This window comes from Ochotona princeps, chromosome X (assembly GCF_030435755.1).
Source record: "Ochotona princeps isolate mOchPri1 chromosome X, mOchPri1.hap1, whole genome shotgun sequence".
Classification (NCBI taxonomy): domain Eukaryota; kingdom Metazoa; phylum Chordata; class Mammalia; order Lagomorpha; family Ochotonidae; genus Ochotona; species Ochotona princeps.
This window is the reverse complement of record NC_080865.1, coordinates 27,211,777-27,500,134: the sequence shown is the minus strand read 5'-3', so window position 1 is coordinate 27,500,134 and position 288,358 is coordinate 27,211,777. Positions and strand designations below refer to the sequence as shown.

Below are 288,358 nucleotides of genomic sequence, written 5' to 3'. Positions count from 1 at the left end.
CGCAAGCTAAGACGCAGCCAATGTAACAACTACAGACCTAGGCAGTCCTATGGCAAGGGGAACAGCTACACCTCTCCATAAGGGAGATGCACCCAGGGAAGGAGATAAGGGATGGCATTTGGGTCGCATGCATGGTTTGCACAGCGTATAGCATGGATCTCAATAGGAGGGGTGATTCCCTTCCAGGAACTATTTGGCAATATCTCCAGACACTTGTGGTTGTCAAACAGGGGAGGAGTGTGACCAGCATCTAGGGCTAAGGCCCACATGGCTTTTCCCATTCAGCTTCTACACAGTTGCTATGCCTGTACCTTGGTTCTCCAGTTCTGAGCCATGGTGCCTCTCAGGGCCCAGCAGACAACAGAGCTGACTTCTCTCAGAGGAGCACGAAGGATGTCCCTCAGTGCTGCTGTGATATGAAGACCAGTCTCTGGGAAAAATCATTCTGCGCCTGGCAGCGGGTAGAGGCAATGTATACCATACCTAACCCTCAAAGAGATTTGAAAGATAGTCCAGCAATGCGCTTGGTGCAGTGGCTCAGTTGGTTAAAACCTTTCCTCAGAAACTAAGATACCATATGGATGCTGGTTCATGTCCCAGCTGCTCCACTTCCCATCCAGCTCCCTGCTTGTGTCCTAGGAAAACAGTAGAACATGCCCCAAAGCTTTGGGACCCTGAATCCATGTGGGAGACCTGGAAGAAGCTCCTAGTTCTTGGCTTGGGATCACCTTTAGTAAAACCATTGCAGCCACTTGGGGGAGTGAACCAGCAGATGCAAGATTTTTCCCTTTGTCTCTCCTTCTCTCTATAAATGTGATTTGCCTTTCTAATAAAAAAATGAATGATTCTTAAAAAGTAAAAGTATTTCAGGGCCTGGTGCAATGGCTCATTGGCTAAATTTTCAACTTGCATATGCCAGGATCCCATGTGGTTACCGGTTTGTGTCCCAGCTGTTCCACTTCCCATCCAGCTCCCTGCTTGTGGCCTGGGAAAGCAGCTGAGGACGGCCCAAAGCCTTGGGACCCTGCACCTGCATGGGAGACCTGGAAGAAGCTCCTGGCTCCCAGGTTTTGGATCAGCTCAGCATTGGCTGTTTCGGTACATTGGGGAGTGAACCAGCAGATGGAAGATCTATTTCTCTGTATGTCCTTCTCTCTTTAAATCTGCTGTTCCAATATTTTTTTAAAAATCTATATAAAAAGATATTCCAGAAATATGTTTATGGTCCAAAACAAGTGGTATACTGATATTAAAACCATTCTTACCTGTGTCTAAATTAGGGTCTGCTTTGAGAAACAATAAAACAAAGATTTCTGAATCCAACCCAGTACTGTGCTATCTATCCCAGTCTGTGATATTAATAATTCCTACTGGGACGGTGATTGTAATAGCACTCCAGAACGCAGCCATGGCACTGTTGTCTGGGATTCTTCTCCTTACTGATCATGGCTATAACCATGGTCTGATCAGAGTGAGCAGAAAAAAAAAATTTTGAAACACCTGTCCTAAAAGGCTGGCACCGGTCACAGGAGCAGTTCCGGGAAAAAGATACCCTATCCGTCATCGCTCAGTCCCTTAAAGTTAACCGCCATCACTGCGGGCCTGGTTCTGATGCTGGCCAACAGCAAATCATGATTGCAAAAGCCATTTCAGGTCTCACCGTGCTGAGCTACAACCCACAGCCAGCGCAACAGCACAGCACATAGCGCTGCGAACCTGAATATGGCAGCCATCTCCTGGACAGGGAGACAGGGAGGGTTATTTACCTGTGAGAGCTCCCGTGCCGGGTCCGACTCTGAGAAGCCATGGAAAGCAGGCAAGGGAGGACCCCAGGAAAAAATTTTTTTAAGACTTATTCATTTTTTCTCAATGTCCCCCTTTACCTCAGATACGTGATGGAAACAATATGGACATAATAGCATTGCCCACTTTCCTATCCCCCTAAACCTTTTTTTTCCTTCTTTTTCCTTTAACTGTAATAAACTATGTAAAGATTGTCAACAACAATACAATAAAAAATTTAAAAAAAAATAAAAATAAAAAAAAAAAAAAAAAATATAAAAAAAAAGACTTATTCATTTTTTATGACACCCATCGGTTCATGTGGAAGACAGGGCTGGAAACAGAACTGACCCATCAACTGAAACGACCAGCATGTGCATAAGCTGATTGGGGCGACGGACTGTGCCGGACCCTGTACTGGCGAGCACACACGGGATTCAGGTCTGGGATCACCTCAGACGAACTTTCTTTGGAAATCCCTCTAACTGAACTGCTAATCTCAGAACCCCAACCATGAAGGGACTTTGTCCAGTAGATTCTGAATAGATTTCATCACGATTGGAATGACTAGATTGGTAGCAATTCAGAACTGTTGAACCATCAAAACTGCTTAAGCAGGACCCTCGGAGCGTGCCTCACATTGGGGACCTGGGATGGGAGGGAGGCTGGGTTGGGCTTTTCCTTTTAAATCTCCCCAGACCCCAGATACGGGGGGAAAATGATGATATTAGTGTAAAAACAGTGGTATTACCCACTTCCCTGTAAAAAAAAAAAAAGATTTATTCATTTTTATCGGAAAGGCAGATTTACAGAGAGAAGGAGAGACAGAAAGAAGATCTTCCATCCTCTGGTTAACTCCCCAAGTGCTTGCAGCAGTCAGAGCTGAGCTGATCCAAACTAAGTCAGGAGCGAGGAACATCCTCTGGGTCTCCCACAGGGGTGCAGGGACCTCAGGCTTTGGCCCATGCTCAACTACTTTCCCAGGCTACAAGCAGAGAGCTAGATGGGAAATAAAACACCTAGGACATGAACGGGTGCCCACATGGGATTCTGGCATGTCTGAGTGGAGGACTGAACCACTAGGCTATCGCACCAAACCCACCCCCACAATGTAAATGCCAATACCAGGGCCATGCTGACCAGGATGCGAATGTTGCCACCTGATGGCAGCGCCAATCCAATTCTGGTGAGAGGTGTGGAAAAGAAATAGAAACTGAAAGAGGCCCAAGAGTAACAGTGCCAACTCTCACGGTGTATTCAGTAACAATAATCACGTGCAAAGGGTGTACACAGCAAAACTGTGTTCTAACCATAGTCACCGATATATTCAGAGACTTTGTGTGCTTTGTCATGCAAGGTTTTTTTTTTAACACATATTTTTATTTGAAGGTCAGATTTACAGAGCGTAGAGAAAGATTTTCTGTTTGCTGTTTGACTCCCCAAGTAGCCGCAGCGGCTGCTATGGCTAGAGCTAAGCCGATCCAAGCCAGGAGTCCAGAGCCTCCTCCAGGTCTCCCATGCAGGTGCAGGGTCCCAAGGCTTTGGTCCATCCTCAACTGCGTTCCCAAGCCACAAGCAGGGAGCTGGATGGGAAGTGGAACAGCTAGGATATGAAGCAGCGTCCATATGGTATCATAATGCTTGCAGTTGGTGGGTTAGCCAATAGAGCCATTATGCCATCATGGGCCGTTCATCATGTCAGTTTTCAAGAATATATGTAAAGTAAAGCTACTGCCACCCCACCTCACTGCCCAGTCTTGTACCCTAGGGGAAGTGCAGCAACGTGAGCCGAAGTTTGTCAGGGGAGCCTGGTGCCCCCAAGGCCGAAGGCCGGAAGCCAGGGCAAGATTTGAACAAAGTACGAATGCACATTCAAACATCTTTGTGTTCCTGCCACGATTGACTCGAGATTCAGGTAGTGGTCCCTGTAGGAATGAGTTTCCGAAACTTGAGAATTTCAATCAGTGCTTCTTCCACGCTTGCTTCCCAGGGAAGGGTGGTGGGGTTGGGTTGAATTAAGGCTCCTGGGCGCCTAGCCATGCGCCCGCCCGCCCTCTTGCCCGCTGGCGTTGCCATGTTACCTGAAAGACCGCCAGTACTCGCGTGGTGTCGCCCGACTCAGCAACGTGTGTGGCTTTTCTTCTCTTGCAGGCTGCCGGTTGCTCTCCACCATGCAGCAGTCTCTAGAGGAAGCTCCGGAGTGGGCCGAGGCCATGATGGAATCGGACCAGCACAGTGCCCCCAGAAGGCCCGCCTCGCCCAGCACGCCACGCTCGCTGTGTCAGAAGCTGTACGACCTCTATGTGGAGGAGTGCGCTCAGCAGCCCGAGCTGCCCGGGGTCCTTCCTGGCGACCACCTGTTGGAGAAGCTGGTCAAGAAGGAGGCGCTGGCGCACTTGGTGGTCAACCTGCACCACGGTGACGGGGGCTACTCGCTGGTGCTCAACGACCTGCAGACGCCACTGGTCCAGACGGTGCAGGTGCCCTACGAGCAGGCGGAGCTGCTGCACTACCTGGAGGCTGAGGAGCTGCCTCCCGCCTTGATGCACGTGCTGGAAGGCGCACACATGGACATTTTCCACGATGACTGCGTCATCACTGAGATCCGCGACTACAGGGAGAGCTGCGAAACTCCCCCCACATACCAGAGCAGGCACATCCTCTTGCAGCCTACTACGCAGACCCTAGCCCAGAGGTACGCTATGCCGGCTGTAAATGAGCTGCAGGAGCTGGCTGCCAGGCCCCCTGCTCACCCTCCTTCCCCCACCGACCAGGGGACGCTGCCTGGGGACTCAGCAGTGACAGGCAGTGGCAGTGGCAGTGGCGGTGGAGAGGCAGCTCCCAACCCCAGCCCACAGAGCTTGGGAGTAGCCAGTGGTGTAGACACCTACCAAGAGAGCGCCCCTGGCGAGCTGGCTGGCCCTGGCCTGGCGGACCTGCCAGAGCTGGCTCCTGGGCAAGACCAACTCAGCATGGAGGACCTAGACCTCAGCATGTGGCCTGCTCTGGAGGAGGGAATTGACGGTGTGCTGGCAGCTGTTGCTGATGGGTCCTGGGACATCATGCAGCTGCTGAACAATCCCATTCTAGCTGACATCATCCCCCAGTGCGAGATACTCCTAAGCGGCAATGAGGTGTGGCCCCCTCCCCTGCCTGTAGACCTCGAAGACCCTGATATCCACATGATCCTGGAGGAATTTGAGGTGGATGCCAGCGAAGCGTGTCGTCGGCAGCAGGGCCCGGGCCCTGAGAGAGAGGCCCATGCGGCAAGAGAGCCCCTCAGCGTCAGTGGTTCTGCGCCTCACTCCCCATGCTCTTCAAGGGAGACACTAGAACATGATGTGGCCGGCCAGGCTCAGCCTGCAACGTCGGGGCAGGCAGTGAAGCGCAAGGGTGGCCAGGTCAGTCCGGCCCATGGCCCCAGAAAGCGGCCCTTCCGTGTCATTCGTCCTCCCCGCTGGGTGGACAGCTTTGTGCTGCTGGAGCCTCCTGCCTGCCACCTACCTGTGGCCCCCGTGGCGCCCCCTGACTCTCAGGCTAGTCCCATGCTGGATCCTTCCGTGGGTCAGGAGCTGGCTCCTGCTGCTCCAGCTGCCACTTGTGCTCCAGCATCAGCTGGCTGTCTTCCTGCTCCTACTCATGCCCGAGCTCCTGCTTGTGGCCAAGGCAAAGGTTGTGACCGTGAGTCTACCCGTGGCCGTACCTCTACCCGTCACCGTGCCTCTACCCATGGCCGTGCCCCTAGCCGCAGCCGCAGCCGCAGCCGCAGCCATAGCCGTGGTGTTCCTGGCTTTATCCATATTCCTGGCCCTGCACCTTCACGTCCTCCTGGCCCTTTACCTCCCCGTGCACGAATCTCTGTGCAGGTCCAGACATCTGACTGTGTGCCTATGCTTACACCTGGCCCTGTACGTAGAAGGGCCCCTGCACCTGACCCCATACCTGGAAGGGCCCCTGCGCCTGACCCCGTGACTGAAAGGGCCCCTGCACCTGACCCTGTTCCTGCAAGGGCCCCTGCACCTGATCCCGTGTCTCGAAAGGCCCCTGTGCCTGACCCCGTGCCTTCAAGGGCCCCTGCATCTGACCCCGTGCCTCGAATGGCCCCTGTGCCTGGCCCCGTGCCTCAAAGGGCCCCTGTGCCTGGCCCCGTGCCTGCAAGGGCCTCTGTGCCTGGTCCCGTGCTTGCAAGGGCCCCTGCGCCTGGCTCCATGCCTGGAAGAGCCGCTGTGCCTGGTCCCGTGCTTGCAAGGGCCCCTGCGCCTAGCTCCATGCCTGGAAGAGCCGCTGTGCCTGGTCCCGTGCCTGCAAGGGCCCCTGTGCCTGGCCCCGTGCCTGCAAGGGCCCCTGTGCCTGGCCCCATGCCTGCAAGGGCCCCTGTGCCTGGCCCCATGCCTGGAAGAGCCCCTGCACCTGGCTTCATCCCTGCAAGGATCCCTGCACCTGACCCTGTGCCTGGCTCCGTGCCTTCAAGGATCCCTGCGACTGTTCCTGTGCCTTCAAGGATATCTGTGACTGACCCCAAGCCTGCAAGGGCCCCTGCGCCTGGCCCTGTGCCTCGAAGGGTCCCTGCGTCTGGTCCCATGCCTCGAAGGGCCCCTGTGCCTGGCCCTGTGCCTGCAAGGGCCCCTGTGCCTGGCCCTGTGCCTGGCCCTGTGCCTGGCCCTGTGCCTGGAAGGGCCCTTGTGCCTGGCCCCGTGCCTGCAAGGGCCTCTGCGACTAGCCCCGTGCCTCCAAGGGCCCCTGTGCCTGGCCCCGTACCTGAAAGGGCCCCTGCACCTGACCCCGTGCCTCGAAGGGCCCCTGTGCCTGACCCCGTACCTGCAAGGGCCCCTGCACCTGACCCTGTGCCTCGACGGGCCCCTGTGCCTGACCCCATGCTTGGAAAGGCCCCTGCGCCTGACCCCGTGCCTTCAAGGGCCCCTGCACCTGGCCCCATGCCTTCAAGGATCCCTGCGACTGACCCCGTGCCTGCAAAGGCCCCTGCGTCCGGCCCCATGCCTCGAAGTGCCCCTGTGCCTGACCCCGTGCTTGGAAAGGTCCCTGCGCCTGACCCCGTGCCTTCAAGGGCCCCTGCAACTGACCCCTTGCCTAGAAGGGCCCTTGCACCTGGGCCTGTTCCTGTCCGTGCCTCTGACATTGTGCCTGTCTGTATTTTTGACCATTTGCCTCTCCGGGCCACTTCACCTGTCAATGTAATTGCCTGCACTACTGGCCACATGCCTGCCTGTGCACCTGGCCATGTGCCTGTTCGTGCTCCTGGCACTGTACCTGTCCATACTGTTGGCCATGTGGCTATACAGGACCCTGCACCTGTCCTTGTGCCTGCCCATGCACCTGGTCCTGTGCCTGATTGTACTCTTGGCCCTGTAACTGCCCATGCTCCTGGGCCTGTGCATGTCATTACTCCTGGCTCTGTGGTTGTACAGGCCCCTAAACGTGGACCTGTTCCTGCCTCTTTACCTGGCCCTGTGCCTGCCTGTGTACATGGCACTGTGCCTGTGCGTCTACCTGGCACTGTGCCTGTCATTACTCCTGACCCTGTGGCTGTCCGGGCCCTTGTACATGGCCCTGTGCCTGCCCGTGTACCTGGCTCTGTGCCTATTCTGGCCTCTGAAATTGTGCCTATCTGTCACCCAGGCACTATGCCTGTTCCTATTCGGGCCTCTGAAATTGTGCCTATCTGTACCCCGGGCACTGTGCCTATCCGGGCCTCTGAAATTGTGCCTATCTGTATTCCTGGCCATGTACCTGTCCGGGCCTCTGAAATACTGCCTGTCTGTACTCCAGGCACTGTGCCTGTCCGGGCACCTGCATCTGGCCCTGTGCATTCCAGTGCACCTGGCCTCATGCCTGCCCTTGCGCCTGGCCCCATGCCTGCCCGCATGCCTGGCCCAGTGCTTGTTCGTGCTTCTGACATTGTGCCAGTCTGTATTCCAGGCACTGTGCCTGTCCAGGCCCATGGTTCTCTGCCTGCCCAGACCTCTGAACATGGCCAAGTGGCTCATCGGACCTCTGAACCTGTCCAGGTGCCTGTCTGTGCTCCTGGCCCTGTTCCTGCCCATGCCCCTGTTCCTACCTCTGCCCCTAGCCCTGCCTGTGCCCTGGACCCGGTGCCCAGCCATGCCCCAGCTCCTGCCCAAGCCCCCACACCCATCACTGTGACTGCCCCTACCCCTGTCCTTCCTGCTCCCGTTTCTGCTTCTGCTCCCATGGTTTTGGGGCACAAAGTACACAGGAAGCCTGCGGGTCGCCTGTCATCGGCCAGAGTTCGTCCAGCTGCTCCTAGCACAGCCAGCTCTACCCAGAGAACTGTGGCCTCCCAGGTCTTGGTCTCCTCCACCGACGCCAGCAACTCCGTGAGCCTGCTGAGCCTGGGCCCAGGGATGCAGGTAGTAGTGAGGGACTCACTCCCCAAAGACTTGTCTGGGGCAGACATCCAGGGCAGTGACCATCTGCCCCCTGCAGGGCAGCTGCCCAGGGCACAGTCTGAGGTGCAGGAGTCACCTCCGCAGGCCGAGGCAAGCATCCAGTTGGTCTTAAACAATCCCGGCACTGTCCTGCAGCTGCAGTGTGGCTCAGTCTTTGTCAATTTTCAGCAGCTGCAGCAGCAGCTGCAGCCCCAGGTCTATAAGCTGATTTACCGGCCAGCTCAGCAACCCTCGAGCTCTCAGGCCCCAGGGGCCATGCCGCAGGGCTCAGCCCTGGGTGCAGGCCAGCAGGAATGGATCTTAGAGTCCCAGCATCCGCTGCTCATCAGCATTGAAGACGCCACAAATCATCCGCTCCCGCAAACAACCGAGGACTATCAGCCTGACTCTGCCCAAGAGACCCCTGAGCACAGCCCTCTCCAGCAGCAGTGCCAGCACCCATTGGCCTTGGCACAGTCCTGGTGCATGACAAGGCGGCAGCGCTTGTCATTGGCTGCCACTGCAGCTGAGGCTACTGCTGCAGCTCCGCCCACTGAGGCTCTGCCAGCTGCGGCTCCACCCACTGAGGCTCAGCCAGCTCGGGCTCAGCCTACTGAGACTCTGCCAGCTGCGGCTCCGCCCACTGAAGCACTACCAGCGGTGGCTCCGCCCACTGAGGCTCTACCAGCTGCTGCTCCGCCCACTGAGACTCTGCCAGCTGCGGCTCCACCCTCTGAGGCTCTACCAGTGGTGGCTCCACCCACTGAGGCTCTGCCAGCTGTGGCTCCGCCCACTGAGGCTCTACCAGCTGTGGTTCAGCCCACTGAGACTCTGCCAGATGTGGCTCCACCCACTGAGGCTCAGCCAGCTCTGGCTCAGCCCACTGAGACTCTGCCAGCTGCGGCTCTGCCCACTGAAACTCTGCCAGCTGCGGCTCTGCCCACTGAGGCTCTACCAGCTGCTGCTCCGCCCACTGAGACTCTGCCAGCTGCGGCTCCACCCGCTGAGGCTCTACCAGTGGTGGCTCCACCCACTGAGGCTCTGCCAGCTGTGGCTCCGCCCACTGAAGCTCTACCAGCTGTGGTTCAGCCCACTGAGACTCTGCCAGCTGCGGCTCTGCCCACTGAGACTCTGCCAGCTGCGGCTCCGCCCTCTGAGGCTCTACCAGCTGCTGCTCCGCCCACTGAGACTCTGCCAGCTGCTGCTCCACCCACTGAGACTCTACCAGCGGTGCCTCCGCCCACTGAGGCTCTACCAGCTGCGGCTCCGCCCACTGAGGCTCTACCAGCTGCGGCTCCGCCCACTGAGGCTCTGCCAGCTGAGGCTCCGCCCACTGAGGCTCTGCCAGCTGCGACTCCGCCCACTGAGACTCTACCAGCTGCTGCTCTGCCCTCTCCACAGAAGCAGCCCACAGACCAGTCCACAGGGAATGCCCAGGAGGGTGCCACAGCCACCCTGAAGCCCTGAGACTCTTGGAAGCACTCAGCAGCATTGCCTCAAACTAGTCCTGAGACTTCTCTGCCTTTCCTACCTGTGCTGTTAATGTGCCAGTAGTGGACATTTTGAGGTTCACCCCTGGTATAAACACAAGCTCAGGCCCTGACTTCTGTGTAGAACCAGGGAAGTGCTTTAGGAAACTAAGACTATTTGCCCTAAGTTGTTCTGTTGTGCTCATGTACTGACTGCTCTTATGAGTTTGTGTCTAAGCAACCCGAAGCGTCTAGTAACCTTTGAGGCGAAAATTGCAGTACCGAGATATAAGTGTGTGTGTCAAGCAGATGAGCTCTTTTATGAGATTTGTCACAGCACTCAGAAACATGAAATTGATCCTGCTAGCACTGTGAAGTCTGTGGTTCCCTGCTGTTAAGGCCAATCCCATGGTTGTGTGACAGGGACCAAGGTCTCTGCTTCTTGGAAATGGAACCTCTGGCCCCATTGAACACCAACTGCCCAGTCCATGTGCTGGCTGCAGGCCACTGCCTGTGTGCTTCCTGCTGCTCAGGTGCTGCGAACTGGAGTGCCTGGAAGGTGGCTGGTCCCTGTTTCAGCACCAAGTGACTGCACTTAGCCTAGTGTGCCCAGGCTGCCTGCCTTGCTGGCCCAGGTTGCAGAAGGACCCACTTGCCATGGATGTGCATGATGCCCACGGAAGGGAGCTGTGAACTGCGAGAAGCATCGTGCAGAGGGAGGCAGCTGGGGTTTAGTTTAGAAGGGTTGTATACAATGTGTGAAGTGTAATGTGTAAATAAAGTGAAAAGACTCCAAGAACTGAGGCTTGTGACTGCCACAGAGCCCACCAGGCCACTCCTGGCCCCCACCATGGAGCAGGTTGCTGTGGGAGCTTTCCTCACACTCAGCAGCCCGCAGAGCCAGCCCTGCTCTGCAAAGCCACAGAACCAGGAAAGTGAGTGAGACCATTTCTCAAAATTTTGTTTTTCTTCTTTTATTTGGGGAAATAAGGGGGAGAAGGGGAAAAGCCTCATCCAGCCTCCCATGGGGATGAGGAAGGCCATGCAATGTCATCCCAGGGTCCCCGATGTGGAGTATGCTCCAGGAATTCTGCTCAACTGGTTTCAGTAGTTCTGACATGGAATCGAAATTGCTGATCCAATGATGAGGAAATCTTTTCCAGGTCCAGTGGCTAACATAGTCCACATTCGTCTCCACTCGCCCAGATATGTGCTGCCAACACTGGGCTTGTGTAGTTGTCCAATTTGTTCTGCTCTCCTTTCTCTTCTCTAGTACCAGCAGGCTCCAGTAGTCTGCCATATCCTCTTTGTGCATCTGGGCATGCCATTTACTGCCTTGTCTGGGTCACTGAGAAGGCCCAGTTCTGACACATGCACTGTACAGTCAGACCACAAATCCTGCAATTCTCCCCATGGTTGGGGTTCTGAGTCCATTAGTTCAGTTGGAAGGATCCCCAAAGAAACCTTGTCTGAAGTGATCCCAGCCCTGATTCTTGTGTGTGCTTACCCAGTTTGGGGTCTGGTTCAGTCTGTCACTCATATCTGCCTGTGTACACACTGATAATTGCAATTGGTGGGTCAGTTGTATCTCCAATCTCGTCTAATCTATAAAGCAGTGGTGTTGCAGGCCAACCCAACCCTGCCCACTATACACGTGGCACTCATGCGCACCAGCAGGAGCTGCAGCCTAGTCAGAGTGACCCCCAATAGCCCCTACTAGGCCCACCCCTAGCCCTAGTTCTTGTGCTTGGTAGCATGTGTAGCAGACTGGTCCAGTCTGTCCCACATCCCATTCAGCTCTCGTACATGTTAGTGTGCATTTAAGGAGAGCTCAACCCAACTGACCCCCCATTCAGGCCGTACTCAGACCAATGGGTGCCCCTGCCTGTCTAACCAGGCCTGCCCCAAGCCCTTGCTCTCATGCTCACCAGTGGGTATTGCAACCCATCAGAGAGGTGCCCACAGTTTCCCTATGAGCCCACTCCCAGTCCCGGATCTAGCATTTTCCAGGTGATTCTGCCATCTAGTTTGACAGGATTTACCTCAGTCCTGGCACTTAGCAGATGCTGTGGCAAAGCCCAACCAGCCTGCACTTAGTCTGGCTCATGCATGCACCAGTGGGCACAGTAAATTAGCCCAGCTTAATTCTCCTCCTAACCCAGTTCACATGCAGGCCAACATGTGTTGTAGCTCTGCCCAGCCTAGTCTGCTCCCTTCCCAGTTCTTACGCTTGCCAGTGGGAGCAGTGGCCCAGCAGGAGAGCCCCCCCTGCAGCCCCCTACCTGGCTCCCTCCTCCAGATCTCACATGAGCTAATGGGTGCTGTAGCCAAGTCTGGCACGGTCTACCTTACCTTGGCATTTGCCAACGGGTACTGTAGCCTTGTCTGACCTGGCCTGCCCCTGGTTCCAGCTCAGGCTGTTGAGTGATGCAGCCTAGTGCAGCCCAGCCAGCCCCCAGTCCCAGCCCTAATGTGGACTTGCTGGTGTTGTGGCCTGACCCGGCCTGACCTGCACCCCATCCTGGTTCTCATATCTGCCAGTGGGTGCCAGGCACTGGCCCAGGGTGGCCTGCCCTCAGACCTGATCCACATATATGCCAGTGGGTACCGTAACCTGGCTTGGTCTGGGCTGCTCGAAGCCTTGGTTCTTGTATTCACTTGCAGGGACTGCATCCTGGCAGAGGAGTTCCTCAAGCTCCTCTATCAGGTCTCCTCCCAGTGGTAGATTTCGTGTACACTGGTGGGTCCTTGGCCCAGGCTGACTCGGTCTTGCTCCTGTCTTAGAAGGAATAGTGGTCTTGCCCAACCAGCCCACCCCCATCTAGTTCTTACTGTTGGGTGCTACAGCCTAGCCATACCTGGTCCATGCCCAGACCCAGCTTTCATATTCAGCGGGTACTGAGACCTAGCCAAGCCTGTCCTATACCCTCCCCGGCTCTTGTGAGCACCAGCAAGTGCTGGAGTCTGGCCCAGTCTGGCATACCCAAGACCTAGTCCACACCCATGCCAAGGGACACTGCAATCACATCCAGCCGGATGGCTGCCCCCATTTCAGCTCTTGTACTCACTAGTGGGAACCACAACCCAGCTGGGAATCCCCTTAGCTTCCCAACAGGTCTGTTCCCAGCCACAGATCTTGCATGTGTTAGTGGTTGCTCTGACCCAGCTTGGCATAACCCATCCCTCATCTTGGCCTTTGCTATGGGATGCTGCAGCCACTGGCCTGTCCTGGTCCACCCCTAGTCCCAACTCTCACTGGCAGGTGCTACAGCCTAGCCCTGCCCAGTCTGCTCCTATCCCTTGCTCATGCAAACAAGTAGGTGTGATAGCTTAGCTTGCAAGACCCACACTGCAGCCTGGCTCCTGCATATGCCAGTGAGCTAAGATTGGCCTGGCCCTGCCTGGTCTACCCCCCTCCAGAACCAATCCACACACTTGTCAGTTGGTAGAGTTATCTTGCAGGGCCTGACCACTCCCAAGCCTGAATTGCATGCTCACCAGCAGGAGCTATGACCCACTGGAAAAGTCTCCCATGTTTCCTCACAAGGCCCACTTCCAGACCCAAATCTCACATGTGCCATGAGGTGTTAGGCCCTCACCTGGCATGGTCTACCCCCTTCATCCCAGCCCTTGTATGAGCTGGTGAATGTTGCAGTCTGGCCTGCCCCACCCCCTATTCTTGGGTACGTCTGAGGGTGCTGTAGCCTGGACCAATCTGTCCTGTTCCCAACCCCAGTACTCATCAGTGTCAGTTCCATTGTCATGCCTAGCTCAGCCTGTCACCTCACCCGGCTCTTAACCATACTAGTGGAAATTGCAGTTCCACAGGATTAGACCCCACATAATCCCCACAGAATCTGCCCCCAGATCTGATTCTCTTGTGTGCTGGCTAGTGTCATGGCCAAGCCTAATGTGACCTGTCCCGTATTGTGACACTCACTCACTGGCAGGTACTGTGATCTAGTCCTACCAGGCAGACCCACAGCCATAGCTTTTGCATGTATGACTGATGGTGGTTGGCTATGGTTAATACTAACTAGCCCAACTCAGGTCTGCCACTTGGGTGGGTATGTCAGTATGACCCAGAAATTCCAGTTGCTCCCCACAAACTGCTCAGTCTTAGCCCCCTTGTTTACCTGCAACTACAGTGGCCTTGTCGGTGGAAATCCTCCAGAAGTCATTCCTCATCTGCAACATACTCCCTTTGCGATCCTCTCTCCCTCACATCACCAAACCACCTTCCCTGAGAAATCCATAGTCCCTGTTCCTAGGAGCACATGGGTTCCTCAGCCTGGTCATTCCAAGCCCAGTCTTCTGGTGGGGTGGCGTGCTGGCCTGGAGCTCTGCCTGCCCAACAGAGACCCAAGATAATAGACAGGTTCCCAGATTCGGTCCTCTGGCACACGTGCACGTCTGGGACCTTACCTCTCTGATCACCTGAGTCACAAGTACCCAAATGAGACCCCAGGTAGGGCCCACAGATACACCACACTAGTCTGGGGCCTTCCTTCCTCCCTCCCCACCTGCCCTTGGGACAGAAACACATGCATGATCTTAGGTCTGCTCTGACAACCCCAGCGCAAGTTTCCAGACCCCAGAGCTCATGGGGAGGATGAAGCCAATGGTGGCTCTGGCTCTGCCACGGTGAAAGGATCCCAGCAAGTTCTAATAGTTGGTAGAGAAAGGTAGTCCTGCCATTGAGCACCCAAGAAATTCCAGGTTGTCCTGGTATGGCAGAACCTGTTTGGTAGAATGGGGCCTTGGTCACAGGAAGGAAGCAGGGAACAGGATTGTATTCCTTGAGGGGCTTTCTAGGTGACTGGGAGAGCCTAGCTGCAGGAGTAAAATATGAGCTCCCATATGGAATTGTAATTTTTCTAACAGTTATATTTTGGAAAGAAAAGAGAAGGGCTTGGCACAATGGTTCAGTGGCTAATCCTCCTCTTGCAAGTGCTGGGATCCCATATGAGTGTCAGCTTGTGTCCTGGCTGCTCCACTTTCCATCTGACTCCCTGTGTGTGGCCTGGGATAGTAGTAGAGGATGGCCCAAGTCCTTGGGACACTGTACTTGCATGGGAGATGTTCAGCTCTGGCTGCTGGAGCCACTTGGGGAGTAAACCAGCAACCTAAAGATCTTTCTCCCTGTTTCTTTTCTCTGTAAAATCTGCCTTTCCAATAAGAATAAATAAATCTTTAAAAAAAAGAAAAGGAAAAAGAAAAAGGAAAGCAGGGAGGGAAACGGGAGGATGAGGGAAGAATGCCCATATACTCACAACTGTGTCGTGGTAAATAACAACACTTGAACAATAAAGAAGTAATAGAAGAAGAAATCAGTTTTAGTAAAAAAAAAATTTATTTTAAGTACTCATCCAAAACATTTCTAAGTTAGCATTATTTTAAAATGAGATGCTTTATACCTTGTTCTTCTGTTTTCCAACTCCACACTCTATATGTAGATGCTAAGTTTTAACGAGAAATACTGTTTTATTTATGTAAAATGTACAGAGCCCTACCCTCTCTTTTACTCCCTCCTTTCAGGTTCTCCGGTCCATCTTCTGGCTTTCTAATTCCACAGGCACAGAGGACATAAGAGCTGCCCTGAGCTGGACATTGCAGCAGCGGGACCATGGTACCTGAAGGCTCATTACTGTACTCTGTACTCTGACCGCTTGGGTATGTAATTGAAGGAGGCACACACATCGCATGCTTTGAACAGCCAAGTGTTTGATGTTCCTAAATCCTCATTAACATGCTTCCCTCACCCCCTTCACCTTGTACCTTATGTCCATCCAGGCTTCAGCCTTCCGCTTGCCCTGCTTCTTTCCTGTTTCACCACCAGAGCCCATAGCCACAGGCAGCAAAGGGTGTATGAGTTAATTGTTAAATTCAGTTCAACAAGTTCCTCATTAGGGACAAATTACCTGAGTTTGAAATCTGCTAATTTTCCAATCAGAGTGAGTGTTTGCACTTGTGATTTGGAAATAATTACCATATGGTAAAAGCAAAACCTATGTTGGGATTAAAGTAAAGGCGAGGGAGGACAGGAGCTTGTTTTGGCATCATCCCTGGAAACCCAGGTTAGCATATGCAGATTAGCTGAGGTGCTTCTCTGTAGGGGTGGAAAGCTCACCTGTGGCCGTTTTTGCCACAGGATGTTCGCTTCACCTGCTAATGCCTCTGAAACATGACCAGGGTCTTTAGCCTTCCCTAGCTAAAACTAGATTGGGTTAAGAGAAGGGCCTTTTGAATAGCTGTTTCATTTAAAATATGTCTCTACTTTTATTGAAATCTGAAGCTTCTGGATGCTTTACAAATAAAAATATTTGGGGGTGGAAGTGATGGGAGTAGATGTTATTTGGCCTTTCTCACAGTGCATATAGAGGGAAAGCCCCTCTGAAAGACTGGTTTGTTTTATTTTTTTTTTGGTGGTGTGGGGGGAGGGATTCTTCAGTAACCTTTGAAAGAATTTTAAGAATTATAGGACTAATTGGTGCAGATTGCTATTGGGATCTCAAGTGTCGAAATTTGGGTCATTCCCTTTGCTGTGCTGTCCCGGTCACAGGCACAGCACTAAGTGCAAAGCTACGGAGAGAACCATGGTTAAGAAGAATCAAGGATTCAGGGAATTTACAAGTATTACAGAAAAACTCCTGAGACACTGCTTTTGAAATCTGGAGCATGGAAAAAGCTTTGTTCTCCTTCCCCCAAGAAGGCCATACCCTTCCCTCTTTTCTGATAACTTGAGTTGTATTTCTCTTTGCACCTAAGCTGCTAGGAAACTCAAAACCAAATTGGAAACTCAAATTATCAAGTTCACATTTATAGTAGGAACTTCAGCATTGCTTTTTAATTTTTATTTCTCTAGGTTTTGATTTTTTTAATTTAGTGAGCTATTTTTCATCTTATTTGAAAAAAAAAGACATTTTCTATCTGCAAACACATACCATACCAGAGCTGGACCAGCCTGCAACCAGGAATCTCAGACTCCATCCTGGTCCCTCTGTGGGTGGAAGGGAGCCAAGTACTTGAGCCATCACTGGCCCTCTAGCCATGTGCACTGGCAGGAAGCTGCATCAGAAGCAAAGCATCTGGGTCCAGGCACCCCAATATGGGGTGCTGTCTGCTTAACCATTGTACCAAATGCCCCCGAATCATTTGTTGTTTGTCATAGGCTGTGTCAGATCTTTCATTAAGGAAAGCTAAGCAACAGTCTGTGACATGGATGAACACACATATAAATAGCAGCTTCCATTCCTTTATAGGCATTGCCTCCACTCTGCAATGACCCCACTATAATGCCCTTACTTGCAAATGAAGACAAGCAGGCCCACAAGGCAAATGTGGCTACTTGGCACACTTACTATTTGAGCTCTTTCTGTCTGCTTCTGAAGTCCAGGCCTTCACACACACACCTGCTGGGTTGGTGTCAGTTCAGCAGTGGTGTACTATCTGGGGGAAAACAGTTCGTTCTTTCCAATCCCTGCTTCCCAACTATGTGGCATGGAGTCCCTCTGGCCACCCTTTAATGACCCCTTGGGCATGTCTCAGAGCTTCTGAAGCTCTCTTGCTTGGTAAAAGTGAATGTCTCAATTATAATTTCAGTAAAATCACCTCTGGTTCAGAGAGAGCAGAAGAGAGAGATGTTGCTGTGGAAAGGGTCCTTTTCCAGGTTTGAGGCTGTGATTTGAGTAGGGGTCTCTCACAAGGGACTGTTGTTCTGTTTTCCTGACAGGATTCACTCCTGGACAGGGTTTCTTTCCCGGCGCCTCCTGGAGAGAGTGGCACGCTCAATTGCCTGCTGAGTCTGGTCTTGAACCCTGGGAGTTGCTGAGGCCTCTTCAGGTGTTCTGCGGGCTGTGGCAACGAGCAATCTGGGTGTTCTTTGCAGGGAAACCGCCTCTGGGTACCTTTGGAGCCTTGTACGTTTCCAGATCTCCACCACATGGGGGCACCAGACTCCAGGTTCACATGCAACTGTAAGGGAGTACTCAAATTTGGGCTAGGAATCTCCCCCTGCCCCCGAGAATTCCAAAGGCTGGGGTACCCTGCAAACTCGTGCGCACCTCAGCAAACATGCAACCGATTTCTTCCTGGGGCGGTGGTGGGAGGAGAAAGGGGCCCAGCATGATGGTCAGTTGGCTAATCCTCCACCTTCAAGCATCCCATATGGGCACTGGCTCACGTTGGGGCTGTTCCACTTCCCACTCAGCTTCCTGCTTGTGGTCTGGGACAGCAGTAGAGGATGGTCCGAAGCCCCAGAACCCTGCACCCACATGGGAGACCCGGAAGAAGCTACTGGCTTCGGGTCAGCTCAGCTCTGGCCTGTGGCAGTCACTTGGGGAGTGAACCAGTGGACAGAAGATTTTTGTCTATCTCCTGCTCTCTCTAAATTTGTCTTTGCAATTAAAAAAAAAACGAACAAACACCTTATTGGGATTGGCACTGTGGCTCAACAGCCTAATTCTCTGCTCTGCTTCCCTACAGAAGACTTTCGTGGGTGCAAATCAGCCTACCCAATGAAAATAAATACTTCAGTAAACTAAAAGTAAAAATTCATGAGAACTAAATGTTTGGATATACCAACCACAACCTACTGGCTTCATGATTTCACTGGCCTGTACGCTTCTCTCACCAACGGCAAAACAAACCTACTCAGGTGTTCTCACTCTGCCAGAAAATGAACTGTTGGGTAAGGGAGCAGTAGCTATAGTGAAGGTCATAGAACAGTTAGGGTCATTGCTGCACTTTGTACTTCCAGAGAAGCCATGGTCGGTGGATGCTTGCAGCCTTTCTTCCGGTGTGATGGCCAGCACCACCTATGGGGCTCTGTGCCACCGTTAGCAGCCCTCGACAGAGAAAATGTCCTAGCTCATACACTCCCATAAGCACCCAAGCCTGCGCATGCGTCATTTTTGCCGGTTGTCTATGGAACTTTCTATTCGGGATCTCTAGCTTTGCCCTTGACTTCTCTTAGAGGAGAGAAGGGAAAGAGATGAGGCTCCGGGCTGGTGGCTCCGAATTTTCAAGGAACACTTTAGGTGAGTTGATGAATTCTAGATAATGCGTTGGGAGAGTGGGCTGCGGTGGCATGGCACGGAGCAGGGTGCGGGAGGCCTCGCTGTCACTCGGCACCTCTGGGAAGTGACATTGTCTCACCGGAGTCTGTACTGTGACACAACAGAGCAGAAATCCCCAATGTGCTGCCCGTTCCCAGTCGGCAGTCCCCTGAAGTATCAGAGACCCCTGTACACATAGGTTTTGCTGCCTCTGAAAGAGAGGCCACACAGTGGTCCTGGGGAGACCAGTTATTATGAAATGAGTCTTTGTGGTGCTTGGAGATGGTACTCCTTAACGTGGAGCTTGGGGGTCACTGTTTTACATTCACTGGCCATAAGGGCTCATGTTAGGTGTCACACGGTGTTGTTGGAGATAAGGCCGAGGGGTCGAGGACCCAGCTACTTAGAAAGGTCTATGAGACTGCTGAGGTCATAACCGCGTCCTGTTGGAGAACGTGGCCATGAGTCAGGCCCTGGGAGCAGCAAGACATGGCGGTAAGGTGGCTTTTCCTAAGACTAGAACAGAGGGTTGGTGGTGGAGGTCAGGGAGATGAACATGACCCTGAAACTGGCTGTTGGGAAAGCCTTCAGGATATACAAGCGTGCAAAACTCGCTTACACTCAGTGCCTTCCGCCAGGGACTTGTGGGCTAGACTTGCTAGGTACCTTGTCCTGCCTTAGTGCGATGGCCGACTCCGGGACAGCACAGAATAGGCAAGTGTCAGGGGACTACGGCCGACGCTGTTATAGTGAAGCCCGAGTGGGGGAGACACATCAAGGCCTCACCGAGGACACCGTTGCCTTGGATTTCAGTCACCGGGGCATGGCATGGGAGCAGGGCCTTCCAGGTCCTGGAACTGTGTTAGCTCAGCACATGTGGAGGGGACAAGTGCAGAGGGCAAGCTGTGCAAAGCATGCTGTACACACAGAGGCGAGGAGAAGGTGGGCTCCACCATGCGGGTGGACCTGGTAGTTGCAGGGAAACAGACTGTTCAATGGGCTCCGGGAAGATCATTTATTTGGGAGAGTGAGCAAACACACTTTGCTGGTGTACTGTCCACAATGACTGGCACTGGGCCAGGCATAGGATCCTGCAGTTCCAGGATCTTCCTCAGCAGGAAACTATAAACTCTACTCTTTGAATAAGGAATAAAGAATCACGGGGGTGGGGGGGCGGGGAAGCTGACATGGCAGTATGCAATATTAAGCCATATGGGCACCAGTTCAAGTCCAGGCTGCTCTACTTCCGATTCAACTATCTGTTTATGGACAGGGAAAGCAGTGGAAGAGGCCCCAAAGCCTTGGAACCCTGCTGCACCCTCATGGGAGACCTGGAAAAAACTCCTGGCTTTGAATCAGCTCAGTTGTTGCGGTCATTTGAAGAGTGAACCAGTAGATGGATGGAAGATCTGTGTGTGTGTGTGTGTGTGTGTAACTTTCAAGCAAAAAATAATAAAATCTTCAGAAAAAAAGTCATAGGCTTATAGCATCTTCATAATTTGACAATTGAGGTATTATTATAAGAGCAACACGTTATTAAACATGGCCCAGACCTGTAGGTCTCTGTTTTGCATTCCATCTTACAAGACAGCATGACCAGCTCCGATATCCAGGTGTTTTCAGAGATGCAGTGCTTTTTCTAAATCACACTGCCAAGGACATTTTCCCACAAGGACCACGGCCTTTCATGCAACCTCTACCCCCCACTGGCCAGGAGAGTGAGAGTAGATGATGGATTGAATGTTCCCAAGTGTCGTGTTGTGATGCAAAAATTATTCTGCCACCTAAGTGTTTGCTGTCCCTGCATATTCAGAGGAACTTTTTTTTTTAAAAAAAATTATTTATTTTTGTTGGAAAGGCAGATATACAGAGAGGAGAAGAGACAGAGAGAAGATTTTCTGTCTGATGATTCACTCCCCAAGTGGGCACAACGGCCGGAGCTGAGCCAATCCGAAGCCAGGAGCCTATTCCAGGGCTCCCACATGGGCGCAGGGTCCCAAGGCCTTGGACCTTCCTTGACTGCTTTCCCAGGCCACAAGCAGAGAGCTGGATGGAAAGTGGGGCATCCAGGATTAGAACTGGTGCCCATATGGAATCTCGGTGCGTTCAAGGCAAGGACTTTAGCCGTTACACTATTGCACCGGGCCCCAGAGGAATGTTTTTATGTACAAATATATTTTTATTTGAAAGGTAGAGTTACATAGCGAAGGAGAGACAGAGATATCTTTCATTTGCTGGTTCACTCCCCCAAACGGCCAAAATGGCCAGAACTGAGCCAATCTGAAGCCAGGAGCTAGGAGCTTCTTCCGGATCTCCCACATGGGCACATGGCAGGATCCCAAGCCTTGAGCCATCCTCTACTGCTTTCCAATGCCACAAGCAGGGAGCAGAATGAGAAGTGGAGCCACCAGGACTTGAACCGGTGTCTATATGGGATGCTGGTGCCACAAGCAGAGGATTAGCCTGCATATCATAGTGAGCAGGCCCCAGGGAATGTCTATTTATTTATTAAAGATTTATTTTTTTAGTTTTTATTGGAAAGGCAGATCTACAGAGAGAAGGAGAGGTAGAGAGAAAGATCTTCCATCCACTGGTTCACTTCCAAACAGCTGGAGCTGAGCTGATCCGAAGCCAGGAGCCAGGAGCTTCTTCTGGGTCTCCCATGCAGGTACAAGATTCCAAGGCTTTGGGCAATCCTCTACTGCTTTCCCGAGCTGCTAGCAGGGATCTGGATGGGAAGTGGAGCAGCCAGGACAGGAACCGGGCCCATATGGGATCCCAGTGCATGCAAGGTGCGGATTTAGCCACTAGGCTATCACACTGGACCCCAGGTCATGTTTTTATTCTGTTTTGTTGAAGTTGAGTGTTGCAGTTTCAAGGTTAATCCCTAAATTCCAAGAAGTTTAGATCTTACTATAGAAGATAGGAAAAAGCTATGAAAACTCAAATATTAAATATGAGGTAGATAATATTAGGGTAAACCATATAAAATTTTTCATATTTGATTATTTTTTGCTCCCATTAAAATGACAAATACATTTGGTTGACTTTGAGATCTGCAGTTTTAGTCTCAAGTGTCAGTGGAGGAACTTGAAGTTAATTTGGTAAATTTGGGGGCTGCTTCTGTGTGGGGATGCTATGATTGGAGCTTTGTTTAGCAAGGCTTATCTGGGAGGTATGTAAAGGAGGTATTGGATGGATAAACCCTGAGAATAAAACCATACTTTTACTAAGCTCATAAATACTTAAAATAGCACCGTAGATTGATCCATAATATAAATCCATTAAGAAGGTAAACTTAGGGGCTGTTGTGATAGCTCAACTGGCTAATCCTCCTCCTGCAAGTAACAGCATCCCGTGTGGGAGCTGATCCATGTCCCGACGGCTCCACTCCTATCTAGCTCCCTGCTTGTGGCCTGGGAAGCAATTGAGGAGGCCCAAAGCCTTGGGACCTTGTACCTGCATGGGAGACCTGGAGGAAGTTCCTGGCTCCTGGCTTCAGCTCAGCTCAGCTCAGCTCTGGTCATTGCCACCACTTGGGGAGTGAGCCACCAGATGGAGGATCTTTCTCCTTCTCTCTGTAAGTCTGCTTTTCCAATAAAAATAAATATTCAAAACAAAAGATAAGTTAGTGTTAGCCATTTAAGTTGAAAATTATTAGGAGTTTAAATATTTCCTTAATGATAAGTGGCTGTTATTAGACTCTGAAAATAGACTTTAATGCCCTAGATGGTCTAAATATTTTTCTAAAAAGATTTATTTATTTTTATTGGAAAGGCAACTTTGTAGAGAGAAGCAGAGACAGAAAAATCTTCCAACCGTGTGTTCACTTCCCAAATGGCTGCAATAGCTAGAGCTGAGATGATATAAAACCAGGAGCCAGGAGTTTCTTTCAGGTCTCCCATGTGGGTGCAGGATCCCAAGGCTTTGGGCCATCCTTCACTGCCTTCCCAGGCCACAGGCAGAGAGCTGGATGGGAAGTGGAGCTGCTGGGACTTGAATTGACATCCATATGGGATGCCAGCACTGCACACAGAGGCTTAGTCCACCACACCATAGCACCAATCCAGGTCTAAATCTTGTAAGGTGTTCTACCAACTTGATTTTACAACACACTGAAACACCTACACAAATGAGGAAAGGATGTGGTTTCTAGTATGCTCTTTCCTGCGCTTGCCATCCCATGCCTGCACCCCTTCTGCAAACGAGTCCTCTTGAGAAGCACAGATTTGTGACCAGAGTGACACTGTGAGTAATCTTACTGTTCTTAGGACTTTTCCAGGGAAGGTAAAGTGAGCAGGCCCAAAATCCCATGGGTTTGTGAACTGCGCACATGGCTGGTTTAGTAGGGCTGTGGTCACCATCTAGCATCTCGGAACAAACTGAGGTCCCAGTACAGGCTAAAGGGCAAGAGTGTTCTTATCTCCCATTGGTTCCCAAGCTTGAACATGGACTAGAATCACTGTGGGGGTTGGGAGTGTTTTTAAAAACCAGACAGACGGCTGAGCCCGCACTATGCGTTGCTGGCACTGCCTGGCTAGGTCTGAGGCTTGGGAATTCCTCTCTAACAGTCCCAGCTGCTGCTTCTGTGGTTGCTGGATTAGGGACCACCCACTGCAGTGTGAGTGTCAGTCACATGCCTGGCCTCCAGGGGAGTGCTACATTTCCAAATTGAAACCTGGGCTGTTCTTAAAGAAGCCTGTTCAAATGTTAGGATTGTCTGGGCAGAATGGCCGTTGTCTGTCAGATTGAACATCTGATCTTAGTGAAATGGGTAGAAAGAGAAGGAGTCTATGGGAGGATGGAAGAGAGGAGAGGAATGTGGAGAGGAGAGAGGGTGACGGGAGGCAGAGGCAGGGAGAAGAGAGTGCAGACCTTGCACCAAATCATGATGCTTTGCTGGAGAGCCAGTGCTGCCTAAGCTGCTGGCTCAGCCAAGAGAACCGGGGGCACACCTCCATGTGAGTGTGAACACAATGGCAAATGGGGAGCCATCAAAGGTCATAGTCTGGCCACAGTGTTATTTTGGGGAGTTTATAAACCTGTGGTCTCATTTCTTATAGGAAAACCTTCTATGAAAGTGAAGCAAACCCAAGTATTACTCTGAGCTCCACACCCTTGGGAACAGGACTTGGGGTTTTATACCATCAGCTTGCTTCCTAGAAAATAATTTACTTCGTAAAAATACTGTGTTTTCATTTCTTTGCTTTTCCTGGGGAAGGAGTTCCAATTCCCCTTTTCAAATTAAAGCTCATGTGAGTACATGCCTGCCAGATAGTAATCTGAAGCAATAGAAAGTAATGGAAAGATACATTTCTTTTTCTAAACATTTAGTTATTTGAAAGGGAGAGAGTGAACATGAGAGAGGGAGTGAGACAGTGTGCAAGTAAGCGAATCTTTCATCCACTGGTTCACTCCCCAGATAGCCTCAGCAGTCTGGACTGGGTCTGGCTGAAGCCAGGAGCCTGGAACTCCATACTGGTGTCCCACATGGATGACAAGGCTCCAAATGCTTGGGGCATCTTCTGCCTTCCTAGGTGTATTAACAGGAAGCTGGATCTGAAGTGGCAGGGCCAGAAGTCAGAACTGGCACTCCTATATGGAATGCTACTGTAGCAAGCAGTGGCTTAACCAATTATGCCACAGTGCCAGCCCCTAACACCTTCTTACCAAGAATGAGCTTGCAGGTCTCAACTACTGGTTACTTTTCTATACCAAAGGAAGGGATATGAGGACGCGTCAAGAAGTTCGAGGAGGGCCCGGCGGCGTGGCCTAGCGGCTAAAGTCCTCACCCTGAAAGCCCCGGGATCCCATATGGGCGCCGGTTCTAATCCCGGAAGCTCCACTTCCCATCCAGCTCCCTGCTTGTGGCCTGGGAAAGCAGTTGAGGACGGCCCAATGCATTGGGACACTGCACCTGCGTAGAAGAGGTTCCAGGTTCCCGGCTTCGGATCGGCGCATCGGCCCGTTGCGGCTCACTTGGGGAGTGAATCATTGGATGGAAGATCTTCCTCTCTGTCTCTCCTCCTCTGTGTATATCTGGCTGTAATAAAATGAATAAATCTTAAAAAAAAAAAGAAGTTCGAAGAAAGGGCAGATTATTGTGTAATGCCATTTTCCCACTGATATTCTGGAGTACCTTTTTAGTCACTGCAGAGAGGAGGGCTAGAATGAATGTCTGGGTATAGGGACCTCCATCTGATCACATACTGAAGTCATAGGGCTGTTGGGAAATATTCTGGAGAACTAGCAAAATGCTACTTGTCTGTTTTTGTTTGTTTCTGAAGCATGCAAAAGCGTAAGTCACAGGAAAAAAAATCTGGGTCTCATTGGTAAAAATTCCCTTGATGAGTATAATGTGGCAATTAGCCATTGAGGTTACTAATGGATTAAGCAATTAAGCAGGGAAAATGTAGTTCACAACCAGTAGCCTGGTCTGCGGCTTGCCGTCCTCCCTGTAGCCCCCTCGTCCGAGACACATGCTCGAAGCCCATTGACTCAGCTCTTTTCGCCTGCCAGCGTCAGTGGAGGATGGAGTCAGATGCATAAGTATCTGTATCTATAACAAAGATGTTTCCATGTTAAATTTGAAGTTTAGGTAAACAGTGAATAATTTTTCACTAAAATTGCAACTCACATATGTATATTTCAAATTGGAACTAGTTAATAAAAATTAACCTATAGCTCGTTAGTTACAGTAGTCAGTGGTGAGTGGTTTGGGTGGCTCATGGCCACCGTAGTGGGTGGTGTGCATTTGTGCTGAGTGCAGCAGTGAAGATGTCTGAGTCCCATGCCTGAGTTCCTGGGTTTAAGGATAGGCTCTTCTCCGCCACCAGCTTCCTGCTACTGCACACACTGGACCCTGGAAGGCAGCAGTGATGCCCCCAGAGGTTGGGTCTCTGTCACCCGCACAGGAGACACGGGTCAAGTTCCTGGATTTCTGCTTTGGTCTGGCCTTGTCCCAGACAAATTTGAAGACATTTGGAGTGGGGACCAGTGGAAGGAGCTCACTCTCTCTCTGTCTCCCTGACTTTCAAAAACCATAAAGAACATTCCCAGCATCACAGAAGGTTCTGGTGTGCTGCCGGGTCTCCCACACAGGGCCTAAGCCAGCAGGCTCTGAATGTGCCAGCTCTTCATCCTTCATTCACGTTTCCTGATGCAGGTGAGCACCAGTAGCCAGGGAAAGGACCCCCTGAGCTGCTGCATCAGAGACAGTGCAATGCTGTGACACACCTGGCTTCTCAGTGCTGTGCGCATCAGTCGCTGAGTTTTGCTGACCAGCACTCCTCCGGAGGAAGACAGATGCTTCAAGTGTTTTTTAGGACTTTGCAGATAATGGAGCATTTCCAAGTCCACACAAGGACTCTTCATGGTAAGCAGGCCCATGAGAAAAGTGAGAATGAGAACATGAAACCAGTTCCCAACAATTGCCTCATCTGTAGTGTAGGTTCTCACACTTGAGCCTCCTGCAGAATCCCCCAGAGAGCTCATTAAAACAGGAATGTCTGGGCCCGCTTCAGAGTGATTCCAGAGCTGGGCTCAAGAATCCGAATTTCTCACGCATAAGCAGGTCAGAGGTGCTGCTCCGGGGACCATATTTTTAAAATAATTGCAATTGTGACATGGCCCCGTCCCAACTTGGTTGTATAATGAGTTTGGGCTTTTTGTTTTTCTTTTTGTTTTAATGGATTTGTCCTCATTCTGTTAGGGCTGCTTGGAGGAACTACATCTGTTTACTCACTTGGATCAGTATGTGTGTTTGCACCTGCACGTGTTTGTGTGTCTGTATGTGTGCGTGTGTAGCTTTTATCCATTTGCTTATGTGACAGTAAATTGAAGTGAAAATAACTTAAGTTCAAGTTAATATTCTGGATGTGTCCACACTGCAGACTGATCATGCTCACTGAATACTTAGTTAATTTATTTATTTATGTATTTATCTATTTATTTATTCATCTAACTGAGAGAGAAAGAGAGAGAGAATATGAATCTTCCATCTGGTGCTTTGTTCCCCAGTGCCTACAATATTCCCCTGGGACAGGTAGAAGCCAGGAACCTGGAGCTCAATCTGGGTTCCCCATGGAGGTGGCAGGGACCCAAGTGTTTGAACCATTAAATGCTTCTTCCCAGGGTATGCGTTTGTAGGAAATAGAACCAAGACTTGCCTCTAGTCACTTCAGTGTAGGCTATGTATGTCTTAGATGGCGACTTACCTGCTGTATCATGTGTCTGCCCCTGGGAACATATTTTAAGTTTTCATTTGTATATATAAAAACTGAGATCACAAAAAGAAAAAGAAAATAACTTGCTCAAGGTCACAGAGCTAACGAGAGGTTGGAATAGTATATGAATCCAAGCTTTCTATCTAAGATTTTGATGCTAAAATTAACCAAAGTTTTGTGAAAGTGTTTAGAGGTCCATAATTTTTCTGTTTTTGTTAAATGCACAGAGAGATCTTTCTATTTTTCCTTCAAAAAAGAATATTTATTTTTATCAGAAAGTCAGATTTTCAGAGAGAAGGAGAGACAGAAAGATCTTCAGTCTGCTGGTTCACTCCCCAAATGTGAATGACAATGGCCAGAGCTGAGCTGATCTGAAGCCAGGAGCCAGGAGGCAGGATCCTCTTCCAGGTCTTCCACGTGGGTGCAGGGACCCAAGGTCTTGGGCCATTCTCTGCTGCCTTCTCAGATCACAAGCAGGGAGCTGGATGGAAAGTGGAGCAGCCGGGACACAAAGCAGCACCATATGGGATGCCAGCACTTGAAGGTGGAGTAATAACCAATTGAGCCATTGAGCTGACCCCAATAAATTTTGTTTTTAAAAAGTGGTTTTTGTTTTAAATTGATTTGCATCTATTTGAAAGGCACAGCAACACAGAGCTATCTCTCTTTTACTCATCCATTTCCTAAATGCTTATAACAGTTGGAACCCCATCCAGGTCTCCCACATGTGTCCCAGGGGACCAAACACTGTGGCCATCTTCTGCTTCTTTCCCAGGAACATTCACAGGGAGCTGGATTAGAAGCAGAGTAGCCTGTGTTCAATTCCAGATACTTGGACATGGGATGTGGATGTCCCAAATAGTGGCTTAACTTGCTGCATCACAAACCCTTTCTAATGCATAATTTTTTAAAATACAATAATGGAATTTGAAACATTTCAACTGGCAGATCCCAATGGACTAAGTGCCTGGGCAAGTTCAGGGTCAGCCAGGCCTGTGTGGTGTGGGCCACTTCCCACTTGCAGTGATTTTTTTATCCAGCTGATATCCTCCTGGTAGACCTTTGAGTGTGCGGAAGAGGGCCAAAGACTGTTGTTCACAGCCTTTGCCTACTGGAAGAACAGTTGTTGTTTTTTTTTCCCCTGCTTGCTATTTGTTGAATTTTTCTTTAACTAATAGAGTGTTAAACCTGTGATTGTGAAGTGAACTGAAAGCATGTCATTATTTAAAAAAAGAAGAAGAAGAAGAAAGAAAGAAAATAAATCAGGGAGGAGGAGGGTGGTGAGGAACGCTGGCAGGAGCGTAGGAAGGTGGAAGTGTCATCATGCTGCTGTATCTGTATTGTGAGTACATGAAATTTGTTTATGCTATACAAATAAAGTGATTTAAAAATAAAAATAAAATAATCTTGAGCTACTAAATTATATACTTAAACATTTTTTTGAAAGATTCATTTATTGTTATTGGAAAGGCAGATTTACAGAGAAAGAAGGAAAGACAGAGAGCAACATCTTCCTTCTGCTGGTTCACTCCCCGAGTATCCGCAAGGGCTGCAGCTGAGCCAATCCAAAGCCAGGAGCCAGGAGCCAGGAGCCTCTTCTGGGTCTCCCACGTGGGTACAGGGTCCCAAGGCTTTGGGCCGTCCTTGACTGCTTTCCCAGGCCACAAGCAGGGAGCTGGATGGAAGTGGAGCAGCTGGGAAATGAATAGGCACCCATATCGAATGCTGGTAGTTTAAGGTGAAGGATTAGCCAATTGAGCCATTGTCCCAACCCCTCAACATGATTAAGATGTTAAAATTAAAAAGCAGAGTGAGTTGATGAGGACATATAAATGAAAATCTTGATTTTTGACCTCAGACCTGTATGGTACATCTCTGTAATCATTTCCTAGGACATCAAAATATCTCTGATTTTAAAAAAAATAGAAAGAAAACTTTTTATGCAGTTGGCTTATCTTTTATCGCATATAAAATTATCCAACTGCACAGTGTATTATTTCTGGAGAAGTGCTTACAGATAGTAGCCAGAAAGTGCTATGTCTTCTGTTTTACAAACAAAATATGAAAATTATGATGAAGTCATTGATTTTTTTAAGTGCAAAATTCAAGAATTACAAATCTCAGATCATAGAAATACTTTGATGGCTTTCAACACAGTTAAACTTCAATATACATGTTAATGCACAGTTGGTTCCCAAATACAAGATTAATGTCACTTTGAGTTTATGGCTAAGGCATACTCTTTCTTGTATAGTTAATTGAAATAAATCAAGCAGCATAAATAACTTATTGAGACAAGTCTGTCCTTATATATTATATATTATTAGACAATATATTTAAGATGATGAGGTTTAATAGTATACTTATATAAATTTATTAAACTGTATTAGTTTTCACCTACTTGAAAGGTAGAATGACAGAGAAAGCAAGATTTCTTCCATCTGCTGGTTTGCTTCCCAAATGGCTTCAATAGCCAGGACGAGCCAGGCCACAGTCAGGAGCCAGGAACTCTATGCAGCTGTGCCACATGTGTGATAGGGGACAAACACTGGAGCCATCTTGGACTGATTTTCCAGGTACATTAGGGAGGAAGGAGCCAGATTAGAAGAAGAACTAGAACAAGCATTCAGACTGGGGGTGTGTGCTACCCATCTGTGCCCCAACACCTGCTCCTAACTTCATTTTTTAAAAGCTTAGGGTTGCTTGCTTTCTTATTTCATGCTAACATAACGCAATGGCATAGTGAGTCTGTGGGGTTGATGAAGTCAGATTTTTATAAATGCTGTTTGTAAGGATGGATAGTGATAGTGAGAGTGACGGAGTGGAGATGGTATAGTATATAGGTCAGTTGGCATTTTTTGTTAGGGTTTTTGGTGTTACACAGTTTGTAATGTAAGTAGTAGTGATAGAAATAGAAGTAAAGCCAGTTTGAGCAAAATGGGAGATTTTCTGGTATATTCAGAGAGAGCACTGTGTGTCAGAATCTCTAAGACACTGAAGGACATGTTAAGGACTGGCTGCCACTCCTCTCACCTCTCAGCTCAGAGTCTCTGTGTCTCCTAGATATTTTTCCATATAGTGGAGGGAGAGGTGGCAGTTCATGTCATTACAGCTTCGTTGGTCCCTGAGAAAAGGCAACTTCTCTCTTCTAATATCTGTAGATTGATGCATGAATAGATGAGATGAAGGAAGCTGGCAGGGACAGCAAAAGGAGATACAGTTCCAGGGGAGATGCCATTTCATTCTATCTGGGTCGTGCTTCTACCTCCAGGGTCTGGGGATATGGGGGTTCACAATTGGCCTTGATGTCATCAGGGGGATGGACAAGCACCTGCAGTGAGGGAAAGGCATTTTCACATGATGTTTTGTTAGCATATTAAGGCAGACAGAGATAAACCGCCAACTGTTGCTCTGGTTAGTATATGAGGCCTCTTCAAATCTTTATCAAAAATCTGTCTTTTGGGCCCAGCGTGGTAGCCTAGCAGCTAAAATCCTCACTTTGCACATGTCGGGATCCCATATGGACACCAGTTCGAATCCCGGCAGCCCTGCTTTCCATCTAGCTTTCCACCTGCCTGTGGCCTGGGAAAGCAGTCAAGGGAAGCCCAAAGCCTTGGGACCCTGCAGCCGTGTAGGAGACCTGGAAGAAGCTCCTGGCTCCTGGCTCTGGATCGACTGTGGATTGGCTCAGCTCCGGCCATTGCGGCCACTTGGTGGAGTGAATCAGCGGATGGAAAATCTTCCTCCCTGTCCTCCTCTTTGTATATCTGACTTTGCAATATAAATGAATAAATATTTTTAAAAGTGTGTTTTGAGAAAACTATGCATGGATTTTAAAGCTTTTGTACCAGGCCTGGCGGCGTGGCCTAGTGACTGAAGTCCTCGCCTTGAACGTGCCCAGATCCCATATGGGCGCCAGTTCTAATCCCGGCAGCTCCACTTCCCATCCAACTACCTGCCTGTGGCCTGGGATGCAGTCAAGAATGGCCCAAAGCCTTGGGACCCTGCACCCACATGCAAGACCTGGAGGAAGTTCTGGCTCCTGGCTTTGGATCGGCTCAGTTCTGGCCGTGTGGCCACTTGGGGAGTGAGTCATTGGATGGAAGATCTTGCTGTCTGTCGCTCCTTCTCTCTGTATATCTGACTTTGCAATAAAAATAAGTAAATCTTTTTTAGAAAAAGCTTTTGTACCAAAGACTTATCTTTTAACTGATTTTTTTTCCCCTGAGCTTTTTGAAGTACCCTTGTGCATGTAGCTCAGATGTCTTCAAGGTCCCCAGTTGTTTTTACTGCCTGATGGAGAGATAGCTTGCATTCCGGAGACGAATACTTTTCGCTGTTCCTGCAGATCCAGTCTTGCAAAACAGCTGCTTTCAGCAGGACCTGCCCTGAAGATCTGAGATAGGAGCAGGGAGAGCTGGAGTGTTCCTTCCTTCACCTGAGCCCTGCCAGACTCACTGGGACAGCGATGTTTTCCTCTAGTGTAGGCTCCAGCTCCCAGTGGGCAGCTTTTGTCCAGAGCTGTAGCTCCTGCCAGTTTCAGAAACTGCTCTCCACCCGCCACAACCCTTCCCCACATCTGTTCAGGCCTAGGTGTGAGGTTGGCTTCCCCTGTTATTACCCAGGGCTGTTCGACTATTTCTTGTCCTTTTCCTTTAAGCTTGCAGTCATTTGCATATACTGTATTTAACTCTCCTCAATTCTACTACTGAGAATTATCTATTTATTTAATTTGGGAAGAAAGAGAGCGCACAGTAGGAAGGAAAGTGAGAGTGAGGCAGCTCGCCCATTCACAAGTTCATTCCTCAATTGCCTGCAAGAGCCAAGACTGGACCAGGCAAAGTCAGGATCCCAGAATTTAATTTTAGTTTTTGACAGGGTGACAGGGATCTAATACCTGAGCCATCACATGCTGCCTAAATGTGTCTGCATTAGTAGGAATTTATTTTATTTTTGATGTTTACATCAAAAAAGAAGGATGCATGCCTGTTTGTACCACAGGGTGAGGAGGGTCGAGGGGGGCCATGGGTGAGACAGTTGCCTCTGATCTCCTCTTTTCCTGTGGTATATGGAGGAGTGGAGGGAGAGGGAAAAGGGCTACTCCCAGCAACCCAACTGCATCAGTACGCAGGAATGGAGGAATGCCACCCACTGTCATTCCAGGGTCCCCAATGTGGAGCATTGACCCACGTGCCAGTGTCAGCTCCCCACATATTTTTTTAAAAGGGAGAATAGGCAACTGCTGGCACACTGGTATGGTTAACACAGATTTGGCATTAACCAGGCCCAGAACGCCCGCCAGCTACTGGCTGCTTTCCTCCTAGAAGTGTAACACTTTCCTAGGTACAAGACAACCTAGGCAGTTGCTTACAGCAGGGGGAGCTGGGATTTGAACCCAGGCACCTTGATATGGGATGTGGGTGTCTCAAATGGCATCCTAGCCATGGCACCAAATGCCGCCCTGCATCCTGCTTTGCAGTGTGTCATGTATGTCCCGCAAGGACCTGTCTGACACAGTGCCCTGTTCTCACCACTGCCCTTCTGCTCTCCTGGTGTTCTCCCTTTGATGTATTTCTCCCATTTTAACCATTTTCAAGTGTGCCATTCAGTAGTTTTAAGGTTATTCACACAATTGTGAGAGAGATCTCTAGAATTTTTTCTATCTTGCACATCTAAAGTTTTGTACTCATAAAGCAGCAACCCCACATTTCTCCATCTCCCCAAACCTTGGCAGCCACCACACTGCTTTATATGTCCCACTCTCATCACGTTAGATGACCCAGGTGAGCGGAACCATAGAATCTGTTTTTTTTTTTAAAGATTTTATTATCATTGGAAAGCTGGATATACAGAGAGGAGAGACAGGAAGATCTTCCATTCGATGATTCACTCCCCAAGTGAGCCGCAACGGGCCGGTGCGCGCCGATCCGAAACTGGGAACCAGGAACCTCTTCCAGGTCTCCCACACGGGTGCAGGGTCCCAAAGCTTTGGGCCATCCTCGACTGCTTTCCCAGGCCACAAGCAGGGAGCTGGATGGGAAGTGGAGCTGCCGGGATTAGAACCGGCGCCCATATGGGATCCTGGGGCGTTCAAGGCGAGGACTTTAACCGCTAGGCTACGCCGCCGGGCCCGGGACCATAGAATCTTTATGTGCCTGACTCATTTCACTTCAGCACAGTGTCCTAAACTTTCATCCTTATTGTAGCATGGGGCAGGATTTCCTTCCCTTTGAAGGCTGAATAATAGTCTGTTATACGAATCATGTCATTTATTCATCGATCTATTGATGGAGTTGGAGATTTTCCACTTTGTGGCGAATATGACTCAACATGCATGTGCAAACGTATCTTAGAGACTCCGTTTCAATTTTTGGGTTGTGTTCTCAGAAGTGAGGGTGCTAGGACATATGGTGATCCTGTCTAAATTTTGAGGAATCTTCACACCGTTTCTGTAACAGTTGTATAGTGTTTCGATCCCACCAATATTGTACAAAGGTTCTGGGTGTTTTTTTAAATAGCCTAGTGATTTTAATTTGTGTTTTTCATATTGTGGTTTTGATTTGCATTTTTTCTTTATTTTATTCTTATTTTCCGTTGTACAGTATAGAGCTTCCCCGCTTTCCTCTCTCCTGATTCACATGTTTCTAATCATTCATGATGTTGAGCATCTTCTCATCGGCTTGTTGGCAACTGTATGTCATCTTTGGAGAAATTTCTATGTAGGTCTTTGGCTCAGTTTTTAGGGTGAAATATTTGATTTTCTGTTCTTGAGTTTTTCATTTTTTAAAAGATTTCTAAGTCTTCGACTGCTTTTCCAGGCTACAAGCAGGGAGTTGGATGGGAAACAGGGCCGCCAGGATACGAACCGGCATCCATGTGGGATCCCGACGTTTGCAAGGCAAGGACTTCAGCCACTAGGCTAACATGCCAGGCCCTATTTTTATTTTTTTCATTGGAAAAGCAGATATACAGAGAGGAGGAGAGATAGAGAGGAAGATCTTCTGTCTGATGATTTACTCTCCAAGTGACCGCAACAGCTGATCAATCCGAAGCCAGGAGCCAGGAGTTCTTTTGGGTCTCCCACGTGGGTGCAGGGTTCCAATGTTTTGGGCTGTTCTTGATTTCTTTCCCAGGCCACAAGCAGGGATGGGAAGGGAAGTGGAGCAGCCAAGACACAAACTGGCGCCCATATGGGATCATGGAAGGTGCAAGGCAAGGATTTAACCACTAGGCTATCATACCAGGTCCAAGATTTATTTATTTTCATTGGAAAGGCAGATCAGATTTATGGAGGAAAGGAGAGACAAACAGAAAGATCTTTCATCTTCTGGCTTACCCCCCAAATAGTCACAACGGCCAGAGCTGAGCCAATCCGAACCCAGGAGCCAGAAACTTCTTCTGGATCTCCCATATGGGTGCAGGGTTCCAAGGCTTTGGGACCTGCTTTCTCTACTACTTTCCCAGGCCACAAGCAGGGAGCAGGATAGGAAGTGGAACAGCCAGGACACGAACTGATGCCCATATGGGATCCTGGCATTTTGCAAGGTAAGGATTTAGCCATTGAGCCATCACTCAAGGCCCATGGCTGCTCCTTTTTCACTCGAACTCCCTGCTGGTAACCTGGAAAGCCAGTGGAGTAGGGCTCAAGCCCTTGGATCTTTGCACCAATGTGGGGGACTCAGAAGAAGTTTCTGGCTCCTGGATTAGGAATGTTCCGGGTCTGGCCATGGAGGCCGTTTGGGGAGTGAGCCAGCAGATGGAAGATCTCTCTTTTTCTCTCCTTCTTTCTATAACTCTGCCTTTCAAATAAAAGTAAAATGAAACTTTAAAACAAAACAAAACAAAAAAACTTGGGACGCACACGCAGCCTCATTTTGGAGAGGCTGGGTTTGGGTCTGGGCTCTACTTGCTGTTCCAGCTTCGTTGCTATACACTCCTTGGGAGGCAGCAAGTGATGGTTCAAGTACTTGGGTTCCTGGCACCAGTTCGGAAACCTGGTTTGTGATTTTGGCTCCTGGCCCAATACTATATATATATAAGCTATGCATACACAGGCCTATCATTGTCATAGCAGTAAAATGTAAGCCTCTATAAATCCCCTCGTTTTCTGCCAAAACATTTTCAAGTCCAACTGCACTGCACGTAATTGGCTATGTTACCCAAAGTCATACCTACTATCCAGATGTGGCTATTTCAGTTTAAATTAAATTAAATGTTCAAGTCCTCATTCCCATTAGCCACATGTCAAGTGCCACACATGACTAGTGGCTAGCAAAGCGGACGGCTCAGATCCAGAACAGCTTCCTTCATTGCAAAAAGTTCTATTACTGCTACTTAAGAGGCAACAAGAATTTATTTTTCTCTGAAAGGTGAAAGAAAAATTGTCAGCATCTACAAACTTGTGCACACTGCTACTAACGTCAACGTTCATTGTGGCCTTAATTTATATAGTATGGTGCCCAGGCGATGGGCAGGACAACGAGAGGGAAGGGACTTTCCTCCCCAGCCCACTGGGTCCCAGAGAATGCTGGCCACATCTGCAGGCTGCAGTTACAGTTCATTACTTTAAGAAAACTTTCTTAAACATTTAGAACATTTGAGCACACCCTCTCTTGTTTGCTAGCAGCCCCCTTCCCCAAGTTCCCAGTTCTCAAAGCACACAGACATGTAGAGATTATAACACAAAACTACAAAGCATGCTTTACACTCATAATGTTGAAATCTCTGGTTAAAAAGAAAAGGAAAGGAGCATGGTGCAGTAGCCTAGTGGCTAAAGTCCTCACCTTGCACACACGCAGATCCCATATGGGTGTCGGTTTGTTTCCTGGTGGCCCCGCTTCCCATCCGGCTCCCTGCTTGTGGCCTGGGAAAGCAGTCGAGGACGGCCCAAAGCCTTGGGACCCTGTACCCGCATGGGAGACCCAGGAGAAACTCCTGGCTCCTGGCTTCGGATTGACCAGCTGTTGCGGTCATGTGGGGAGTGAATCACTGGACAGAAGATCTTCCTCTCTGTCTCTCCTCCTCTCTGTAAATCTGACTTCCCAATAAAAATAAATAGATCTTCTTTAATAAGAAGAAAATAAATAAATCTTGAAAAGAAAATGAAACAACAGAACTCAAACCAGTACCTATATAGATACCAGTGCTGCAAGTTAGGGCTTAATTTTCTGTACCAGGGCGCTGGTCCCCAAGTGGTATTTTAACCTCTGTGCTAAATGCTTAGCTATTGTGTAAGATGTAAATAGCCTACTGGTCATTGCATGTGATCATGATGGAGGAGCAGGACTAGGAGGAAGTCTGAGCCTGTGGCCAGAGGAGACGGTTGAAGAAAGAAGATGGAGGATAAGAAGGAGGAAATTGGCGCAGAATCTGATTGCTCCGTATGCATGCATCCAAAGGGCGCGCTGTGTCCTAGGGGAAGCTGCAACCAGTATGAGGCGTTGCATCCACCCTCAAGTGCCTTCCTGTCTTTGCAGTGAGGTAATACCATATAGCTACCATAAATTGCACGGTGAGAAAGGCAGCTGTAACATCAGAGTTAGGCCAAGCAAATAAACACAGGTGCCACCAAGAAGGGAGCAATCCTTGTGAGCCATGGCATGGAAGCAAGTTGGCCTAGAGAGAATACTGGCTCTGCTTTTGCTTGCTTGGGTCACTGTGACCCAGGGACTCCATTTCCTCAATGAAAAATGAAAGTATGCAAACTTCAGTGTCATAGGGTTGAGGTGAAGATTAAATAACATGGTGGGAGTGCTTAGACCACCGCCAGGAATATAGTCCGTGCTAGTTAAATATTAGCTGTCCTTGCAGGGGAGGAGGGGAGGGGGTACTGATTGTTTTGACCTACTGCAGGCACCCGGCCACCTTCTTTCAATGTGATTTAAACCCCTTGGACAGCTTGATACTGAGCAAAATTGTTTGCAGCTTATTAGCTATTTTCTTTTTTTAAAAAAGATTTTTTTTTTTTTACTGGAAAGGCAGATACACAGAGAGGAGGAGAAACAGAGAGAAAGATCATCTGTCCACTGGTCCACTCCCCAAGAGGCAGGGGCCTCCTCCAGGTCTCCCCTGTGGGTGCAGGGTCCCAAGGCTTTGGGCCATCTGCTGCTTTCCCAGGCCGGAAGCAGGACTGATGGGATTAGAACTGGTGTCCGTATGGGATCCCAGCATGTGCAAAGTGAGAATCCCAGCCACTAGACTACCGTGCCAGGCCCTTATTAACTACATTCAAGTTCACCCCCATAACAAAAGTTAGGAAAGAAGATAAGTTCCTAGGCAGCTGTCTGTGGAAGTAGACTCTGAGAGGAGGATTCATGTGCTGGGGACTTGCTAAGGACATGACTGCAGGGCAGTTGGGCAGGGGAATGGAGGAACAAGACAGAGCTGGGGAGGAAGCTGGGCAAGGCAGTGGTCTTCTGCAGAGGCTCCACCCAGGCTCAGTGTCAAAGGGGGGCACAGGAGGGCAACTTACAGCCTTAGAGAGTGTGTGAAATGCGGGTGGGGCAGTATGGATGCCCATGCCCATCCACTGGTGGCAGCCAAATTCCACCTTTGGCAGCCTCAACTCCTGGGCACATCTGCACATTGAGCCAAGCAGTGTCATGAGCCTGGTGGAGACAAGGGGACAGGCAGGGAAAGGGGACAGAAAGAGATGCCATGCAGAAACAGGAAAGGGCTGGAGCCATCTGCATGGAGCACTGAGTCCTGTGGGTTTTCTGGAACAAGTGGCTGACTGCGCTCGCTTCTGAGTAGCCACTCTCCAAGTTCAGGTGGCCTTAAGAGCTCCTGGAGAGCTGGAAATTCTGACTTAGTTGTTAGGATTCAGGAAACTGCAGCATGTGACCGCTCGGGAACAGAGGTGGAACAGTGTGGCAGCTGCTTTCAGACTGCCCACGGCGGGCAGCACGACGTGAGTGGGCTGTTCCAGGGCAGGGACAGTTTCTGCACAGTGGCCGTGAGCCCCGAGGGAGGAGGGCGCAAGAATGTAGTTTAGAGAGCTGCCATCTCCACAGGAGGCCCGAGAGTGTTGGGTGCAAGTGCCTGCCTGGTGGTGTGGTTCCAAGAGGGATGTGGGAAATTCAAGGCAGCCTGTGACACTGCATGTTCCTGGTGTCCAAGGGTGGCTTCCCACTGTGGGCAGCCGGACTGTGAGCCTCCTGGGATATGGTGTGGCACCTGACTTCCACTTGTGCCACTGCGTGGTGAGAAGCTAAGCTGGGTTGCTATGCAGACTGTTTCATCAGGGGCCGAGGGCTGCTTGCTGAAACCTCGGGCCTACCCTCCAGCAGCTGACAAGAGCCCAGGAAAAGTTACAGCCACTGCCCAGGCGCAGTAAGCTGTCAGCACAGGCGGGGCTGGAAAGGGCTTAGCGGAGAGGGGCTGTCTGCCCAGCGTCTGCTGGGTAGGTGGGAATTGTTCAGTGTAGAAACAAAGACAGTGTCTTCTACTGAATTGCCTGTTGCCTGTGGCACGGGTGTTCTGTGTGCAGTTGTCATCAGGCAGGGCCCTCCGTGCCCTAGCCGTGGGCTCGGGTGCCTGCAGCCTGTGTCCTGTTGGCCAGGTTTCTGGAACAGTCTTGGGCAGGGGTTTGTAACAGGTTCTGATCTTTGGGTTCGTGAGGTTGCTGCAGGTTTGTGTGGTGGTCCTGAGGTGAGAAGCACACCTAAGGTAAGGAGGCAAGTGCTTCCACCCACCTGGGTCTTGTACATTTCCTGTTCATTCCATTACTGGCTTTTAAAGCCACACTCAAATCTCTAAATCCACCTGTCACCAGGGCACCAAATTGAAGCCATGAAGAAAACTGTAAAGCAAGCAGCATGCATAGGGCTGCCTCCTTTTAAAAAATATTTGTTTTAATTTTATTGCATTACGGCATCTTTTATCCACCTGGTTCACTCCTCTTATGAACCCAACAGCCAGGGCTGGGCCAAGATGAAGCGGGAGACTGGAACTCGGTCCTGGGCTTCTCCAGGGGTGGCAGGGACCCAAGTTCTTGAGCCACAGTCTGCTGCAGCTCGAAGGGTGCGCAGCAGCAGAAAGCTGGAATTAGCGGCATAGGAGCTGGGGCTCAGAGAAGGCGCTCTGTCAGGGGCTGTGGGCCTTCTGACAGGGATGCTTGTATTTCCGCTCGGTTTCTTTTTTAAAAAGATTTCTTATTTTTTAATTAGAAAGGCAGATATGCCGAGAGAAGGAGAGACAGAAAAAATCTTCTATCCACTGGTTCACTCCCCAACTGACCGCAAAGCCAGAGATGAGCCAATCTGAAGCCAGGAGCCAGGAGCCTCTTCTGGGTCTCCCATGTGGGTGCAGGGTCCCAAGGTTTTGGGCCGTCTTCCACTGCTTTTCCAGGCCACAGGGAAGGGAAGTGAGGCCCTGGGAATACAAACCAGTTACCCACATGGGATCCCGGCGGATGCAAGGTGAGGATTTAGCCATTTGGCTAGGGTACCAGGCCCTTCTGCCCAGTTTCATGTGATACTTTTTTCTTAGTCATTGTGTCTTTTGCATACCAGACATGGACTTATAGTGCTGCTAAAGCCCCAAGGATACCTAGGCTACCAATGCTAATTGTCTTCAATAAAGTGGCAATGAGTGACAGCGAAGCAGGAGGAAATGTTAAGGGGACTTTGAGGTAGCCAAGGAAAATATCCCTAGGCATGTCAGTTTAGGAAAGATTTCAAAAATTTACAAAGAAAATGGGTATGGGCTGATGGCCAGAGCTGCTTCCCGGGGAAGCTGGAGAAGAGAGCTGCCTGGTAGCTTTGATTTTGAAGGACTGGGTACAAGAAGTTGCTTGGCATTATTGAAGAAGAAAGATAAAGTGTGCCCTAAATGTATGAGGATAGAAATCAAAGGGGTTGAATAAAGTCACAGAGGAGAAGAAAAATAGATGTTTGCAGCGAATAAGCTTTTCAGCTGCATTTGAAGTAGAAGGAAAATGCAGAGGCGATCGGCTTGCTGGAGTGAGCGTGGTGGCGTGCGCCCTCTGGCTCACTGCTTACGAAGGCCAGTGCTCCTTCAACAAAGGTCAAAAGACAGCTAAAGCACAGAGGGAACTAGAAGAGAGTCTAGATGTTTTGAGCAAATTCAATTCCGGCAATCTGTAGTTGCAAGGGGGTGGTCACTGCAGGTAGTGTGTTTAATTGTGGATGTCAAGTTTTGAAAGAAGCATGATCTCTAAAAGGGGGAGAGGTTCCCTGGAAAATGAAGGTTCTGAAAGAAATTGTGGCAGATGAAAACTGAAGATGCTAAGTAGGTATGGACTGGCCGTGGGGAGGCACGGAGGAGGGACATGGAGCTAGCGTGGAAGATGTGAAGGGATGCTACTGCAAATGGGCTGAATGATGCTGTGGCATGGTAGGCAGTACAATCCCACCCAGTGGCTTACCAGTCCAGGGAAGCACAGTTCAAATCATTAGTAAATTTGTGAATTCTTAGGAGCAATCAGTCTTGAACTTGCCTCAAAGCCATGGTCTCTCTAGCACAGTCAAGTTCACACGGAGAGGAACTGATGTTGTGGGAACTGCTTCCGACAGAATTGTCTTAAAGGAAATGAGGTTGGACTAGGACCTCAGGCATTTGTTCTTTATTATGCCTTGGACGCCTTTGAGAATGTGATCAAAGCCCTACATTGTCTGGGAATTGAAATGCTCATGCGTGCTACCACTCTTCATGTACACTGTCACATACATTTTGCTCTCAAGCAGAACCATGGTCCCCGTTTAAGCCACTTCTAAAGGGATTTTTTTCTATTTTCTAAAATGAAATGTAATGATTCTACGTCTTTTCCACTAAAAACTGTATTTTCATAATTCTATTCTCAATGACTGTACAAATTTTCATGGCTTAATTTGTTTTTAAAGGGCTGTATCACATGTGGCTGAATATTCAGGCTGATTGGATGCAGTTTCTGAACTTCTGATGTCTATGTTGATGTTGTGGCAGCTCTGTAGCAATTTTAGCCACATCTCAACCAACACCTGTGTGCTGGACACTTGCCTTGTGTGGTCTCTCCAATGCCAAGTGCTGAGAGTTCAACCTTGTAAACTATGAAAGGACTCCATTCCAGGTTGTCTTGTTTCCAGCCCTATTTGAGACCAGAGCAATGCTGTAATGCACAGAAGTACCACAAGATGTCGTCATTGGGAAACTCTTGCTTTGTCAGTTTCCCAGCTGTGACGTCTATTCTAAACATAGCCTTGTAAAATGCTTGTGAAAGAAGGAAGAGAATCTATTACTGGGGAGGAAAAACACCAGTGATGACACAGCCCTAGCACCTTCCTGGGGGTTGGTATGCAGAGTTAAGCTTTGATTACTTTCTTCTACTTCTGAATTATGAGCTTTGGGGGCAGATGTGCCCATGTATATAAGACGTAAGCATATCTTAGACACACACACTTTCAGCCTCTGCTGAGGCACCATGTGACTTAGAAGTTTCTCACAGCTTCCTTATGCTTTTCTACTGCTTCTGTCTTCTGCTTTATTTCTGTTACTTCATTTTTGTAAGAATCTCGGGTCTGCATGGAAAGCTCACTCACAAAACATTTTGGAAAGGGAAATCTCGGTTAGGTGAGCTTGCCATGCTGTTACCCTGAGGCCAACTGGAAATAAGATCAAGGGGAAGGTGAGGGCAGAAATGGGTTCTGCTGGAAAGGAGGATTAGCTGCTGAAATTGACCTCTCTGTTCCATCTTCTCTCCTTCCCCTGCCCAATTGTTCTTACACACACACACACACACACACACACACACCCCAGTTTTAACTCCCCTCCCACCCTCAAGGTTCAAGCTCCATTAAACCTTGTGTTTCCATTTTCCTGCCTGGGAGGCGCTTGCTGTCACTTGGGAAGCTTGCTCAAGTGAGGGAGCTGTGTCTTTCGAGTGCAGTTACCTGGGCGAAGGCAGGGTCTCCTGCTCTGTGGCCTTGGCAAGCAGCTGGCAAAAATTAATATGTTGGGAACAGATGCCGTGTTTCTCATTTCTGGCCAGTTCTCTTCATTTTTGTACCTGCAAGTGGAAAATCACTGCTTTAATGAGCCATGTGCCCCTGTCATAAAATGAAATTTCTCAACAGAAGAAGACAGGTTTTTTTTTTTTTTTTTTTTTTTTTTTTAAGATTTATGGGAAGGGGTAAGGCAGAACTCCACCAAATTCCACTGGGGAATTTGTTTTTCCTCTTTCTAGTTTATTTAATGCTAGAAGACTGCATTTTTGTGTGAGGGGCCATCAGGCAGAATTCACTCGTTCCAACTGCCAGAAAGAAGGCGCAGTCATTTAGAGATCATCTCTCCTGGCCTGGCTCGCGGCTGCGCGTTCCTGGCAATGCAGAGGTTAAAGCGACACTGTTCCCTGCGAGCTTCCAGTGTAGTGACAAAGACAAACATGTAGAGACCCCATGTTATGCCTGGAATTATAGTTGAGCGCCAAGAGCAAAATAAAATCAAAGTACAGCTCTGCCTGGCTAGGCATGGCTGTAGCAATTCCAAATCTACTAAAATGTAGACTCTTAGCAAAGACAAATTATCTTTTGTCCTTGAAATGTAAGTAACTGGCTGGGTATAGGTTATTTTTTTCCCTCCTTTTTTAAATACTTTTCTGTTCTTTGTCAAATTTCTAAAATAAGCATGTTTCATTTTTTTTGCCCTTATTATCCAAAGCAAGTGGGAGTCTGAAGAGGAAAATGTATGCTCTTTTGGGGGTAATAGTTATAATAATGTTAACAAAAGCAAACACTTCCTCAGTGGTTACTATGGTGCCAGGTAGTATTCTGAGAGCTTTTGTGTATTAACTCATTTAATCCTCACAACCACCCTATGAGAGAAGTACTATTATTAAATCCATTTGGTAGAAGAAATCAAGGCACAGAGAACGTATAACACGTTCAGAGTTACACAGGAGTTCAAGTACCAGAGCAGGCTGGCTCCAGTGTTCCAGCCGCCTCATTTGGTGCATGTTGGGAAGGAAGAGTTGTGCTCCTAATTTAATCGCCCAGGTCATTGAAGCTTGCCCATTCAGTCTCAGGCCTGGGCTGGAGAGTAAATCAATCTTGGAAGTTGACCAAGATGCTAAGACTGGAAAGGCGGATCCTGCTCCGGCTCACTCACTATGTGGAAGTTTGCAAGGGCAGACACAAGAGTTTAGCCTCAAGACTTTGGGGAAATGTCCAGTCCTTTCTATGCCAGTCTCTAGAAAAGCAGCTGACCCTGGGAGGGAGCCTAGGGAAGGAGTTACAGCGGGGCAGTGTATGGGGGGGAGGAAGGGCAGGCAGAATGTTCTGGAGGAGAGGCTCAGGATTCGGATTGGAGTTAAGAGTATAGGACTAGAGGTTAAGGCTGGGCATATGTTAATGTTGCATTCGGGGTTAAAATTAAGGAGCAGAGATTAGAATGACAATTTACAGTTAAAAGGTTGAAGTTGGAGTTGTGGCTGGACTTCAGTGTTTGGAATAGGGTTGAAGTTTGGATAACCATTAGCTTTCAGATTTAAAGCTATTGATCATTGGAGGTTTAGATTAAGGTCAGCAGTTAGAATTAAAGTTTGTTTGTAGGGTTAGAGGTTAGGGTTTGAGTTAGGAGCATAAAGGTCAGGGTAGGCAGTCCACACGTAGCTCCTCGGAGTCTCTAAAAGCTCTGGTCACTTCTCTCCAGAGAATGTTGGGGAGTGATTTTCAACAGCCAAGTAAGAACTCAGACCCTATAGGAGTGCAGGGCCAAAGCTACAACAGGTCTCTCCAACGGAGACAGAAGAGCACCCCAGGAGGTTCCTCCAGAGGAGCTGGGCTGAGAGCCCGAGCAGGCGTGACCTGGCCCTGGGGAAGAAATTGTGGACTGCTAACTGCCACGAGCCACACTCAGGTGACCTGGCCGCGTGGGCCCCGGGAATCCGGGGCAGAGTTGAGCGACTAGTTGAGCTCTAGTGTAGACTGATATAATTAAATTTTTACATAATGCCTGTGATTATCAACTGGCTTGCAACATTCCCCAACAGTTTCTCTTATCAGTTCTTGCAAGCTGGTGCAGGTCTGCCAGAACGTACTGCTGATCTGATTCTATACCCGGCCCTTTCTGTGCCCTCCACAGCCTACTGTGTCACTTCTCATTGGCTCTGGGCAGCTGGAGAAAATGGAGTTGTCAGATGTCACCCACTGAGAGGGGATCCTTTAGAAGTATCTCGGTCACAAAATTCCAATTACAAGCATTGTAGGAAAGCTATAGTAATGTTTAATTAATTAAATAAAACAAACAGAAGAGATGCCCTTCGTATTGATATTCACATAGAGGCATTATCATTTTGCCTATGCATTCTGGCTGTGAGGGTGATGCTGTGGAAGGAGTGTCACGTGTCGTGGAGGGGAAGGATGCAATGCCCTCTGGAGTACACACACAGAGCTAGACACTTATTTCCAGTGCCATTTCTGCCTATATGTTGTCATATTTTAATTAGCTATTGCCACACTTAGGGTGTATAATAAATTGGCCAAACCAATTTGGGTTTTTTGTTTGTTTTGTTTTTAAAGATTTATTTATTTTTATTGGAAAGGCAGATATACAGAGAGGAGGAGAGACAGAGGAAGATCTTCTGTACGATAATTCACTCGCCAAGTGACCACAACGGCCGCAGCTGTGCAGACCCAGAGCCAGGTCTCCCACGTGGGTGCAGGGTCCCAAGGCTATAGGCCGTCCTCGACTGCTTCCCAGGCCACAAGCAGGGACCTGGATGGGAAGTGGAGCTGCCAGGATTAGAACCGACGCCCATATGGGATCGGGCACGTTCAAAGTGAGGACCCCAGCCGCTAAGCCACCACGCTGGGGCGGGGAGTGGGGGCAAACCCGTTTGTTATGTTAAACCAGCAGTCTTTGTTTTTTCCCATGCGTGGATTAGTGGCCTGCTTTGTCCATATTTGTCTCACAACAGGGTGGCAGAAACATATGAGAACAAGCCCAGCACTTCACTGTTTTGCTTGTGTCACATCTGCCAAAAGAGATATCCCCTTGGCCTAAGCGTGTCCTAAGGGCAAGCTGGTGATGTGGGAAACTGCATTCTGCTTCTAGAGCACTTGCAGAGCACAAGACTAAAGGCAGGATGTGAGCAAGAGGGGTGGATGCATGACAGCATGCACTCTCCCAAACGCGGCGTATTTGCCGCTTTAGACCCTGAACCCACTGTCCAGATGTGTCACACTGGCAAGTTCTGTTCTATATATATAGGCCGAGAAGGGAGATAATTGCTGTTGGAGCAAAATCATAGGACACAGGTTCCTCAGAGTTAGTATCTTAGGGCAAATGTCTCCCGGCATGTGAAGGCTGAGCTATCACTGGGAACGTGTGAGAGTTCTTTTCCATCACACTGCTCCACTAGTCATGTCCCTGGCCATTTTTCTTTGTACTTAAACACATCCCTGTCATTCATCTTTATTTTGTTTTAAAACATTTATTTTATTTTTATTAGAAAGTCAGATATATAGAGAAGAGAGACAGGAAAATGTTCTGTCTGTTCATTCACTCCCCAAGCAGTCACAACGGCTGGAGCTGAGCCAATCCGAAACCAGGAGCCAGGAACCAGGAGCCTCTTCCAGGTCTCCCATGTGGGTGCAGGGTCCCAAGGCTTTGGGCCGTCCTCGACTGCTTTCCCAGGCCAGAAGCAGGGAGCTGATGGGAAGTGGGGCCTCTGGGACATAAACTGCCACCCATATGGGATCCTGGCGTGTTCAAGGTGAGGACTTTAACTGCTAGGCTACCATGCTTGGCTCCCTTTCATCATTTTTCTGCATCCAGCATGGCTGCCACTACTGAATGTGTGCAGGAAGAAAGCAGGAAGTCCTGGACAGCCATTGTCTCGAGACAGTATGTGCACACAGGCCCGGCAGGTAGCTGCGTCTGCGTTCGAAATCCTTCCCTTTTACTGACCTTTTATGTGAATTTGGCAAAGCACCCCTTCTTGGTCATTTCAGGTGGGGATGAACAATGCTGACAGCTCAGGTGTTCCTCTGGCCTGCGGGTCGATGGCCCCTGGGTGTCCGGAGTGTTCTCCGCTGCTGCTGAGGCACTGTCAGTTGTTCTCATGAAGACAGGCAGGAATTTTGCGACTGGCCCACTAAAGATTTCCGCGGGATCCTTATCAGGCAAGGGTGTGTAAGAAGAGCCAGAAAAACGAGGGAAATCCTGTCACGTGCTACATGATGAATGAAGCCTGAGGACACCATGCTAAGTAAAACAAGCCAGTTATAAGAAGGAAAATACTACATTATTTCACTTTTCTGGACTATTTAAAGACTTAAAAGTTATACAGATAGCAAAACGGTGACTGCAAGGAATCAGGAAGAGGGAAAACGGGGAATTTTCTGTTTGTGTGGAGTTTCAGCTTTGCAAGACAAAAATGTTATGAAGAACTGCTTCACAGTAATGAAAATTTATTTAACACTACTGAGTGGTATGCTTATAAATGCTAAGATGCAGGCTTGATGTGATGGCTCAGTGGCTAATTCCTCTCCTAGCAAGTGCTGAGATCCCATATGGGTGCCAGTTTGTGTCCTGCCTGCTCCATTTCCCATCCAGCTCCCTGCTTGTGGCCTGGGGAAGCAGTTGAGGACAGCCCAAAGCCTTGGAACCCTGCACCCACGTGGGAGACCTGGAAGAAGCTCCTGGCTCCTGGCTTCGGATTGCTCAGCTCAGGTCATTGTGGCCACTTGGGAAGTGAGCCAGTGGATAGAAGATCTCCCTCTTTGTCTCTCCTTCTCTCTGTGAATATACTTTTCCAATAAAAATAAATAATTCTTTGAAAAAAAAAAGGATAAAGGGCCTGGAACAATTTCCCAGGGGTTGAATCCTTTCCTTGCAACCACCAGGATCCCATATGGGTGCCATTTTGTGTCCCAGATGCTCCATTTCCCATCCAGCTCCCTACTGTGGCCTAGAAAAGCAGTGGAGGATGGCCCAGAGCCTTGGGACCCTGCAGCCACATGGGAGACCCAGAAGAAGCTCCTGGCTCCTGACTTCAGATTGGCTCAGCTCCGGCTGTTGCAGCCATTTGAGGAGTGAACCAGCAGTTAGAAGATCTTTCTCTCTGTTTCTTCTCTCTTTAAATCTGATCTGCCCTCATTTTTAAGGCTGAATGTGTTTATTTTATGGCTGTATGGGTATATTTTATGTTATTTATCCATTCACCCGTTGGTGGAACTTTGGGTTGCCTCCATCTCCTGGAGTTGGAAGAGCACTGTTATTGATATGAGTGTGTCAACGCCTCATGAAGACCCAGCTTTTGATATGTTACCATTTTATTCTGTCATTTTCTGGCGTGTGGAAGTCTTAAAGTTTGATGTGGTCTCGCTGATCTGTTTTCCTTTCATTGCTTGTACTTTTGGTGTCATATTCAAAAAAAATCATTGCTAAATTCAATGTTATGAAGGTTTTTCTGTTTTCTTCTTTGAGTTTTATAGCTTTAGATGTAATATTTAATTATGTGATCCACTGAGAGTTGGTTCTTGTATGATAAATAATAATGATTCAACTTCATGTTTTTGCAAGAGGCTATCCAGTTTTTTTTAAAAGATGTATTTTAGAAAGGAGAATAAGAGAGAGAAAGAGAGAGAGAGAGAGAGAGAAAGAGAGAGAGAGAGAGAGAGAGAGTTCATCTGTTGGTTCACTCCCCAAATGACCACAGTAGTTAGGACTGACCTAGGTGGAAGCCTGGGGCCCCACATAGGTATCCCCCATGGGTACAGGGGCCCAGATGCTTGGATCATATTCTACTCCTTTCTCAAGCACATTAGCAGAGGGCTGGATTGGAAATAGAGCACCTGGGACTTGAACCATGTTCATATGAGCTGCTGGTGTTTCAAGCAGCAGTGACTTAAAAAGTACCATAGTGCTGGTCCTGGCTAAGCAGTTTTCTCAACACTATTTGTTGAATGACAGATTATTGTTTCCTGATTGAGTGGTTTAGGCATTCTGTCAAAGATCATTTTACTCTGTATACGTATGAGCTTATTTCTTAGCTCTCTGTTCTATTGAGCTAAATGTTTGTATTTTGGGGCATGATGCTGTAGCCTAATGGCTAAAGTCCTTGCCTTGCACGGGCTGAGATCCCATATGGGCACCGGTTTATGTCCCAGCAGCCCCACTTCCCATCCAGCTTCCTGCTTGTGGCCTGGGAAAGCAGTCAAGGACAGCCTATAGCCTTGGGACCCTGCATCTGTTTGGGAGACCTGGAGGAGGCTCGGGCCCCTGGCTTTAAGTTGGCACAGCTGTGGCCGTTGCGGTCACTTGGGGAGTGAATCATCAGATGGAAGAACTTCCTCTCTGTCTCTCCTCCTCTCTGTAAATCTGCCTTTCCAATAAAAATAAATTTTTTAAAAAGTCTGTATTTTGCTAGTATTACACTGTTCTGACTACTGTTGCTTTGTGATATATTTTGAAATCAGGAGGTGTAAATGATCTGAATACATTCTTCTACTGATTGTTTTGGCTATTTGGGGACTTGGAACTTACACATGTATTTTGCAATGCTTTTCTCTGTTTTTTCAAAAAATGGTGTTTGTACTTTTATATTGATTTCACTAAATATGAATATTACTTTAGGTAGTACAGATATCTTAAAAGTATTAAGTCTTCCAAGCTATGAATATGTAATATCTTTCAATTTGTTTTCTTTAATTTCTTTGAATAATATTTTGTGGTCTCTATAAGCCTTTCATCTCTTTGATTAGGTTTATTCCTTAGTGTTTCATTCTTTTTGATGTTACTGTAAATGGAATTGCTTTTGTAATTCTTATTTTCAAATCATTGCTAGAATATACGTATGAGTCAATTTTATGTGTTGATTTTATATCCTGAAAATTTGTTGAATTCACTCATTAGGTCTAATAGATGTATGTGGTTGTGTGGTTGTGTGTGTGTGTGTATGTGAAATCTTCGGACACTTGGGGTTCAGATATTTTTAAAGGGAACCTCAGTGTAAGAAAAAATATTGAAATATGCCCAAAATTTTGAGAGTCCAAACAATTTTTGTGAAAGCAAATGGAAATTTTATTAGAGGGGAAATTTGTACAACTTTCAATGACTCCAAAATTCATGGCGTCATCTATTTTATCATTTGGGATTAAATAAAAAGAGCAGCAATTGGTATAATGGCTGTTATTGTCCATTATGTAATGGAAGAAAGTGGGCAGACTTGGTCAGTTAAGTCTGTTACAATATTCTTGCATGGGACATCTTTGTTTTCAATGCCACTTCTATTCCCTTATCTTTTCGAGATTTCTGATAAGCATAAATAGTGTTTACCATGGCAGTGCTGGACATGGAATACTGCAGTAGAACTCCTGGTTATTTCTGCTTTCTGTGAGTAGCCAGTGCATGATATTGCATTCTCACAATGCGAAGTTCACAGTAAGTACTGGTGGTCTGGTGAAGGAAGGCCTGCTCTGAGGTTCCTTTTAGAGATCAGTGCCAAGCCATCTTTTAATGATGCTCTTAATACACGTCATGGAAGAGACAGCTGGAAGTGTATGGGCAAATGATCATTTCATAGTAGCAGTCTAGTTCAGTCTCTATGACTGTGCTTCGTCTTAGAGGCTGAGGACATTCTTTGAGCTAAATGCACGTGTGGAAGGACCCAAAACATTCTTATTTTGCTACAGTTTGAACGAATTATTTTTATCTTGAAATAATACCCTGCGCTATTACTTCCCAAAGTATGGAGAATTGTGACAACATTATTGGGTTGGTTTTAAACATACTCTTCTGATTGCTTTAGAATTCTTAGTTGCCAATCTCAAAAAATCTACCTAATTGAAGGTGTTTTTCCACAGATAGCTTTCAAGATCTCTAGAATGACCAGAAAGCCCATCTAGAAGGCACAGTGTAACCAAAAAAAGCAGGCACAGCTTTTGACATGTGACAATTCCCAAGGAACTTCCTGGCTCAGTATTCATAGGCCTAGCTTTGCTGTTCAGCTCTAAATCCCTGGTAGGCAGCTTCAGTTATCATCATTTCAAAGTCAACAGACAAATTTGGAGTAGAGAGCTGTATAATAATCTTTGATCTTTGATGAGCTGGGAAATTTCCTTAGTCAATTTGAATCTGAGCTTTCTACTGCTCTCCTCGTAGGCAGGCATCCGAGTTGCTTGCTGTCTCACTGGCAGGAGGACCCACAGTTGACTCACACACCACAGACTCACTCATGGAATTTCTGTAGGCAGAGATGGGTGATAAGGAGCCCTGCTTTCCTCACAAGGGGACTGTGACTGAAGGTTCGTGACATGAACATGAGCTCATTTCTATGTGTTAGTGCCCGGCAGTCTTAACTGTCTTGAGTTTGGGGTTGCTTTTGGCTCCCTGCAGAGGCTGCCCTGACATGCTGCTCTCTGAGAGAGATAAAGGTCAAGATTGGAACCCAAGGTGCCCAAAGAAAAGACAAAGGATTGAAAATCACTTTGAAGCTGATACAAACCAGTGGCAGCCCTTCTAAACAAATGGCTCTGTACTTTCTCTGTTTCTTTGTGTAGTCCCAGAAGTGATCCTTATGTAATTTAAAGTACAAGTACCACATTCCTCTGTTAATCTGTGGAAGCATGAAATCTAACACACCACCTTTGACAGAGAAATTTGATTGGGCTCGAAGTTTCAGATCTCCAAGTCTGAAGCCTGTGGTGTGTCTGTGGATATCAAGGTTGGGTGAGAAGTTTAGTTATCTACCTGTGATGTTTGTAGAGGTCTCACAGATGGATTTGTCTCCCTGATCAAAGATTTGCTGACCAGGCAAATAATAGACCTTTGGTGGCAAGCACCTGATCTAGTAACATTACGGTGAACGATGAAATCTTCTGGCATTTGACCAAAAACCTACTTGTTACCACTGGAATTAGAGACGGCTGCTCTTCATTTGCTTCCCCAAAGAGCAGAAAATGAGTGACTATTGGAATGTGCAGCTCACTTGTAAGTTACCCATGAACCATCTCAGTGTGGCATGGCGAGAGGACTGGGACCTGGACATCTTTGCGCACCTTGGGACTTCTTTCCTGGACAGTCCTTGCTCGACTTCTCCTCGTAGGGTTGGCTGAGACTTCCCCAGAGCAACATCGTGCTCTGAAGCTCTCCCTGCCCAGTTCTATTTCCCACGCTCCGTGCCTGCCTGGCCTTGTATGAGTGTCAGAGCTGCTTTGTGGTCTGAACATTTTCATGCCTTGCCTGGTTGCCTTCTCTTCTTTTTCACAGGTATTACTCTCATTTTCCTTCTAAAAGACATTTCTTGCACTCCTGTATCTATTAGCTTTCCAGCACTTCAATTACCTGAGTCTCATCCTGGTCTCAGCTGCCCTAACTAAAGCAAGTGGCTGTGACCACAGAGAGGACAAAGCTATCAAAAAAACAGCTGTAGCCCAAGGGGAGACGCAGGTGCAGGAACTTCAGGAGGCTGCTGGGTTGAAAAGAGCCAAAGCCTGTGGGGGGAGAGTGTGTGTCCATTTGAGCAGAAGACTCCATGTTCAAGACAAGTTTGTGACACGTGGGAGCATCTTCCTGTAAACGAAGGATGATACTCAGCAGGAGGCTGTGGGAAATAACAGCAGCTAAACAGGCTTGTCCACAGTAAACAGTAGGAACATTTGAATGATTTTCCTCCATATGTTTACTTAAAAATTGTCTTTTTCATTATTGATGTTTGTGACATTTAGTTTTAGATGAGTAAAAGGATGAATCATTTTACAATGATTAATGTTGTCATTCAAATGCGAGAAAAGAAGATAGCAAAAGTGCAAGCTCTGTAATTAACCATGGCTTTCCAAATTAATGTCCTGTTTGGGGAGGAAAAAATAGCAAGCAGTTTCAATGAATAGAGGATGGCATTCTACTCCTAAGAAAAGGAGCCCACACGATTTGAAACATAATGACTATAAGAAGTGTGGGAAAGAACATCAGAGCTTGGGAAATGAAATCCAAGGCTACTTTGTCAAGGTTTCCTTTTAAATTTGCTTATCTGAGTTCATGTGAAGCTCAAAACATGATTTATAACCTTCCATAGAAATCATTTAAAATGCTTGAATAATCAGATATTCAATAGTCAGCTTCTCATAGTTTATATCTAATTTTGATTGCTGGGTTGGGATATTGTGCAATTAAATTAGGCAAATATTATTTTTAAATTAGGTGATTATTGCCTTTAAACACAATAAACTATTTTGCTTTACATGTAGGAGCGCTAGTGAGAAACTAATTTTTCAACCCCTGGATTTTTCTGGATAATAGGAGGATTTCTGGTATGGAGGCAAGAGTTTAAATGATTCACTGATAGAATTCGTGTTTTGACTACCCGACAAATTATTTTGCCTATATTAAAACGTTTGTTTTGCTATTTGTATTAGTTCTTCTCACATTTTAATGAAACACTAGAATCCTGTTAAAATGCAAATTGTGACTTACTAGATCTGGATTGATGGCCTGAAATTCCACATGTCTAACAAGCATCCATATGATACTATGGTTGTTTGTCGGTGGACCGCATTTTGGAAGCTAAACTATAGATGACCTTCAAAATGTAAGGTGTTGTTTATCCTCTAGTTGATAATGGGTCATTCATTAGCTTTTATGAACTTCAGTTTTATTTATTATTCTTTCCAAACTTTGAAGGTTAGCACATATAAGATCTTTCTTTTGTTCTTTGAATCTGTCTTTCCAATAAAAAATAAATTAAAAAATTATTTATTTTCACTTCAAAGGCAGATTTTTTAATATATCAAGGAGAGACAGAGAGAGGAGTGAACCAGTGGGTGGAAGACTTTCTTGGGAGGATTTCCTCACCCTTGGATCAGTGAGACTTGAGCAGAATCCTTGGCGCATATTCCACATCAGGGACCTGGGATATCATCGGGTAGCCATTTCCCAGCCCCCCCCGCCCCCCCCCCCCGGTAATGAGGCAGTTGGGAGACTGGGTGCAGCTTCTCCCTTCCTCTCTCCCATTCTCCCAATACAAGAAGAAGAAAAAGAAAACTTGGAAACAATAGTCTAACCCACTTTCCACTAACCCTTGATCCTTCCCACCCTGATCAACCATGTAATATCATTTTAAAAAATTATAAAAAAAAGTCCAAGATAAAGTGAAAAATTTGGAGATTATTTTTGTGTCACATTAGTGTTGTCATTGTGTATACCAGGTTCTTACTTTCAATGATCCTCCAAACATTTGACAAAGATACTGATCGTTAACTCCCAAGTGAGAACAAAAAAAGACACAGTTGTCCCCAAATTTTGAGTCTCAAGTTCATTAAAGATTAAATAAATATTGGATCAAAAAAAGTTTAGCTTACTGTGTTACTGTCTGGCCCCACAATTTCCTTTTTTAATTCTGGACTATACAGTATCTCGTTAATAGAATAGTAGACATGATAGAAATATATGAAAATTCTAGATACTTCGAAGCACTTGGTGCTTGTTAAATCATTGAGTTCTTGGACAGTAAACATTCACTATTAATTATAAAAGAAAATGCCCAAAATGGGCTCAGCTCAATGGCCTAGTGGCTAAATCCTCACCTTGCAACCAGTGGGATCCCATTTGGGCCCTGGTCCGTGTCCTTGCTTCTCCACTTCCCATCCAGCTCCCTGCTTTGGCTTGGGAGTCCTTGGACTCCTGCCCAAAAGTCTTGGGACCCCGCACCCATGTGGGAGACCCAGAAGAAGCTCCTGGTTCCTGGCTTTGGATCAGCTCATCTCTGGCCATTGCAGTCAGTTGGGGAGTGAACCAATGGATGGGAAATCTTTCTCTCTGTCTCTTAATCTCTCTTAAAATCTGCCTTTCCAATGAAAATAAATTTAAAACTCTAAAAAAAAAAAAAAACATGAAAACAGGAAATGCCCAAGAGAAGCTGCTTAGGGGGAAAGATGGATTTTTTAAGGGTATTTATTTGTTTATTTGAAAGACAGAATGACAGAGAGAGATGTCCCATCTGCTGGTTCATTTTGCAAATGGCTGAAACGTCCAGGGATGGGCCAAGCTGAAGGCAAGTCAGGAATTCCATCTGGAACTTCTACATGATGACATGGGGCCGAGTACTATTCATATTTGTTTTTACATCATCTCATATCATGCTACAAAAGTGAATCTTTGTCAGAACTTCACTATCCCTTTCTCCCTGCATTTCATGGGGCATGGTGTACGCATTCATCTCTCTGCATGTCAAGTCTTTAATGCAGAGGCCAAAGGCTGACCTTGGATTTTGGCGTGAAACAGTTGCATGATCCTGCATTGCCGAAGTATAGCACTGAACAATGGTTGCGGCTCAGGAAGCAGGTGTGTTCAGTCAGCGGCCACAGCCCAGCTATGACATGATCCATGCCCACAGTTCCCACATTTCACAAGCTGAGAGCCCTGAGCCTTGTTTTAGCAGCTTTACTTCCTTTGGCTCTCAGAAGGCATCATGAAAGCTATGGTCCATTTTCAGTCGAGTTTCAGTTTGATTGCATTCAGAGCACCATCTATGCATCCCGGATCAGACACTGCGTTATAGTCAAGCCAGGTTCTCATTGTCAAGAGGAAGGAAAGGAGATGAGAGGACTTGTTCAGGATCCCCCTGATTCCCAGCCCAGTTGGGAGGAGTGCAGTCAGGGTGGGAATGATCCACCCCGGCTGTCAAGCAGAGCTGAAGTGCAAATATGTCAATAGGCACCGATATCCTCCCTGGACTCTGCCAATTTGTCATTGGAGTGACAAGGTTTATATTCTCTCCCTAACCTTAACCTGACCCTAACTGATTCTGGATCCTTGAACAAATCACCAAGCCTCTCTGGCTGTAGCAGTCGTACTTCTAAAATCCCTGGGGAATTGAGCTCCAACCTAACAATTAACTGTCATTTACATTTGGCCCTTCATACCTGTGGGCTCTGAAATCCATAGATTCAACTAACCTCAGATGGACACTGTTCAGAAAAAAAGAATTACGGTGACTGGCGCAATAGCTCACTGGCTAATCCTCCACCTCTAAGAGTCAGGATCCCATATGGGTACTGGTTCTAATCCCGGCTGCTCCACTTCCCATCCAGCTCCCTGCTTGGGGCCTGGGAAAGCAGTCGAGGACGGCCCAAAGTCCTGGGACTCTGTACCCGCGTGGGAGACCCGGAAGAAGCTCCTGGCTCCTGGCCTCGGGTTGGCTCAGCTCCGGCTGTTGCGGCCACTTGGGGGGTGAACCAGCAAATGGAAGATCTTTCTGTCTCTCCTTCTCTCTTTAAATCTTCTCTCTCTCTCTCTCTCTCTCTCTCTCTCTCTCTCTCTCTTTCTATATATATATATATATATATATATATATATATATTTCATATTTGTATGAAAAATAAATTGTAGAGCTGATGCTGTGACATATTAAGTTAAGCTTTCACCTGCAGCACTGGCATCTCATACTGGCACCTGTTCAAGTCCTGGCTACACCATTTCTGATCCAGCTCTCTGCTTATGACCTGTGAAGCTAGTAGAAGATAATTCAAGTCCTTGGGCTCCTGCATCCATGTGGGAAACCTAGAAGAAGCACCTGGTTCTTGGTTTCAGACTAGCCCAGCTCTGGCCAATGCAGCCATTTGGGGAGTGAGCTATCAGATGGAAGATAACTGCTTGCTTTTCCTTACTCTTCTTCTTCTCTGTAACTCTGCATTTCAAATAAAAAAATATATTTTTAAAGCATAACACTGATATTGTATTAGGTATTGCAAGTGATCTGGAAATGATTTGTGGGAGGATGTGCATAAGTTATATGCAAGTACTGTGCCATTTTAGATAAGGAACTGGCGTGTCCATGGGATTTGGTGTCCATGGAGAAAGGGTTTATTGCACAACCAATCTCCTGAGAATAGTGAGGATTCTGTTAGGAACTTCTGACCCTGTCTCACAGTCACACAGTGAAACAGATGTTTTCATTAGGTCCATTTAATAGATGACGAATCCAGGCTTAGAGGAAACTGGCTCAGAGCCTTGTCCAACGGGGTAGAAGCAGGGTTTCCATTTGAGCAGAGAACTGGCTAACTCCAGGACACTTGCTCTTAAACCCTGCCTATCCATCTCTACAGGAAAACCTGGCTTTAGTGCTCTATTATTCTGTGATTCAACCTTGCTACTTCAGAATGAATTGAGTGCCCTGTGTGTTCCTGGAAGACCTGTAATTGCCCACTGAACTGTGCTCCTTCTGGACTTGGCCCAGTGTGATGTAATGGCACTTGTCCCTGTTTAACAGGGAAGAGTGTGAGGATTAAGAAGGTGGTGATCAGTGAGTGTTTTGAGTCTGTTTAATAAAAGCTTGGCTTTGTGAGCCCTCTTAGGGAAAAGAATGATTTTTAATAGGAGTGAGAAACTGACGAGCACTCAGTAGCCAGAAGCATTTTGTTTTTAGACGCCAGTCTCTTAAACCAAGAGCTATCATTTTATTTAATGATTTCCAACCTGAATACTCAGTATAACAAGTGAGACTCAAAATCAGTCAACCAAAAGGCAAACATTTTTGTAACCAGGAGATAGGAGAGTTTTACAGCCTTTAAACAATATAATCTGAGAATACCCCCTGCCATCTTACCAACTGGCAGCATAAAATACGTGGGTTTTAATCATTATACTGCAATCGCTGGAACGGTCAGCTGATAGAACACTTAAATCTAGTTGACTCCTGTGGTGGGTGGGTGGGGGAGAGGTGGAGAATAAGTTTAGAATTGTGTGGCATGTGTACTGCAAGGCTTTAAGAACTCAAAGACTATAAACATCACAGTGAAGTGACACCGTATCCTGAAAGTGATGTGCTAGGGGCTGGTGTTGTGTATTGGGTTAAGCTACTGACTGAAATGCCAGCATCCCATATGGATGCTAGCTCATGTCCCATCTGCTCCACTTCCCAAACGGCTCCCTGCAAATGTACCTGGGAAAGCAGTGGAAGATGGCCCAAGTGCATGGGCCCTGCCACCTAAAAAGGAGACCTGGACAAAGTTGTTGGCTTCTCACTTTGGACTGGCTCCTACAACCATTTGGGGACTGAGCCAGTGGATAGAAGATTTTCTCTTTCTCTCTCTGTCCACCCCCCTCTCTCTTTCTGCCTCTCTCTCTGTATAGTGCATAACTACTTTTCAAATAAATTAATAGTTTAAAACATTAATAAAAATGATGTGCTGGGTCACTGGAAGATGCAAACAAGGCCTGTATACGAGAAGCCAAGAGCAGGGGTCTAGCTCTCAGCAGTTCTCATGCTGTAAGGAGTCCATACGTGGTTAGGCTAGACCCCTGGGCTACTAAGACCAATTCCATTTCTCCCTGGGGCATTCATTGCATTAGATATTTAAACACTCTGCTTACCACTGTGTCCATTAGGTCTGTCCTGTTTTTATCTCTCAAGGCACCTTCAGTGTTGCTTTATATGCTTATCCATACCTGTACATGATCATGTGTAGACATCTGCCTCTGTCACCATACTGTCAATTCCAGGTGCAGACTCAGTGAAGAAGGAGGTTAGAAAAGTCTTGGACCAAATGCTAGGCCCACTGTGTGTTTGCTGATCTTGTGCTTATGGGCCCAACTCCTGCTCCTGCATTTGCACCCAGGCCATACTTTGCTGCCCAAGGAAGGTGCGTAGTTAGGGCTTTGGTGCTAGCATGAGTTATTCCTAGGAGATGTAAAATTCTTCCAACTGATGAACTGCTATGTTTGGTTGAGTCCAGGCTGAGACTCGCTAAGAGCTGGGCCATAGCCCCGGATGAACGCTAACGTCCCTCTTTCCTCCTCGGGTCAGACTGGTACCTGACTTCAGAGGGAATTTGAGGCAAAGCTTGCACTTCCCTGCTCCCTCCCTTTGAACTTTGCGCGGGCATTCCCCACCCCCATCTCCCGTGCAGCTAATCCCTTGTAGGCCTCTGCTTTTCAGGCCCTGACAAATTCACACAGCTAGTCACCTAACCTCTCTGAGTCTCCTCTCCTGTTAAATGGAGCGAATTTAAGCTACCCAATAGGGCTGCTGTGAAGATCAATGTAAATAGCTTGAGAGAGGAATCTGGCACCCTGGCACACAAAAGATAGCATTTCCCAGCGTTTGGCCTCCACATTACCCGCTCCGAGCCCTTTCCACTGACCTCTGTCAGCAGCATGTGAAACTTAAATCCTCCACAGAGTAGTCCACAGCCGTTCTGTCGATGAGAGTGACTTTAGCAGCCTGGGAAAGGGTGGTATCTCTTGAGCACTTTTCTGAGTACTTTCTGCCATTCCTTCTATTCCTATGCCCTTCGTGACAGGAGGGATCCCCCCAGCTCTCTATTCCCTGTTCACACTCAAAAGCCAGTGCCAAAGATCACGTGCCCATTGGGGCTCCCCATGCTGGACCCTGTGTCTGGCTGTCTGGCCTTCAGGCCTATATGGCAAGCCTGGCTGAGCAGCCAGTGGCTGGAGCACTGAGGTGCTCAGCTCGCCAGCTCTGTCTGGCTCCTCACCTTGCTCTGGAGCTTCCTCTTGAAGTGCTGTAGTCCCAAATGGCAGTTTTCACTCATAGTCTAAGCCTACAGCACAACTTCCTGTAGCGTGGCTCACCAAGAAGAATGGTGATTGCGTGTCCCTTCATGCACACCTGCTTTAGGCACAGTCCGTAGAAGACCCGTTCAGTACGTGGATGGCCTTAAGATAGGCAAGTTATGGGCAGGATTGGCTCTCCCCTTTGGTGTTGGGGTCCCTCAAAGTGTGTCCTTTGCTGCCCACAGTGAATTACCGATGGCTGGTCTTCTGGGGGCAGATATAGTCTTAGTTTTTTTTTTTTAATTTTATTATTATTATTGGAAAGCCGGATATACAGAGAGGAGGAGAGACAGAGAGGAAGATCTTCCATCCGATGTTTCACTCCCCAAGTGAGCTGCAACGGGCCGGTACCAGGAACCTCTTCCGATGCCAGGACCAGGAACCTCTTCCGATGCCGGGACCAGGAACCTCTTCTGGGTCTCCCACGCGGGTGCAGGGTCCCAAAGCTTTGGGCCGTCCTCAACTGCTTTCCCAGGCCACAAGCAGGGAGCTGGATGGGAAGTGGAGCTTCTGGGATTAGAACCGGCGCCCATATGGGATCCTGGGGCTTTCAAGGCGAGGACTTTAGCCGCTAGGCCACGCCGCCGGGCCCTATAGTCTTAGTTTATCTTGACTTCTGAACCAGTGCTAATCTGAGTCTCTTGAATTCATTCCTAACTGAATTGACCCCCTTCCTGTGCACACAGTCTAATAATCCTGGAACTCGTGTACAGTGCACTGGGAGTCCATGGGACAGATTTGGGCCATAATCCCCCAAATTCACCCTCTTGTTTTGGTCTGCCCTGAGTCACTGTCCATTTGGAAGGTGCCAGCCCACACTGAGGGTGAATGTTTCTGGCATTGCCCACTCAGACTCCCACAGCAACCTCTTCTGGAAACCCCCTTACAGACACACCTCAAACAATCCTGTGCCACGTGTCCAGGTATTTGTTCTAATATAATACAATCCTGCAGAGATTCCAAACACATCAACCACTTTCTCTCTTCTAATGGGAATTGCCGTTTGGAGGATTTCAGCTCTTGGGACTTTACCATCCAATATTTTAGTGTTTTAGAATTGTGATTTTCAGAGTTTTAGGCTTCAGAGATTTTGCTGTTTGGGATTTCAACACTTGGATTGTGCAGTTTGGGTCTTGATTTTGAGGATCAGTATCAGCACCACGGGGTGGCCCTGAAGAGTGCATAGAGAATACTGGGGCTGTTTGGCTCTTCTTTCCTCGTTGGTATTGTTTTCAAGTTGGGATTCCTTTGTGGGATTCTTGATAAGCTCTGATTCTTTTTGGTTTCATTTTAACTGGATACCAGAACCTGTGAATGTGCTTCAAACAGGCGAAGGGAAAAAGCCAATTGCTCAGATGAGGAATTACCAGTCTTTCTTTAAAGGAAGTTGAGGGGACCATGCTTGACCTAGCAGCAGATGTTGATTGACTTGCCCATGCTCCCTATTGGCATGTCTGGGTTAGAGTCACAGCCCTAGCTCCTGACTCCAGGTCCATGCTCCACATTCACTTCTGGGAAGCAGCCGGAGTGAACTAGTGGGTGAGTGTGCTCTCTTCCTCTCTGCCTTCACTCAGATAATAATAACAATTAAAGAAATCATACATGAATGTTGTTCTTGTGACTGTTCTATGGATGGGGAGGGTAGTAGCATCAGCCTGGATAGTTGAGATGATTTTCTCAGTCTTTGGATCAGAAGTACAGTACGAGTTCTCTTTTGGCTGCCTGCTTCAGAGGATCATCTTGCGCACCCCCATGAGGTGTGCGCTCTCTACTCTGAAGGCTGCTGACTGGTTGGGATCCAGTCACCACTGCTCCACTGTCCTTGAAAAATCACGCCTGCCTTCCTACGCCTGCCCGACTTCTACAGGTCTCTGCAGCCCAGCCTCTTGCCTTTTTTTTTTTTGAAGATCTGTTTTGTTTTTATCGCAAAGGCAGATTTATATAGAGAAAGACAGTGAGAAGAATCTCCCATCTGCTGTTTCACCCCTCAAATGGCCTCAATAGCAGGAACTGGGCCTGTCCAAAGCCAGGAGCCTGGATAGTCTGAGGTCTTCTACCATTTTCCCACATGCATCAGCAGGGACCTGGGTTGCAAGTGGAGCAGCCAGGACTTGAACTGGTACCTATTTGGTATTCTGGCACTGCAGGCAGAAGCTTAACCTCATCTGCCATGGTGCTGGCCTGGCCTCTTGCCTCTTTAAGCTTTTGCCTTTGGTACCTGGTCCTGATATGTGCCTTCCTGCCCCATTTGCATGGGTTTTGTTCATCCTTCCTTTCTCCAGGGCCTCTGCCATGCTCTGCCATTCCAGAATAATGCCACTGTGTTCTTGGTTCCTGGAACACACCTAGCCCTTATCACACACATTTTAAAAAAACTCACCATTCATTACTCAGTTATCTCTGTAGGCCAATGCTCTTGACAGTTGCCCACAGGGTAGAACTGCTTGAATAGAGAGCAGACCAAGAAGTATTGCAGGAATAAATGGCTTTGGCTAAGTGACACCCAGTCCTGTAACCCCTAACCGGCCCATGGGTCAGGTAGTGGGGGAGCTTCTGTGCTCCTAGCACAGAAGATGATCTTGGCCTCCCCTGCTCAGGTCTGCTTGGGACATGGGCTGCAAAGTGTGGGCATGAGTTGCTCTGTGGCACAGAGGCAGTAAGGAGGCTGGAGAGAAATGATTCCAACTTCCAGCTGAGGGTGCTGCCCAGTGCCAGGCCCAGCACCAGCAGTTGCTGTTCTGACTTCCTAGGTTGGTTCAATACATACCTAACAGAACTGTCAAGATTAATCCAACAGACAACAAAATGATGCTAAATGGAGAAATGATTTTATTAATCTACACTGTGACCATCATCCACACTTTCAGGAAGATGCACTTTAAGAATACAAAGCCTTTTATAACTCAACCCGATTGTCATACAAAGCTTTCATTAATCCTTATCTTATGTGAAGCTATGTAAAACTAAAGAGCCTTGATATTCTTTTATCCATTATTTACAACTCAAGGAAAGCAGGAAGAAAAGATAGTATTGAGGCCAGGGATGCTCTCTTCTGTTATTCGTAACCAGAGGGAAGCACAATGGAGAGATAGCACCCAGGGAGTCAGTCAGCCCAGTGGTGTTTCAAGGTTAGTCACAAACCCAGATGCTCCTGGCTGGTGAATAGCTCCCTTGTCTACCGATGCACTCAGCTCCTTCCTCAGAGCCCAGTTTTTGAAGAGCTCACATTGCTTTGCTTTTAATTATGTGTCTTCTAATATGGGATCAACTCACTTTTTAATAAAAAGGTTTATTTTTATTTGAAAGGCAGAGTTACAGAGAGAGAGAGTGAGAGAGAAAGAGGTTTTCAGTTGACTAGTTCACTCCCCAAATATCTGTTAGGGCTGCTGCAGGGCTGATCTGAAGCCAGGATCCTGGAGTTTTTCCTGAGTCTCCCACGTGAGTGAAGGGGCCTAAGTACTCGTGCCATTCTCTGTTGTTTTAATAGGCTCTTAATAGAGAGCTACATTGGAAGTGGAACAGCTGGAATTCCAACTGGCACCCATATGAACTGCCGGTACTGCAGGCTGAGGTTTAATATGCAACAGCATGGTACTGGCCCTAACTCACTTCTAAAAATAACTTCATTAAGATATGTTTCATATGCCATATAATTCACTCATTTAAAATGTACACGGGCCAGCACTGTGGCAAAGCCAATTAAGCCACTGCCTTCAAGTCCAGTGTCACATATTGGAACTCCGTTTTTAGTCCTGTTGTTCCACTTTCAATCCAGCTCCCTTCCTGGGAAAGCAGCTGAAGATGGCCCATGTACTTGGGCCTTTGCCACGCACTTGGGACACGTGGAAGAAATTCAGGGCTCCTGACTTTAGCCCAGACCAGCTCCAGCTATTAAACTGCTAGATGGAAGATTCTCTGTCTCCCTCTCTCCCTCCTTCTCTCCCTCCCTCCATCTCTTTGGGTGTGGATGTATGTCTCTTGTCTCTGTAACTATGCGTTTCAGATAAGCATACAATGGTTTCAAGTACACAATGGTTTTTAGTATATTCATAGAGTTGTCAGGCTAACCCTGTGATTATTAATTGTATGTGCCAATGTGGTTAGCTGAAGTCCCCATTTATTCAGTTAAACACTAATAAAGGTGTTGTGAAGGTCTTGTGTAGACATGCTTCAAGTCCGTAGGTAGAGGACTTGAAGGAGTGGAGACCCTGGATAGTCGGGGTGGCCTGATTCCATCAGGGGAGAGACTCAAGAGTAGAACTGAGGTATATTGGAGAGAAAGAGAGATTTTCTCTGTGAAGACTTAGCTCATGTCTAAGAGTGCCAGCCTGCCATGCTAGCCTGTTGCATGTATTTCAGACTTGCCTCACCAGCCTCCACAATCGCATTAGACAATTTCTTGCAACTAATCTCGTTATATCTTTTCCTGGTTATATTTCTCCGGTTGGTAGCTGACTGATACTAACCCACTTTCAAAATACTGCAAATTTCCATTTTCCGTAAGAGCCTGGTTTGCTTTATTGGGATCTTTTGCAGTCTGTTTTGTTGCTGTATGTTCTTGGGGCTATGCCTATTTTTCTCCTTCTCCTAGGGCCTGAACTCTGGATTTGATCTTTATTGTAGATTGGTACAATCCAAGACATGTTGATGATGGACAGAGCCATCATTTAGGAATCAGTTTGCAAGCTATATTGTAATTTCTGCTGGAATGTGAATTCCACAAGGATTAAGATCTTATTCTGGTTTGGTTCCTGAGATAGCTCAAAAACCTACAACTGCCCTGACATGCAACAGGTGTTTGCTTTGGTTTCAATGTTCTTTCTCAAATTCATGCTGAAATATCTAATTGCCTCTGTGACACTGTTAAGAGGTGGGACCTCCGGTGGGTGTTGTGGCACAGCTGGTCACCAGCTGCTGGTGAGCCTGTGGCATCCTGAGTGCCAGCTGAAGTCCCTTCTGCTCTGCTTGCCATTCATCTTCCTGCTAATACACCTGGGAAGGCAGAGAGGATGGCTTAATTGCTTGGGTCCCTGTGACTCACGTGAGAGAATTAGGTGGAGCTCCTGGCTCCTGGTTTCAGCATGATCCAGCCCTGGGTGTTGTGACCAATTGGGAAGTGAACCAGCCCTAGCCATTGTAACCGTTTGGGGAGTGAACCAGTAGCTGGAAGATATCTCTCTCCCTCTCTCTCCCCCTCTCCTCTTCTCTCTCTCTCTCCCCCTTCATCTCTCACTGTCTTTCAAATAAATAAATTGTACAAAAGGAGGTGAATAGGCCACAAGGGCTGTTCCTGCAGGAATGGATTGAAGCCATGATCTTGGCAGTAGGCTCGTTGCTGAGGGAGAGTTTCTTACTCTCTCTTCCTCCCTCCTCACCTTCTGCTATGGGATGGCACAGCAAGAAGGTCCTTGAACCTCTCAGCCTCACAACTGTGAGAAACAAATTGTTATTCATTATTAAACACCCCATCTGTGGTGGTGGTACAGCAGCACGTAGGGGCAAAGAAAATATTCAGTAAATGTTTGTTGAATGAATGAATGAATGAATGCTTGCACTGATGTTGAAAACTGAAAGTAGAGAAGGTCTTTTAACAGTCCAAGGAGTACAGAAGATACTTTTGGTGGATTGCAAAAATGGCCACAAATTCTTCCATTCGCCAGAGCAGGTGCCTATTTCTGTTGCCTTAAGTATGGGTTTGGGGGTGAACCTTTGGCCTAAGGATTATAATGCTGTGTATGATGACTTTAAACCATATCAGAGTGCCTGGGGTTGCATTCTTGCTCTGCTCCTCATCCTCCTTCCTGCTAACGTGCACCCTGGGGGGCAGTGGTGATGGGTCAGGTAAGTATTTGAGTCCTTGGCACCAATGCGCAAGACCTGATGGAGTTCTCAGCTCCAGCTTCAGAACCTGGTCCAGCCCTAGTTTGTGTGGGTGTTTATTTGGTGAACCAGTGAATAAGGACTGTCTGTGTCTCTGACTCTAAAATAAATAACATAAATATTAAAAAGTATGGGCTTGCCTATGCCAGATTGCTTTGATCAGTAGGACATAAGTAAAGGTAATAAATGCAGAAATTGAAAATCACTTGAGTACTGGAACTTGGAATTTTGAACTCAAGGACTACCATGTGAATTGTCTACCACGTTATTTTAGGGTGAAAGGTTACTTTGAAGAGAATCAAGGCATGCAATCTGCCAGTCTACCAACTGCCAGATAAATGAGTGAGGCCATTCTAGATCATCTGATTACCTGCCAACGTACATGGTGATCAGACACATGAGCCAGCCCAGAGAAGGAACAGTACTATCTACCTACCGCACCATTAGCAAAACATGGTGTTTTTAAAAAAACCTTCCATTTCTCCTTCTCTCTGTAAATCTACATTTCCAATAAAAATAAACAAAATCTTTTAAAAATAAAGTTTTATCAGCTTAAACCCACTAAATTGAGAGTGATAGACAATTGATACAGTATTCACTACATTCCCAATATCAGATAAATATGCCACCTTAGTTCTCAGTTATTGTGTGTCTTCTATATGCCAGACTCTCTGCTTAGAACCAAGAATATGAAGAGTTAAAGATGTTATTTGGTAAACCTCCAAGGACATGACACTTAAAAAGCATTAACAACAAAGCAAACAATAATTTGGATTTTGTTTAAAAAAAAAATGGTGCTTCAAGAGACATCGTCAAGAAAGTAAAAGCCGACCTATGGAAATGGGAGAAAATACCTACACATCATACAAGGGACTTGTTTTCAGAAGAGAAAAAGAAGCATTACAATGTAATATTAAAAATATAATTAGCCCAGTCTAAGAATGGATACGGCAGGCATTTAGCCTGGTGATTGGATTGCCTGAGTTCAGTTCCCATATCCTGATCCTGATTTTGGCTTTCTATCAGTGCAGATCCTGGGGGGAAGTAGTGATTGGGTCCCTGCCCCCTTTGATTGAGTTACTGGCCCTTTTAGACATTTGAGTATATGTGCTGCCGAAGCGAGCATGCTTTTAGACATTTGAGGAGTGAACTACTAGATGGAAGGACTCTCTTTTTCTCTCCCTTCCTTTCAAATAATTGCATAAGTTAGTTGGAGAAATGATCTGAATTCACATTTATTCAAAGAAGATACACAAATGTCCAATAGACACATGACAGTATGTGCACCATCACTATTCAGAACAGGCATGCATATAGAGACAAGTAGTGGACTAATGGCCACCAGAGCCTTGGAAGGGCTGGGGGCTGGGGAGGACAGCTAGTGGACATGGGGCTTCTCTTTGGAGTGTTGAAAAATGTTCTGAAGTTGGTTTGTGGTGATAGAAGCACAACTCTGAATATAATTTAGAAAAAACATTGAATTGTGCATTTTATGTGGGTGAATTATGGTATGTGAATCATATTTCAATAAAACTGTTCTTACAAAGTTCAGCAAATTGGCAATGGCAAACTATTATTGGTGAATAGCTGAGTTGAAAGCTCAATAAGGTACCATCTGCCTACTCACTTTCTGTCTTTCTGACTTCTTATCTCAAATATGCCTAGTATTTTTTTCATTCCCAGAAACTGTACATAGGAAAATACATTCATGTAGATGAGATATAACAATGCTTTATAATTTACTTACACAGATTGTGAGCAGCAATTTTCCATGTCATGACATAGTCTTCTGCAAAAAAAAAAAAATAATAATAATAGCTGTATAGTATTCCATTGTATGGTTAAGCCTTAATTTATTTAACCAGTTCTTTCATTTGGATTGTTTTCAACATAGGGCTATTGTCAAATTCAGTGCCATAAAAGGCCAATGGAATTTTAAGTTTTCCTATAATCAACACAGAGTTCCTCTTTTCAAAACTTGTGATTAAGGGAGCTAGAGTTGTGACACAGTGGGTGAAGCCACTGCTTGCAATTATGATATCCCGTAAGAAGTGCCAATTGGAATCCCAGCTGCACCACTTTCAATCCAGTTACCTGATAACGCATATGGGAAACCAGCAGAGGATGAGCCAAGCACTTGACTCCTGCTACCCATGTGGGAGACCTTGATGGAACTCCCACTTCCTGGCTACACCCTGGCCCAACTCTGGCCGTTGTGTCAATTTGAGGAATAAATCGGCTGATGGAAAATCTTTCTTTCTGTGTCTCTCTTTACCCCCTCACCCCGCTGCCTCTGCTGTGATTCTACCTTTAAATAAATAAATTTCTGAAAAGGTTTACTTATTTTACTTGGAAGAATTAGAGAGAGATGGAGACAGAGAGAGTGAAAGAGACAGATCTTCCATCCACTATGGCCAGAGGTAGGTTGGTCCAAAGTTGGGAGCCAGGAGCTTCTTGTGGGTCTTCCAGTGGATGAAGGAGCCCAAGGCTTTGGTCCATCCTCAGCCACTTTCCCAGGCTACAAGCAGGGAACAGCCAAGACATGAAATGGTGCCCATTTGGATGCTGGCACTGCAGGTGGAGGATTAGTTGGCTAGGCCACTATGCCATTGCCAAATAAAACAAGCCTTTAAAAAAAAAAAAAAAAAAACAAATACCTGTTACAAAAGCATAAAAGTGCACGTATCCCAAGTGGACTGGAATGTTTTCAGAGTGAGCACATCTGTGTCCCCAGCAAGCAGCTCAAGAACCAGCCTGGCCGGCACTTCAGGAACTTTCCTCCAGGCCCCCTCCTGCCAGCTCATTGTGCAGTTTCCATTGCCTCTCAGCTGACAACATGTTGAATTGGCAAGCCCGACTTAAGCCCTTGGAGTGAGATGAGTAAAGATATCACGGATTGCTTAGGTGTCTCTGCCCTCCCTGCCTTGTGTTTCCTGCGTTTAGTGCTCAGTATCTGCTGAAGCACTGCCACTAAGTCACCCTGTGGGCAGCGCGGCGGGGTGGGGGGAGCTCAGCCTAGCCGAGTGACCTGAGCAGCTTGGTTGTGCCCCCTCTAACCAGATATGAACAAGGTGAGATGCTCTAAACTAGTAGGCCTAACCCATGGCTGCTTATTGGAATCCTTGGGGCCTTAAAAATGCTTTGAAGGCTGGGACGCACCCAAGAGGTTCTGATGTAATTGGCCTGGAATATGGATTGGCCATGGAGACTTTAAGAAAAATATTCTGAGCCTGGCGCGGTGGCCTAACGGCTGGAGTCCGCACCTTGAACACACTGGGATCCCATATGGGTGCTGGTTCTAATCCCGGTGGCCCCACTTCCCACCCAGCTTCCCACCCAGCTCCCCTGCTTGTGGCCTGGGAAGGCAATTGAGGATGACCCAAAGCCTTGGGAACCTGCTCTTGCGTGGGAGACCTGGAAGAACTCCTGGCTTCTGACTTCAGATTAGCGCAGCACCGGCTGCTGAGGTCATCTGGGGTATGAATCATCGGACAGAAGATCTTCCTGTCTGTTTCTCCTCTCTGTATATCTGACTTTGCAATAAAAAATAAATTTTTTTTAAAAAAAAAGAAAAAAATATTCCCATGATTGTCCTGTGCAGCCAAGGCTGCGATTGGCTGCTCTATCCTTGGCTTCTCCTGGCTTCTGCATATGCTGCTCAGTGTCAACATGAGCTAATGGCTAATTTTCATATCTCACTGACTCTGGAATGTTTTTGCAACTCACACCAACTTTTCTTTTCCTTTTTTTGGCTTTCTTTAGAGGGCTTGTGCAACACTCTTTTGACGACATCTCTTTCCATAGGTTGAATTAACAACCATTTAGGACCTGAATGGGAGTTAAGATTTTTTAAAAGAATTATTTATTTTCATTTGAAAGGCAAATTTACAGGGAGAAGGGGGGACAGACAGATCTTCCATCCACCGGTTCACTACCCAAGTGGTCCCAATAGCTGGGAGCTGAGCCGATCTGAGCCAAGAGCCAGGAACCTCTTCTGGGTCTCCCACGTGGGTGCAGGATCCCAAGGCTTTGGGTTGTCCTTGACTGCTTTCCCAGGCCACATGCAGGGAGCTGGATGGGAAGTGGAGCAGCCAATACACAAACCGGAACCCATATGGGATCCCAGCAGTTGCAAGGTGAGGATTTAGCCACTGAGCCATAGTGTCGGGAGGTAGGATTTTTAAACAATAGTAAATTACAGAGTTAAGTCATTCCTTAAACATATTTGATGTGCTTTCCTGCCTCTAGCACTGATGATGCGCCTGGGCAAAATGGTGTGTTTACTAGAAGGAGTGATGGTCTCAGATGTGGAGATTATGGGAGAGACTTGTAAGGCTGCCATGCCTGGCCCATGTGATTGCTTCCTGGCTGTTTCCCCTAGCCCTGACCTTAGGTCAAAGGTTCACCCCCAAGCCCATACTTAAGGCAATAGAAATAGGCACCTGCTCTGGAGAATGGAAGAATTTGTGGCCATTTTTTGCAATCCAGCAAAAGTATCTTCTATACTCCTTGGACTGTTGTGGAAAGAGGATTCAAGGAGATATTCTTTATAAATTGCTTTCAAGAGGGAAAGCATGTAACTGATGTATGAGCTTCAGCAGCTGGGATGACCGGAACTCAGATGCTTGATGTTGAAAGTGGAGCAAAGGAAGAAGGGAGATGAGTCTAGGATAAGTTGGCACTTCAAGGGAGTCCAAGGTGTATGATGACACCTGGTAGGGTGAATGAACAGCTAACTTACTTGGTTAGCTGTTGGCAGGTACATGTTAGTGTATCCCAGGCACGAAGGAACTAAAAGGGAAACAATGAAGGGAAAGGTGCAAACATACAAACAACTCATGATTCCCAGAGAAATGTCAAGCCGTCCCTGCTAGCACTCCCCTCGGTGTGGGCTGGAGCTCCCAGGAATCCCATCATTTTTCAGGCGGTGCTCAGCGGCTCCTGGCTAGAAGCTCCACTCCACCACAGCTTAGAAAGGATGATACACTTTCCCATGTGATTTCCAGGCAGTAGTGGGTTCTGTCTTATATTTATACAACCAACAGAAAGAAGCTATTTTAGAGCAAACAGGCAAAGAAGGGAATTGAAGGTAGCAATTTTGTAGCCTGCTCTGTAATTTAGTCTGGTACTCTCTGTTGACAGAGAAAATAGTCCCTGTGTTAACAGTCGGTGGAGGAAGAGGGAAGGAACGATCAAGTAATTTGGGCGCTGGTCCTAGAATTTTCAGTGTGCTCAGAAGAGAAGAAAAACTGTACTAATTTCCTCCATTTTCCTGTCATAGAAAGACACTGGTTACTCGTGGAGGAGACAGATGCCCAGATTAAGATAAACATGGATGAATGATAGGTAGGTAGGTCGGTATATAGGGACATGAAGTCAGGGTAAGCAGTGCAATGGCAGATAGGATGAAAGGAACAATATTGATCAAGACCATAGGCTTGATTGAGTTGGAGCTGCCACTGACTAGCAAGTGACCTTGAGCAGGTCATGCGACCTCTATGTTACAATGTACTCACCTATGAAATGGGTTAATAAGAGTGCATATCTTGTGACTCTGGCACAAAGGAAGCCACTAGAAGTTGGCTTTTGTTTTTATTGTGTTATCATTAGTATAACTTCCCAGGATATTATGAGAGAACAGATCGGAATTCCCTATCGCAGCCTAAGGACATGAGCGAGAATCCTCTTCCCTGCCCCAGTTGCTCTTCCAGGCTCAGGGGAGTGGTGGTCTGGGACGAGTCCTAACTGATGATGAAGATTTGGCATGAAATAAGAGAGGTGATGTTTACTTCTATGCAGACGAGAGGGCCTGTGGGTGAGAAGCAAGGTGTGGCTATGCAGAGTTTCTAAGTGATCTGTACTTTTTGAACCATAGTTGCTTCCATGTTTGAGAAATAGACAAATATTTATGTGATAGTCACTGTTTTTTTTTTTTTCAGTCTACAGAATATGACAAGAGGGCGAGGAATTTCAAGAACATATTGTGACACCTCCTAGTCTCTCCAGGGGGTCTGGAGTTGGGCACTGAAATCATTGCTGCGTCCTGGCCCCCAACCTGACTGCCCTTCAGCAGTGCTGTCCACATGCCAGAGTCACTGACGCTTTCCACCGGGTGTCCGTCGGGGAAGCCATGGCTCAGCATCTGCTTCAGTCTCCTTTCAGTGTGCCCTTTCTGAGAAGCTGTGTTCAGAAATGGAAGAACTACATTTCCCAGACTCCCTTGCAGCTGAGTGATTTAAGTTCCACCATTTAAGTTCCTCATGGTCACGTGAGACAAATTCAGGACCTGCTTAAGTGGGGCAAAAGGCACGGTAAGAAGCTTCTGTTTTGCAGGTGCAGGTTGCAACAGGTCTTGTGATTGGTGACACTGAAGCCAATGGCTCCAGCAGAGCCTTCCTGATCTCCAGATTACATCTGAGGGCGTTGATCTTGCGGCTAGCTGTGCAGAAAGGCCAGGCACCTTTCTGCTTTGCTCACCTAGCTGCTCCCTGAGGGTAACTGAATTAGCACCTGTCTGCTCTATCTTCCACCCATTTCCTGCTTGCTTTCCTTCAGCAATGCTGTCCTGTGCTGGAGCCAACCTCCCTCTCCCTGCCACCTGTCCAGCTGCCTGCGGCCCTTCTGTAGAGTCACTGAAGTGACCATGAACCGGGATTTTCGTTAGCCTCCTTTGAAAAGGCACTTGGGCCCCTTAGGCAACATTTCCCACTCCTTTCCCACTTGGGCAAATCTAAGCATTCCCCTGCCTGTGTACTTCCATGTTTTCTTGCTGAACTTTTCAAAAGAAAAGAAAGATTTGCTTCCTCTAGAACCTTACCACGAAGTGATGCCAATTTACAGGGAAGGGGTTATAGTCCTGGGGTGGGGAGATGCAGACGCAGTGGGCCAGTGACAGAGGCAGGATTTGGGGGTAACTCACAAAGGAAGTAGGCTGAGGCAGGTGTTAGGAATGTTCCACCTAAGTAGAAAGCATTATTTTCCAGGGTGCTGTGTGAGATGCTTGCAGAGCAGTTAGATTAATTGAAAACTGGGAATACTGACCTGGGCTGGGCTGACCTAGAGCAATCTTGAGGCTGGGATGTGGGGGTCCGCTTCTGCAGTGCGTGTGGCTGTGTCCTGCACAGAAATACTTGGCAGAAAAAGGAGCTCAGTGGGAACTTAAATACTACCCATGCCTTACCTGCGAAGCTGTGGGCTGTGGATGGAGCCTCATGCCCCTGGGGAAGGGACACCTTTAAGATCTACACTGAGGAGTCATGAGGCAGCCGATATTTCCATGGATGGGACAGAGAGGCCCCAGAGCCACCGTGTCAAAGCCGGCTGACACACGGAAAGGTGTGCCCAGACGTGTGCAGAGCCACGGGCCGCAGCCCTCTCCCAGCTCTGCCTGAGACAGCATCTTGACCTTTTATGACAAAACCACACAGAGTGCGCAAGGTGGCGTTGGCTTTGTGATTGTCTCCTCCGCCAAGTGTTTTCATGCTATAAACTGCACGTTATGAACTTGGCAGTCATTCTTTATACTTTATACAAGAGAGGATGTGGGGAAAGGAGGGGAGGAGGCAAAGAGAAGGAGACAAAGTCCTCTTGGAACGCATGCCACCTGCTTGCCTTGCAGAGTGACTCACTGCATCGGCTCTTTGTTCCTTCCTCAGGGAATATGCTTAACAAATATACAAGTGGATGAGGTCGTTTGCAGAGAGCTTGGAAGGGCTCAGGCAGTCCAAGCCGTGCTCTCTGCTGTCCGGAACCACATCCACCAAGAACAGATAACAAGTCTGTTCAGGAGAGGTCACTGGGAGCCCTGAGACCTTCACCCCTCCGTGAACCTGGCACAAACTCCAGGAAGGGAGGGAACACAGAGGAGCCTGTGTTGGCAGCGGCATGGGTACACCAACTGTGTGTTGGGGGGCAAGAAAAACAGACTTTCTATTTACCACAGAAATGTGGTAAGTAGAAAATCAGTGGTAAATGTAAAGCACCAAAACCACTTGAAGAGAAGCACGCAAGTTGACTAAAACACCATACCCAAGCCTGCTTGCTTCCTCTGTAGCTGTTGCCATGGTCCTCACTTACAGCCCTGAGCGCTGATCATTTCTGCACACTCCAGCCCACCTTCCAATGATCAGCAACTGCCACTCTGCCCTGACTGCGGACTCAGAGCAGCCTGGCTTCTCAGGCAGAGGCCCTACTTGGGACCCAGAGTTCTCCAGCCCTGCCAGCTTGCTTGACAACACACCCGGAAGTGGCTCCTTTCCTTCCTTTGTTTCGCTTTGCCACTGCCTTAGAAGTGGTTCCTGCAATTCCCCTGATAGACCTCTCTGCACTGCAAACCTTACAGCACACTTCAGGGGGGATCCAAATCAGACATTCTTCAATCTTTGCCCATTTTTTATGAAAATTTTCTCTCGTCTCTTGTTTAACTTTCCTCGAAACTGTTCATTCTAAGAGTCAGCACAAAGTTGTGGTGGCTTCGCTGTCTCAAAAAGGCAAGACATCTGCAAGTTTTAAAAATCCGTTTTGGGAACTGAGAGGATCATGTAAACTCTTTAACTTAAGTTAGGGATCTTTGAACTTTGAGACATTTCCATTGTCTTTGTCCTGGTCAGGTGATATCTCTAGAGGGCTTAGAAGACTCTGGAAAAGGGACTTATTGTGATCCACTTCGGACACAAGGAAGAACATAGCCAAAAGATTCAGGCAAATAAAAGTGCACTTGGAGATATTGAAATAAGCCTGGTATTACTGGAGTCCACAAAGCGAAAGCTGGACTTGTGCAAGAGGGGCTGAGGGGCACGCAGGGCCACTGAGGGAGAGTGGCAGTAGATTCAAAAATGAGATGGAGGATAGGAGATGATATGTGGAGACCAGTTATGAGGACATTTCAAAAAGCAGATGACGCTAAGCCCTGGCCAGGATGGTGGCAATTGGGATGGAGAGAAGCAGAGGATGCAAGCGGTACAGAGGATGCAGAATAAAACAACTTGCTGATTGGTGGGATGCAAGAAGTGATAGTGAGGGAGGTGCTGAGGGTGACACCCAGGTTCCTATTTTAAGCAACCTAGCCAGCAGAGCCTCCATTTTCTCAGCAAATATTTTTGTTCGTTTCCTGTTGCTGTAACAAAATACCTGAGACTGCGTAATTTATTGATAATGAAAGCTTATCTGGCTGACAGTCCTGGAGGCTGGGAAGACCAAGAGCATGGTGCCAGCCTTTACTTGGCGTCTGGCAAGGACTTAGCTGCTACATCGTAGCATGGGGGAGGATATCTTGTGACCAGGTGGAGCAAGCATGCCATCTGCATGACTTCATCTACTCCTCTGACTGCTTCCCAAAGGCCCTGCCTCCAAATATCATTAACATCTCTGTGTGGGGATTAAGTTATCAACACAAGGCTTTTGGGGACACATCAGAACCTTAGCAGGGAGGCAAACACATTGACTGAGAAGGAGTTGGACATGAACAGCTTGAGGGGATCATTGAGACACACAAGTGGAAATGGCCAGTAGGTGCTCAGCTCTGTAGGAGCAGCTTTAAATTTGGAGGTCAGAATTGAAATGGTTAAGTGAGGCTGTGGGGTAGTGAAGGTAGCCTAGAAGAGAGAGAAGCATGGTGGAAGGGATTTGTTAGCTCTCTGAGGCTCCTTTTATAAGGATGCTGATCTTATTGTCAAGTGCTCCACCCAAAGGCCTCACTCACTTCTTAATAGCACTACACTGGGGTTAGTCTTTCACTATATTGATTTGGGGGAAACACAAACATTTCGATCCCAGAACCATATGCATGTGGCCACAATCACGCCAACTCTTGCTCTTGGTTCTCTGGTCATTGCTTGCTGCCTATCTCCATTTCAGGTCTGGCTTGTTCTGTGATGTGAGCCATTGACTCATCTCTTTTGCTGTGTTCCTTTGTGTCACCTAGTTTAGTTGGAGAGATTTTGTGCCTTCAGGGAGTCTGAGTGAAACAAAATTTCATTGTGACTGCTGCTTATCCAGTGGGTATGCAGTGAGTTTGCCCTGGGAACACAGCCCTGCCTGTGAGCAAACAAAGAACAATAGAAGATTAGTTAGCAGGTGACTGACAGAAGTACAAGAGGAGATTACAAGAAAGTCTTCTACCCCTGAGAAGCCAGGGTGGGTATTGAAAAATCAAGAGTTGTCTGAATTGAGGGTTTAAATAAGGGAAAGACAAAATCTTCCTTTAAATTTTTTTAATTGACTAGTGAACTTCACACTATGCCTAATTCACATGGAATTTCTTGACTATCCCATTAAGGTGTATATATGACAGCCCAGCCTTCTCTACTCTATAAGGTAAGAAACCATAAACATGGGAACAGGTACTTCTTGGGTTATGCTGCCAAATAAAACTTACCCAAGACCAAAGTGGCTTTTTCATCAAAATCAGAGACAACAGGAATTCTGAGAGGGGGAAAAAAAGCAGTGGAAGAATGAAACTTTTTGAGGGGAAGGATAAAAGAAGAAAAAGGTTATACCAGGAGCTAGTTACACCAGGAGAAACAGAAGACAACTCTGTCTCAAGCAATAATCTTGCTTTGTAAGGTGGTCAAAAAACAATTGGAGAGTAATATCAGAGTTCTGAACTTGGTTCGAACACAAACATCTTTTATTTGTGAATTTGCAGTTAGTTATTTTCCTCTTCCTCCTTTTCATTGCCTTGTGTTCACTGGTTCTCTTCCCTCAGGATCTATTTAAGAAGTTAGTGCTTGAGGAACAATAGCTATGGGTGACTACATTGGCACTGATTAATAATTTAGTATACTAGTCTGAGTTCTTCTCAGAAGCTCATGACTTCTTCTTTGGATACCAGCTGAAGACCAACCTTCTCATGTTACAGATGAGGAGTAAGGTGTGCAAAGATGAAGCAGTTTTCCCAAGAGCTGGTTTGTAGCAAACCCAGGCATGGAACTTCACGGTCAGCTGTCTGCACACACTAGGTTATCATGCTTAAATGTATTGAAATAGCAGGCATGGCTTATGTCATGGAGAGCTGACCAAGCCAAAAGGGTACTGTCCAGTCTCCAGTCCTCACAAAAAACCTGTGAAGGAGGCTTCACAACCACGATACCCCATTGTTCATCAAAGCCCAAAGAGGTTAGATAACTCCCCTAACACCACAATCAGTAAATAACAGAGCCACTTAATCTTGTGGGATTACCACGTGAGGACTAAAGTGTCTCTGGCTGGTCTTATATTCTCAGTGGGGAAAGGTAAGGACCTCCCTGATGGTACAAGGAAGGTCCAAAAGCCCACCCAATCAAAATGACACACATCTTCTTTGCTGTGGTGGCTAAACAGTGCATTTCAAATCATTGTTAGAAAAGAATGGTCTTGGGGCCAGTGTTGTGGTTTAGTGAGTTGAACTGCTGTTAATAATATGAGCATCACATAACTGACTGGAGAAGTGGGAGAAGTTGGTTTAATGAGTTTGTATTACTTTGTAAGAGTTAAACAACCTTATACCTTTTGGCCCAACCATTCCATTTCTAGATGTTTTTAACCTGTCCAAAAAGAATGTTACTATCCATAGTGTTTATTGTTTGTATTAGCAAGAATGGGGTAAATAGATAGGTGATACTGGAATAAAGGAAAGAAGGAAAAGAAAGAGAAAGAAAAACTGGAACCAACCTAGATGCTCCCATGGCTGCACACATATGAATCTTTATAACGTAGTGCAGAGTACAAAAGCCAGTTCCAAAAATCTTCCTGTAAACAAACATTCCTTTTATGACATCCCAAACAACTGAAATGAAGTTATGTAACTCTAAATACATATGTGATGATATAATTTTTTTTCCATAAAGAAAGGGGCAAGATGGTGGGTCTGAGATGCTAAGGCGTTGTCTGTTTCCCAGGTGCCCTGCCCCCACTCAGCCTCCTGCCCGTGGGAGTTGGTGTACAAACACCCCAGCTGCCTTGCCTCTCTGAAAGATGACTCCAAGATGGGTCTGTGCTGTCTCTACCAGTGTTGACTTACAAAATTGCAAGCCCTCAGTTGGCTGGCCTCCCTGCTCCTCTGTAGGCATTTTCTGGCTTCATCTCTCAAATAAGCAAATTACACTTGGCCTACTTTGGGAAAAACAAAACAGCCTGATCTCATCTCTAAGATCCTAATGGTGACATTTACAGCTTGATGCTGGCACTCTACACATGTTGACGTAAAAGCCAGTGTAAAGCAGGAGTTCCCCTAGGTGTTTTCACCAATAATTCAGTGTTCTATATCAACAAGATGTTTGCTCTGAATAGGCAGTCCCTGGGGGACTGAGTGAAAGTGTCCTACCTGTGCTTCATCACTCCTGTGCCCGGCCCCAGCCTCTCTTGGCAGAGCGCAGCTCTGTGTTTAGGTTCTTCTGCTGCCTTGCTGTTTGCTTCAGAGAGCTGCCGTGGAAGCCTTCGTAAAGCCCTCTTCTTCTGGTTTCCCTCCACTTTGCATATTTCTCCCTTCTCCTTCTTAGAATTGCTCTTGAAGTACTCAAGATCCTTCTCCCAATAGCTCCAATCCTAATCTTGTATAGCTAAACCTGTCGAGAAACGTCATGAAGATACTCTTTGAGAAAAAGGAAATCATAGCAGAATTTTCTAGACCTGAGCCTATGGAACTGTATCACAGAGTAATAAAAAAGAAAAGAAAAAATGTTATACACACACACACAGATGCAGGAATCTTTCTTGAATGCTGAAAGTTTAGATCTTCAGCCACACCCACTTAGTAATGATCCAGTGTAGAATTCACTGGATCTACCGTGTTTCACTGGCTGACCTGGAGCAGCCTACTTCACTTTGTCAAGCTCCTGTTTGCTCATCTATAAATGAATGTACTCACATGTGCCCTGCAGAGTTTACATGAGGATTGAGAGGTAAATATACTTAATACACCCTGGCACACAGAAGCCCAGCAGCAAATTCTCCTTCAGAAAAAGAAGTATAAGGGACACTGCAGTGTATTTAACACAGTACACTGTCTGACAGAAATGTAGCAAGAGACCCAAATGTGAGCTGCAAATGTGGTTTTATATTTTCTAGAAGCCACACTTTAAAATGAGTAAAAAGCAACACATGAAATCAATTTTAATAATGTATCTTATTTAACCAAAACATGCAAAAGTTACCACTTCACCATGTAATCAGTATAAAAATGTTAATGAGATAGTTTATGTTCTCTCTCTCTCTTTTTTTTTAAAAGATTTTATTATTGGAAAGCCGGATATACAGAGAGGAGGAGAGACAGAGAGGAAGATCTTCCATCCGATGATTCACTCCCCAAGTGAGCCGCAACGGGCCGGTGCTGCGCCCATCCGATGCCAGGAACCAGGAACCTCTTCCAGGTCTCCCACGCGGGTGCAGGGTCCCAAAGCTTTGGGCCGTCCTCGACTGCTTTCCCAGGCCACAAGCAGGGAGCTGGATGGGAAGTGGAGCTGCCTGGACTAGAACCGGCACCCATATGGGATCCCGGGGCTTTCAAGGTGAGGACTTTAGCCGCTAGGCCACGCCGCCGGGCCCATATGTTCTCTTTCATGTGGAAACTCTGAAATCTAGTGGAAAATTGGGATAATACATCTCAGTTTTCAGCAGCCAAACTTCAAGGGCTCAACAGCCCCAGGTGGCTGACACTGTCCTGGCAGAGACATAATTGCATTGCTTAGGAGGGTTAATCTCTTTGAATTTTGAAATATGGCCTTTGCTATCCTACCCTGTGGCATCTTTTGAATGGTGGAAGGCACAAGGCCCCAATTGTGTTCCTTTCACATCACAAATTTATAGCTGTTTCAGGTGACATAAGGGACAGTTTGCAGGAATAATTCCTAGATTCCTTCTGAGGAATGACTTCTTTTCCTCAAGACTTTCACGCCTCCAGAAAATTAGGTGAGTTGTGGACAGCCAGCTGGGATGAGGGAGGTGAAAAGAGTTAGGGTTGCTGATAAGGCTCCAGTGGCCTATGGAAGAGGGCCTCCTGGTAGCCACACCTACCCTGATGGTAATCGTGTCAACTTCGAAACTGGCTTGTAATGAGTTCGCTGTTGGTGGCCATGATAGTTGAGGGAGGGGGCGGTTAAAAGTGGGGGCTGTACCTTGGCCAACACTTTGGATTGGATAAAGGCTTTTCAAAACTTGCTGAGGTAAGAAATGTCAGGTGTCTAGATAAAAGGTGGCCATTTGGATGTCAGAGTCCACTACAGTGGTATGTGTTCAGTTAATTATGAGCACTAAGCAAATATTAATAGAAACGGATAAGATCAAGTTTGGGGTAAAAGCAGAAGAGCAGTGTCTGATGAGCCTTCCTCTTCTGGGCTGAAGGAGAACTGACAGGCCATTCAGGTTGCCTGGCCTGGGTTTGTAATTTCTCGCTGGGGAACTCTATGGTTTCCTCTAACGGTAACATTACTCTCAGCATCCTTTGTAGCAATTTGCTCTTTCCTTCCATTACTTTTTCTATGAAAAATTTTATGTGCTCTCTTCTTAACTGAGCTCAGGTTTAAAGTATAATTTGGTGTATGTGTTTTTCTTTAACAATTCCATTTTCCATGTTCTCATGTAGATTCCATATAACAAATTTTAAATGATTGTATAGCGGTCCCGTTTGTATGTACCGTGAGCTGTTCAATTGTTTTTCATTATTGTTTTCCTGGTTGTGGCTATTATAGGTTAAATGAAATTCAATGTGAATTTGAATGTCCATGTCAAGGGCTGGTAAGACACCCAACAACACCATTACTGGAGGATTGGCCCTGTGTGTAGGTACAGGATAGCTTGAGAATATTTGGTGGGGAAATTGAGACACTGTTGACTTGAAGTAACATATATCCCCTTATGCTGCCCCCCAAGCCACAAAGGATATCTGCTGGCTGGTATGACTACAAGTTCAGATAAGGTTTCAAGGTTTGGCCTAGCCTGGCCATATCATTGGGGGCTGTTTCGTCACCTTTCTTCTCTGCTTTCTGCCAAAGTCTGGTTTCCCCTCATGACAAGATGATTGCTGACAGCACTCATACATGGGGGAGGAAGTAGAAAGAGGGAAGGAAATGAGAGTTTGAGTTGCTTCCAGAAGCTTCCTTCTTCAAAAGAAACAAAAGGACTCAAATAAAAAGACTTCAAGAGGGGTTGGACCATCCGAACTAGTCTGTCAAAAGTATGTAGAATGCAGACACTTCTAAGAAAAGAACTACTGCTTTAAATCATACGCAGATTTGAGTAAAGCTGTAAATTTAGTAAAATCTTGTTAAGTAACATTTGCTCATGTTCATGATGTCACTTCTCTCAAAATCAAAAGGCAGGCTATGAATTTTGGAAGTAACTAAGACATCCTTCAGTAGGTGAGAGGAAAAAATGAACTGTGTCTCATCCACATAATGGGACATTATTCAGGCCTAGAAAGACCTGAGCTCTCAAGTCATGAAAACATATGGAGGATCATTAAATATGTAATTTTGTGCTAAATGAAAGAAGACGGTCTGACAAACTGTACACTGGATTGCTCTAACATATGATGACCTGGAAAAGGCAAAACGATAGACATAGTGACAAGATCAGTGGTGCCGGGGCTGAGGGCGAGGGAGGGATGGATAGTTTGAGCACAAAGGATTTTTACAGCCATGGAACTTATGATTCTACACTGGTAGATGCATATCATTATTCATTTATCAATACACATACACTGTACCACACCAAGAGTGAGCCCTAATGTAAACTATGAACTTTGAATGATAATGATGTGCCAATACATCCCCATTGATCTACAGCAAATGTAACACTCTTACATGGAATGTTGCTAGAGGAGGTTGTGTAGTTGTATATGGGAATTCCCTGTACTTTCTACTAAAAATTCCTTAAAAATAAAATCTATTTTTATAAAAAGAAATACCATTGAATTGAGAGTCAGGAGACTTGGATTTAAACCCAGATTTATTTATTAGCTAAAATTATTTTGCTCCTTCCATGTCTTAGTTCACTGTATTAATCTGTTTTATGTTGCTACGACAAAATGCCTGAAGCTGATTGCTTTATAAAGAAATAAGGTTTATTTAGGTCACAGAGTTGGAGGCAGAAAGACCAAGAATATGCAGCCCCATCTGTTTGGGCCCTGGTGAGAGCCCTTTCGCTGCGTCACCTTATGATGAGGAAGCCAGGCTGTGCCCAGGGCAGATTGCTGGGTGAGATGGGAAGACAAATACTGGGAAAGAGACACCTGATCTTTTATAACAATCCATTCTTTTGGAAACTAACCATGGTTCCTTGACAACTGCACAAATCCCTTGCAAGTGTGGTTGATGCCCTCCAGAGACCTGAGCACCTTCCACTAAGCCTCATGTCCGAAAGGCTCTGCTTCTTCCCAGCACTGCCACGTTGGAGGCCTCACCTCGCCTACTAATCTTTGGGGAAATAAGCCACATGAAAACTATAGCATTCACTGAGCTACAAGAAGAGACAATATGCTTCCATCATATTTAGTATGAAGGTAGTGGTACATCCCAGCCAATTCATGATAGAACCTTTGATTTGACGCTTTGGATTGTTGGAGCCATGGGCCAGTACAATTTCCATTACACTGGGTGCTTTCATGTTGCTCCCCACTTCTAGAACTTTGATATCTTTTGGAGAGACTTTTTATAAAATAAGAAAGTGCAAATAGTTAAATCAAATCAACAGCATAATTAGATATAAAGCAGTACTTTGTGTAGTGAAAAGGAGTGAAAAACCTGATTTGCAAATCTAACAGGTTGAGCAGCAGCATTCTGGCAGACGACTTTGCCCATGCCACTGATTACTCATGCCACCAATCCTGTTCCATTGCCAGCACCTGAGAGGGTCATTGGGGGAACCACAGGTCACCATGCATACCAACTTAGTTCTCTTGGGAAAGCTCCTGGTTAAAGAGATGGTTATCAAGGCCTTGTTAGGCTTTAATTTGAATGGAAAACATGTAGTGTCTACATACCATCACTAAGACCACCAATACATAGTTGAAGATTCAGAAGTATAAGAAGTCTATTGGATGTCTTAGTCTGTATGTGTTACTTTCTTTAAATTTGGAGAGTAGAGGCTGGTGTTGTGGTGCAGTGGGTTAAGCTGCTGCCTGTGATGCTGTCATGCCATTTGGGTGCTGGTTTGAGTCCTGGCTGCTCCTTGATCATGTGCCTGAGAAGTCAGTGGGAAGAGATCCATGTCCTTGGGCCCTGGTACTTATGTGGGAGAACTGGATGAAGTTCCAGATTCCTGGTTTTGGCATGGCCTAGCTCTGGCCATTGTGCCCATTTAGGGAGTGGACCAGCTGATTGAAGATCTGTCTCTATCTCTCCCTCTCTCTCTCTCTGTAACCATGCCTGTCAAAATAAATAAAATCTGAAAAAAAAATTCAGAGAGTAGAGATGCAACTATTAAAGAATTGGGAACATAAATACTTTATAAAAACATTCAAACAAAATATCTATACACCAATAATCTCACTCAGTGAGAAAACCAGTCTAGGAAGCACAAAGCTTTATTTTTCCTTAAAGGCCATTCTATCTTTCTTTTTACTTGTTTACACCTTAGCAAAATGAAGCCAAGGCTTGGTGGAAGCTGTTAAAGCAAGTAGTACTTGAGATATTCACACTAGTAAATAATGATTTCCTATGCTGAGTCCAGAGTTCCAATTTACTGCTGCGTGAGCAAGGCCCATTCAGCATAGTGTGAGTGTAGAGGGCTGGCCCACAGAGGTGGTGATGGTGCCGAAGCCGGAGACCGAGTCAGGACTGGCGGTGCTGCTGCTGGTGAGGAGCAGGAAAGGGAGCACTGGTGATCTCCCATTCGATCCTTTGCAATGGGAGCGCTGGGAGAAGGGCAGGAATCAGAGGTTTGAGCCGCTAGCATCAGTCCTGGCCCGCAGTGTTGGTGGAAGGCAGCAAGGGAACTAACTGGTCTTTGATTTTGCCTAGTGGTGGTGGGAGGGTATGAAAAATAATCAGTGCCATAATTGCTTTTTAAAGACATTTTTATTTTTTATTGGAAAGTCAACTTTGCAGAGAGGAGAGACAGACACAGAGAGAAAGATCTTCTGCCTGCTGGTTCACTCCCTAATTGTTGCAATGGCCAGAAGTGAGCCAATCCAAAGCCAGGAGCCAGGAGCTTCTTCTGGGTCTCCCGTATGAGTGCAGGATCCCTAGGCTTTGGGCCATGCTCTGTTGCTTTGCCAGGCCACAAGCAGGGTGCTGGATGGGAAGTGGAGCAGGTGGGACAAGAACTGGCGTCCATATGGGATGCCGGGGCTTGTAGGTGGAGGGTTAGCTTACTACAAACTTGGCCGACCCCCCACCTAACAATTTTGTCCAAAAGTGGTTGCTTTAGTGGGAGCTAAGGGGTGGAGGATTGCGAACAAGCCAGTATCTTAACAATCCTGACCAAAGTTGTTCTCTGGGGTGGAGGTGGGAGGGCGGCGCATTAGGGTCAAGAAACAGGTAGTGACATTACAGTTAGTATGTCAAATAGTGGCAGACAGGCATCAAACAATTTAATTACATTTAATTGTGTCCAAAGCCTGTGGTAGTAGTGGAGGGCATAAGTGATCAAACCAACGATAAAGTAAAAATGTCAAGATACAAGCACACATCCTGAAGTGCAAGAATCAGCAGATACCAGGAAGGCCTCCCGGAGGCGGTGACTGGTTGAGAAGGGTCCTGAGTGCAGTGCACAACTGGATTCCTGGCGTGGGCTCCCGGCCTCCCACCAGAGCCGTGGCACCTCTGCTATCCCTGGGCGGCCGAGTAGCTCCGCGGGGGCGGGACTAGGAATGGCCACTCTGGCGGGGCGCGAACTGAATCCCAGCACCAGTGGAGAAACAACTGAGCGGCGACGCGCCCCGATCCGCCCCGGCAAAAACCAGCCGGGACGGCGGCGGCGACCAATGAGCGGCGAGCGAGTGCGGCGGCCCTCCCCTCGTGCGCCCCGCCTCTCCCTCGTGCGCCGCGTACGTGCAGCAGCCGGTCACGCCTCGTGGGCGGGGCCTGGGGAAGTCGCGGGCGACCGGCTGTGGTGAGGAGCTGAGGCGCTCGCACCGGCGGAGCTGAGGCGTCTACGGCGGCCCGGGGCGCGTCGGGTGGACGTGCAGGATCCGCGCGGCTCGCCGCGCCGGCCCTTGCGGACGCCAGGGCATCTTTTCGGGGCAGTGCCCTGCGCCGGCAAGAATGCGGCTGTTCCACCGGCTGCTCAAGCAGCCCGTTCCCAAGCAGATCGAGCGCTACTCGCGCTTCTCGCCGTCACCTCTCTCCATCAAACAGTTCCTGGACTTCGGTAAGTGCGGGGCCACTGGCCGTCAGGCTGCCCTCGGCGCCCACCGCCCCGCTTCCGCAGCCTCTGGGTGCAGCGGGTGGGAAGCGCGGGCGCGGCTCGGGAATGCCCTGGGGCTCTCCGCAGGGCTCCGGCTCCGGGGCGGAGAGGGGGCAGGGCCTGGCCCTCTCGCGGCGGCCGACCCCGGAGCTTAGGCGGACACGCAGAGAGCGTCCCCCGGTCGCTCGATCGCTACGACTCCCCAACGCTGCAGTCGGGAGCTTCCTATCAGCCTGACGCCAACCTCAGCGCCCTGGAAACTTTAGATTCCACTGTGGGTGGCTTTTTAATGTTTTTATTTTTAGAGCTTTACAGGGGTTGGTTAAGCGCTGTTTAGAAACACCTTGAGATCGAGAAGATTATGCAATGCTGTTTTGTCCCCTTTCTGCTCCGAGGCGTTGCTGTGCAGTTTCAGTGGTAAGATTCGAACTGTCGTCTCTCGCTTGTTAGGTTAGAGCAGTTACAGCGCTGCACTGCAGCCACCTTCCATGTTAGCCGCATGCAGACTGTGGGCTCCCCGCCGCGACACAGGGTGTCAGGCCTCGGTGCCCCCACCTTTCCTTGCTGTCCCACCTGCTTTGTCCTGTGGCCTGGTGCGCAGGGCCAGGGCAGCTTGCACAGGTTGGGGAGGGAGCGCCTAAGGCCCAGGCCCTCTGCCTGCTAGAGGCCCACGGTACAAAGGGAGTCTCCCTTCTGTTGACTGGATGGCCTTTCCTCAATGTGGGGGACTGCTTGGGAAACACCTGAAAGCCTTAACAAAGTGTGAATGCAGCTGCCAGAGGGGAGCTCAGTAACCCCCAAGGGAAATCAAACCAGGGAGCAAAGGTATTCTAAGTTCTCAAGGGGAGATAGAAGGTTGTCTCTGCCTTCTTTGAGTTTCATCTGAATGTCAGAGATGGTTGTCATCTGTGAAAGAAACAACTCAAAAAACGAACCAACCAAACAAAATCCAAAGTGCAGGCTAGCTAGAACATGCCAGAAGACCTGCAGTAGAAAAACTGATGTCCAGACTTAAACAAGTAGTCGTGATCAGAATAAATTTGAGAACAAGTGAAAAGGAAACCAGTTTGCAGGAGAATGATGACGCAGGCCAAGTTCCATCATGCTTGAGTTTTGTATCTTAAACTTCATGAGCAAAAGCTTTTGAGTAATTCTACTCTCCCTTCTTTGGCCTCTTGTAGAATTTTTGAGCCTCGGGAAGTTCCTGATTTCCAAGTCTAGAACGCACAAGGTTGCCTTTTCTCCCAGCAGCCGTCCCACCTACTTTCTGGTTGGAAGCAGGCTCTTGAAGCTCTCCATCTTACACTAGAGTAAACTGAGACCATGAAAGGAGGAAGAGGAATCCACAACTCTGTAGTCTCCAGCCCTCAGCATTTCAGTGATGACTCTGTAGCAGGGCTGGAATGGTACCACATTTAGTTCTCTAGCAGCTAGCTCTTCCCCATGCTAATAGAGGTCTTGATAAGGATGTTATTTGAGTAGGAAAATCACAGTACGGGAATAATGTTAGCATGGAAAATCTATGGAGCCGCTATCTGCAAGAGAATGTTCTCATTCTGCTTCTGCCTCGAGGCCCTTGGCTAAGGGACCCATCCTCATGGGGGTCAGTTTCCTTGTTAACAAAATGTGTACATTATACTAGGTAATTTCTAAAGCACAGCCCCAAACCATATGATTGCAATTTCAGAGGAAAGGGAGAAGCCCTTAGTTTGAAAAGGACCGAATCTTTTGAGAGGTATTCCCCATGCAGGTCTTCTGACCTATTTTGGGACAGGTAGAATTACTCATTAATATCAGACCATGGGAGAAGCATAATAATTTGTCCTGTCTGTTAAGGAAGCACACAGAAGAGCTGTAATTGTAGTGGAATGTCCTGGAAACTGCAAGTGTGGTTTTGAATGCCCAGAGATGAATCAGATGTTAATGAGCCGATCCTTAAAAATATGACGACTTAAAGAAGGGAATTATACAAAAGCCATTTCTACTGTTTCTCCAGGTTCTCTTTTTTTCAGAAGTTTTTTTCAAAGATTTATTTTACTTTTATTGGAAAGTCAGATAGAGAGGAGGAAAGACAGAGAGGAAGATCTTCTGTTCATTGATTTACTCCCCAAGTGGCCACAGTGGCTGGAACTGAGCCAATCTGAAGCCAGGAGTCTAGAGCCTCTTCCAGGTCTCCCATGCACCGGGTGCAGGGTCCCCAGGCTTTGGGCTTGTTCTCGACTGCTTTCCCAGGCCACAAGCAGGGAGCTGGATGGGAAGCGGGGCAGCCAGGACTAGAACCTGCACCCATATGGGATCCCAGTGCATGCAAGATGAGGACTTTAGCTACTAGGCTACCACACCGGGCCCAGGTTCTATCTCTTGATAGCGATTCTATTTTGGCAAGTGGTGAGGAAGTTAGGGATTTTAGAATGAGTGGAGGGATATTTGACAGATGAGGAGGGGAAGCAGCAATGTTTTATGCCCACATGGGATGAAGAAAGCTCCTGGGGAAGGAGGTGGCTCAAAGGTATAGAGGATTCAATGGGGGACAGCAGCTGGCAAAGGGTGCCAGCCTGATGGGACTGTGGCTGACTCTTGATGTATAACTGGTTCTGGAGGGAGTGCTGGATGGCTACCAATTCACTCTATATTTAGTATCCAGTTTCTGTAGCCAATGAAATAACTTTATTGTGCATGCATTAGTGAGTGATTATTTCCTTTGTTAGGAGTAAAAGCTGGGGCAGGTGTTTGGCCTAGCAGTTAAAATGCTGGTCAAGATACCTGTATAGGAGAGTTTGATTCCCAACTCAGGCTTCCAGTTCCAGTTCCAGATCCACTCTGGGAGGCAGCAGGTGATGGCTCACTCAGTAGTTAGGTCCCCAAGGGGCAGCCTGCATTGAGTTCCTGGCTCCAGGCCTCCATCCAGCCCTGGTGGTTTCGGACGTTTGGGGGATGAATGGGGGATGGAAGCTCCATGTCTCTCTGCCTCATGAATGAATAAATAATCACCATGGCTTAAAAAAGAATGAAGAGGGCCCTGCATGGTGGCCTAGTGGCTAAAGTCCCCGCCTTGCACGTACTGGGATCCTATATGGGCACCTGTTCTAATCCCAGCGGCCCCGCTTCCCACCCAGCTCCCTGCTTGTGGCCTGGAAAAGCAGTCGAGGATGGCCCAAAGTCTTAGGACCCTGCACTTGCATGGGAGACCTGGAAGAAGCTCCTGGCTCCTGGCTCCTGGCTTTGGATCGACTCAGTTCCAGCCGTTGCAGTCACTTGGGGAGTGAATCAACAGATGGAAGGTCTTCCTCTCTTTTTCTCCTCTCTGTATATCTGACTTCACAATAAAAATAAATATTTAAAAAAAATGAGGAGGGTCTAAGTTTGTAGCCTAGTGACTAAGGTCCCTGCCTTGCATGCACCAGGATTCCATATTGGTGCCAGTTCATATCCCAGCTGCCCCATTTGCCTTCCAGCTCCCTGCTTGTGGTCTGGGAAAACAGTGGAGGGAGGCCCACAGCCTTGGGACCCTGCACCCATGTGGAAGGCCTGGAAGAAACTCCTGGCTGCTGGCTTCAGATTGGCTCAGTTCCAGCCATGTGGTCACTTGGGGAGTGAGCCTGTGGGTGGAAGATCTTCCTGTCTCTTCTTTCAATAAATCTGACTTTCCAATAAAAATAAATAAATCTTAAAAAAAAGAATGGAGACCAAAATTGATTGCTATTTTAGAATAGGGCTTTATTGTCACTGTATTCTTGAAGTTTTAGGCCCAGTTGTTGTGGTGGGACACTCTCCAGTGTATTGTGAGAGATTTAGCAACATCCTTGTCCTCTGCCCTCTAGATGTCAGTTAACAGTCCCCATCCAAGTTGGGACACGCAGATGTATCTTCAGCATTGCCAAGTGTCCCTTGACATACTCATTGTTTTAAAGCGTTCAAATCAGGGATTTTCTGGCTGAAGGCACATACTGCATGTTCCTGATGTCAGTAGTTTGGGAATGGGACTCAGGGCACTGGTACTTTTAGAATAATCCAGGTCTGTGTAATGCCACCAACATGGAGCAGACACTTGGCACAGTGGCTAAGATGCTTCTTCAGCACTGATACGTGATGTTGGAGTACCTGGATTTGAGTTCTGGCTCAGCTTCTGATCCAGCTTCCTGCTAATGCACACCCAGGAGGCAACAGATGATGGCTCAGGTAGGTGGGTCCCTGCCACCCACTTGGACACTTGTACTGAGTTCTTGGCTTTGGCTTGTGCCCTGACTGTTAAAGGTGATTGGGAGTGAACCAGTGAAAATGAGAAAATGCTCTCTGTCTCTCTGCCTTTCAAATAAAGTGAAAATAAATACAACGTTCTTACAAACCCAAAGCATCACCAAGATTAAAGCCCATTAAGTTGATCATGTTTAATCTGTAGGCCCACTTCCATTAGCATGCAGTGTTTCTGTGTGTCCTTTAAAACAGTAAAACTTCCTTGAACTCCATCTTTTCTTGAAATATGACCTCCCATTCATATAACAAGGGTCACAACTGTCCTAAATGGATTACTAGTTTATTATGGCACTTGAGCATTCCAAAGGGTGGCATTTTTTTTGAAATGAGGTTTTCTTTTTGGCCTTGAGATGACAGCCACATGGTTCTAAACTGAGTGTTATGCAGAAGGGCCTGCTTCCTGCTTCTGTCTACTTGGCTTTCCCCCCAGCCCTTTTTTTCTGCATAATGAGCAACTTATGTCTTTGTATTTTGTTGTTAAGCACAATGCCTTAGAGAGTGTTCCATATCTCTTTCTGCACAGATTTTCCTTTTTATGGCTTTAGAGAACTTGGTTATATGGTTACAGTGTAATTAGCAAGCTCCCTTTTAGTGGGTTATAGATTCTTTTCAATATTTGCTATGACAGCCAGTACTACAGGGAATTACTGTGTACATTGTAATTTCATGCATGTCTGAGTGCATACATAGGACACATTTCTAAACAAGAGATTACTGCTTCAGTGGGTATGTGTGTTGGTAATTTTGATAAACAGTGTCAAATTGCTTTCTGTAGAGGTTGCCTGCTCACACTGTTGACACTGTCACTAGAAGCTTCCGAGAGTGCCTGCTTCCCTACACTTTCAACACACCGTTGTCAAACTTTTGATAGGTAAAACAAATACTAGCTAGGTAGAATCTTTCCCCTGGAGAAAACATTTCTTTGTTTTTAGCTTTTTATTATAGAAAATTCCAAATGTGTATAGAAAGAGGACACACTAGTCTGATGAATTCTTGGGTTCATTTTATTGATACCCATAATACCTACTTGCCTATAGGTATCATGTGCGTGTGCAGTGTGTTAAGATTTGGTAGAAGCCGTTTAAATGTGTTGCGGAAATGCTGCTCTTTGACAGCCTTCTGTGTCCTGTGGTATTGATCTGTAATAGGTGTTTGATTTCTTCTGACGGTGTGTTTTATTATATTTTTCTAGAAAATTATCATAGTCATTTGGGATTTTAGTAGGTCAATTTGAATAGCTGAGATGGTAATCTATGTCCAGTGTTATTTTTTTCTGTAATGGTTTCCTTTGACTTTTGTGGTTATGTAGCTGATTTTTTCGCAGTTGGATTTATTTGCTTTATCACTTTTGTTTTCTGGTTCATTGATGTTTATTCCGAGTTTATTAATTTCATCTGATCTTCTCAGGTTTATTCTTTTAAAACCCTTGGGTCTTGTTTTCTTTTCTGTGTGGTTCTTTGTGTCCATATTGTAGGCAGGGGTTGGGCTTCCGAGCACTGCTTTCCCACCTCATGCCTTTTATCTTTTCTCCTCCTCCAGCTCTTCTGAATCCTCAGATTTTTGTTCTTCTACCATTTAAGAATAGTCTGAGAGAGCTTGACAATCTCCAGTGTTTGTGCAGTCTGTATTTTAATTTTATTTTCATTTAGTTTTGCTACATGTTAATCAGAGAGTGTTCCCTGAGTTACTCTGCTTTACTGATGTTTACATTGAAGTCCAGTATGTGGACATTTTCTGTGAATGTTCCTTGGGCAGCAAAAAGAAGGTGTCTGTGGCTGTTGGTGTGATGTGGGACGCTTAGTGACTGCCTAGTCCGTGTTGTGACACGTACCCTTTAGCATGGGGCAGTGCTGCCCTTTTCCTTGTTGGATGCTTTATGGCCTGGATTCAACCCTGTTTGAAATGAAATCTAGTTCCCTATTTTCTTGTTTACCTTTCCTAGGACAGCATTGCTATCCTTTTATTCTAAACTGTTTTGACTTACTTGTTTCGAATATGTCTCTCAATGTAGTACAGAGTTCAGTTGCTTTGTGACGTTGCTTTTTGTGAATTGTTTATACTTATTGATATGACACATCTGCCGTCTATAATAAAAAGCATCTTTAGATTTCTTTTGCTTTCTGTTTTTAATCCTTTTTTTAAACCATGTTGTATGTTTTCTTTGTTTTTTGAGAGCCATACTTGTTTTAATAAAAATTTCAGTTTGAATTTTTGGTTCTAATGATTATAATTATCATTTTATTTCTTTTGAACATCTTTGTGCTGTATGATTACCATCTCTCAGCTACAGGAACCTCTTTTTAAGGATTTATTTATATATTTGAAAGACAGAGTTAGAGAAAGAGAGAAGGAGATTGTTGATCTGCTGGTTCACTTCCCAGATGGCTATAATAGCTGAGGCTAGGCCAGGCTGAAAGCAGGAGCTGGGAACTTCTTTCCAGTCTCCTACCTGGGTACAGGAGCCCAAGCTCTTGGGCTATCCTCTGATGCTTTCTCAGGCATATTAGCAGGGATCTGATGGGCTGCTGGCATTGTAGCAGGTGGCTTTACCTGCTGTGTCACAACGTCAGTCTTGAGCGGTTAGACCATGGCTGGGGTGGGTATTTGGCCTAGTGGTTACGATGCTGGCTCAGAGTCCTGCGGTCCATGTCTGAGTTCCTGGGGCAGAGTCCCGGTTCTGGCACCTGACTGCAGCTCCTTCTAATGTAGGCCGGAGAGGTGCTGGTGGCAACACCAGGGATGGCAGCCTGTGTGGTACGGTTGGCATTTGGGGAGTGTACCGATGGCTTTCTCCTTCTCTCTTTTTTTAAAGTACATTAGGAAAAGGGAGAAAAGTGTGTTTACTTTGTACCTCTGCATGTCTGTCATAGATTTTGTCTGTAAGCTGAAATGTTTTTCTATTGGGCAGCATTCCCAGGAACTGGACCAGCCTTTGGGAGACAGAAACCAGCAGCTATTCAGAGTCAAAGAGGAGGAGACCAGTTTTACTTTAGGGTAAAAATATCACAGGTGATTTATCACGTCTTGCTTGTTTACATTTAAAGAAAAAATTGGGCTCTGGGGTGTTTAAGATCTGATAGGGCAGGTTTTCTGGGGCTGTAGGATGCCTTTTTTGTAATTTCGTTTTTTTTTTTTTTTAAAGATTTATTTATTTTATTACAAAGTCAGATATACAGAGAGGAGAGACAGAGAGGAAGATCTTCCATCCAATGATTCACTCCCCAAGTGAGCCGCAACGGACCGGTGCGCGCCCATCCAAAGCCGGGAACCAGAAACCTCTTCCGGGTCTCCCACACGGATGCGGTGTCCCAATGCATTGGGCCGTCCTCAACTGCTTTCCCAGGCCACAAGCAGGGAGCTGGATGGGAAGTGGAGCTGCTGGGATTAGAACCGGCACCCATATGGGATCCCGGGGCGTTCAAGGAGAGGACTTTAGCTGCTAGGCCACGCCGCCGGGCCCTGTAATTTCATTTTATGTCACAGTTTCATAGGCTCTGGGATTCCCCCAACCCCTCCCGCCATGTGTAGGACTCCTTTAAGGCATGCCAACTTAGTTGCCTTTAGAGCCACTTGAAAGGCCACACTTACCACTTACTGATGGCTGCATGGGTTCTTCCCAAGATGCTTTTGGAAGCTGAGCAGGCTGTTGGCGAGATTTGGGAAACTTCAGGCATGTTACTGGATATGATCAGAAAGTATCTCTCCTGTCCCTTGTTCATTGTGGCATGTGGATATTCAGTTATTTTGTTTCTGTGATAAGATAGGCAAATTCTTTTTAGTTTTGGAATATCCTTACTATGGTCTTAGACAGCCAGTTCAGCGTCACGAACTTGGAAGCTACACTTCTCCTGCCTGTGTAATACTTTTCGACCCCTATGCTTCAAAGAATGCATACCCATTATTATCTGGAACCTGAGGGTGGGGCAGTGTAGCATTGTTGCATAACCACTCTGCCTTGCAAGCCCCCATAAAAGCGCATGATGGGGAGGGGCTCTCTCTCTGAGTCACTCTTGCATGGTGATCCTGACTTGCTCTCTGCCTTCTTGCGGACAGACTTCGAGGACAGAGGTAGCCCCTGAACATGGCCCATGTATGTCTGTATTGCTCACCCTGTGTTCATTGCTTGGGCAGAGAAGCCAGGAAAAGGTGAATGCTTGCAGCTTGGTAAGTATGTCTGGGTTGTTCACTGAGGATCTCTTAGGATAACATGCTGCTGGGGAAGCCTGAACATAGGTGTGCAGTTTAAGGGATGAATTTCACAGTAACGACTATTTCTTCCTCTCAGGCTTTTGCTTCAGACTGGATTGCCACTGTGACTACATTTGCTACTTTCTGTTATTAGATGAATGGTTGCCTAGAACCTGCAGCTAGTAATTAGGGAGGTGGGACTCCGAATATGCTGGTGGTTCCTGTTACCAGAAAAGCCCAGTGGGTTCTTCCCTCAGCTTAGTATAGAAATAAAAAGCTGGGATCTGTTGCAAACAGAAAAGTTTATTTGCGAAGGGACCAGGTGAGCAGGGAAGGGAGGGAAGGGGAGGCACCTCCGGAGAGAAAGCCCGGAGGTGGGGTGCCTCTGAGGGAGAGAGAAACACCGAAGGTTTGAGGAAGGGTCTGGGGATTTTAAGCATTCCTTGACTCCTCCTTGTTGGGCAGGGAACCTACAGGTAAGATGTTCCCCATTGGTGGTCTTTTAAATCAGTTAGGAAATGGGTGGGCAGTGCTGGTGCCACCCAACTGAACGTGTGGCCAAGACCTCAGCAGGCCTAGATGGTCACAGTTCCTAGAGCAGTGGGTACTGCCATCGCAAAGCTTGGCTGATAAAGACTCCTTGGTACGTCCTACATCTGCCCGGCATGATCTCCCTTGCACTCTACAACGCCCTGGTCTAAGATGGAATTTCAAACTGTAGTCTCACCACCTGGCTTAAAAAAAAATAACAGATTTTATTATTTCTTTTAAGGATTTGTTTATTTGGAAGGCAGAGTTAGAGAGAGATTCCATCCTCTTGTCCACTTACCAAATGGCCTCAGTGGCTGGGGCTACGCTAGGCCAAAGCTAGGAGCCAGGGACTTCTTTTCCATATCCTCCATGGGTGCAGAAGCCCAAGGACTTGGACCTTTGACTGCTGCTTTCTCAGCTGTGTCAACAGGGAGCTGGATTAGAAGTGGAGCAGCTGGTACTCAAACCATATGGGATGGTGGTGTAATTTGCTGTGCCACAATACTGGCTCCAGTAGGCTTTAATAATTTTAAATTCACAGCAAAATTGAGTAGAAGGTACAATAAGTTCCTACATCTTACTCCCTCAATATGGCCTCTGATACTATCCATATTGTGTGATAATCTGGGACATTTGTTATCATTGACGAATCAGTGGTAAATATATCATTGACGAATCAGTGGTCAATAAAGTTGTAAGTAAAGTTGTACCGGAACACGGCTGTGCCAACTGATATGTGTTTTCCGTGTCTTCTGTCCCGCCACTGCAGTGTTGGCTAAGTGCCTGAGACAGTAGGGCCTAGGAAGCTAAAACTGTTTCCTATCAGGGTCTTTTCACAAAGTTTGTAAATTGCTGCTCTAACAATTCAGTTCACTGCTTAAAGAACTGAGCAGCCATTGCTCTTAATTTGCATTTGCATAGTATAGCTCCTTTTCTTCCGTGTGCTGGGAACACTAAAACTGGAGTGTAACTTACGTGGTAATTAAGACTTCCAGGTAGTCAGTGGTTTACCTGCATGGTATCTATCTTATATGAAATTAGCATGTGAAAGGGCTTCAGGGTTAGGAGGGGATGTAGCTTTATCTTAAAGGCTGTGCTGTCAGTTTCTTCACAGCTGCACCGAAAGAGGCCTTGTGATTTTAATTGTGGAACAGGTAGCATGGGAACTGAAGTTTTTTTCCCTGCGAGTCTGCATTTTGTTGTGGGGAAAATATCCTTGTGACTTGAGTTACTGGAATCTCACTTTTCATCATTTTCATGAATTGTTTGTGTATGCTGATGCATTAGTCAGTGTTCGCATTGCTAAGTACATGATTGGAAATGTGCCAAGGGACTGTGGGTGGATTATGTGGCATTCTTAGGTTTTCTATGTAGAAAGCCGTGTCACTTAAACTGGCTTTGAAACTAATGTTGAGGTGTCTCCAGTTAGTCCATTTTTCTTTATAGCAGGGGAACCAGTTTACCTCGTTAGTTTCCTTTGTGGCAGAGCTGAGCTTGATCGTGACCTGCAATAGGTGTCCTTCATATCCCTCAAGGAGAACCTTCTCCTGCTCATTGTCTCATTTGAACTCTGAGATTATACTCAGCTCTAATGAATGGCACAAAGATTATGGTAAATTATTGTGTTTGCACAGGTCAGCATTTATAGTTTCTCTAATTGAATGCTTTGCATTCTAACGCAGTGGTGTTTTGTTCCCTTAAGGGTCACCTAAAGAGTTAGGATTTTGTTTTCATTCTTAGCCTTGATCTGTGGTTTTGCTCAAGTGTTGTACCAGTTGCTAATTTCTTAGTGGGGCATGGGGTCAGTATAGAATAGTCTCACTGTTGGGAATTAATTATCATGTCTCTTAACATTTTCCCATACTATAAAGTTAAATATTTTCCCATGTGCTGTTGGTCAGAAAACAATATAAGGCCTTTTGAAATTTGTGACATACCTCCTTTTCTTTCTTTAAAAAGATTTATATCTTTTACTTGAAAGAGAGGGAAACACAGAGAGCTCCCATTCCCTGGTTCACTCCCAGAAATGGCTGGGATTTGCTGAAGCTGGGCCAGTCCGAAACCAGGAGTCAGGAGCTTCTTTTGCATCTCTTGCTTGAGTGCAGGTTCCCAAAGCCTTGGGCTGTCCTCTGCTGCCTTCCCAGGCCATCAGCAAGGAGCTGGATCGAAAATTGAGCAGGAGGGACTCAAACTGGTGCCCACATGGGATGCTGGCACTGTAGGTAGAGGGTTAGCACACTACACCACGCATGTTTTTTTCTGACAGTTACATTTTCATAAATGAAACCATACTCAGTCTTCCCTCTGAACCTTATCCTCGATCACCTCTAAGAGAATACAGTGCTTTCGTAATCTTAGTAGTACATTTTCCTTAGTACCTGGATGTGGGCTTTGTGTGAGTTGGGTTCGTTTGTCCTTATGATTCTGTGGCTAAAAAGGGAAGTGGTGTTTGCTGCATTGCTGCTCCCTACTCATTGCATTGTGCTGAAGTCGGCACGCGAGCTATACTAAACCCTTCAGGCAGGGTGCTGTGCGCCTCACACCAGGTCTCCTGTGCTCTACACGCTGTCTTTGTGGCCAGGGTACAGCTTCCCCAGAAGTGTATCTTGTGTGTTGTGTGCTTGGTGACGGTCAGCTTGGGCACATGTAGTCTTTTTTGTGCTTCTTTGACCTAAGCTTAGCTTGTGTGAGCTGTTTCAGCAGGAAACAAAAATGGACTCTGTATGCACCTGGCCAGGCAGCCATAGGCTGAGCTAGCACTCAGCGAGTACTTACCAACAGATGGCTGTGACATGCAGTTTGCTTCAGTTCGCTAAGCATCTGCGGCAGCTTAACAAGTTAGGAAGCCCAAGCTTCAAGTAGGTAGGTAACTACACAAACAGTGGGTGGTAAAACCTGGAGTCTTCTCACCTACACGTTTGGCCGCCCCGTGCTAGCTGGGAAAGGAGGCTGAGTACAGTGCCTGAACAGACCTGCAGAAGGCAGGACCCAGCAAGTGCAGCGTTGCTGCTGGCCTAGCATCCCCAAATCCTTAAGCACAGCTGCTGCCTTAAGGAATTTGTTTGTTGATTCTCTTTCTCATTTAGGATCATCTCAAAGAGAAAGAAAAAAAAAGAGTTGATGATACTGAGATGTCTCCTAAAGATTACGTTTATGGTCAGATCTCTAAGAAGCAGAAACGGAAACAAAAGTCAGACATTGAAAAAAATAACTAAAAATATTTGTGTAAACAAAACCATCTTGGCCCTAGTGTAATCGCAGACTTCGTGGGTGGTTTTCTCTCATCGAGTTGTCAGAGGCCTGTGCAGTTCCTGGGTACCAGTTCAGGCCGTCTCAGGCCTAGGGTCTGCACACTGGCACTGTTGAGATGCCCATGCCATTATACCTGCTCCCAGAGTTAAGGACTGCCGCATTGCATTATCTGGAAAGTTTTCCCAAGGCTAAGAGCTAGGAACCATTTTAGGAGATAGTCTGTGAGATACCAAAGGTTGGCACTCACATATTTTGAAGTGTGTCAGCATTAGTTGAACATTCTAGATTTAGAATGAAATGCAAACAGAGAAGTGTTGGGACGTTGGAAAGGCCATAGCCACTACCCTGAGGAGCCTGGGACAAATATGAGGATACTTCACTAGGTTTGTGGAAAATGTAATTAAAAGATATTTACTTTTTTAAAAGATTTTTTTTTCCTTGAAACACGGACTTCGTGGACAGAGAAGAACAAACAGAGAAAATCTTCCATCTGCTGCTTCACTCCCTAAATGGCTGCAGTGGCTGCTGTTGAGTCGATTTGAAGTTGGAGCCAGGAGCTTCTTCTGGCTGTCTAATGTGGGTGTAGGGGTTCAAGGACTGGAGCCACCCTCCACTACTTTCCAAGTTCATAAGCTGGGAGCTGGATCAGAAGTGGAAGAGTCAGGACACAATTAGTACCAATTGGGATGCTGATACTGCAGGCAGAGGATTATTGTGCTGTACCACTGTATTGGCCTCTAAAAGATTTATTTTGCTGCAAAAGATTTTGAAATGCATGCATATGGGAGGTCTTTTAAAAAGTTTGTGAAAATCAGTATTACAGAAAAACTGCACACATTTCATGGTGTTTTTTTTTTGCCCTAAAATAAACCCATATTTTAATACCAGTTTCCATGAACTTTCCAAGCACCCTCATACGTATCTGTTAGCACAAATCTCTGAATCCCATGACTCTGTGGTATCTCTTCTGTCCATACCTTTCTCTGAAGCATTTGTCAAAAGGACTGCTCTCTGGGAACGTGTGCAGAGTTAGGCCATTTGTCCTTTATACAGGGTCTCCTCGGGCATTCTGCTTGGAGAACACAGGGACCAACACCAGTTGACATGCATCCTTTTTTCTTGATTTGCACCTGCTTCCCTCGGCTGTTTGGTCTTAGCATCTGCTCTTCAGAGCGCACTCAGGATTTGTAGTGCAGGACAGGGCTGGTGGAGGACGAATAACTTTAGAGACAAAAAGTACGTTTTTATTGATTCGGTGGGGCTTGAGCAGAGTGTTTCTGACTGCCTTAAGTTTATGCATAAGGAAGTAGAAGCCCCGGTAATAAAGGGACTGTCCCAAACATTGGCTGGCTGTTGATACAACATCTCAGCCACCTCTTCCAAAGGGAACCAGAGATTATTCTTTCCAGGAGGCCAGGGAAACTTCCTTTTGTATACCACTCTCTGCCAGATGCACTGGTTGATGGAGACAGTTGGAATTCTCACACAGTTCAATGAAGTGGAGATTTTCATCGCTCAGATGATGAAGCGAAAGCTTAGATGGTTTAAGTTTCTTACCTAGCAGAGGCATACAGGTAGATTGACCTTGTAAACTTATGTTCTTTGCCAGTTCAAAATAACATATCAGTGCCCTCAATGCAATTCCTTATAGCAAAAGCAGTTTCTATTTTATGGTGCTGAAGGTTTGCCTACATTTGCTGTGTTACACATCAAGAAATGGCATAATCTAATACTCATCTAGGTTTATTGTTTTACAGCTGTCAGTCTGATACTCTGCTTGTATTGAAAACAGTTCGGAGGGGCCCGGCGGCGTGGCCTAGCGGCTAAAGTCCTCGCCTTGAACGCCCTGGGATCTCATATGGGCGCCGGTTCTAATCCCGGCAGCTCCACTTCCCATCCAGCTCCCTGCTTGTGGCCTGGGAAAGCAGTTGAGGACGGCCCAATGCATTGGGACCCTCCACCCGCGTGGGAGACCCGGAAGAGGTTCCAGGTTCCCGGCTTCAGATCGGCGCGCACCGGCCCGTTGCGGCTCACTTGGGGAGTGAATCATCGGATGGAAGATCTTCCTCTCTGTCTCTCCTCCTCTCTGTATATCCGGCTTTCCAATAATAATAAAAAAATCTTTAAAAAAAGAAAAAAGAAAACAGTTCGGAGTTGGAAGGGCTCAGCCAAATCGCCGGCCTTGTGTCGAGAAATGGCAGCGCGATGTACGCTGACCCATACTCAGCTCCTCATTTCTGCTGCCTCCCGGTAGTGTGAGCTCGAGCAGGTCCCTAAGCCCACTGCACTTCAGTGTCTTTCTCTACAAGACAGAAATTATAGCATTGAACCGTGGGATTGTGTATTGAGGAGATTGAGATTGTATGACATGGTACATGGCAAATAGCGGGACCTCAGTAGATGTTGGTTGTGAATTAATTATTAGAAGCAGAGTGACACAGCACTTCCTGTATGAAATCGGATTCCTGATAAGAATAAAAGCTATTAACCTTGAATTTTAGTTATTTTCAAGTTTGTTGGCTGAAGGTCTCAGCTACAGAAGCTGATCAATGTTGAAGAAACATAGCACTCACTTCCAATTCACTTGTACTATGAGTGTGGCTGACTTTGGGCTCGCTTAATTCAGTGTGATGACTAACTGAACTTTTTGCTTTAGTTAACCTCTCATATGGTTTGGTGTGACCTTTAGCAAACTATTCCGCCTCCCATGACAATAAGGCATCTTATGATTCACCAGTGTACCCTTACGACTGGATCCTACCTCCGCTTCTGGAGTTCGGGTGGCAGGGAAGTGTGGTGGCCTTGGCTACCTAGCAGTTGTTACTCCTGCCCTACCGCGTCAGAGCTCTGTGATTTCAATTCTATGCATGTTCGTGCTGCTGCTTTCTACTTTCCAGTCTGACTTGTAATATTGACTGTTACTGCCACTGTAGGATCACCATTTTACTTCCCATTTAGTTCTTCCTGACTTTAAGGATTTAAGTCTCCTTAATCAAATATGTAGAATGAAGCTGATCTGTAAGAGGAATTTACTCTTATGTAGTGAGAATCCTTCATCTTCAAATCCAAAAGGCAAATCTTTTTGAGTGCTGACGTGCTGCTACAAGTGGAAAATTCCACACCTGACTTGGTGTGATGGGTCACAATCAAAATGCAGGTGCACTAGAAATATGACATAAAATTGCCTTGAGGATGCATGTATAAAGTATATATGAAGCAGAAATGCATTTCATTTTTAGACGTGGGTCCTATCTCTAAGAACTCATTATGTAAATGTAAATATTAACAAACCTGAAAAAATATTAACTAATCCAAGGTACTTCTGGTCCCAACTCTTTCGAGTATAGGATATTCAACTTGTACTAACAAATGCTACCTTGAATCCTTGAATTTTATTTGCAATAATAGGTTTATACCTAACCTTAGTAAATTTAAAAATTTATTTATTTTTATTTAAAAGGAACAGTTACAGAGAGAGTAGAGACAGACACACAGAAAGAAAGATCTTTTGTATGCTGGTTCACCCCTCAAGTGGCCATTAATGGCTGGATCTGGCTGGTTCACAGCCAGGACCCGAAGCTTCTTCCAAGTCTCCCACAGGGATACAAGGGCCCAAGGACCTGGGCTGTCTTCCACTGTTTTGCCAGGCACATTAACAGGGAGTATGATCAGAAGTGGAGCAGCTGGGACTCAAACCAGTGCCCCTGTGGGATGCCAGCAGCACAGGCAAAGGCTTAATGTGCTATGCCACAACTGTGGCCCCAGCTTAGTAAATGTTTTAATTTTTAGTTGCAATCAGAAACTATTTACTGAATCCATACAATGTGCCAGGTAGTATGCTAAGGGATTTTTCAGCTTTCTGAGAAATCTTGGGGCCCAGAAGACTTATAACTCAGCCATTAGGACAGTGGTATGTATGGTAGAGGGGTTGCCCAAACCTATGGCACAACTTCTGGACCTGGGGTGAAATGCATTAGCAATTTGCTTTGCTTTTTTTATCTGGCATACAGAGTGCATGGGCTTCTCACTAGCTCTGTTTCAGCAGATATATGCTTCACAAGATTGGCCAAGCCAGACTCCTAGAGAGAGGACGAAGGGCCTGCGAGCATTAGCTGTCTCTTCTCAGCGTAGGCTCAGTCATTTTTCCAAGAAGGGGTCTGTAACCTCTGCCTGTCAGTCGAGGAGCTGTCCCAGTCACTCCACACCTGCCTGTTCATTCACTTCCAACCCCATTAAGAATGTCTGCGTGTATCAGCATGTTTTAGGTGAGATTTTTGTATGTAGTATAGAATGGAAAGGCTCTAGCAGCAGGAAGACATTTTTAGAAGTCTTTTTTCCTTCAAGAGCATTTCTTGTAATTCCATGTAAATATGTAATACTGTAATATATTTTGTTTTTTTTCCTAGATTGCTGTATGTTTATGAGGTTGCTATGTCCTCCATTTCTCAAATCCTTATTTAGAAAAATTTAGATATGTACTAAGCACAAAAGTCTTCTCCTAATGACCATGATACAGCTGTCACCTTTGGGGAATTCGTCACTGATAGAGTAACAATAAAAGCAGATATCCACGTTTCTCCTGGTGGCACTTGGCTCCTGTGTCATCCAGCTCCTGCCTGGACCCTATAGCTGAGGGTACTCCTGAGCAAGGGGCACCTGCGTGGCTGGGGACAAGCAGGAGAATGAACTGCAAGTCTGTCCACCAATCGCCAGGCCTGTGCCATGGACTGAGAACTCACTCAGCGTGGCATGCATCCAGCCACCTGAGTCAGCACTTGCTGCTTTCCAGGTGCACATTATCAGGGAGCTGATGTTGGGAACAGAGGCAGGACTTGAACTCAGGCCTTCTGATCTGGTCCGTTAGAGTCTCTAGTGCTATCGTAGCCCTGTACTGGACACCCATTCCAGCAGTGGCTCTTTCCCCCCCCCTCAATTTTTTTTTAAAGATTAATTAATTTTTATCGGGATGGCAGATTTACAGAGAGAAGGAGAGACAGAGAGAAAGATCTTCCATCCGCTGAATCATTCCCCAAGTGACCACAATGTCTGGAGCTATGCTAATCTGAAGCCAGGAGCCAGGAGCTTCTTCTGGGTCTCTCAAGCAGTTGCAGGGTCCCAAGACTTCAGGCCATTTTCTGTTGCTTTCCCAGGCCACAAGCAGGGAGCTAGATGGGAAGTGGAGCAGCTGGGATACAAGCTGGCGCCGTATGGGATCCTGGAGAATGCAAGGCGAGGACTTTAGCCACTGGGCTATTGTGCTGGGCCCTTCCCTGAAGTTTCAATGAGATTTAAATCTTTTGAGAACATTGAATTTCACATAAAAGTAATTAGTTGTAGGCTTTACCAGAATAAAAAAAAAGTTATCCAAAAGGAACAGTCTGAAATTTGAATGACAGTTGGACGGTGAGCTGGTGGATGTGATATCTCTCTGTCTCAAATGGAAACATTAAAAACTTAAAATGAGGCAGAATTATATGTATGCATCTGTTATGATATTTCTCTTATTTTTAAGAGCTGCTTCTAAATAATTTTTAAAATAATGCTATTTTTAAAAGTTAGTTGTTTTTATTGGAAAGGCAGATTTACAGAGAGAAGGAGAGGCATAGAGAAAGATCTTTGATCTGCTGGTTCACTCCACAGGTGACTACAATGGCTGCAGCTGTGCTGATCGAAGCTAGGATTCAGGAGCTATGTCTCCCATGTTGGTGCAGTGCCCCATGGCTTTGGGTTGTCCTTGACTGCTTTGTCAGCCTGTAAGCAGGGAGCCAGATTGAAAGTGGAGCAGCCAGAACATGAGCCAGTGCCCATATGGGATGCTCACACTTGAAGACAGAAGATTAACCTGTTAAGCCACAGCACTGCTGCTCATTCTAATACATTTTAAAAGAAACAAGTACTTGGGTTCTTGCTATGCAAGTGGGAGACCTAGATGAAGTTCCTGGTTCGTGGGTTTGGCAACAATTACCAGCCCTGGTCGTTGTTGGCCTTTGGGGAGTGGACTAGTAGATAGAAAATCTCTGTCTTTCTCTGGTTTTTTTTTTCTGCCTTTCACACAAAATGAAAATAAGTAAATTTTAAAAGTTAAATTTCTCAATTGTATTTTACCCATGATAACATGATTGATGGGAAAAATATATTGCAAACTTATGTAGTTGACAATATTAACAGGAAGCAGTATTATCAGAATGAGGTGGTTGCTGCTGCTTCTGTGTTTTGCTGGTAATTTCCGTTAAACTGCTCTCTTTTTGTACTCTTTGATCCTGGTACTGCTTCTGCCATGGTGGGGGGAGAATGTGAAGCTGAAAGACATGCACAAAGGGTAACCTTCAAGTTTGGCATAGGAGATGCCACGCTTTAGGTGGTATTGTCTCTTTTTGATGGAAGAGACCACAAAATCCAAAGAGACTTCTATAGTTTAAAGATTTATTCATTTTCAGGATCCTATAGGAGCTCTAGTTCTTATCCAGGCTGCTCCACTTCTCACCCAGCTCCCTGCTTGTGGCCTGGGAAATCAGAGGATGATGGCTGAAGTGCTTGGGCCATCATGGGAGACCCAGAGAAGCTCCTGGCACTTGACTTCAGATCGGCTCCAGTCCCACTGTTGCAGCCATTTAGGGAGTGGGCCAGTGGGTGGGAGAGCTTTCCCTCTTTCTTTATTTCTATAAATCTACCTTTCCAATAAAAATAAATCTTAATAAAAACTTGATTTAAGGCAAAAAAGATTTATTAATTTTTATTTGAAGGTCAGATTTAAAGAGAGAGAGAGAGTTCTTCCATCCGCTGATTCACTTCCTAATGGCCATAACTGCTGAACTGAACTTTCCAAAGCCAGGAACCAGGAGTCTCCTCCAGGTGTCCCGCGTGGCTGAGGAGGCCCAAGGACTTGGGCTATTTCCCATGCTTTCCTAGGCCCCAGGCAGGGAGGTCGATCAGAAGTGGGGCATCTGGAACTCAAATCAGAGTCCACATTATGAGACACTGGCGCAACAGGCAAAGGATTAGTATGCTAAGCCAATTGTATTAAAATTATTATTATTGAAAAATCAGATATACAGAGAGGAGGAGAGAGAGAGAGAGAAAGATCTTCCATCCGATGATTCGTTTCCCAAGTGATTGCAACGGCCAGAGATTAGCCAATTTGAAGCCAGGAGCCTGGAGTCTCTTCCAGTTCTTCCATGTGGGTGCGGAGACCCAAGACTTTTGGCTGTCCTTGACTGCTTTTCCAGGCCTCAAGCAGGGAGTGGATGGGAAGTGAAACAGTTGGACCTCTATCCGGTGCTTGTATGGGATGCCAGCACTGTTGGTGGAGGATTAGGATGCTGAGCCACGGTGCAGGAGCCTATTGGCTTTTTTTTTTTTTTTTAAAGATTTTATTATTATTGGAAAGCTGCATATACAGAGAGGAGGAGAGACAGAGAGGAAGATCTTCCATCCGATGATTCACTCCCCAAGTGAACCGCAACAGCTGGTGCTGCGCTGATCCGAAGCTGGGAACCAGGAACCTCTTCTGGGTCTCCCACGTGGGTGCAGGGTCCCAAAGCTTTGAGCCGTCCTCGACTGCTTTCCCATGCCACAAGCAGGGAGCTGGATGGGAAGTAGAGCTGCCAGGATTAGAACCGGCGCCCATATGAGATCCCAGGGCGTTCAAGGCGAGGACTTTAGCCCCTAGGCCATGCCGCCGGGCCCATATTGACTTATTTTGATGCATAAAATTTTTGAAATCTCTTTTTTTATTTGCATTTTTTCACCAAGTGTCTTCAGCCCTGTTTTAGTTATAAGTACTTATTGTCAGGTGGCTTCCTTAACTGAATAACTTTGTGTAAATTGATCAAAAAAAGTATTAAGCCTTTGCCAGGAATTCCAGTCACAATGGAAATCAGGCTGCCTGGCCCAAAGCCCCTGGCCATGTCCTGTGCCACCACAACTTGCTCCAGTCCACAGTCACGGGTACTGTCTCTTCATTCGGTTCTTGGCAAATGAAAAGCTCTGTGTAGCCTTTCTCGACTTTGCCACTCATGCCTTTTGTACATACAGTAATTGTCTCCAATTTCCCAATAAAAGAGTATAAAAGCCAAATGGAAAGAGAAAAAAATTAAAGTGTTTTCAAGTGAGGAAGAGAAACCAAAGACATATGTGATTATATTTAAAGCTGGTGACTTATGTTCCCTGAGTTGGAGTTTCCCAAAGCCTCTGTCATCTTCTGGACGGATAGGAGGGAAATGTAAGTAGAAAATTAGAATAATATGAAGTCTGTGGAAAATTGCAGAATAAAAATAGAAATAGAATAAAAATAGAAATTAAGGAAAGTAGAAAAGCCAAGTAAGTTAGGAAAATGCAGGCAAATAACTGGAAAGAATAACTGGGAAATTCTCAGTATACTGGAAGACAGTATACAGACAGTATTTATTTTAAAGATTTATTTATTTTTATTAGAAAGGTAGATTTACAGAGTCAGGAGAGACAGGAAGATCTTCCATTTGCTGGTTCACTCCCCAAATGGCCACAATGGCCAGAGCTGAGCTGCAATGAAAGCCAGGAGCCGGGAGCTTCTTCCAGGTCTCCCACGTGGGTGCAGGGTCCCAAAGCTTTGGGCCATCCTCCACTGCTTTCCCAGGCCACAGGCAGGGAGCTGGCTGGGAAGTGGAGCAGCAAGGATATGAATGGTGCCTGTGTGGGATGTCAGCATTGCGAGTGGGGGATTAGCCAGTTGAGCCCTTGCACTAGCCCCAAAATAGTCTTTATTTAAAACCATATGCTTTGGAGTAAGCTTATTATTAAAGAGATGATTAGAATCTTTTGTTCTTAACTGAATACCCAGCATTAATATCTGGAATAAAACACTTTCAGTATATCTGAGGAAAGCCACAGGGAGGTTACAAAAATCATACATTTCATATTTTTAGTTCACTAACTATAAAAGACTTGTCCTCCTGTTTAAGTTGATATATAATTAAAGCATCTAAGTATAAAGAATTTGTCCCAAGACCTAAATTAAAATGTAGGAGGCAAATGATAAAAAAAACCCCTACGAATTTCTGGAAGCATTGTCTATTCTTCTAATAAATCACACACACGCTCACACACAAGCATATGTGGCACTGAAATAGATGCCTTCGAAGGTTGTAGAGACAGATTTCTTTCCAGAAGTTATGTACAAGAGTTTGACCAAGGTAAGGAGAATGGCTGAAATGCTTCCTGAATTGTGGTTCTCTTTGATTTTGTATGCTTCATCCTTCCTTTAGTTAGGCAGGCTAATCACATGAGCCCAAGAGGTCACAGGTGACCCTAGGCCACATCTGCAGCAACTAACCACGGATCTTCTCATTTGGCATCCCATGATTTCGGGTTGTTCTGCCAGATCATCCCTAGAATCATTAGTGATTGCTGTCTAATTGGGCCCCCTCTAAACTTTCAGAATGTGTTAATGCTCAAGGTTAAGTACATTTGAAACCTCATCAAGGCATTGCAGAGTCGATGCTATTCTTTCTTTTATAGGTGGTTACACTGAGGTTGAGCATGTGGAAAGACTCTCACAGTCCTGAAGCTGTGAGTGCTCCAGGTCTAATTCCAGCACCTGCTTTTGTTGTTATCCTACAGGACCACAGTTCCTTACCTGAATTCTGAACTCTAAAAAGCTCTATACATTTAATTTCCTTGTATGTTTGGTGTCAAAACACATCCAATGCAAAACCTAGTTCAAACTGACTTGGGAAGATAGTATTTATCCTGCTTCGTGTGTTAGTCATGTGTTTGACTGCAGCTAGGTTGACTCTAATATTCTGTTGTGTCGTGAAGAAATGTGGACCTGCCCACCAACTCTGGCTACTCACAGTCTTTGTTCTCTATCCTCTACTGAGCATTTGTTTTGCTGTTATTGCCTGTGGACTTGGCAGTTTAAGCATGTCAGCTTTCACTGCATCAAAAATAAATCAGTTAATTTTTTTAAATCATAAGCTTCTGTTTATAGTGTTAGGTCCCATTCAACTCCTTAGGTTCTTTGCACTTCTTCACTGTAGGAAAAACCATTTATCTGTGGCTCTTGTTAAAAGTCATAAGGAAGTCTGTATTAAAGGAGGGGAGTTTTGCAGTAGGGCAGAGAGATGGAATTTGACCTTGAATGCAACAAGTTTGAGTAGGGGTTAATAGCCAAGGAGTGGGGCTCATTAATGGGTAAAAAAAATTGGCAAAAGGAAAGATCAAGGCTAGGGGACTTCTTCCTGGGCCAACTCAGCCAGATTCTTGCTAAAGGCAGGACAGCGTGGTAAAATAGCAATGGCTTGGGAAGTTTCTTTTATTTAACTTTTAACATGATGGAAAGAATACAACAATTATATTTGCTGCAGAATATTTTGCTGCCTTCATCACGTTTGGAAGAATAAGCAGAGCTTGGAGAAAATTGATGAGCTCTGCTTCCCTCTCCTGGCCCTGGCCCAGGGAGTGTCAAGCTTCAGGGAGGCCGGACCAGTGCCAGGGAGGTGGGATGGCTACATCATGGAGCCATGCGAGCGCAGGGCTGGTGTCTACAGAACCCTCGCTCCATAGCCGACTCTGTGCAGCGACTACCCTTAGTCTTTACAGAAGCTAGAGTTCATCCCCATTGTACAGATAAAGGCAGCTGAGGTTCAGGGACCTATAGAAACTTTCCAAATGTTTACTGTCATAAAATGAAAGAGCTAGGCAGGAGAGTAGCTTTCTCCCACAGCTCATGTCCTTCCTACCAAACCCTTTGTCATCAACTGGACAGCCAGGCTGGCTGTTGCAGGCAAGACTTTTGTCAGAATTGCCGGGGCCCTATGGCAGCCGCAGCAGGAGAAAGGGTGTAGGTTTCCCCATTGTGAGTGGTTGGGTACCTTTTTCTTCATTGTGTCCTCTGTTGGTAATTTTTGTGTATGGTCAGCTCAGAACAATCCCCAAAGCACTTCCTGGCTGCCCTCCTTCTAGTCACCACTAGGCCTTCCCCTCTGTGCCAGGTTGTGGTGGATTAGCTCTCTTTACTGCATTGGGGGCTGGCTCTACTGGCACAGACGATGGTCCTGGGTCCGTGTCAGAGCCCCTTCTGGGAACTCCAGTGCTCCCAGAATCCTTTGACTACTTCCCAGAGTGGCTGAGCTAGGGTCACTGGAGAAACACATCGGAAAAAGCTTATGAAACAGTTGACATATAGTAGGTAAATATTTGGGAAATGAATGAATCTGTAACCTGCAAGCCCCTATGGACAGGAGGAGTTATATGTGTTGCACTATTTTTAATTTGGTAGTTTTCCCATAGTGTTTATCTGAACACAAATTCACATTATAGCCCAGATCCCTTTTCTATTACCTCCGGTAACACTGGAAACATTTGTGTTAAAAACAAAACGAAAACAAAAAAAGTTGTGTTCCAAAAACAAAAATATTCTTTTTCTGTTGTACTTAAGTTATTAAAACTTGAAATTTCAAAGGGAAAAAAAATTAACTGGTGATTCCTGGATTACTGGATTTCTTTTCCTGATCAGTAATGACTGTTCTGGCACGAGAGCACTTGATTTCTGCATCCGTTGAACTGTGAAGTCATGAAACATTTCTTGTCTCTTAATAGGGAGAGATAATGCATGCGAGAAAACTTCCTATATGTTTCTACGGAAGGAGCTTCCTGTGCGGCTGGCTAACACCATGAGAGAAGTTAATCTTCTGCCGGATAACTTGCTGAACCGTCCTTCGGTGGGCCTCGTTCAGAGTTGGTAAGTCAATAATGTGGCTTCCCACAGCACTGGGAACGTTTGGCATGGAACCATTCTACGTCAAAGTGCACACAATGCCCATCTGAGAATGAGTCATTCAGCATTGCTGGGCTTTCCATGCAGTTAATAGTGGAGTTTTAAAAAATTGTTTCATTTAAAATTGTTTTAATGAAAATGCTGCCAAATTGTACTATGCACTTTCTTGACTTCTCAGATCCTATTTTTCCAGTTATCTGTGTGTTTGTTCGTTGAAAGAAAATTTGAAAGTAGAAAACAGTGCCAAGGAATAGCCCGTGTAAGTGGGCCTGTGGTGCTTCAGATAGGAGATGTCTGCCACTTTGGTCATCTCAGGCTTGCTTCTTTAAGTTTTCAAAAAGTTCCTTGAAAACAGTACTTCTCCTGGAACCAGTGAACTCTTTTAAAGAGGAACCTTAAATTGGAAAAATGTCAGCTTCCTGCTGGGTTTCACCCACCCTGTGAAAAGCATGAAGAAAATCCTAACAGAATATAACTTAAATCATTCACAACTCTGATGCTGAAAGAAGTTATTTAATTGAGGAAGTTGAATTCATGCGGCCCCTTCCTAGTAGGAGGTAACAGGAGGTGGTCTGTTTTTCGAAAGAGATTTGCATATATTTGAGACACATGTGCAGATGTAGGAGTCGCTGCCCAGAGGTCTGGAGGCGTGTGGGAGGCCAGAGACCTTGTACTCTGTCAGGCCAACGCAGCGCTGAGGGAGCACGGGGTGTGCTGGGGAACAGCTGCCCGTGCTTTTGCTCTGCCCCTTGATGGCTGAGTGCAACTGACAGGTGCAGGTCAAGGGAGAATGCTTTAGAAGAAGGGAACAATATGGACAAATGAAAGGAGAATGCAACTATTAATTAGTTTGCATTTAGAGGGTTTCTGGAGGCCAGGCAACTGAAAGAGAAATGGACATTCTACAGTCATTTCTCAATCATATTAATGATAATAAGTGCTTAGGTCTAAAAACGAACCAAGTGAGAAGCACCATATTGGGTCGTGGGAGAGGTCCATTGTCCAGTCCCTTTCCCAGACAAGCAGCGCTTCCTCACTGGCTGCTGATCGCAAGTCCTGTGAATGGGCTTTCTATGAGCTGCTTCTGTGAGGTACACAGGAGAGGTGAGGGAGACCCTGACCGTGGCTTTGATTCCGCAGTCAGTTGTATTCTGCTGTGGATTCATACCTTGTTTAGGAGCAGCAGCAAGTATGTTTGCACAAGATTTTGTTATTCCAAGGTCAAATCAGCAGTTTTCTAGCAGCAAGTGTGAAGGCACCTATAGGGAAACGCTGATGGTGATTCTAGGCAGGCCAGATCAGATGCCCTGATCCTAGTGTTGGTGACAGCTCTTTAGGTGTTTTCAAAGTGAATTGCTGGCACTCTGTTTTTTTCTGACACTAACAGTCTAGTCGCCAATTCTTTAGACACTGGTGGTATTCACCTTTTCCATTCAGTCCTGACAATGAGTTAGAGTAGACCCTACAGCCTAATGGCTCAGTCCCTGGAGAATGCTTCCACTTCAAGTAGCTATCATGAGTCTTGGGTCACATGTGCTTTGAATGAATCGGCTATAAGTTGAAGTTCCTTGACCTTTCATGTATTTGATCATATGCTAGAATGGCTCACGCGACGTCTGGAAAAGAATTGGTTCGTGTTATAGATTTATTATGAATGATACAACTCAGGAACATTAAGTGGAGGCAATGCATAGGGCTAAGTTTGCAGGGCAGTGTGTGAGTCTTACCAGTACTCATCCATCCCGAGTTTCTCCTTGTCCAGGAGTGTTTACAGTACTCACCTCCACGCCCTTTCCCGGAGAATAGGAGCCGTGCTAGAAGCATCACCCCGTACTGGTCTTTGAGATGCATGGTCCCATGCTGAGGCTCCTGGGTGCTTCTGCTTAAGTCATGTCATTCTGATAAGCTCAGTTGTGGCAGAGGGGTGCCTTGGGCATGACCAAGGCAGCAGGGACCCCTCAGGAGATGCACAGAGTTTTAGAAGCTCTGTGCTAGGCAGCAGGGACAGACACCAGGTGTGTTCTGTGTTACACACACAGGCAAGGAGGTGTAGCCTCTCACCGCTCAGACGCCAAGCCTTTGTATCTCCTCACTGTTCTTCTTCCATAGCCATTGAAACGAGCATGCCATATTTTCCTTTATGTTTCTTAAGCATTCTATGTTGAAATAATTTCCTACTTAACAGAAGGATTACAAGACTAGAAGAAAGAATTCCCGTGGCCCTTCACCCAGGTTTCATTAACATTGGGCCACATTTTATTCTATCTTTGTCATTCATATTGATTCTCTCCCTCTCTCCCTCTCTCCCTCCTTCCCTCTTTCCCTCTCCTGCTGTCCTTCTCCCTCTCTTCTTTTGTTCTTCCTCTCTTATGTATGTCACTCTATGGGGCACATACATATCTAAAGTATATACATGCGTACACACACATACACTCATGCATGATATTGTTTTCCTGAATCATTTGAGTTAAGGTAAATGTTCCCATTTTTCCCTAAGTAGCTTAGCATGTATCACTTTGAAACAACTGTTAGAAAACTAGTGAACATTATATTCAGGGGCTTGACATTACTACAGTAGTATTTCTTATTATGTGGCATTTGTTATTATTTCACTAATTGTCCTATTAGTAATCTCCCTTTCATAAAAATGAGCTTTCCCTGCTGATTTAGGAATCCCGTTGAGCATCATACATTCTGTTTCGCTGTCATTTCCTTTAAGAAACGACTCCTGTGAGTGACGGGCTGTGAACCCCACCCCTCAGTCACAAAGTGTGCTTTTTATTCCCCTGACTTCCAGGCTGGGCACTTAGCCTTATCTTTGACCCATATTCATTCTTGACTGCTCTGAACATGATAGTTTTAAACGAGCAGGTTTGCCTAGGTTTGCTTACATGTGCTAGGGCAGGGAACATCACCGGGACTGACTGACCACTCAGGATATTTTTTTTTAAAGTTTTATTTATTTTATTACAAAGTCGGATATACAGAGAGGAGAAGAGACAGAGAGGAAGATCTTCCGTCCGATGATTCACTCCCCAAGTGAGTCGCAACAGCCGGTGCTGCGTCGATCTGAAGCCGGGAACCAGGAACCTCTTCTAGGTCTCCCACGTGGGTGCAGGGTCCCAAAGCCTTGGGCCGTCCTCGACTGCTTTCCCAGGCCACAAGCAGGGAGCTGGCTGGGAAGTGGAGCTGCCGGGATTAGAACCGGCGCCCATATGGGATCCCAGGGCGTTCAAGGCGAGGACTTTAGCCGCTAGGCCACGCCGCCGGGCCCAACTCAGAATATTTTAAATTGATGATTTTAATGAGATCTGGCCCATCACTTTATGTACCCCTAGATGAACGTGCTTTAGCGTCAGATGCATTGTCTCAAAGTTCATGTGAGGTCTGTTAAGCAAATGTCATTCCAGTCTGTGTATGTGAAATCCTCACTTGAGTTAGCAGAGTATCTGCATCCTCTATCCAAAGATAGAAAATAGGATTAATGATAACTGAATGTTAAAAGGAATAACTAGTTAAAAGGATAACTCTTTCAGGACATGTGACATGCCAGTGAGAGGTCCCATGCATGTGACTGGAACTCGTGCATCCCCAGCAGAGGCAGACAGGCCGGGCTTGGAGCTAGCTGCTCCTCTCAGGCGCCTCACTGAATCCCGTTGCTCTCTGTTCCCTGGATCTTCCTGTTGGACACAGTATTTGCTACTCTGGTGCTGCCCAAGAAACCTAACTGTTCCCAAGGGCCCAAGAGACACTCCTCCTCCATTATGTGCCAGTGATGTTCATTTATTGTGAGAAGGAAGCCTCTGGACTGTTGGTTTCTGAGTTTGTACTTCTTACCCAGATGGTGCGCTTGTGGTATCATTTTGTTTGTGGGTTGCACATAACATGGCTGGACATTGGCTCATGGAACTAGAAGGTCCAGTCTTAGCATGCTACATTGATTCAGATTGATGAGACAGTCCAGGTCCTGCTTTTGATGGTGTCAGCTTTGTTTTCAGGCTGGTTTCCCTCATGGTGGCAAAATGCCAGTAGTAGTTTTAAACTTCACCTTCACCCAGCATACTCCAAAAAGAGCAAACTGGACCCGGTAAAGTAGCCTAGCAGCTAAAGTCCTCGCCTTGAACATGCTGAGATCCTGTATGTGTGCCAGTTCTAATTCAGGCAGCCCCACTTCCCATCCAGCTCCCTGCTTGTGGCTTGGGAAAGTAGTCAAGGACGGCCCAAAGCCTTGCGAACCTGTACCTGTGTGGGAGACCTGGAAGAAGCTTTGGTCTTGTGGCTTCAGATCAGCTAAGCTCTGGCCGTTGTGGCCGCTTGGGGAGTAAATCAGTGGAAGGAAGATCTTCCTCTCTGTCTCTCCTCCTTTCTGTATATCTGCCTTTCCAATAAAAATAGAAAAATCTTAAAAAAAAAAAAAGGCAGAGCAAACTGACTTCTCTCCCCAAGACCCCCAGCAAGTCTGCTCTTATTTTCCTGATCTGAATTGAGGCAGGGTCCTGTGTTCAGGGGAATGCCCTCCTCCCTCTCATAGGCTGGGACCTGGACTATTGGTTTAATTAATACTTGCTATTAGAAGAAATGGGGTAATGTGGAGAAAAATGGCCCCACCCATGGGTTTTGGAGATGTCAGCTTCCCATGAAGCCCTTGAGCTCTTTGTGGCAATGGATGAAGACCCAAGGGAAAATGGGGAGTGCTGTCAGGAAGAAGAAAAGAAGAATGGATGCTGGCCAGGCAACTGACATAGTAACTCTTCTTTTGTAGGTACATGCAGAGTTTTCTTGAACTTTTGGAGTATGAAAATAAGAGCCCTGAGGATCCTCAGGTCTTGGATAAGTAAGTATGGTACCGATTCCCTGAAAGTAAAAGGACTGGGTAAAAAATGTTTTGGTAGATGGGAACTCATATCATTAAGACCCAAGAAGTGTAATTCTGATGAAAGCATTCATTTCCTAGTGGGTAATAACATAAAATTGCATCTTCAGAAGTTTGAGTTAAGAATTTAACATAGAGCAAAAGGAGTAATGGCACTTCAAATTATACTTCAGGGCCTAATTTTTAATACATTTAGTCCAGGTGATCTGGGCACTCACTATAAATCTTGAAGGAAATGTTCCATCTAGTGGTAGCTTTAAGAATGCAATGTCCTTTGTAGATACCTGAATTATTTACCCGATTCTTCACAGTATTCAAACAAAAATTTCAATGGGATTTTTATTTGAGCTTAGAAATATTGTAATGGTTTTATTTTGGAGAAGCATAAAAGAGTGTGCTTTTTATATAACACTCTGAATTCTATTGCTGCTATTATGCACATAGACTGCTAAATTCTCATGCTGATGGCAAATGTTTGGTTTTCACTTTTGTTTAGCCAAGAAGCACTAACCCTAGCTGTGAGTGCATTTTTTTTTCCACAAGGGAAATTATGTACAAATCCAAAATGCCTGGGACCTGAAGTGTTTCAGAGTTTGGATTTTTTGGATTTCAGAATAATTGCAGATAATTCTGTATCATGGGGCCTGCCCATTATCATTTACATGCCATATACACCTTATATACACAGCCCGAAGGTCATGTTATAGAATATTTTTAGTAATTTTGTGTAGATCTCATGGTGTGAAAGCTTTCCACTGTGGTATTATGTTTCGAATTTTGGATTAGGGATTATTTGCACTTTAATTTCCTCCTGTTTCAATATATGCATACATGAATGGAAGCATGCGGCAGGTTTGTTGTGCTGAAGAATTTGTTTTTATATATAAACCTAGTCCATATAAACCTAGTTCACAAACTCCTGACATAGATTTCCTTAAAAGGTACTGGAGAGGAGCAACATGCTCAGCCAGCACCTGGGCCGCCCAGATGCTGTACCAGAGTGCCTGGGATGGAGGCCCATCTCGGCTTGCACGTGGGAAGCGGTGACTGATGGCCCAGCCGGGAGACCCCATAGAGTTCCTGGCTTCTGGCCGTTGTGCTCACTGGCAGATGGAAGATCAGTCTCTCTCTCACCCTACCATTCAAATAAATAAATAAATGAATTAAACAAAAAAGAACTAGGAAAATAACATGTTATACTGTGAAGGAGCTGAGTGCATCGGCAGACAAGGGAGCTATTCACCAGCCAGGAGCATCTGGGTTTGTGACTAACCTTGAAACACCACGGGGCTGACTGACTCCCTGGGTGCTATCTCTCCATTGTGCTTCCCTCTGGTTACGAATAACAGAAGAGAGCATCCCTGGCCTCAATACTATCTTTTCTTCCTGCTTTCCTTGAGTTGTAAATAATGGATCAAAGAATATCAAGGCTCTTTAGTTTTACTAGCACAAGACGAACAATTTAAAAACTGCTAGCTTCGCATAAGATAAGGATTAATGATAGCTTTGTATGACACCTGGGTTCTTTCAGGTTATAAAAGGTTGCGTATTCTTAGACAAAGTGCATCATCCTGAAAGTGTGGATGATGGTCACAGTGTAGATTAATAAAATCATTTCTCCGTTAAGCATCATCTTGTTGTCTGTTTGGTTAATACTGATATACAGGCAACATTAGGAATTATTTAACCCAGCCCTTTGAATTCAGATAAGTAAACACGTCAGAGATATATGAAGTGATTTCCCCAGATTGTGACAGTTCATGGTACAGCTGAACTTACAAGATCTCCTTTTCACTAATTAGTGCACAAGTTTTTTCCATGATACTGCTCCAGAGGCACAGGGATTCTCCTCTCTATCCTCACTTCCCCTCCCCCAGTTTTCCCCCATATTATTACAATAGCATAGTCCTTCAGCAACAGTCACAAGCCCACCATTCTGCTATTTACTGTACCGGGACACTGTAGGTATGGACAATAGTAGAGAGTCTAGTATCCTGTTGTTAAGGTATATTTAACAGTTTCGCTGGGAGTCCTTTTATTTGGGAGTAGAGATGCATACTGGAAGATATTTTTACTTCTGGGTATGCTACTCTCCACTCCATTATACAGTTCATCTATGAGAACATACACACATGTTTACCTATGCATCTGTTTATCTTGTATAAGGCATAGAGGTTGCCTTGTATCACAGAGAAGATACAGTATTTGTCCATTCTCTTATAATATCCCATACTATCAAAACTGTTAGTTTGAGGCATGAGTAACTACTTGAATAACTAGCCCAAGTTCAATTGTAAATTAAAATATAAAAGGAAAGAAAGCCCGGAGTTGTATTCTGCATTGTTGAGTGTTATGTCTCCTGGGTCTGTGAAATGTAGAAAGGACAGCAGTTGGTTTAGAGCCCCTGACACAGTGTTTTTGTTGATACAAGGCACCACTGTCATTGAAGGTGTTAATGTTAAAGCAGTTGAATCCAGGAACTTTTTTTTGTGAAAGTCATTATTTGATGACATTTAGTTGCCATCTGAAAAATAAGGACTGACTTCTTTAACTCTGGATTTTAAGACACGAACTTTGCTCCAGAGTCTGATGTCCATCTCCAGAGCTAGTTATCAGTCAGATACCAGTTATGGACCTGAAGTTGCCAACTGCCAACACTGGATCGTGTGCTCTGTTAGAGTGCTATTTGCCCGTACTCAGTTTCAGGAACATGCTTAGGTCATGCAGCTAGTTAGAAGAGTTGGGCTTTGAGAAGGCTGGTGCTCTCGGTGAAGGGAGGAATGAAAGGGGAAGCAGCAGTGCAGTGGCAGCCTTTTCCGTGCAGTGAGAGGGTCTGTGGGGTCACCGGCGTGGGAGCTGATTTAGGAGAAGTGAAAAGAGCTTAATGGACAAGCATGGTGATCGTAATGATAGAGTTTAGTAGAGTCTGAAGACTGGGGAATGTTTTGAGAATTGAACTTTTGTGGTTAAGTCTCCTTTCAGACAAAACCAAAGACCTCTCAATTGTAATGAAATATTTTACGATAATATTTAATTTATAAGAAAGAATTTTACATAAAGGACAAAATACTCATTATAAAATTTCTTGTGAATAGTGCTGACCTAATGTCATAGTTGACTTGCTTATCTTTACTATCTTAGGTATTTATTATAGTGAGAGAAGTGAGACTGTGTGGAACAGTTATGAGACAGTCATTCCAACTTGGCACTGCCTGGAGGCCACTACTGTCAACAGGCCTCCTGTCCCTGCTTGTTCCCTAGGCATGCATTGTTCAGATGTGTTTTTTTTTCTTTTTTTTACAAAATACCAATGTCTATATTATCAGTCTGTATCATTATTAATAATTTAACAATATCCTTATTAATAGTCCATCTGTGGATAGATCATACAGTTTAAGCTCCTGTCACCAAGTTTTAGGCTGGTTTGTAGTTTTCTTTTCTTTTCTTTTCTTTTTTTTTTTTTTTTTTGGAGTTTTCTTTTTAATGCCAAGTACCATCACTGTGATTCCTGTTTGTAAAAAAAAAAAAGAAAAAGATTTTCTTTGTTTCTTTGTTTATTTGAAAGCCAGAGAGAGAGAGAGAGAGAAAGAGACATCTTCCATTTACTGGTTCAGTCCCCAAATGGCTGTGATGGTTGGGGCTGAGCCAGGCTGAAGCCAGGAACCAGAAATTCCTTCCAGTCATGCATGTTTTAGTCAGGGGTGCAAGTGCTTGGGTTAGTCCAGTTTCACTCGCAGGAACCACTAGCAGGGAGCTGGATGAGAACTCAAGCAGCCGGGACTCGAATCACTGCACTGGCCCCTGTAGTTTTCTTTCTGTTAAAAACAGTGCTCCAAAAATACTTTTAAATATAAATATTCATCCTGTCCAGTTGTTTTCCTAGGCTCAATTCCTGCAAGTGTGGTTACTTTCTTCATGCCGTTAGTGTTGCTGAATTGCTTCTAGAAATACACCAGTTAAACTCCTATCTGCTGGCTGACACTGATCATTCTGTGCCAGTCCAATAAACAGGGAATAAAGGCATATTGTTTAAATTTCTTTTATATTGATGAGAGCGAGTCTGTTGGCATTATGTTTCCTCTATGGTAAATTTTCCACTGATTGCAGATCCTTTGCCTAGTTTTCTTTTAGGGTGCTTTTCATTTGTTAAGAATTGTTAACTCTTAGGGCTGGTGCTGTGGCTTAGTATCCTAATCCTCCACCTGTGGTGCTGGCATCACTTACGGGTTCATGTCCCAGTTGCTCCACTTCCCGTCCAACTCCCTGCTTGTGGCCTGGGAAAGCAGTCGAGAATGGCCCAAAGCCTTGGGACTCTGCACCTACGTGGGAGACCTAGAAGAAGCTCTTGGCTCCTGGATCCTGGCTTCTGGCTCCTGGATTTGGATCATCTCAACTCCAGCTGTTGTAATCATTTGAGGAATGAAACCAGCAGATGAAGTTCGTTCTATCTATCTGTCTGTCTGTCTATCTATCTATCTATCTCTCCTTTCTCTTTCTCTTTATAACACTTTCAAGTCAAAACAGATCTTTAAAAAAAGTCATTAACTTTTGCTAATGTATTTTTCCCAATTTTACCTTTTTTTAAAAAAAAAATTATGTCTGTCCCTATAGAATTGCTGAAATTCTGCATACTCTTTTTACTTCTTTAAATCATTTGTTTCTGACTTTGGCCTGAAGTTATATAATTTTTCAGCTGATTTCCTTTTACCTCTTCTATGATTTCATCCTTTTACATTTTTAATCTATTTTTTGGCTTAAGGCCTAAAATTGGGATCTAAATTGTTGGCCTTCTGTCTCTATTAATTTGGTTGTTTCTGTACTGACTTGCAATGTTACTTTGTCAGTATGCTAAATTTTTATACACACATAGTCACCTTTGGGCCTGGTTCCACACATTTTATTTGATGTTATTGACTAAGTCAGATGTCTTTGTTCTTAGTCACCATTCTTAGTATGTTTTTCCACGTGTATCTTTTATTAAAAAGATTTATTTGAAAGATAAAATGACAGAGTGGAGTGGAGACAAGACAGAGAAAAAGAAAGAGACAGAGGGAGGGAAGGAGAGAGAGAGAAAGAGAGAGAGATCGAGATTGAGATCTTCCATGTGCTGGTTCACTCCACAAATGCCCGTGACAGCCAGGGTTGGGCTAGGCCAAAACCAGGAGCTGGGAACTCCAGCTAGGTCTCTAATGTGGGTGACAGGGACTCAAGCACTTGAGCCTTCCCAGGCACGTTAGTAGGAAGCTGTGTATCCATATGGAAGACCCAGAAGAGGCTTCTGGCTCCTGGCTTCAGTCAGCTCAGCTTCAGCCATTGTGGCAAGCTGGGGAGTGAACCTGTGGGTGGAAGGTCAGTCTTTCTACATCTCCTCTCTCTATTTAAAAAATCTTAAAAAACAAACAAACAACAACAACAAAAAAACACTGCTGGTGGACAACTGGTCTGGATACAGAGCTGGTAAATCTGCATCTTGACGTTGGCATACAGACTGACCATCCTTTGTTTCCCTTCCTGCCAGCTTTCTGCAAGTTTTGATTAAAGTCAGAAACAGACACAATGACGTGGTTCCTACAATGGCTCAAGGAGTGATTGAATACAAGGAGAAGTTTGGCTTTGATCCCTTCATTAGCAGTAACATCCAGTATTTTTTGGATCGCTTTTATACCAATCGCATCTCTTTCCGCATGCTTATTAACCAGCACAGTAAGTAGGTTTTTGTTCATCCAGTTTTGAAAAGGTAACCAGAGCGATTTCTCCTACTATCAGTGTACTCACCTGCTGTTTCACTTCTAGTTCAGTTTTTCTTAGGTGAATGCTGTCTATTACAAGGGTTTCTTTAGTATTGTTGGGTAAAAGGGATCCTCAAAAGCCTTGTGTGGTGCTTGTGTTAAAGATAGGGCTGCTGCTTTTAAACCCCTGCTGCCTGATTGCTGGAGGCAACAAGGGCCGAGCTTTGAAGGCAGCCAGCCACTGGTCTCCAAATGCTTTCATGTGACCCCCAAACAGTGTTTTGTTCTTATCAAGAATGTTTTGTGTTTTCATTTCTAAAATTAAAAACCTTGGTGCTGGGATTATTGGGTGAGCATGAGGGCAAGATGAGCTGTGGCTCCTTAATGTCACCACCATCGGTGCGTTCAGAGTAAGCACCACTGCCCATCTCCAGTCCTGTGGTGAGAGTTTGAGTCTGCTTTCTAAAGCACTGAGCAGATAGGAACAGAACACCCATGCATGCACACACGCAGAAAATTACCTCTGCACAGTGCACAAACACACACACACAGAATTACCTCCACACAGACAACTTGTTGGCTCATTTTTAGTCTTGCATCCTTGGGAGATTTCATAATTCTTAAGAAAAAGCATCCACATGTCTAAAGCCTAGTTCATCAATTTGCTGAATCTGAAAATGAACAAAGCATATTTTTTTTACTAATCAGATTTATTTAGATATGTGAATGATACATAACTATTAAATATGGGGTGATTTTAAATCTATACCTTTTAGAAACAAATGTGTGACAGTTTATAGGAAATTTATAAGGAAAAAATATGATTTTTTCAACTATACTGCTTTCATGACTATTATTTCTTTCTGATCTAAATATGTATGTATATTTATGGATGTATATTTTTAGACTGCTAAGCCTATACACCTCTATTTTTCTTCAATTTAATTAATATAACTTTATTGACTTAATGCCCATATATATAATTTTTCATTACTTAAAATCTCATGTATTTTATTTAAGTACTCTGCTTTTGTGGAGTCTGCATTATTCTCAATCTCGGCTTTAATTAATAATAAGAACATCCATAACTGTTTTGATTCTCTTTCTTTCCCCCTATGTGGCTTCTTTTGGCTTTTATTCAGAAGCAAAAATTTTCAGGTTTGATTGAATTGTGAGATTACCTGAATGCATTTTACAATACACTTGACCGAGCACTGTTTGTGTATTTGACATTGAAAAACAGTCTCCATGATGGAGGCATTTGAAGTGCTGCTAGTGAAGATGCTTTGCAGGCTCTTCCAAATGGTGTGGACTGCTTTCCAAAGTCTAGGTTAAAGTAACTGTCTGGAGTAGTGCTGAGAAGGTAGTTAAACTTGGCTAAGGATGAAAGTTAAGTTTCTTCATCCACGACCCATTGGATGTAAGAGAATGGGTTGACACCTGGCACTTTTCACTGCTGTAAAACTGCTGACTGACAGATCTTTAAAAAAAAAAAAAATCCCTGCCCCTCCATTGGTTGACAAGTTGCTCACCCATTACTCATTGTATTGCTCTGAAGTTGCTTTGGATGCTAAACTGATTCTTAAAAATAAGAGATCTTTTGAAACTGATAAAACCCTGTATTTCCGTGCTGGACCATCGCAGCCTGCTGATTTGATCCCGTGCCTGCCTTTTTGTGTTCATTTAGCACTTCTGTTTGGTGGTGACATTAATCCTGCTCATCCTAAACACATCGGAAGTATTGATCCCACCTGTAATGTGGCTGATGTGGTAAAAGGTAAGGAGACCAATGTGGATTATCCATTGTACTTGTAGTTCACATAAGATTGGGCTTATTTGAGGCAATTTGGCTCTGGGTTATATGCTGGGCTGTGGGCTGAGTCATCAGGCCACTGATGTCATCTGGCCCCAAGCCGAGAAGGAAACATTCTTTCTGGGTGGCTCACGAAAAGATGCATAATTCATAGTATTCGTAATGTGACTGTCTACTTCATTGATTAAGATTTTACTTGCAGTTCTGTCTCAAATGATAAATATTAATATAAGGTTCCAAGTTCTCGTTGCTGCCATTATCTGAACATTTCAGAGAATGCAAATCTTTGTTATAAAACAAGGCTGAGTTTAGATGTTTGTAAAATGTGAACAGCTTTCTGTTGTGCACCTCTGGCTTTAGAATCTGTGCAGCATGTGGGCTTCACGGGTTCCTGGAACTCTGAGCCCAACTCTGTGCCTGGAGCCTCAGGGTAGACCCGGGCCCTGCTGGCCTGAGCCCTGGCTAACCTGGTACCTTGAATCTGAAGAGCAGTTTCCTCTGCATCCATGAAGACAAGCTGTGTCCCCAGAAAGCCTGCCTGGCTGAGGGTGCTCCTTTAGGTCCCTGCACCTCTTGGTTGTCTTCTTTCAGCATTATGGTACCATGGGCAGCCTCAGCTCTTCCGTTTGGGCCGCCCATGACCTGGGTCTCCTAGCAGGCATGTCACGTTCCTCTCAGTACTCCCTGACCCCCCTGACCTCCCCAGTCTTTATTGAGGGCGGTTGTTGCTCATCAGGGGCCATAGCTAAGGAAAATCTGGGCAGTTGGTTTATCGCGAGCATCCCTGAACCCAGGGAGTATGTGGATCTTAGTTCAGCCTGTGATTGCTGAGCTGCCTCAGCCACTGTGCTGTTTAAAGGTACTCACAGGTTTTCAGTTGTGCAGTGACTGGGCCCAGCCTTGGCCCCTAAACATCCTGTAGTTGCTCTCTGCTGTGATGGCTCTATGCTTAACCCTGACCTCTGCACATCTGCACAGGACGAGGGAGAGAGCTTCCTTGTTATGAGAGCTTAGGCCTTAGCTCAGGGCCTATGATGCATCAGAAGATAGCATTCTTACAGTTGAGTACTCCTTCAAGAAAAAGACACAAATTCAGAAGGCAAATGTGTGTTGCAAAATATAGTGCATGTGCCTTTTCAACTGTCATTAGTTTGTGGTCAGGATGTGTGTCTTAAATTTATTTTCCAACTCACATAAAATGTAGTGCCCATGGGAATGATCAGTAAATATTCCTTCGTTTAAAAGTATTTTTTTCACTTTTTAAAAAAATTTATTCATTAATTACATTGTGTTATGTGACACAGTTTCATAGGTACTGGAATTCTCCCCATCCCTCCCCAAACCCTCCCCCCATGGTGGATTCCTCCACCTTGTTGCATTACCACAGTTCAAGTTCAGTTGAGATTCCCTCATTGCAAGCATATACCAAACATAGAGTCCAGCATTTTATTGTCCAGTCAAGTTCAATGGCTTCTTAGGAAGACCCTCTCTGGTTTGAAGGCAGAGCCTCTTGATAATTTACTTTTTAAAAAACAACTTTTTGAGATATAATTCTTATATCGTAAAGCTCACTCACGTAACGTAATTGGTGACTTTTGCTATGTTCACAGTTGTACAACTATCACTATAATCCAATTTTGAAATATTTTTTGACATTCCAAATAAAACCTTGAACTCTGGTAGTCACTCCCTGTGTCTTCTTCCCTGCTCTAGGTAGCCCCTAATCTACTTTCTGTCCATATAGATTCTCCTGCTCCGAATCTTTCATATAAACAAAATCGTGTAATATGTGGTTCTTGGTGACTGCTTTCACTTAACGTAACATTTTCAAGAGTCATTCATATTGAAACATCCATCATACTTAACATTTTATGACTCACAAATGCCAGTGGTATTGATGTATCACATTCATTGCTTCATTAGCTGATGGGAAGTTAACTGGGTTAACTGGGTGACCTCAGACATACTCTGTGACCTGTTTGAGTCCAAATTTCTTCACCTGTGAATTGGTACTGTTGGTAACTCACCTGTGTCGCAGGGCTATATGAGTTCTATTCACTGAGCAAGTGGCACAGTGCTAGCACGACATGGTTAAGGCTGTACAGAGGTTTACTAGCAGTGGTCCTTGGGTGTTGGACAAGTCATTTGGCTTCCTCACTAATGCCTGGTTTTTGTAGCCCGCGAGAACATTGGTTCTTACATTGGAACTTGTTGGCCATTTCGAGGTTGGTGTGCAGTTGTGAACGCTGGCAGTAATCTTGTCTCTAGGCTATGCCTGGTACTGGTTGCCTCCATCTCCAGCACTGATGGCCATTGTGGGCACCCTTGCTGGGTAAACCCAGCACTAGTAGCCTCTGCCCTGCTGGCTGTGTCACAATCATTGGATTCCTTTTGATGTTTGATCTGTGAGACTCAGGATTTGTATATCCAAATGGCTTTTCCAGCCACATGCATATAATCTTTCCTCTTCAATGAGGGGTTGACCTTAAATTAGAATGATCTCTTTTTTCTCCTTGAAGATTAAAGTAAATTTTGACAGTCAGATTTCTATTTCATCTCCTATGAACACTACTTTTAATTTTGTATGTATCAGAATACCTAAGGAGTAAGTCTAACTCAAGACAGCAAATAATGCAGAAAGGACCAAAGATTAAATAGCCTGGTCATTCTCCCAGATCCTCTGGCTGGAAAGCAATGGCATTTCCATCCCCAGACACCCCAGGAGCAGTGATCAGCAAGTCTCAAAAGGCCCGGTCCTTGCCAGCTCTTCTCCCGTGTTCCCAAGAGAGGAACAGCCTGGTGCCGCTGCCTGCATACTCTTAGTTTGTAAAGTAACTGGCGTTTTTGCCCTAAGTTTTTATCTTTTTTTATTACTATCTGAGGTTTCTCAAAGTCAGTGTTTTTTAAGATTTGTTTTTATTTGAAAGACAGATTTTACGGGGGGAGGGGCTTCCATTCAGTGGTTCACTCCCTAAATGGCTGCAGTGGCTAGAGTCTTGCTGATCTGAAGCCAGGAGCTAGGAGCTTCTTCCTCATCTCCCACATGGGTGCCAAGGCTTTGGGCCATCCTCTAACTGCTTTCCCAGGCCACAAGCAGAGTTAGATGGGAAGTGGAGCAGCCGGGACCTGAAGCAGCACGCATATGGGATGCCAGTGCTTCAGGCAGAGGCTTAATGTACTGTGCCAAGGCAACAGCACCTCAAAGTTAGTCTTTTCACTCAGCGTTTCTCTGTCTGATATTTCCCCTTGCTTTTATTTGAAAGAGATTGATGTAGAGATAAGGGTTCCAGATTAATTCCCGCCTACTGGGATGATCCTGCACGGTTGCATGGAATAAGCTCAGTCAGGTGGGCAGCCCAAATGAGCTTGTGCGTGTTTCACAGCCTTTCCAAAACTTTGAGAGCCAGCCCTAATCCCATGTTTAGATCCCTGTGGCTGGCCACTTGTGTGTAGAAGGGTAGGGACAATATTTTTCTTTCTGGCTAGACAGTTGCGTAAACGTGTGGAAGTTGGGGTGTCTCCTGCACAGCACTGATTGAGTGTGCGGAACTTTTAAACTCGCCTCCTTGCTGCTTGTTTAGCACATTAATGTCTACCTTCGCACATCTGCAAATTACAGCCTGCAGGGAGCGAATGCTAGAATTAGTGCTCTAAAGCAGCTCCTGTTATCCTGTGGGCGGTGCCTTGCGTTACGACCCCTCTCCCTCCTCTCTTTGTAAGAAACTGGAAAGTAAAATGGAGAATCCTGTGGTAAGATCATTTTGAAGGCACAGACTTAAAGGCTTGGCACAGAAGTTGACTCTCACAGTGATGCGAACTCGCCTGTGTTATTCCTCCATGCTTTTATTGCTTAGCATGGCAGCATACAAATGGTATCCTGAATGTATGGGCATTATTCTGGTTCAGAAGTAATATTTTGTGTTCTTACTTTTGGCTTATCAGGTTGCAAGGAATAGACATCCACTCAGGTTAGCTCAGGAAACAGATTTTTAAAAAAAAATTTTTTTTCTTTTAAGAGAGATACAAGATCTTCCATCTGCTGGTTTACTTCCCAAAATAGCTGCAGTGGCCAAAGCTGAGCTGATCCAAAACTGGGAGCCAGGAGCTTCTTTCAGGTCTTCCACGTGGGTGCAAGGTCCCAAAGTTTTGGGACATCCTCTGTTGCTTTCCAAGGCTGCAAACAGCTGGATGGGAAGTGCAGTAGCTAGGACACAAGCTGGCACCAGTTGGGTTGCCAGCCCCGTGGCGGAAGATTGGTGTGCTGTGCCACCACATTGGCCCCCTAGAAGCAGATTTACTAAAAGAACCCAATAAATCCCCTGGTAGTCCAAGGACAAGAAGCACTTTGCAGGGGAGCTGTAGAAACTGGAATTGGGATGATGCTGGAGTTGCGAAGTCATGGCCCACCTTTCTCGGGACTTACCCTGTTTATCCCCTTTTGTCTACAGCGGCTGAGTGTGATGGCTCGTTGAGGGCAGTGTCAGAGCATGCTGACTCTCCATGTGCTCTTTTGGCTCCTGCCTTGCTTGATGATTCAGTGTCTTCACCCTAAATTTCCCAGTATGAATTTAATTGGCTTAATTCATTTTGATTTTTTTTTTTTTACCCAAGGCCCATGGCTTGTAGGATTCTACTCAGCCTTGAAAGATGGGCTTCCCTTACCTGAAATGGTCAGCTCTGACTCCCCCAATCTGCTGTAGTTTGGAGGGTGCTAGAAGAGCTATTGCTTCAAAATCACCCTGTTGCATCTGGCTTGGAGTGGGTTTTGGGTGGGAGGGAGGTGACAGACATGCCATGTTAGACTTGCTTCATTATTTTCAAGAGCTTTTGCAAAGCAGCTTCCTTGCTCCAGAAGCTACTTTATAAGGTAGTGTGAGGGCCTATTGTAGTGCTTGTGAACTTCCACCATGGCAGCCAAAGAGCAGAAGGTGATGGTGCAGCTCAGCAGCCCCATCCTCAGAGCCTCAGAGATGAGTGCAGTCCAGTATGGACTTTTGGGGAAAGTGCTGTATCTTTGATCCGCATGAACATCTGAACCTCCTATATCAGGTGGTGCAGAAGTCACTCTTCTGAAACAAAGTCAAGAAAACGACTGAGTGAGGTCATGCTAACAGGAGATAATGTTCCTTGGCCCCAAAGTGCCTCCAACTAGAAGTGATCAGTGAAGGGAGGTGTTAAGAAGCAGTAGTTTGCTTGGGAGTGTCATTCTAACGCATTCATTCATATTATTCAGGTTGCTCATATGCTGTTACCAGATGACTAGAATTACTCTGGAATTGTTTTTATTAAAAGGTTAAAGCATGACTTTAGTGATGATTTCATGGTACTCACATTGTACTGTATTTTGGCAATGGCTTCTTCTATTTGAGCTCTGATGTTTTTCTGTATTCTGGGGGAATGTTGGACATTTCTAGGCAACTTCATTTGAACTGTTTGAGCACTCATTCAGGATTTCTCCTAGTTCAGTCTCTTGTGAGACAGTTGTAAACTAAACAAGTGGCTGGCTGTTTCTGGGCTAGAGGGGAATATTTGATAGCACACGTCTGTGTGTTATTTGGATGAGAAAAGTCTTCCAGTAGAAAATAACTTCAATTACATGTTAAGTTTTCCTGTGTGCTGTTCACTAAAAATGATTCATGACTGGGTTGTACCTGTTGCACAAGTTTTTGGAAGCATAGCCCTACTCTTTATGGCTTTGCTTGTTTTTGGTTTTCCATCTGTTTGTTAGCCACTTGGATATTCTAGCCAGGGAAACTAGGCCTGTGCCACATCCAGAATCTCATTAATTACTTTATAATAACACATTGTCACCTTTGAAAACAGATTCCTAAAACAATGGATATCATCTGGGTTCAGTGGCAATAATAATTTCCTAATATTGTCTTTTAAAGATTAAGGATAAACACCATTTGAATTTTAAAGTATAAAAGTTCTAATAGAAAGATTTTTGTAAGTAGAACTTGCACTTTGTTCTGGAGGTAAAAACTTTTATGAGCCAGTAGCTGAATTTTGGTTGTAATGATACTGATTTTTGTGAGCTTTATCCTTTTTAAAGAATTTGCTTATTTAGAGGCAGGGCAACAAAGAAGAATGGATGGGGAGAGAGGAATCTTCCCTCTGATGCTTTACTCCCCATTAGCGGGAGCTGCTCCAGGCTGAAGCCAGGAGCTTGGAACTCCAACCAGGTCTTTCACATGGGTGGCTGGTGCCAAAGCAGGTGGGTCATCTGCTGCTTTCCCAGGCACATTAGCAGGAAGCTCGATTGGAAGCTGGTCACCTGGGCTCTCAAGCCTGCCTTCATATGGTGTAGCAGCATCACAAGTGTCAATATAATGTGCTGTGCTACAACACCAGTACCAAGCATTTCATTTTATGGCTCCTGGTTTCAGATTGGTTCAGCTTCTGCCGTTACGGCCACTTGGGGAGTAAACTAGCAAACAGAAGATTTTTCTTCTCTCTGTAAATTTGCCTTTCTGATAAAAGTAAAATAAATCTTTAAAAAACAAAACAAAAACAAGAATAAAAACCTTAGTTATGAATCCTACACACATCCAGATTTGGGAGCCATTCTATGCCTCTAGTTTCCAATCTAACCCATAAGAACACTACTGTAATTTACTGCATGTTGAGAACTTTATCTGGGCCAGAGGCTTGCCTCATTCAACAAATTACTACTCATGTCCAAAGTATACTTTAATCTGCAGTGGAAATTTATAAAGATGCATATCAGAATACATCTTATCACAAGTGTTTCCACCATGTTTTTGGCTGACTGGTACATTGTGATGTCCTGAGTTTTTCAAGGATCATCATGAAATTCTTCATTATAGCTCTGATAAACAGTAATTTGTTGTGATGCTTAAAAAATTCATATTCACTCATGAATATGAATTTAGGAGCCATCCACATTTTTGAACTCATTGACTCTTACTTTCTGGTCACCACTGTTGTCTTCACTTGCGTTGCATTTGTCCTCAACAGTGCCATTGTAGTCATGCTGCTGCTAAGTGGGCTAGTACCTGGAATTAGTACATTAAGTGGCTTTAGGATTTGTTACGTGAATGGGAGACAAGTGCTTCAAAATCTTTATGATCTGCCTGCAGGAAATGTTTTGTGGCCATGTAGTGACTCCGTATGTAGGTAATATAGCATTGTTTATAGTGTTCAGTATTTGGAACTGTGCAAGTCCATGGCTGGCTTTGTGCTTTTGCGTCACTAGGTGGAGATGTAGCATTGTTTGGTGGCGTAGCCAAGTAAAAGGAATGCATCTTTTCCCAAAGGGACTTCCCAAATATTTGATGATATTTAGTATACCCAAGAAAAATTGTAAGCTAAGTGTAATCTTAACTTTTAACTTCCCCTTTTCAGGGTTGAAATTCAGTCTTGCTTTAATGTTTATTTTCGCAGTGAGGAACACTTAACATCTTTTTCTTCTCTTACTGCTGCTTCCTCTTTGTTATTCTTCATTGTTTCATTTCACCAGAGTTATCTTAATGTTCCCGTGTTTAGTTCTTTTTAGTATTTTAATTTAAAAAATATAACAAAATAATCAGAATTCCTACTGTGAGGAAATAATATGTAAAATTTTAATCTGGTAAGAGTATGACATAAATAAGCCAAAACTCATAGTCTAAACAATACCCTAATCCTGTCTTTGTATTACTTTAGTTTAATAATGTCAAATTGTAACACATTAAACTCTAGAACTCTTATTTCCCTTCCCTTCCTTTTTGTCCTGCTTTCTCTCACATGTTCAATCTTAACAAGTATCTGTTCTATGTGCAGTATTGCTATGGAGAATATAAAGAAAATTTTAATCTGTCTCCAAAGAGCTGATAGCTAATTTGCAGATGTGTCCACGAGTTGTTTTAATGTGATCTGAGTCTTCATTCTTTAGAAAGTATAAAGGCTATAATATCTTACACTGTTGAAAACATTATATTAGCTGAATGAAACTACCCATAGGAGACATATTGTATGATTCCATTTACATGAAATGTGCCGAATAGCACACGTGTAGAAGCCAGGTGGATCTGTGGTTGCTGAGGCAGAGCAGAGGGGGATTGACTGCTAGGGGATTTGAGCTTCTTTTCGAAATGATGGAAATGTAAACTTGAGGGTTGTGGTGGATGCACAACTTGGCAAATATACTGAAAACACTGAATTGCGTATACGCTCTAAGTGGATGTATTGTATGGTATGAGAGTTACATCTTAATAAAGTTTTTAAAGAAAAATAATCAAAAAGCTTAAAATCTGTCAAGCCAAGTACTGTTTATGGGCCATCACCTACACAGAGTTCTCTGCAAGTTACCATGCAAGTGGAAAGTGCAAATCCTGAACCTAGGATCTATCTTAATGTATTCTGCTTTGGGACTTTGTTGCTCTTCCTTGGAACCTCCTGAATTCCCTCCTCTAGCTCTTTTGGTAATGTACCTTGGAATCGCCAGATTTTCTAAAAAAAAAAAATGAAATGAAATGAGTTCTACTCCATGTTATCTTTTTCCTTTCAAAAGATGATTATTACTCCTCCATTGTTGATAAGTATCTGCCCTGATCTGTTACCTTCGACTAACATAAAGGACATTTTAAACAAATAGTGGGATTACTAATAACTAAAGTTGCCTGACTCACAGAAACCACTCATTCAGTAAGTCCTTTATAAATGACACTGTCAAGCCATAAGAGTACTAGCATTGTTTTAAAACTTAGAACAAGCACTCCTTTGCTGCGTGTTTATCAGGTTGCATGGCATTCGGAAGCATAGTCTTGAACTCATAGACTTCCATGCAAAATAGCTTGTAGAAATATTTAAAGGTGGCATAGGGCTAGCTATATTTTTGTCATTAGTCTAATATTTTGTCATGTTTGTGAACATTAAAACTTTAAGAAAATAGAAATTTTGCTTTAGTCATAATGGTGCTATTAAAGCCAGAAGGCTGATTTTTGAAAGTTCTTAGTTTGTTAATTCTGAATCTAACAATTTACAGTTTAATACATTTCTGTGTGTATGTGTATGTGTGTATACATACATATGCACTTGTGCCGAGGTTGTTAGTGCAGCAGCTTAACCTTCTCCTTTCTTTGCAGATGCATATGAGACAGCCAAGATGCTGTGTGAACAGTATTACCTGGTAGCTCCAGAACTGGAAGTTGAAGAATTCAATGGTAAAAGAAAATATTTTAACTTTAAACAAAGAAGCTAACAAAATCCCTAATTATACCTGAGCTTCATTTTAGTGTTATTCTAGATCTGTGCTGTCTATTCATTTTTTTAAAAAATTTATTTTTATTACAAAGTCAGATATACACAGAAGAGGAGAGACAGAGAGGAAGATCTTCCATCCGATGATTCACTCCCCAAGTGACCGCAATGGCTGGTGCTGCGCCGATCTGAAACCGGGAACCAGGAACCTCTTCCAGGTCTCCCACACGGGTGCAGGGTCCCAAAGCTTTGGGCCATCCTCGACTGCTTTCCCAGGCCACAAGCAGGGAGCTGGATGGAAAGTGGAGTTGCTGGGATTAGAACCAGTGTCCATATGGGATCCCGGGGTGTTCAAGGCGAGGACTTTAGCTGCTAGGCCACGCCACCGGGCCCTCTATTCATTTTTATATGTTGAGAAAATTTGTCTACACCTTATATTGTTGTTAGATTTTATATGGAAGCATCAATGTATTGGACGTCACTGTTCTCAGAACAGAAGTAATCAAGGTCGAAAATACACAGAGGAGGTTGGGTGTTGAGGTACAGGGGCGTTGACTTCTGCTTAGGATGTATGCATCCATATTAGAGTACCAGCATGAGTCTTAGCAACTGTAGTTCTGATCTCGTTCTTTGTTAATGTGCTTGGGAAGGAAGCAGATACCAGCCCAAGTACTTGTGCCCCTGTTGCCCACAAGTGAGACCTGGGTGGAGTTCTTGGCTCCTGGCTGCAGCCTGCCCAGCTGTGGCTATTGTGGGCATTTGGTGAATGAATCAATGGATGCCAGATCACCCAGTCTGTTTCTCTCTCCCTCCCTCGACCAACTCCCCATTACTCTACTTTTAAAATAAATAAATAAATGCTTAAAATTTAAGATAATACATAAAGATATAAATAGGAAGTTCTCAAAATAATAAATGCAAGCAGTCAATAAATAAATAGAAAAGTATTTTAAGTTTACTAATGAAAAGAATACAAACAAAACCAAGGAGACATGCCATTATTGTTATTCAAAATAGCAGTGATTCAAACATTTTAATACTTGTTCTTAGAAAAATACTCTCACCAACACATACATTTCTTTTGTATGTTTAAATTGATAATAGCCTTTCTCTACTTGATCCTAGCCAAAAGGCCGAGAAGTGGTGATAGAGCCTTTTTCAGAAATGCTAACAATGTTCCTTCTCTTTGGCCTAATAAATTAAGTTAATCACAGTCATACTCTGCTTCCATGACTCAGACTTTAGAAAATGTATTATAAGGAAATTGACAGGTGCACAGATTTATATACAGGACAGATATCAATCAATTTTCTTTCAGAGGAAATTTAGTTAAAAAAACAAAGTTTTTCACAATAGAGGACTTTTAAAATGGATTGTGGTATACCCATAAGATAGAATACTATCCAGGGCCTGGCGGCGTGGCCTAGCGGCTAAAGTCCTCGCCTTGAACGCCCCGGGATCCCATATGGGCGCCGATTCTAATCCCGGCAGCTCCACTTCCCAGCCAGCTCCCTGCTTGTGGCCTGGGAAAGCAGTCGAGGACGGCCCAATGCATTGGAATCCTGCACCCGTGTGGGAGACCCGGAAGAGGTTCCTGGTTCCCGGCTTTGGATCAACGCGCACCGGCCCGTTGCGGCTCACTTGGGGAGTGAATCATCGGATGGAAGATCTTCCTCTCTGTCTCTCCTCCTCTCTGTATATCTGACTTTGTAATAAAATAAATAAATCTTTAAAAAAAAAAAGATAGAATACTATCCAGCCATTCAGAATAATGTTTTAAAAGAATCGTGTATGAAAAACATTGAATTTTTGAGGTTTAATTGGCAAGGAACAGACAAAAAAACGACACCTTTCATCTGCTAGTTCACTCTTTAAATGGATCTGCTAGTTCACTCTTTAAATGGCCACAGTGATCGGGACTGCGCCAGGTCAAAGCTGAGAGCCTGCAACTCTGTCCAGGTCTCCCATGTCTGTGCAAAGTCCGAGCACTTGGGCCACTTCTGCTGCTTGCCCAGCAGCATCATCAGGGAACTGGATTGAAAGCTTAGCAGTGAGAACTTGAACCAACACCCCAATGAATGTTTTTAAAGCACAAATTATGAAATTTGTAATGATACAGATATATTGGAAAAATTATAGTTGATGTTTACATTTATTTACCTATTTTTTTCTTTCATTGAATTATTATTATTATTATTTTATGATACAGTTCCATAGGCTTACCTTTTACTTTTATCTTTTGTTTGTAAAATATAAAGGAAATATGCAGGTTGTAAAAACATAGAGAAATGTGAGTAATAAGTGAAAGCCCCTGCTATGCCCAGTCCCATACAGAGCTTTAGTTTGTTTTGCTTTGTTTTGTTTCTTGTAAATGGGATTAAAACCATTTATATTTTGCAATTTGGGTTTTTTACTGCACCCTGAAGATCTTTACGTGTAAGCAACATTGATAATGTTGCTGAGGGGTTATCCATAGTGTGAGTAATCATAATTTACCCATTTCCCTATGGGATTGCAGATAAGGTTTCTGATTTTCCCATGTTCCTTATGATGTATGTGTATGTGTGTGTGTGTGTGTGTGTGTGTGTGTGTACGTGTACGGGGCAGAGAAGTGTGAATGTGTGGAAATATTTCTGTAGGTTACATTTCTAAATGTGAAATGATTGAGTCTTTACTTTTTGGTTGGAAAGTGGGGAGTAGTTTTTTGAAAGAGACAGAGGTGCAGACCCAGAGAAATCTTCCATAGGCTGGTTCACTTTCCATGTGCCTGCGACAGCTGGCACTAGACAACGCTGAAGGCAGGAGCATGAACTCAATCTGGTTTCCCACATATGTGCCAGGGATTCAGCTGGTTGGGCTGCCATTGTTGCTTGCCAGGGTGCGCGTTAGCAAGAAGCTAGATCATAAATGCAGATAGTATTCTAAAGCAGACACTATATGCAGGCATCCCAAACTTTGTCTTAACTGTTGTGCCAAATGGCCACCCCCACGACTAAGTCTTAAGTTGTGGGCATTTTATATATTCAAGATAAAACCCAAATTTCCTCGTAAAAATTACCAAAAATGTGTTCCTCTTGCAATGAAATGGAAATGTGAAAAGACTAAATGTTGCTGTTGAAGGACAATTACCCACACATTCTATTAGCACGTGTGGGCTCCAAGTTCTTTTCAAAGTTTCATTGCTTCTCTGAGAAGAGTCGGTCTTCCATTTTGTATAAATATACAACCAGAACCCAGTGGACTTGGTTTGAGTATTCCTCTGTAGAATCATCTTAATCTTGTGATTTGTTCTACTAGTTACACAGGGCCTGACCTAATCTTCCAGATGTATATTTGCCCAACAAACCTGTTCTTGCTGTCCCAGGACTGGCTGTGTCAGCACATTGTTTTTCAGTGAGGCAGTCAGGCTAAACAGCTCGTCCACCATGACAGAAGTTTTGCAGCTGTTTTTGGAACTGTCTCAGTGCTACAAGCTCCTTTTATATCACATTAAAGAAACCCAGTGATTGATTTATTTGAAAGGCAAAGCTAAACAGAGATAGGAAGACAGAGAAGGAGAGATCTTATATGTGCTGCTTCACTCCCCAAATGGCTGCAGTAGCCAGGGCTGGACCTGGCTGAAGCCAGGAACTTCCTCTGGGTCTCCCATGTGAGTGGGTAGAGCCTGAATACTTGGACCATCTTCTACTGCTTTCCCCAGACCAGTAGCAGAAAGCTGGATCGAAGGGAAGCAACTGGGGCTTGAATGAGTGCCCATGTGGGATGCTGGCATTGCAGGTACTTCCTTAACCAACCCATGATGCCAGCCCTTATGTCATATTTTTAAAACGTTTTAAAAAGATTTATTTTTATCAGAAAGCAGATTTCCAGAGAGAAGGAGACAAAGAACTTCTGTGTGCTGGTTAACTCCCCCAAGTGGCCGCATTGGCCAGAGCTGAGTCGATCTGAAGCTAGGAGCCAGGAGCTTCTTCTGGGTCTCCCACACGGGTGCAGAATCCCAAGGCTTTGGGCTGTCCTTGACTGCTTTCTCAGGCTACAAGCAGGGAGTTGATGGGAAGTGGACCAGCTGGCACATGAACTGGCACCCATGCGTGCTGGGCACCTTATGTCTTATGTTGAAGTGGTCTTTTCCATCGGCAGGATAAGTTTGCTGAAGGTTATAGGTAGCCACTGGATTTCTATTGCTTTGGGTAATGTATTGATGAGTTCTGTTTGTGATTCCTTGAACATCAAAACCCTTTGTTACCATGATGCATGGAGTGCTTTTGTTCTTACTAATTTCTTGTCAGAACTGGAAGCTGATTTTGAACACTTAGGGTTTTTTTGTTTTGTTTTGTTTTTACTGTAGCCTGAGATAGAGTGCAAGCGTTTCACACTGACAGTTTGCTCCAGGTTAATGTAGGGAACAGTCAGATCCAGATACACGTGGATTCAGAGCTCAGCTGATGGAGGCTGGAAGCCCCTGGCGTATTGTTTGCTGCTCTGCCTGAGCGAGCCCACTGTTAAACCCCCAAAAGCAATTTGTGGCTACCTAGAGACCTGAAGGTTCTGTTCCTTCCACATATTATTTTGTTTTTGAATTCTGGAATTCTTTTTTTCCTTTCCTTTGCCCTTGAGAGAATAGTGACTGAGATTGTCTGGAAAGTAAAGCAGGAATGCCATCAGGATTGTCCACCGTTACTAGAATTCTGACTGTAGGGGGCAGGCTGGCTTAAATTTCCTGCATTGTCCTAGCCTTAGCATGTTTGACCATGACTAGTCAGGTGCATTTGACAAGCCATGTGTTGCAACCTGTGGTCAGTTTCTTCAAAGGCAGCAACAATCCCTGGCTGTTTCTATTCAGTTGTCAAAATAGTAAGTGAGTAAACATTTTCCTTATGCTTTTTGTTTGTGTGGTAGGCTCAGGGTTTGACAGGAAATGTGAGCTTTGTAACTCACCAGGTAGTGGAAATCCGATTCTGACACTTCTGTGGCGTAGGCTTTGACAGGATCACGTTGCTTCTGCAACACCCAGCTTTCCTCACCTGTAAGCTCACCTTGCTGGGCTGTGGAAGGAGAATGTTCCCAGTGCCTCAAATATGCATGAGACACATACTGAATATTTAGGAAACTGTGGCTGCTGGAAGTCAATGTTGTCACTTGCATTTTTTTCACCATTTCTGCATCAGTTTTTCCTTTCAAGAAGTCAGCTCACAGCTTTGGTGGGAAACAAAAATTTCTGTTTGTGCAGTGTTTATTTTGTTATTAAGGGATTCATAGGAAAAGTTTGTCTAACCTGGGAATCTGAACTACTGGTTTCCCCATATTTGAAACTTTCTTTTTTTTTTTTTTTTTTTTTTTTTTTTTTTAATTATTTATTATTTAACTTCAGTAATTACATTGTATTATGTGACACAGTTACATAGATACTTGGGTTCTCCCCACCCCTCCCCAAACCCTCCCACCATGGTGGATTCCTCCACCTTATTGCATAACCACAGCTCAAGTTCAGTTGAGATTTCCCCATTGCAAGCGTATACCAAACATAGAGTCCAGCATCTTATTGTCCCGTCAAGTTCAACGGTTTCTTAGGTATACCCTCTCTGGTCTGATGACAGAGCCAGCAGAGTATCATCCCAGTCAATTGAAAGCTCCAACATACCATCAGCAAAACTTTCATGCATGCTTTGTCCAGTTTTCTATATAGTAGAATAGCTATTACTGGTAGCTCTGTTAACACTACGGAAGTGAATGTTTAGTAATGCTAGTAACTAAAACTTACTGAATACTTACTTTGTGGAAGGCTCTGTGTGTCCCAGTTCATCACCGTTATTTCACTTAATAGTTGTGTTCAAGCAGTGAGCTACGTAGTGTATCCATTGCAGAAATGGGCACTGAGACCCAGCCCTTATTAAAGTAGCTATTTAATGTGAGGATTTGAGCCCAGGGTGGTTTTGAACCATGCCAGCTGTCTCTCATAACCTTCCCCATTGACTTTTGGGACAAAAGATCCACCTTAGACTGCACTGCTGAGTTTTCTTTTAAACATATTTTTTCTCCTTAGCCTTTGGGGTGGGTTTTTTTTCATTCTTACAAAAGAATTATCTGAGAGTAAAATTCCTTAAGTCTGTCTACAGTACTATTGATATTTATGTTGTTTCAACTCATGATAGTTGGTACAATGACTGTGTAAAACATTTTTATTTTTTGAATCTTGAACACGAAAAAACCTGGGTCATTTTTTCTGTTGACTTTTAAAAATGCACCCTCGGGTGGAAAATTCGTATTTCATTTGTGTCTTATTTTAAAAAGTCAAAAGACATCTATTAAGCATCCACTACTTTCCAAGTGTGATTCCCAGGAGTGGGGAAGAGGGAAGTGTCACGGGCAAAAACATTTGACAGGATTTAAAGGGAAGGAAAGAAATCTAAACCGTAAATGTTTTTAAAGAAAAGTGCAAGTAATTGAACGAGCCCTTAGAAGGCTCCTAGGGACTGTTGTTTGAACAAAAACCAAACAACAATATCACCACTGTAAAAGGCATTTTCATTTTCTTAAGATTTAGAGTGAAAAGGTTGAATTCAGAAGACTAAGCAACACAGCTTGGTCCTCAGGGCCCATTTAAATGGCAGTAAAGGAATCCAAAGGAAACAATCAAGGAAGTCAGGGCCACTCCTCAGCGGTCTAACATCTTAGTTCATTCAGGCTGCCATGACAAAAATACCAGAGTGTGAATGGCTTCAATGACAAACACATGCTGCGTCTACTTCTGGACGCTGAGGAATCAAGATCATGAAGCATGCAGATTAGGTGTCAGGTGAGAACCTGCTTTAATGCTGCAGAGCTTCTCCTCAGCATCCTCACAGGGTACCTTTTGGGTCTCCTTGTTCCACTCTTATGACCCGGTCACCTCACAAAAGCCCTACCCTCTAGTAACCCTAGTAACCGCAACTTTGGTGTTTGTTTCTAGTGCATAAATTTGGGAGACGAGACATGGTCTACAGGCCACAACAGCCACTGATCCAAGACCCTAAAAGACAGTAACTGGGTTGAAGTGTGCTGAATAATGAAACAAAGCAAGGGGAGTGGGGTGGGGAGGGTAGCTAGTTGGCTGAAATTGTCCTGTAGCTTCCTAGGAACAGAGTTGAGTCCTGCAATGAAAGGGGAGTGGGAGCTGATGGGGAGGTTGGGACTGAAAACCAGCTACCCTGTGTGAAGAATTTTACAAGCAAGGTATGTATCTCACTTTGGTCAAAAACTTGGCAGCATAAATAGAACCAAACTGCATTAAACTTACTAGCTATGTTGTTACTGCCAGAAGACCCTTTCTAAGTTCTGAGATCAAAGGCTTTTGAATCCAGAATTGTGTATCTCATCAACACTTCAGTTGAGTCAGAGATGTAAGCAGTGAGAAATGTCTTCCATGCTCATCTCAGATTCCTTACTGACTTGATGGGAGGAAAAACCAGTTTAGGGTGATGGCTGTGTAGTGTTTTGGCAAGTAGCCAATTGAAACTTGAAAAATATTGGAAAAAATATAATAGAATATAAAGCCAGAAGATCTGAGAGATGGAAAAGGAAGCATATTTCTTTTTTTTTTTAAGATTTATTTATTTTTAATGCAAAGTCAGATATTCAGAGAGAGGAGGAGAGACAGAGAGGAAGATCTTCATCTGATGATTCACTCCCCAAGAGAGCCGTAACGGCTGGTGCGCGTCGATCCAAAGCCGGGAACCAGGAACCTCTTCCAGGTCTCCCATGCAGGTGCAGTGTCCCAATGCCTTGGGCCGTCCTCAACTGCTTCCCCAGGCCACAAGCAGGGAGCTGGATGGGAAGTGGAGCTGCCGGGATTAGAACCGGTGCCCATATGGGATCCCGGGGCGTTCAAGGCGAGGACTTTAGCCGCTAGGCCACGCCGCCGGGCCCGAGGAAGGATATTTCTTATCCAGGCACCCAAAAGGAGATGTAGAACTCTGGGAAAAAATATAAAACTGTGTAAGAAGGATGTGGACTAAATGTGACGCAGCATAATCCTGAGCAGTTGCTGTGGTTTAGATGTGACGGGCCTAGCAGTTGGTCACATGTGGTGATGTTAACAGGTGTTGAAACCTTTAAGAGATGCAGTATAATGGAAGGTGGTTATGCCATTGGGGAGGGGAGCAGCCTCAGAAGCGATTAATGTGGTTTTGATGGGGCTCTGGTTAGTTCTTGTGACAGTGGGTGGTTGTGAAGCAAGGCTACCTTGTGCTCTTGTCCCTTTTAACGTGCTGCCATTGTCCTTTATGCTGCTCCAGTTTGTTGTACCCACAGGGGCCCTCACCCAAGTTCAAACAGATGGGGCCACCTGATCTCAGACTTCTAGCTTCCAAAACTATGAGCTAAAGAAACTTTTTTATTTTATAAAGCACCCAACCTCAGGAATTTTGCTGTAGCAGTAGAAGGCAGACTAGCACTTGGAGTATAAGGATACTTTAAAATAATTTTATTTGGGTACAGTTTTTTTAAATCCATGCACCTGATTTTCAGAAAGCTCATGGAAGATCTGTATGAATACATTGTTCATAGATTTCAACATTTTTGCACCAAAGCAGACTTATCTTTTAGTTCAATTTCCTGTTAATATTTTAAAGTATACAGATACAAAGGGAATCACCTTCCCCTTAAGACAGATTATTCTCCAGATAACACAGGGGTCATGTCATCAGATTCATAAGGTGTACTGCTAGGGCTGCTCAGAAGTGGTTCATAGTTACGTAGCTATAATGTCACCAGTACTACTGAGATTGGAAAGACAAGTTTACAGAGAGAAGGAGAGACAAAGATCTTCGTCGCTGTTTTACTCCCCAAGTGGCCACAACAGCTGGAGCTGAGCCAAGTCTAAGCCAGGAGCAAGATTAGCTTCGTCCAGGTCTCTCAGGCAGGTACAAGGTCCCAAGGCTTTGGGCCAACCACCACAACTTTCCCAGCCACAAGCAGGGAGCTGGATGGAAAGTGGAGCAGCCGGGACAAAAATGTGTAGGCTTTCATTGATGCGCAGTGGATAAATTTATCAGTTGCATCAGTAATATCCCATGTTGGTATTGATTTGTGTTCTGGCTGTTCCACTTCAGCTCCAGCTCTGTGCTAATTACCTGCAGGAAAGCAGTCAAGGATAACACATGTTTGTGGGCTCCTGCCACCCCATGTGTGTTAATCAGATGAAGCTCCTGGCTTCAGCCTGGCTCAGTCGTGGCCATTGTGGCCATCTGGGGAGTGAACCAGAGGATGGAAGATTTATTTTGCTATTTTATCTCCCTTTGTCTCTTAACTTGCATTTGAAATAAATATTTCTAAAATAAAAAAAAAAAACATTTAAGGCATTTGTAGATACTACTGGTAAAATTTTTAAAAAGTAACTGATGGGCAAAGGATTCCCCAGTTAGAATCAAAAACTCCTGCTTCAACTGTCCAGTTTTTATGCCTCTTCTGTTTAGCCTGGGCAAATCAGATAGCCACTCCACAACCTGTTTCCTCTCATTGTGAAACATGCCACTCAGTCTCTGTACCAGGTAGTATTGTCATGAGGATTCCATTGGATAATGTGTGGGAAGGCCCTTTGAATGTGCTAAGAAACAATGTTTGCCTCTGACTTACGGAATTGCTTTACTTTATTAGGGAACTCATTAGATTGAAGTAGTGATGTGGGTGAATGTGTCTGCAACTGCTTGAGGCAGCTCATGTAGTTTCAGCCTCTTAAGTGATCTGGGGTCATGAGAAAGAGGAAGGACTAAATTTTTGAGCACCTGCTTGCTGTTCTTAGTGCCAGATCTAGGATCTGATGTTTCTCATACTTTGCTCAGAAGATCCCTGAGCCAAGGAGAAAGGACTGTGGTCTCCAGGAACCTCATTGCCAGCTGCCAGTAGCAGAAGCTAGAAGAATCTCACATATTCCTTAACAGTAGGCCTTGCCTTAATTGAACAAAACGCAGCACTGCTGTAGTCTAATTCTCTAGGCCTATTTACTCAGGTAGCTTCATATTCCCCCAGGTAACCACTTGGATCAGTGGCAGCAGTGTCCCCACTTTGAACAATGCTCAGTGACATCTGGATGTCCTCACGTACTGCTTGGAATGTTATGGTATGGGTTGTGCTGTGCTCACCTAAGATTCAGGGAGACAGAGGGAGCTCGGAGCTGGCAAGAGTAGGAAGTCATTTTCACCCCAGGGTGGTTTGAGTGCAAGCATATGCTTTTGCTCAGCACTGCCTTTAGAAGCGGGAAACTAAATCAGCCTGTTCCAAAGGTCTATGTTATGAACCTGAAAAGTAGAATGCAAACATAATTCTTGACTTTTCTAATTTTGTTCCTTATTCATTGGTGGTTTTGTCTCTGTTTTCAGCCAAAGCACCAGACAAACCTATTCAGGTAGTCTATGTGCCCTCACATCTGTTTCACATGCTATTTGAGTTGTTCAAGGTAAGTGGAATTCAAAAACATGGGAAGAACTCTTCATTTTAAATTACTTTGATTCAGAGCATAATGGATTCATTAGATTAGCATAAGAAAAAGGTTTTGCATTACCATTTTAAAAATTCTATTTCTGATATCCTGTGGGTTTTATAATTTGTACACTGTGAGATGAAAAATTGCTGTGTGCAGTATACTTTTTGTGAATATTAGTACATATTGATTTTCAAACTTAATTGTGGCTTTCGGTAAAATTCGTACTGTTTTTTCTTCAGTTATGAGGTTAGAAATGCTTGTTAGTTTTCAAACGTGACAAAAGCTGTATGGGTTATAGCCAGATCAAAATAAAAACACAGATTGATGTTTCTGACCATTGACTGTGTTGGTGCATTAGCAATTGCTCCAATCCTGGGAGATCCTATAATCTATCTCCATGTGTGAATCGATTCAGAAAATCTGACAGAGGCAAAGGGTAAAAATGTGAATTGGCTGGACCACAAAGGACAAAAGGGCAAAAAGAACTCTGTAGAATGCTTAAAGCTGTAGTTAATGGCATTTACTGTAGAGTATTGTAGGCACAAGGATTTGAGTTAAATTTTTCATTTCTTCCCATGTGCAAAGCACTAAATTGAACACCTGAAAAATCAGTTATGCTGATTTACTTCTAAAAATCAGAATGTTGCTTATGTAACACTTCAAGGTTGAGATGGGCATTCAATTGTGAACTTTCTCTTGAACTGTCGTGGATTTTACAGAATTTCTTTTAGAAAATGTTTATTTATTTTTATTTGAAAGGCAGATCTACATAGAGAAGGAGAAACAGAGATAAAGATCTCCTATCTGCTGGTTCACTGCCCAAGTGGCTGCAATGGCCAGAGCTGAGCTGGTCCAAAGCCAGGAGCCAGGAGCTTCTTCTGGGTCTCCCATGTGGGTGCAGGGTCTCAAGGCTTTTGGGTCATCCTCTACTGCTTTCCCAGGCCACAAGCAGGGAGCTGGATGCGAAGTGGAACAGCTAGGACATGAACCAGAACGCATATGGGATCCCGTCCCATGCAAGGCGAGAGTTTAGCACTAGGATATTGCAGTGAGTTAGAATTTCTTTTAAACTGATATTTTTTCTACTTATTTTTTGGCCACAAGATTGGGTGTTTTTTTTGTTTTTTTTGTTTTGTTTTGTTTTTACAGGAAACATGAATTCTTTCTGGTTTTATGCCTGCCTTAGAGGAAAGGTACTCTGTAAATGCAGACTGCCAGCAGGATTTAAAGTGTACAAATCAGCTTGCGCAGTCTCATTACTTGTGATAAATAAACCTCTGGATTGAGTTGAATGATTCAAATACCCTAAAGTAAGGGGAAAACTATAAAAGAAGGAAAGAAATAAAAATATGTTGGATGGAGCTAAAGCTAGATGAAAAATGAAATACCAGGAAGTTTTTTCTTGATCTGAATACATGTTTAGTAGTTACGACTTTTTTCATTTTATTCGAAAGGCGGAGTGCCAGAGAGAGAAGAGAGAAGTAGGGAGCTAGAGAACGAACATGTGGGTGGAGAAGGGGTTTCTGTCCACTGGATCACTCCCCAAATTCTCATAACAGTCAAGGCTGGGCCAAGCTTAAAGCAGGGAACCTGGAACTCATTCCAGGTCTTCCTGCAAGGTGGCAGGGACCCACGGAGTGCACATTAGCGGGAAACTGGATTGCAGGTAGATCCAGTACTTAAACTAGGCATTCCAATATGGGATTTGGATGTCCCAAGTATCATCTAAACCACTGGACTACACACCCACCCTGGCCAAACCTGTAAGAGGGAAAGAAATGCTGCATAAATCCAGCTAATATTTGCCTCACAAAAGAATTATTGGGTATAAGTAGTTAAGTAGTGTTGTGCTTGTTTCTTTTTAAAAACTGTACTTTCTAAGTCAATGAGTTGTTTGGTTAAAAAAAATCTTCTTATTTTAGAACTCAATGAGGGCAACAGTGGAACTCTATGAAGATAGAAAAGAGGGCTACCCGGCTGTCAAAACCCTTGTTACTTTGGGTAAAGAAGATTTGTCCATTAAGGTAACTGCTTTATTTGCATGCATTCTGTCATTCTCAGCTGATTTAATAGTTTCTAGACATTGAGAAATCTGAGGGATGTGAGTAAAACTGACATATTTTGTCTTATGGATGAGTACAGTCAGGTGCTGCCTAACGATGTTTTGGTTCACAACATGCCGCACCTGTGACAGTCATGCTATACAATTCTGTACCTTTTGAGGCTGGCAGGCATCCTAGTTTCTGTGAGTGTACACTGGGGTGTTCACACTACAAATCCCTAACAAAGCAGTTTTCAGAACTTCCCTTGTCATTAAGTGATGCATGGTGGTACTGAGCTACATCCTTAGCTTAGGTCAAACTCACTTAGACTTCATTAGAATGCCATTGTTTAGGGTGCAGAATGAGACTTCAACTCTAAGCCTGTAAGATCCTATTTCATGATCTGACTACTAGGTATAGGTTGATTTCTTTTTAAAGTATTTGTTACATTTTTTGTGCACTGCAGATAAGTGACCTAGGCGGCGGAGTCCCACTTCGAAAAATAGATCGTCTTTTTAACTACATGTATTCAACAGCTCCTAGACCCAGCCTGGAACCCACAAGAGCCGCCCCTTTGGTAAGCCTCCTGCTCCACTGCTGAAGGGAAGAGTACTCATGTGCAAAGAGGTTCTGTCTGTAGGAGGGCTAGAGCTGCCCAGCTCCCCAGCTTCTAACACTAGCCATGCTAAGAAGGTGTTGTGGCTTTCTTTGGAGGAGGGGAAGCTTTTTGCTTTGGCTTCTTCCTTTGTGAATGCTTTGAACTTAGATTTCTTCTCAATTTGTGGCTGAGAATCACTCTGAGCTGAATGCTTCACTCCCAAAATACAGAGGGAAAGCCTTTCACAGCGTGTTCCCTGAGCACCACTTAGCACCTTCTGCTGCCCTTGGATGCGAGGCGTACTCCCATGTGCACGAGCCAGGGCCCAGCAGCCCAGGTCACCCAGGGCCTTGGAATCTCCTCTGTCTAATTTATTTATATAATTAAAGCATTCATTATAAAGATATTCCATTTTCTATATTATATAGCATAAGCATGAAACATACAGATGGTAGATGCATTGTCAAAGCGCTTTCTCTCACTCTGGCACTAACCTTCAGCCCTGTCAAGGTGTGGAGAAATGCCTCTGGTTACCATGGTAGCATTGAGATCCTGGAAGGGCCACACTTTCTCTCCCTGCTGAGTGTTTCTAATTGATAAACAACAATTGAACCCTTTGTCATTAAACATAGCAACATATTTATCAGTCTGCAAAGCAGTTCAGGGTATAAATTAAGTTTCTTTTTGGAGTCCTATCTGACTGATAAGCATACAAGATTATATTTTACTTGTATGAATAAAATCAAGTGCTCTGCATTATTTGAGACAGAGTTTGTTAACTCAGCATGTTGGAAACAGGGAAAGTCAAGAAAATTTGTGAACAATTTGGAAAGGCAGTGCCTTGATCAACTTGTGGTATCTACTTAAACAAATATCCAAAGGAAAAAATGGTACCAGTGTGTCTCCCATTTTTCGAAATTAGTATGGACTGTCTCTTTGAGGCCTTAAAATAGTGTCCTGAGGGTGGCTTTATGTCATGGTTTCTTATGAAACCAAGGAATTGGAGTAAGAGACCTTAAAATGTGAACTGACCCTTCCTTGTATAGCTGATGAAATGACTAAGTGATAGCAAAGCTGGTGCTGGCTGTTACGTGTTCTTCCAGGGTGGCACATGACTGTGCTGGTGCAGAATGTCTTCCACTCGTGTCTCTGTGGTGCATGAACTGCCCTCAGCTTGAAAGTGGGTATATGGGTCTGTGCTATAAACAAGTGAAACTTGTTCAATGACCACCTGAACAGTTTAACCCCTGAGTCTTGGCACAGGAGCGTGTGACTGGCTAACTCCCATTGGCCCCTTCCTGCCCTGGCAGACCTGCTATGAACCTGACCAAATCTGAAATAGTGCCCCCCCACTGCTTTTCCTGGGACCCTCCCCCCTTATTGCTGCTCTGTTCTTGGCTGTTCCCTATCTGATTTAAGGGAAGGCTCGGGGCCTTGCTGGAATGCTTGTGGCAGATTTCCAGGTCTCTTCCTGGAATAGGCTTCTTTCCTTGCTGCGGTTACCTCAGTCAGTACCCTGGCTGTCTGTTCTTTGCTCTGCCTGCCATAGTCAGCACATCCTACAGCCCCTAAATGACATGGTACGTTCTGTCACTCCATGGCCTTGCTGTTAGGCCCTACCCCGAGGAAGATGTCAAGGAGAGTGGTTCAGTGTGCGAAAACGGCAGAAATCCATGTCACTTGACAAAATTGCTGCTCTTAGTAGCTCTCTAATCTCAGCTCCCGTTTATGTAGTTTTACTATGCGTTAGGCACTGTGTGGTGACTTTACACTTACTTCATTTCTTCTCTATAGCAGCTCTGAGGTAAGCTTTTTATTACATGTTCCTATGAGAAAACAGTCTCTAGGAGGTTGAGTATACTGCCCAGAGTTGTCAAACAAAAGTGAATTTGGACTCAGATCTAAGTCCAAGGCCACAGCTGCACGTGTCCATTACCCAGCTGCTTACCCCGTTCCTTAACCTTGTCAGTAGATTGAAGCAAAGATGATGAAGCTTGACGGTGTAACATCTCCCCCCAGCACTGGTATCAGGAACATTTCTGAATTTGCTCAATTCTTTTTAAAAAATCTATCCTGCTTTTGCTTTTTCCTTTTTTAAAAACACCAATCATTCAGTCAGGGTTTTGTAAGGGAGGGTACTGGATTTGTTTTTCTTGTCTCTTAAAAAAACCTGCAGGAGAATATTTTAATACCCTTTAGTATCTCTGAACTTTAGGAAGTATTCTCTCAGAGGATTGTCTCCTTTTCAGTATTTGAGCCCTGTTCTGGCTTGGCTGGAACTGCAGTGTTACTGCTTTTCCTTAAGAGTGAGGCAATCTGATAGTGCAATTTTGAAATGATATGGATTGTTTTGTTTTGTTATTCAGCTCAATTCTACTTTGAGTTTTCCAAAAATATATGGTAAAATTTTGCTTCAAAATGCTGAAAAAAAATTGTTAGTAAAAAGAACTGAAATGGCTACAGTTACCCAAATACATGAAAAATGTTTCTGCAGGGTGAAAATAGAGTTTGTTCGCTGGAGATGAGCATATGTATGCTCGCACATATGTATGCATGTATATGTCATTGTAAAGGTTGAATCAGTGATTCAGTAAAATGAACTTTGAATCAAGAATTTCTTTTCATCTTCTCTGAATATTCTCATATAGAACATGCTGGCATTTGTGTCTGTATCAGTGCATTAATTTTCTTTTCTTGCTAGGCTGGATTTGGCTACGGTTTGCCGATTTCTCGTCTATATGCTAGATATTTTCAGGGAGACCTAAAACTGTATTCCATGGAAGGAGTGGGTACTGATGCTGTCATTTATTTAAAGGTACTGCGTTTGCTTTCTGTCACTGTAAAGGCATTTTTACTGATGAAGTTATCTCTTATATTCAGCTCAAATTTTTGCAGGTTTAATGGGAAAATCATGTTGTGCCTTTCCTTGGATTTTAGGCTCAGTGATAGCAAAATATTAAATCTTGAGTTATAAAACTTGTATCGTTTTGTTCCTAAAACTGTATTAATCAATTTTTTTCCCTGTACATAAAATTTCCCCCGTATATAAATGAGATAAATTAGTTCTTAAAGCCATAGTTACAAATTTTAGTTTTAAAAAATTATGGTCCAGGGTCCGGCACAATAGCCTAGTGGCTAAAGTCCTTGCCTTGCATGTGCCGGGATCCTATATGGCTGCCAGTTCTAATCCCAGTGGCCCCGCTTCCCATCCAACTCCCTGCTTGTGGCCTGGGAAAGCATAGCATGCTGCTATTTGCAGTGCCGTAGTTCATCGAGTAAAGAGTATTTCTCTTAAATGCAAGTGCAGCTGATTGACATGATACTTGATATTATTTGATGGCATATGTTTATACATCAGGTATGCATGACACTACTTCTCCCAGGCCATTTAGAGAGCTGTCGGGTGCTAACAGTAGGCAGAACAGGTGAATATTTCAGAGCAGTACTAACGGAACAGACCAGGCACTCTGTTCTGGTCATGTGTATTTTAGCGCTTGTTTTGAATAAATGAATGTTTGCAGTTTCTTTTTTTAAGATTTATTTATTTTTATTGGGAAGGCAGATTTTACAGAGAGAAGGAGAGACAGAGAGAAAGATCTTTTATCCACTGTTTTACTTCCCAAGTGACTGCATGGCTAGAGCTGAGCTGATCCCAAGCCAGGAGCCAGGAGCTTCTTCTGGGTCTCCCATGTGGGTGCAGGGTCTCAAGGCTTTCGGCCGTCCTCCACTGCCACAAGCCGGGAGCCAGATCGGAAATGGAGCAACCAGGACATGACCTGGCGCCCATATAAGATCCCAGTGCTTGCAAGGCGAGAATTTAGTTACTAGGCTATCACACTGGGCCCTACAATTTCTTTTAAAAAGCTTTGGGTCGTGAAGGAAGGAATGAGGGAAATATAGTGTTAGAATTGTATCTCTGAACTACATTAAATCTGTTCTCTTTATAGTAATTTTAAAAACTAATAAACTTTGCAGTAGGTGTCACAGACAGTGGGTTAAGCTGGTTGGGACCCTTGCATCTCATATCGGACTGTTAAGTTTGAGTCCTGGCTATTTGACATCCGATCCAGCTCCCTGATAACATGTCTGAAAAGGCAGCATGTTATGCCCCAAATGCTTGGGTCCCTGCCACCCATGTGAGAGACCTGGATGGAGTCCCAGGCTCCTGGCCCAGCTTTGGCTATTGTGAGCATATGGGCATTTAACCAGTGGATGGAAGATCTCTGTTTCTCCTATCTGTCACTCTGCCTTCCAAATAAATAATTTTTTCCCTTAAAAATAGCTTTAGTTTTTCCTAGACATTGTAACTGTTACAATAATTTGAATGTAATTTTAAATTGCAAATTGCAGTTTCTTCTGTTTTAAATAGTAAGGATTTGAATAATTATTTCACATGAGAACAATGACATTGTGGACCTTCGGATGTATATTTTAATTTTTCCAATAGGCTCTTTCAAGTGAGTCCTTTGAGAGATTGCCAGTGTTCAATAAGTCTGCATGGCGCCATTACAAGACCACGCCCGAAGCTGATGATTGGAGCAATCCCAGCAGGGAACCCAGAGATGCGTCAAAATATAAAGCTAAACAGTAATGTGCTACTTCGATTTCTATCGTAAAAAACCTGATTTGTCCCTTGGATGTACTAGCCAGATGCTTGATACTTTCTGCCCTATCTTCCTTGTGTTTTAAAAATTGATTCGCATGTAATACTTGTACATTTTAATGGCATACAGTGCAATAATTCAGTACATATACAGAATGAACTGATCAAGCCGGGCCATTCACTTTTCATTTCCATAACTCCTTTTAGGGTTTGGAGCCTACCAGCTCGTTTTCCCAGTTCTTCATACATACAATAACCTACCTGTTACTGTGAACTCTAATTACTTCCACTCTTCCATGGCACACTAAGTGCATCTGACTGTTTCCATACCTGTTATTCAACCAGCTTCTGTCTCCACTCGTCCCAGCCTCTAGTTACCACTGCTTGAATTCAAATTGTTCTTCATTTCTAACTTCACAGAAGAAGAAATGTGAGATATTTGTGTTTCCGTGTCTAGCACATTTATTTCTCTTTACATAATGACTTCCAGTGTCATCCATTGTGCTACAGATGTCAGGATTGTATTGGTTTTTATGGCTGAGTAATATTCCATTTTGCATATATCACATTTTCTTTATCCATTGATGTACACCTAGGTTGACTCTGTGTTTTGTCTATTATGAATAGTGCAACAGTGAGTGTAAGAATGAAGGTATTCCCTTCATATACTGATACCAGTTCTTCCAGTATACCCACAAGTGGGATAGCTGGGCCATGCAGTAGACCTGGCTTTAATTTTTAAAGATCCTCTATGCTGTTCTTTGTAATGGGTGCACTAAGTTATACCCTCAACAACAGTAAGGGTTCCTTTTCTGTACATACCCTCCAGCAATGGTTAGTTTGTGTCTACTCTGATAATATCCATTCTTTTAGGGATGAGATGATATGTCATCATGATTTAGATTTGAAGTTCTCTGATGATAGCATTTTTTTTTTCAAGCAAAGTGATTCCCAAAGAAGGAAAAAGTAGTGCAGACTTTTCACCTCATCCAAGGCCTAGCAAGAATTGGGTAGCCACAGGTGCAGTATGAATAAAGGACCCACTAGTCTAGGAATCCTTACACTTGTAGAAGTTAACGGCCTTTAAGTAGGGATTTGGCCTGTTATGTTTTACTTGAAAAGCAATCAAGTTTGCTATTTGTCATCATCCTTAGAGGTTTACAGAAGATTATTTCAAGAAGTTTTCTGGGTTAAAGCTGAAAAAATATGTAAGTTGAAATTATCTTTCATTATAGGCAAAATATGGTGCATCTATACAGTAAAATATTACCAGCCATTTAAGGGATGGGTGTTCTGACATATACTATAGCATGGATGAACCTTGAAGTCATAATGGTAAACAAGCCAGACTGGAAAGGACAAATGTTGTCTAATTCCATTTATGTGAGATAGCTAGGGGAGTCAAATTTGTAGAGCCAAACAGTGGAAAGGTTGTTTGTTACCAGGCACAAGAGGGCATGAGGAGAGGGGAGATGTTGCTCAGTACTTACAGTTTTAGTTCAGGCTGTGACCAAGTTTATAGAACTTGATACTGATGATGGATGCACAATAGTGTGAATGTACTTAATGTTGCCGAACTGTGCAGTTAAAATGCTTGCAATGGTTATGTTACGTGTTATATAGTTTATCACAATAAAAATGTTAGAAAAAAAGATTACCAACCACAGGATAGCAAGTTTCACTATTTTATGGTCATATGGAAAATAATCTGGACTTTGCTTTCCAGTTTTTTTTCTTCTACCAGTAAGCTCTGATTCTACAAGCATGATTGAGTTATTTTATTTAAAAATTAGCTTTAATGGGCCCAGCACGGTAGCCTAGTGGCTAAAGTCCTCGCCTTGCACACACCCAGATCCCATATAGGTGCCGGTTCTAATCCCGGCAGCTCTGCTTCCCATCCAGCTCCCTGTTTGTGATCTGGGAAAGCAGTCGAGGACAGCTCAAACCCTTGGGATCCTGGCACTGTGTGGGAGACCCAGAGGAGGCTCTGGGCTCCTGGCTTCAGATTGGCGCAGCTCCGGCCATTGCTGCTGCTTCGGGAGTGAATCATTGGACAGAAGATCTTCCTTTATGTCTCTCCTCCTGTCTATATATCTAACTTTTGCAATAAAAAGAAATAAATCTTCCTGTCTTGTCTCACCCTATAGGCCTCTAAATGTTAGCTTCATAAAATGACTACCTTACACCATCTAATAAATTAGACCTCAGTCTCAAAAAAAAAAAAAGGAAATAAATCTTTAAATAAAAAGCTTTATTAATAGAAAAGAAGGATATATACATTGTGAAAAACTCAAAACAAATGTTTTTAAAAATGTAAGGACAAATGACTAAATTCCCACATCTTAGATACTGCCCTGTTACAGTTTATGTATGTTCTGTCAAATATTTTGCTATATATGTGTGTATATTTTTCTCAAAATGAGATCATACTATTCCTACTGTTTTACGAGTTGCTTTTGTTTCATGTATTCGTCTTTATCTTTCCATGTCCACAAATTATCATCTCATTAAAATTTCCAGTGTTTCCAAACCAGGAAACACTCCAGGATTATATCTGTGTGTTTTCAACCTATTGTCAGTGTCAATGCAGAACATTCTGTTTTTGAGAGACCATGTTGGTTATCCTGCAAAATGTGCCACTTTAATATGATTTTTTGGGGGAAGGGAGGAATGTCTTTTGACTTATTTGTCTCCATTCCTTATATGTGAACTGAAAGTTAATCTAAAGGCTCAGTGAAACATTTTTGCTGAATATTCCATAAGCCCTGTTGCACCAGTACCCTGTAAGACACATGATATCTAATTGACCCACCATTAGTGATATTAGGATTGACCTCAGTTTAGATGATGGATGACTGTTATCTTCCTTGTTTCATGCCAGAGTAATCTGTGGTGTTATTTCACACTGAGTAGATGTCTGCTTGCATACCAGCCATTCTAATTTTTAAACTCTTTGATCATTTTGGCCTGAATCAATGATACTAGTGTTTGTAAAAAGTTTTTTTTTTTAAGTCATCACTTTGACAGTGATTACTGGACATTCTCCTTTAGAGAAATGTTCTTTCTCACCAACTAAAGCCATTACGTACCTTGAAGTACATTTTTTTCCAATGTGTGTTCAGTTTTTTCTCTTTAAATTTAAAGGGAAGCTTAACTTCTCTTTAACATTTTTTCAAGGTAGGAAGTTAGGTTCAAACACACCTTAAATGTAGTATTATTTTAAGTTAGATGTTACGTACTATCATTGTAAATCTTCATTTCTTTAATATGTTTCAGTACTGCTTCTCAGTATAACACATAGTGCACAAATCTGAAGTATCTAATTTGAAGTGCTTTTACATGTGTGCTTTCAGCATCCTAAAAGATGCGTTTTGAGCCAATCTCTTCTCCCTCCTTGTCTGTAACACATAACCGTCTTTCTGACTCTTAACTATAGGCTCTATTCTTGAATTGAAACAAAAGCAGCATATGTGTTGCGTCTTTTTGTGTTTTTCTTTTTTTGGTGTCTTTGTGAAATTAATCTATGTTATTGCATCTGGAGATCATTATCTTTTTTTGTGCTTAAACATGCTTACCTTTGGCCAGCAGAGCCCGTTTGATATGAATCTCATATGTTCCATTGAAAAACACCCACTCAGAGCTTTCTTGATCTTTGGCCCAAGATGATATGCTAGGCTTGTCTATTAGCTTCCATGCCCATGTCCTGGAATTTACCCCTAAGGAGTTCAGTCTTATTTTAATGAGTATTAGAAACTTAATCTTGAGGATTAGGAGTCTCATTATGCCTTTTCTAGCTCTTTTTTCTAGGCAAAGCTATAAAAATATGTTTTTGAAATCATAAATTTATGTTATATTTTGTATTCTATTTTACCATTGCAATGTTTCTCCCTGATGTTTCTTCCCTGAATGTTTACTGTTAACATCTGGAATACAACAGAAAGGTATTGTATGTGAGTATAGCTTATAAAGTTTTGTAGTTTGTACCATTCTAGTAGTATTGGTAAAGTTTATTTTTCTCCGTAGAAGTCTCATGATGAATTTGTATGTGGTATTGCTGGACTAGCCACTCGTCTCTGATGGTGAAATTTGGAGGAGTTTGGTTTGTGTATGTGTGCACTGCATATATAGATGTACATACCCATACACACTTTGACTGGCATTATTGCCAGATAGGAATAAACTAAATCAGCTTGATGAAACAGATGAGATCAGTTGCTCTTGACTCCATTTTCAGCCTCTATGTAACCAGTAAATCAAGCTGTTGCTCTGATAGAGGAATTTGGATAATGCAGGAACAATACTTATAGATAAACTGTATTTGGATTCTAGTAAGGTGACTTTAATTGAATATTGTCTTTAAAGCAATCTTAAAACTTTGTTGTACTCTGATTACATACAAGTCTTAATTTCTAATATATTATTAGACAAATTCTAACATAAAACTTGTAAATTCTAAAATTCTTAGCCTGAGTATCAAAATTGTTAAAATGTACAAATAAGATAATTGATAGAGATTTGGGGAATGTATTTACTAGGTATGGTAAATTCACTAGATGTTTGTACATGAGAAATTTGAAGAAGGTTTTTAAGTAGCAGCTTTGTTGAGATATAATTCACACTTCATAAAATTCACTGTTTCCAAGTTCAGTGGGTTTGAGTGTTTTCAGAGTTGTGCTATCCTCACCACTATCTAATTTTGGATTATTTCATCATCCCAGAAAGAAACCCCATACTCATTAGCAATCATTCCCCATTTCTAATCAGGTTTTTAAATAAGAGTAAAGAACTGTTTTAAAGTAGACATGAATAATTAAATGATGATTTTTTTTAGTAACCATAAAAATAATTCTGAGATAAGGCAAGGATTTTTGAATTATCGCTGTATTAAATGCTCTGAGTAAGTCTTGGTTAAAAGAGGTGGTTTTACTCATAAACTCACTGTGGATATTCTCATTATTTTCTTCATAGGGACAAGGTCAAGACTAATAGAACTTTCTAGAGACCTGAATTCTTTGGTCCCATCTGTGAAGAATGTCTTCTGCAAGTCAACCAGAGAGAACTTCTTTCTTCTACCAACTCTGAGTGTGGCACCATAGCTATTTCCTGTGCTTGAATGTATGTTTTCCTGTGTGCAAGGTAGACCTTTCATGGAGTCTTTCCTGTAGCTACTCCAGATTTTCCACTGAAGTCATGACTTGCTTAATTTTTCATAGTATCTTGCTTTGGTGTGATTGACACCTGTCACAAAAGAGCACAGTGCCTCCTTTGAGCTTGCTGCCCTCCTACTCTCCATCTCATTGTTAGAGAGTCCCGGGTCTACAGCCTCCCTAGCAAATGAGCTTCTTCCCTAGTCCACATACAGCAGAACCTACTGCTGTTCTTTGTGACCAAATAGCAGATTTAGTACCTCTAACTAGGGCCTAGGGAATTTGGAAGTGGAAGACATCCACTGAACTTCTCTTGATAAATCAGTCCTAGGCCCTTCACGCCACTCTCCATTTCAGGCTTCTCCTTCTTCCAGCTTTTCATATTCTCACTGTGAGATGTGGTACTTGCGTGTTAGACCTTAAAGATGCGTTGATTTTATTTCAAAGGTATTATGTATATTCCCATTCTGTTGATTAAAGTATTCCAAAAGTTGTCTTGAAATTTTTCACTGTACTACTTGGTTTCAAAGATCTTAAATGAAAACCATACTCTGGTCATTACCAAGTCTTACAAAGAGTGGGAAATGGAGTTTTTGTGCTTCTGTAAAAATTTCAATACTCTAATATTGTACCTTTGTTGTATTATATTCCTTTGTAGTCTAAGGAATTGGCAATTCCTGTGTGATGCACTTTACTAGTTGGAAAATAGATTATTGAAGGGAAAAGTTCTCTCTAGTTTATTTTGAAAAAATGCTGTAGGTCTTTGTAATTTTAATTTTTTGTAAATTTTAGCTCATTTTAGTATTGTTATCTTAGTTTGATTTTCACAGTGCTTTACTAATTGCTACAAGTGGGAAGTAGCAGAGGACTTAGGGTAAAGAAAGAGACATGAGGTCATGTATTATCCTTAGAAGTAGAAGCTTTCACAGTGTTTAGATTAAAACCAGCATCTTATGCAGCTGCACAGGTTATATTTTTCTTGATTCTCTTTTTCATATATGTATCTTCTAGCCTGACTTCTGCTCTCTTCTAATGTCTGTTTGTAAAGGTTTCAGTCCAGTTCCTCAGTATTGAGTCCACTGGTGCAGAAATTTAAGCTTCTGAAGTAGTCTTCCTCCTTAGTTATATGGTAATAGCAGTGTAGTTGTCCCCACTGCCTTCACAGCAGGGGCATTCCCCTTGGGGAGCAGTCAGGCACCGAGTAGTTGCACATGGTTGGACTACATCTGTTTCTATTCATCACACTGAGTCTTCTTGTCTTCCCTTTTATTGTGTCACCTGAGTTCATGGAGCTTCCTTCACGTGAGAAAGATCTCATCTTTTCCGTCCTTAGAAGGATCCCATTAGAGAATTCATAGTCAATTGGGTGAAAGAAATAGTCATGAACTTCCCAGAAACTGGGGGGAGATGAATCATATGGCAGCGTGTGGGTTTGAGGACTGAATCAGTGTCTTGGGGCTGGGGCTCTTTTATATGATGATTTTTCCTTGTGGTAATAATGGTGTTTTACATTTAAAGACCCTCACTCCCTTTGAAATATTAAGTAGTGTATCATTATCTTAGTAAGCCTCAATTCCCCACCATACTCATTTACACTTTCAGATGTGGTACACTGTAGGAAAGGAGCCAACAGACTTAGGTCATGTCACCGCCTCCCTGTCTTGGTAGTGTTGCAGTAGTTAGAGGAATGCCCACTGATCACCAGGCCCTCACAGTAGGCACTAGGGAAGGGGCCGAGTATGGGGAATATAGTGTACCAAACCTTTCACATTCTTTCTTTGCAAATCTTGTTCAAAAGCACAAATTTATTTCAATGTCTCAACGACTTAAGCAGTAGTCTTTTACTAGTATTCTCTTAGACTTACTCATTTCCATCTGACCGAAGTACATACAGCTTTTTTTCTTCACCAAGATTTCACTTTTCTCCTAAAACAACGAGTTTCCAAAACATCTCATGTTCCTACAGTTTACCAGACCCATTACTTACATATTCATTTATATTTCCTTTTAAAATGTTTTATTTATTTGAATTACAGAGAAAGAAATCTTCCATCCCCTGAATCACTTCCTAAATGACCACAATGGCTAAGGGCATTCAGGCCAAACACAGGAACCAGGAGCTTCATCTAGTCTCACATGTGGGTTTCAGGGCCCAAACACTGGGGCCATTACCCTACTGCTTTTCCCAGGCACATTAGCAGGGAGCCTGGAGTGCAGCATCTGGGACATAAACTGGCACCTGTATGGGATACCAGCATCACAGGCAGCAGTTGTAGAGTGGCAGCTTCTATCCGTGTGCTGCATTTGTCTGTAAGCAATGGTCAGATTTCTAAGTAGATAATGTCCTCTTTTCAGTGAAGTTCTTCTCCATCTCTGTAATGCCTGGTCATTTACTTCCTTTTAAGTATCTGGCGACTGGGTCTGCTGTTAGAAATAGTGCCTGGTGTAGAGTAGGTGCATAGTAAATATGAGTTGAACCAAAGAGGAAAATGATGGACTTTGACCTTGGGTAGTGGGACAGTACCTCTGTATCATCTTAAAACTATCACTGCCTCCACATTTTAAAAAAAAATCTAGTCTGTATCTGTGAAAGTGCTGAATTTCCTTTTTATGCTAACAGCTGACTTGAAAGGATAGAAAAACTGAAGGAAGTAGAGATGGATCCACAGGAGCTATCTGATCCTGTCTTTGTCTTGGAGGATCTGATTTTGGCTTCTTGATATATCAGGTCTTTCTTTTTTACAGTCTTGCTGTTAGATTCCAAAGATGGTGTGCATACTGCATCCCACTGGGTCCTAACCATGCCATGAGGTGAACCGCACAGGCACACCTCTGTTTTTTACATGAAACCCAAAGCAGCCATGAAACCCAAAGCAGCTAAGTGGTTCGCCAAGGTGGCGTGGTAAGGGACGGAAAAAGCCCAAGTGAATAGTTGGTCTTTTCGTCCCTAAGCTAGAGCTCTGAACCACACACCAGGGCATTAGCATTATCTCTTTTAAATAATTTCTTGGTTGTATTTGTCCTCAAGGGTGAGCTCTAAACCAAAAATTGTAGGTAGTACAAGGTAATTCCACTCAGGGGAGGTTTCCTTTTGTGTGTTTCCATTTTGGCATAGATAGAAGAGATATGGATTTGGCAATTTTTACCTAGAAAGATGACCAACTTTAAAAGATATAAATGTAGACAATTACCACAGTCATTTAGGCTTAATTCTGTGAGTGAATTCAGTGTTCACTGCCAGCTCTTTCATGCAAAGACTCCACATCTGAGAATTATTGCTTTTATCATTTGGTGAACTGGATTACAGCTTCAGCTAGATTTTTCTCACATACTTGCAAATGTATTTCTGTTGCTGTTACTTAGGAAGAAACAATAACTTGGCAGGCTCTCGGATTCTTGTATCGCACCTCAGCACTGTGCTGAGGAAGTGGGTTAGTGCTGTGGGGATGCCAGAGAGGTCTGACTCCGGGTGCATGCCTCCTTTGTAGATCCTGATAGTTGGCCCTGGACATTTGTGATTTCTTTATTTATCCTTCAAATTCAAGTACTTCATTTCAGGAAATCTTGGGATTCACAGTTGTCTATTGACTTGGCAGTTTCTGGCACAGAGTGAACATCACATTTTGGTATTTCAAGCCTTACTGCAGTACAAATAGGTTCATTCTGTTCTCCAAGAATTTGTCCTTATAGTAGCTCTCACTTATCTGTTCTTGGCATTTTGATTTCCTTTGATGACTCTCTTTTTCTTGTCTTTCCTTTCTCTTTGGAATTTTGTCTCACTTCTTATCCTCCATTTCACTTCCTTAGTTTTTCTGCACTATTGAGTCTAGACCCTATTGCTTCTAATATGGGTTTCATGTCCTGAACAGTTCTGTTTCTTTCTTTAACTCCTCATGATGCTGTATTTCAGTCCTTATTTCATTTTTTTTGTTTGTTTTACAGTTTTCATGGTTTCTGGAATCAGGGTTTTTCCAGAGAATTTTCATATTGTTTGCTTCTTGTGTTCTTTTTCTTACACTGTCTTGCTTTTCTATTGCTGCACAAGTGTTGTGATGGCTGTTTCTGCTTATTATTTCCATTTTGTATAGGACCAGTTTTTTTTCCTGCCCAAGAAGATTGTGGATACATCCACTTCATCTCTTCTTACAAATAAGTTTGTGTACAGTTGGAACATGCTACACTGGGGAACAGTGTGGTATTTCAATTCATATAGTGATCAAATGGGGGTTCATTAGTTTATCATCAGCTTAAACACTGATCATTTCTTTATAGTAATAATGTTCTAGATCCCTTTTTGTAGCTATTTTGAAATATACAACACATCATTATTATCTATAGCCACCCTAGTGTGCAACCAAACACCAGAACTTACTCTTCCTACCTAATTTTAGCATTAGACCAATTGATCCACGTGATCCCACTTCCCTCCCTCTGCTTTCCCATGGCTCCTCCTTTTTTTTTTTTTTTTTTTTTTTTAAAGCAAGAAGTGTTTGAATGATCACCCTAACCCTACAACTCTAGTGCCTTCTTGTGGATTTGTTGCATCTTGTGGCTTGGGGGTGACCAAGTCCCTTTGAGAGGCAATCCCCTTGTGTGTTCCCTCCTTACTATCAACTGTTACTGTCAGAGCAGTGAGATGGGTTCATAATTCCACTCGGCTGGATTGTATGGAGTGTGCATATTGTAGTGGGCCCTGTTTCCTTTCCGCCGGTCTTCCTGTGTCAGGGAGCAGAGGGAAAGAATACAGATAGTATATTTGGGGTCCCACCCTCCCCTCTTAGTTTTTGTTTCTAGAAATGTGCCCACACAGAGTGCACTTAGCTTCTCCTGGCTGCTGCCTGTCTTTACTAAGAAAGGATTGGTGATGGGAGAGTTCTTGGAAACCCTCCATTTAACTACCCAGTGGTTGTGGTCTGCTTAAGACAGGGAGGAACATGAGAAATCATCTTTGATCAATGTCTAGCTTCACTGTGGCTGTCAGAGGCGTCCCTGGAGTCCGTGGTATGGGACTCTGGCTTTTATTACTTTCATTATAGACTACTCCTTGCTCAGCCTTTGACTAGGTGTGCTGGAGAGCAGGGGCTCTTATATAAACATGCACTTACTCTGCCAAGTTTCCCAGCAATCCAGGTGCTTAAACATTGACTTTTAAGATAATGTCCTTCATAATCTGTATATTGGTAAACAGAAGGAGCCAGTATTGCTAGCAGGAAAGCATCATTAACAATGTAATTGATACAGGGGGTTGTTTACTGTTCCGTGTGGAAAGATAACTTTTAACTCGGGTTCCTGTGTCATTGATTAGAGATATCAGTACCTTCTGGCTTGAAAATAGGGGGCATGTGACATTTTAATAAACTTAAGAAGTTATCAGTCATTGAAAATGATTAATTAGTTGATTAAATATGATAGAATATTTCCAACTTGCACATCATCTGAGTTATCAGGAGAAGCAGAAGCTCTTGTGTGTTACCTTGTGGCACTTCTCCATCTCCCTGATGGGTTAACCCTCTGAGGTCAGGCCTTTTCAGGCAACCCATTTCAAAATCTGGTCAATTAAGGAATAGAAAATAGTAGATCTTCACCAGAATTTTTTTTTCCTATTGGGTCACGAAACCTTCCATGGTTTGGAAGGTTTGGGCCCACATCGAAGCACAGGTGAATATTTCAAAAGTGCATTTTGCAAGTGGATCATGGGGAGGAAGTTTGATTTGGACTGCTTGCAAGCCCTTGCCTAAGAGGCCAGCACATTCTGTTCAGACAGTTAATATTGCCTTGTGTCACCTTCAGAGTTCTGGTTTCATGGTCAAGGAGTGGGAAGGCCACCCTGCTTTGCACACCAAACTCTATCATTGACCGTGCCTGTCCCTGAAGGTCTGCCAGGAGCCTAGTTTTTCCTGTTGGCAATCAAAGAGTTGAGCCCAGGGCCCCTCCCCCACCACCACGTGTGAGAGAGCAAGGAAGCGAAGGGGACCAAGAGAATGATGGGAAGGAAAGCCGTGTTCAGTCTACCACTTCCCTAGTGCCCAGTGTCTGCTCTGTGCTACAAAGTGTGCTAAGTGCTGGGCATGTGGCTTTTCAAAGCTGGCAGAAGCCACTACCTCATGTGCTTATGATGTCTGAAGGAAACAGCCTGGAAACTGAACAAGTCCATGTTAGAGTGCACATGGGAGGTGAGTGCTATGGAGGAAAAAAACAAGCTAGGGTTGGGGATATGTAGAGAGAGGATGGCCCCAAACCTTAGAAGTGATGTTTTCATTGTGGACAGATGTTTCTTAGCAGAGCAAGTGTTCATGGTCTTGAGTCCTTTTCACCTTTGAGTCTATTGAACTAGATTTGGAGAGTCTGCCTTCTATGTTGGCTCTGCTCAGTGCTGCAGGGGCCCTTGCTGAAGCCCTGTGCTGAAGTCTCAGGTGCACTGGGCAGTTCACTGGCTTGCTGGCCAGCACGGAGCCATGTCACGTAAGAAGTGTCAGCGTTTACAGATTTTCTTGAATGGTGTCCCTGTAATAGAAGACTAATGATAGCAGGTTATAGACTTCTTAGGACCATATAAATCAATTTTTTAAAGTTAAAGCCTCAGAAGCATGATGCTGGACTTGAAACAGCTGTCTGCACAAGGCAAGGTCTCATTCCTACTACCAGACTGCTTTTAGACATGGAGCAAAGGATTATTCGAGAAGGCTTCCCTCAAATCTGTAGAGGTGCCATCAGCTATGTTTACTATCCTAAACTGAAGAAAGTACAGCAGCCATTGGTATCACAGACTTCCTGTTTCTGCCCTTCTGTTCAGTTGTAAAAGTGGGATGTCCCCAAGGCAGCAGGGATAGCATTAGGGTAGCCCAGATGCAGGGTGCTCTTTGGCACACGACAATGGCTGCCTGCAGCCGTGCCCGTCTCCCTGTGGGAAGAAGTTCCTCACACTTCTGACTGGCCACCCTTTGGAGGAGAGCTCAGGGACCCAGCAGCTTGAGATTTAACTGACTGGAGAGGGAGATGAGTTGTGTTTACTTATTCCTGTAGCTACAGCCAATTTGTCACCCTTGAAAAATGGACAGATTTGCATAAACAAAAGCATTGGAGGGCACTGTGACAGAAAGTCTCCAGATGTCAGGTACAGTTTCATGCCCGCAATCAAAGAGAGCCTCCCCTAGTCATGCACTAATCGTGTGTTGAAATAAGGCCACCAGGCAGCTAATTGTAGGTGTGTGCTTTTTTATGCCTAAAACATCCAAGATGTAGGAGCCACCTGAGCTCTCACCATCCTTGGCTCCTCGTGATTCCCAGGGGAGCACCCAGTCTGCCAGCGGGCCAGCCGCACCATCTGTTGAAAATGACTGAGATCAGAGCCTACTATCTGCACTCTCATGGCCCCTTTGGGCCTGTTGGGGATCGTTTGCGTGTATTTTTTAAGATGCACAAAGAATTAAGGTGGTAAATCTGTGGTGATATTGGATCCAGGAAGCTTACAAGGAGAAGAGTAGAACATAGCCTGACAAATATTTTCTCCACTCTATAAATCTCTCAGTGACATTTGGATTAATCAAGCATGATTAGATGTAGTTAGATTTTTGTCAGGTTGTAGTTCAAAATAATATTCATCTATGGAGAGGGTAATATATTCTGTGGAAATTGTATTAAGCACTTTAGTTAACCAAACACTAAGGAGAACAAAATCAGCCTCACGAAGGTTAATTACTAAAAAAACACACAAAGTATAGTAGATTATGTAAATCATTTTAATTTTGAATACCATGGCTTGAGCTTTTAATTTACATGGAGAGGTATTTTGGATTTGTTTTTCACATATTTTCCAAAAGCACAGTTACAATTGCATTCTATAAAAGTTCTAATCATTTTAGGATTCCATTAGGTTTGCTTAACTTTTTCATATTACAGTTTCTAAAAGTGCATTTTAACCAGTTACTTCAGCATTCCACTAGTTTGTGTACATTATAAGAGCTGCATTTTTATTTCTGCAAAGTGATAAGGTTTTACGAGAAGTATCAAATAAGAGAGTGTATTTTGAAAGCATCTTTCCCACGCCTGGCCTCACAATAAATGATCATTTAAAAGGAAAAAAGTAACACTTAAAGAATATAGATCATAATGATAAATCTTTTTATTTTCCTAAGTTCTTCAAAGAGAAATAGATAAAATTGATTCTATATGTATTTTTTCCTACTCAAAGAATTACATTTTCACTGCCCTTGCCTGTCTCAGGGAATAGCCTTTGATAGAAATCCCATGGAAATCTTGGGGAGTCTGTCGCGGCATGTCCAGATTTCATAGTCCTTGTCTCGATTTCAGAGCTAGAGTTTCAAAAGTATTGCTGTCTCAGGAACACGAGATTCCCCCACAGTATCTAAACTGTGTCCTTCTACTAAGTGACATCCAACTTCCATCATCTTTGATAAAAGATATCTTTATCATGCTTCTTTCTCTGAGATTTTCCTGGAGAAAACCCTGCAGTGTGACATTGTTGGATCATTTTGCTTCTTGGCTTCTCAGTGAGGGTTTTGTTTTCCACAGAAACTGACTCCTTTGGAAACAATGAGCTTTCACTTGAAAGAACATCCATTCTCTTAAATACTTTTCACTTTTGTTAACCAGAAACTGGCTTGTTAATTTGAATACTCTGGATAATTCTGCCAGCAGCATGCCATGTCAAAGGCCGTATGTGTACAAAGTGATGTTTGTGATACACTTAGCACTGAGTCTTCTATATAGATTGGTGCAACTGCTTTGCATTTCATCTTTGACTTCCAAATGGTTTGAAAATGGCAAACTTGGAATGGAATGCCTATTAATAATAGAATTACTTAATGTTTTAAAATGTTTTTACATTGAAGATTTTTTTTTTTTTTGAGAAAAACACTTAATTCTACTCTACTGTTCACATTTGCTAGACATGAAAAGGGCAATTGCCAAAGTTCAGTCTATTTGGAAGTCAATGGCATTCACCATTTTTCCATGTGGAATGCTTTTGTGACAACAGGTAGGTTGAGTGTAAAATGTTGGACTGTTGCATCTGTCACATGGCACCCCTTCCTTGTCAATTCCTTTGTCATTTGAACTGTTGTGACTGGGAAATTGCAATCTGCATCCTAAAAGGCACTGTCATTTACATTAAGAACGGAATTACTATATTTTTATCTGAAGAAATGCTGAGGTTAATATCCATCTCACCCGTTTAATTAGAATGCCTTAGAAGGTTTATGGCAAGAGCCTGTAACTGTAGGCGTCTGACAAAGCATGACTCTGCCGACCACGGGAAGGACCAGGATGGATCTTTCTGGCTTCACTTGCCCAGTGCTCTCAGGAGACAGGTTCTGTGTGCCTTTTATAACCAGAAGAAAAAACAACATAGAAGGGACTTGATGATATCCCATATCTGCTCCGTTTTTGAGAAACCTGTGTGACTTTTACTGGGGAAAGCACTGCCTGAGCTCCTTGGGAATCTTGCTTTTCCCGTTTGAGAATTCCTGTCACAGCTAATTGACAGGTGCTTTTGACCAAGAAATTATGTATACACTTAAAAATATACAGACTAAACTAAATGTATCTTAATGCTTTAGTGGACAGCCAAAGCAAGGTTTACCTATAACATAAAGTACTAAGTCTCTGGCATATTGAAATGGACTTTACATGCTGTTGGACACTGACGTTCCATTACCCCTTTGGCTTCCATTACTATCAGTGTTGTGATTCTGAGTCCCTGGCCCCAGTGCCACACCGCACTAGAGCCCAGGGCTGCAGCCAGTTCTAACCAGTGCACAGTGGCTTGGCTAAATCTCAGCAGCAGAATTTCCTGGTATTAGAATTGTTTGAGGCCATGCTTGTTGTTTAAGGCTTATATACACACAATCTGCTACTGTAAGTTGATTTCCTCACAAATGTGTGCAGTGCAAGTGCTTGGAATTTAAACATTTCCCAGGTTTAAGACATCTTGCGGATGCCTAAGAAGTATTTTAACTGAATAAGAAAAGCCATTAATAGAATTAAAATATATCCTTGTGAACATAGCTAATGCTGCAGTTAAATGTGAAGGTCCTGGCTTTGCTGACCTTTCATCATGACTGCTTGGTTTTTAAATGGGAGCCTAAACTGGGAACGATTACTGATTAGATAAGAGAACAATAATAACTTGTACATGAACTAAACGCTCATTAAGATCTTTGTACCTGTAAGTCTGAATCTGACTTGATTCGCCCAGTGCCTCTGTCAGCTTAGTTATAATGACTAATGTACACACAGGTCCGTGTTTCCAAGCAGCCTTGTAGTTTGTACAGTGAAGCTGGGCTGCCTTCAGTTCTGTGCTGTTTGGTGGCCTGGCTTGGTACACACTGTGTTGAGGGAAAGGTGGCTTTGGTTTTAGAACATTTGTCACTCCACATTGCGTGAAGAGAAATGTTTTGTTGTGATTTTTGGAACAAACATAACCAGAGAAGTGTGGGGACCAGGTAGTGTCCCCAGTAGGGTGCAGAGCGATCTGTGATGTCCGTCATAGCCAAATTAGTCCTGGAACACATGGATGATGCTGTAGCTGAATATTCAAAACAATAAAATCGTAGTTGGAACTCACTGTGTTTCGCTGTGGTGCTTTCTGAGCACTGGTGTGTTTTCCTTGCTCCTACCTGTAAACAGAATCTTCACTCTTGGTTTCTGAAACTCAAGTATTAACAACACTAAGAACCTTTGCAGGTTGCTGGGAATCAATAAGGTAGTTTACTTCAATTCTTAGGATCAATTAAAGGAAAAAAACTTGGCTATTTGGAATCTCAGTAGTAAGAAAAATTGAGCTCATCTTTTTGAAGAGCATCCTTTTGGGTGAAATATAGGAGCTGTGTAAGAGTAAACTACATATTTTTCAAAATAGGGTCTTTGGGTGGGGAAAGAGACACAAATAATGTATTGCCCATGCTAAGACACTTTGACAATGATAAAGTGCACTGTTAATTATAGTGTGCAAATTAGCAGCTAAATTGTGAAAATGGGTGTAAACCCACTGCCCTGGGTAAACTGGAGCAGCCTAACCATGGGCCAGCTGCACCAGAATGACCTGAAATGCTGCTTAGCACAGATGCAGAGTTTCCATTCTCTGGGATGAAGTCTGCAAATGTGCATTTGAACAAGTGTGTTAAGGATTTGAAACTGCTGCCCTGTGGAATATTCAGAGGATAAGCTATTTGAATGTTTTCAGTGAAAGAGGCCCATCAGGCCACGTAATCCAAAGAATCTAGGGTTAGACCTGGCCATCAAACTTATAAAGGAGCGCTATCCAATTATCAGAGTTTAAATTATTATCTGTGAGGCCCCTGTCCTATTTGTCAAGGGTCCTATTTGCCAAGCCCTTCAGGAAAAAGGTATGTCTCAATGACCTTGGTGGCTCACCTGGAACCCTAACCCTGTTCATGAGCCTCACTAAGGGATGACATTGTCAGTCTCAGAATACTCAAGAGTGTTTAAAAAAAAAAACTTTAAAAATCTTGTTTTCCCCAGCTGTAGGCAATAGTTTAGGTCACATTGTACCTAGGCAAGTGTTACACTGCTGGGAGAAAGCATCCTGGGCCTGGTTAATGCCAAATTTGTGTTAACTATACCAGTTAACAAAGTCACCTATTCTTTGTTTTAAGATATTGGGGGTGCAAGTGTGCATGGACCCTGGGTAAGCAGTCAGGGCTGCAGACTGGCATGGCAACAGTGTCAGAGGACTGGGGATGGGGGACTGTGGATTGCTCAAGGAAATGGGTCTAGAGATGTTTTGGAGGGAGGACCGTAGAGGGAGAACGTGACAGGTGAGGAATAACTTCTGGGGGATTTCCACCAACCTGGCTACTGCACTTGCAGGTAAATGTGGGGGCCGAGACTGGATGGTTTAGAGGAGGGGAATTAGAAGAACTTTTGGGACCAAACCAATACACCCACCCACATGGGAGACCTGGGCTGGGATTGTTGGAATCAACCACTGCCTACCCATACAAAAGCCATGGAGGGGAGCCGACCTCACAGGGCTCGACCTTCGTACCTGCCAGGGAGTGTCAGGGCAGAGTGTGGACCATGTTAGGCTGGGCCATGACACTAACCAGCTCATGAGAGAACTGATTCTGGGAGCAGATTCTGTGGGGGATTGTGGGCTCACTCCTGTGGGACTCCATACCAGCTGGCTTGCTTAATGGCTGGGATGGTGATGGGCTAAGCTAGGCATGACCATGGAACTCAACAACATTCATGGGTACTGGGGTTGGGGACAGGCTGGGCTGGTCCCATCTGTAACACCCACAGGTACATCCAAGAATTGGGTGTGGGGAGGTCCATTCTGCAACATCCACCAGCACACACAAAGACCAAGACTGGAGCCAGGCTGCCAGGTAAGGGCCTAGCAACTGCTGGCATGCATGAAATCTGGGTCTGGGAGTGGGCTTAGTAGGGGAACTTGGGGAACTCCCCTGGTGGGCTCTAGCTCCCGTTGGTAAGCATCTGAGTCAGGGCTGGGTGTTAGCCCAGGCAGAGCTGCTTCACTTGTCAGGTATGTGGGTTTACTTTATAAGGGATGGGCCGGGCAGGGTCAGGCCAAACCATAGCACGCTGGCATGTGCGGGAGCCAGGTTGGGTGCAGGCCATGCTGCGCTAGGCTAGGCTATCATATCTATTGGTTTGCATGAAAGCCGGGACAGGGGGACACAGGCCAGGCTGAAGCAGCTGATAGCAAAGGTGAAGCTGGGTGATAGGCTATGCTGGGCTGGGTCAGAGCAACCACTAGCAAGCACAAGATCTGTGGCTGGGAGCGAGGTTGGCCAGGGAGCTAAGGAGATGCCCCTGCTGGGCTGTGGTCCCCAATAGTAAGTGTGCAACCTGAAAATGGAGGCAGTGAGTGGGGCTGTACTTGGCTGCAGTATCCCTTGGCATGAGTGTGTGTACTGGGTCTGGGATGTGCCAGACTGGACTAGGCTCCAGCACCAGCTGGTGCTCACAAGAAACAGGGTAGGTGTAGGACAGACTGGGCTAGGTCTCTGCACCTGTTGAACGATGTGAGAGCTGATCTAGGGGTGGACCAGGCATGGCTTGGCTGTAGCATACAACACTAAGAGCTGGAATGAGTGTAGGCCAGTTGGGCAAGGCCCTTGTTCCTGCAAGGACAGGAGGTGGACCAATCAGCCTGGGCCAAGTACCCACTGGTGTATCTGAGATCCACCATGAGAGGCAGCTTGATAGAGGAGCTTGGGGAACTCCTCTGTCAGGACACAATCCAAGGCTGGAAGCAGCCCAGACCAAGCCAGGTTACAGTACCAGCTGGCATACATGTGGGTCAGGTCTTGGGGCATGCCAGGTTGGGCCAGTTTATAGTACCCACTGGCAGATGTGAGAACCAGGATGGGGTGCAGACAGGCCGGGTTTGGCTGCAACACCAGCCAGTTCACATTAAGGGCTGGGACTGGTGGCTGGCTGAGCTGGGCTAGGCTAGGCTTAGCACCCATCAGCATGAGGCCTACAGAAGACATCTAGTACCCACGGAAGGCAGAACAAATTGGACAGCTCTCCTGGACAAGTGTCTGGGCGAATGGAAGCTCTAAGGTGGACTATGTCAGCCAATGGACCTTGGAAGGATTTTCTCAATCTTGGAGCAACAGAATCAACAGCATCTCAGAGCTATTGAAGCCACTTAAGCACTATCCTTGGAACATGCTCCACATCGGGGACCCTGGGGTGACATCAGTCAGCCATCCCCCTATTTCTGGGTACTGATATGGTTGGGCTGCTGGGAGCGGCCCTCCTCCCTCCTTTGTCCACTTTCCCCAGATACCAGAAGAAAAAAGGAGGTTGGAGGCAGTTGTCTTGTCTACTTTCCGCCATTCCTCAATCCTCCACACCCTCATTGGTGGTCCACATGGGTGTGCATCCTTCTGAACTATGTAAAAATCATTAAAAATAAGCTATATGCTTGCAGTGGAAAACTGGACAAGGGGAAACTCTAAGATAGACTATGTCAATCAGTGGACTCTGCACCAGCCTCATCGTACCTGGACTGTTGCTGATGATATGTTGGAGCTTCAAATTGATTGAGGTGACGCTCTGCTGACTCTGCCTTCAAACCTGAGAGGGCCTCCCTAAGAGGCCGTTGAACTTGACTGGACAGTGGGATGCTGGACTCTGTATGGTGTGAGCCTGTAATTAGGGAATCCCAACGGAACCTGAGCTGTGGTTATGCATCAAGGTGAAGGAATTCACCATGGGGGAAGGGTTTGGGGTGAAGGGGGGAGAATCCCAGTACCTATGAAATTGTGTCATGTAATACAATGTAATTAATGAATAAAAAAAGTTAAAAAAAATAAGATGAATTTATTATTAAAAAATAAAATCTTGTTTTTCTATTTTCCCCCACTCAGTAAGAATTGGCAGTCTTAACACATCAGGATGGTTAGAGCAATCTATTCTAAAGAAATTTATTTTTAGATTATATTTTGTACAGTCAGATTTTTTAGCCAGCCAGGAAGTGGACTTCTCAATGTGAACTCTGTCAAGTCCAAGATAGGATCACTCAGAAGAGACCAGAGCATGAGGCAGGCTATTAAACTGAAACTGGGGCAAGCAAGGGAGATGTGTCTCTTTAGTCTTTTGTAGCCCTAACACTTTGTGACTCAGTCAGATGTCTGTTGAATACTTTATATGGGAATGTATGACAAACCTTCAGCTCAAATATGGATCAAGGGTCACAGTGAGAAAATACTTAGTGTGGAGTTGCTTGTTACTGGATACTGGAAGTTAATTGCAGTTTAAACTGCTTGTTTCTATAACAATGACCAGAAAGGAAAGAAAATAGAGTAATATGCAAGAACAACTCCTACCTGTGGTGTGCTATAAGTAGTTCAAGTTTAGGCAAGCTGAAATGCTCATTTCCTGTAAAATAATGCTTAAGCTGTCTCTTTAACTGCTAGCAGATACACCCACCTTCCCAAGATGCACTTGTTGCGGCCCAGGGTCTGGGCTCAGGCCTCCACTGGACAGGTCCGAGTGAAGTACCACTTGCTTCATTGTAAGGAGGCAGATGGCAGGAGAGGGCTCTTTGTTGCCTCTCAGAATGCCCTGGACTCTCGGCTCTCATTTTCTCTCGGCAGCGACCAGGTGGAGCACTGCTGCTCTGGTTCACAGGTATGTTTTTGGGGTTTCTCTCTTCCTTGTTTCTGGAGAGTTCTGTGGCCCGCTCATGTTGGGTATTTTTCAGTGTGCAGCGACCCACACTTGCTCTGAATGTACGTTTATTTCTTGCTGCTGAGTAAATTAGCTTCCCATGTACACAAAGTACAAGTCAACACTTAGTGTTTTTACCTCTACTGGAGACAGGAAGCTCGACTACAAGTTAATCTATCCATTGCCTATGTCACCTGGAGAACAGAAACTGTATCCCTGACTTGGGTTAGTTGCCTTTTTCACAGATTTTCTTGCTGCAGTCAAACACGGATGGGAGGATGGATACAGGGAACAGGGGGAAGGGCCTCTAAAAACCGCTTCTCTGTTGGCCTTAACCGCATGTTTGGAAGTTGAAGAATCAGCAGTTCCTCCCCTCACATGCCAATTAGCATGTTCAGTTGGGTCACACATCTCCCAGGATGCCTGTGCTTCACTAAGGGAGAGCAGGACTCGACATTTACGCAAATGTATCACTAGTAATCATTAAGTAGGAATATAAATATTAAATCAGAATGTTTAAAAGGACAGAGCCTGTCTGTAGCAGGGTTACTGTCCTACAACCCTCCCTGGTTCAAGGGTTTCGGGCCACCGTCCTCTGTCACCGAATAATGGTGATAGCCTAATCCTCTGAACCTGGGAATGGGTTGTTCTAAAAGAGGTAATTAAGCTTGTTGATGAAATGGCTGATGACCTTACAATGGGGAGATTTTTGTGGATTACCCAGCTGGGCCCAATGCAACCCTAGGAGTTCCATGAGCGAAGGAGAGCAGCAGAAGGCCGTGAACCAAGTTTAGGTGACCTGCAGAGCCGGAAAAGAGGTCAGAAAACAGACTGCCTTGGAGCTTTGGGACAGGAACTGCTCACACCTTAATTTAGGACCCTGAGTTACAAGGCTGTAAAATTATGAGGTTCTGTTGCTGCAAGCCAGCAAGCTTTCCTAATTTGATACAGCAACAGGGAACTAGCACATCCATCTTCAACTTCTTTCGTCTGTCATTCACACCCTGGATGGCAGATAGGGAAAGAAGCGGAAAAGCCGTCAGTGGTTCCGCTATGTTCACATGGATTGGTGATAAGGCTGGTGAATGGTCTCTTGGCAACAACTGACCAATGGAGTGATTTGAAAAGTGAAAAAAGTGGATGAGCTTCTCATACAGTGTAGTGGATTCAGCTACTGAATCCTGTCATGTACAGAGAGAAGGATGTTTCCTTTGGACTTAGAGACATTGTGACAGGATATTTGCACATGTAGTAAATTGCAAATGTCCCTCTGGAGAAGGAGATGTACACAGTCCTCTTTTACATAAGGATCATGAATGGTTTTCTTAGAATTTTTTTTATTGGAAACACAGATCTACAGAGGGAGGGAGAGACAGAAAGATCTTCCATCTGCTGGTTCATTCTCCAAGTGGCTGCAACAGCCAGAGATGAGCCGATCTAAAGCCAGGAGCCAGGATCCAGGAGCTTCTTCTGGGTCTTCTATGTGGGTGCAGGGTCCCAAGGCTTGGGCCATCCTTTACTGTCATCCCAGGCCACAAGCAGGGAGCTGGATGGGAAATGGAGCAGCTGGGACACAAACTAGTGCCCATATTGGATCCTTACACTTGGAGGGGGAAGAGTAACCATTTGAGTCATTGCGCCAAGCCCCATGAGTGCTTTTTAAGTGGAAGATCACATATCTGAAATTTGAGTTGTTTGTAATTATTCATGAGAACTTTCCTTTTATGAGAAGAATCCATTAACATTGCAACAACAAACTCAAGAAATGCTTGGAGGAGACAACACAAGGCAACCCTTCTCTGAGTATTTCTCCTTAAGTTTCCCACTTGTGGTCAACTGTAACAGATTCAGACAATATGGTGTCTTTTCTACAGTGCAAATTATGGCATTACAGAAGAGCTGAACATACAGGTTTGCTAGCACTGACAGTAGTGGTAGTGCTGGTGGTATTTTCAGATTTTACTAGTTATTTATTGGGTTTTGATTGACATTTCTTAAATAATTTGATCACTAAACATACTTTTTTAGCTTACAAAATGTTACACTCTATGTAAAGAGCTTCTCTACGGGAGTCTTACAGCTCTTGCTGAAGGCCTGGAGAAATAGCCTCTGAGGGTTCCAGTACGAGAGGGCTGTGCTCTGTGTGTGTGTAAAAACATGTGTGATCGTGGGCATTTTTCTTGGAACTTCTATTAATAAAGATGAGTTCTCTCTGGAACAATTATGAAGGTGCTTACATTATTACAAAGTTGTTGTGAAGGTTCTTGAGTTGTTTCACCTGAGAACTGGTTGGTTTTTCCTGGAGAACAGGTTTGAGGGATTCCAGAAGTTGAGATGAAACCTACAACTGTTGTTTGAGAAGCAAAATAAGTCAGGAACCTGTCTGCTCTGTGTGGCAAAGCCAGATAATGTGGTGTTATATGCATATTAGCTATCTGGCTTCTAAATTCATTCTCTTGCTGATTGTAAGCCTGGCTTTATTTATCCAGCAGCCTAAGCCAGTGTCCGATTTGTGGGCATTTCAAAGAGCAACACCACTCCAGATGGAATGTATCGAAGCCCAAGCACCAGTCTCAGGCACACCAGTGGCTGCCTGCACTGCTGACATGTGGGATCCTGACTGAGCACCCCTACCCCCATCAATGCACCTGTGGTTGATCACAGGTGCTTTTTCTCAAAGATGGGAAAGTAGCCCAGATGACCCCTTTCCAAAGTCTGGATGCACTTGGAGAGCACTGCATCAAGTGCTGGGTAGAGACAGGCAGAAGGAGCCGAAAAGTCCCAGGTTTTGAGGCTCAAAGTGTGGAGTTGAGGAGTGAAACCAGGCCCCACGTCCACTGGTGCTGTCAGTGGTGGAGGCCCCGGGGCATGAGAGGCTGACTTAGTGAGAGTGTCTTTGTGTTGCTTCATTCAGTGACAACCTGGTAGCTGGGGAAAGCCTGGGCAAGGGCAGGTGGTCACATCCATTCAGGCGCTTTCTAGGAAAAGAGGACCTCAGTTCCCTCATGTTACAAAAGCAGAAGGCCAAGGCCTTAGAAGCCAAGGGATGTGGCCAAGGTCACAAAGCAAATGAGCAGTGTAGCCTCCTGTTTCAGGTCCTGGCTGAGCTTACAACTTAACTTGTCCTTCTGACTCTGTTCCTAACCAGATCGTAGGTACTCTCCAACTCCACTGGCACCTCTGAGGCTTCTCCATGGCCCACCCAGCATGGTCAGGTACAGGGCTATGGCCAAGCAAAGACAACCAGGGGCCAGCCCACCCCAGCAGTGCCTGTGTCTTCCCACATGGAGATAGAGCTCAATAAACAGGAACAAAGAGCAGCACACTCGGAAGGAACATACCAGGCCAAAGTGCAATTTTGCATCCCTTTATTTATAAATGGGTTAGGAAGGCTGTGTTCTGTTGGGGAGCGGGAGTGGGATGGGCGCTAGGGTTGCCAGGGGGAACTGATTCCAGAAGTTTGCGATATTCAGCACCAGAGCTTGGGCCTCAGGTCGTGCTTGAACCCAGGCATGTGGTCGTCTTCTATGGACAGCATAGTCTCAAGTGTATATGCTCTTCTTATGGCTTTGTCCCCGGACACATTGCAGTGACACAACAAAATACTACAGGATAGTAGAAGTTGCAGGTGCTTCATGAGCTATGTCTTTTGTTTAAAATAACAAAAAAACAAAACCCTGACAGCCGATACTGGCGCACAAGGGATGTCTGACATCAGGCACATCTCTGCTTGAGCAGGTTCATGGGATTTAGCTGAGCCTGTAACATCATCTTGCCTCTCTCTCCCTGGGTTGTGTCCAGGTGCTAAAATCAGTCCTTGAACGGAGAGAAAAGAAATGCATTGTTTCTGTCCTTCCCTTAGAGGATGCACTCACAGACTCTAGCAGAATGAGGAGTGAGAGGTGGGGTGGGTTGGGAGCTTGCAGTCCTGTGGCTGTGTCTTCCACCAACAGAGGCAGAGCCAGGCTGCCAGAGGGGCTGGGGGGTCTTGCTTCTCTGGAGGCTGCCGTGGCTTTGCCTCTGCAGGGCCTGGCACCTGGGAGCTTGCTTGCCAGAACCGGACTGTTCAGTGTAACTGTGGCAGCAGGACTGTACCCAAGTTTCTGAGCTGGAAGCAGGCTGAAGGTTTGCTTTCTGGATCTCCTAGAGGGACACTTCCTAGGGAAGTGTTAATGTTGGAAAGCCAGAGAGGCAGGGACGCCCCCCTGCCCCGCCCCCAGACCCTTGTACAGGTATCCACTAACCTTGGAGATATGTAAAAGGAACCCCAGTTCTTTATCTGCTGGGGACACTTGAAAGGGAGTTACTTGATCCCCATTCTCTCCTGTCTATCAGCTGCTCCCTTCCACAATCCAGAGTTGCTGTCCTGCAGGCCTCTTGAGGCTGAAGGTTCCTTCTCTTTTCATGGGAAAGGGAATCTCTGGCTTTGCTTTCTGTCATTTCTATCACCTCTCCTGGCTTAACTCACATTCTGGGCCATTGTCACTGAGTGATGATGGGTCCAAGCAACAGACAACCTCAGCTCCTCTGGGAACAGGGAGAAGAGAGATGGCCATGAAGTATCAAAAGGCAGCTTGCAGAATCCTCCTAGCTCCTTGTCAGTAGGCTTGTAGGGGCGGTGTTGCTGGATGCTGGAAGCACGAGATCCATGGGTGGTTTGGAGTCACCCCTGGGCCAGCCCAGGCCTTGGTTGTTTCCTGTAATTTGCAGCTAAGGTGGGGCTGTTTAATAGTTCATGGAAGTGGCGCCTGTCAATATAATGCTTGAGGTCTGCATATGTATTATGGGTCTGTCATGTAGGCTGCACACTTTCTGCCCTAGAACAGGACTTCAGTAAAAGTGGGTCTGTCTGCCCTCGGCCATGGACTAAGCCCGAGAGAGTGCTACCCAGAAAGGAGAGTCCAGAAGTGGTTTAAGAGCATGGGTTTCCTTTGCTCCTCTGTTCTCCCAAGGAACCTGTTTTCTCCTTTACTCTTCCCTTGTTTGCTCATGCCTCCTCCCCATGGTTGGCTGGTCTCCTTGTCCCTTCCTTGCTACTCTAAGTGGCAGGCCACTGAAATGGAGGGCCCCAGGAGCTCTCTGTCCTGGGCTCGTGATGGAGAGCAGAGGCCAGATGGGGATGTTGGACATGGGACAGTGGTCTGCATGGGCCACATGCACAAAATGTCTCCCTCACAGAGGGTTCTGTCCTGTGTGAGTGCTTTGCATGCTTCTGGAGAGAGCAGGTGAGCCAGGAACAAGGAAGTTGCTAAACCAGCTTGACCTCATAGTTTTGCTTCCCAGTAAATGCCACACATCTCCAGGTGGGCAGGGAGGTAGGATGACCCCAGCACAAGGAGGGGAGACATGCCACTTTTTGTTCCCTGCTTGCCTCCCTGGTCATCCAGCAGGCTGCTTCCCAAGGGCTCTGGAAAGGGGTGCTTATGTCACGAGAGATGCTACGTTTGGCCCACAAGTTGCTCAACAGGCCCAGCTCTGTCTCTGACGTTACTGGCATAACCAGTTTGGTTCTCAGCCTTGGCTCTGACTTTTCCTTTCCTACATGGGATTAGGGAGCAGTAAATTGAGACAGCTCAGCAGAAACAGAGTCTTGATCACATTCGGCAACCTGAGGGCTAGAGGTGAGCGCTGTAGTAGCCCGGCCATTAGGCTGCTGAGAGCGTTGCCAAGGCCACAGTTCTCTGAGAAGCTCTTCAGGGCCTCTCTTCACTCACCTGTATTAGGGGAGACCCTAGGAGTGATACATTAATTTCTTGATTGGGACAAAGCATTTCTACAGGGATCTGGGATGAGCTTTTGACCAACTGCCACAGTCACAAAAGAACCAGGAGGTTCTTTAGGCCAAAGAGCTCAGCGGGTGTTAGAGTGGAGAACAGGAGAGGAATATATTGTAAAACGCCGTCAGCATAGATTCATGTTGCATATGACATCCACCCTGGGGTGGCCTAATTGGAGCATACGTAGAACAGAAACGTGCAAGTAGCACCCGTATCAGTATACTATGTGTTCGGTACTGCTATTCGAGGTCTATGATACTGTTAATTGATCAGAAATGGGAAGAGCCATTCCATAATAGCATCCTTAAAGGAGAAGCTGCGGAAGCCTCGTAGCATCTGCCAAATGTGGAGCCAAAGCCTACTGGCCCCTCACTTTCTAGATGGGGCGTCATTCTTGGTTGTACTTTCCACTGATTTTAGGTAATTTCTGGAACACATTGACAGCAAACCCATGAAGAAAAAAGGGTCAGTCAGGAGCACAGTAGGCCCTGGACACAACTGCCTTGGGCAGCAGAGGTTGGGGTCCGTGCCCGGTGGCCTGGTCAGGCGTGCCTCTGGGCCCAAGTGCTGACTGAGCAGAGCTGCCGCTGGACACTGGGTAGCAGCAGCTGCGCTGAGAAGGTCGCAGACTTCGCCTTGTAGCTCTCAGAAGCGCTTGGTCACCTCCGTTGGAAAGAAGTTTGTTTTGGCAGAGCTTGGGGGGGGAGCAGGAGACAGCGTGCAGGACCCCCACAGGGCTGGGAGTGGCAGAGTTGAGGGAACAGTGGCTTCCACAGGCGATTCACTGGATAGAGTTGGGTTGGAAGGACCAAAGCAGAGGACAGCCAGCTCAGTGCAAGCCTCCCTGGGGCTCCTCTGCTTGCTTCCTTCGCCAGGCTAGAGGAAGTCAAGATGATGCTAAAGGGGTCGTGTAGTTTTGGAAGTCTCCATGCTGAGCCCAGGGCCTGGGCTGCATGGACATTGAGGGCGAGCTCTGCAAGAGCAAAAGCATCCCCTGACAGCGTGCCGGGGGCTCCCCACTGAGCCACAGCTCCCATGACTTGCCCTCCAAACGCCAGCCAGGCCATCGCCCACCCCATGATGCTGCCCACTTCCCCGTGTCCTGGGCGGAGTGGCTCTGGCCAGCCAGCCACCTTTACTTCTCGTCCTCATCCCCCTCACTCATGCTGCTGAGGGAAGCTGACGCTGCTTTGGGCGAGGAGGGGGGCGAGGCTTTGGCCGGCAGCCAGGCGAAGGTGGGCGATGGGGAGCGTGATGGGGAGCGGCTCCGGGTCGGGCTGCTTACGGGGCTCTGCTTCGGAGACAAGGCCTGCAGCATGCGGCTGCTCCTCTCCTGGAACATCTGCTTCTAGAGAGAAGTTGCAGAGAAGGTACCTATTAATGTAGCAATCCGGGATGACAGCAAAACCAAAAGGAAAGGCAGGAAGGAGAGCTGCTAGCCCCAACGACTGCAGCCCCACCCAGACCAGTACCCTGGGGATGCCACATTGCTGGAGACTACACGGCAAGGAGCAGGGTGACACTCCACGACAGTGAGATGTGGCAGCTAAGACTGTGTCACTGCTAGCTGCCCACACTCTGGGCTGCTTCCTTCCTTTCCTTCCACCTATAACATTAACGTGAGCATCTGTTATTTGGCAGGAAAGAGGTGATGTCCTAGGGACCAGGGAGGTAAGAGAAAATAAGATAAAAAGCTCTGTACCTTTGGATATGAGGAGGAATCATGCAGTAAATAAAACACGGGTTGAATCAGATGGAGCTGTGGTGTGAGTATGCGAGACTCTCTGTCCACTTCCCCAGGGGGTGGGGCCAGACACACAGCAGAGGGCTCTTCTGCTAAGAGAGCTCAGGAGAGTCCCCAGCAAAGGAATGAGGAAGTCAGCTTGTGGTCTGCAGAGGACCACGCTAGGTACTGGGTGCTGTGCTTGCAGCAGACCCCAGGGAAGCCAGGAGAGGTGCCAGGAGAGCAGATGAGGGGGCCTTGCTGTAAGAATGCAGCAGGGTTGTGGTGGTGTCTAGGCCAAGTGGAAGGCTGTGACAATACAGTTACGTATGGATTTCCAGTGAATTCCTTCCCTATGTCTTTACTAAGATACACTAAACCCATTTTATAAAACATCACACTGTGACAAATGCATGCAATCACACGACCAGCACGATCAAGGTCTAGGGGAATTCCAGATCCCTCTCCCTACCCCAAATCGCCTTGGGATCCTTGGTAGTCATCCCCTTCCAGGCCTCTGCCAGCTGTTTCCTGTCCCCATAGCTTTGCCTTTTCCAGAATGTTACTGGAAAAGTATGTGGTCTGGCTACATTTGGAACACAGAGCCAACAGGGCTTGCTAACAGATGGGATGTGGCGTGTAGGAGGACAGGAAATCAAGCGACTCTGTTTCTGGCCTGGAAAACTAGAAACTCTGATCGGGGGGTGACTGGTGGGGGCAGGTTTTGTCGATAACATCAGTTTTCCAGTTTGGCACCTCAGGCGGCAGTTGCCTGGTGCTTTCCAAATGCAGCCCTTCCCTGCTGCTGTCCTTCGGCCGCTGGGAAAGCCTGGTCCTGGCCTCTGCTGTCAGCTGCCCTGACCTCCTGCCCGTTGCCTGCTGGTTCGTTCCACTGACTGGAGTGCCCTGACTCTACTGCCTGAGTTCTTTGTATTGCTCAAACTGGGCTTCGTCCCCACCCGGCATCTTGATCCAACCTTTTGATCCTAAACTAGTTTAAGCATTCCTTATTTAAAATGTTTCAGACCAGACAGTTTCAGATTTGAGATTTGTGAGTGTGTGTGTGTGTGTGTATTTTAGAATATCTGCATATATGTGAGATACTTTAAGAATGGTACCCATGTGTAAACATGAAACTCATTTGTGTTTCATATGCTCCTTTATGCACTTAGTGTGAGAGGAATTTTATGCAGTATTCTACTGCAACTGCAATCCATCACCTGAGATCAGGGATGGAATTTTCCACTTGTCAGTGCTTAAAAGGTTTCAGATTATGGTCTTCAGTTTGTGGGTGCTCAGCTTCTGTTAATCTGTTGTACACCTTGCTTGCTATTTGGGTTATTCATTTTACAAACCATTATGGAGATTGTCCAGGTACCAGAGGGACCCGAGCTGACTCTTCAGTAAGGCACAGGAAAAGGAAGTGGACATGGGAAGAGGGTCCACCACAGGGGCTGGTGAAGGCTTTGCGAACAGAGGGGGCTTGGTAGGCAGTACTAAGTACAAATTGCCCAGTACTACTAGGCCCCAAGTGCCCATGAGGTGCCACTTGCCTGGGTCTGGAGCACCAGAGAAGGCTAAAGTTCCTTCTCAGGAGTTCTAGGAAGATTTGAATTTGGGCAAGAATGCAGATAGATTTGCATATGAGGAATATTTTGACATGGGAACATAAAAGCAGCCATAAAAGAAAAGATTGATGTTTGACTCGATAAAAATGCAAAGCACAAACCCCATGCTGCTGCTGCTGAGCAGGGCAGCGTCCCCTGGTCGGCTTCCTGGGCTCCGTTCCTGGCGCAGGCTCCTGACTGGCCCTTCCTGCTACTACAGACCCTGGAAGACATGGTGATGGCTCCAGTCGGCAGTTCCCTGCCACTCACATGGGGGACCTGGACTGAATTCTTCCTGGCTTCAGCCCCTAGCTGCTGTGGGGCTTTTATGGGGATAGGGGTGGGCATATTCATGGAGAGGAGATTTCTGTGTGTGTGTGTGTGTGTCTCAAATAAAAAGAAAACACAACACAGGCAAATAATAGGCAGACTCTTTTGTGACCTGTAACTGTATGAATCTTGGCACATAGAGAGCTTATGTCACTAAGATGATCAACGCCTTGATAGAAAACTGGACATATGCTATGCATAGGCAATTCCCAGAAGAAATTTATGAATGAGTTCTAACAATTGTTCAGCACTACTTGTGACCAAACAAATGCAGAAGATTGAAACTTTAAAAAAAATTATGTCAGACTGATAGACACTGGGAGGGTGACGTCATCCTCGGATGGGTGAAATTGGCAGCATGTCAGAACTGTCCAAACCACTTGGACAACCCTCAGAATTGGGACTCTGGGTTGATATGAGGTGGCAGTTCCTCATCCCTGGGGACTGGGATGTGTGGAAAGAAATGTGTGGTTTCCCCCTTTGTCTCTCCCCTCCCCCTAGAATCAACAAGAAGAAATAGCAAATTTGGAAGCAATGAGTGTACCTAATTTTCCCTAAACCTCGATCCTTCCCACCCTGATCCACCATGTAATCATTATAAAAAATAAAATTTATCAAAAAATATATATGTCAGATTGTCCATGCCTAAATTGTTGGGAAACACTTCAGTAGTGGAATGATGGACTATGACTGTTTATACAGGACTAGCCATTATAATACTAGAGGGGAGGAGACTTGGGGAGAGGAACAGGAAATCCCAGAGCCTATGGAACTGTATCATAAAATAATATAGTAGTAATAATAATAAAATACATGGAAAATAAAATTTCTACCATAAAAATATATAAGTGAGAGCACTAACAGTAGGGCCTTTGGTAGTTGACAGTAGGTATCAAGACTGTTCTTGAGGAGATAGAGAGGTAAGTAAACAGACGCTGTGTAGTCTGGATGTTGGCAGTCGTGGGGTCATCATAGAGAAAAAGGCATACTTGCAAAATGTGTTAGAGACCTCGCGCCACTCCAAAGTGACAAGTACCTGATGAAAATCAGATTGTTAAAATATAATAATGTGAGAAAATGCTTATGGGAATGGCAAAGTCGGAATGGTATGTGAATAGCACAGTGTGCCTATGTGAACATGAGAAGCAAATCGGGCAGTAGGACTGTATGGGGCTCTGACTCTCCTGCTCGCACTACCCTTACAGTTTCATACTGAGGACATTCAGCTCTTTCTGGAGGGCTGATGGGTACAGATTCAACCCTCTGCAGGTGGAAAATCCTTGAAGAAACAATTGTGTCTGTACAGAACAGGCTCCGATTCATTATCCCCTCAGCAATGCAGTGCAACTGCTGTTCGCTCTGCACTGACATTGCATTAGGTATTGAAAGTCATCTGGAGATGCTTCTAAGGATATGGCAGGGCGTGTGCAGGTTATATACAAATGCAGGGCCCTTTCGTATCAAGGACTAGAGCAGCTGCCAAGTTTGCTGTTCTCAGAGAATCGTGGGACTAGTTCCTTGAAGAGACAGAGATAATTGCATAGTACTTTTATTACCACACAAAAGCATTGTGGTGGGAAGAAAGATCAGGTAACCCTGGCAAGGAGATCAAGCAAAAGGGTGGGCACTGCCTTAAGGACTTGGCTGAGAAGGGAGGTGCCAGTCAAGGGATCATTTCCAGCTAGTCCTTCATTTTCCCTTGCTAAGCTCTAGCCCATTACCTTCCACAGCCCCAAATTTCCTGCAGCAGATATAATGGAGCTGATTTGCAGATCACTAAGATCCTTTGCAGATTTAAAAATCTGTGTGTCAACCAATGCACCAATTATTTACCTTCCATTAAGGGCACTGATGATTCTGCAAAAGACATTCAGACCCCTGTCAAAATCAAACAAACAAACAAACAAACAAACAAAAAACAGTGCCATACAACAACGTTATCTTAGATTAAGCCCATTTATGAGACAAAAATCAAATGCCAAAGGACTGGGTGGCCTATTATTAACAGCAACATTAAAAAAAATGCTTGAACTCCTGGCAGGCACTTTAAAATATGTGTTTGTATTACTGTAATCTGTAAGTGTATTTTTAGTGGCAGCCATTAGCCCTCCTGCTGTTAATGGATTGCCACCATTTCCATTAGAAGCCCACTTTCTAAGAAATCTACAACTTAGCTGCTCTGGTTCGAATCAAACTCATAACTGAGGATATTCTGCCAAAGGGGATGCAAGAATTTGAATCTTAATGATAAACAGTGGTGTCATACTTCATAAACTGTGATATTCCTGCTGCACAACTTGGGGCATCTGATCTGTTTTTTTTGTACTTTTGGGAGGGCAGTTGTATTGAGAAGGAGCTGAATTCAGTCTGGTCAGGAGACAGTTTATAATGAGTTTCCTGGGAAGAAAAGCACTTTAGGAATATAACAAATAATGAAGACCATAACATGGCATTTTCAAAGAGAAAAGGCATTTAAATTTAGTCTTTCACTGTATTAAGAGGTTTCCATTTATCAAGTTTTCCCCCAAGAAAATAATCCATTTATATTCCTGTCCATATGAAAGTAATTTTGCTTCCCTCCTACAAATTTTTCCCTTTTAAGAAGTACATAACAGCTAGTGAGACAGTAAATGTCTTGACAAAATGCCTTTAAAGGTTTCAGTTACATCCTGGCATATCTGCAAAAAATATGGAAAAAATCCAGGTACAGTTTGAAACTTAAAAAGACAGGAGGAGTCAAGCTTCATTTCAGGCCAAATGAAGTAACAAGAGGTGTGTGGTGTAGTGGCATAGTAACTTTATCCGCTAGGCCACGCTGCCGGGCTAGTGGCATAGTAACTTACGCCAGTGCCTGCAGCACTGGCATTCCCATATCGGATTCCAGCTGCTCCCCTTCCAATCCAGCTCCTTATTAATGCACCTGGGAAGGCACAGGAAGATAGTGCAAGTGCTTGGGCCCCTACCAGACACATGGGAAACCCTGATGGGATTTCTGGCTCCTGGTTTTGGCTGCGCCCAGCTCTCCAGTGTGGCCATTTGGGGAGTGAAGCAGCAGATGGCCAGCTGATCTGTGTCTGTCTGCCTGCTTGTCTGTCTGTCTCTGTTAATTGCTTTTTAAATAAGTAAATGTTTAAAAGTGAAAGGGCAAGGACAATGCTGAAGCCTTACACAGAGCCTGATGGGTGTGTGGGCGCATTATTCTAAGGACCTTAAAGTGTGAACCAATTTAGTTCTCCCAACAGCCTTAGGAAGCAAGCTATAATTACTCCCCCCACTTAGAAATGTTGCGATTGAGGCCCAGACAGGCAAAGAAGCTCTCATAAGAGCACTCGGGTAGGAAGTGAGTCCTTGCTCATGACCACCTCTCATAGTTAGCCACTTTTATCATGAGCTTTTCATGTTTATTCAGATTTTTGCATGTTTAATGATAATTCAGAAAAATTGATAGTGAAAAAGTTTTAAGTCGTCTTTTTTCTCTTTCCTCTAAATCGAACGTCTTAAAAATTAGCAGTGCCTAAAATTATGATGGCTATGAAATATAAATAAATGCTGGCGGAGATAAAGGAGAAGTTAGAAACCTTGTAAATTACTGGTGGGCATATAAAATCGTGTAGCCTCAGAGAGTTAAACACAGAATTACCGTTTGATCCAGCGATTCCACTACTGGGTATATATCCAAAGAATGGAAACAGTGATTCAATCAGATATATTCACAGCACTGCCATTCATAGCAGCATTACTCACAACTGCTGAAGATGGCAACAACTCAAATGTCCAGCCATGGGAAAATGAACATATAGGATGTGATACATATGTATAATGGATTGTTATTCAGGGAAGGAAATTCTGACACATGCAACAACATGGATGACCTTTAGGAACATGACTAAATTAAACAAGCCAGACACAAAAGGGCAAATACTGTTTGGCTCTATTTATACGAGGTATTTAGGATCATTAAATCCATAGAGATGGAAAGTAGAATGCAGTTTGTCAAGGACTGCTGGGTCGAGGGATTGGGAAGTTATTTACTCAGAGGGACCGTGAGAAAGCTCTGGACTTGGATGGTGATGATGCTTACACAACAGTGTCCCTCTGCTTATCTGCCAAAGTTGTAAAGAATTCTCACATTATGTTAATCTGGTCTTTCCAAAGAGAGCCCACCTAGATTTTTCTTGTGTATCAGATGGCAAATGCCTATTAGATTGGCACAGGGATCAGTAAGACTGGTTTGATTGGAGCAAGGGAAGTTTGTTGATTTAAGATGGACTAAAAATTTGCAATTGACTTAAGTTCATGTTCTGCTGTTCAAGGAAAGAGTCTACGTCCACATGGAGGAGTAAAGTACTTCACCTTAACAGGAATGGATTCAGGCTTTGTTCGATAATGGGATACAGTGGCAGATCACCCAGAATGATAAGAAATGATGAGTACTGATTACTGATTTTTGGGGGGCGGGGGGGAAACCATGTGTGATTGAAGTATAATATAGGGTTGCTGTGTAAATACTTTGAGAATTCAGACATGTCAAACAAAGGCTCAGGATTCACTAGAAAGACCCTACCCTCAGATGAAACAACCCTAAATGCTGAGCAAATATTCCCTGGCCCAGGTTCCTTGACCATCAGCATGTTGGGAATGCAGAGTATCCTATCCAAGGTAGCAACAAAACTTCAAAATTCAGCATCTTTACTGGCACTCATTTGAGACAGTGTCTCCATCAGAAAGAAGGGACTAGCAGGCCTCTATTGGGAAATCTTGCATTTCTGCTCTTGTTGGATTACAGGCTGCCTTTTGAGTATGAATTAGGATGAGTTAGAAGAACCAGGATCAGCTAGAAGAACCAAGCAATGGTAGTTAAATAAGTGGAGAGAAGGTGCTGAAAACCAATACCTTGGGCACTGAGGATTGACTAACCAGACTAAATGGGAACAGATAATCTATTATAGGGATTGAGAAGTACACAGATCATTTGCTGCAAAATCTTATAAAATTTCTTTAGTAGGTAGTGTCCAAAATGCCATTCAAGTCCTCCCTTCAGAGCACTGAGGCTGCACGTGACAGAGCCTGGTAGAAATAATGGTTTGTCCACTGGCATGCACAAAATCTGGGGCTGGGAACAGGCCTGGTTGGGAGCTTAGGGGATGCTCCGAGTGGGTTGTGGTTCCCACTGGTGAGTGCAAGAACCAGAATGGGGCTGGTGGGCTGGTCTGGACATGGCTACAGTATACCTTGGCATGGGTGTGGACTTGGTCTGGTGTACACCAGACTGAGCTAGACTCCAGTGCCCACTGGTCTCATGAGAGCCAGAGTGGGTGTAGGATGGACTGGGCTAGGTTTCTGCTCCCATTGGGTCATGTGAGAGCTGTGTCAGGGTGTGAACTAGGTGTGGCTGGGCTGTAACACTCAACAGTAAGAACTGAATTGGGTATAGGCCAGTTGGGCAATGCTGCTATTCCTGCCAGGACAGGAGGTGGACTAAGCCAGCCTGGTGTGCGCGAGATCTGCCACTAGGAGGAGGTCCAATAAGGAGCTTGGGGAACTCCTTTGTCAGGGCACAGTCCCTGCAGGTATATATAAGAACCAAAGCAAGGAGCAGCCCACAGCAGACCACATTACAATACCTGCCAGCATAAGTGCGGCTCAGGTATGGGGGCAGGCCAGGCTAGGCCAGTTTATGAGATTCATGGGTAGATCTGAGAACCAGGATGAGGTGCAGGACTGTCTGGTTCTGGCCACATCATCAGTCAGTTCACATTAGGGCTGGGACTGGGGGCTGACTGTGCTGGGTTGGGCGCCAGCACCTGCCAGTGCTAGCTGGAACAGAGGCAGACTGGGATGGGCCAGGCCACAGCACGCTCTGGCAAGTGCTGAGGTGAGATGGGCCATGCCAGACTGGGCCGCAGCACCCACCAGCACATGCAAGTAGTGAGGACTCCCCTGCTGGACCACTGCTCCTGCTGGTGAGCATCAGAGTTGGGACTGGGGGCAGACCAGGCTGGGCAGGGCAACACCTGTTGGCCTGCAAGTGAACTGGGTTAGGGGAGAACCAGGCTGGGCTAACCGATTATATCCACTGGTACAGGTGCGTTGGGCTTTTCCACAGCATCAGCTGGCAAGTGCTGGGACTGGGGGCAAATCCTGTCAAGCTAGACTGCAGAACCACCCAGAATGTGCAAGATCCAGGGCAGGGAATGGGTTCGGGGGAAGGTTGTGGGTACCTCTATGATGGGCTGCAACTCCCACTCGTGAGCATGAGAACCAGGATTGTGGGCGGGCCTGGCTGGACAGGTGGTGGTACCCACTGGCATGAGTGTGAGTTGGAGGGTGGAGTCAGTTGGATTGAGTTAGGCTTCAATGCCCAGTGAGTATATGAGAGCTGAATAGGATACAGGACAGACTGGACCAGTCTACTGCACATGTTGGCAGGCTCAGGAATCAGGGATGAGAGCCAATCCAGTAAGGGTTAGTGTGGGTCACTCTGACTGGGCTACAGCTCCCCCTACTGTATGTGAGGGCCAAGCGTGTGGTGGGCAGGGTTGGCCTGAGCCACAGCATCCATTGGTTTGCAGAGGTAGGAGGGCAGAACAAACTGATCAACTATCCCAGTGAAACTTGACAGCAAACTTTTGCACAAATGGAGACTCAGTGCTGGACTATGTCAGCCAATTGATTTTGGGAGGACTTCCTCATCCTTGGAGCAGCAAAGTCTACAGCATCTCAGAATTAACAAAATCACTTGAGTGGAGCTGTCAGAAAGTGCTCCACAACAGGGACCCTGGGATGACATCAGGAGGGAGGCTGGGCGTGGTCTCTCCTGTAGCATCCTCCCCTACACCAGGTACAGGAAGAAGAAAATGTGTAAACAATGGTGTTACCCACTTTCCCCTGATCCTAATCAACTATATAAATATAATCAAAAAACATTTTAAAAAGAAATCATGGTATATCACCCCTGATGTTTGTATTGGTCACACTTTCTCTATCACTGACTCTGGGGGAAGCCATCTGCCATGTCTTGAGAACACTCCAGTAGATTTGGAGAGAAGCGCATGTGGTGAGTAATGAAGAGAGTTCAGAGCCACAGAAGCCAGTGGGGAAGTCCCAGATGACTGCGGGGCCAAGTGCCATCCTGACTGCAAGCGTAAGAGATGCTAAGCTGAGCTGCTTCTCAATTCCCAAGCCTCACAACCCATAAGATAACAAGTGCCTGCTGTTTGGCAGTCATTATATTTTGGGCCACTAATACACCCTTTGCCAACATGCTTTCTGCTTGCTTAAGAGTAGGAAGTCGACCTGACCCTGAATCTAGATGAGGCCATTTTAGCAATTCACTCCATTACAAGGCCTTAGAGGGGTTTTGATAGGCCTTGGCAATGCCACATGACACAAGCTGACTTAAGGAGAGCAAAGCAAAATGACTGACCCCAGGCGCTTTCCTACTATGCAGGAGACAGGGCTGGCCTGAAGGTAGTGTGACCCCAAGCTCTGTACCAGCATGTCCTGACAGACCATGGGCGCTTCATAATTTTTCTGGACTTCAGTTTCTTTATATACATGATAGCTAAAATACTACCTGCTTGCGTAGTAAAAAGGGGTAGAAAAGGTGTGAATTCTACAGGAAGAAGTTCAACTTGCACCACAGCTTCTAGACAATAACATGATCATCTTCTTCATTACCATCATTGTCATTACCAGTTTCAACTTGGCCAGGTGTGGTGGTGGTGGTACAAAGTGTTTGGGTTTATGTCATGCTTTAGGTCCTTGGTATCAAACATGCACCTGCTTGGGGAATCTTAAAGGCATATACCATAAGAAGCCAGATGGACAGCACAAATGTGTAAGTCAGCTTATGGAAGGGTTGGAGGGGAAGTGTGGATAATTGAATAGTCACAGCAAACTGGGGAAATCTCTCTCTTTCTGCAAATATTTTAAAGCACTACATAGCGCCAAGCAACCAAATCTGCCTGCTTGTGCTTGACCCACCAGTCATGAAGTTGTATCAGGTTCTGTATCTAGTCCCTCGAACAGAAAAACGCTGAGGAGACTATAAATATTTGGAGGATTTAAGCCTCATTCTTCCCTTCAAGGATGCTGGAAGGTTCTGTGTCTTTCTCACACATCATTCATTCAATCCAGAAACATTTATTTAGTACTGAATAGAAGCCACATACTACTCCAATCCCATTGTGCCAAATGCTGTACATTAGAGCTTTCTATTTCGCACCTATCTAAGTTTAGGGTATTTGAATCACTACTGTATTTGCAGGTAATGCAGATCCTCTATTTTAAGAAATGAGTTCAAGTCCCAAATCCACAAATAAAGAATTATTCTAATGATAACATATTCATGAAAAGCAAATTACTTATCTTGGCGTTTAACATCCTTGTAACTATTCCTGTACTTTTAATGTCAACAGAAAAAAAGTAATGTCTAAGTCTGGCTGATACGGTAAATTAATGTTAATAACAGTTTTGACACTAATAGCAAGTTTTAAAAAGAAAAAACCTCCACTCTCTAGGCTGAGTCTCATTTCTTAAGAATCACCTCAGCTTGCTGTCACCAGACTCCCCAATAACAATTCCAGCTACTACTTCGTCTTCACTGGGAGCCTGAAACAACTCGGGTCTATCAAGTCTCTATGAAATTACACCCTTTCCCTGCTTTTGCTCACACCAGGCAGAGAAAACATCCACCCCCTTGAGTTACAATACCAGCGCTTCTCAGCTCAGACGCATTTCTAAATCTGTAAGCAAATGAGTACCTATATGACTTCATTAAAAACCTCTAGCTGTTTCTTCAGAGCCTGAAAATCAGTTGTGAAAATGTGAACTATTGAAACACACGTTAGATCATATGGAAACTTTCAGACTGTTACGGAGACTAGGGGACAGGGGCAGTCATAGTACTGTGTGCAGGCAAGGATGTTAACACAGACCCCACCGCAGTGCCTGAGATGCACATTTTTCCAGGCCTAAAGAAAATGAAAATGGGGCCAGTGCAGGTGTCCTTCACTCTTGCCAGCTCTTTTAAGTCATTGAAGGCTCAAGCCATCCTTGCAAACCTCCCACCCACTTCAGACTTAGCCAGTAGATAGGAAACGGTTGCCTAGCCTGGCTCACCTCTGCAGTCACTTCAGAGGTGATTACAGAAAAGCATTACAGAATGCTTACAGAAAAGCATTCATCTAACTTGCCAAATGCTGTTCTTTTTCTATTACTATGAATGTTGTACTTTTGGTTGATCATGTAATGTATGGGCTCAAGTGACCAGAGACAGCAGCAACAACCCATCAACAAAATAATTAGGTCGAAGTGGATTTTGCTAGAAAGTTCTTATAACAGGAAATCTAGGCCACTTAAGGAAATCAAATGAAATAATTTCTTTTTGCTTTAAAAGGAAAATTGCCTGTGAAAGTATTTAATTCACGATATTGGCTCTTTGCTTAGGAAGGGCGTGTACAATAGAAGTAGCAGTGGAGAACAAGGTAGTTTCTACAATTTTCTTTTCCCCTTTCATGGTTAGCATGAAGAACTGTCTCTAGAATTTAGGCAATGAAACCCTCTACATTATTTCTCCAAATTTTAAGATTTGGAATGGTGCCTTATCCCAACATTTGTATACTGTGCAACTGGAGAAAATCAGGGCATGATGGGCACATATGGAGGGCAGAATGCTACCTCTTCATTTTCTTTCAACCATTTAAAGAGCAGTGTTCCTGACAACAAAAGCTACACAAGGCAGCTATAGTTCTTATGCATTCTCCTTCCTGAAGCATGGCCTCCCCAAGAGCCCATTGACCTTGTCTGGAGCGCAGACCCCTCCCCATCCTACCATTGATCTACTTCACCCCAATCCCCAGCTAATCAACAGACATTCAGTGCTTACTCAATGGCTTTCCAACTCTGGATGAGAAATTGAAGAATTCTGAGACAGGACCTGGGTTCAGGTACTATCGGGTGCCAAGCTGAGGGGTAAAGCATTAACTCAACAAGGAAGTGACACGGACTTGAACTCATGCAACATGATGCTCAAAGCACAGGCCATGTAGTAAACTCAGATAAGTCTTGAGTGGATCCAAGAATAGAAAGAAAAACTGCAAACAACCATCACTGTGGGGCCAAGTGAGATCATTACATACCCATGCTCCATCTGGCCCAAACAGTTCTAGGAAGTTGCCAATAAATTCCCTTGACTTCTCTTCCCACTTTTGAATTAGATCATGACTCTTTTCTTCCACTCTGTTCACAAATTCCTTTGATCTTTCCTCCACATTCTTGACCTTTTCCTTCATCTTGTCCACCTGGTTCTGGAAACGGTACTTCTTCTCCTGGTTAAAATGTATAGAAGAAGAAAGCCGATTCATGTAAGAGGGCACAAAAGAGATTGATCATTCACACTGATGGGCAAATTTTATTTCAATTTGTGTTTGTTTATAGCCTGAAGAGTCAGAATGTTGTCATTTCCCAAGGGCTAGATCAACGGTAAGGCACGCATCTTGTAGAAGAAATCATTTGTTATTCATCTATTTGAATATGTAGGGGAAGTACAAGTGGCTTGAATATTTTCTTTCTTCTGAATGTCTTCAAATTGAATTCATGTATACAAGAGTAAAAAAAAATACTTAGCTACCCAATATTATCAGTAGATACTGGGCCAGTGCCACCAGTGAATTCTGCTAGGACTTTGATAAAAGCATGGATTATACACGGAAGGACTGTGCAGAAGCTGGTTGAGTTCTGTTTTACCTGAGTAAAGAAGTGGGCCATGACTGAGCCTTAGACTCTATGGGTAATAGTGAAATTGTCATTGTCATACTATTTGGCAATAAGCTAGTTGAAGTGCATTGATTTCCTATGTGATGAAGAAAGCTTTCATTCCGATGGCTCCTTTGGATTCAGGTTTTGTTCTCTGCAAGGCCTTCGTGCTGCAGTGCTGCCTCTGTAGTTGGAAACCACAATGTCAGGCAAGCTAGACATCACCTCTGAGTAACCATCCATACCTCAGTGAGTTTCTGTGTCAGTTAGACAAGATGATGCATGTCAAGTGCTTGGCACAAAGCCTGGCATTTAGCAAACGGTCAGCTGGTGTTGGCTGTTTCATTCTTATTTAGGGGCAGAAACATTTACCTGTGTTATCTATGGGAGTGGTAGGGAAATCACACGGGAGAAAGGGTCTTCCTCCATGAAACCATGCTTGTGTTTTCTCTGAAAGGAGCAGTAAGAGTTATCATTCCTCTCTACAACATGGATCTAAAGTTCACTTCATACTTCCAAATTTTCTGAGGCCTTGGAATGTTGCAAAATTGGGTCACAATTTTCTGGCTTAAAGCTTCCAGAGGTCATGGCAGCCTCGGGGTCAGGTGGGGTTGTGTGTGTGGCCACCTGCCCATGTGCACATAGAAATGTGCTATCTGTGGGAAGTCACTGTCTTCCATGACCTACTGTGTGACTTTAGGTGAGCTGTTCTATCTCTCTCGGTGTCTCTTTCCTCATCTCTGTGTTGGATATAGTCATTATTCACATGACTATATGCTCATGAGGATTAAAGGTGAGAAAGCAAGTAAAACAATTAGATGGTGCATGACATGTGTCAGCTGTTGTCTTTGTGTTACTCTCTACCACAGTTCATTCTGCCTGGCAGTAGTGAGTCTGTAAAGCTCTCAGGGCAGCATAGAATAGTATTGTGAGCACTGCGCTGGGAGACTTGAAACCAGGAGGCTCCTGGTGCTCCCAGCCCAAGCTTACTTGAGGGGTCTTGGAAAGGCTGCTTTTCTGGCTCAGCTTTCTTTTCTAAATCGAGGGCCTTGAATTGGGTGACTGACCCCATCAGGTCCCTGCGTTTCTGAGCTCCCATGATTCATCCACACACCCCTCCAACACATTCAATTTCATCTCTGAGCTGCAAGTAGGTTTGTTGTCACAGTAAGGCAGTGAGCGCATCCGCTCTGTGCACGGTTCCTTGAGCTAAGTGGCTTATCTAAAGAGCATTTAAAGAGAGAGCACTAACTTTTGGAAATGGCTCAACATGCGTGGATGGTTGACTGAATTCAATTTAAAAGAACAGACAGTTTAATTTATTGAAATAACCAGGGCTTTATTTTCTACGAGATAGCAAATAATCACTTTGATGGAATTCTTTTCAGCCACTTGCTCTGGTGCCACTGGAACCTGACATTTTCCATTTTGTTGCCAGGCTTGTACAAAGCCACAGAGCCTGAACCCCCGGCATCCTCTGCCTCAGGGATACAATTAATAATGAGGTTTACAATTAAGAAACCTCTCCTATTTTGAAAGTATCATTATGCAACTGTGTGATGGTAGATAATGATGGGTGCACGTAGTACTAAGCACCTTGTTTTGTAGACAAAACTTTGGGTTTTATTTAAGGAATTGCAACTTTTTTTTCTGTTAAGGTTGCTGGTGAGCATCTGTAGGGCCTTCATCAAATGAACCTTTACAAGCACTGAAAGAAAGCATTTTCTCTGGAGTGTATTTGTCTCATCCTCCTTCCTTGCCTTTGAATGGTAGGTAAGTTTTGCCTTTCCCAAGGGACAGGTTTTCCAAGCAAAAACTCTTCATGGAGTCTGAAAAGTCTGAAGTGGCAGGCTGGGGTAAAGGGAGGGAACCAAGGAGGCTTGTCTGTGAGATGTGAAGCTCACTACCTCTGTTCCTTGATTAGGTTACGCTACCCCTTTGGACACCAGCCTCCTCATCTGTAAAACACTGGCTTGTTGTATGAGTGAAACACAACAGCGTGTTCAGAACACGGTGTAGCACATAGTGGTGTTCAGTGCTGGTAGTGGTAGTGTGGCGGAGTGGGCCTCCAAGGCTGTGGGGTGGCATGCTTACATTTATAAAGCTGACATTCAGTTCCTTGGCTGTATAGCCTCGCTGGAGGTTGCGTCGAGCATAGACATCATAGTCACGGACTATTCTGGTGATAATGTCCGAGGTTGAGATGCCCTCTGTTCTCTGTGTTGGGACGAACATTCCTGATTGAGAAAGAAAGAGGAGACAAGAAGATAAATCTAAGGCTACCTTAACTGACTCATTTCCTTAAGTAGTCCCTTTTCCAGAACAAAACTGAGACTTGCGGGTGTGCCACGGAGGCCTTCATGTCTGGCTCAGATGTCTTCAGCCTTAGTTGCACACATCACTCCGTTCATGTGTGGTACTCATGCTGAGTCCTTCCTTTCTGCCCCAGGTACTCCTTCCTTGACTAAAGCTCCTTTTCATCTGCAAGTTCCAACTTCAAGATTGTGCCTCCCAGGAATCTTTTCTAATATCAACAGACAGAGCCATAACATTTGAGACATACATTTGTCTTCCATCAACAAAGTACCTTTTAATACCTGCCTCCATGTAGCAAGTAAGCACCCTGAACACACAGATTATGCCTTAATGGTTTTTGCATCTCTGGCGCCCAGCTCTGTGCCCCTGTATCCATCCAGCATAAGGAAGGTGCTCAACAAATGCAAACTGAATGAGTGAATGAATGAAGAGCAACAACTGAGCCGGTAAGTTAGTCGCCATGGCAACTCCCCTTCTTTCCCCGAGGAAGTCTGAGTCACAGCAAACCAAAAGCGAAGAAGAAAAAGTACACTATTTTTGGTGTCTCTTATCCGAACACATGCCCACAGGGGCAGGATTCCATCTTGGTAAGAACAATCTAGTCGGCTTGGTGGTCTCACCTAGCATATGCAGGACAGAGTAAAAATAAACAAACATACAAGATGCCAAGTTCTATAGGACTTCCCAGTACGGGGACTAAAAAGAGGTCAGAAATATTAACAGAGACAAGGTTTATGTTTATGTTCACCCTTCTCTTATCAACTGACATGACCTGTTGGCAACTGAGATCTTTCTTCCCAGCATGCTGGACAGAGTCTGGGGACCAAGGCTCTGGATTCTAGGTTTATAGGCAGGGGCCAGCCACTCAGACCTTCTGATACTTAACCTTAGTATCCCTGAGTGAGAAACAAGGCTGGACAAGATAACATAGGCTGTATCTGTGTCATTTCTCTCTGTCTCTGTCTGTCCGTCTGTCTGTCTCTCTGTCTCTCTCTCTACTTTAGCCAATCCATTTCCAATCACCAACTGCTTAAATATTTACCTACCCCACCCACTTTTCTCCACCTGCCTGCTTCAACCCACATAGCAGGCTATACAGAGCAAACTTTGTAAAAGCAGGTCAAATGTCTGCTCAAAACTTCTCAAATGCCTTTCAAACTACCCTCTGGGTAGAGAGTCAGTGCCTTAATATGGTTCTGTGGTTGCTGGCATGATCTCTTCTCTGTGCTGCTCTTTGTTCTCAGCTCAGGCCCTCTGCTCTACGTAGTGTACCCCACCCTTGGTCAGTGTGGAAATGCCGATGGGCTGGTTCCAGCCAGGAGGCTCTGGAGAACAGCTGCACCTTGATGATAGGGCGGGTGGGGGAGATTTCTGGTGAGGATTTTTCATTGAGCAGGTATTTCAGCCACATCCCTGCCTGCTGCAATTTTAAGAGCTCCTTGACCCACTAGAGAATCATCTATACATCAGTGATATGAGCTTACCTGTTTCTGCAGTTGGAAAGTGAGGTCTCTGTGGTTGAGTGAGAGCACATTTGGGGGTAAAGAGAGCTCACTTTGGCTGGTTGTGAGGTAAGTCTCAGGCCAAGCCCTCTGCTGACATAATGAGGTACCAGATTCCTCCAAATCCTAATTATTGCTCTGCTAAAAATATTCAGTAATGAGCATGATCGGAGAACCATTTTTATCATGCTTTTCAGAATTGCGGCGTTTGGTTACAGAGCTATTTTAGGAAGCAGCAAAGCACATGTTAATGGAGGAAACATTCCACAGTAGTAGGCAATATTAGAATGATGATGACTAATGCGGACCTTACAGTCTATTTGATTTATGATTCATGTCTTCCTCCAGCACTGCTAGAGGATTTTGACATGCACTTTTGACAAAAAGAGCCAAATGTTGTAAAGCTTGATTCATGCCCTCAATATTACTGGCTTCATTTAAAGTGACTTTCAAAACAAACATGATCAGAGTATAAAAGCCAAATGTGGACACATGAGGCATCTCTGAGCATCCTTCTCCCACACTGATCTCTGCACTTGCCTACCTGGGCCAGGAACAGCTCGTTACCACGTCCATCCTTCCGGGTGAGTGACAGTGGTACAGATCAAAGGAATGGTTCTTGCGCCTGTGAGTCGTATGTCTCTGCTCCCAGGGCAAGTCAAACACCACCAGACTGTAGTGAATCTGAGATAATCCCAGGTCCACACCCCCCGAAGCTGAGCTGGCCTCAGTGACTTAGCTGACCATACCCAAAGAAAATAGGCCATGATACCATATCAACATTGCTTGTTCTCCAACCACCATATTGTGAGATGCCTGAGCAACACAACGAAGGCACTTGTAGCTACTGCAGTGACAACTGCTGCTGAGCTCTCTACTGAAAGCCAGCACCCAAGGCCAGCCACACGCCATTTGGGAGCCACAACGCAGGTGGACCTGCAGATGACTGCAGTCTTGCCAACAACCATTTGAGAGACCTGAAATGAGAATCGCCCAGCTAAGACCTTGCTAAAATCCTGCCCTGCAAAATCATGGGTTAAAGAATTGGCTCTTTGAAATCTGTAATGTTGGGAGTCATTTTGTCATGTAACAATAGAACAAGCCTACTGGATTATTGGGGTTAGGAAAATATCAGGCCTGTTTCTTACACCTAAACAACCTGAACTTGACATTTCCTTCCCTCAGAGCATGAGAGCAGTGTGTTCTCAGCTCACTAGAGGCCACCCACTCAGAGAGAAAAGCACCACAAAACGCTTATTCTTACAATTATAAGGGAGCCCAAGAATTGTTACTCTCAGGACACACTGATTCAATCAGACCTCAAGCAAACTTGGCTATACCAGAATAAGTTCTTTAGGATAGAACCTACTAGATTCTTGCTGATCTCAATGAAATCTGTGAACCTGTACCAGCTAACCACAAAGCAGCTCATCAGAAATAGGAATTGTAGGCCCTCCCAGAGCTACTGCATCCAAATCTGAGTTTTCGCAGTATCTTGCAGATGGTGTGCAGGCGCAATGAAGCACTGGCCTCTACCAGGTCTGTAAGACAGTATTCCAGAAGGGGCTGCTGGCTCGCAGCTTAGATCTTACAAAAGCTTAGAAAAGATAGGAATTACCAAATGCCATAGACAACGTGATGCAACTGGTGCCACAGCCACTTGCTTCTCTCCTTTTCAGCACCCTTTTCCTCAGTTTCTCAGAGCCTTCCAAGTCATGAAGTGGGCAGGGCTTCTTTTCTTGGAATCCCTTGCCAACAGGATTGGGATTTAAGAAGGTCAGCTCTCCCCTTCTTATCTAATGCTCCTGAGTCTTTGAGGAAACACTGGTCAGTACAAACCCTAGTACCAATCCTGCCGGGGTGTCACAGAGCTTTCCTGGGGAGAAGTACATTCTATGTAGGAGAATCATTTTCCGGTCCATTACCTAATGTTTCTATTGTTAAGGATCTTGTCTGTTTTGAGGTTTACTTCCCACTGACAGAGATCTGCATACCTCAGGAGAAAGTAGGCGTAGCTGAGAATGCAGGAAACTGTGTTCACCTAGCCACTTCTAGAACTGGTGTTTCTCAGGCTGGTTGGGAGTAGAGGGGTGAAGAATGGCACGGATTCCCCTTGTTAGAGCCAGGCTCTCGGGAGTGCAGCGAGGACTGTGGAAATCCCAGACGTGCCCCTGACATTGTTAAGAAGCCCACTCAGGATGTAGAGCACTTAGTGTGGCACCTAGGTGGGGAAGGCATCATGTTCACGAAAGCATGGTGGCTTTCTCTAGGGGAAGAAGAGAACCCTCCAGGAGTTGAGGCAGGGAACTCAGAGAGGCATCAGGAAGTGAACAGCAGATGTGAGAGAACAGGAGTGGGCTGTGCCCTTATCCCCACGCAGGTGGAGAGGGAATGGAGCTCTCTAGAACATCCCCACAGGGGCACTGGCGCCCTGCGTCCTGCCAGGAGCTTTGGGAGAGACTTACTGATAGCACTCTCGCTACCAAAGTGCAGTGGCTGGTTCCGGTCATGCGCTGAAGTCACAAGCACCTTGACCTACCAGTGCCCGCCCCCCCCCCGCCTTTCCCTCTGCACACCCTACATACGCTGCATTAGCATTTTTGTTTTCTCCAAACGTGCATACTATCTGCCTACCTTTGGATACACCTCCCTGGCTGGCTGTGCAGATCCCACCGGCACAGGCATACTGCATGAAGGCTCTTCAAAAAGGTTGTGGAAATATGGATTATGAAAAAGCTATGCATGGATTTTTAGAAATATCTGCGCTAAAATGAACTCATTGAATTCCATTCACCATGACCTTTTTGAAGCTCCCTCCTATTTTGGTGAACTTACTTTTTCCATCTCATCTCACTCTCTCAAGGGTGAGGCCAATATTCTATTTGAATTTGTATCTGATTTTCCCTCAGAGGTTTCCTGGTTTGTGGATGCACTTAAGGGATTCAATGACAGGCAAAACCATTCAAAGAGGGTGGGCCTCTCGTGCAGCATTAAGATGCCACTTGGGACTCCCACAGTGAGAGTTCCTGATACCTGGTTTGAGCCTCAGCTACTCTGCTTCCGATCCAGCTTCCTGTTAATGCCCCTAGGAGGCTACAGAAAGTGGTTCAAGTATTTGAGTCCCTGCCACCCACATGGGAGACCTGGTTGGACTTCCAGAATCCTGGCTTTAGCCTGATCCAGCTCCAGCTGTTGCAAGCATTTTCGGAGGAAACCAGCAGTGGGAAGCTTCTTCTCTGACTGTATGCCTTCCAGATAGAGATAAATAAAGAAGTAAACATATTTAAACTGAAAACAATCCAGAGGTAGACTGGGCTTCCTTGGGAGGCAAGGAGTTCCCCATCATAGGAGCTCTCCTAGCAGGAGCTGCACTCTGCTCGTGATGTCAAGGAGGGAAGAACCTGGCTTAGCTGCCCTTAGCCACCTCAGGAGCAGCAGGCTGACAGTAAGGAATGGCAGGGGCAAATGAGAGGAGGTCCATCAGTCCCTGGGAGGAGGGAGATGGCACTGGTGGCAGATGGCAGCAGTGGGTCAGCTCGAGCATAGTGTGGCATGGATTAGACTTCTCAAAATTCCTAAGCCCTTGGTAATTCACTGAACCACAGTAGCTGTGCCATTCCAGAAAACAGCTTAACCGTGTGTAGGAAGGTATGGATGGCTGCACCTACAATGACAACCCCAGAGATTGATGGGAGATTGTAAAATAGCAGAAACTAAGCCAAGTCATCACAACAGGTATCCATGCACTTTACCTCCACATGGAGTACCTAAGGATGTTCCCTGGCACATGACAACATGACACTAAAAGTAGGGCCAAGCTGACTTTGGAGCCCATGAGTCCAGATCACTGATTAGTCAGTCATCTGTCATCTGGAAGGAAGTTTCTTGTTTGTAAACAGTAGAGTCCTGCGGTTTGAGTCTAATAAGCTTAAACTGGAGCATGGTGTCTGAAGTTGGGCACTCTGGCGCTCAGGTTCAGTCCTGTACCAATATCTAATTGGTGACTTTTACTGCAAATGCACCTTAGCACATGTCAGCAGAGGCCTGCAGAGACTGCTTGGGGATTTCTGACACCCCAATGCCCTATATGGATTGAGCTGCAGCCCTAGGGTACAGTGCCTCTAATTCAAACTTTGTGTGAATCCAAACCAGTGGGTAAAAAGTTGATTAGAGGGGAAAAGCTTACCTGCCTCCTTGATATGCTTGTAAACGTCATCAGAGCCAGCTGATGAATATGGAATGTCATCATGGGCCACAAAGTCAATCTGTTGAAGACAAAGCAGAGGGATGCTGACCCTGGCAGGGGTGCGCATGGCTGCAGATCTGAAGGGAACTGGGGACTCCCAACTATCGCTACAGACTAACGCAAACACATGTTAACATAGTGGGGAGCGGAGTCCTGGACTGAACCAGTGGCTTCCATTTCCACGGAATAACGGCAACTAGAGAAGAAACGGTTGTTCTATCTGCTTTTCTGGTCCCCCTTTCTTCCTCCTCCCTCTGACAGGCTTTGTTGCCCCTTCTGTTCTGCCTCTAGGCTTTCTCTTTAGGAAACTTTCTCTGTACCAATCTTATTCTCTCTTGCAGAACCCAGAACGCAACTCTATTTCCTGTGCCATTGGTGGAACTACACCTTTGCTTTTAGGTTATATTTTATATGACACAAGTTTATTTCTGTTCTCATTTGACCCTTATAACCTTGTGAGCCAAGTAGAGTACGTGTAAGGCATAGTGCTGAAACCGGAAAACTGGTCAGATTAGCCCAAAGACACATGGCTCGTTAGTGGTTTGAGGATGGCATCCAGCGAACCAAGCCAGATTCTCTCCACTCCCAGAAGGTCCTCTTTTCTGCAAATGTTTTTTTTTTTTTTTTTTTACCACCACTTTAAAATTATCCTGTCCTGCACTTAATAGATTTTCCAGAGAACTTGTGCCCTTCCCAACAGCACCTCTATTTCCCAGTCTCCCTAGCCTTATAGTCTTGGAATTGGCCTTCTTTCCCTTTTGCCTTCACTTTCCACAGTACACAGGGAACAGCTGCACTGGGGTGTGTGTGTGTGTATGTGTGTGCGCGTGCGCATGTGCCTGCCTGCCTGCATCTGCATATATGCACACCCACCCCTACTCCCCATTGCTACTATTCAAATCCAAGGACCTGGTGCCTAGATTATTGACATAAACTTGAATTTGGCCTTCCTCTTGCTATAGGCTCTCTCCTCTCTGGACATTGTGCTGTCACATGGGGTATCCTCTTTAAAAAGAGTTTTCTTTTGCTCATTCTCATGTCCACTAATTTTCATCTCTATTTCCTACCACATCAACCAAATTATACCTTGCCTGGCTTGTGAAGCCTGTTATAAATGAGTGTGAAGCCTGTTATAAACGAGGCCTCATTCCACCTTGAGATAAGGAGTTTTGTGGTTTAACTTGCTTAGGTATGTCTGATTGCTGTCCCAATACTTACTAGCTATACACCTCTTATGTTGGTGGGAGATTCAATCAGCATCCAAAACAGTGTGCTGAGGGGTGTTTAATAGCATCCAGTACCCTTACCCACAAGTTGCCAGTAGCAATCCTTCCGACCCCACCAAGCTATGATAATCAGTAAAGGTCTCCATACATTGCCAAATGTCTCTTGAGGGGAAATTTATTCACTGTATTAAATAACCTAATTTTGGTAAGATGCTTAAATGTAGTAACTGACTCAAAGTAAATATACGTACATGTTTATTATTATTACTATTGCTTTTATTTTCAGTATTCAAATATAGTTCTATTCTTCAACGTATAACAACACCAATTTCACAGGGTAGCCATGAAATTGAATTCAATTTATATAATGGCAAAGCCCTTAGCACAGATCTGGGCACATTATAAATACTGAATAAATGGCAACCATCATTATCATTATTCATATCTCCCACAATGCCTAGCACATGTTGGATATACAATAGATGCTTAGTAAAAAAAATGTGTTAGTGATTACTGGAAGTAAATCATATTGTAGTTTTTCTTTTTTCTTTTTATTCTTGCTGAGAAATTGTCTCCTCTGCTATTACCCAGGCACAGTTATCAGTGTTCTCTATTCTCCTCTGCATCGTGGATTTAAAAATAGAAAAGAAAATTCTTAGAACAGCTTAATCTTATTTTTTTGTGCTGCTTATAAAAGGAAAGAATAGCTCCTAAAGTGGGGCTGGTAGGGAGATACAAAGCACATAATTTGATGCAGATCAAAAGAATTTCTCATGTTTTCAACTAATAAAAATCTTATATCAGTGGGAGTCTTAGGGTTGCAAAATCACAAATATAAAGTTCTTTCCTTAAAGGCTGGCCCCTGAACTTCTGGATAAGATACGTGCTCATTTCCTCCATGCAAAGAATGTCTACAGGGCTATATGCACCCATCAGGATGGTGATGGTGAGGACTGTGACATTTCTGGGGCCCTTGCTATGGGCTAACAAGTGCTGCACGTGTTTTGCTTAGATTATCATGAGAGTTTCAGATGACCCCACGTGGAAAACACCTACATCATTTCATTTAACACTTGAGGTAAGAGGACAATGTCAGTGAATGTTTTGTTCAAGGTCCCACAGTTGGGAAGGGAGAGGCAGTATTTGGATGTGGGAGGTCTAGTTCCAGTTCCCATGCGCGAGGCAGTGGGAGCATATCAAGCTCCAAAGTTGGGCAGCAGAGAGACGCTGTCCCAGGTGATGCCATGACGCAGTGCCGGAGCTACCTTTTCTAGAAATTGGAACAGTCTTTGAGTTTTCTGCAGTCCTGGCTGCAGAACCAGACTCCATCGTCCTGCTTCCTAGAGGCTGTGAAAGAGCAGAAAATACCTTGTGTTTTTCCAGAAACTCTGGTGTGAGGGTCCATGGGGCATCTCTGATGACTTCGTCTACATAGCGGCAGTGTCTGAGTGCTTCATATCTTTCTGCTTCATTCATCACAGTGAAGCCTTTGAACTTGTGCGTGAGATCATCACTGCAGACTGAAACAGGCGAACACATTAAATGCTGCTACCCATCCGGGGTCTTCTCACGTTCGCAGCTTCCGTGGGAGGTTAGGGAAGAACACAGCCTCGCTAGGTGTGTGGCATAATCCAGCGCACTTTGCAAGAACAAAGAATCAGGAGAATAGAATAAACTGAAATCCACCAGGAATTCAGAATTGTGTCTTAGTGCTAATTACAATTACATTTGCCACTGAGGCTTTTATTAAAATTATCCTCCACACAACCTGACATGTGGAAAATATCTTTTTTTTTAATTTCCCTATCCTATCCATCAGTGAAAATTATTATTCGTTAAGAAAATGACCAAATGAGCAAAGGACAGACAGAAGAGGAACATAGAGGCCTGAATTACAGAGGTTTTGAACAACAAGTTCAATTCTTGGGTCCGGCGCAGTAGCTTAGTGTTTAAGGTCCTCGCCTTGCAACCACTGGGATCCTGTATGGGTGCTGGTTCATGTCCCAGCAGCCATGCTTCCCATCCAGCTCCCTGCTTGTGCCCTGGGAAAGCAGTCGAGGATAGCGCAAAGCCTTGGGAACCTGAACCCACGTGGGAGACATGGAAGAAGCTCCTGGCTCCTGGCTTCAGATTGGTGCAGCTCCGGCTGTTGTGGTCACTTGGGGAGTGAACCAGCAGATGGAAGATCTTCCTCTCTTTCCTCCTCTCTGTATATCTAACTTTCCAATAATAATAAATAAATCTTTAAAAAATTTCCAATTCTTTTACTAGATATTTGTACTTACTAATGCATGTACAATTTATACACACACACACACACACACACACACACACACACACACATTGATTCTCTGTCCCTGTCTTTCTTTCCCTCCTACTCCCTACCCGCTGATTTCTGGATGAGGCCCAGTCATTGCACATCAGGCTACACAGACAAGAAAACAAAGTCATAAAACTGAAGGTTTGGTCTAGCAGAGCTCTCCCTTCCCATATTTTGTTTTAAGATTTATTTATTTTTATTGGAAAGGCAGATACACAGAGAGGGGGAGAGACAGAGAGAAAGATCTTCCATCCATTGATTCACTCCCCAAGCGGCCACAACGGCTGGAACTGAGCCAATCTGAAGCCAGGAGCCTGGAGCTCTTCCGGGTCTCCCACATGGGTGCAGGGTCCCAAGGCTTTGGGCCGTCCTCAACTGCTTTCCCAGGCCACAAGCAGGGAGCTGGATGGAAAGCGTGACTGCTGGGATTAGAACCAGTGACCATATGGGATCCCAGTGCATTCAAGGCAAGGACTAACCACTATGCTATCACGCTGGGCCCAACCTCCCCATATTTTTTTTATCCTTTCTAGATTTCAACTGCAGGGAGGAATGGTCCACCACTATTAGCCTTTGAAATGGTTTCGGTGGCCCAGCGTAGTAGCTTACCAAGCTAATTCTCTGCCTGCATTACTCATATTCCACACAGGCATTGGTTCTTGCCCTGTCTGCCCTATATCTAATCTAGCTCTCTACTGAAGGACTGAAGAGGAGTTTGGCTCAAGTCCTTGGGACCCCGAACCCATGTGGTAGACCCAGAAGAAAACTCCTGGCTCCTGGCTTTGGACTGGTCCAGCTCAGGCTGTCGTGACCATTTGGGAGTGAAGAAGTGGATGGAAGATCTCTATCTCCCTTTCTATCAATAATTCTGTGTTTCAGGGGAAAGTAAACAGATCTATTTTGTTTGTTTGTATTTTTCCCTTTTAAAATTTTATTATTTTCCATGTTACCATTGTGTAAATATAGGATTTTCTGCCTTCCCCTCCCCTCCCCTTCCTGTCTCCTTATTTTTCCCTCCCACCATTTCCCTCCCCATATTATTACAATTGTATAGTCCTTTAGTAACAGAAGTTTAATATGCTGTTGTTTAAGTGTGTTATGGCATTATAGGTATAGGCAATGGTAGAAATCTAGTATCTGATTTTTAAGTTATATTTAACAGTTTCGTTGGAAGTCTTACTTTTATTCAGAAGTAGAGATGCCTACTGCAATGTATCTTCACTTCCTGCTATGCTGGTCTCCATTACACACAGACACGTGTGTGTGTGTGTGTGTGTGTGTGTGTGTATCACATGTGAGAATACACACACACACATACACTTATTTACCTATGTATCTATTTGCTTTGTATTTTGCGTGAAGGTTGGCTTATACCAGAGAGAACATTTGGTATTTGTCCTTTTGGGTCTGGCTTATTTCACTGAGCATAACACTCTCCAGTTGGGACTTGTCCTTTACATTTGTCCTTTAATGGTTGAGTAGTATTCCATGGAGTAGATGTACCAGTTTCTTTATGCATTCCTCTCTGGACAGGCATCGGGCTTGTTCCCATTTCCTTGCAATTGTGGACTGTGCTTCTATAATTCTAATAATGCAGGCTGTTTTCTTGTGTGCCGATTTCACTTCATTTGGATACAGTCACAGAGACAGGATAGCTAGGTCATGCTGTAGATCAATTCTCTTAGCACTCTCCATGCTGACTTTCATAATGGCTGCACTAGTCTATACCCTCACCAACAACTGAGTAACTTTCCCCCCCACATCTTCACCAGCAGGTGTTGTTAGTAGATTTCTGCACATAGGCCCTTCTCATTAGAGTTAGGTGAAACCTCAGTATGGTTTCTTTTGCATTTCCCTAATACCTAGGGAGGTTGAATTTTTTGTTACATGTCTGTTAGCCATTTGCATTTGTTCTTTTGAAAAACGCTTGCTCATTTCCTTTGCCACTTTTATAAGGTTTTTTGGTTTTGTTTTGGTGTTGCTGAGTTTCTGAAGCTCTCTATAAGTCCTCTATATTGGTCCCCTATCTGTAGTGTGCAAAGATTTTCTCCCATTCTGATGGTTGCCTCTTTGCTTTGTTGATTTTCTTTGTAGTACAGAGGCTTCTTAGTTTGATATAGTCCCATTTGTTATTTTGGCTTTGACTGTGTGTCCTTACCAATGCCTTTATTTTGTAGAGTGCTTCCTGTGTTTTTCTCTAATAGTTTGATAGTTTTGAGTGCAGATTTAATCCCTTGATCCATTTACAGCTGATTTTTAAAAAAGATTTATTTATTTTTATTGGAAAGGAAGATCAGATGTATGGAGAGAAAGAGAGAGAGAAAGATGTTCCATCTGCTGGTTCACTCCACAAATGGCTGCAACAGCTGGAGCTGAGCCATTCCAAAGGATCCAGGAGCTTCTTCTGGCCTCCCATGTGGGTGTAGAGTCTCAAGGCTTTAGGTCATCTGCTGCTTTCTCCGGCCAGAACCAGGGAGCTGGGTGTAAAATCGAGCAGCTGGGACACCAATCAGCATCCGTATGGTATCCCGGCACTTGCAAGGTGAGGATTTAGCCATTCAGCCATTGTGCTGGGACATGGAGCTGAGTTTTGTATAAGGTGATAGGTGGGTGGTCCTGTTTCTCACTTCTACAGCAGATATCTATTTGTCCCAACAGCATTTATTGAAGAGATCAACCTTTTTCCTGGGCTATTTTCAGTTCTCTTGTTGAAGCTTAGTTAGCTGTACATGTGTGGACTTACTTCTAGGGTTTCTATTCGGTTTCATTGATCTTCTCCGTTTCTGTACCAGGACCAGATGTTTTGATTACCACTGCCCTGTAGTATGTCTTGAAACCTTATCCTAAATTGCAGTCCCTCCCTCTGGTACTTCCTGCTATCATAGTCTCCATTGTATCGCTGGGTTTTCTCATTGGTATCCTCCTAAATCATAAGCCCTCTGACAGCAGGGACTTGTATCTTTCATTTTTTGATCAGTGACTCCTTGCCTCCGAACAAATATTTGCTGAGTGAATTAACGCTGCTTCATACATATGAGCATAGATGATCAATGTTCACTGATATTTAAAACAATAGATACATTTGTCCAGAGGTACATTTGGACATACATACACACATAGAAGACTACTAAGTAGTCTCTGGATGTGTCTGTGTGTGTGCCTGTAAGGGCACAGTTCCTACACTGTTGCCTGAACTGTTTTTTATTGCAGCAGTAGAAATGACCAAAACAACCATGATGGTGACTGGAAAACATGGATAATTATCAGAACCACCTAAGGAGCTTGTTCAATATCAAGATGTTTCACTCTGAGATTTCCATTCAGTGGGTCTGGTGGGCCTTGGCAGTTCTGGTCTGGACAGGCTTCTTGGATGATTCTGCTACATATAACCTTTGCATAGCTCCAGATCATAGAACAAACATTTTGAGTAAAGAGCCCCCTTATCTTTGAACCACCCTCCTGACCAGAGGAGGGAAGGAAGGAAGGCAGGTAGAGGGGCCACAATGACGATGTATTGATTAACTGACTATATTGGCTTTTGACTCCATAGAGAGGAATTATTGGTGGGTGACATCATGTCATTGAAAAATTGATCTAAGACTTCCTTAATGTTCCATTAGGGCCTTATTAAAATGCTACCTCAAGAATCACATGGGGTAGAGATGGAGTTCAGATCCATCAACTTTCTATTTTCTCTATATATTTATTTTGGCAACGTTCTATTTTAAACATTGCAAAACTAGTCGGAGCCACATCCTCCCCAGCAATGAACCTGCGCCTGAACAATTTGGTATAATTTCTACATGACTGAGATAATGGCCTCCTGACAGACCAAAATGAAAACAAACATCCTGTTTATGCTGATCCAGGGCCCTGTTTTTGTATCCCAGGAGTGACCTCAAGAAGCAGCTGGACGTGCTGACCAGTTATTGTCTAAACATTAATTATGCCTGAAACAGCACTGTTGTTCTCGAGTCTCGACAAATGCACTCTGACAACCAGATGGCGAGCCCTGAGTGGTAGTGCTCTATGCACCAAGTCCCTGAGCGCCCGGGCAGCTAACCCCTCCTGGCAGCTCATTGTGCTTACAGGGGAATACACAGGAGAGAAAATAGCACCTAGGGATGGGACTTGGGAGTCTAAGAGACTTGGATTCTAACCCAGTTCTGGCTTATGATGAAAACATTCAAAATCGTTTTGACTTCTTGAAGAGAAATGCACAGCATATAAGCTATCATCCAGCTGTGGAGCACAACAGAATAGCTCTTCCTGAGCCACTGTGTAGTCTTCCTCAGTGCAGAGATGTCTGCCTTTAAGTTGCTTTGTAACAAGCCAAGGAGACAGTCTACGACAAAGGTATCCTCAAGTTAGGGCACACGTTCCCCCTCAGTGGCATACAAAGACATCCCAAGGGGCCTCCAAGCACAGTAGTCTAAAGGAATTCAGTGTCCACATCCTTAGCTTGCAGTAGTGCCCTTGCTAGAGTTAACGGGCCCAAGAAACCCTCTGTTCACACCCATCTTTCCGCTGCTTCCCAAAGGAAATGCACCATCTCAACCTTACAGCATCGCATTGCAAGGGTGTATGCATGTGGCCTGTAAACCAGACCAAATGAAAACACTCAGTTAATTATTCATCAAAGCAGCATAAAGGCCCCCTGTCTTTTCCTGTCTTACACACACTTCTAAACCAAGGAAGTCTGGTTCCAGAAACTTAAATGTGGGAGAATGGGGAATAATGTACTTTGCCTGAACTATTACGTGAGAACATGTGGATTTTGAGCTATAGGCCCAGGATTTCAAAGCAAACGAGCATTGGAAAGAAATATTGAATGCTAAAAATGGATTTTTCTTGTAGTTAAGATTAAGCATTTTCCAGCTATTCTGAATGCTCACATTGAATCCTAAAAATGGCTTTTCTCTTGTAGTTAAGGGTAAGCATTTTTTTCCCTGCTATTCACTTCAAAATCACTTTAATAAGCCAAAGCTGTATAGGCTGGTGCTGCTGCCGCTTAGAAATGTAACTGGAATATTTTCTGGAATTACTAAAATTTTCAAGTTACAGTGGAATAAACACATGGGTAAACGTTTACATGATCTTTTTCCCCAGATGTCATTTGCCTTATTTTAAAGGAAGTTAAAAACCCATTTTATCAACTCACATTATAAAATATTTATCTCATTTCTAACTGATCCTTATGCTATCTCATCTGCTAAAATGTTTATTTTCTCTATTTTCATAACAAAAATTAAATTACTTCCAGATCAATGACTTTATAGTATTATATACCCCCTTGGTATCCAGAAAGATAATTAATTTTTATTCCATTTAATTATTCCATAAGGCCAAACACTGGAATTTGCTACAAACAACATTTAGAGAGGGAATAACATCCCTTTTCATAATCATACTTCTCTTTTTACATGCATCACATAAGTTTATCTATAATCATATTATCATTTATTTAGTACATTGATCATTTTATGTATAACTTATATTAGATCTATATTATTTTCATCCTGATTCTCTCAGCTTATAGGTTCTTTAAAAGTGAGCATTGGTTTTGCCAATTAAATTAAGTGTTGCTTTTTTGGGGGGGGGCAAATTTAGTAAGTCAAAACTGCAGCCCCAAGGATAAGGATTATTTTTCTAAAATAAACCTTAAGCAGATGGTGAAAACATTTTATCAAAAATTGCTGGATCATCAGCAATGAAATTACTGTAATGAACTTACCAGTATTTCCATTGTCCCAACCCTTTTTGCAAATATCTGATTGTATATGCTGCTTTCAAGTAAAAGGATAAGGGTTATAAGTAAGAGTCATTTGATAAGTCTTAATACAGCCTTTTGTTGTAATCCCCAGAAAGGGAGAAAGCAGATGATACTGCTAGCTTGGAAACAGAGCCTTTTGCAGGTCAGGTCATATGCAGTCCACTCTTTGTAACATTTAGAGGAGGATCTTTACAAAATGTCACTTGCCACAGCATGAAAAATATTTTTGATAGCAATAGAAATAAATTATTTTGTGATTTTTGGTGAAATAACTCAGGTATTTATAGAACTTGGTACCATCACTGCATCAGACTCCTTTCATTTCCAGCTACATATTTGTGTGAACAAAACATTTCAGCACTTACATCTGTAATAAGGGAAAGCAGAAATAAAATAGATGCCAAATCCTGCCTCATTCTAGCAGCAAATTAAATGCATCCATAGATTCGTCCACAAATAAGAAGGTTCCATTTATTTCATTAGGTGATATATTGCTTATCAAATTTCTGTCATAAAAATTATGTGTGCTTTGGTTGTATACTATTGTAGATACATATATTAGTTTCAGAGAAGTATGATAGAGTAATGACAAAGGCCATAAACAACACATCATATTAGGAAAAAGCATAGGAGAGAAGCAGAATAAAAAGACACACTGAAGGGAAAAAAGGAAAATTGGTTAAATAGTTGAAAAAAAAGTTTGTTATATATTTTGTAAATGTGTTTCAGAGATGTAGAATTGAGATGCCATATACTGCATCTATGTAATTAGGAAACAATTTCAATTTCAAAATGCAAACATCAGATTTCTGTTTTCTAGTCTGGTGTGCGAAAAGCTTCAATATGCCTTGTCATACTAACAATAAGTAAGAAGTTGAACATACTGAAACTTAGCAGTGATACTACTTAGCTCTATCAGAAAAGTCAGGTCATGAGGTAAACTGCTGCCCCCCAGACCGGAGGGATAGACACGCAGATGAGATTCGTAACTTAGTGGAACAGAGCCTCCTCCTCAGTAGAGTGGATTAGGGAACTTTAAACTGATGAATTGTTGAGAGTTTTGGTGTGGACAAGTCTATGAGTTTCAAACTCGCAGGGTGCATAGCCAAAGTCCTTAGACTTATATGCATTTACCTCCAGCAATTCTGCCAGCCCCTCAGAGCAAATATCATAAAAAAAAATCCCCAGTGTGTTTAGCAGGGGGAGTGGAAAAGCAGCCTTTCTGAAATATGCAAGAGCACTCAGTTCTTAAAAACACCTGCACTGTAGAGAAATTTTTTTTATCAGCGCCTAGCCTGCGGATTCACTGGAACCACACCTACTGGTTCCAGCACCCTCCACTCATGTCACAGAAGTGGGGGAGAAACAATACTGGTCAATGGAATTCACAGTTCAGAGCATGGTCTCAACAAAAACTGAGCATAACCATATAGTACTAACTATATAAGGCTTTCTCTCCTTCAACACCTTACTACCACCCAAGTAAAGGTCTATTCAGTTCTTTATGTCTGCCTATCAACAAAAAATTACAAGGCACACTAAAAGTCAAAGAATACAGTTGGAAGAGACAGGAAAAGCACCAGAACCACAGATTGGAATGAATGTTAGAATGATCAAACCAGGAATTTGTTTAAAACAATTACCAGTATCCCATTACAAATGGAACAATCCATCTGGCATAAATTGATGAAGACATAGTGAACTCAATGGTATCCAATTGAGGATATAATTAACATCTCTGGACCAAGCCTTCCAACAACAGCAAAAAATATGCGTTTTGTCAAACTCACATTGAACACTCACTCAGACCACATTATGGACCACATAAGCATATTTAACAATTGCAAAAGAATGGAAACCATGCTATGTCGTCCAGCCTTAATGGAATTAAACTGGCAAAACAATAAAAATGGAAGTGCAAAATCCCAAAGTATTTGTAGATTGAATATTTAAATAGCATGCAGTATAAAAAAGAAATCTTGAAAAATTTTAAAACATTCAGAACTAAGCCAAAATGAAAAATATAAACTGCCAAAATTGTGCAATATATTGAATATAGTTTTTGGAATTAAATTGGTAGCATTTAGTGCTTATATTACAAAAAAAAGAGAAAGATCTAAAATAAAGAACCTAAGGCTTCACTTAGGAAACTAGAAAAGGAAGAACAAATTAGATTCAAGGTAAGCAGAAAAAAAAATAAAAATTGGAACAGAGGTCAATAAAATTGAAAACAGGAAATCAATAGAAAAATCAAAATCAGATTCCTTGAAAAGTTCATAAAGTCTTCCTCTACTCACGTAATAAAGAGTAAAGGAAAAAAGACAAATTACTGATATCAGAAATGAAAGCAAGAACATCAGTTTGGATCCCTCGGACATCAAAAAGATAATAAAGTAATATTATAAATAATTTCATGCCCTCAAATTTGACAACCTAGATGAAATGAACTAATTCCTTGAAAGACAAGCCACTGAAAGTCATGCAAGAAGAAAAGACATCTGATTAGGCCTATAGCTATTTTTAAAATTGAATCAATAATTAATAACCTTCTAAAATGGAAAGTGCAAAGGCTTATATGGATTCACTGGTGAATTCTACTAAACAGTTCAAGAAGAAGCTATATCAATTCTATATAATCTGTTCCTGAAAACAGAAGCATAAGGAATAATTCTTCATTCACTCTGGGAGGTCAGTATTATTCTTAAACCAAAATTAGACTGAAATTATAAAGGAAAAAACTATTGCTCAGTAACTATTTTGAACATGGGTGAAAATCCTCAACAGAATATTAGCAAATGGAATTTAATGATATATAAAAAGAATTATGCATCATGGCCAAGTGGGATTTGTCACCAGTACACAGTGCTAGTTCAACATTGACAAATAATTAATGATCTATTATATCAACAGCTAAGAAGAAAAGTTACATGACCATATCAATAGGTTTAGAAAAAGTATTTTTAGAAAAAGTATTTTTCTAAAATAAAATACAATACTCATCTTAAAACAAAACAAATCTCAGCAAAGTAGGAACAGATGGGAACTTCCTTAACTTGAGAAATTCTACAAAAACCTACATTTCAGCCAACGTTGTAGTATAGTGGATAAAGCTGCCGTATTCAATGCCAGCATCCCATATGGGCACCAGTTTGAGACCTGGCTGCTCCTCTTCCAACATAGCTCCCTGTTAATGTGCCTAGGGAAGCAGTGGAGGATGACCCAAATGCTTGGGGGTCCCTGTATCCACATGGGAGACCCAGAAGAACTCCAGACCCTTGGCTTCGATTTGGCCCAGACCTGCCCGTTGTGGCCACTGGGGAACAGATCAGAGTATGGAAGATCGCTTGTGTTCCTGTTAACTGTGACTGACTCCTAAATACCTCCAAATCCAGGTCAGCCCATGTCCAAAGCCCAAACACTACAAAGTTCTCCCCCAGCCCTCAATAACCTAGGACCAGATTCTGATGCTATTGCTCGCTCTTTCATATTCATATTCTCTCCCACTGTCTGTCTCTCTCTCTCTCATCTTGCTCACCCCTTTGCTACCTTTCAGTAAAATGAAAATAAAAATGTTAAGGTGGGGCATGTTTGGCACAGTGATTAACTCACTGTTTGCAATGCCCACCTCCTGGATAAGAGCACCTCTTCTGGCTCCTGGCTCCTGCTCACGTGATCTGGCTTCCTGCCAATGCAAACCCCGGGGAAACAGCAGATAATGGGTCTAGTTCTTGGCTCTCCGTGACCACAGATTCAGGCTCATGGATTTGACTTTACCCAGCTTAGGCTGTTGCAGGCATTTGGGAGTAAATCTCTCTCCTCCCCCACCCCACATCTTTCAAATAAATGGAAATAAAGGGGGGAAAAGTTCAAAAATAAAAAGTTTTACCCTCAGGATAACGTAAAGTGAGTAAGCATTAGATTTCCTGTCTGTCCGGGTTTCCATCAGTATGACTTGTGCAAGAGCCATTCCCTTTCACCAGCTCTTCCTTCGGGAAAGAATTCTAATCAATAGCCATGTGATCACCACTCTCGGCAAAATTCTAGAAAAGTCCCTCTTAAAAGTATACAATGTAGCTTTAATCTGGCAGAAAATAACAAAATACTTTAAACAGCAGGTTATATTCTTTGACTAGCACCTCTTCTCTCACAGCAGAGATATAAGGGTTGATGCTGACCTCATGCACGTGGTACTACAGAATCCAATCGCAGTGAATGGATATGCTCTTGCAAATGGCATGTCCTTAGTCTTTTACCCAAATAAAAGCAGGTAGGCCTTCAGGAAGAGAAGTGTTTCAGCGGACTTATAACCACCCCTCTCTTTCCATAAGCTTAGGAAAGAAGTCAGTCCCTTCACTGTGACCCATGAGTGAGAATATAAATCTTCATCCTTTTACAACTCTGCACAGAAATTGAACTAAGTAGGAGCTGTATTCAGTCGGTATTGTTAGCACTGCATCATTCCAAACGCTGTGGGTCACACAAACGGAATAGACAATGACTTTGCTTGCACTTAATGATTCTGAACTCTTAGTTCTCCAAGATTTGGAATCAGTACAATGGTGTTTCCCCCCACCCCAACTTTCTAGAAAATTTTATAAACTTGCCTCAAACACCAGGAGAAAGACATTAATGGAAAACATGAAGCAATTTCCTTGATGGTAGTAACTGGTCTGTCTCTCTGAAGATGAATGATGCAGAGCCCCATGATGTAATTTCCTCTGTAGTTTTTAAAGACTTACTTGAAAGGCAGAGTTACCGAGATGGAAGGAAAAACAGAGACAGAGTGCTTCTAGCTACTGGCTCACTTCCCAAATGGCTGCAACAGATGGGGGCTAGGTCAGGAGCCAGGATCTTGGTCTGGTGCTCCGACATGGCTGTCAGGGGCTCAAAACCTCATGCCATCTTCTGCCGCCTTTCACAGGTTATTAGGAAGCAGAACTGGAAGCAAAGCAGTTGGGACTTTGAGTGAGAGAGTGTGTGTGTATCTGTTAGCTAGTTTTTAAGATTTTTAAAATTTTTATTTGAAAGATTTTGTGGAGAGAGACAGACAGACAAAGAGAGAAAGAGCGCTCCCCAAATGGCCACAACAGTTGTAGCTGAGCTGATCTGAATCCAGAAACCAGGAGCTTCTGTGTCTTCCATGTGGGTACAGGCTCCCAAGAAATTGAGCCGTCCTTTGCTGCTGTTACAGGCCATAAACAGGGAGCTAGGTTGGAAATGGAGGATGGATTGGAAGTGGCACTTATATGGAATGCTGCCACTGTAGGGGGAGAATTAGTTTCCTATGCCACCATACTGACATGAACAGTTGGGACATGAACCAGGGCTTGTAAGGGTTGCCAGCACTGCAGGTAGTTGCTTAACCAGATGTACCACAGTGATGGTGACTCCCTTAAACTTTTTCTTTCTTTTAAAAACAATTTTGAGAGAGGGAGAGAGACTGAAACAGAGTTCCCACCACTGCTGGTTCACTCTCTAAATGCTCAGGATAACCAAGGCAAGCCACACTGGAACCAGAAATGGGAACTGAATCCAACACTCCCACAGGCTTGGCAGGAGCCCAATTACGTGGGCTATCGCTGCTGTTGCTCCCAGGAGTCGGCACTGAGACAGAACTAGAGTCAGGGCCCAGGGCTGCAAAGTGAACCTGGGGACTCTGCTTATGATGTGTCAGAGTCTCAATCCCTGGGCTAGAGCGAACAAGCAAGCCGGTATGAGCTGAACTGGAAGCACGAACTGACAGATTGTACTGATGGAATTCTGAAAGAGACCCTTTTCAGCACATATAGCATAGAGGAGTTTTCTGAACAAAGACAAATTGTGCTTACCTCCTACCAACAAGTAGCTGTTGGGAAACAGTGTTTTTGCTTGCATAAGTGCCCTTGCGTGACCTGAGTGGAAGAGGTCAAATATTCCATCTGCATAGACTCTGACAGGCCTGTCAACTGTGGAGAAAAGAAAACATTGTTAACACCACTGTTGAATAACAAATCCAAGTTACGCTCCATCAGCATCACTCCGTAAGAAAGTTTACCTGAAGAAGATGGATTCTTTTTTAAAAGATTTATCTATTTTTTATTGCAAAGGTAGATATACACAGAGAAGGAGAGACAGAGAGGAAGATCTTCCATCCGATGATTCACTCCCCATGTGACCGCAACGGCCGGTGCTGCGCCAATCTGAAGCCAGGAACTAGGAACTTCCTCCAGGTCTCCCACACAGGTGCAGGGTCCCAATGCATTGGGCCGTCCTCGACTGCTTTCCCAGGCCACAAGCAGGGAGCTAGATGGGAAGTGGGGCTGCCGGGGTTAGAACTGGTGCCCATATGGGATCCTGGCATGTGCAAGCAAGGACTTTAGCCACTAGGCCACCGTGCCAGGCCCAGAAGATTCCCAGAAGATAGAATCTTTATGTTCCTCAACTTCTTATTATTACATGAAATTGGTTTTAAATCAGGTTCTTCTTTTTTTTAAAGATTTATTTATTTTTATTGGAAAGGCTGATATATAGAGAGGAGGAGAAACAGAGAGGAAGATCTTCCGACCGATGATTCACTCCCCAAGTGAGTGCAATGGCCAGAGCTGAGACAATCTGAAGCCAGGAGCCTGGAGCTGTTCTGGGTCTCCCACGTGGGTGCAGGGTCCCAAAGATTTGGGCCATCCTCAACTGTTGTCCCAGGTCACAAGCAGGGAGCTGGATGGGAAGCAGGGCCGCCGGGATTAGAACCGGTGACCATATGGGATCCTGGCATGTGCAAGCAAGGACTTTAGCCACTGCGCCACCATGCCACCATGCTGGGCCCTAAATCAGATTCTTCTTAAGATATCAAAGCAGGCTAAAAACAGAAAAATTAAGCTCAAAGCAGAAGACGCATTGCCAGCCCACAGGAAAGAGCAATAGGGCACTGGGGATTTCTCTGGACCAAACGTGGAACCTGGCAGGAGCTTCAAGACAGCGGGAGCCAAGGGGCTCGGTGGAAGGACATATGATTTGGTCCTTGAGTCTGACAATCCTGAATGAAGACTCAAAGTCCTGTGCCCAAAGGTGGTGATCTGCTGGAGTCTGCTCATATCAGTCACATGGAACTGACACACACTGACACAATGGCACTGAAAATACATTTTTAAAAGAGGGAAATGAATATAAGTTCCTATTGAATGTTTTTTAAGATTCACATTTTTAGGGCCTGGCACAGTAGCCTTAGTGACTAAAGTCCTCGCCTTGCATGTGGATCCCATATGGGTGCTGGTTCATATCCCAGCTGCTCCACTTCCCATCCAGCTCCCTGCTTGTGGCCTGGGAAAGTAGTAGAGGACGACCCAAAGCCTTGGGACCCTGCATCCATGTGGGAGATCCAGAAGAGCTCCTGGCTTCTAGCTTCGGATCAGCTCAGCTCTGCCATTGTGGCCACTTGGGGAGCGAACCATCGGATGGAAGATCTTTCTCTCCTTCTCTCTGTAAATCTGCCTTTCCAATAAAAAACCTTAAAAAAGAAAGAAATATGTTTAAGACTCACATTTTGAAAGGGGGTGTATAAGTATTATATTTCAGCAGGTTAAGTCACAGCCTGGGATGTCACATCCCATATCAGAGTACCTGGGATAAAATTCCACTTCTGTTTTCAATGCAATTTCCTGTTGGTGCACCGGGGAAGGAAGCAGAGCATGGGCCCAGTACTTAGGTCCCCCTGCCACTCGGGAAACCCGGATGCAGTTCCCAGCTCCTGACTTCAGCCTGGCCCAGTCCAGTTGTTATAGTCATTTGGGGAGTGAACCCGTGGATAGAACGAACACACACACACACACACACACACACACACACACACACATACTCTCTCTATTTCTCTCTCTCTGTTCCTTTCAAATAAATAACCTTAAAGACAGATTTAAAACTGTAATAATTTCTTAATGCAGGGTAACCTCATTAATTTAGAACATAAATAAATGCTATATTAATAAATGCAGATGATACAATGTTTCTAATAAATTAAATTTCTCTAATAAAAATCAAGATACTTTCTGTCAGCTTTGGAATTGCATTTATTTCCAATCATACACTATTTTGAAAAAAGAATTGCCTTTGCAAGATTATACTGTATTCTAAATAAGGCACAGTAAATAGAAATTCTTTGAAATAACAAACTGTCTAATGAGGGATCCTTGGTTTCAATGCTCTTATTCAATTTGAATTCAATTGAGGAAAATTTGTTTAAGATATAAATCCCAGGGAAAAGCAGATGGCAGTTTTGTAGAACTTTTTGTTAATGATTCAGAGGTGATCAAGATAAATGAATTCAGGAAGCAAGGAGGAAAATAAAGATGACATAATTGCCGAGAAAAAGGCCATTTAGTAAGCCTGCAGCATATTTGTGGAAATGATTTTGCAGGAAGCTTACTTTCAGAAAACACAGTGTGTCAGCAGTTTCCAACTGGGAAACTTGACAGGATCAAAACCAAGACACAACAAAAACCAGGAATCTGGTTTCTTTGTCTCTTAACAAGTGAATTTCAAGGGTGTGTGTGTGTGTGTGTGTGTGTGTGAGAGAGAGAGAGAGAGAGAGAGACTGACTGACTGACTGACTTGCGCGACAAAATGATAGGAAACCTGGGATGTTGTTTGACATCATTCCAGATAAGACAGTAGACCTGTGTGTACATGAAGCAAGACAGGCCTTGGTTTGGTGACTGGAAGGTACAAGGGACAGATTCATGATCGTTTATTATATTGTTCTACATTTGTGTGTGGCTGAAATTCTACATAATAAAGTTTTTTTTAAATAGTATGACTTTTGGCCCAGCATGGTAGCCTAGTGGCTACAGTCCTCGCCTTGAATGCAGTGGGATCCTGTATCAGCACTGGTTTGTGTCCTGGCTGCTCCACTTCCCATCCAGCTCCCTGTTTGTGCTCTGGGAAAGCAGTAGAGGATGCCCCAGGGCCTTGGGACCCCACACCCATGTGGGAGACAGGAAGAAGTTCCTGGCTTCTGGCTTCTGATTGGCTCAGCTCCGGCCATTGCAGCCACTTGGGGAGCAGACCAGTAGATGGAAGTTCTTTCTCTCTATCTCTCCTTCTCTGTAAATCTGCCTTTCCAGTAAAAATAAATACATCTATAAAAAGAAAATGGTATGACTTTTCAATTTTTTTAAAGCCCTTTATAACCTTTGTGGTATGGCTTCTGAGTGAGTTTGATGGCTGGAATCTTTTGTTTGACAGTTTTCCAGGCATTCTTTTAGGCATGAATGGTGGTGAGGTGCAGGCGGTGTGGGGCGGAGGGGCAGCTCTCCATAGTGTCGCAGGTGTGGTCAGAAGTCCAAGCACAACATGACCTTGGTCAAGAGACAGCAAGTTGGCTCTCAATGGCCTCACCCTCCTGGCACCCATGCCTTTGTGTAACCCCCTTCCTTGGAAGTGTGTGTAGCAAATGTGACTTGATCCTAACCAGAAGCATGTGAAAAAAGGTGATGCAGTCACTCTCATGGCTTTGTCACATGGTGTAAGATGCCATCCTACTAGTAGACATTCTTTCTCCCTGAGTGGCTTTGAAGCAGCCGTTTGCCATGTTGTGGGAGGGCCTATGGAGAGGGCTACGTGGCAATGCACTGCTGGTGGCCTCTGGGAGCTGGGGATGGCCCCTGGCTGAGCACCAGGAAGAAGCTAGACCCTTGCTTGGGCTTACAGTCACCGAAAAAATGTTGCCAACCACACGAGCGAGCTTGGAAGCAGATGTTAGCCATCGGTCTCCAGATAAGAGTCGAGTGTTGGGGCCAGGCGCCATAGCATAGTGGTTAAAGTCCTTGCCTTGAACACACCAGGATCCCACATGGGCGCTGGTTCTAATCCCGGTGGCCCTGCTTTCCATCCAGCTCCCTGCTTGTGGCCTAGGAAAGCAGTCAAGGACGGCCCAAAGCCTTGGGACCTTGCACCCACGTGGGAGACCTGGAAGAGCTCCTGGCTCCTGGCTTCGGATTGGCTCAGCTCCAGCCGTTGTGGCCACTTGGGGAGTGAACCATCGGATGGAAGATTTTCCTCCCTGTCTCTCCTCCTCTCTGTATATCTCCCTTTCCAAAAAAAAAAAAGTTAAGTATTGGTGATGCACTGACGGTGGCCTGGGCAATTGGAGCAGAGGCCTCAGCAGGGCCAGGCCCACACTCTCCACTGACCCCACAGAAATCATGAGATCACACCTGGGTGTGATTTTCAAGCACTACCTCCATGGTAATATGTATGTTACCATAGCGAGGAGAACGGATACAATGACATTATAGTCTTTGTGCTCAAGAAAAACTGTACAGTTCAAAAAGTATTGCAATTAACTTCCTTTTTAAACTGAATGGCCAGAGTAAGTTATATCAGATAAATACAATATTACAGTAAAATGAATCACTGTATGTGACACATTGATTACCATGTTTTCACATAATTTAAATATAGTAAATTGTACATAACACCAAAATGATTGTGGGAATTTGTTTGAGGATCATGGATACAAATAATGACCATAGTACAATCTTGTGGGAAACAGCTGACTAGTTTTGCTTCCTTGGTCTTTCATTTCCATTTTCACAAGCTATTCTGTACTTACAAGTAAGTACAAGTAAATGGAAGTGTGAAAAGGGCTCACTTCCCTCGCATCTCACATCATGTACACGAATTAGAAATTAAATAAATCGTACACCAACCCATAAGAGTTAAAACTACAGAATTGCTGGAGAAACTCGTGATGTCCTTGGGTATGGCAAAAATTCCCTAATTAGCACCTCGAAAGGAGTACACTATAAAAAATGATAATTTAAACTTTAAAACTTTTACTTTTTAAAAAGTTTTCATAAAAGTGAAAAGCAAGTCATATAAGAAAAAGTATTTGCAAAATGTATATCTGATAGAGAATTTTTTAATCTAGAATATACTAAAAGACCAAAACTCAATAATCAAGCCATTTATAAATAACTCATTTATAGAAACAAAACAAGGACAGGTGTATCACCAAATAAATGCTTGATGACAAATAAGCACATGAAAATATCCTTAATATCATTAGTCATTAGGGAAATACAAATTAGGATGACAGTACTATTTCATATCCACTAGAGTGACTAATTTAAACAAAAGTTGACTATCCCAAATGCTGACAAGTATGTAGAACAACTGACACTCTGATACACTTCTAGTGAGAATAGAAAATGGTACAGTTACTCTGGAAAGCAGTTTGACACTTATTTAAAATGTTAAACATAGGTCTACCATACAGCTAGGTTTGAGGTAAACCCTAGTTGCATTACATCTGAATTTACACTATTGCAAAGTATATGTGTTACAGCATTTCTTGGAATTCTTGGCTGGGCCTCAGATTTAGACAATAATATAAGGATCATTATTCACTTTTGATAATGGCTGCTAATAAGACACTGAGGGAATGAAACCAGCATTGTGGGATGGGCTGCCACCTGCAGTGTTGGCATCCCATATGGGTGCTAGTTTGAGTCCCAGTGGCTCCATTTCTCATCCAGCTCCCTGCTAACATGCCTGGGAAAGCAGCAAAAGTCAGCCAAGAGCTTGGGTTCTTGCACCTGTGTGTGAAACACAGCAGCTCCTATGTGCTGCCTTCAGCCTGGCCCAGCCCCAGTTATTGAGGCCACTTGCAAAGTGAGCCAGCAGATGGAAGATGTTTATCTCTCCCTCTTTGTCTTTGTTTCAAATAAATAAAACAAATCTTTTTTTTAAAGATTTTTATTTGTTTCTATCGGAAAGGCAGATATACAGAGAGGAGGAGAGACAGACAGGAAGATCTTTCATCTGCTGGTCACTCCCCAAGTGGCAGCAATGGCTGGAGCCAAGCTGATCTGAAGCCAGGAGCCAGGAGCTTCTTCCGGGTCTCCCATGTGGGTGTAGGGTACCAAAGCTTTGGGCCATCCTCGACTGCCCTCCCAGGCCACAAGCAGGGAGCTGGATGGGAAGTGGAGCTGCCGGGATTAGAACTGGCACCCATATGAGATCCTGGTGTGTTCAAGGTGAGGACTTTAACCACTACGCTATCAAGCTGGGCCCCAGACAAATCTTTTTTAAAAAGACTTTGATTATGGATATTTTAAGGCATTTGGGCAATGCTTTGAAAATACAAACAATTTGGGACTCATAATGTGGTACAGTGGATTAAACTGTAGCTTATAATACCAACATCCCACATGAGAACATTGGCTCAAATCCCAGCTACTCTGTTTTCAATCCACTTCCTGGCTCCCTGCTAGTGACTTAGCAAGGCAATGGAACACAGCCTGATTCCTGGCTCAGCTTGACTCAGTCAGGCTGCTGTAGCCAGTTGGTGAGTGAACCAATGGATGGAGTATTTCTCTCTACCCCTTTATGAGTCTTCCTTTCAAATAAATAAGTAGGTAGATTAAATATTTAACAATATTCCATTCTCAAAGAGAGTAACTCGTTGCTGTGATACGTAACCCACTCATAACCAGCATTAATGCAGTTGTGAAGGTGCAGCCTCCGAGCATTAATCACTTAGAGGTTCCCCATTTGTCAGCATCACTACATTGGGGCCTAAGACCCTGGCACCTGAAGCTTAGGAGGACACACCAAATCATAACCAAAACTGTGTTCTCATGTTTTTCTTTTTTTTTTTTTAAGATTTATTTAGTTATTTAGTTATTTATTGGAGAGACAGATTTACAGAGAGGAGGAGAGCCAGAAAGTTCTTCCATCCTCTGGTTCACTCCCCAGGTGGCCACAATTCCCAAAGCTGAGCCCATCTGAAGCCAGGATCCAGGAGCCTCTTCTGAGTATCCCAAGGCTTTGGACCATCCTCGACTGCCCTCCCAGGCCACAAGCAGGGAGCTGGATGGGAAGCAGGGCTGCCAGGATTAGAACTGGCACCCATATGGGATGCTGCCCTTGCAGGCAGAGCATAAGCCAATTGAGCCATCACTTGGCCAGTCCTTGTGGTTTTGAAGACAGGCAAAACAATGAGTGAGGTTACGTGGCTTATTCAGTGGCATGAAAAAATCGCGATGAAGTCTGAGTGCAAAACAAATTACACCAGCCACACTTCCTTCTACCTTGTGGAGCCTTTAAAATACCACTTGCTGATATGATTCTTTTTTTTTTAAGACACTAATACTAAATGCCCAGTAATTATGGTAATTAGTGCTGTTTGTGTACAGCTTGTATGCAAAAAAGAGTGGCACAGAAGTTAACCTTTTAAAATCTATTAGCTGCATATTTATTTTATAAAATTTATATGGTTTCATATAAACTTTATAGTTACCCTCTACTTATAGCCAGTGATAACTATTTTCTGTAAATTATAGTGATTATGGCTTTTGAATATATTACATTCAAGAAATATATTTAAAGAAAAATATCAAGTAAATTACAGCACATGTTGCACAAATATAAGGTGAAATTCATTAGGGTAACTCTTGAAATCCAAGTCTGGGAAATTCTACACACTGTGGAAGAGCGTAATCTAAGTTCCGTTTCTGCAGGGGAAAAATAGAAAATGAGAACTGGGCTTCCCCTTTAAGAAGAAGGTCAGCTTTAGTTCGAGGTAATCCATGAAACAATCGCTTGGCTTTCCCTTGATGTCCACACATCATGATGGGTCACCTTCCCCAGCGAGGCAGCTTAGACCCATGGTGCCACGATGCTAGTTGCTGTTTTTGCTCTATTCAGTTCTTTCTCTTTTTCAGAAACAAGGCTAGGCAGCGATGAGCAGAGTTCGTCATGATCTCTTTCCAGATCTTTGCCCCAGCCCTGGGTGTGTGTAGACCTCAACTTGTGAAACATATTGTAAGCTGTTGTATTAAGTCATAGAATATGGCCAGTGTAGGAGATGGTGAGAAACTTCAGTTCTAACTGTGGAGGATCATCTCAAATTTTATGGAAATTCTTGTTACAAAAAAAAAAAAAAGGAAGCATGACTCTTCGGTTTTTTACATTGTAATATGTCTTTTTTAAAAAGTTTGATTTACATTTTTATTTGAAATGCAGAATTAGAGAGATCTTCCATGTGCTAGTTCAGTTCCAAAATGGCCAGAACTGAGCAGATCCAAAGTCCAGAGCCAGAAGTTCTGGGTGCAGGAGCCCAAGGATTTGAGCCATCCTCCATGTGGGAGACCTGGGAGAAGCTTCTGGCTCCTGGTTTCAGATCAGTACAGCTCCGGCCGTTGCAGTCATTTGGGGAGTGAACCAGTAGATGGAGAATCCTTCTGTCTCTGCTTCTCTCTGTAAATCTGCTTTTCCAATAAAAAGAAATAAATCTTTAAAAAGAAAAAAAATATGCTTAAGACTCACCCTAACTGGACCAAATCAGAATGTCTGTGGGTGAAGCCCTGCCATCCAGATTCGGCCAGTCCTCTGGGTGGTTCTGATGCATCCTCAAGCGTTAGAATTGTTAGTGTTCGCTATCTGAACGGCTTTGTGTAGATTCACAACCTGTCTAAGCCTCCGTGACCTCATCTGTGAGACACTGAAAGTATTAACCAGAGCTCTAACAGTGACGGGACATAATACATATGAAGACGTTACATGGGGGCACACACTGGTGCACAGTGGGTTATGGCACTGCTTGAGATGACCCCACCCCATTTCAAAGTGCCAAGCCAAGTCTTGACTACCTTGCTTCCAAACCCTGCTAATATGCCTCAGCAGCAGAAGGCGACGACTCAGGCACTTGCATTCCTGCAACCTGTGTGGTAGACCCAGATGGACTTGCTGGCTCATGCCTTTAACAGCCCAGCCCAGGCTGTGGCAGGCACACGGGAATTAGACTAGCAGATGGAAAGTATATCATGTCTCTGTCACTTTGCCTTTAAAATAAATAAGTCTATTTAAAATAGATTTTTTTTATTGGAAAGTTCAATGTATGGAGAGGAGGAGAGACCAAGAGGAAGATCTTCCATTTGTAATTCATTCCCCAAGTAGCCATAATGGCCAGAGCTGCATCAATTCAAAGCCAGGAGTCAGGAGCCTGGAGCCTATTCCGGGTCTCCCACGTGGGTGCAGGGTCCCACGGCTTTGGGCTGTCCTCTACTGCTTTCCCAGGCCACAAACAGGGAGCTGGATGGGAAGCAGGGCTGCCGGGATTAGAACTGGTGCCCATATGCGATCCTGGCATGTGCAAGGTGAGGACCTTAAGCAGTAGGCTACCATGCTGTTTCATTTCTGATCTAGCCCTGTCTCCTTCCAGCCCTGATAATGGGCTGAGAGGGCAGCAGCAGATATCCCAAGTCTTTGGGTTCCTGCACCCATGTGGGAGACCTCAAAGAAGCTCCAGGCTCCTGGTTTTGGCTTGGCACAACCCTGGCCACTGTGGTCATTTGGAGCATGATCCAGCAGATGGAAGACCTCCTTCTGTCTCTCCTGCTCTCTGAAACTCTGTCTTTCAAATGAAAGTAAGCAACTGATATGTAGTCATTATTCTTTCCATTATCCCATAGATTCAGTTAAGTTTGGGCTGGGTTTTTTGTTTGTTTGTTTGTTGTTTTTCCCCAGTTGCAACTGGAAACCATTGAATTATTGCCATGTTACATGGCCCAAAACTTAGCTGCTTGCCCAGTCTCTTTTTCATCCCATCCCATTCACCTGGAATTACTCTCATTTCCTCCTAGCAGCTCTCTGTGTCTGTGGCCCAATTCTTCCTATTCCTGCAGCCCAGAACACCTATCCATTTTTCTGTCCTCACATTCCAAGTAGTACTTCCCCCGAAAGCCTCAGCTCTCTTCTGTTGACTCCTTGACTTGTGGCCTGGCCAGCCCAGGCCGACACATTGCCCTTCTCCAACCTATTGCAGGACTTAACCCCTAAGCACATGCATGCATGCATGCTACTTGTCAATTTAATTTCATATCAAGCTGTCTTATCTCTCATCTTTAAAAAAATTAAGTAATTAATTAGTTAATTAGAAAGCCAAAGTTACAGAGAGAAGATGAAAAAAGGAGATCTTCCAACTGCTGGGTCATGCTCCAAATGATGCAATGGCTGGGGCTGAGCTAGTATGAACCCAGGAGTAGGTGGCTTTTTTCAGGTCTCCCACATGGGTGCAGGAGCCCAAACACTTGAACTATCCTGCACTGCTTTCCTAGGCACATTAGCAAGGAACTGGATTGAAAGTAGAGCAGCTGCGTCTCAAACTGGCACCCATATGGGATGCCGGTTTCACAGGCAGCAGCTTTACATGCTATTCCACAATGCTGGCCCATGTTTTGTGTCTCCAATTATCATGAAAGCTGTTGTCAAATAGAGATGGTACTTTCAAGTTCTTTTTAAATCTCCTTCCTATTCCATCCTCTGGTACATGTTAAAGGAATGACTGAATGAACACAATGGAGCCCAGCCTTTGAGGCAGGCTTCTGGCACAGAGATTAAGTCACTGCTTGGGATACTTGCATTGCACATGGAGTGCTTGCTTGGAGCCCCAGCTCCTCCACTTTGGTTCCAACTTCCCGCTATTGTGACTCTGGGGAAACACCAGATAATGGTCCCTCCCAGCCATGTGACGGAACCACAATACAGTTGTGTGATTCTCCCTTTGGCCTGGCCAACCTCTGACTGTCTCAGCTATTTGGGGAACAAACTAGCACATGGAAGATGTTTTTCTCTCTAGTTCTGTCTCCTTATATTTTGAATAAAATAAAAAAGATATACCTTTTAGATAACATGCTTGAAACTTTTATAAGGTGTGTGCTTTTAAGGATGGTAATGATTCTAGTAGCTTAGGTCATGTAAGTCTTCATGGTTTACAAATGCTGAAGAACTTTCACTGAGTCTAGTGGTTACCCAAACTTTGTGGAACAGGGACCACATGAGGGCACAGATTGAGCACGTTAGTGATCTGCTGGTGCCGTAGACTTGGTGGTGGTAGAGCTGCGGCTCTTCCTCCCACCTCCACTGCATCTCTCACCTGACCACCGTGGCCTGGCCAGTTTATCATCGTTAGTTACTGACCTGCCTTGTGCCGTGTTCTAAGTTCTAATTCACCCCTCCAATACCAAGTACTGCCACGTAATGGTGGCCTTTTCTGATACTTTAAATGCCAAGACAGTGCCCACTGAGGAACAAGAAGTATAGCCTCACCTGGTGTCCCCAGGCGAGCCTGAGCAATGGTCAGTTTTTCATGGGGTGCCTGGCACTGGCAGCTGGTTTCATCTGCAAATGGCGCAGGTGCAGTCAGGGTCTAGAAGGAAAAAAAGAAACAGGAAATGTAGTCTGACAAACTTGCCCTTGGCACTGGCTTCCCCCTGGAGCTTGTTTTCTCTGAGATCCACAGGTCTGATCAAGAAGTAGAGTATCTCTGCTGAGCTATCCACAGGACTAGTGGGTTGTCGAAGACAAGGCCTTGCCACTGCAATCTTTTCCTTTAGCTAATACTTCAGCAATACTAAGAGCTTTGCAGTGTCTACCACATGCAAGGTTCCAGATGAGACATCCAGGATATACTGTCTCTCTGAGGTGCCGTAGTCTCCTGTGATGGCTAGATAGGCAGGGAGGGAGGGAGGGAGGGAGGGAGGGAGGGAGGGAGAGAGAGAGAGAGAGAGAGAGAGAGAGAGAGAGACAGAAAGAAAGAAAGAAAGAAAGAAAGAAAGAAAGAAAGAAAGAAAGAAAAGGAAAAGAAGAACAGATAGGTTAATGCTGTTCCTGGCTCACAGCAAAGGAAACTGAGATTCAGTAGGATTCAGAAATATGCCAAGTCATGGCTGCGGAAAGTCACCATGGCCCTGCTTTGAACATTTCCCAACCAACAGGGCAGTCTCCAGAAGCATTTAGACTCACCCACACCCGGGATAGTCGGCTGGCAGCAACGGCACAGTCAGAGGGGCAGCACCACATCGCATGGATCCCACACACCGCAGCCTGGCCAATCACAAACTCCGACATCTCTTCAGCTCAAAGGCCAGGGCTGTTATCTGTGCCCTGGGAGGGCCTACACGCACAGCAGTTCTGGCGCCCTGCAGATAACCCGGCTCAGGTGGCAGCTTGAGCAGCCACTGAGGGCTGCAGGCCCCGCCCCAGGCTGCTTGGCCTGGGGCTCTGGGGAATGCTGCGAGAAAGATGCAGTCACTTGGAAGCCTGCCCAGGAAGTAGCCCTGCATTTTTCAGTCAGCTTCTTAAAATGAAAAACCTCACTCTCTCCATCAGAGCAAGACAAAGTGAGTGGTGTGTTTTATAAACAGGACAAATGCAATCCAGAGTTGGCTATTTGGAGTCTCTGAACTGTGTCATTGCCAGTCACCCTTCCATCATCATCGGTATTTTGAAAGCTGAAGTTGGCTAGCCCCCATAAACATTACTCATGGTGCTGCATGAATTGTTGCTGAGAGATGGAGACAGGTGTTCCTTAACTTGTGAGCACTTGACTGAGAAATGATTCATGCATTTGAACAGGGGCTGTGACCCACTTCTGTCATTCATTTATTCATTCATTCATTCATTCATTCATTCAAATATATACATCAGATGCTATCTTAGAATCTGGGGACAGATGTAAAGACAAAATCAGTCCCTGCTCTTTAAAAGGCCTCATTTTCTGTACTGACTCTGCCCCAGCCCCAGTCCTAACCCCAGCCCCTCTCCCTTCTATAGATCCTTCCACCCTGGCAGCTGAAGTCATGTCACAGTGCTATCTGGAGACCCCCTTGTTGCCTGGGACTTAAAAACAAGCAAACAAAAAAACAACAACAAAAACCCAACACACTATGCTTCAGGGCTCTGAACGCAAACTCAGGAAAAGGATGAAGGAAACTTGAATCCATGATTGGTTCTTTTTCGGCACGTTAAGGTGACCTTGTGGGCTATGGTGGACCAGAACAGCATTCCTAATGTGACAGACACAGAGAGAAAGGCAGAAACTCTGTAGTACAAAACTGGGCTTGAAATTCCCTTTCCAACACTTGCTGGCTGTGGATTCCAATTTGGCTCTTTTGGTTGAAAGGAACTAACATTAAAGCTAGCTCAGGGGATAAAGGATCTATTTTAAGGCCACCCTGGCACAGAAGCTGCAGGAGTGAAGGAAAGGGACAGAGGGAGGCCACAGAAGCCACACTGCTCTGCACCAGCTACTCAGGACTTTTTGTGTCCCCCTCCCATGTAATCTACATCCTTCCACACTATTTAAATCTCTGCCTTCCCCTCCTTCTGTAACTTCAGCTTGAGTACCCCCTGCCCTAACCTCCTCTGGCCTTCTTGGCTTCCCTGCACAACACTCATTTAACAACTTTGATCACACCTTTTAGTCCCAGCTCATGCTTCTACCAGATTACTGTTTGCATGGTTCCCAGCTCACATTTCCAAGAGACAATCTGGGAATCAAAAAGATGGCCGTGCCCATCTTTTTAAATTGGGCCACAACCAGGATGGCCTGGAATTGAGTCAGGTGCCCAGCTTTGGCAGCGGAAATCATGCGTTGCTTATCATTGCCACTTCAGCAGGAGCTACCATTAGGGCAAGAAATGTGACTGACTTCTTGTGCTCCTACAAGCAAATTCCTTAACTCACTTGAATCTCAGCTCCATCTGTAAAATGCTGGCAGAGTTGTCATGAAAATCAGATATGTGTAATGGGAAAAGAATAAGATAAAAATTTTAGAAAGTTAATGTGTGTAATGGACCTGGTACCCAATAAGTTGTAGGTTGAGATGGTAGTATTATAAACATTACATAGTATTGTATACAGGTGCTATATGTAATATATTGGATGTAACACAGAATACAAAATGATAATGATATATATGAATGAATGAGCTTTAAGTATACAACCTAAATGGGGCAAATTGGTTGTGAAATATGATGAACTTACATTAATTATTCATGACTGTTTAATATAGATGGATGGTGAATTGTTGTAAAGATTCACTTATTCGTTGGTTCTCGGCCTTTTGGCTAAGATCAAGTGAAGATTTGCTTATTTTTATTTGAAAGACAGACTTGGAGAGAAAAGAACCGACAGTTCTTCCATCTTACTGGTTCACTCCACAAATGACCACCATCCACCATGGCCACAGCTGAGCTGATCAGGAACCAGGAGCTTTTTCCTCATCTCTCATGTGGGGACAGGGGCCCAAGGATTTGGCTTGTCCTTGACTGATTTCCCAGGATATAAGCAAGGAGTTGGATGGGAAGTGGAGCAGCCAGGACACAAACCAGCACCCATATGGGATCCCAGCCCTTGAAGAAGCAGGATTAGTGTGTTACACCACTGTGCCAGTCCCAACAGTGAATCTTTTCCTTATGATCTGAAACAAATTACTATTTGGAGGTCTTTTAATTTTTAAAGATTTACTTATTTTTATTAGAAAAGCAGATATACACAGAGGAGGAGAGACAGAAATATCTTTCGTCCAAGATTCACTCCCCAAGTGACCGCAACGGCCGGTGCAGCGCCAATCTGAAGCCAGGAGCCTAGATCCTCTCCCGGGTCTCCCACGTGGGTACAGGGTCCCAAAGCTTTGGGCCGTCCTCGGCTGCTTTCCCAGGCCACAAGCAGGGAGCTGGATGGGAAGCGGGGCTGCTAGGATAAGAACCGGTGCCCATATGGGATCCCGGGGCGTTCAAGGTGAGGACTTTAACCACTACGTTATCGCGCCAGGTCCTATTTGGAGGTCTTTTATGTGCTAGTCCCAGAGCTTAGTGAAAAGATAAAGTGTTGTCATTTTCTAACACAGGTACATTCTAGAGGATGTGAAGTCTGGTAATTAAAGTGGAAATAGGAACTTTGCAAGGAAAAGGTAGTTACTCAAAGGTGTGAAGAAAAGGTTTATATGAATTGTGCATTTTGTTCTTAATGATTGTGGGGGGGAGGGAGGACAGAAGAAATGGAAGGCAGAGGGATTTGTTAAGTGTGCAGGTGAGCTTGCATGTGCATGAGTGCACACACTGAGCTGCCGCAGTGGCACTGACTGGCTTTGTCAATACAAAGCCTGGACTGGGAGTGGGAGAATGTAAAAATAAATGAGGCACAGCCTTGTTCCAGAACACTGCCTCCCAAAGCAAGGCTGAATACTCCGAGTTGAAAGTCAAGCATTTCATTCAGCAAGACCTTGCTTAAAACTGGCGCTGTAACCTCAGGTAGTATTGCCTCAGTACAACTGTCCCCACATTACAACTTTTAAAAAACAACAACAATTCCTGGGCTAATACAAAGCAAGTGATGTGATTCGCAAGGAATTTTATGCTGACCCCCCCTCCACATTAAAGGGGCAGACCAGCCTCAGGACGTTGGTGAGTATGATAGCCAGAGGTACCTGGCAGCGGCAAGGGCTGGGCCAATCTGGTGTTGCATTGTCAAGCAGCCTGCAGGGGACACCAAGGCCCCTGTCTAGACATTGCTCACCATTTGCAAAAGCCAGAATGCTCGTAGGGATCTTCTGATCCAGGCTCCAAAAGAGAACATAATAGTAAAATCTCTGACTGCTGACTTACTGCCACGTGTCCCTCCTATGCTCATTTCAGCTCTGTGAGGTAGGTACTTTGAAGTCCAAACAATAGCAACGATCAATCCCTTGGCTCAGTTCACACTACGGTTTGCTGTGAAGTAAGGAAAGCCCCAAGACTAAGACTATTAGAATGGAGAGAGCTTGAAAAGGAAACAAGGGACTTCCTCATCAGTGAGAAAGGGGGGACCCAGGTAATTGAAGGAATAAAGGCACATGGTTATATTTTATATAGACTTAGTGGAACAGGTCAAATGACTCCCAGTTAGCTACTGACAAGACTCAGTTAGATTGTAATAATGCAGATCTCATGATGCAGTATTTATTAACACATGCTTGAGGCCTGATGTGATCCTAGACATTGGGAGATAAGCTGGAGGAGAGCAATAAGAGAGGAAGGAAGAGAACTGGCTGTGCAGCAGTAATCTTCTGAAGTGAAGGGTGGCCCTTCTACGATGGCAGAAGATATTAGCTTGAAAAACTTGTTCAACTCTTAAAAAAAAAGCTTGTCCAATTCTTTAAAAAGATTCATTTATTTGAAAGAAATAGAAAGGAGAGAGAAAGAGAAGGAGGGGGGAGAAAGAGAAAATCTTCCATTCGCTGGTTCACTACTCAAATGACTGCAACAGCTAGGACTGGTCCAGGCTAAAGCCAGGAGCTAAGAGCTTTTTCTGGGTATCTCCCATGGGTGGCAGAGTTCCAACCACTTGGACCATCTTCAGTGATTTCCCAGGCATGTTAACGGGGAACTGGATTGGAACTAGAGCAGCAAGACTTACAGAATCTCCTCAGTCAGACATCATCAAATATTTACTTAAAAGCTATTGAATACCACATAAAATATACAGTGCAAATATTACTTGAGTGCAGTGAAAATGGCTGGTAGAACCTGTACGTACACAGTATGCATCACTGACTGATGACTAATCAGAGAACAGGTTGATCAACCAATGATTATGGTTGGCAACAGCTAGATGCAGAGCTGCTTGTTTAAGCTAAGGTAGTGTATAATACAAGTATGTTGGGTCAATCCAATCAGTCAGATCTGAGTTTAAATCCAAGCTCTATTACCTAGTATACTCACTCACTTGTATTTTTAAAATTTAATTTTTACAAAATTTATGGTTCTTCTGTAGGCTTCAGTATGCTTACCTATGGACAAGGGATAATAAAGAGATCTACCTCATAAAGCTATTTTAAAGAGCAAAGGAAGCAATGTATGAGTGATAAATAGCATTCTTTTGCCTCTCCAGAATCTTCTCTTCTCTTGTCCATCTCCATTCTTCTCTGTGTGGTTTCCTACATGGACTGCTACAGTGGGTTTCCTTGCTGTCCCGCTTCTGATTGGACTGGGTCCATGAGAAGCACATAATATGTTGGAGGGCAGGAGAATAAGCCCAGGGTGCTTGTCTCCTGGGCTTCCTCTTGGCTAGGAAGCAGTGTGTTGGTTTGGTTCTTTGACCAGAACTTACATCTCCTGTGATGGGTCTCTCTGTGAGTTCTGTGAACCACATATTCCCGTTGCCCCATTGGCCTGGAGGCATGGAAAATCCGGTGTTTCTAGGCCCATTCCTTGGGGTTTCCCTAAACCCAGCCCACACTTTAGTAAATGGTGCCCCTTATTAATCTCTTTTCAAATGCCCCCTTTAGAGCAACCTATCTATGTCTTCACATGGCCTTGAGATACAGTATCTACATCTGCTAGCATAAAACCAGCCTCAACAATTGCTAGCTAGCAAATGTCTGAGACACATTAGAAGCATAAAGATCAACTAAAAAGTGAATTGCCTATAGTTACTTAGAATGTCTTCCAGTAGCAAAGAATTTTACAACCACAGAACATAGTAATCAAGATGGGCAAAAAAAAAAAAAAAAAAAAAAAAGGGACTTCAGAGTCTGCTTCTCTTTGCCTTAGAATCCTTGTGTCTCAGGCTCAGCAGGTATAGAACTACAAACTGAGCATTTCAAAAAGACATCACAAAAATCTCATCCTCCCGTTTCATGTGTCAATGTACTTGTCTTAAAACATATTTTATTACAGCCTGACGTCATTTGGGCTCAAAACAGTTTTTACTGTTTGAAAATGGAGAAGAAAGGGAAAAAGATAGATCTTAGAGTTGATCTTAAGTCTACCACAGGTGAATTTCAAGATTCCTGGACTGTGTCACTGATTCTGTAGAAAGAGCTCATGAGCAGGTGTCCCCGGAGCAGAGCAGAAAGAGGTCCAGTACCTGGTCCAGTGCCAAGAAATATCCAATTTTCATTGAGTTAAGGTGTGTATATGTTATGAAGTGACAGGCACCATTTAAAACAATTATATATATATATATATATATATATATATATATATATATATATATGAAATTATTTCCAAGGCATTTTGTTGAGTACAAAAAGCAAGTTAGAAAACAATATGTATAGTCTGATACATCTTGGGGAAGGGAAAGAGAAAGGCAGTGCCATAGAATTGTTTAGAACTGTGCTAACACACTAGCTATTTGTCATATGTGACCGCTTATATTCAAATTATAATTGGTTTAAAGAGTTTCTTAGTCATATTATCTAGCCACATTTCAAGGGCTCAGTAACCATGTGTGGTCACTATAGGTGCTATATTGGGCAGAGCAGGCATTGAACATTCTTACTATCACAGCAAGTTTTACTGGACATCACTGGTCTAGAAGGACACAGCCTAAAGTGATCAGTTGGATTATCTCTGGGTAAAAAGATGATGTTTGGAGCAAGGAGATGAAGGAATGCTTTCACTGCTTACTCCAATATATGTTGATTATTTTGCCTTATTGTTTTTATAATAAACATACACATACAGAATATATAATGCAAACCTAAACTTTAAAAATCTCTTGTCAATTTAGAGGTGCAGCTCCAGGTGCCCCACATGTAGAAAAATGGAAATAGTTATTGAATAGGAAAAGGGGAATATTTTGAAAAATGACAATTATGATTTACAAACTGTTACATGATATGATTCCCAGGCATGTGGAGCATTTAAAACCCTTGAACGACAGAGTTGGCTCAGTGCTTAAGACACTGATTCAGATGCCTGCATCCCATGTCAGATACCTGGATGCACTGCTGGTTACACCTGCTGACTCTAGCCACCTGCTAATGCAGGCCCCGCGAGGCAGCAGCGCTGGCCATCCAAATACAAGATGTGGATGGAGTTTCTATCCTCGGATTTCAGTTCCCACCTAGGGCAATCACATGAAATTATTTATAAATTTTAAAAGTTTTAAAAATTCATTTAAGCTTTTAAAAACTAAATTGCTTTCCTACTATCTACATATTATTAAGTCTTAATAAAACTTTTTAGTGTCTATACCTTTTTTAAAAAGATTTTTAAAATGTTTACTTGAAAGGCAGAACAAAAAAGTAAAAAACAGAGTGCTTCCATCTGCTGTTTCACTCCCCAGGTGACCACAACTGGGCTGGTCTGAAGGCAGGAGCCAGGAGCTTCTGCCACGTCTCCTCCATGTTGCAGAATCCCAAGGACATAGGCCATTCTTTGCTGCTTTCCCAGGTGCACTAGCACAGGGAGCTGTATCAGAATCAGAAGTAGAGCAGGGTTGGGGCCCGGCATAGTAGCCTAGCAGCTAAAGTCCTCGCCTTGCACATGCAGGGATCCCATATGGTCACCGGTTCTCATCCTGGCAGCCCCGCTTCCCATCCAGCTCTCTGCTTGTGGCCTGAGAAAGCAGTCAAGAATGGTCCAAAGCCTTGGAACCTTGCACCCATGCTGGACACCCGGAAGAAGCTCCTGACTCCTGGCTTCAGCTCTGCTCAGCTCCAGTCATTGTGGACACTTGGGGAGTGAATCAATGGATGGAAGATCTTCCTCTCTGTCTCTCCTCCTCTCTGTATATCTGCCTTTCCAATAAAAATAAATAAATCTTAAAAAAAAAAAAAAAAGAAGTAGAGCAGGGACGATCAAACCAGCTCCCATATGGGCATATGGAATGCTGATGCTACAGGCAGTGACTTTACACACTATGCCACTGCACAGGCTCCTTCCTTTTTTATCTTTATTTGATAGGCAGAGCTATTGAAACATAGAGAACTCCCAACTGCAAGTTCACTCCATACGTGCTTGCAATGGCTGGATCTGTGCTAGAGCTGAAGCCAGAAGCTGGCAGTCAGAAGCCAGAGCCAGGAGGAGAATCAGGTACTCCAATGGGTGATACAGCTGTTGTAACTAGTATCTTTCATTATTATTTTTAATTTATTCATTTGAAAGGCAGAGTTACAAAGAGAAAGGGAGAGACAGAGAGAAAGAGAAGAGATATCGCATCTGCTGGTTTACTCCCCAAATGGTCATAATAGCTAAAGTCGGGAGGCAGGAGTGTGAAATTCCGTCAAGGTCTCCTAGGTAGGTGGCCAGGGCCCAATCACTTGTGCCGTTTTCTGCTGCCTTTCTGAGTACATTGGCAGGAAGCCATATCCACAGGTGAGCAACTGAAACTTGAACCAGTGCTCATATGGGATGCTGGAATCATAGGCAGCAGGTTAATCTACTAAGCCACAACACTGTCCTCTTAATTGCTGTCTTAACCAATAGGCCAAAGGCTTATCCCTATGCATTCTTCATTTTTCCAGCATATACTACTTAAATATTTAACGTGTACCAGGAACTGTACTAGCTTCTGATGATGCATAAGGGGGAAAATAAATCTAAAAAATATCTGTCCTTAAAACACTTAATGATAATACTAAACAGAAACAGAAAACATAAACGATGTAGCATATTAAAAAGTGATTAAGTGGGGGCCGGCTCTGTGGCATAGTTGGTTGAACCTCTGAATGTGGCACCTGCATTCCGTATGTGCACCAGTTTGTGTCCCAGTTGCTCTATTTCCAGCCCGGCTCACTGTGTATGGCCTGAGAAAGAGGTGGAGGATGGCCCAAGTACCTGGGCCCCTGCACCACACTGGAGATGTGGAAGAAGCTCCTGGCTCTTGGCTTTGGATCAGCTCAGCTCTGGCTATTGTGGACATTTGGGGGAGTGAAACAGCAGGTGGAAGATCTTTCTCTGTCTCTCCACCCTCTCTATATAAAGCTGCCTTTAAAAATAAAATATAAAATAAAATGGATCTTTGTAAAAAAAAAAAGTGATTCAGTGATGTAGACAATGATTGGGTGAGAAACGGGATAGGGAAGGTAGGAGGTATAACTATAAGTAGCATAGTTAAGGAAGTCAATATATGTCTAAATATGTAAAGGACCAATCAAGCTCCATAGTGAAAGCCCTGGAGAAAGAACATTCCCGAGCAGCAAAAACAGCAGGTGCAAAGTCCCTGAGGTATCAGCACATCTGGCTTCTTCCAGGAATAAGTAGAAGTCAGTATGCCTGGAGGAAGTGAGCATAAAAGTGATGGGAGCTGCAGCTAGAGGAGCAAGGAAGGGAGAGGGTGGAAGACAACCAGTGTGGGACTTTCAGAATGACTCTTTCACTCCGGGGGACTGATTGGGAAGTGTCAGATCATTTTGAGCAAGTCATGAAAAGATATTTCCTTAGCTTTGCTAAGACCACCTGGCTTATAGGTTGAGCCTCAACCATTCAAGGTCAAAGATAGAGGGCAAAATCCACTGTAGCATCAGGTGTGACAATCAGGCAAAAGATGATAGAGGCTGAGATGAGGGTGCCAGCATTGCAGGTGGCGAGAAGTGGTGAGAGTCTGGATAGATTTTAGATAAAATTTACAATAGATTGCATCTAGAGTGTGACAGAATGAGAGGAGTCAGATAATTCCAAAGGTATGGCCAAGGAACTGGAAAGGCAGCACCGCCATGCTCCGAGATGAGCAGATACCGGAAAGGGAGGGCTGCAAAGGGAGGGACGGTGATGGGACCAGAAATGCTGTTTGTTCTCAAGCATTTGGTTTGACATGCCTTCTAGAGCTCCAAGTGGAGACGCCATGGGGAGAGCTCAGTGTGCAAGTCTCACATGTGGAAGAGAGTGTTAAGCTAGGGAGAGGGGCATGAAAGCCAACAGAATGGCAATGATACTTAAAATAATTAGACTGCACATTCATCCAGTTGTGGGCAAGATACAGACAAAGAGAGGCCACGTGTCATCAGATGAAAAGACATTCAAACTCATTAAGACTGCATTTTATCAATATTTTGTAATGTTTTCTTATCATTTTCATCATATTACAAAAAACCTGGAACAACTAACAGGAAGACAAGCCTCATCAACAGTTATACTTCCCAGAGACAACAGTTGTTAACAATATATTTCATTACAGGCTGTCTGATGTGTCATCTATACACAGTAGCAGCTTGGGAATCTTACTGCCATCAGCAGATTTTTGTTCCACTCAGTGTCCTGATTATTTTATCATGCTGTTAAAGGGTTTCCAACCTCAGGAACAGTAATAGTTGTAAAACATTCCACTGACTGGGAAAGTCAACTGGGGCCAGTACTGTGGCCAGTAGGTTACTTGTGACAGCAGCATTCATAGCATGGTGCTGGTGTAAGTTCCAGCAGCTCCACTTCCAACCCAGCTCCCTGCTAATGCATTTGGGAATGCAGTGGGAGGTGGCCCAGGTACTTGGGCTCCTGTGAGAGACCAGGATGGAAATCCTGGATACTGGATTCAGCCTGACCCAGCCCCACTTGTTGCAAATATTTGGGGAGTGAACCACCAAATGGAAGACCTATCTCTCTCTTTTTGTCTTACTCCTCTTTCTGTCAGACTGCCTTTCAAATAATTAACTTTTTAAAATATCTTTTTTAAAGATTTATTTTATTTTTATTGCAAAGTCAGATATACAGAGAGGAGGACAAACAGAGAGGAAGATCTTACGTCCATTTATTCACTCCCCAAGCAGCCGCAACGGCTGGAGCTGAGCCAATCCAAAGCCAGGAGCCAGAGCTTCTTCCAGGTCTCCCACACAGGTACAGGGTCCCAAGGCTTTGGGCCGTCCTCGACTACTTTCCCAGGCCACAAACAGGGAGCTAGATAGGAAGTGGGGCCGCTGGGATTAGAACCGGCGACCATATGGGATCCTGGTGCATGCAAAGGTGAGGACTTTAACCACTACACTATTGCGCCAGGCTCCAAATAGTAAGTTTTTAAAAAAGAAAAATGATAATTTAAATATTTAAATTAAATATTTCTGTAAGGTTGAATATTATATATTTTACTAGTATAAATAGTATTTAAGACATAATTTTGAGTCTCTGATTGTTTCCTTATGGTACATTCCAGAAGCTGAATTACTTAGATCAGGGGTATAAATGTTCTAAAGATAAATGTTTGAAGAAAATTTTAACATGTATTGGTAAATTACTTTATACAAAAGCTGTATCATTTACACTCACATTACAATGCGGGAAAGCACCCATTTTGCTGCCATCCCATCAGCACTGAGTATTATCTTTGTCAATTTTATAGACCAAAAAATGGCACCATACTGCTTCCATTTGCATTATTTTGATTACAAGAAAGATTGAATATTTTTCACAGGTTTATTAGCCATTTGTATTTTCTTCTGAAAATCATCTGTCCTTTGCTCATTTTTTTCTATTGTTGAAAAGTGTTTTGAAGTTGGTTAAATGCAAAACAGTAGAACAGTTAAAAATTACCTTAGAATTTTTCAGAAAACACATGTTCTGACTTCATTTGGAGTTCACTTAGAAGAACTCCATTTTAAAAAATTCATTTGAAAGGTAGAGAGGCAGGGAGAGAGAGAAATCTCCCATCCACTGGTTCACTCCTCCCCAGATGCCTTCAGTGGCTGGGCTGGGTCAGGCCAAAGAAGGGAAGTTGGAACTCAGTGCAAGCCTGACACATGTGTGGCAGGAAGCTTGCTGCTTGAGGCATAACCTGCTTCCCAGGGTGCTCACTGGCAGGAAACTGCAAAGAGGGCAGAAAGGAGTGCTGGTACATGACGTTAGGCACTCCGACAAGGGATGCAGATGTGCCATGCAGTGGCTCAGCTGCTACCCTAAACATCAGGCCCTAGAAGTCCATTTTGTAAACCAGTGTGTGGACAGGTGTATCTACGTCAGGCTAATAATTATCATTCTGACAACCAAGCTGAAGAATTTTTACTGTGCCCTAAGGGTTACAGGCTTCCTTAAAACATTGACCATCCATAAACAGTAATTCCTCCTCTTCTCCCTCACCTGCAACTCTGCACTATGGTCACCTTCTTAAAACATTCACGACAGGGCCCAGCGGCGTGGCCTAGTGGCTAAAGTCCTCGTCTTCAACGCCCCGGGATCCCATATGGGCGCCGGTTCTAATCCCAGCAGCTCCACTTCCCATCCAGCTCCCTGCTTGTGGCCTGGGAGAGCAGTCGAGGACGGCCCAAAGCTTTGGGATCCTGCACCCACGTGGGAGACCCGGAAGAGGTTCCTGGTTCCTGGCTTCGGATTGGCGTGCATCGGCCCGTTGCGGCTCACTTGGGGAGTGAATCATCGGATGGAAGATCTTCCTCTCTGTCTCTCCTCCTCTCTGTATATCTGACTTTGTAATGAAATAAATAAATCTTTAAAAAAAATTCACAACAATGATTTCTAATAGGTAGAAGGTACTATAGATATGATCATATCCTGTTGATTCTAAAATACACATCCCATTTCCCACCTATCCCCCATCTTAACGTCTTTGAGATTAAGACAGTAAATATTGTCTTAAAATTTAAATTGGTCACTTCTTCACATCGTAGCACTTCCAAAATAGAAATTCAGTTTACAATTAATAGTATTGTTGATTCAGGGAATGCATACATGCTCTTAACAATAGTAAATAATCTTCACTTAGAGCTAAGAAATTCCATACCCTAAATCATTTTTTCCTGAGGCATTTGAACTTTATGATTTCATAATGAACATCAACAATAATCTTATAGTCATATTCTACTTCCTTCCCCCAAAGAACTTAAAATGACATGAAAAAAACCCCAAACAAACAAGGTTTCACCTCATCCCACTCAAAATGGCTGTCATCCAAAAATCAAAAACAATAAATTACGCCGAGGATATGCAGGGAAAAGGTACCCTAATCCACTGTTGGTGGGAATGCAAACTAGTACAAACATGGAGGAAAGTTTGGTGATTGGTCAGAGATCTGAACATAGATCTACTATATGACCCAGCCATCACACTCCTGGGAATTTACCCAAAGGAAATGAAGTCAGCATAGGAGAGTGTTATGTATACACCCGTATTTATTGCAGCACAATTCACAACAGATAAGATACTGAATCAACACATATGCCCATCACTGGAGAGCTGAATAGAGAAAATGTGTATTATGCACTGTGCAATATTACTCAGCCATAATGAAATAATGATATCTTTTGCAACAAAATTGGTGCAACTGGAAACCACTATGCTCAGTGAAATAAACCAGTCCACAAAAGGCAAATATCATGTAGTCCCTGATCTACAATAATACAGAGCTTAAAAAAAGTACAATCTATATAAGATTGATATTTGGCGCTCTGAATTTTTTTTTTGCAGCCTTTGTGTCTATACTCTTAAGGTACAGTAATTTTTTTCTTTCTATTTGTTATTTATTGAACTCTTCACCTAATGGAGTGTTAGGCCTAAGATTATAAAGTGAAATGAAAGTATGGCATTGCAAAAATAATAATAAAAAAACAGAAAGAAATAAGGAAGGAGGAGGCTGAGTGGAGAACATGGGCAAGAAGGAAGGTAGGGTGGGAAGGATCACCTTGCTCCTAAATATATATTGTGAAATATGTGAAATTTGCTCACTTTATATGAAATATATAGATTCCACCCATGCATGTGTATGTATGTGTGTGTATATATATATATATATATATATATATATATATATATATATATTCCAAGACGCGAGGTTAAGGATAAAATATGGGCAAGCAGGAATGCATATCATATTTCTGTATTTCAGGCAGGTGGATCACAGAAATGAGTTTACGCACTTAGCAGTCATAATAAAGAGGGAAATAAAGTTAGCACTGTCTTCACAAAGAACAAAATACCTGTTAAGAAAAAGACAGGGAAGAGCTTGGAGTATGGACCTTCCATATCAGAATGCCTGCTTTGAGTCCTGACTCTGCTTCTGCACCAGCTTCCTACTAATGCACACCCTGGGAGGCAGCAGGTGATAGCTCAAGCATGTGGGTCCCTACCATCTGCTGGAAGATGCATTGAGTTCTGGGCTCCTATTTCAGACCTAGCCCAACTGGGATTATTGTGAGCAATTGGAGAATAGCCCAGTAGATATCTCTGAGTGTCAAGTAAAACGAAATAAATATTTATTCTTTATTTTTAAAAAATTATCCATTTAAAAGGCAAAGTATGGGGAGAGAGAGGGATCTTCTCTCTGCTGGTTCATCCCCCAAGTGGCTACAATGGTGGGGTTTGGAGGAGGTGGAAGCCAGGAGCTCTATATAGATCTTCCATGTGAATGGCAGTGACCTAGGCACTTGGGCCATCCTTCACCACCTTCCCAGGTGCATTAGCAGGGAGCTGGATCAGAAGTGAAGCAGATGAAATTGAACCAGAGTTCATATAGGATGCCAGCTTCACAGGCAGCAGCTTAACCCTCTGTGACAAAATGACAGCCCCTAAAATAAAACTGTGTAAAGAAAATAAGGAAAAAGCACAAGAGTTGGGCATTTCCTTCAGTAGTTAAGACATTATTTGCAGTGCACACATCACATATCAGGGGACAGGATTCAAGTCCCAGCTCCAATCCCTATTCCAGTTTCCTGCCACAGTGCACTCTGGGAGGCAACAGCTGATGGCTCAGTGGTTGGGTCCCTTGCTCCCACATGAAAGGTTTGCACTGAATGTCAGGTTCCTGGCTGCAGCCTGGCCCAGCTCAGGCTGGCAGAGACATCTGAGGAGTGAAACAATAGATGGAATTAGCTCTCTTGGTCTGTCTCTCTTGGTGTTTGTCTGTCTGTAAAATAATTAAGATAAAGCAAATGAATAGGCACTGTATTTCCTGGGGCTGAGTTCTGACAGTAACTCCTCCTGTGCAGCCCCCTTGAAGGGCATGCTGGGTGATGCTGTAGCACGATTACTAATGCTCAACAACAATCCCCTGTTAAAGGTGTCCAGAACTTTCTGTCTGTCCATACAAGGCAGAGCCCCAGCCCCAAAGCTTATCTCTACAAGGGGTCAAACGTGCAGCCTGCAATTGCTGCTCTTTCTCCCTAATCACAGCGTGCACAGCTAACACTTATAATTTCTAGATTAGTGTTTTCCCACATGGGCTAGACTGGGCAAGGTAACCCCTTGGAGAGCAAGACTATGTACTTGTATTCATGTGTCATGTCAGAAAAACAAGGGTGCAAGGATCACAGTTCCATATGATGTATGAGTTTATACTGGCACCCCCATCTCTGTCACCATAAAGTATATAAGGTGCCCTAAGGGGAGGCTAAATGTTGGGTGGCCTGAGCCTATTGACATTTATATTTGCTTTCAGATGATTGCAATACACTGAAGTTTGGGCTTTTGTGAGTGCATTTGTGGTTTATATTATCTACTTTCAATTACAGCAATGCTCACAAGATCTGCAGGTGGTTTAAAACATTTTCTGCAGTGCAGCAGGAAAGCAAAAATAATCCCAGCACAGGAAAAACAAGAAAATGCAGAGTTGACCCTTTTACCCCATGTATAGTCTATATCAGTCACATTATTGGTTATCAACAATAAGCATCTGATCTGACAAGACATATATCTGAAATGTCTGCCCATACTAGCATTAAGACTTATTTTGGTGGCTGACACTATGGCATACCAAGTTAAGCTTCCACCTATGGCACCAGTATCCCATCTGAGCACCAGTTTGAGTCCTGCGTGTTCTACTTTTGATATAGTTCCCTGCTAATGGTCTGGTAAAGCAATGGAGGAGGGCCCATGTGGGAGACTCAGAAGAAGCTCCTGGCTCCTGGCTTCAGATCAGCTCAGCTCCAGCCTTTGGAGCCCTTTGGGGAGTGAATCAGCAGATGGAAATTATCTCTCTTTCTGTGTTATCTCCTCTCTAAATAACTGTGCCTTTCCAATAATAAATGAATCTTCCTAAAATGCACCTTGAACGTATATTTTACCTTGAGATATTATCTGATGATAGTAAAAAGTTAGTCATTGCCTTACTTTAAGATGAAGCATCTAGAATATGAGAACGAACCTCTGATTTTGTTTCAAGCTTTAACTGCTTCAAGCCATGTGCTATTCAATCAAGTACTTCACAAAATACTGCTACATATAAAGATAAATGTTTAGAAACCCTTTTTTGAGTTTCTGTAATTCAATATAGAAAAAAACAGAAGTCCCATACTATTGCAAAAACATCTGTTCTTCACTCCACAGTAAAACTAGCTGCTCTGATGTGTAAAAAAAAATGATGTCAAACTAAAATGCATTCCTTTGTCAGCAAATATATTTAGAAGACATATAGAAAACATTGCTGAAGATTGAAAGAAACAAGCATTAGAACAAATTATGCAGTGTGGGAGGTTTGCTATACAGTTGGATGGAAGTACAGATATTTCTATCATGTCTCAGCTTGAAGTATTTGCTAGATTCTATTTCCATAACAAAACCTTTTTTTTCTGAGTCACTAAAGGAAAAATGTTTGCAAAAGAGATATATTCTACAAAGTGGATGACTCCTTTAACAACACTCATATTTTACAGGGAAACAGTGGACGTGTAATTACCAATGAGGTGCTTGCTTTGCTGTTAGACCTCTGATGTCCCAACTAGTTGAGAAGTATGTCTCTGTCTTCTCGACCCTTCTACTAGTTCTTTAAATGTTCTTCCAAATTGTTTTCTGGAAGATTGTGGGGCAAGTAGATTAACCAGATTTCATGTAGAGATTGGCAGATATGCGGAGTGTTATTTAGCTGTTTAAATTTTTCCCCTCCCAAACTTTGATAGAATGGCTCTGGGTCAGCTAATTTCTAGAACTCGCTCAGTAGCAGGATTATTCTGAGGCACCCATTTCCTCCCAAGACCAGAAACTGTCTGAAAAAGGACAGGCCATTTTAAGACAAAGCATACAAACTGGGGGCCATGGATTTTAATTCATAAATACCTAACTAGGGTTGAAATAGTCCTAGGATAAGGCAAATCTAGTGTAAGGGCTTTCCTAGGCTCTCTTTGTAGATGCTCTGTTAGTGGTCAAGAGCTGTAATTCTATGTAGCATCTGATATCATTCTTTAAAGTGTTACCTATTAGATCATCACAATTGTCTGGAAATGGGACATATGCTGTGCAGTGTATTCTTTCTCCATTATTGTGTTTAGAATATCTCTAAACTCTGGACTAAACAATAAAATACATGTACATAAAAGTACACATGGCTTAAGGGTATGGCTTGGTGGATTTTTACAAGCTGAATACATACACGCTCTGAATCAAGCAACTGACCTCAGCCAGCATCCGTCCCATGCCCTGTCCATTGGACTGATCTTTAACATTACAGATGAGCTTACTTTGTTTTTAATATTATTTATTTGAAAGGCAGAGTTACAGGGAAAGGGGGAGAGGGAGAGAGAGAGGGACAGGCAGATCTATGTATCATCTCCCTCCTGATTCACTCCCCAAGTGGCTTCAGCAGCCCAGGATGGGCCAGGGCAAAGCCAGGATCCCAAACTCCATCTGGGTCTCCCATATGGGTGGTTGGGCCATCTTCTGCTGCTTTCCCAGCTGCATTATCAGGGAGCTGAATTTGAAGTGGAGCTGCCAGAACTCAAACAGCCACACATATAGGATGTCAGCATCCAAAGAGGTGGCTTAAACCCACTGTGCCACAACATTGGTCCCCTGCTTAGTTTATCCTATATAAATAGGATCATGTTGTATGTATTGTGTCTTGTTTCTTTCACTCCATGTTCTGTCTGAGATTTATCCATTTTCCTGCAGGTGGGTTCTACATTTTTCAGTCTTCCTGGAGTACAGTATTACATTGCTCAATTACATCACAATCTGTTTATCCATTCTGCTTCTGCTGGATGCTGCGTAGTTTTCAGTTTGGGATTATTCTGAATAATGCTGCTAACATATCTTAATACTAATTGCCTGGTAGCCCTGGGTGCAAGTTTTATAGGAGTATACACCAGGTCAAATTATTGACCTTGAATGTTCAATTTTGATACAAAGATGTCTGATTTGTTTCTAGTCCTGGTCCTGAAAGTAGAAGATGTGACACGAATGTGCATCCAAGAGTATCTGCTTAATCACCTGGCAGCTTGGGCAGACAACTCTTTGCTCATTGTTGCCTAGGAATTGTGTATGGCAGAAAGCGGGCTTTTAAATTCAGACAAACCTAATTTAAAATTTTAGCTTAGTTAGCATCTACTCTCTGGGAAATTACTTAATTCTTGATTTGAGTATTGGTACTATGGGGGATAATATATTTTTAATTTACTTATTTATTTTATCTACATGGAAGACAGAGATATAGACAGAAATCTCTCATTCTCTGGTTCACTCCCCAAATATCCACAACAGCCCAAGCAAGTGTAGGCCAATCTGGAGCCAGGAACTTAATCTGGGTCTCCCATGTGAGTGGTAGGGACCCAATTACTTGAGCTGTCACCTTCTAGGTGTGCAGGAGCAGACAGCTGGAATCAAGAGCAGAGCTGGAACTTAAACTCATGTACTGTGATGTGGTATTTTAACTGCTGTGCCAAATGCCCACCCCAGGCAGAGTAATTCCTACGTAGTGAGTTTACAACCTGGCTATATGAAATAATATGGGTAGGTGTTTGGCTTAACAATGAATACATCCACATCCCATATCCGAGCCCAGGACTTGGGCTCAAGTCCTGGCCCCACTCCCAAGTCCAACTTCTTGTCAGTGTTCCCTGGAAGACAGCAAGTGAAGGTTTTAGAAACAGAATCTCTACCATCCGTGTGGGAGAGCTAGATTGAATTCCCAGTCTGGCCCAGCCCCAGTTACTGGTGGGCATCTGATGAGTGAACAAATGAGTTTCTCTCTCTCTCTCTCTCTCCCCCTTTCTCTCCCTCCCTCCTTCCCTCCCTCTCTCCCCTATTTCCCCTTTCCCTCTTTTCTGTCCTCCCCCTCCCTCTCTGTCTCCTTCCATGCCTCTCAAATTTATAAAAATGTTTTTTTAAAAAATGACTGGACCCTTGTGGGCCTCTAATTTTGAGAAGATGACATAACATAAATAGAGGATTCAACACAATGTGTCCTATGAATTGTAGAATAGTTGCTCCATTTCTCATTCTAGGCCATGAAGAAAAATGACTGAGTCCTCTAGCCCAAACCCCATACAAAACAATTACATTATAACTAAACACTTTGGAGGTACAATGAAATTTTTCATTTTATGCCTGTATCTACATCAATATTAGGCATACTAGAGATGAATCACAGAAGCCTGTGTACCAGAAATGGGCTTTCAACATCATTTGGTTGGCAATAGGCTGTACACATCATTCATGATGTTTCTATGAACCAGTTGCTGTTGTTATTTTTCTTAAATGCCAGTTTAAATAACCCTCAGCATCCCTCTGCACTGATGTCAGGTTCAGCATGCATGAATTACTGAGTGGAAAACAAAAACACCAAAGTCAAAGATTTTGGTGGGAAAGAGGAGATTATATGAAAATGAATCTTGCTCAATAGGCTAGCCCTATGTGGCCCTGCACATTATTACACAGGCGCACACTACCAGGGCTCACTGCTTTATTTTCTAATCACTGTGTTTTCAAGTCTGCCCTCAAGATCATTGAGTGTTAAACTCTCTCTTTATCCCCAAGCAAGGTCAGCTTCCGTAGCTTCGCATACAACCCAGTTCATGCTGGGATAAAGAGGAAGGTAGGAATGCTAAAACAATAATGCTATGGTCTGTAGCCAGCAACGGGTAATCAGATCCTAGCAAGGTGGAGGTTGTTACCAGGCAGATTACTGGAAGAAATAGGCCCGACTTGCAATGCCTTGGTTTGTTCCTTTCTTCCTGGCTTTCTCCCTTTATCCTGGCCCCCGGTGGACAGATGGAATAACTCTTTTGCTGTATTATTTCCTTAGGGTCGCCAAGAAGCACTGTGCATATACTAGCTTAAGATGCAAGTTTCAGGACTGTGGCATGACCCACCACTATACTTCAATGTCAATAATTAGGCCTACATGGATAGCCACCAGCTAAGAAAGAAAGGCCCCTTATAATTCAGAGCTATACTGCATACTGTTTGCAAATGCCTCAAAGGAAGCTCAGTGTTTCAAACTTCAGTATTATGAAATTAACACGGATACTGTTGTTTACATTAAGAAGAAATGCAGCATAGATTTCCTTAAACAATGACTAGAAGTTTCTGAATATGATTCGGAATACATTAAGTCTTTCTAAAGAAAGCACCTCAGGTATAAAGCAAAAGACAGTAGAAATCATTTGTACAACATGAATGTAAAATTTTAAATTACTTTGTGAACATTTGTTATTCACATTTCAACAGTATGTTGAAACATAAGATCATTCAAGCTGGGCTTTTTGTTTTTCCTTTTTTTTTTAACTTCAAATGGATCACATTAAAAAAGTTAACAAGTAGAATGACTCTAATTTTGATGGAAGAATCAGGTCAAGACAGAAACTAGAAACACAGTCTAAATATCAGAGATCATCTGTGCAACTCACGGTGGATGGCGGAATTGGTTCCACAGAGAAAAAAAGATTTCCATAAGTCCACATGGCAATTCAGTGGCAAAACTGAGATGAAAATGAGACTGCAAGCTCCACTGAGTAGGGACTAAACTTTAGTATATTTTTGTAACCAGCTCTGAGCCTTTTTCTTGTAGGACAGGTTGGGATTGGATTTGCTGGGGCTTGGTGTAAAATTGTGGAGGCCATAAAGAAGCAAATGAGACTTCTCTCATCACTACATCACTACAGACCCTGGGGCTGCCCCAGAGTTATACTTTTCCACCTGCCAGAATTAAGTCACTGTACCTTTACTCCCATTTTCACAGAGAAAAAAAATGAAGCCAGTTGATGAGATTTTCTTTCAACTTTTACTCTACTCCCTCTTGCCATCCTTGCCAGCTTCCTCACCAGTGAAAGAGGTGTCTGCCTGAAGCCAATCCTTTCACTGAGCCCAACAACGTGCAGGCGCAGGGCCATTCTATCCATCACTTGCTCCCATGACCTCAGCCCCTGCCACTTTCCCATATATACTGTAGTGTAAGTTGCTACCATCTTAAAAGAATGCTTCAACCAAAACCTTTGGCATCTTAGTTGGAAAGAAGGAACAAAGAATGGTAGAAAGATAAAGAGAAGAAAGCATGGAAGAGAGAAAGGTGGAAAGCTAGCCTCTCTCAACCTCTAACCCTCCTTGTCCTCTACATTCTGTTGCTCTACGTGGTGGTCAAGGTTCTAGATCCGTGCCTCCTCAAGGCTCCTCCGCCCACAGCCATGGGGCAGATGCCTCCAACACTTCACTAAAACATCACTACTGACCCCTTCTCCCTGAATCCAAAGGCAACCTTTCTCTTTATCTCACTGATTTCTCTGCTGCGTTTGACTCTATTGGACATTTTCTTCATGGAATTTACCCTGCCTTGACCTTCTGATTTACCAGTCATTTGAGAAATAGCTCTCTGTCTTGTTTTCATGCTCCTTCTATTGGCTCTTTTAGTGGTCTTCCTCACTTATTCCACCCCGGCAATATTCTGGGATAAAGTAGATTTATTTAACCAGATCTCATGTAGAGATAAGCAGACATCAAAAGAGTCCAGTAACTTTAAATGTAGCTCCTCCCCCTCTTCCACTCTAAGGACCTGACAGCCGCAGGGTCGGTGCATTTCTAGAATTAATGTTGCAGCAGGATTGATCCTCAGGCACGCTCCCTAGCCAATCATTTACATCCACTTCCTTTTCAGGCCTGATAGTGTGACTAAGTTTTGCTGTGAACAACTTCACTACCACAATTTTACTTTAATCTCCTTCCATGCTGCTGTCTCCCAGATCTATAGCCCCGGGTCAGAACTCTCTCCTGAGTTCCAGAACCAAGTATTGACTAGATACCCCTCAGGGGAAGTTCCCATGGGACCTCCAACATTTCTCATAGTCTTCCCCACTGATGCATTCATGTCTCTCCCTCACTGGGGCCCTGAAGCTGGGCCTTTCCAGACCCTTCCTCAATACTACCCATCTTAGACTCACTTATCAAATTTCCATTTGGGAAATCTGAATGGAGTTCCTGGCTCCTGGCTTTTGCAGTCATTTTTGGAATAAGCTAGTGGGTGGAAGATTCTCTCCCTTCCTTCCTTCCTTCCTTCCTTCCTTCCTTCCTTTCTTTCTCTCTCTCTCTCTCTCTCTCCCCTCCTCTTCCTCCTCCTCCTCCCCCTCCATCCCTCTTTCTCTCTCATTTTGCCTTTCAAATAAATAGCTAGATATTTTTTAAAAGCCAGCATTAATATGAAAATAAAAGCATCTATCACCATAGGCCCTCAGAGCTCATCCTCCACAAAACTGGAAGTGGGGGGTGTCTGAATTCCCACCAGCCACATGTGGCCACTTAGCAATTGAAATTGGCTAGTATGAATTAAGGTATATTTCAAGTGTGATATACACACTGGACTTTTGTCTTAATATCAAGAATGCAAAGCACCTCATAATTTGTATGGTTGCATGTTGACATGATAACATTTGGAACAAATTGTGCTAGCTAACATATTATCAAAGTTAATTGCACTTGTTTTTAATTTTTTTAAATGTGGCTACTAGAGCATTTTCAATTACATATATGACTCAAGTTACTCAAGGGCATTCCCAAATTTTCATGGAAACCTGAATTAAAAGATAAGTCTATTTTAATGCCAGAATGGTTTTGAAATCCATACATAGTCTTTTTTTTAAAAGATTTATTTTATTTTCATTACAAAGTCAGATATACTGAGAGGAGGAGAGACAGAGAGGAAGTGGAGCTGCCGGGATTAGAACCAGCGGCCATATGGGATCAAGGCGAGGACCTTAGCCACCAGGCCACGCCGCCAAGCCCACATAGTCTTTTTATAATGATTTTCTGTGAACTTTTAGAAGCACTTTTTGTTTCTGATTTTAGACAGTAATGCTCTAGAGTCCAGAGTATATACTACCTACAATGAGGGGTTAAAATTTTCTCAATTTCTCCTTTCCATTACCCAAAAATATCTTTCGGTATTTCTTCCTTTCTTCCTTCCTCCCCTTCCTTCCTTCCTTTCCTCCCTCCCTCCCTCCTTCTCTTCCTTTTCTCCTCCCTTCCTTCTCTCCTTTCTTTTTTCCTTCCTTCCTTCCTTCCTCCCTCCCTCCCTCCTTCCTTCCTTACCTACCTTCTTTCCTTCCTCCCTCCCTCCCTTCCTTCTTTCTTTTCCAAATGCAGGGTATTGTCTTAAGTTGGAATCAAGTTAACAGAATTTTCCCTGCTGGGAAGTGCTTCTTCTGTTCAGTGGACAAAATACAGCTTTTAAGAAAGTCTAATTAAGTCAAACTTCCAAAAAGCCTCTCTTAGGGGATTTCAGTGTCCTGACATTTGTCCGCACATGCAGTTACTGCCTTCTATTAAATGAAAATGATCTTTTTAGGGCAGGGGCTGTTGCTTGACTTCTCTTATTTCTCCCCACTGCACCTAGTACATTGCTGTGTTTGAAAGTTCTTAGCCACCCAGCTGACTGCGGCTCCTGTTGTTAGCAGCGGGTAGTTAGTAAGGGACTGAATTTTCTCTTAGTTACCATCTAAAGTCCTACATCTCTAATTCATTTAAATCCTTCTCACCACCTGAATTAGGACAACGCACCATTTCAATTTGTGTATCTCAAATGCCAATGCAAACTAATACCTAGCTTATGTTTGATTTAGATTTATTTCTTCCATTAGGAGTCTTGCAATGGGCAAATGGCAGTGGAGTGGTGATGGTGCTGCTGGTGGTAGTGGTTGTAGAGGTTGTGAGAGAACGAATTTAAAAGAACAAACAAGTGAATAGATTCCATGTCTACTATACCTGACTCTTATTAACATGCAAGAAATGTTGTACTTGGACAGAGTCCATCAAAGCATCTAATAATAACCTTGGACAGAATTCCAGTTGACCACAGTAAATACCCAGGGAAGTTCCTATTTGTTTTCACCAATACAGCACATTAAGAACAGCTCACTTTTAAAATGCTTCTCTGAGGGACTAAATAATGGTGACACTAGTAAGGGAAGCCACTGAAGTCTCTGGATACCCAGTCATCTTTTGATACACTAGTGAGCTAGTGTCTTGCCTCCCCACCAACATAAGGCACTGTGCGCAAGACAGCAGTCTCTTGGCACTGCTCCACTTTGAAGCCAGTCCTGAAATAACTGATGCTACTGTGGCCCATGGAGCCACCCCTTTCTTATTTCCAAGACCTTGTCAGTTGATCCAGGCTGCATCCATCTTCATGGAAAAACCTTTACAGGCTAGAACTACAACCTCCCTCTGATAGCAGAATGTAAATCTAGAAGAACTTGATCAAAGTTATTCATTCAATCCTCAAGCAGACAACTTTTACGGTAGCTGCAGATTTTTTTAAATGGGGTTAGGGAGCACTGATGGACCTTGACCATGTGTCTAGGCATAATCTACTGGGGAGTGTGTGTGTGTGTGTGTGCACGGGGAGGGGGGGCAGGGCGGGGGTTGTTGAGGACATATTCTTGCCCATGAAGGGTCCTCATCTATCAGTGTTTAGTTTACTAAGAAGGACTGTTACATCACATCATGCAAGGTCACTCAGATTCTATTCTTGACAGTCAAGCTTGTGAGTCACCTTGCATCATGTTTAAGCAGGAAAATAGTTAAGAATAGGAAAAGAAGTCAAGGATTAAATATAAGCATAACAATGGTAAGGAATTCTCAGAAAATGTTCAAACTAGAACAATGTGGACAAATGCTCAGGGTAACAAGATTGATTTTACTCCTAAAATACTGGCTTTATTATAAAACTGACATAATGTTTTGTTGTTTCTTCTCAATTTGTTAGCACTACTTTATTCTGTTTGCTCCTTTCCCTTATTATTTTTCCCTCCACTGAAGAATAAGGTAAATAACAAAATAACATAAAACTTTCCCCTTGAAATATAATTCAATCACTCCTTGGATATTAACTAACTACTTACAGGAATCTAGAAGATTGCTTTCAAGTCCTATGTGTCAGATATGCCAGCTTCCCCTTTGTGTCAGTAACCAGGAGGAGGAGCTTTTCATTCATCATCAGGCCCGTGGCAAATTGGCATGCACTTTCCAAAGTTACTTAAGCAATTTAGTAGCTGTATTCAATGATGAGTGTGACATGAGTGATCCACGTGCATCACCCAAGCTACAGGATCAACTGAAGTGATGAAAAATCACAAAAAGATGGTAGTTGATGGGGCACCATGGGTCAAGCTGCTGCTTGCAAAACCAGTATCCCACATAAGCGTAGGTTCAAGTCCTAGCTGCTCTACTCCCTATCCAGTTCACTGCCAATGCGCCTGGTGAAGCAGCAATAGATGGCCCAAGTGCTTAGGCCCTTGCCATCCACGTAAGAGACTCCAGTGCAGTTCCAGGCTCCTGCTTCAGCCTGGTCCAGTCACAGTTGTTCCATCCATATGGAGAGTAATCCAGCATATAAAGATGTCTGTGCACGTGTGCGAGTGTGTGAAACTTTGTGTTTCAATAAATAAATGATTTTTTTAATTACAAGAAGGAATACTAATTTCCTATTTTCACTTGCCACTCTATCAACAAACTTTGCAATTAAACAGTTAATATTTGCCTTAGAGATTAAGGGGAAATCATCAAGAAAATTGGGCTATGAAGTATAAATCTCAATTATAACGCCACAATGACTCAAGCTTGCTAATACGAGAAAAGGTGCTTTAAAAACTGTGATTTAAAAAAAGTTATGCATTGAGTGCAAGTGTCTACTCAACATAGTCAGTTTTCAGTAATTCATAGTAATGATGGACACTATTAGAAAATTTTATCAATGATCGAAATAATCACTTCAACAATTTATCTTCTATACATTTCTATTATGTCTGTGCACATGTGTGATACACACTTTAAAGCAAAACCACCAAAAAGATGGGAAAAAGAGGGAACGAATTTCACTTTAAAGTATGTTGTAGAGGAAAGATCAAAGCAGAAAGCAAAGTTGAACTTCCTTCCCTCAATTTCCTGTGCCCACCTTTGGAAGACAGAAGCTAGCAAGCAGCACGACGGTGAAGATGAGAAGGAAAGGGAAAGTAGACACGAGAGATGGAAATCATCCACACTGAAGCCTTGCCCTTGACGTAAGACGACACGTGATGCACATTTCAACACTGAGTTCACAGGCAAAGGAAAATATTGAGTGACCTTGTAACACACTTTGGGTGATGAATTTTGTTTTCAGTGTCAAACCAGAAATTGTTTAGTGTTTCAAAGGAATCTCTCTTAGAGATAAACTTTCCGGATGGCTTATATCCCCCAGGAGAAGAGACACCACATTGTGTGAGTCCTTCAGGAAGCGGCCACAGTCCTAGAGAGCAGTCTTCAAACTGTAAAAGCCCGCAGGTCTCTAACAGAACTCTTGTTTTTTGTGCTTTTTAGGAAGTTGTCCAAAGCCTGTTTTTGAACCCTGTTAACCCCTTATTAAGAAGTAATAATTCCATGGTGAATTGTCCTTAGAATTTGTGAGCTCTCACTTTAGAGACAAACACAAAATACTACATGACAAAATTTTAAAAACCTTTTCCCAGGATCAAATTCTAGAGCCAATCAAAATATTGCACTTTTTAAATTGGAGAAAATTGATAAGGGGTAGCTCTAACTAGTGTGTCTCTAGGATTTGGGGGTTCAAAGAGAAGTCTCCCAAGTTCCACAAGATTTCAGGCCACGGTGTACCCACTGCTCATTTGATGCTTTTGACACATGTTAAGGTGATTGAGGACAAACTTCCGCATCCACCTAAGGGGTCATGACCGGTGGTGGAGAGACTGATCCAATCTGGTATACCAGCTAATGAAACGGAAGGAAGTGCTGAGTGGCCCATTTCAACACTTTCGCTATTAAAGGCATGCAGCCCCTTGCCAAACAGTTGCGGCTTCGGTTTTTAAATTTGCATCCCCACTCCCCAAAGAAACCCTTAGGGCACACTCGGGAAATTGTTACAATTTCTCTTAAACACACAGTATTTCTAAAAACATCATCGAGGGACATTTATTTATTTAGTTAGAAATTTTCAGATGAATGGGCAAGTTTTGCTTCCATTTCTCCAAAATGGACAATTAGGCACGGAAATCAGTTGAGAAGCGAGTCATTCCTGAGCTCCATGCGTGACTTAACCAGGAACTAGTTCCCGGCTTTGCCAGGAGGACAGCATTTCCACATTATACCGTAGGATTTTTACCTTCAGGGGAAGAATACACCTGAAAGGAAAGAGGTCACCCCCCCCTCCCGAAGCACAAACACACGGCACAGCCCACGCAGTCCGCTTCCTACCCAACCAAAACAATAATGCTTTGTAAGCGGAGAGCAGCGCCCCGGTATAGAAGCTAAGTATAAACAGCTGAAAAGGATTAGGCGGTAGCTCCATTCTCATTTACATGAAAATCCCTCCGAGCATCATTTGCCTAGCTGGCTGCGGGCGCAGAAGGAACTCATCTGTGCCATAGCCACGCATATCCTTGCATCCTTTGTCTTTACTTACCAGTCGAGGCTGTGGGCATGTGTGCTCTATTTCCTCCATGGTTTCTGAGGGAGGCTCATTAGAAGGGGATTTTGGGATACCTGTTTCTGACTCAGCATCAGTGCTAAGTACTGGCATGGCCAGCGAATGCTCCCTCCAGCTCTACACTCTCTCTGAGTCTCCTCCCAGAGAATGTTTTCTTTGTCACGTATTTTTCTCGCCCCTACCCATCCCCCTTCTTCTCCCCTTCTCTCTGTCTTCCCTGGGGGAGGTAAGAGGTTACCCACCCACCCACCCCCTGCCGCCCGGTTCTTTCTCCGGGGAGCTCAGAGGCAAGGCCTCAGTTTATCACTATAACAACCAGACGGCACTGGAGCCGCGGGTGCGGGATACAGTAGCCTCATTTGCATGGAACGCGCTGGTTGGCTACTGTCATCATAGTACCACTCCGCCGGCGAGAGACCCGGCCCCATTGGCTGGCCGACCATACACACGGGGCGAGAACTTGCTGCTTTGTTTCTTTTATTTTATTCTGTTACAAAGGTCTTGGGCCGTTCTGGGCAAGGGACCCAGGCTGCACTACCCAGATAAGATAAAACCGCTTCCTGAGGGGCCCAGGGTGTCTTCAGAAAGAACACAGCAACCTCCACTAAAAAAAGGGGACCACGTCCCTGGCTGCAGCCTGTGATGTGTTGTAGTCAGAATACTTGCCAAGTAGGAGTCACCCTGAACATAAAGCCACTTTTTGAACCCAAACTCCCTGTGCCAGTTGCTAGCTGACCTCCAAGAGTCACTCAGGGTCTAAGCACCTGCAGTTCATCTGCTGAGCTGCAAGCAACACTTAACTCTGCCAAGTCCCCTGAGGCCTGGTTGTAGCCCCGCAACCTACCTCTGGGGCTGCCCTAGGAAACCTTGCAAGGAAGTAGATTATTTTCTACAGCTTGCCTCCCACCCATGGCTGTGTAGCTTCTTGCTTCCCCCCTCTCCCCCAGCGACTTCTCCCACTTGCCAGCTATTGCGAGTTTCCACAAGGAAGCCTTGCCCATTGGCTGCCCTTGTGTTGTGTGTGCTGGCCAGGTAGCCATCTGCTCTCATTTTTACTGCTCTTGGATGTCCTTTCCTTTTTTTGTATGATTTATTTTTGTAGGAAAGTCAGATTTACGGAGAAGGAAGATCTTTCATCCACTGGTTCACTCCCCAAGTGGCTGTAACAGCCGGTGGAAGTGGAGCAGCTGGGATACAAACCGGTGCCCATATGGGATTCCAACCCATGCAAGGCGAGGACTTTAGCCGCTAGGCTACTGTGCCGAGCCTGGGTGTCCTTGCTAATCACACAGCTCTCAGCCAAAGTCTCATGGTAATTAGAGAAACATTGCAGAAACAATATAAAACATGATGTGCTTTAATGTCGAAACTGTCGAGGAACATCCACATTTTAAGAGGACAACTCTGAGGAAAAAAATGATTACAATGGTATTCTAGTGCAGTTTCACCATTTTTTAAAAATAAAGATTTATTTATTTTAACTTGAAAATTTAGAGGGAAAGGTCTTCCATCTGCTGGTTCACTCCCCAAATGGCTGCAATGCCCAGAGCTGACCTGTTCTGATCTGAAGCCAGGAGTCTCTTCCAGGTCTCCCATGTGGGTACAGGGGTCTGAGAACCTGGACCAGATGCCATTATCTTCTCAGTCCACAAGCAGAGAGCTGGATTGGACGTTGAGAAGCTGGGACACAAACTGGCACCCGTATGGGATCCCGGCACTTGCAGGTGGAGGATTAGTGACATTTGAAGGGCTAAGGGAAATGTGGCAGGGACCAGGGGTGCAGAAGGTGCAGTGGCAAAAGACACCAATAGAAGTGCTCTGAATAGAAGTCCTTGGGATTCTAAATCTTTGCTTTTTATCTATAGCCATAGTACTAGCAGCACTAACATAAGCATCACCTGGGAACTTGTGAGAAGCAAATTGTTGGAGCAAGCATGGCTCAGGTTCTTATCCCTATAACCCATGTGGGAGAACTAGGTTGAGTTCCTGCCTTCCAGCTTCAACCGGCCTCAGCCCCAGCTTCTGTGTTTTGGTAGTGAACCACCAAGTGCAAGATCAATCTCAACACCTTTCAAATAAATGAGTAAACAAGTAAATAAATTTTAAAATGAGAATTGTTAGCTGTACACTGGACTGCAGGCCTGATTCTGTAGGTCTGGGGGTAGGGTGGGAATGGAATTTGCACTTTTAATGAATTCCTCCCCTGATGCTAATGGTGCAGGTGTGTGCACTACACTTTCAGAACCAGTAGTGCCAAGGATGGACACAAAATACTGTCTCTTCCTCCCTCATAAGCTTGTGGCAGATCAAGTGAAGTATCATGTGGACATACTTTAGAATGCTAGCCTAAGAAGACAGTTTTTATTGCTTTTCACATAGGCAGAAGGCTAGCCCTAAAAACAAATAGAAACAAAGCAAAACAAAACCAGAAGAGGATTCTGCAGCGGAGATCTACACAGTTTGAGTTACAGAACCTGCTATGTTATGATGACATCACTTGACAGTATTCTACATATGCTCAAGACACCAGTGATGCAAGAATTCCAGTTCCTTCTTGTCCTATCTGGCTACCTGTAAGCATGAAACAATTCAAGCTGCACATATAGCTTGACCAAGGCCATGAGTCTGGAAGAGTGAAGGTCTGCATTGTGGATGATTCCCCTTGTCCAGCCATGCTGCGTGATGTGAGAGTGAGATTCTTTTTTTGTTTGTGAAATTGTTCATTTATTTGAAAGGTAAAATGAGAGAAAGACAGAAAGAGGGAGTAAGAGTGGGAGACAGAATGACTTCTCTTCTGCTGGTTCACTCCCACAAACCCCTAAATACTTGCAATGGCCAGCCCAGAACCAGAATGCTGAGCCTAAAGCCAAGATCTAGGAATTCCATCCAGTTCTCCTATGTGATGGTGGGAACCCAGTTTCCACCCCAAGTGTACACATTAGCAAGATGTTGAAGTCAGGAACTGGCTCTGGGAATCCAATCCAGGTATTCTAATGTGAATCCCAGGTACCTTAGCTGGCATCTGTAACTGCTGGGCTGAACACCTGCTCCCAATTATGCTTTTACTCTCAATGTGTTATTACTATTGTTTTTAATAAAGGAGGAATTCCTTTTAATTTGTCTCTTCTAAAAATACATTTTCCTTTGTTTTTCCAGTATTTAGTAATGCTTCTGGAAATTTTGTTTAAAAATCATATATAAAGGTTAGCACAGGACCACTGTAAATTTTACATTATTTACCTACAATTTGCATGCCACCACAGATATAATACTGCTCTGTTTATCAAGTGGGCCACATGTAAAATCTCCATTCCAAATTTGTCCCTAATATCATTACTCCTGATCCCAGTATTTCTTCCACATTTCCTTTTCTATTCATTCTCCCCCTCGCCTCTTTAGATTTAAAAAAAGCAGAATTTGTTGTAAAAAAAAAATAAGATGGAAAACAGAAAGTAGACATAAAATTTAAGATTTCCTGAGATGGTTATTACTTTCTGTGAAGTCTTATTACCTTTATGTCTCTGCTTTGAGTCAATTCCCCAGATGCCTACATGTGCCTGCATGTTTGGACCTAAAACCTGGTGTGACTCAAGAATACTGGATCTAATCCGGTGTTCTCAGTAATACACCATGATCTACCATATGCAGTAATAAAACCTAGGCATAAATGCTATCTGCCATTCCCTCAGGACACTTAAGGCAATAAAAACCGTTTTTCAGTAGAAAGCATTTCACTCTTCTTATGGTGCTTTTTACACATTAGATTATATTATAGTAGCACTCTGAAATCAAAATAATAATCAAACGTTTCAATAGAATAAATAAGATTCATGGACCCGGCGGCATGGCCTAGCAGCTAAAGTCCTTGCCTTGAACACGCCAGAATTCCATATGGGCGCCGGTTCTAATCCCGGCAGCTCCACTTCCCATCCAGCTCCCTGCTTGTGGCCTGGGAAAGCAGTTGAGGACGGCCCAATGCATTGGGACCCTGCACCCGCGTGGGAGACCTGGAAGAGGTTCCAGGTTCCTGGCTTCGGATGGGCTCACTTGGGGAGTGAATCATCGGATGGAAGATCTTCCTCTCTGTCTCTCCTCCTCTCTGTATATCTGACTTTGTAATAAAATAAATAAATCTTTAAAAAAATGAATAAGATTCAGAGAGGGTTGGTGAATTCACCAATGTCATAGAGTAAGTGGTAGAAGTATCACTTGAATCCAGATCATTTGAACTGAAGGGAAATTCACTTTTCCATCCAGCCATGCTGCCTCATTGTTTGATGTAATTATATTTGCTTCTTAGCAAAAATTATTGTGTGATTCATGCACATCTCAAAATAACCCCTTCATCTATTGTCTATCAAATTCACGTAACATAAGGCATCTTTCACTTTTATTCATTTAGTTCATTGCATATCATATCTGTGCAACTATGCTGTTTGGATTTACATATGATAAAAGATGAACACAGATATATAGCCTGACTTCCCAATAGATTGAGATCAGGGCTGAGAAAGGGCCAAAACCTATAAAGGCCGTTAGGGGAAAGATAATGGCAACATCAAAAGTAAGCGTTTCAAAACTTGCATTTTGCAAATTAGGAAAAAAAAACCAAGATTATAGAAAAAGTGTTTTGTCTAATTCTTTTTTTTTTTAAAGATTTATTCATTTTATTACAAAGTCAGATATACAGAGAGGAGGAGAGACAGAGAGGAAGATCTTCCGTCCGATGATTCACTCCCCAAGTGACCACAACGGGCCGGTGCTGCGCCCATCCAAAGCCAGGAACCAGGAACCTCCTCCGGGTCTCCCACACGGGTACAGGGTCCCAAAGCTTTGGGCCATCCTCGACTGCCTTCCCAGGCCACAAGCAGGGAGCTGGATGGGAAGTGGAGCTGCCAGGATTAGAACCGGCGCCCATATGGGATCCCGGGGTTTTCAAGGCGAGGACTTTAACCACTAGGCCACGCCGCCGGGCCCTTGTCTAATTCTTAAGATGGATTTTTTCTCCACATACTGTAGTAAGTATAAGAATTTACTTTCATCCTTTTTACCAAAAATCTTGATTCTATGCAGTCTTCAGGTGCTGTGGAGCAATTGCATAGATAACATGACATAAATAAAAATATGGCTAATGAAATGTCATCTTACATCTTATATTTAGATAAGTATTTGACATAAGTTGAAACAAAACACTAAGCACTCTAAGCTACTGTGCTGTCATGGTTACACCTATGTTTGAAAAGGTCCTAAAAGAGATATGTTTTTGTCAAAATGAGAGGTGCTTAAATGCTGATAAAATCCATTTTGAAAATATTTTATTTTGCTATAGCAAGCCAGATATAATGGCAAGTTTTTTTTTCATAAATTAATGTTGCCCTTAAGCAGAATAAATCATTCCTGTTAACATTAGCAGCTGTGGAGTCAGTCACTAAAGAATTATTATTGCTATTACCTGGTGTTATTTATAAACACTTTTATTTTCTAAGTGCTTTACAATCATTTATTTTCTAGTTAATATTTAATCATCTGCTTACAAGTAATAATCATACATGTAGTGCAGTTTAATCAAAACTCCAAAGGCAGTCACCTTATGTGGAAATTTTGGTCCCTCATTCATAGGATTTGGGTCCAGACATGAAAATGAACAGACAAAAACATGGATAAAGATTCATCAGTGAACTGTGCATGATTTAGAATTTTGGAGTCACTTTTACATGCCAAATACATTATCTCAATATCACTGGATTAGTAAGATACAGATAATTTTCACCACTTAATGGCTCAATTTCATAAACATAAAATTTTAATTTCCATAACACAGAAGCTTGGATGAGTTTGTGATAAATGTACATTGCCAGGCACTGACTTAATGTTGAAACTGTAAGTCACAATCACTGTTCCAGTGATTTTAATGAAAAAGATCAAATGTACCAAACACAGTTCAGGAAACTTCAAGGTTAATAATCTAACTAGATTCAAGTCTAGTCCAAGATACAACCGTTACTGACACCCGCCAATCTTAATTATCCAACGTAAATGGGTATACTGATGTCTCCTTTCAATCTCCCCAAGTATTCTATAAGCAATTATGAGAACCATGAGAGGATTTTTAAGCAGGTGAATGATATGCATATTAATCCCATTTTCCCCTAGGATGATTTTTTTAAAGATGTATTAATTTGAAAAGCAGAGTTATAGTGAGAAGGAAGAAGAAAAAGTGAGGTTGATTGATTCTTCTGCCTGCTAGTTCATTTCTCAAATGGCCATAACAGCCCAGGCTGAGCCAGGCTAAAGCCAGGGGCTTGGAACTCCATCTGCGGCTCCCAAGTAGTGGCAGGAGTTCAAGTACTGGAGCCATCTTCCACTGCTTTCCTAAGTGCATTAACAGAATGCTGAATGGGAAGTGGAGCAGCCAGGACTGCTCATATGGGATGCCAGCATCACAGGTGACAGGGCGCATCAGCCCCTAGGTTGAATTTTCTTACAAGTAGTGAGAGTCTTTGCATTTTTAATGCTTTGATGCATGATGTTTGGATCTTAATTATCAAATTGTCCTTTAGAATGATTGACACATTGACACTATTTCATATGCTAAAGATCTTCCCTCATTCTTAATTGATATGTCATAAACAGCTACCTTCCTTCTCTCTATCCAACCAGGCACAACTTTTCAGAACAGCAGCAAATACTACAGGTTCCTGCAGATTTCACCTGAGTGCTTCCAAATGTAAGAACAAATGAGCTTGCCTGGTGAGAATCGGGATCATCTGATCCCAAGATGGAAATGGCAATTTGTAAGTAAACTATTAAAATCCTTTACTTTACTAATAGGTTTTATTTTGAATTTTATGGTATAATTATGTAGGGTCTGGAACCCCCCTGAAAATTCCCTCCCCCCAACTGATTTTCCCCATATTATTACAATAGTATAGTGCTGCATAAGGAGTTTTAGTTCCATCAGTCTGTTACTTACGTGTTCCCCAACATTGCTGGTACAGACAATGTCAGATGGTCCAGCATCCCATTGTCTAGACATGTCCAACAGTTTCACTGGGAGTCCATCTTTGATTTGGAAATAGGTATGCATATTGCATTCTATTTTCACATCTGGATATGTTAGTCTCTGTTACTCCATCACTATACATTCCCTTAAGTGAGAAGCCACAAGATAAGGTTGGCAACAGATATGAAGTTTAAAACAAAGACAAAATGAAAAAAAAATACATCTCTATAGTAGAAAAAACGCACCACTGAATATCCAGTGCATGGGTGACAAAAAGGAAACACAAAAGCCTAATTTGCATGATGGTTTCCTTATATTAAGAGAATATATGATATTTGTCCTTTTGGGTTTGACTTATTTCACTAAGGATGATGGTCTCCAATTGGGACCATCTAGCTGTAAATGGTATGATTTCATTCTTTTTCATGGCTGAGTGATATTCCACGGAGTAGATGTACCACAGTTTCTTTAACCACTCCTCTTTAGGTTTTGAATGACATGATTTCCAAAGAAACTCTTTGTCTTACAAAATCTGTACTTAGAATCTTTGTGTGCTCTGAGAGACTTGGTTTAATCATCTGGCTTGCTTTCTTATGGCTGCTGGAATGATTTACCCCCAGATAAAGGGGCATAAAACAATACAAATTCATTATCTTCAACTTCTGGACCAGGGTCCTAAGCCTGAAATGAGTGTCAATGAACTAAAATTGGCATGCTTGCATGTCTGTGGAAACCCCTAGGGGAAATAATTGCCTTGTCCGTTCAAGCCTCTGGAGGCTGCTGCATTCCTCAGCTCCTGTCCCAATTTCTTCCCTCTCCAAAACCAGCAATTACATCATGTTGTCTCTGCTTTGGTAGTCATATCTGCTTTTTCTGACTCCTGCTTCCCCGTTGCAACTAAAAAGCCCTTCATAATGACAATGGTCCTACCTGGATCCTGCAGGTTACTCTCCCACCTCAAGCTCTGAATCACTTTTGTAAAGTCCATTTAACCACATGCGCCAACACATTCTCAGGATGCAACTGTCTTTCAGAGAAGCTGTTATTTTGCCTACCACAGCTGCCTTAGTAGGAGCTGGGCATGAGGTATTATCCCCAGTGATTCTGAGCAGCACTTGTCTGTAATTGTAACAGTCATTTATGGAGCCCTGCTCTGTGTTTGATTCAGGCATTATACCCATTTTCAGAAACAGCATCAGCTTAGGAACGTGAACGCCTGGATGGCAGAATTCAGTTTCAAATTCAGGGCTGCTGGACATGAGGGCCCCGCTCTTTGCAGGCTGCCTCGATACTTCCGCGTTTCCCAAGCTCTCTTCACTTTGCTATGTTAGGAGAGCTTTCATGTTGAACGCTCCTCATTTAGTTTGTTTGACATTTAATAATACAGCCTAGCTAGATAAAAGCTTTTTATTAAGCCCCTATAAATCTCATATTTGATTTGTCCAGTAGATAACAATACAGGATGTAATCACAAAACACATGTTTATCATGATGCCTTGGGATGAGCACGTGATAAAGTACTTATGAAGGCTGCATCCCACTCCAGAGCGTTGGCGTTCAGCACCAGGATCTGACTTCTAATTTCAGTTTCTTGCTAATACAGACCTTGGGAAGTAGCTAGAGTGGTTGGGTCCTTGCCACCCATGTGAGTGACTTAGATTGAGTTGTAGGCTCCTGGCTTCAGCCCAACCAAGTCACTGCTGCTTTAAACATTTGGGGAGTGAATCAGCACAGGTAGCTCTCTCCTTCTCTTCCCTATAAATAATAAATAAATAAAACGTTAAAAAAAATTGCACCTTCACATCTTTCAAAAGTAGCATCAGCAAGTTTTTCCCTGCAACGCAAGAAGAGATGGATTTACCAGATTCTCTTTTGTTGAGTAGAGTTTAATTCTCTACCTAATGATGAGTGAGCCTCTGCCTATAGTGTTGGCATCTTATATGGATGCCAGTTTGAGTCCCAGGTGCTCCACTTCATCCAGCTCCCTGCTAATATGCCTGAGAAAGCATCAAAAGGTGGCACATGTTATTGGGCTCCTGCACCCATGAGGGGAACTCAGAAGATGCTCCTGGCTTTGAATTGGCCCAATTCTATCCATTGCAGCTGTTTGGAGAGTGAACCAGCAGATGAAAGATCTCTGTCTCTGTCTTCTCTCTCTCCAGAAGTCTACCTTGCAAATTAAAAAGAAAAAGAAAGCCTAACATTTCAGAGGTATAAGCTCATATTTTCTTGTTAAAAAGATTCATCTGGGCCTGGTGGCGTGGCCTAGCGCTAAAGTCCTCGCCTTGAGCACACCGGTATCCCATATGGGCGCCGGTTCTAATCCCAGCAGCTCCACTTCCCATCCAGCTCCCTGCTTATGGCCTGAGAAAGCAGTCGAGGACGGCCCAGTGCTTTGGGTTCCTGCACCCGTGTGGGAGACCTGGAGGAGGTTCCTGGTTCCCGGCTTCGGATTGGCATAGCACTGGCCGTTGTGCTCACTTGGGGAGTGAATCATCAGACAGAAGATCTTCCTCTCTGTCTCTCCTCCTCTCTGTATATCTGACTTTGTAATAAAAATAAATAAATCTTTTTTTTAAAAAAGATTCATCTATTCATTTTGAAACTCACTCAGAGTTAAAGACCAAGAGGGAAAGACAAGTCTTCCATCTGCTGGTTCACTCTGCAGATTTCTGCAACAACCACAGTTAAGAAGATTGGAAGCCAGAAACCCAGAGCTTTATCCAGATCTCTCACGTGGATTCAGAGGCCCAAACACCTCGGCCATCCTGTGCTGCTTTCCCAGGACATTAGCAGGGAACTGGATCAGAAGTGAAACATGTGGGACTCAAACCAGAGCCTATTTGGGATGCCAGCATTGCAGCTGGCAGCTTTACCCTCTCTACTGCAATGCTGGCACCTGTACTCATGCTATCCTGTATTCTCTCACAGCCTTTGCTTCACACCTACCTGGTGCATTAGCATCACCTGGAGAATTTCTGCAAACCCCGAGGCATGGCTTCTTCCCCTGGAGAGGCTGGTCTGCCAGGTCTGGGGAGCACCATAATGACTTTAAAACTTGAGAGCCACTATGGTGAAGCAGAGATGATAGGGAACTTTATGGAGAGAAGGATTTTGACCCTCAAACTATTAGCCTGTTTTTTAATATAAATCATTTTTGTTTGCATCAAGACAGAGAAGCACTGTTAGTGTTTGTGCCCCAAGAAGCTAGCTGTGTAAAAACCCTCAGTATACCCCAAAGCTGTCACATTGAACACATAACCTACTAAGTGTCTGCTGGGAGGCTATGCCACATGACTCACTAACGGTGCTTGAGAATAATTCTGTGGCTTATGATTCTTCATGGAAGCCCATCTTCACTACATGAAGACATTCTCTTGAGTAAGCAATGGGGCAAGCAAAGACTAAGCGCGGTTTCAAAGAAAAACAACCCTTTCCTCCTGAAAAATGGTCCAAATAACCTTGCCATTCAATTATAGGAACTCAAAAAAGAGCAACCCATTAGCAGTGAACCATGGAAATCCCTAGCACATACAAGAATAATACTGAAAACCATGACTCAAAACATTTTTGAAATTAGCCTATTGGACTTTCATTATAACTGGACCCAGCTTTGTGGTGTAGCAGAGAAGCCCCCACCTGCGATGCCAGCATCCTGCATGGGTTTATAGTTCAAGTCCTGGCTGCCCACTTCTGATCGATTACCTGGGAAAATAGTGGAGGATTGATTTTGTCCTTGGGCCCTTGCTGCTCAACACGGGAGCCTTAGATGAGGCTCCTGGCTTCCGACCTGGATCTGGCCCAGCCCTGGCCATTTGCAGCCTTGTGCAGAGTAAACCAGCAGATGGAAAATCTGTCTCTGTTTCTACCTTTCTAAGTCCAATTTTCAAGTAGAAAGTCTATTTCAGATAGAAATCTTTAAAAGACAAATTTAGGAAGAAAAATTTTTTCATTGCAATTTATAAGGCCACTCATGAAAATGATTTATTATCAAGTCCTAATTTTTGGATATAGGGATATATTGACAAGATTTATCATGTACCTGTCAAACTTTGACTTTTGATTGTTGCCAAAATTTCAGAAATATCCTTCTCCCTGCAAGATGATCATGCTCCTATTGATATCCAATAACAGGTGGCCTGCTCTGGGGAAAGATTCCTGAAGGACTAGAAATAATCTCTGTGTTCAGGACCTGGAACAGAAGACAGCAGGGAGTGATGCGAGGCTCTGAAGTCAGTTCTTACAGAGCAAAAGTTCTGCAACTTTGAAGTGTAGATCTTATTAAGCCAGTTTCCTGGGCCCCACTCCCAGAGATTCTAATTCTAGGCCAGAGTAAGGCCCATAAATTTGTATCGTGAACAAACTCATAGGCATTTCCTGAGGCCCACACTTCTAGTGACATGGTTGAGAGCAACCACAAAAATAGCGTAAGCACAGGGTTTCACAAGGTGAAACTGTGAAGATGACAATCCATGAATAAATAAGTTATGCCAACCTTTAAAAATGATATAGTAGCAGACATTTGGTGCAGTGGTTAAGTCACCACTGGGTACCTGCATCAGAGTGCCTGGTTAAAGTCCCAGGTAAGGCACTTAATCCAGGTTGCTGCTAGTTCATATCCCTGAAGGCGGTAGGTAATGCCTCAAGTACTTCAGTTGTTGACACCCACGTGGGACACCTGGGTAGAGTTCTGTACTCCTGGCTTCTGCTTGGCCCAGCTCTGCTGTTGCATGTATTTAGGGAGTAGACCAGCAAATGGCAGATCACTCTCTAGAAAATACATCAGAAGTTTATTAAATGACAGAAATTGTCAAAAGAACTGAAAAGCCAACTGGAAGACATTCCTGCCAGTCAAAGATGGAAAGTTTTGGACCTGGCATGGTAACCTAGTAGTCCTCGCCTTGCACACACTAGGATCCTATGTGGGTGCTGGTTCTAATCCCGGCAGCCCTGCTTCCCATCCAGCTCCCTGCTTGTGGTCTAGGAAAGTAGTCGAGGACAGCCTAAAGTCTTGGGACTGTGCACCCGCATGGGAGACCTGGAAGAAGCTCCAGACTCCTGGATTTGGATCAGCTCAGCTCTAGCCACTGCGATCATTTTGGGGAGTGATTCAGCGGACGGAGGATCTTCTTCTCTGTCTCCTCTCTGTATATATGACTTTCCAATAAAAATAAATAAATCATAAAAATGGAAAGTTTAAGCAGCAATAAGGATAAGAACTGCAGTGGACTGAAGCCCATTGAGTATGTTTAAGCCCACTAGTTCATAATACCCTCTAAAAAGTCCACCATTTGTCTGCATTGGAGAATGCAAAAGAACAAATACATCACTTTGAAAGCTCGAAACTAGAGAGAAAGTGCCAAATGTTTATCTTACTTTTCCTATACATACTATTCCTCTGGATGAACAAATGGTGAAGAGTAACGTTTTGCCTTAGAATGAGTAACAAATTATTCCCACTTTAGAAGCTCTGAAGAATTCCTGGGCTTAGGCACTGTGCATCAACTACTGCTAACATGGCAGAGAAGTGGACAACCCAAGTGTTACATACTACAGCTAGACATCCATGTGAGATCTGGGAGGTAGTGTGCTAAGTAAATGGAATCTGGCTTTGATCATGCCTCTTGATGCAAGAAGAGTTTACAGGAAATATTCAAGTGATAAAGGAGTGTGCTAACAGCACAGGGATGTAATCAGCAAAACCTTCGCTACAGGAAACTATAGAACAAGCTTAATTTCTTTAACCAAAACATTGAAAGAAACACTTGGGTTAAGAGGGATGTAAGAGACATATCAATCTGTATATTGTATTATTAGGATCCCTAATTCAAAATACTATAAAAAAGATAACATTTATGAGATAATTAGAAATTTGAGCAATCTGAATGCTATGAAAGAATTGTACTAATTTGTATAGGATAATGATAGTATTGTGTTTGCAAGATTTTATTTTTAAAAACACATTCTGAAATATTTGAAGATCAAGTATGAGGAGTCTTTAGAAAGCTCATGGAAAATGCATACTATGAAAAGACAGTGAACAGATTGCAATATTTTTTGCACCAAAATGAAGCGACCTTTTAATTCCATTCTACTCAAGTTTTTTGCAACCCCGCTCCCCCTACGAAGTTGGGATGTGGGGAACTCTAGAACAGTTCTTCTGAGCTGAGTGACCTTGGCTCCGGGGACCTTTTAATATCTAAAGACATTTTTAGTTGTTCCAACTTGGGGCCAGAGATACAGGCATTCAGTGGATGGAAGCCACAGATGCAGCAAAGCATTCTAAAATGCACAAGGCATTTTTCCACTGTAGGGGAATGGCTCTTCCCTGGCACCCTGATGAGCTTGAATGTGTCCACTTAATCATGCAGGCAAAGGCTTCAATTGTAGTTCTCAGGGCCACTGGAACCCTTTGCAATGCTCCTGGCATATATAGGGATAGGCTCATCACTCCAAAGCTATCTCCTCCCACCTCCTTATCTCCCCCAAGACAGGCAGCAGGCGCTTTCTAATAATGGCTTCTTCCCTTCTGTTAAGATAGGGGTCTTTCTGCCCTGCCTCTCTCAGGAGAGCTCTCATCTCCTAAAAACTACTCAGTTTTTATTGTGCAATGGCTTCCTTAGCTGTGGGAATCAGTGTCACCTGGCCTTCTTTGTTTCAGTGTTGTTCTTTTTGGTTTGTAAGCCAAAGACCAGGATAAGTTGGCACCATTGTGTTCTGTGTATATAAGCAATAAATTGGATCTAAAAGTGATTGTAGTTTTACCAGCCATGTCAGTGAGACAGCGACCTTGCCATGTCTTGTATCTGTGCTTGACCTGTTCAACAAACAATTATCAGTCCAAAAATGTCGGTAATACTGAGGTTCAAAAGCTCTGGGTGGAACAGGATTGATCATGAGTTGCTCCCAGATGAAGCTAGATGAGGGGTACACGAACAGTGCAACTGGGAATCCACTTGTTTCCTCTCTCTCTTTGGTTACTTTTCATTTTAAGGTTTCATTTTTTAAAAAAAGATTTATTTTTTTTGTAAAGTCAGATACACAGAGAGGAGGAAAAGGGTTTCATTTTTAATTGATATATAATTGTACAAATTTATGGGGTACAATGTGATATTTCCACACATGTATGCATTGTGTATGGAATCTATTGCTCTGTCAAATTTTGCATGCATTTGAAATTCCACACAATAATAATTGCATTTTTTAAAAAAGGTACAAATTGGTTACCTTGCTTTATTAGATACCTGGCACTCTAGTACACACACTGAACCAGTACCCATAGTTGCCCAAACTGTGCTGACAGACTTCTGGCTCCACTACTCAATGACAAATTGTATGTTTCTGAGCAAATATCCTAACCTTTTTAAGCCTCAGTTTCCTCAACCATAAAAAAATGTTTCTAATGCCTCATAAGGGTTTTGTACGGATTAATACAATGTTTGGTTGAATACCTTAAGTAATTACCTTAATAGACTTCACTTTGTTCTTTTTGTCTGCTACTCTTACGCTTTGTTCTTTTTTGGGTGTTTCTGGTTATCTTCACAAGCAACTTTGATAAAATTTCTTTTCAAATAATTTCCTAAGAAATGTAGGAGGGTCTACTATAAAATGTTTTGTTCTGAGAGTTTAAAACAGCAAACTTGTGGCCCAACGGGATTTAGGGTGAAGCCTGTTAATGCAGTAATTCTCATCAGGGAGTGAGCTTATCCCACAGGAGACATTTAATAATGTGACATTTTGGGTTATCACCACTTGTGGAGGAGATTTCTACTGTTACCTAGTGGTTAGAGACCAGAGGTGCCGCATAGGCCCATTATGCACAGGGTAGTCCCCTGCACAAAAGAATCATCTGGCTCAAAATAGCAATAGTACCAAAATTCAGAAACCCTGGGCTAATGTGACCAAGATTCTTTGATGAAACTTTCTCCTGGGTAATTAACTTTGCCTTCCTGGTTCTTCATACGCGACACATGCAGGTTATTAAATATGTGCTCAGGAGAAATCATTCAAAATGTGATTACTCTAGCTCTGTGGCCTTAATTTGTTATTCATTTCTTTATGAGAAAGAAATCTGAGCAGTGTTCTGATTTTATTGCCTTTGAGTTTCAAATAGCAAACTCAAAGCATGCACTGATTGCCTTCCTAATTAATAGACTATGAAGGCAGGGCATCACTTTATTAACTAGTGGAGAGGATGTAACATCTCCCAATACTTCTTGTTTAATTATTATTTCTCAGGATACAGTTCTATGGGCTCAGGGGTTTCCCCTTCCACCCTCCCCGTTCCACCCGCCCCCGCCTTCCCCTATGTATTACAATAGTATAGTCCTTCAACAACAGTCACAAGTCCAGCATTCTGCTATTTCAATCTCTTAACACTTCTGTAGTCTTTGTTGCCCACTGTTTTTAATATATTTTTTAAAGATTTATTTATATTGGAAAAGCAGATATACAGAGAGGAGGAGAGACAGAGAAGAAGATGTTCTGTCTGATGGTTCACTCCCCAAGTGAGCACAATGGCTGGAGCTGAGCCAATCCGAAGCCAGGAGCCAGGAGCTTCCTTCCAGGTCTCCCACAAGGGTGCAGGGTCCCAAGGCTTTGGGCTGTCCTCAACTGCTTTCCCAGGCCACAAGCAGGGAGCTGGATGGAAAGCAGGGCTGCCGGGATTAGAACCGGCACCCGTATGGGATCCTGGTGCCCATATGGGATCCCGGCGTGTGCAAGGCTAGGACTTTAACCACTACGCTATTGTGCCAGACCCTGTTGCTCACTGTTATACCCATGGGGTAAGGTTGTGATGAAGGGGTTGCAGGTACTGGAACCCAAACAAATGATAGCTCTCACGTTAACATAGCCGTCTTCATTTAGATGACACCTGGCTACCATGGTATCATTAAATAGAAACCACTAAGTATCATTTACCTTCCATTCCCATTCTGGAGTCAGGATAGTTGAAGTCAAGACCACAGCACTATCTTCACTAGAGGAAAGACTTAGGTTAATGGTGATAACTAGGTACTAACTGTTGAACAATGGTAAGGAACTTTGTGTAAGGAGTTTTGTGCATTTTATGGAACAGTGCAGTAAAAGTGTTTGAGAGGACAAAGCATGGGGGGTATCTGCAGAGAGGTGGAACTGCTTAGGGATCCATGATATGGTTCCTACTTGTTTCTTCCTCCCTCACCTTAGTATAGTCATTTTATGAAAACTCCCCCATCCCACCGTGCAGGGGATTATGCTGGGATACTTAGCTAGCCAAACTGCGGCCTGTACAGTGGGTGGCTCGGACCCTGGATTCCTTCTCTGAGGAGTGAGAACCAAGACACGGAGACCATGTAGGCCAAGAACTGAGCCGAGGGCAGAACATTAAACAGACTAGAGAACTGCTTTTCGAGGCTTCTCAAAGCTACCCTGGTTTCTAGCTTTGCTGAGGCCTGCTTTTCAGCTTTCTGTGGATTCTACTACATTGTCTTTGCATCCCCCGCAAAAGTGGATCCACTGAAAAAGTTAGCTTCATGGATGCTGTTCCTTGCAACAACACTGTGTCTGAGACATTGTATTGTGCGGTTCTCCTGAGAGACAAGAATAATGTGAAGAGTGAAGGCAAACACATGCCCAGCAGGGAGAGGTCACTCAGCAGTCGTGCACTTCATGCCTGAGATGCCAAGGGATGATATTCTGACCCAGAAACTGGCTCATAGAAAATTGTCTTTTCCGGGACCTGGTGCAATGGCTCAAATTCTCACCTTGCAAGAGTCAGCATCCTATATGGGCACCAGTTTTTGTTCTGGCTGCTCCACTTCCCATCCAGCTCCCTGCTTGTGGACTGGGAAGGCAGTCGAGGATGGTCCAAAGCCTTGGAACCCTGCACCTATGTGGGGGACCCAGAAGAAGCTCCTGGCTCCTGGATTTGGATCCTTTCAGCTCTGGCTGTTTTAGCCACTTGGGGAGTGAACCAGCAGATGGAAGATCTTTCCGTCTCTCCTCTCCATAAATCTGATCTGCCTTTCCAATAAGTAAATCAAAAAAGCAGAAAATTTTCTTTCCTAAAACCATATTGATCTAGAAACATCATCTTTAAAAAATTAGAGAGACAGATCTTCCAGCCAATGGTTCACTCCAGATGCTTGCAGTGCTCAGGACTGGATTGCAATGAAGCCGGGAGCTGGGAGTTCAGCCCACGTCTGCGCAGGTGAGTGGCAGGGACCCCTTCCTGGGATGTGTATCAGCAGGAAGCTAGAATTAGGTCCAGATCTGAGGCCTGAAAACAGCACTCTGGTAACAGGTGCAGGCATCTCAGCCGTTAGCTGAATGCCTGCTCCATAAATATACCTCCGCCGCGGTGTTAGATTTTGTGTTAGATTTTTTGATTATTGTTTATCTGATAATGTTACCGAAGTCTCATTTGTAACCTGGATATTCATCTCTAACATTGTTAATTAACTCACCAACCAGATTTGGGGAGTGTGAATTGTACCCTGAGGGTCTGTTTTATTGTCTTCAACCCACTCAGACTGCCTCCTCTTCTCCATTGAAATTGAGTTATGTTTTCATGTTAGTATTTCTGAGTGACTCAAGGTGATCTTTTTGTGGTTTTTGACTGAGGAGAATATGCCCCCCCCACCATGTTATTTTATTGTGTTGAGAGACAGTTTTGAATATTATGTGGGATGTGCTGTTGGCACCTGGTGGGTAGAAATTAAGGAGGCCGCTAAACATCCCATAATGTTACAGGACTGTTTCCTACAACAAAAAATTTTCCAGCCCAATTGTCAATTATGGTAGGATTCAGAAAGCCTGCTTCAGGGCAAGGATGAACTTTTATTATCAGTTACACAACTAAAAATGGGGAAAATATATAAGTGGACATTTCTCTAAAGAAGGTATTACAAATGGCCAATGAAAAGCACTTAACATCATTAGCCATTAAGTGAAATGACAGCAAGATTACACTCAAATTACACCCACTACGATGGTTATCATAGTCATTTTTAAAAAACGCACAAAGGGAAAGGATTAGTGAAAAAAATAGAGAAATATCTGATAGGATTATAAAACAATACAGTCTCTTTGGAAAGTGGTTTGTGATTTCCTCAAAAAAAGTTAACAGGAGAGTTACCATTTGATTTAGCAGTTTCACTCCCAGGCATATACCCAAGAGAACTGAAGGTATGTGTCCATATAAAAAGCCCATTGGCATGTTGTAGCAACATTATTAAAACCGATCCAAGAGAGGAAACAACTCAAATATCCACTGACTAATGAGTAGAGAAACAAACTGTGGCATATCCACAATGTGATATATCTATACAGTGGAATATTGCATAGCCCCAAAAGGGAGTGAACTACTGGAACATGCTACAAAACAGATGAACTTTGAGAGCACATGCTAAGTGAAAGAATCGGAATATGAGAGGTCACATGTTATATGATTCTACTCATATGAAATATTCAGAATAGGCAAATCCATCTAACAGAAAGTAGGTTAGTCCTTACCTGGGGGTGCTGAGGGTGTTGGGGGTGCGGAATGGTTGCTGCTTGACACACCTTCCCTTACAGGGTGATAAAAGTGTTCTAAAATGGTGACACCACCACAATCCCATAAATACACTAAAAACTCAAATTATACACTTGAAGTTGTAAATTGTATCTTTAAAAATGTCTCTTTGACTCTCCTCAGCATCTAATAAATAAGTAGATTGGCCCTTGGTAAGTGTTGCAGTAGCGCTGTGTTGTAGATGACATTTGTGAGAAGATCTCTTACTGACTTCTATTAATATTGTGTACAAAGAAGGATGGTGGTGACTGATTCCCTGCAGAATTAATCCATGATTTCCGTTTCCTCCGAAAATCCTAAGAGAACTCTGAAGGATTTTGCCTAATAGGTAAGCTGCTTTTGAGAATGCTTGGGAACTTTCGATTCCATCCCTTGTGTCATACATTTTCCAAGCGTTAACTGGTGTTTTCCCCATACCTGTTTATGTCTGTTGCACTTGTGATTTGCAACATAGAGTTTAGTCAACATTATGTGAGCTGATGAAGTCATGCAAAAAAGTTGCTTTGAAGAAACTAGGTTGGCATTAACCGCTGCCTGCAATGCTGGCATCTCATATGGGTGCTGGTTCAAGTCCCAGTTGCTACACTTTCAATCCATCTCCCTGCTAACGTACCTGTGATCACAGCGGCAGGTGGTCCAAGTCCTTGGCCATGTGCATCTCTGTGGGAGACCTGGAAGAAACTCCTGGCTCCTGGCTTCCACCTGGCTCAGCCCTGCGGATTGTGTGCATTTAGGGAGTGAACCAGCAGATGAAATATTTCCCCTCTCTCTCTGTAACTATGTCTTTCAAATACATAAACAAACAAACAAACAAACAGATACGTGTTTTAGAAAGAGACTAACTTGTTTTCTTTTTTTAAATATATATATATTTTATTAATTACATTGCAGTATGTGACACAGTTTCATAGGCTCTGGGAATCCCCCAACCCCTCCCCATACCCTCCTCTCATGGTGGATTCCTCCACCTTGTTGCTGTATTACATTTCAAATTCAGTCAAGATTCTTTCATTGCAAGAGTATACCAAGCATAGAGTCTACCATCTTATTGTCCAGGTAAATTCAACAGTTTCTTGGGGAGACCATCTCTGGTCTGAAGGCAGAGCTGGCAGAATATCACCCTGATCAATTTAAAGCCACAACATAACATCAATGACAATTAACAACATTATGGAATTAATTGACATGGTATTGAGTAACCAATATGTTAAAAAAAATGCAAGTTCTTAACCACATCCTGTGACTACTTCATTGACATTTCGATTTTAGTTTATACACAGAACCGGCTGCTATACACCTTAAAATGGCTATAGGGTACTATTCAACTGTCTCATGTCTATTTTCATTTTAGTATTTAGCAGTTTATAGTGCTGAAGCATAATTTTGCTGAACTTGGCAGATTTTAGGATAGTCTAAACTGGCTTATAACTCTAACAAGGCATATGTCAACAATTGAGGTGCAGAACAGTTTTAGGAGGGGTGTGCAGAGAAATCTTCAATATCTTAGTGAGGAGTAACTGATCTTTGTGTCCTACCTAGTAAGGTATGTGTGAGTCTATGCTGACCAGTTCCTGCCTAGTTCTAAGCTTTCCTTGTTGTTCTCTGCCTATCTATTCCAATTTGTATGTGTGGGGGGGGGGTGGGAGGGCTGTGGAGCGACCCTGATGGTCATTGCAAGAGAGGGTGGGGATCCAAAGTTGGAACCAAGTAAGGACCAGAGAAAGCTCCTCTCCCTAGTCCGGAAGGAAGTTTACTGTTCTGTTTCGGCGGACTGCTCAGGGCTCCTGGCTGTTGTTCCGATGACCTTGGATCCTGTGGGGAAGGAATTGGGCTTCTTTCATCCCGTGTGGTAGATCCAGATGGGGGTGGATGACCTCAGAGTTCTCGGCCTTCAAAGGCACTCCAGTTCCCCATCGTCTCCTTGGCAGTTGGGATGTAGTCCTTGGTGCCCGTACTGATAGTCCTTGGTGAGGATCCAGGAGTCTCCAGGGTTGGGATACAAGCCTCCTCCTGTCCCCTTGCTGCACTCTGGGATCCTCCCTGCTCTGTGCATATGACCTCCTGTTAAGAGGTTGTCAGGATCGGGCCCGGCGGCATGGCCTAGCAGCTAAAGTTCTTGCCTTGCACGCCCCGGGATCCTGTATGGGCGCTGGTTCTAATCCCGGCAGCTCCACTTCCCATCCAGCTCCCTGCTTGTGGCCTGGGAAAGCAGTGGAGGACAGCCCAATGCCTTGGGACCTTGCACCCGTGTGGGAGACCCGGAAGAGGTTCCAGGTTCCTGGCTTCGGATCTGCTCACTTGGGGAGTGAAGCATCAGATGGAAGATCTTCCTCTTTGTCTCTCCTCTTTGTATATCTGACTTCGTAATTAAATAAATAAATCTTAAAAAATAGAGGTTGTCAGGATTGCTCTTGATTCCCCCTGTATGTCTTTGTAGTTTTACAAACAAATGTCTTTTAGAAAGAGACTAACGTGTTTTCAAAAGACAAGATGTGATTATTTGACTTAAAATTGCTGTTGAGAGGCAGGCATTTGGTTGATACTTAACTGGGGACTCACACATCTCGTATCGGAGTGTCTGCATTCAAATCCTGCTTCTGCCTCTAGCTGCAGCTTCTGATTGATGTGGAGCCTGGGAGGCAGCCAGTAATGAGGTGAGCGGGTCACATTCACCCATGTGGGAGGCACAGATTGAGCTTTGGGTCCCTGGCTTGGTCCTGGCCCGACCCCAGCTGTTGTGGGCATTTGAGGACTGACGCATCTGAATTTCTTCTGTCATCCTCTTTTCACATAAACTAGCTAAATATTCTGAAAACTATTTTTAATTTTTATTGAACTGCTTGAGAAGGGATTCAAATCAGTATTCTATATTCTACCAGCCCAAGGAGAGTCCTGTGTTTATCCAATTATACTTTAAATTCTTCCATATTTGTATTTCTGGCATAATGAAGCCAAGGAAAACATATTTGAAATTTTATTTTTCTCTTTGTCCTGGACCATACTTCCTATTTTAAAAATTCCCTCAGGGCCCCCCACGGTAGCCTAGTAGCTAAAGTCCTCACCTTACATGCACCAGAATCCCATATAGGCACAGGTCCTAATCCTGGCAGCCCTGCTTCCCATCCAGCTCCCTGCTTGTGGCCTGGGAAAGCAGTGAAGGACAGCCCAAAGTCTTGGGACCCTCCCACGTGGGAGACCCAGAGGAGGCTCCTGGCTCCTGGCTTCAGATCGGTGCAGCTCCAGCCATTTTGGCTGCTTGAGGGGGTGAATCAATGTCTCTCTGTCTCTCCTCCTCTCTGTATATCTGACTTGCCAATAAAAATAAATACATCTTTAAAAAATTCCCTCATCAGAGAAGGAGAGGGAGAGAATGAGAATACAGATGAAAGAAGAAAGTAGAGTGAGAATCTATATTTCATGGAATGACAAAGGAAACATGAGCACGCTTAACCCGGGAGGGGGATGTAATTGAAATAAGCACTACTTTCTCACTTTACAACCTCATTGTGAGTATAGGAAAAATTAATTGTATGCCAGTTGCACTATTTTCTTTATCCCATAGTGTTAGAGAGCTGAGTGTGACTCCTTGAGAAAAAAGGACAAAAATGAAAGAATCACAGAGCCTCCATTTCTCCCCATTGTCCCAGCCCTGGGAAGACAAGGATCCTCCAGTCTGACATAAGACCCTCTGCACATTTTTTTCCTGCTAGGTGGACCACCACTTTCCTGAGCTGAGCAACAAGGAATAAGTGATGAGCAGGAGTGCCCTGGGGGAACACAGCAGGGAAGGCTCTAACCTCTGTCCTTGGAGAGCAGCCAGCATGTGCTCCACCCGCTGGTGCAGAGAGGGCGCTCAGGGTACCAGTTGCACGTTTGCTAATTGAGTTGAGAGCATGTGTGATGATCCTTGGATCAAGCTCTCACCATTTCTAGGAGAGACAAAGACTGGAGCCTGTTCCTTGTTTACCAGGATTCATGTGTAGAAATTACAGAGGGGAAAGAAGGCCTAATGATGTTTTGGAACAAAAAGTAAAACTATAGGAGCCAATGTAGTAGCATAGTGGATTAAATCTCTGCTTGGGGTACCAGTATCCCATAATCAGGTGCTAGTTCTAGTCCTGGCTGCTCTACTTGTAAAAAATTTTTATTTCTTTTTATTATTATCATTTTATGATACAGTTCCATAGATCATGGGGTTTCCCTAATCCCCTCCTCAATTCCCTCCCCCCCCCACTGAGTTCCTCTATATCATTACTATAGTGTAGTTCTTCATACACAATCATATATCCACCATTGTGGACATGGAGAATGGCAGAGTCCAGCATCCTAGTGTCAAATTATAGTAAACAGTTTCAGTGGGAGTCCATCTTTGTCTGGAAGTAGAAATGCATACTGCATTGTATCCTCACATCTGGATATGTTAGTCTCCATTTCACAGCTACTGTACATCCCCTCAAATGAAAAGTCATAATACAAAATCAACAATAGAAAGAAAAACAGAAATTTACAATGCCATGAAGTTAAATAACATGCTGCTAGATATCATATAGTCTCCATTACACCATTACTATACATCCCCTTAAATATAAAGCCTCAAAACATAACACCAGGAAGAATAAAAAAAGAAATTAACAACACCATGAAGTTAAATAACATGCTACTGAATGACTAATGCGTCACTGAAGAAATGAAAATCAAGAACTTTCTTGAAGAAAATGAAGCTACTGTATGATCTATGAGTCATTGAATGATTTAATCAGAAGAAAGTGTTTTGAAGAGATGAAACTAACAAAAAATAAAAATCCATGAAATATAGTTTCCACTGATCTTTGTTGGTGAGATATGTCTCCTGTAAGCAACAAATAGATGTTTTTTTTTAAGATTTATTTATTTATTTTTTATTACAAAGTCAGATATACACAGAGGAAGAGAGACAGAGAGGAAGATCTTCCATCTGATGATTCACTCCCCAAGTGAGCCGCAACGGGCCGGTGCGCGCCCATCCGATGCTGGGAACCAGGAACCTCTTCCGGGTCTCCCACACGGGTGCAGGGTCCCAAGGGTTTGGGCCGTCCTCAACTGCTTTCTCAGGCCACAAGCAGGGAGCTGGATGGGAAGTGGAGCTGCCGGGATTAGAACTGGCGCCCATATGGGATCCCGTGGTGCGTTCAAGGCGAGGACTTTAGCCGCTAGGCCACGCCGCCGGGCCCTAGATGGTTTTTTTTTTTTAAGTCCAGTCTACTAATCTATAATGTTTGATTGATGAGTTTAAGCCGTTTCCATTCAGGGTTAATACAAATAGGTGGTAATTTGGTCCTGTCATTTTAACAATGGATTGTTCATTGGTTTAGTCTTCGTTGTCATCTGGGATGTTCTTCACATTTGCCTTTGGTTTTGGAGGGCACTATTCCTTTTCTCTGTCAACAGAACATCTTGAAGTATCATTTGTAGGGTAGGTTTGGAAGAGGCATATTCTTTCAACTTTTCTTTACTGTGGAAAAATTTTATTTCATTTTCAAAGAGAAAGGAAAGCTTTGCTGGATATGTTATCCTAGGCTGATAATTTTTTTCTTTTAGAATCTGGAATATGTCACTCCATTCTCTTCTTGCCTGTAGAGTTTCCTGTGAGAGGTCTCCTGTGAGTTTAGTTATCATTCATTTATATGTCAGTTGATTTTTTTCACATGCACATTGAAGGATCTTTTCCTTATGTTCAATTGAAGAGAGCTTGATGGTCATGTGTCTTGGTGAAGATCACTTTTGGTCAACCCTTTTAGGGGTTTTGGTCCGTGCCCCTCCTGGATGTTGCTTCCCAAATCTTTCTCTAGATTAGGAAAATTTTCCCTTATTATTTCACTGAATACACCTTTAATCCCAGCTTCTCTTTCTTGACCTTCTGGGACTCCCATAACTCTTATATTTGGTCTTTTAATAGTGTCTTTCCATTCTCGAATACTTTTTTTGGCCTGATCCAGCTCTGCTTCCAGCTTTCTGTTTGTTTCCCTCTGGTGACAGGAAATATCTTCCAATTCTGAGATTCTTTCTTCTGTCTCCTTCATTCTGCTTTGGAGACTCTCCACTGTACTTTTAATTTGCTCTGCTGTATTCTTCATTTCTGATATATCAGCTTTCGTTTGATTCATTTCCAGTATGACATATTCCTTGAATTCCTTGAATGCCTGCTTTACGTGCTTCTCATTGTTGATAAGAAGCTTTATAACAAGTGTTTTGAATTCTGTATCCTCCATTTTCTTGATGTCTTCCTCAGTTAACTCTGAGGTTGGCATAGGGTTTTGCTCCTTTGCAGGGGAGTTTTCAGTAATATTAATTGTGCCTCTGTCTCTTCTTTTGCTCTTGGTCATTGTACTTCTAGTTAGCAGATTCTTCTCCTTGGGGCAGGTTTCTAAGCTGTGTCATCCACAAGTCTACAGTTTGATTTTACTTATTGCAGTTGACACACGACTCTTTGCAGTCACTTATGCCACTCCCTCCAGCGAGTTCCAGGTCTGGGTTCTTGTGTTAGATTTCCACCATGGTCTCCGTAGCCCCAGCTCCTGGCTCACCAGTGTCCATCTCCTGTGACACTGTGCTAAAGCCTTAGCACCTTTGTCTGTACAACCTTTCTCCAAACAATTCCGGTTGGAGCAGGTTCCAGGATTAGGGAGACACCAGGAGTCCTATATAGCTAGGTTGTTGATGGTGCTGATCTTGCCAGAACCTGCTGGTCGTTAGGTCTGTGGAGCACATGGACCTATTTTGACCCATGCAATGCCAAAGTTGGTATTATTTTCCTGTGGGACCAGGACAATCCACTGAGCTCAGTGAATTCTTGCTGAGCTCAGCACATGTGCAGCTCACTGTTGTCCCCTTCAATCTTAAATTCTTTGTCACACTGTACAAAATGGTGCCCGATGTGCCACTACTAGAGTTTATGATCTGCTGGCTGTCATGTTTGAGGGCTACCTGGACCTGCCTTAGTTAGAACCTGTAGGATGCCACATTGTTGCAGTTCACTGAGTTAGAAATGAGTTCACTAGTTCACTCCCAGCTCCAAGCATGCGCAGTCCTGCCCTGTAGCCCTTGCCTCCTTAAACAAAATGCCACCTAATTCAGCTCTAGGAGGCAGACTGGGCTATGAAATCCACCCTGTTCCTGCACCACCCATCTGGGACCTGCTGCTCTGTCTCTGCTCCTAGTCAAATCAAACAGACTAGCAGGACGGGCAGTTCTTTGTCTGGGTTTACCTCATGAACTCCCAGTGTAGCTTTGTGCCTGGCAAACTGCTTGACATAGCGTTCAAGGACTGATGAAGCGGATTAATGCCTGGTGCTCCTGGAAATAAGCATACTGGTCACTCAGCTCCCCATTCTGCAGAAGCTAGCCAATTTTGTTTCCAAATCTTCAGGCCAGATTACAACTACACTCCTCCCACTTGAATGTCTGTGAGGCATATCTTCTTCACAAAGAAAGCCCTTATCTCACTTTGAAAACTTGGCAGCAAAGATGAGGAAAGGAAAAAGAAAAAGTGGAACATACGTTTCCCGTGCATTTGGTACAAGGCAGGTGTCAGCTTCTGAGTCGTATTTTGAAGACATTACTCTGATATTTATCACACAAGTATTTATCAAGTAACAGATATTTATCAAACTCCTTATAGTGCAGTACCCACAAAAACACCCCATCCAGGGAATCACAGCATTTAGGGAAAAAGCAAGAGCTTTGAAATTAGATCTTGAGCTAGTCAGAAATTCAGTGTGAAACTATTTTATGCTACCAATTTATTTTATGATCCAAAGGAGGAGAGGAAGCTAAATCAGTGGTTGTATAAAATGATTTTACAGAGAACTTTGAAATGGCAGAAGCATTGCTAGAAATAACTAGACTAACCACACTATTTCCTACAAGGGCACCTTAGGGGATTCCTGTTTAATGAATAAATAAAAATGATGTATAATTATCATATCAATTGCTTGCATCTTAGTGAGTGCCTCTGGAGTTGTTTGATGGTGCTTCAAAATCTTTGCTCTCTGAAGTGCATTTAACAGTCTCCTTGACTCTTCTCTATATTATTAATTTCCAGATCAAAGTTAACTTGGTACTATGCAAATGAGGAGCCTTCAAATGAATGAGATTCTGCTGCCAAGTTTTGAATCCATCTTACTTGTAACAGAACTGCAATATATTTTGAGGACACATAATGTATCTGAAAGAGATATCATGGTCTAAAGCAGTGTTAGTCAATAGAAGTTCCTGTGATGATGGAATATTCTTTATCTGCACTGTTCAAATGGTAGCCACTAGCCACGGGGAGCTACTGAGCACTTAAAAAGTGGCTGGTATGGCTGAGGAATTTTAATTGATTTAAATTTAAATTTAAACAGACCCATATGGTTAGTGACTATCTAATTCTATGACAGTGCAGATTTAAAGAGAAATTAAAATTCTATTCTAGCAACCTCAATTCCAGCTCTGCCACAGCTACCTGGGACAATGCCCTTGACTCTCTGGGCTTCCATTTTTCTCATGTGAGAATCAGGATTTAAATATCTGTGCCCTATTGCCAAAGAAGTGCCAGCCAAACACCTAAATTCAGTGTGTGGGATATAAAGAACCAGTTCATTTAGAGGGAATTTCTATTCCATGAGAACTCTATTAAATTCATAATTATGCTTTGCTTTTAGGTACAGATATTTAATGACAGTGATTGTTCTACTGGTTAGTAAGTAACATTACTTAGCAATAGACAGAACTGGTCATGTGTTAGCTTGTGGGTATCAGTATATTGTGCCTAAAAGGGCTGGCATTCAGAGAGTTAAACTGACACAGCAGTTGAGATCTCCTGTGTGAGAAATGTATTGCACACCGAGAAACAAAAAGCATTGTAGAATAATAATGTGATCACTATTTTATTATTATAGTTAATTAACACATTTTAATTGCCCAAGGAGGTTAAATACACTCATCCCATTTAACTAGGAGAAATAAAAGTACAACCTAGCAGGAGAGGTGAGTGGTCAGGACCTTGAGCCACAGACACACACACACACACACACACACACACACACACACACACCCTTTTTAGCATCATCACATTAAATAAGGCACAAAGCATGTCTCCTACTAAAGACTAAAAATGCTAACCATTATTGTGAATACAATCGATGCTCCTGGGAGACGGTGAAATTAGAGGCCTTTGTCTGTTTTTTAATTCCCAAAAGGTATGATAGTTCAGAATGATATTTGTACAGGTTTTGTTCTGTGTGACTGGAGCATAGAAAGGTCATCTCAGTTTTTCATGGCTGTACCCATCAAGAACTAAATCTGGTACAGAGGCATGAATAAATGAGTAAGGAAGTAAATGCCTCCTGATTTTCCCTGTTAAATAAAGATTATAAGAAACCATTGTTTTGGACTTAGCTCCTGCACTAGGCCCCAAAAGACCAGGCTAAAGATCAAAATGGAGTCACGCTAAAACAAGGCAGTTTGTCTGATCTGCTAAGAAATCAAACTCACAGCCAAACTTCCCAAACAGGCCAGTTTCTTGTTGGCATACTAATGAAATTTGCTCTGTCACAATCCTTACACACACACACACACACACACACACACACACACAGTGTAACTGAGGTAACTTGATGCTAATTAATTAGTTATTATTTGTGACTATATTTTGAAGTAGCCAATCCACGCTCTGTTTCTTGTTCCTGCAGCTCTTTCTTTTCTGTGATAGCTGCCTCCTCTTCTCGGCTGATTGGGATACTTATTCTTTTTTATAGGATGAAGTGTTACATGCTTGTAGAATCAAAAGTAAAGCCAATAAGGCTTTTGTTCTCTGATACTCCATTAACTCACTTAAATGAGCTGGTAAAAACGTTTGAGCCCTTCAATCCACCTGTTTCTCCAAATCTAAGGAAACGTGGAGATGACCATGAAAGGGATCTGTGACTCATGTGACTCAAGCATCCATCCACTAGTTATAGAACCTGGAATACTCTTCAGCGAATGTTTGATGATTTAAACCATGCATCCACATCCATTCTAAAGAGCACAGGAGGGTTCCGGAGGAGTGCTAGTACGACAACCAAGTGCAGAGCAAGTGTTTTGAGGCCTGAGAACCCACTCTCAGGATGCTGAAGTGAAAGCCAAACCACTGTTCACTGAAGAAATGATGTCATTGCTGGGAAGCTACCTCTGCTTTCAAATTGCTTTGCATCACCTGGAGTCCTTAACACCTCATTCCACTGCCTAAAGTTTCTCCGTCTAGAAGAATTCGAATATAAGTCATTAATACACGTTCTCCTGGGCACATCCCCCCTCTGTAAAAGACCATGTAAGGTGTTGTCACTTCAATAGCAGTTGAGTAAGTGCTATTCAAAAATAGATGCTCTAATCAGAATCCTGTGACGTTTCTACTAGGAGAACTTCTCATACAGGTTTCCACAGCATCGTTCTTTGCCTTAAACAATCATTCTTCATATTGATTTGACTATTTTTAGAAAGCAAATTTACCCCTGTCATACAACTCTACCCAGGAAGCTTACCTACTTTGCAAGGGGTTTCAGAAAGATAAATTAGCCAGTTTCTTTTCTTTTTTCCTTTTTATGATCTTCAGATGGAGCGAATAATGTTTTCATTGTTATTGTGACTTTATGGATTGGCACAGGTCCACTCCATTTGAAGACACCTAGGACTGGCTTTGCAACTGACTTTGATATTCAAAGGCAAAAAATGACAAAGCATCTAGCTTACCTTGCGCAAGAATCTGGGAGTGCAGTGGTTGCTGGGCTCCTCTTCCATGTTGCCTTATGGTGGCAGCCCACCATGGCCTCCCCGGATCGTCTTCTCTCTGTAGGACCTGCTTTCCTTTGGAGCTCTTTTAAACCACAGGGCAAAATTTTTGTTCTGGGCACTTGGCCAAAGGTCAAGCCAGTTCCCTGTGCCCAGTGCTCAAAGATAAGGTTGGAGGAGATAGGAGTGACCCAGTTATTGAGTAAGCAGAGATTCAAGTTCCTGGGCACTCCTCCTTTACTTGTCACAAGCCTGCTCTTGTCCCCTCTCGACTGTTGTTCACTGACAATCGCTGTGCTCTGGACCGGCACTATGATGGCCTGTTGTGTGGGGGCAGGCAGGTTGTGGCAAAAGCTGCACTTGTGAAAAAGGCCATTGTTTCATCTACCCTGTCCCTCTCTGGAGCTATGGCAACAAATTCCATTGGTGAATTAACTATGTCATTGTCCATGGACTCAACTGATTATGCTCCCGGAATGACAAACATTTCTCTCGCTTTTTTTTTTAAGGATAAAAAGTGGTCAAGATCTCAAACTATCAAATACAGCTCAGCTCTTTGAGTAGGAACATAAAGATGGAAAAAAATAAATATCATGCACTTTGACTGATGCTAGTGTACATTTTGTTCCTTCCAAGGAGTCACTCTCAGTACCACTGATGATGAATTTGTACCTTTTATAACAATGTGGCATCTTTATAATTGTGTGTTAAGATAATGGCCCCTCATATAACCGTGGTGAACTTCTTTAACTATAAGTGCATGGGCCATTCTGAGAAAAAGATGCTTTTAAAATCTGGCTGCGCCTAAGTGACATGGTAACGTTGTATGCTGTTATCTGAGTACAGAATGAAGACGGCTAGCTGCCTAAATTTACTTTGCCCAAGTAAGGATTTCCTTTGTCCTATGCCAGCAAGAAAACCCTTATTAGCTTTCTCTTAGGTTCCAATTTCTGGAAGAATAAAACTTTCTAGAATCAGGTGAAGGATACTTCTCAGCCTGTGCATCTGCTCACTCATTCCAGACCCTGTCTGCGTGCCATGCCAGCTGCTTAAGGAGTTCTGCCAGTCTGGCAGCCTGGCAAGTCCCTCAGCATGACAGTGTTATAGCTTGCCTCTTTGGTAAGCTAGAATCTCATTTCACAGAATATCTGCCCTTTAATGCTCTGGGATAAGTTGGCCAAAATAGCATTCTTCCCAAGATTTAGCATGCAGGAGTAAAACAGCAGCCATTACTTTCCACAGGTTGTTGTGGTGACTAGCAGCTGTGGAAGTGACAGCATTCCCAGCTTCTCTTTGCTCTCTTCTTCTTATCCAGGTGTTCTTTCTGGATGCTGACTGTTGACCAACAGCAGCCTTAGGCCCTCCATGCGACATCAGCTGAACCTGAAGGCAGGTCATAAAGAAAAACAATTACAACAGTAGCAGTCTTCATAGGATTGTAAATCAGTCTGCAATTGCTGTTGATTGGACTGTTTCCCTTACTTAAAAACTGTATTTTGCCACTCCAAGTTCATGACTTCTAGTCTTCCAGCTGTGGTTTGAATGTACCCCCTAAACTCCATGGGTTGGAAACTTAATTCCCAATGCAATAATGTTGAGAGGTGGAATCTTAGTAAGGTGATCAGGTGGTTTGAATGGATGTATAGCATTGGCTAGCTCCAGAGTGAGCTTGTTTTTTTTTTTTTTAAAGATTTATTCATTTTATTACAGCCAGATATACACAGAGGAGGAGAGACAGAGAGGAAGATCTTCCGTCCGATGATCCACTCCCCAAGTGAGCCGCAACGGGCCGATGCACGCCGATCCGAAGCCGGGAACCTGGAACCTCTTACAGGTCTCCCACGCGGGTGCAGTGTCCCAATGCATTGGGCCGGCCTCAACTGCTTTCCCAGGCCACAAGCAGGGAGCTGGATGGGAAGTGGAGCTGCCGGGATTAGAACCGGCGCCCATATGGGATCCCGGGGCTTTCAAGGCGAGGACTTTAGCGGCTAGGCCACGCCGCTGGGCCCAAGAGTGAGCTTGTTTTAAAACTGGATTTGGCTGCCTCTTGCTCTTGCCATTTCCTCCCTCCCTCCCTCCCTCTGTTGCTTGCACTTGTCTTCTGCTGTGGGTTGATGTCTCACAAGGATCCCCACATGATGCTGCTGCCAGGCTCTTTGAGCTCCCGGCCTCCAAAGCCCTGACCAAATGCATTTCCATTCATGATAAATTAATCTGTGGTTTTCTATTATGGCAGCATGAAAAGGACTGAGATACCCCTTACACTATTTTAGTTTGCTTCATAATAGCAGCCATGAATGGGGTATATTATATCTATTGCTTTACTGTTTTTCTCTCCCTGCAGCATGTAAGTGCAGGGATTTTGCTTCACTGCTGCTATCTCCATCCAATGCCTAGAACAGTGCCTGGCTCATAGTAAGTGCCTAATAAGCATTTTGTTAGTGAGTAAATTATTTTAGCATTGAAATTGCACAATTTTCATCACATTTGATGTCGCTTGAGTAAATAAAAGAATAACACAAGGAAGAGCAATGAAATTTAACAATGGGAATTACTCCCCAAACAAATGGAGTCAGGAGTGGTACAGTGCTTTAGGCCAACACATGTGACACTAGTCAGAGCAATGGTTGAAATCTCAGCTGCTCTGCTTCTGATTTCACTTCTTGCTAACACATCTGGGAAGCAATGGAGGATAGTTCATACCATACAACTGGTGCTTGGCTTCTAGTTTCTGACTTCTGGCTTCAGCCAGCCCCAACCATGGCTGTTGCTGCAATTTGGGAAGTGGGCCAGCTGATCAAAGATCAAAGATCTCTCTCTCTCTCTTTTCTCTCTCTCTTCCTTCCTTTCTCCCTTCCTCCCTGTCCTTCCCTCCCTCCTTCTCTACCCCCATCCCTTTTCTCTCTTTGTCACTCAGCCTTTCAAATAAGTAAATAGCAAATAAACATCTTTAAAGTTTAGTGATCCATTAGGCCATTAATAATACTTCTTGAGATGAGCTAAATATAGAAATTATTTTCTTTCCTCTACCTCATAGCAATCAGTTTTATTCATTGTTGTAATTTTGGATACATTGTTCTCAGAGAGAAACTGACTTTATGCTTGGTGAGGAATTGAGTGGGAGAAAAACTGACCATGATAAATATTTCTAGTTGCCTCCCCATCTTTCTCATACCTTTTGCTGTTTCCCAGTAGTCCTTGTGCGATGCAGGGTTTCTGCTTGTAACTTGAGAGCCTTGCTCATTGTTTCTTTTTTTTTTTAAAGATTTATTTATTTTATTACAAAGTCAGATATACAGAAAGAAGGAGAGACAGAGAGGAAGATCTTCCATCTGATGATTCACTCCCCAAGTGAGCGCAGTGGCCGGTGCTATGCCAGTCCGGAGCCAGGAGCCAGGAACTTCCTCCAGGTCTCCCACGCGGGTGTAGGGTCCCAAGGCTTTGGGCCATCCTTGACTGCTTTCCCAGGCCACAAGCAGGGAGCTGGATGGGAAGTGGAGCTGCTGGGATTAGAACCGGCGCCCATATGGGATCCTGGCTCATTCAAGGAGAGGACTTTAGCTGCTAGGCACTGGGCCTGCTCATTGTTTCTGTTTCCCTTTTCCTTCCTTTGTCTCCACTCTCTCAACCACCAAGGCAAAAGAGAATCTTTGTTTTCAAATATGAACCTGAAGAAATTGTTTTGTGGGACAGACAACAAGAAAAAGGGCTCCTAAGAACTTCTCCAATTCCAAATGTTTGTGACTGTGGATAATTCAGCTGCATTCATATGTGCTTATTCCAGAAATGCTTAGGTGTCCTGTGTCATCTGTGAAGAGCAGGCCCTCACCACCCAAATCTCCTGGTGACTTGATCTTAAACTTCCTAGCCTCAAGAGCTGTGAGCAAGAAATTTCTATTTGTTTACAAATTGCTTGCTCTAAGGTATTTTATTGGAGTAGCCTGAATTGACAAAGACATCGCTCAAGTGAATCTGTAGATTCAGTGCCATTCAAGTCAAAATTCTTGCAAGCACTTTAATGGAAACTAAGTAAAAATTATATGATAATGGGAAAGCTAGATTAACCAAAATAATTTGGAAAGGAAAAATACTATTGAAGAATTCAAATTCCCTCATTTAAGGCTTACTATAAGGATACAGCAGTCAAGAAAGTATGGCATCGCCATTAGTACAGATTTAAATAAATAAGACAAAGTGGAAAACCCAAAAATAGACCCAAATGTATGTACCAGGATAATTGTATAGTAAGAGAGCTTTATGAATGCTGCCATTCGTACCAGATTATTCATAATATCCAAGTATTGGAAACAAATAAAATATCTACTGATAGATACATAAATTAAAACCATGTGTCATATATATTTTTGAATATTATACAACCTTAAAAAGGAAAGGATATTCTGACAAATGCCGCAATACAGATTGAGGACTTTCTGCTAAGTGAAATAAACCAATCACAAAAGACAAATATTATACGATTCCATTTAGTATATTGTAGTTAGAGTAATCAAATTTATGGACATATAGAATATAATGCTGGCTGCCAAGAACTGCAGGCATGGAAGAATGTGGAGCTGTTTAGTGCTTAATTTCTGTTAAGCTGAAAAGCACGTTGGAGATGGGTTGTGCAATAGTTTGAATATATTGGATTCCACTCATCTTTATACATTTTGTTGTTACAACAGACCACCACGGACTCGGTAAAGTGTAAACAGTAGAAGTTTTTTTCTTGTTGTTTTTGTCTTATTTCTGTAGGCAGGGAAGTATCTGCAGAAAGCCTTCTCACTGCATCCTGCTTCATCCTACTATGGTAGAAGAATAAGCCAGCTAGTATGCGGTAGGAAGGGAAGGGGCTGAATTTATCCTTTTATCAGGAGCTGATTTCCTGAAAGTAACATTAATCCATTCATGACAGGGGCATCCCAACTATATATTCACCTCTAAAGACAATGAGACAGAAACAGAAAGATTCTTCCACCTAATGATTCACCCCTCAGAAGTCTACAGTAGCTGTGATTGGGCCACCCAGAAGCTAGGAGCTGGGAATTCAGTCCAGGTCCCGCACATGGGTGGCAGGGACTCATGTATCTGAACCATCTGCTCCTGCCTCTCAAGTGCACATTAGCAGCCCTTCTCTCTTTGTCCCTTCTTTAAACATACCAGAACAATTAGATATCTGTATGCACAAAAAATCTTGATCCTTATATCATATAAAAAATTAATTTGAAATGGATCATAGACTTCAGGGTAAAATCCATAAAACTTCTAGAATAAAACAGAGGGAAGATATTTTTGACTTTTGGATAGACAAATTTCTTGCCTAGGTCTCAAAAGACATGAGTTGATTTGAAAGGATAAATTGAGTTACAACCATATTAATTTTTTTTTTTGCTTTTCTAAGACATTTTTAAGAAAATAAAAAAAATAAACCATAAGGTGGGAGAAAATATTTTCAAAACTCATGCTGTATAAGGAAGTTTTTATTTATGATATAAATGAACTCATAGTTTAATAATTAGACTTCAATTTTTTAAAAAAGATTTATTTATTTTTATCAGAAAGGCAGATTTACAGAGAGTAAGAGAGAGAAAGATCTTCCATCTGTTGATTCACTCCCCAAACTGCCGAAATGATCAGAGATGAGCCGATCCAAAGCCAGGAACCAGGAACTTATTCCTGGTCTGCCGCATGGGTACAGGGTCCCAAGGTTTTGAGCCATCTTCTACTGCTTTTGCAGGCCACAAGCAGGAAGCTGGATGGAAAGTGGAGCAGCCAGGACATGGACCGGAGCCCCTATGGAATCCTGGCGCATGCATGGTGAAGATTTAGTCACTGAGCCATGTGGGAGATTGCCCCTGGGTCTCTGTCTGCTAGCTGGTGGGCATGACTCATAGCTTACCTACCCATGACCTGAGGCACAGCTTCCATCCCTCTGTGCAGAGCATGACCTCTGACATGACTGGAGGATCTAAGGGAATAGACCTGCCTTCTAGCCAATTATAGTGTCTTTGATGGGTAGGGGAACTGTCGGGAGATGCCCTCTAGCTCTCCCCTTCCCTAAACTTTATAAGCTAGTAATGTGTTCAATAAATGGAGATCCCTCCACCAGATTTTCCCTGATGGTTCTGTGGCTGAAGAACACTGTTACCACACCCTTTGATGGCCTCAGGTCCTGCTGCCTCCCCAAGAAAGCCAATGCTCCAGGCTAAGACTACTGTTTTTAAAATGGGCCAAATATTGGTGTCTTGTTCATTTTGTGTTGCTATCACAGACTTCCTGGTGCTGGGTAACACAGAAAGAAATCAGCACATTATTTTTGGCTTACAGTTTTGCTGGCCAAAAGACCATCAGCATGGAATCCGACCAGGGTCCCTTGGCAGGGGAAGAACCATGGCTCAACAGGTTAATCCTGTAAGTGCTGGCATCCCGAATGGATGTTGGTTCATGTCCCAGCTGCTCCATTTCCCAGCTGTTCAATTTCCCATCCAACTTACTGCTTGTGGCCTGGGAAGGTTGCAGAGGACAACCCAAGTCTTTGGGACCCTGCACTTGCATGAGAGACCCAGAAGAGGTTCCTGGCTCTGGCTCAGCTCGGCTCTGGCTGTTGCAGCCATTCAGAGAGTGAACCAGCAGATGCAAGATCTTTCTGTTTCTCCTTTTCTATGAAATCTGCTTGTTCAAAAAAAGGAAATAAAATCCCTTAAAAAAGATTCCATGGTTCTATCACAACATGGCTGTATGCAGAAAGAGACAATGGCGATGGGGTGGGATAGGGTGAGGTAGGCTGTGGTATTAAGGCTCACCTTGTAAATGAAAAAATACTTACTCCAGACACAACCATCAGAAAAGATATGTGGAGAAGAGCCTAACATGCACGAACTTGGAAGTTGACACTACTATCCTTACATCAAGAAAACTCTAGGGATGGGCGTTTGGTACAGCAGGTAGGATAACACTTGTCATGTCCACATCCCATTACTGAATGAGCGATCTGTGCTTGAAGCCAGGCTCTACTTCTGATTCTGGCTTCCTACTAATGCATACCCCTTGGGCCCAGCAAGGGATGCTTGCAGTATGAGTCCCTGCTACCCACATGGGAGACCTAGACTGAATTTCTGACTCCCACATTTGATCTGTCCCAGTTCCCAGCTGTTGGCAGGCATTTGGAGGTTGAACCAGTATGTGGAAAACCTCTCTCCACTTTTCAAATAAAAAGCTGTAAAAATGACAAGTCACTGTATTTTCTTAGGCCCATCAGAGCACCAAGGTAACACGGCTAAGTTTTTGTTATTTTGTTATTGTTCCCAAATCTGGACAGAAACCTAGATAGTGATAGCTAAAGTCATGTTTCCACTAGGCCACGCTGCCGAGCCCAAGCCATGTTTCCTTGGAATCAGGAACAAGTATACTTTTGTATGCTTTTTCTTTTTCCCCAGGAACCTCATCATATTCTCAAGTGAGGATCTGTGAAAGATGAACCAGGAGCACTGGAGGGTAACCTTTTCATAATCTTCTTTAACATGAAGGCCTGCTCTGTGGGGAAGGAGTTTTTCAGATAGCAAAACTCTGTCAAAGGGCAATTCTGAAACTTTATTTTGTTATGCATTCATTCATTTGAAAGGTAGAGAGAAAGAAATCTTTCATCTGCTGACTCATTGCCCGAATGCCTGCAACAAACAGGCTTGGCCAGGGCAAATTTTATCAAAGGGTAATTTCAAAGCATCTATTTATGTATTTACATATGTAAGTGTTGTGTGTATGTGCATCTATGTATGTATTTAAAAGGCAGAAAGGGGTGGAGAGAAAGAAAGAGCTCTTCCATCTGCTGATTCACTTCCCAAATGTCCACAACAGATAGGGCTAGACCAGGCTAAAACCTGGAACTTAATCCATATCTCCCTTGTGGTGGTAGGGACCAAGTACATGGGTCGTAACCTGCTGCTTCCCAGGGCACATATCAGCAGGAGATTAGAAACAGAGCTGGAAGTTGAACTTAGGTGCTCCAATATGGAATGTGGATATCCCAGCTGTTGCATCAAATACCTGCCCCTGAAACATGATTCTCTTTGGAGAAAGGAAATTTCATTCCTCTCTAGTCTCCTCCTCTTACTTAAGGAGAAAATTTAAGAAATGATAGGCAATAGGGGATAAAATCTTGAGAAAATAGTTTGCAAGCACTGCAATCAAGGAAAGGAATAGGGGAACAATGTTGACAAGTGTAATATACACATAATTGGAGTACCAGTAGGAGAAGAGAGAAAATTGAGCAGAGGAAATATCTGAAGTCATGGTGGCCAAGAACTTCCATATTATATAGACAGCAGGTGGAAGTTCAAGTAAGGGACCATCCACCTGAGAGATCTGGATTGCATTCTCAGCTCCTGGCTTTGACTGTTGCAGGCATTTAGGGAGTGAGCAGCACCTGGGAGATATCACCATTTGTATTCCTGCCTTGCAAATAAATAAAATTAATAAATAAAATATAAACAATTAAGTGTGAAAAGAAAAAAAACCTACCAATCTAGAGTTTTATATCCAGCAAACTCCTTTCAAAAGGAAAGAGGAAAATGTTGTTGAGAACAACTTGGAGAATTAAGAAATACAACAAATTCTCTTGGCAATGAATGGAAGTATTCTTGACTTCTTTTATTGTGATCCTGATGATGTGTAAAGCCAAGAGAACAAAGACTGTTTTGTGAAAAATTAGTAGACTGACCTTATTTTAATTCCCATTATTATGAATATGTAATCATTCTTTTAATGTTGTTCAAGTTCAATTGCTTATAATTTGTTATTTTGATTTTTATAATCTTTTGTGGAATTTTTAAGTATTGATTCAACAAAAATGTTATGCCAACTATGAAAGTTTGCCATTGTTTATAATGCTAGTTAGATCCTGTCCATCTATTCAATATCAAAAGACTGGAATCTGTTTAATGATACCTAAATTTCTCAGTGTTTTGGATAATTACCATTTTTGAGTAATTATTCTCCTGGAGAAAATTAAATGCTGTTTAC

General features: G+C 44.1%; 2 protein-coding genes and 1 long non-coding RNA gene across 6 annotated transcripts; 1 reads left to right on the top strand and 2 right to left on the bottom strand.

Annotated features, from left to right (window-relative positions):
* Positions 1–7,141: 7,141 nt before the first annotated feature.
* On the bottom strand, positions 7,142–7,620 carry LOC131478537 (uncharacterized). The gene is made up of 3 exons (XR_009244541.1): positions 7,531–7,620; positions 7,369–7,428; positions 7,142–7,242 (listed from the first exon to the last, which is right to left on the bottom strand). It is a non-coding gene; the product is annotated as an uncharacterized LOC131478537 (long non-coding RNA).
* A 75,694-nt stretch (positions 7,621–83,314) lies between these two features.
* PDK3 (pyruvate dehydrogenase kinase 3) lies at positions 83,315–152,597 on the top strand. The gene is made up of 12 exons (XM_058658425.1): positions 83,315–83,612; positions 107,451–107,592; positions 112,391–112,462; positions 118,020–118,204; positions 119,918–120,007; positions 129,133–129,210; positions 139,603–139,679; positions 141,629–141,730; positions 142,215–142,325; positions 145,048–145,161; positions 146,794–146,933; positions 151,918–152,597. The coding sequence occupies exons 1-12, from the start codon at positions 83,507–83,509 to the stop codon at positions 151,946–151,948; spliced, it is 1,248 nt and encodes a 415-aa protein (XP_058514408.1). The 5' UTR covers positions 83,315–83,506; the 3' UTR covers positions 151,949–152,597.
* A 21,145-nt stretch (positions 152,598–173,742) lies between these two features.
* Positions 173,743–279,428, bottom strand: PCYT1B (phosphate cytidylyltransferase 1B, choline). 4 transcript variants are annotated; one of them, XM_058658749.1, is made up of 8 exons: positions 249,969–250,228; positions 221,946–222,045; positions 210,692–210,808; positions 198,139–198,290; positions 195,485–195,563; positions 189,575–189,717; positions 186,865–187,053; positions 173,743–174,407 (listed from the first exon to the last, which is right to left on the bottom strand). In XM_058658749.1, exons 1-8 carry the CDS (start codon positions 250,083–250,085, stop codon positions 174,198–174,200), a joined length of 1,107 nt encoding a protein of 368 aa, XP_058514732.1. In that variant the 5' UTR covers positions 250,086–250,228; the 3' UTR covers positions 173,743–174,197. The 4 variants fall into 4 exon arrangements, with proteins under 4 accessions (XP_058514732.1, XP_058514733.1, XP_058514734.1 ...); XM_058658750.1 differs by lacking the exon at positions 249,969–250,228 and adding an exon at positions 222,642–222,797 and having other exon boundaries at positions 173,743–174,410; XM_058658751.1 differs by lacking the exon at positions 249,969–250,228 and adding an exon at positions 279,302–279,428 and having other exon boundaries at positions 173,744–174,410.
* Between the last annotated feature and the right edge of the window lie 8,930 nt (positions 279,429–288,358).

Bases quoted from the DNA above. Each gene is read 5' to 3' on its own strand.
- PDK3 (XM_058658425.1), top strand. From the start codon at position 83,507: ATGCGGCTGTTCCACCGGCTGCTCAAGCAGCCCGTTCCCAAGCAGATC. The intron at 112,463-118,019 runs GTAAGTATGGTA...CCTTCCTGCCAG, and splicing joins GATCCTCAGGTCTTGGATAA to CTTTCTGCAAGTTTTGATTA. The intron at 146,934-151,917 runs GTAATGTGCTAC...TTTTCTTCATAG, and splicing joins TCAAAATATAAAGCTAAACA to GGACAAGGTCAAGACTAATA.
- PCYT1B (XM_004587827.4), bottom strand. From the start codon at position 250,085: ATGCCAGTACTTAGCACTGATGCTGAGTCAGAAACAGGTATCCCAAAA. The intron at 189,718-195,484 runs GTAAGCTTTTCC...TTTCTCAATCAG, and splicing joins CAAGCATATCAAGGAGGCAG to GAATGTTCGTCCCAACACAG. The intron at 187,054-189,574 runs GTAAGCATGCCA...CATTTTAACCAG, and splicing joins TGAATGTCAGCTTTATAAAT to GAGAAGAAGTACCGTTTCCA.